Source organism: Melanerpes formicivorus, unplaced genomic scaffold (assembly GCF_026170545.1).
Source record: "Melanerpes formicivorus ecotype bairdi unplaced genomic scaffold, bMelFor1.0.p_v2 SCAF_18, whole genome shotgun sequence".
NCBI classification, from domain to species: domain Eukaryota; kingdom Metazoa; phylum Chordata; class Aves; order Piciformes; family Picidae; genus Melanerpes; species Melanerpes formicivorus.
Window position 1 is genome coordinate 5268832 of NW_027142370.1, and position 262204 is coordinate 5531035.

Genomic DNA, 262204 nt, shown 5'->3' on the forward strand with positions numbered 1-262204 from the left:
CACATGTGGCTGCTCCTCTGCTCGCACCGCTGGCCCCCACGGGAGCCTGGGCTCCGGCCGAAGCCTGCGACTCCTACGCAGTTCACGCCTGCCCCCCTGGCCAGGGAGAGACAGTAGGGAAGGTAACTGCAGACCAGACACTGCCTTGTGTTTGCCTTCTTAAAGAGCAACCCAACCTGCCTGGTGAGCACCACCTCCTTCTCTGTCAAGCCAGGGCTACACAAGTTGTCCAAGCTCACCTTTTACCCTGCCTCCTCTTTTCCCCACAGCTACTCCCAGCCCTCATCCCTCATATCTCCAGCTTAGGCTAACCTCTCAAAGCCTTATCCCCTTCTCCATCCAAGGAGAAGAGGAGGGAGGCAGCTGCCGTGCCTGGGGGTGTGGGTGAATGATGCTGGCTGTGTGGCAAGCCCCATGCCAGGTGTATGTCCCCACCTCAGATCTTCATGGGGGCAGGAGAAGAGAGCCCAAGGTGAATTTTACCTGCACATTTCCTGGCATAAATGGGCATAACCAGAACACACAGCTCTTTCCATGTGCAGGACCTGCTCTGGTGTGTGGATCTTCTGAGCCAGCCCCAAGAAGCCATCCACATCATATTCTAGGAAAGGAAGAATGCCATCTGAGTTCAGGCTTATTATGTCCCAAACAATCCCATTCCTTCTCCTGCCCAGCCCTATTTCTCTTCCTACCCACCCTGGAAGCCATGACAGCTCTTCTATCCATCATCAGCCAGGAGACTGACAAGTCCCCATCTGGGCAAAGCCTTGCCAAAGCCTGGGGGCAGCTGAGTTCCCAGCACATGTAAACAGCTGCTGTGCCATTCAGGCGAGGTACGGGGACAGGCACATTGTGTCACACACATGGCTGTGGCAGGGTGCAGGAGCACGAAGGGACTGCATTGTGCTGAGATCCCTGTGTCCCCAGATGACTGCTGCCAGCCCCAGCCCAGCCCTAGCTAATTTCCACCACCAGGGAAGCAGCCTCTGAGGTGAGGAAGCTGAGTGCACCAGGGCCGGGGGGCTTTGCTGGGGTCCCTGACACCTGAGAGCCAGCTGAGCTGCTGTCATTTCCAGGAGGGAGGGTCCCACAGTGGGAAGCAGATCTTACTCCAGGCACTTCCCTGAATCCAAGAGGATGACATTTCAGCTCGTGAGTGCAACAGGAACACTGAGAACTCTGCTCTGCAGGGTATGAAAAGCCAACATGCAGGAGGTGGCAGATGAAGAAAGGGCTTCTCCTGCCTCTGCAGAGCGGTGGGACCTGACTTACCGATGTTGTGGCAGAACCAGACCCATATCGCCCTCACTGTCTGCAGTTTGCTCTGGCATTTGGCAGTGATCAGGGGAACAATGGCCTGGACAGACAACCTGCTGTGCCTGGACTTCAGCTGCAATGGAGAGGACAGGTGAGTGAGAGGGAATCTGGGTGCCACCCCTGCACGGGCAGGTCGCTGATCTCTATTGTGGGCTTGCTGGAGAGAAAAGCTACACCATGAAGGTTCCAGAGTTTAATTCCCACACCCTCCTTCCCCCACCTTGAAGTGAGAATGCAGAACTGTTTGTGGTAGAGCAGTGCTTTCCCCATTTCCCTAGACTTTATACAAGTCTGAGGGCTGAAGCTGCACGCTGGAGGAAGTGACTGCTCATTGCTTTGGAGCAGCTGATTGAGACACAGTGTCCCTGCTCTGCTGCCCTCTCTGTTCAGTCCCGGCTCTCCTCTGGCTTGTCCTAGAGCTGGGTCTCTCCACTGGTGCTACTCTTGCAACACTGAAGTGAGGACTGCAGGTTTCCAGCCCTGCACTGCTGAACAGCTCAGTGTGTTTAGGCAGAAGAGGAGCAGACTTGTGGCTCAGGTGCTCTTCTCAAGGCTGTAAAACCTCCCTCAAACCAAAATGAGTGAGGAGAAGATTTTTGCCACAAGAATGTCACCAGCATTCCTGACCCCCTCCCCCCTAAAACGAAAAGCCCTTTCTGCTCCTTTCCTCCCATTCATGCATTCCCCTTTCTGGGCTCTTCCCTCCTTTGTGATAGCAGAAGCATTTTTAGCAGCAAGCTTTTCTTTGCCTGGGTTAAAATTAGCCCAGCTGGTTTCTCTGACGTCCTGCCCCGTGCTATTTCATTCCTCAATGACTTTCCTGCCCCAACCATCTGTAAGACAGTTTCACATAGCTGAAAATGCCTTTTCTTTTGCTTGTGGGAGATGCTGCTTCTGCAATGACCAAAGAGTTCCTTTGGAACGGGGGTTTGAAAATGCTGGTGCAGCCAGCAGAGCACCTGTTCCAAAAGGATGGTCCTCCTGCAGGCCCCTTGCAGCTCTGGCATGAGGTGGTTGTTAGTGTGCAGCTTCCAGGCTGTGACAGGACAAGGGGTGAGGGTTTGAAACTGAAAGAGGGAGACTGAGATTGGAGAGAAGGAAGAAATGATTTACCCTGAGGATGGTGAGACACTGTCCCAGGTCTCCCAGGGAGGTGGAAGTTGCTCCATCCCTGAAATCATTCCAGGTCAGGTTGTCTGGGGCTCTGTGCAACCTGCTCTAGCTGCAGATGTCCCTGCTGCCTGCAGAGGGGTTGGACTGGCTGAGCTTTAAAGGTCTCTTCCAACCCAAAGCAGTCTGTGACTCTGAAATCAGCTTTTCTGCTGCATGAGGAGCAGCAAACACTACATGTTGCAGCTACATAGAATCATTGAATGGTTTGGGTTGGAAAGGACCTCCAAAGGTCATCCAGACCAACCCCCTGCAGGCAGCAGGGACATCCTCCACTAGATCAGGTTGCTCAAAGCTTTGCTGAGCCTGACCTTGAATACCCCCAGGGATGGGGCCTCAATCAACTCCCTGAGCAACATGATGAAGTGTTCCAACACCTTCATGGTGCAGAACTTGTTCCTCACATGCTATCTAAATCTGCTCTGCTCTAGCCTGAAGCCATTGCCCCTAGTCCTGTCACTGCAGGCTTTTGCAAGCAGCCTCTTTCTACACACTGGTGATGAGCTGGAAACTGGCAGCAGTGGGTCCTGGGTGGGCAGCAGTTCTTCAGAGGTAGCACAGTGATCTTTACCTGTGACTGGGACAAATCCACAGCCTGAGGCCTCTGGTTGTGGTCTAAGGCACCACCTTGTCACTGCTGTCAGCAGAGCAGATGGTGAAAAGCTGCAGGTAAGAATGTGTATCTGCTGGTGGCAGAAAAGTAGGAACTAGGCTGAAGTCCCACCTCCAAACTGTACCAGGCACCACCAATGCTCCTGCTGAAGGACATCAGGACCTACCTCCTGGCTCATGTGCAGGACAGGGGTGTCTACAGGGCTGAAAACCACTGGCTCAGAGAAGAGATCTCTCCTGGTCTTTCTCTGGGGATTTTCAGCCTGCTTCTCCTTTTCCAAGCTGCTAAGCCCTTGCTTGGGATGGGGAGCTGGAGAGCAGCGTCCTGCAGTCACAGACAACTTCTGTAGTGGCTCTTGGAAGGTAGTTATTTTGCTGCCCACTTTAACTTTGTTGGCCCAAAACGTGAAAGCTGCCTTGGAGGACTCCTTGGGCTCATCTCTTACACTGTGTGTGGCTGAGGCTTTCTTTAGCACCCTGGCCTTGGTCCTGCCTTTGTTGCTGACTTGGTGAGGGAGTCTCTCTGAGGTCTTGCAGCTGAGCTCTTCAGCAGCCTGTTCCTGGGGATAGTTACCATTACAGACATCTGACATCTCAGCTTCCCTCCAGCCAGGCAAGATATTTTCTGCCTGGGATGGCATCATGTTTCCCCCATGGCTCCTGCTGTGGGCTTGTCTAGATGTGCTTTGGGTAGTTGCTTTTCTGTGATGCTTGCCACTCCTGGAGTGCCAGGAGGGAATCATCTCACTTGCCCTGAGGGTCTGGGGTGTGGATGTCTTCATCCAGCTGGTCTTCATCCAGGCAGTGGGTCAGGGGGTGAAGAAACCATGGAGGTCTGTGGGTGGAAGGAGAGATGATGTTTTTTCCCAAGGGAGTAGTGTGCTCTACAGCAATGGCTTCAGAGCCTTTATTACTCTTTGGGTAATTGCAGCAAATCATCCAGGCCCTGGAGAGGCACAACAGGGCTGGTGGCAGAGCAAGGAAAACCTCTGAAGAAGGGAGAGATTTCTACTCACCTGCTGGTGACACAGCTGTGGCTCCTCGCTCTCTGCACAAGGCAGGCAGCTCCCAGCAGCCCCTGTCCCTTTTATAGCCAGCCCAGAGCAGGAGCCTCTGAAGGGTTTTCTACACCTTGCTAGTGCCAGGAGGGCTAAAAATACTCTAAAGTGCCGGTGAAGCTGCCACCATTGCTGCTGCTGCCAACCAAAGCCTCTGCATGTCTGCAGAGCAAGGGGCTGGGGAGTGTTTACAGGAGGGATGGGGAGAGATAAGAGGTTTCCCTTATCAGCAGGCAGGCTTTGGCAAGGCAGCAGTGGCTGGCTCTGCCTGGCTGGCTCGTGTCCATCCCCCTGCCCAGGGAGGGCAGCTCCCTGCAGGAGGTCCTGCAGCCTGGGCAGTGCTTCAGAGTTCCTCCTGCCTTGGTTTTTTTCTAGGCACCTTTCAGCATCCTGGCTTTGCCCTGAGAGTCTTCTGCCCAAGAGTAGTTATCCAAGGAGCTGGTGGGTTGTCCTCCCTCCTTCTCTGCTCATTAGCACTGCTTGATCTGACTGTCTTCTGAGATGCTCATCACAGAATCACTGAATGGTAGGGGTTGGAATGGACCTCTGAAGATCATCCAGTCCAATCCCCCTGCCAGAGCAGGATCACCTAAAGCAGATCACGCAGGAACACATCCAGGTGGGCCTGAAATGTCTCCAGAGGTGGAGACTCCACCACTTCTCTGGACAGCCTGCTCCAGTGCTCTGCCACCCTCAAAGAAGCTCCTTCTCCTCTTTAGATGGAGCCTCCTATGCTCAGGTTTGTGCCCATTGCCTCTCATCATCTCAGTGGGGAGCAACTCACACCTCTGCAATCATCTGCATCTTCCCTGCACTTGCTAGAGCCCTGAAGCTCCTGCAGAGCTCCCTGTGACACTGGGCTGCTGCTGCACCATTGGAAGGGGAACTTTTTCTTCTGGCTTTGCAGCTCACAAGCTGCATTGCAGCCCTGTTGGACTTGATCTCGGAGCTCTTTTCCAACCTAAACAATTCTATGATTGCCTTTGGCTTGCTACCCTGGGAAGTCCCCACTGCACACCAGGAATAAGAACACAGTGTGATAGAGGTGACCAGAAATTTGGAGCAGGGGAGTTGGAATGTTGTTCTCTTCCCTTATCTAACTCTGTTCCACTAAGTGGCATCACATCCCTTGTTTCTGTTCACTCTTCTTAACTCTCTCTCCAAATATTGCAAATTTGCTTCATCAAACAGGAAATAATAAGGAAGGAAAAAGATTTACTGGCTGAATGGAAATATGTCTCTGGAAGAGCTTTCCTCCCCCTTTTTCCCCCCTTGTTTTTCCTTTTTTCCCTTCCCTTTTTTTCTCTTGTTTTTCCTTCTCCCCACTCCTTTTTCTTTCCCTCCTTTCCCCCCTCCCTTTTCCTTTTCCTTTTCCCCCCTCCCTTTTCCTTTTCCTTTTTCCCCCTCCCTTTTCCTTTTCCTTTTTCCCCCTCCCTTTTCCTTTTCCTTTTTCCCCCTCCCTTTTCCTTTTCCTTTTCCTTTTCCCCCTCCCTTTTCCTTTTCCTTTTTCCCCCCTCCCTTTTCCTTTTCCTTTTCCTTTCCCCCCCTCCCTTTTCCTTTTCCTTTTCCCCCTCCCTTTTCCTTTTCCTTTCCCCCCCTCCCTTTTCCTTTTCCTTTTCCCCCTCCCTTTTCCTTTTCCTTTTCCCCCTCCCTTTTCCTTTTCCTTTTCCCCCCTCCCTTTTCCTTTTCCTTTTCCCCCCTCCCTTTTCCTTTTCCTTTTCCCCCCTCCCTTTTCCTTTTCCTTTTCCCCCCTCCCTTTTCCTTTTCCTTTTCCCCCCTCCCTTTTCCTTTTCCTTTCCCAAAATTGGGGAAGGAAAAAGAAAGAGAAAAAGATTACTTTGGAAAAGAAGCAAAACATCCTCTCCTCTGTCCTAGGGTGGCCGCATCTGGAGTACTGTGTCCAGTTCTGGGCTTTCCAGTTCAAGAGAGACAAGAAACAACTGGAGAGTGTCCAACAGAGGCTATGAAGCTGATGAAGGGCCTGGAGCATCTCTGTGAGGAGCAAAGGCTGAGAGCCCTGGGGCTGTTGAGCTTGGAGAAGAGCAGCCCCAGAGGGGATCTGAGCAATGCTCAGCAAGAGATAAAGGGTGGGAGGCAAGAGGCTGGGGCCAGACTCTTTTCAGCGGTTCTCAGTGACAGGACAAGGGGCAACAGGCAAGAACTGGAACCTAGGAGGTTCCATCTGAACATGGGGAGTAAATTCTTTGCTGTGAGGGTGCTGGAGCCCTAGAGCAGGCTATCCAGAAAGGTTGTGGAGTCTCCTCTGGAGAGATTCCAACCCCACCTGGACATTGTGATCCTGGGCAAGCTGCTGTGGGTGCCCTGCTTTAGAAGGAGGGTTGGAGTGGATGACTCCAGAGATCCCTTCCAACCTCTAGCATGCTGGGATTCTGCCTCTGATTCCATCTAAACTCCTCTCAGACCTTAGCCCCCCAGGCTCACTCCCTTTACCAGGGGTTTGGAAACCACTGCCTCCTGATGCTGCAGGTTCTCCCCAGCTTCCCTCTTGGAGCAGGGCTGTCTCTGGTTTGGATGCAGTGACCTCCACATGTGGGAACTGCAGGACTGGAGTCAAATGTGCTGCCTCTGAGAGGGACCAGCCATGGGCTCGTGACCAAGGCGCAGGGATCGTGGCCAGAGTTCTGTAACCTCGTGAGGAGTGTGGCTGAGAAAGCAATTTTCATTGTCATGCTTTCTTTTCCTTGTAAAACCTTCCAGACTCAGGGAGTCTCTTGGCTCCAAAGCCACAACCTGGGTTTTGGATTATATAGTTTTTTGCATTTTTTTGGGTCTAAAGCACTCAGCAGGACTCCAGAATTGAAAAGACAAGGGGGAATTGCTCACTCTTCAAGTGCTGGCAGCCAGCTGCTTTTCCAGTTTATTTCCCTGGAAAGAGGGGAGGAATCCATGGAAATCAAGCAAAAGCAAGGCTTTGAAGTCTCCAGACAAGCACCTTCTCCTGAGGTGTAGGTCTGGGTTGGCTTTTTGAGCCAGCAGCCTGCCTAGCTTTGGGGAACCAGTCACTAGTGGTGTCCCCCAGGGATCAGTGCTGGGCCCCATCCTGTTTAATATCTTCACTGATGATCTGGAGGAGGGGATTGAGTCAGTCATCAGCAGATTTGCAGATGACACCAAGCTGGGGGCAGATGTTGATCTGTTAGAAGGCAGAAGGTCTCTCCAGAGGGATCTTGACTGGCTGGACAGATGGGCAGAGTCCAACAGGATGGCATTCAACAAATCCAAGTGCCAGGTGTTGCACTTTGGCCACAACAACCCCAGGCAGTGCTACAGGCTGGGGTCAGAGTGGCTGGAGAGCAGCCAGGCAGAAAGGGACCTGGGAGTGCTGAACATGAGCCAGCAGTGTGCCCAGATGGCCAGGAAGGCCAATGGCATCCTGGCCTGCATCAAGAATAGTGTGGCCAGCAGGGGCAGAGAAGCCATTGTGCCCCTGTACTCAGCACTGCTTAGGCTACACCTTGAGTCCTGTGTCCAGTTCTGGGTCCCTCAGTTTAAGAAGGACATTGAGACTCTTGAAGGTGTCCAGAGAAGGGCAACGAGGCTGGGGAGAGGCCTCGAGCACAGCCCTGTGCAGCCTCCAATGTCCGTGTGTCTCAGCTTCTCTTGGCGCTCACTTGCAGGGCCTTGAGCTCACAACCTCCTGCTCCCTCTGTGCTCTTGGCAGCTCAGCACATGGGGCCCAGTCTCTGGTGGGACCTTTCCCTTCTGCTGCAGCAGAGGGAACAGATTTACAGTGCTGTGCACGGACATCTCAAGGGGAGTGAGCTCCTGCTGGGTAGAGCTCACCCATCTGCCTCGGGGAGCTGGAGCTGCTGTGCTGCAAAGGTACATTTAGGGAGCACAATGGGAAACAATGCCTCAGACACAGCTGTCACCAAGCTGCCTCATCTTCTGCATCAGTGTCTTTGACGACCTTTTCCAAGAGCTTCCTCTTAATGAACAGTTATTTTCCTGCAGGCTGAGGCAGAACAGAGGGGCTTTTGACAGTTCCCTTCTCTCACAGCTTCCTTTCCTTTGTTTTGCTCTTTCTTTCAGGTGAGTCCTTGAACCAGAAATGAGTCAATTCCTTTGGGTGGTTGTTGGGTTTTTTTGATCAGAAGCACAGAGTATCCTCCAGAGACTGGGCACATTCTGCTCTCTGAAGTCACAGCACTGGCATCTCACCACCACGATGTGTTTGGTGAGCTCCTAACAGCACTGCAAAGAGCCATCCCCTCTGGAAGCCCGACTCCTGGCACCAATCTGACACTGAAGTCTTTGAAGCTTGGGCAAGTACTTAACTGACATCACTGAGCTGGCCCCATATCTTGTGCTGAAGCTGTCAGGCTGCTGCAGACAAAGTGATGGAACAATGTAAGTGACCTTTTGGTTTGGAGGAGGCTGGAGTGGTGGGAAAGCACAGCGAAGGGTTAGAGCATTCACACTCCCTGCTGCTCTCCTCAAGCATGGCTCACCAAACAAGAGGACACAAGGGCCCGTAGGATTTCCTGGCTGCTGGTAATAGACACAGCAGTCAGGTTGTTTTGAGCTGTGTTTGGTTGCCTGGTGATGTAAAAGGTCCTCACAGCTCAGCTGATGCACAGGGACATGCTAAGGTTGTGTGCAGGTGGAATCTCTTCCACCTTCAGTTGCAATCTCTTCCACCTTCAGCTGCAATCTCTTCCACCTTCAGTTGCAATCTCTTCCACCTTCAGTTGCAATCTCTTCCACCTTCAGTTGCAATCTCTTCCACCTTCAGTTGCAATTTCTCCCACCTTCAGTTGCAATCTCTTCCACCTTCAGTTGCAATCTCTTCCACCTTCAGTTGCAATCTCTTCCACCTTCAGTTGCAATCTCTTCCACCTTCAGTTGCAATCTCTTCCACCTTCAGTTGCAATTTCTCCCACCTTCAGTTGCAATCTCTTCCACCTTCAGCTGCAATCTCTTCCACCTTCAGTTACAATCTCTTCCACCTTCAGTTGCAATCTCTTCCACCTTCAGTTGCAATTTCTCCCACCTTCAGCTGCAATCTCTTCCACCTTCAGCTGCAATCTCTTCCACCTTCAGCTGCAATCTCTTCCACCTTCAGTTGCAATTTCTCCCACCTTCAGTTGCAATCTCTTCCACCTTCAGCTGCAATCTCTTCCACCTTCAGTTGCAATCTCTTCCACCTTCAGTTGCAATCTCTTCCACCTTCAGTTGCAATTTCTCCCACCTTCAGCTGCAATTTCTCCCACCTTCAGCTGCAATCTCTTCCACCTTCAGCTGCAATCTCTTCCACCTTCAGCTGCAATCTTTTCCACCTTCAGCTGCAATCTCTTCCACCTTCAGCTGCAATCTCTTCCACCTTCAGTTGCAATCTCTTCCACCTTCAGCTGCAATCTCTTCCACCTTCAGTTGCAATCTCTTCCACCTTCAGCTGCAGTTCCCAGTCAGGAACTGGTGCACCAGGGAAGACTTCCTGGTTATGTAGTATCCCAAGAGAGATGAGATGTTCTGGGTAGCTGGTGAGACTCCCAGCACTGGGAAAGCTTCCAAATGTGTGTCTTGGGGCAAAGGTAGGGACAATTACCAGCCACACCTCTGTGGCTTTGAGTTGTGTTTGCCAGAGAAGGCAGAGAACCCATGGGGTCCATGTGGATCCCACAGCAGGCTTCTAGATCTGGTGTTGAGCTGTGGACAGTCTGCAAGACCACACTGCTCCTACCACCAGCAGCAAATCTGGCAGCAGAAGAGGCCAGAGGATGCCACCAGGTGTGCAATGATAAATACACCTCCCAGCTGGCCCCAGCACTGCTCACCCTGTCCTGCCCTCTGCTTTTGCACTGGTTTTTGTCTCTCCCCCCATCCTCCATGGTTCCTGCCTGAGTCAGAGCAGACAGGGCAGGCTGTTACAGGAGATGCACTCCCAGAAATGTGCTGCTCTTATTTGCTTTCACACCTTCCTGCTTTGCAAGGATGAAGTGTGTGGGAAGAACAAATGATCTGTCCTTGCAAATAGGAAGGGAAGAAGAAAATCAAGGATATTGTATTGTGAGATTGTGCTTTCAAACCACTAAGCCTGGGGTTTAGGCCTTGCTTTGGATTGAAGGTGACTGTAGGAGAAAAATGGGCACCTTACATTCCCTGGCAGGAGGAAGCTCTAAGGCAAGTAGCCAGCTCTTCTACAGGGATTAAGAGGAGGGAATCTCCTTCCTCAGGAGCTTGGCCATCAACGTGGCAGGCATTGTCTGTGCTTGGATTGCAATGCTGACTTAGTTTCCTTCATGGGTTTGGTGGTGCCCAAAAATACAGAGAAGGGACCTTGGATGCCATCTATTGGAGAGGTGTAAGAAGGGAGAAGGGAAGAAGTTTAGGAAGGGAGGAAATGGCCTCAAGTTGCCCCAAGGGGAGCTTTAGGTTGGACATTAGGAGAAACTTGTTAACTGCAACGTCCTCCCAACCTTTCCTCTTCACAGAGCTGCTCCAGTCTCCTCAGCATCCTCTCTAGCCTCCTCTGGACTCTTTCCAGTAGTTCCCTGTCTCTCTTGAACTGGGGAGCCCAGAAGGAGAGGAGCATAGAAGGACTGTGTGTGTGCCTGTGTACAGTCTGATTCCAGCTGGACTCAAGCAGAGACCCAACACACAGCATTACCTTCACTGGACTAATTAGTGTTGGTGGTGCAACAAGCATCTCTGCTTGTCCTTTGGGGTTCTCCATGGGCCCAGTGAAGCTCACTGTGAGTCTGTAGGGTGCACACAGACGAGCAGCAGTGCCTAGGAAATAGGATTATCAGCAGGCAAAAAATCACAGATTCCTTGTGGCTGACAAGGCCAATTCTCTGGCAAACAGTGATTCAGGCTCAGCAGCCCCTAGGAAAACAGGAATGCTGAAAGAAAAGCTCCAAACCTCCACTTTCTCAGCTGCTTTGAAGCGTGTTGAGCCTGCTGAAGAGAGAGCAGCCTCCCTCTTTCTTTTAATTTGCTGTGAGTGTTACATTAAACAAACCCCCCACAAACCACCTGCTGCCTCAATTAGGATGGAGTGCAGCAGCTTCTTCATCCACCCAGCTCTCAATGTCAGACAATTCCCTTCCAGCAGCAAGACACACCTCAGGCAGGCAGGTAAGATGCTTCATTAGAGCAGGAGCTGCTTTCAGTGTTGTGGAAAACTGATCACAGGCTAAAACACCAGCAGAAAAAGATGGAGCTGGGCTGCTAGGCAGGCAGGAGAGATCCTGGGGGAAGCTGACCCCCAGCTGTTGTCCCAGACGGACCATTATCAGCAAATTCCCCCTTCCTCCCCCCCTTTTTGAGTAGAGTAGAATAGAATTAACCAGGTTGGAAAAGACCTTTGAGATCATCAAGTCCAACCTATCACCCAACACCATCTCATCAACTAAACCATGGCACCAAGCACCCCATCCAGGCTCTTCCTAAACACCTCCAGGGATGATGACTCCACCACCTCCCTGGGCAGCACATTCCAATGGGCAATCACTCTCTCTGTGTAGAACTTCTTCCTAACATCCAGTCTATACCTCCCCTGGCACAGATTGAGACTGTGTCCTCTTGTTCTGGTGCTGGCTGCCTGGGAGAAGAGACCAACTCCCTCCTGGCTACAACCTCCCTTCAGGTAGTTGTAGACAGCAAGAAGGTCTCCCCTGAGCCTCCTCTTCTGCAGGCTAAGCAACCCCAGCTCCCTCAGCCTCTCCTCACAGGGCTGTGCTCAAACCCCTCCCCAGCCTCATTGCCCTTCTCTGGACACCTTCAAGTGTTTTGATGTCCTTCTTAAACTGAGGGGCCCAGAACTGGACACAGGACTCAAGGTGTAGCCTAACCAGTGCTGAGTCCAGGGGCACAATGACTTCCCACCTCCTGCTGGCCACACTATTCTTGATGCAGGCCAGGATGCCCTTGGCCTTCTTGGCCACCTGGGCACACTGTTGGCTCATGTTCAGCCAGCTGTCAATCAGCACCCCCAGGTCCCTCTCTGCCTGGCTGCTCTCAGCCACTCTGACCCCAGCCTGTAGCTCTGCCTGGGGTTGTTGTGGCCAAAGTGCAGCCCCTGGCACTCGGACTTGCTGAATGCCATCCTGTTGGACTCTGCCTATCTGTCAGAGATGGACCTGAGCTGCTCTGCACTCGAACCTTGGTGTCCAGGAAGTGCCCCAGCCCTCAGGTGTGGCCATGGGTTGAGTTTAGCAGCGTGGGGATGGGGTTTTGGGCACGCATCAGAAGTATTTTCACAGCCTGACAACCCTTCCCCTCAGCACCACACTTCCCACTGTTGGGGTTTTTTTTTACTTTGTTTTTTAAGTGAATTTTCTTTGCCACAAGTGGAGTTTTTCTGACAAAAATGATTGGAGGGCTTCCTGCTCCACACCAACCTGCGAGAGCTTCCACCTGCTGGTGCAAGGGATGTGGGCAGCAGGGGTCAGGGGGGGTTGGCACCACAGATTGGGTGTAAAAAGAGGTAGGAGGAAGCAGCACAGACATGTTTTGCTTGGCTGGGAGCTATGGGAGAAGCTGGGAAGCCAGCTGGAGAGCTCTCCACTGTAGGAGGTGAGGAGTTTTCCTCCTTTCCCTGAGCAGGGGCTTTTCACAGCTCCTGCGGGTCTGACAGACACAGACAGGTTTGCTGTAGGATGCTTAGCCCACAGGTGCTGGTGTCTGGGGAGTAGCTGCTGTCACTGGAGGGCTCTGTGTCCCTCTCTGCTGAATCAGCAAAGGGCACAAGTCATCGTGCAGCCCCCACAGGCATCTTCATCTTGGCTCAGTGTCGTCCCCATGGGACAGGCCGGGGACCCGAGGCAGAGGGGTGCACCCCACACCAAACCAGAGGGCAGCTGTGCATTGCTGCTGGGAGTGAAAGCAAGGCTCTGGCTATTGTTTGAGCAACAAACAGAGGAAGTCTCTGTAATCTCTCTTCCCTGCCCCTCCTAAGGAGCTATCTCATTGCCTTTCCTGTGGAGTCCTCTGCTGTGGGTCTGCCTGTGGGAATTCTTACTGGAGGATTTGACCAGTTCTACTCAGGGGTTTTAACAGGGTTCTCCTTTCATGGCAGGAGGAGTGAAACTGGGTGAGCTCCAGTTGCCACCAGTTTTGTGAGTTGAGATGAACTGGCAGCTGGTCTGCTGCTAAAGCTCAGCTTAAGTGCACTGTTTCCACTGTCTTCTTGATGACCCTTCCCCACTTGTTATGTGCTGATAGATGTCCTTCTTCCAGAATGCAGCTCCTCTCTAGTGGATCACACCTGTGCTGGGAAAAGCCCTGCCTGCACCCTGCACCTCAGAGTTTGGTTTGGCTTAACAGTTGTTGCCAATGCTGTGTTGTCAAGGATCAGGGCTGGACTGGTCACTGAACAAGTGCCAGAGGCTCCCTGTGAACCCTTCTGCTTCCCAAAGGGAAGAGAAAGGGAATAAGGGAGAGAGACTGATGGGGTGGGAAAGAAACTGAACCAGTTGGGATGGCAATGAGAACAATCAAATGAAACAGAGACAAATAAAACCAATATTGAACCCTTTGAGTATTGAAATGCCACCAGATGGTCTCCCTGGAGCATTCTGTGCTCCAGGATGAACAACCTCAACGCTCTCACCCTGCCCTTCCAGCCCTCTCAGCATGGCTGTGGCCTCCCCTGGCCCCACTCCCAACAGGTCCCTGTCTGTGCTGTGCTGAGGGCTCCAGAGCTGGCCCCAGCACTGCAGGGGAAGTCTGAGCAGAGCAGAGGAGCAGAATGCCCTCCCTGCCCCTGCTGCCCATGCTCCTGGGGATCAGCCCAGGACAGGCTGGGGCTGGGCTGTGAGTACTCAATGCCAGCTCCTGTCCTGCTTTTCACCCACCAGCACCCCCAAGTCCTTCTCTCTGGGCTGCTCTCAATGCCTACAAAACCTGAGCTGTGCTTACAGCTTGTCCTGCACCCCCACAGCATTTCAGTGCTCTGCAGCCACACATTGCCTTTCTTGTCTAACTCTGGACTCGCACTAAGACCCCAGATAAGTGTTGACTGGGGACTGAACCAATCCATAGGGTCAGAACCCCCTTGCTAAAGGTAGGATGAGAGTTGGGAAGGAATTGTTTTCGTGCTAAATTTCTCAGAGCACTCAATTTTTCCTTAAGTGGCATTTTCTTCATGCTGACATGTTCCTGAGGGCCCCCAGGACGGAGGAACTTGGCTCCATCTCTGCTCTCTTGTATTACAGAATCTTCCAGACACAAGCTGAGGTGTATTTTGTCTCCACAGGTGGAAAGGATGCAGACACCACTGAGAATTTATATCTCCTATTTCCTGGGATGCTTTCCTTCTGGGACTGGCTTTGTGATGCTGCATTCTGGATGCCCACTCCCAGGCAGAATGGCCTCACCAGGCTCGTTTGTGTCCTGTGAGATAAGGCAATGGCTTTGGCTGGTTTTCAGTTAATTAACAGACCACTGATGAATTGGTGCCACTATCAGCAGGGGGCTAGTGCTCTTCTGGGCACCTGCTGTCAACAGGAGGTGGAGAATGGAGAGTTTCCACAGCATCCATGGTACAGAACAAGTGGTCCCTATGGCCCTTATCCCACCACCAAGGGCAAGAAGAGTTGCTGCTTCCAGATAGAACCAGAAAATCTGCTGTGGTGTGGAAAGGATCAGGCTGCTCCCCTGTGATACAGCACAGATCCTCCACTGGCAGGTACTGACTGCTCCCTCTCCCCTCAGTTCCAACCTGGTTTATCCCATCCCATCCCATCCCATCCCATCCCATCCCATCCCATCCCATCCCATCCCATCCCACCCAGGTGGGAAATCTGAGGTCTCTTGGCCACAGTTAGATCCAGCTCCCCCAAAAAGCTGCTCTTTGACCTGCCCAGTGCACCAGTCCTCCTTTCTGGGAAGTGATTTGGGCTCAGAGGAGAGAGGGGCACCTGGGAGCAAACACTGCTTTTTCTTTCCCAGGCTGGCCCCAGGTTCAGGTCAGTGACAGAGCAGGGAGGGAGGGTTGAGCTGTCAGGCTTTGTGCTGGGGGGCACGAGCCACAGGGAGCTCCAGCCCCCCTCTGGTTTCGTGTGACATACCCCCAGTGCCAGTTGTGCCATCTCATAACCCCCATTCAGCAGAATCCTTCGGCTCTCCTGACCAGGTCATGTTTATGTAGCCTCCCCAGCCCCGTGACGCAATCCTTCCCATTCTCTCTAGCCAACAAACATCCAATTCAAATGTGCAGTTACCATGGTTTCTTCCTCACCAGCCTAGGTAGCTTAGATGTGAAATTTGGGGTTGCAGGGGGGGGGTGTGTTAAAAAACCCCACCAAGCACAACACCACAGAGTATTTTCTTGTCAGGAAATGTACTCATCAGGCTTGAGGGGCTTCAAATGTGCTGTGCCAGCCCACTTTGTGCTTGGGGACTTGGGGGCTGTGATCTTGGAGGGGTTGTTTTTTTTTGTGTGTGTGAGTACTCAAAATCCATGGAAAGGGAAGAGCTAGGGAATGGTTTGCCATCACAAATGCATTGTTTTCAGAGTCAATTTAAGTGAGCAGAGAGGCTGGCTGGAGCTGGGGAGCGTTTGCTGGAGTGTAGGAACGTGCTGTTGGAAACAGTTTGCTGTTGGTTAAAGCTGGGTTTAATTGTCAGCTCTTAAAACCCCCAAATGTCCCATAAAGGAAAGGGGGGGGAAAAAAAAAGCCTTGCAACAAAACACATCTCTCAGGGCACAGCTGAAGATGAATGTAGAGCCTAGAAACAAGCTGGGGTTTGTTTGGCCCGGGTTACAAAACCCCTGCCTTTTGTGCTGCAGCATGTCTCACTCTCCTGCTTTTCAGGATCCTTGCACAGCAGCAGAACAATGGACTCAAATCCCTGGCTCCATGCAGCACCTTAGGGATCAGGCAATGTAATCCAACTGCTTTCTGCACTCAAGCCCACAGAGGAAACAAGAGGCCACAGCAGGCAGGTCGCAGCAGCTGCAAAGGTGGCAAGCAGAACGGCAGTGACAGGTGAACTCAGAGAAGGGTCTGGGTTGGAATGGACCTTTAAAGGGCTTCTAGCCCAAGACCCCTGCAGCCACCAGGGACATCTGCAACTAGAGCCAACAACCTGACAGGGAATGTTTCCAGGAATGAGGAATCTACCACTGCTCTGGACATCCTGGGCCAGGCTCTTGACACCCTCAGTGTGAAACATTTCTTCCTTCTCTCCAGACTGAACCTCCCTCTCTCAGTTTAAACCATCACCCCTTGTCCTGTCACAAACAGCCCTGTTCAAAAGGCTGTCCCTGTCTTCTTACTGTTCCCTTTTAAGCACTGAATGGCCACCAGAAGTTCTCCCTGGAGCCTTCCTCTCTCCAGGCTGATGTACCCCAACACTCTCACAGCAAAGAGCTGCCAGCCCTTGGGTCATTTTTGTGGTCTCTTGTAGATTAGCTCAAATAGGTCCATGCCTTTCAAGTTAGGCTCAGCTGATTCCCATGGCATGTTGAGAAGATGGAAAACTTAGCCTGGGCTGTGATAAAACCAACATAATTCACAGCTCTTCAAGCCATCAGTTCATAGCTTCTCCCTTTGCAGACCACATCAGAAATAGTGTGGCCAGCAGGAATAGGAATGTGATGGTCCCCCTGTCCTCAGCACCAGTGAGGCTGCACCTTGAATATTGGGTTCAGTTTTCACTTGATGCTGCAGTGTGTCCTGGCAAGTGCAGTGAAGCTGGTGAAGGGTCTGGAGAACAGCACTGGTGAGGAGCAGCTGAGGCAACTGGGGTTGTACAGCCTGGAGAAAAGGAGGCTGAGGGGAGACCTTCTGTCTCTCTACAACTCCCTGACAGGAGGTTGGAGTCAGGCGAGGGTTGGACTCTTCTCCCCAGGAACAAATGACAGGGCAAGAGCAAACAGCCTCAAGTTGTGCCAGGGGAAGTTTAGTTTGGACATGAGGAACAATTTCTTCCCCCTGAGGGTTGTCAAGTCCTGGCCCAGGCTGCCCAAGGCAGTGGGGGAGTCCCCATCCCTGGAGGGGTTTCAAAGCTGAGCAGATGTGGTGCTGAGGGCCACGGCTCAGTGGTGACCTGGCAGTGCTGAGTTCACGGTCGATTTGATGACCTTAAGGATCTTTTGCCACCAGAATATTCTATGGTTCTAGCAGCTCTCCCATTTCAACAGGCTCTCTGGTAAGCATGGCCTGTGCAGTGTCAGCCCATGAGATCATCTGCTTCCCTAAGGTTAGGATGGAACAGCATTTCACCACTGGTGGAAACCTCAAAGCAGAGCAAAGCCACTGCAGCCATAATTGTGTCTTTATTGTGCAGGGCCAAGCCGTGGCGGCCTGGCACCCTGCCCTCCATTCTGCAGAGACATCTACATCAATGCTGCACCACACATGTGGCAAGGGCTGGTAGTGCCCTTGGAATTCAGCACGGGGCATCTCCATTCACATCCTTTCCTTGGCAGTGCTCTGGGTGTATGTAGATCCCATAAAGAAGGACTTTGTTGCCTTTCTCCCAAGCAAGTCCCTCCTGGCCACTACATGGAGTGATGTAAGAAGGGCTTTGTGTGGCTTGTCAGCAGGAATGCTCCAGCTGAGACTGAAAAAGGCATGAAGGAGGTGGATGCAGAGTAGAGATGAGGCAGCAGAGAAGGAGCAATGCAAAGGTGGTTGCTATGTATGCTTGTGAAGAAGCGGGGGGCTGGGCTGTGACTTGTGAAAAAGAAATTCTGGAAGCCCAGCAGTTTAGTGAGGAAGCCTGAAGAGCTGGAGAGTGAAGACAGCTTTGCTGAGAAGAAAGCCATCCTGGTGGCAGGGTTAGGGCCCATGGGTGGAATGATGGCAACAGAGTCAAAGAATGCACCAGGTTGTAAGGGAGCCTCAAAGGTGAGCTGTTCCAACCCCCTGCAGCAAGCAGGGACATCTGCAGCTAGATCAGGTTGCTCAGGACCCCATCAGCAGAGGGATGGACATGGCATGTGAGCCAGGGCTGGCTGAGCAGATGACTGGCTCTTAAGGACCTCAAAAGAGCTAAGAGCTCAGGTATGTGGTGGGGGGGAGACCATATCATTAATGTGCCCAGGTATGACCAAGAGAGACTCTGATGGAGAAGTCTGGAGAGGAAATGGGTGAAGCTCTGGTTTGAAAGTGTGAAAGGCAGAGCAGGAGAAGGGTTGCTTGTTAAATGAGGAGGAATGAGTGAGAAGAGCTGAGTCAAGATCCAGGGAGGATGAGATGAGGGGCAAAAAGAGAAGGTCTTGAGAGACAAAAGATGCTACAGTGAAGAGAAGAGAGGTAGGTGAAGAGACTTGAGGCACAGGCCCTCAGAGGAGAGAGTCTGGATGAGAGATGAATGTGGAGACTGGAGGAGAAGTGATGAGGAGTGGGCAGGACTGTTATGGGAGGCTGAAGTAAGAGTGGGAAAAGGAGGGAACTGGGAAACCATCTGTGTTTGACTTGGCCAACATGGGATGGGCTACAGCAGAGCAATACCCTCCCCACCCCCAGCTCTGCCTGCCTGGGTGTGACAGCGGGGCTCTGGCTAGGTAAAATGCTTTACACAACACAAGTGCATTTTGTCACATTAAGGGCAGAGCATTTGCAAGTGTCTTGGCTCTTCCACACTGAGGGAGAAGATAAATTAGCATCCTGAGTTGCCATGGTAAATAATACAGCAGCACCCCTGCTTAATGCCACTCTGCAAATACTTAAATATTGAATGACTGCAATTCTGCTTGGGAGTCTGGAAAACAGATTCTGAGACCAACTGAACAGTAGCTGATGACAGTCATTTTGCAGTGGTCTCTTAAGCATCCCCTAGCCCAGGCAGGCAGGCAGAAGCCAGACAAATAAGGAACCTTATAGTTTTGGGGTGTTCTTTTACTTCAAGTATCTTAAACCAGAAACTGGATGGTAGCTGTGCTATCAGTGCCCTCAGTGGGATGTGGCTTTGCTTGTGATTAATGGCAGCAATGCCTTTGGTATCCATCTTCGTTATTTATTGGGTATTGACAGGGGGTTTACAGCAGCACATGGCAGAGAAGTCCCAGTTCTCAGCCCAGGGATTTAAAGAGCTCTTAGGAGCAATGCTGCTTCAGAGGAAATGTGGAATGTGGTGAAGAGCTTTGGGAAAAAGGACTCCTCCAGAACACTCTTCCCTTTCCTGATGATTTCTTCCTGGTTTCTCCTGCATTCCCTTCTCTCAGCAGCCTAAGCAGAAGTGATGTGGCTTCTGGGGTGCAGGAGCTGTCCTCTCTGTTGCAGGGCACTTCACACCTCCATTATCTAGCCCTTGCCTGGTGTGCAATCAGTCCCTCTGTGCCCAGGCTTCTGGCCAGGAGAGCTGCTTCCTGCCTTCACTGTGGTGGAGCAGGACAGGTGCAGCAGACCTTGCTGAACAAGAAGTCAGGGAACCTGGGCTCTGTCCTCTGCTCTGTCATTGATGTCCTGTTTCTGTTTGGTCAGGTGCTACCTTGTGCTGCCTTTTTGGGGGTTCAGTATCCCACATCCAAAGATGATGCTCCTCTCTGGGCTTGCTACTTCCCAGCATGGTCCATGGGGTAATAGCAGAGTGAGGTGGCATTGCTGCTGCCCCATAGTGGTTCTGCCAAGCTTCTCAAGGCAGCAGCTTTTATCAGAGGTAAATACACCTTGAAGATGAAAGGCTTTAGAGTGTCCTACTAAAAGTTCATCTGAACTAGTGACACAGCTGGGGATCCCCAGTGATAGCAAAAGGCAGGCAAGTCCTGGCACTCCTATACACCTGCCCAATCAGAGCCATCACTCTGCTGTGCTCGGCTGAGACCCCCCTGCAGCACTGCAGCCAGCTTTGGAGTCCTCACCACAGAGACCTGTTGGAGCAGGGTGAGAGGGGGTCACAGCAATGCTGGGAGGGATGGAAGCCCTCTGCTGTGAGGCCAGGCTGAGAGAGTTGGGGTTGTTCAGCCTGGAGAAGAGAAGGCTGCAGGGAGACCTCCTGGTGGCCTTTCACTGCTTAAAGGGGGTCTATAGGAAAGCTAGGGACAGAGTTTTTAGCAGGGCCTGTTGTGACAGGGGTGATGTTTTTAAATTAAAAGAGGGGGATTTGGACTAGAGAGAAGGAAAAAATTTAGCAAAAGAAAGAAAAGGAAAAAAGGAAATAAAAAAAAGAAGGAAAAGAAAAAAGGAAATAAAAAAGGAAAATAGAAAAGGAAAATTAAAAGGAAAAGGAAAAAAAGGAAAAAGGAAAGTAAAAAAAGGAAGATAAAAAGAAAAAGGAAAAGAAAAAGAGGAAAAGAGAAAAAACAAGGAAAATTAAAAAAGGAAGAAAAAAGGAAAACAAAGGAAAAGGAAAAGAAAAAAGAAAAAGGAAAAGGAAAAGGAAAATATAAAAGGGAAAAGGAAATGGAAAAGAAAGAATGAAAAGGAAAAGGAAAAGGAAAATAAAAAAGGAAAATGAAAAGAAAAAGGAAAATGAAAAGGAAAAGGAAAAAAGGAAAAGGAAAAGGAAAAAAGGAAAAGGAAAAAAGGAAAAGGAAAAGGAAAAAAGGAAAAGGAAAAAAAGGAAAAGGAAAAAAGGAAAAGGAAAAAAGGAAAAGGAAAAAGGAAAAGGGAAAAGGAAAAAAGGAAAAGGAAAAAAGGAAAAGGAAAAAGGAAAAGGGAAAAGGAAAAGGAAAAGGAAAAAAGGAAAAGGAAAAAGGAAAAGGAAAAAAGGAAAAGGAAAAAGGAAAAGGGAAAAGGAAAAAAGGAAAAGGAAAAAAGGAAAAGGAAAAAGGAAAAGGGAAAAGGAAAAGGAAAAGGAAAAAAGGAAAAGGAAAAAGGAAAAGGAAAAAAGGAAAAGGAAAAAGGAAAAGGGAAAAGGAAAAGGAAAAGGAAAAAAGGAAAAGGAAAAAAAGGAAAAGGAAAAAGGAAAAGGGAAAAGGAAAAGGAAAAGGAAAAAAGGAAAAGGAAAAAGGAAAAGGAAAAAAGGAAAAGGAAAAAGAAAAAAAAAAAAGGAAAATAAAAGAGAAATGGAAGTGGAAAAGGAAAAGAAAAAAGGAAAATAGGAAAAGGAAATGAAAAAGGACCCCTCCTGAAACAAGCTCTATCCTCTCCTGCATCTTGGTGTTGATGAAGCTGACAGATTCTTTGCCGTGACAAAACACCAGCGGTAGGTCTCCGAGCAGCACGCTGAGACACCACTTTGTCCAGGAGCTTTCTCGTTCATTCACAGACCTGGCAGCGGCGGCGTGCTGCAGCCGGGCAGGCTTGTCCTGTCATGTCTTCATTGCTCCCTGTGGGTTTGGTGGCTGAGGAAGCCGGAATTCAGGATTGCTGGATATTCTTCTACCCAGCTCCAAGCTGCCCTGCTCTTCCCCTGCAGCAGTCTCTTCCTTTAAAAAAGCACCACCACTAATCACAGTCTCAAGCTGTGCCAGGGGAGGTTCAGGCTGGATGTTAGGAGGAAGTTCTTCCCAGAAAGAGAGATTGGCCATTGAGATGTGCTGCTCAGGGAGGTGGTGGAGTCACCATCCCTGGAGGTGTTCAAGAAGAGACCGGGTGCCATGGTTCAGTTGATTAGATAGTGTTGGGTGACAGGTTGGACTCAATGATCTCAAAGGTCTTTTCCAGCGCTTTTCCAGAGCACTTGGGACAGGAAGGGTAAAGCAGGGAAAAAGAACCATCATAGAATACGCTCGGTTGGAAAGGACCTTTAAGAGCATCAAGTCACCAACCCAACACCTGCATGGCTGTTACTTCAGAGTTTCACATCTGCATCTTGCTGAGATGAAGGCTGCTGTAAGCTCAACACAGGTCCCAGGTTTGCTGATCTCCACGACTTTGCTCCCCAAACTGGGCAGCTGTGACTCCTCACCCTTTGCAGACCACACCACTTTGGAGGCCTGTGGCTTTGCTTCTTTTGTTGTTGTCTCTCCTCTCTCAGCACTGGCAATGTATTTCATCACTTGGCTTCATGATGCACCTCTTGCCCTACAAAGAGGGGATTCTCTTCCTTAAAGGTTGCTTAAAAGAAAGCTGGGGATAGTCTTTTGTGGTCCCTTCCAGCCCTGACTGGTACTATGATACTATTGCATCCCTTTTGAGCAGAGTCTCTTTTAACAGGATATGGGGTGATGGCTTGAAACTAGATGAGGAAGATTCAGACTGGAGAGAAGGAAGAAATGTTTTCTACTGAGGGTGATGAGACACTGTCCCAGGTTGCCTAGAGAGATGGGAGATGCCCCATCCCTGGAACCATTCCAGGTCAGGTTGGATGGGACTCTGAGCAGCTTGATCTATTTGCAGAGTGCAGAGGAGTTGGACTCACTGAGCTTTAAAGGTCCCTTCCAACCCAGACCATTCTATGATTCCTCTTCTCTCAGAGCAGCAGAGACTGCGCTGCCTTGTGGCCTCCACACAAAATATCTCTGAGGAGATTTCTCAAGTTGGCAAGGCATTCTTTCCTTCTCCTGAAGCCCTTGGTCCACTTATCCCCCTTGCTTCAAAGCCACCCCTGCAAGAGCAGATACAGGAAGGAGAGGAGGTGGTGAGGGCTGCTGATGGCAGCCCCCAGTTGCAGGGGGTATTTGCTGTGGGGCTGGGTTCCAAGGCAGGTTTTCATTATGTGGAAAGTGTGGATCCAAGCTGTCCTGCAGGGTGGCGTGGTGCCTGTATTTACAGTGCTGGCAGCTTTCAATAGCAATCTATTTGTAATGAAATCAAGCTGGAATGTGGTGCCTAAAGCCTTGATTTGAGGCAGATTTCTAAAGGGAAGATTTACGCAAATTTGCTTGATTGGAAATTAATTACTGCAACAGTCGAGTTCAGCTCAAATAATCTTGCAGAGACAGCCACAGGAGTCAGATAATTCATGCTGGAGAGGAGACACCAATTTGACATTCCTTACATTTCCATTTGGAAGGTTTCCTCATTCTGGAGCAAGCAGGAGGCATGATGAGGAAAGCAAAGGGTGAGGGAGACTGGAGCAGACTGAGTCGTTCCCCCAAAACCCTTCTGAGAGGAGCTTTGTGCCTGAGTCATGGCAAACCTGGTTTCACAAGAGAGAAAAACCCCAGACTCACTTGGGGTGTCAGCTTTGTTGGATGCTCCTGTGAAGTTCAAAGGATGCCTGGGGGCCCAGGTGGCAGAGGGGAAACATGAATTGGTCTTGGTGTGTTAGGGACTCTGATTTGCAAATGTGGGGTCCTGTGGGCATCAGGAGACTCTCTTGGGCTCTGGTCCTGCTTGTATTTATGGAATCACAGAATAGTTAGGTTGAAAAAGACCTTTAAGATCATCCAGTCCAGCCATTAACCCAGAACTGCCAGGTCACCACTAAACCATGTCCCACAGCACCACATCTACACGGCTTTCAATCCCCTCCAGGAATGGGGACTGCACCACTGCTCTGGGCAGCCTGGGCCAGGCCTTGACAACACTTTTTACAAAGAAGTTTATCCCAATATCCAATCTAAATCTTGCCCCTGGCACAATTTCCTCCTGTCTCATTGCTTATTCTTTGAGAGAAGAGACTGACCCTGACCTGACTCCAGCCTCCTTTCAGGGAGTTACAGAGAGCCAGAAGGTCTCCCGTCAGCCTCCTTTTCTCCAGACTCAACAACCCCAGTTTCCTCAGCTGCTCCTCACCAGACCTGTTCTCTAGACCCTTCACCAGCTTTGGTGCCCTTCTCTGGACATGCTTCAGCACTTCAATGTCCTTCTTGGAGGGAGGAACCCATAACTGAGCCCAGTATTCAAAGTGTGACCTCACTGGTGCCAAATACAGGGGGGCAATCTCTGTCCTGGTCATGCTGGCCAGGATACTGTTGGCCTTCTTGGCCACCTGGGCACACACTGGCTCACGTTCAGCCAGCTGTTGGTCAACACCCCTGGGTCCTTTTCTGCTGGGCAGCTTTCCAACCACTCTTCCCCAAGCCTGGAGTGCTGAATTTCATAATTCCTCTTCCATTTCCTGAGCTGTTAGCCAAATTTTGGGGAATGGGGGATGAAGTGAGACAGTTCATGAGCTCGGGCAGCGCTGGGGACACGCAGTGTTTGCAGTCACTCTGCGTTGCAGCATCGCCCTTAGCTGGTTATTTCCTGTTCAACTGCACTCCAGTCCTTCAAGTAAACTAAGAAACCAGCAGCCTGGTATGCACACAGTGATGTGAGCCCCTCACCCTCTCAGAAGGGCTCACCAAGCTGGCGTTTCCTTGCAAGGTCTGGATTTGGGCTTTGTCCTGTGTGAACTCCAGGCAAAAAGGAGCCGGCAGGGGAGCAAAGGGTGGGCAGAAAAGGATCAGGTTGGGAAACCCAGTGATGCTTTGGCGAGGTGCCTGCCCTTAGCCCGCCTCTCACAGTTGGGAGTGATTAAGCAGACAAAGTTCTCCTTCCCCCGCCGTGTCCCACTGGGACGTCCGGCTTGGCAGAGGCGGTGCTCCGGGTTCCTCTTGTTCTCCCAGCTGGGTGCAGCTCCGGCGACAAAGAGGCAGGCTCTGCCTGGGTTACTGCTGCTGCCTTCAGCTATTTCTCTACCTCTTCAGCCTCTCTGCTGCCTGGCATGCTCCCAGTCCGTTTTCCCTGCCTTTGTCACCGTGATGTGCTTCAGGAAAGGGAGCAGAGATAGGAAGGATGCTGTGGCTCCCTGGAGTGCCGAGGGCTGTGCTTCTCTTTGAGGCCGATTTGGTTTTCCAGCCCTTTCCAGTTTGCTGTGTGACATCTCTCCTCCCCCGCCACATGAACTTCAGGAATCTCTCTGATCCTCTCTGTGGACAAAGGAGATCTTTTCCTCAGTCATTCCTTCTGCTTCCAGAAGTCATAAATGAAAAGACTTCCAAGGGAGCTGTTGAATCCTTGAACCCTTGGATGGGTGTTGAAGTTCCCCCTGTTTGCCCACGGCTGTCAAGAGCTCCATGAATGCTGTGGCTGCAGACCACAGGCTGGGAGCTGCTGAAACACCTCCTTGAGGGATTTCTCTGAGGAAGAGCTGGGCTTGATCCCAGACACCCATCTTGCTAATAGGGTTGGCATCCCAATGAAGTCCAGTCTAGCCTGGTGCAATGTTATTAATGCATGAAAGTGTTTGCAGGTAAGGACATCAAAATCATAGAATCATAGAACTGTTAGGGTTGGAAGGGACCTCAAGGATCATCTAGTTCCAACCCCGCTGCCATGGGCAGGGACCCCTCACACTAGATCAGGTTGGTCACTTGTCCTGGACTAAAAGATTACCTTGCTAGTGGACAGCACTGAAAATATAGGAAGGTGGTATCCTAGCCTCTAACAATGTGTTTAGGGTCTTCCTGGACCTTAGGGCTACTTATGTTTGATATCCTACAAACATTTTTCTTCCCTGAACTTCTCCCATCATGTTTTGAACACTTGTAAGGCACAGGCAGCGCTCAGCTCTGCCACAGGTTTCCTCTGGGATGCTGGGAAATCAGCTTTTGCATCTGGGGTGGGTGGTTGAAATTACCCCTCAGGATGAAATTGCCAGACCAGCTTAGTTGAAAGCAAATGAAGCTGTAGTTAAAAGCAGGACTATGGAATGCAATGAATATATGCAAAATATACTCTCTCTCTCTCTCTCTCTATATATATATATATATACACAATTAATGAACAAGAAAAGACCCCTCCTGGACAAAACCTGGAGGTTACCAACAGCTTCCCCCTCCTTGCTCCCTTCCCTCCCCTGCTGTACAAGGGACAAGAGAAGAAAGGAGAGAAGCAGAAAGTGAACACAGCTCAGGATGCTGAGCTCCAATCCACCTTGGTGCTGAGCAGCCAAGAGCATCCAGACTTTTCTGGCAGCCCATGAGGGACTGAATCAGGGCTAGATCTCCTCCAGTTTTTTAGAGCTGGCAAGTGGAGGGCAAACAGCTGGAGCACACCATGGAGCCCAGGCTGCATTTCCTGAGGAGATGTGGCTAAGAACAAATAATGGTGACATTAGGCATGATGGGCAGAGAAGTATTTTGTTTTCCTGCCATAGGATGCGGTGTGCACAAGGAGTAGCAGAGAACCTGCTTGAGAAAGTGCCTGACTGCTTCCTTTTAAGCTAATTAAAGTAATTCTGGGTAGCTTTTGCTTGCTGGAAATTAGGCAGAGTAATTTGCCTGATATTTAGGTCACCCTCAGTGCACACTGTATTTAGCAATGCAGGCTTTTTGGCTCACGTGGCTCTCTTTGCCTCTGTTCATGAATATCTGCAGATATCCCCCCCCCCCCCTTTGTAGATAAATTTGTCCCTGAACAAAAGATGGAAGATGAAATCTTGAGGGTTGCTGCTGGTTGCTGCAGTGAATGGACATGCAGCCTCCTTTGAGCATGAGGAAGGAAAGGGCAACCTACATTTCGTATGGGAGAGCAGGGATAGTTTTACACAGGGACAAAGAAAGTGTTTTCTCTTTTGTTGCTCACCATGCTCTAATTGCAGCAGCATTAATGGGAATGAAGTGTCCTATTTAGCTGGAGCAGGTGCCCCTGCTGATGTTATCAATGCAGTCAGCTGCATTGGAGAGTTCTGAGAATGGGGTCTTAGGCAAGGGAAGACATCTTGCAGTGATTCTTCCCTTGTTGAGGAGTGCAAAATTTCATATGGTGGACTTTCCCAGCTCTAGGTCCCACAGCACAGGAGAGACATGGACCTGGTGGAGCAGGGCCAGAGGAGGCCACAAAAATTCCTCTCTCCTCTCTCCTCTCTCCTCTCTCCTCTCTCCTCTCTCCTCTTCCTCTCTCCTCTCTCCTCTCTCCTCTCTCCTCTCTCCTCTCTCCTCTCTCCCCTCTCCTCTCTCCTCTCCTCTCTCCTCTCCCTCTCTCCTCTCTCCTCTCTCCTTCTCTCCTCTCTCCTCTCTCCTCTCTCCTCTCTCCTCTCTCCTCACTCCTCTCCCTCTCCTCTCCTCTCTCTCCTCTCTCCTCTCTCCTCTCTCCTCTCTCCTCTCTCCTCTCTCCTCTCTCCTCTCCTCTCCTCTCTCCTCTCTCCTCTCTCCCTCTCCTCTCTCTCTCCTCTTCTCCTCTCTTCCTCTCTCCTCTCTCCTCTCTCCTCTCTCCTCTTCTCCTCTCCTTCCTGCAGAAGAGAAGGCTCCAAAGAGACCTTCTGGTGGCCTTCCAGTGCTTAAAGGGCTGATCAGGAAGATGGGAAACAGAGTCTGTTGTGGCAGGGCAAAGGGTGATGGTTTGAAACTGAAAAAAGGAGATTTAGACTGGAGAGAAAGAAGAATGTTTTGATTCTGAGGGTTGTGAGACGCTGCCCCATGCTGCCCAGACAGGTGGGAGATGCTCCATTTGTGGAGTCATTCCAGGTCAGGTTGTCTGGGGTTTTGAGCAGCCTGCTTTAGTTGCAGATGTCCCTGCTGGCTGCAGGGGTTGTGGACTGGATGTGCTTTAAGGTTCCCTTCCAACCCAACCTTTCTGTGATTCTATGACTTCCATGCAGGTGCCACGAGCATTTGTGTGGTTTTGCCTTCTCATTCATGAAGCAGTGCTAGCAAACTGTAAGGCAACAGAAGAGGACAGGAGCTTCAGCAGGCTTATGGCACTTGGCTTTAGGTCACAGTTTTGAGGAGAAGTGGAAGGAATGACTTGATGTCTGCAGGAGGTTGCAACAAGGATGAAAGGCAAACAAACTCTGACCTGATGCTAAGAAAGTACTCACCAGAGCTGAGAAATTCTTGGCTAGCACCAAACAAAGGCTCAGGGACAAAAAGCATGTCAAGACCTGGCCATTGCAAGATCCATCTTCACAGTACCCTGTCCCCAAGAGGCAAAGAGGGGATGCTTAGGTAAACAGTGAAAGACAGATGGAAAGTGCAGAGGCATATCCTCGGCTGCACTCTCCATGCTTGCAGTGACCTGCAGGTTAAAGCTAGTGGGCCAGAGGCGACTTCAGGAATCCACACATAGCTTTAGCTTTACCTTTTTGCTCTGAAAAGCTTTGTAAAGCTGCCTCCTCGTCTGTTTTCCAGGGATAGACCTTTGGAGAAGAGAATTCTCTGCACCCAGCCTGGAAGCCCTTAAGTTACAGGACCACAATTTAACTCTGTCCTGTCCTGCTGAAGTTCTCTGAGCTTTTACCACTCAGTGACACAGAGCGAGCCTGAGTGTGCCAGGAGCAGTGGCCAGCCTTATTCCAGACCTTGCTTTTAACATTAATCTTTCCCAGCTGTTTCAGGGAAAGATGTAAGAGACACCACACTTGATAAATGATGCAATTTTCCCACAGGGGAAGTTTCCTCCTAATGGGCTGTTGGTAGCTTGTTTGTGCTCTGCAGTACAAGAATTTATATCCAGAGCAATCTGACATGGCTGAAGATGCTCCCATAGCCAGATAAATGCCATTTGAATGGCATTTTCTTTCTTTCCCTCATTTTTGGGGGTCATCTTTCCCACCCCTGAGCTTGCACAACAGCTCCCAGCGATAAGTTCCACGGTGTCTCTTGATGCTGTAGTCGCACATTTGAAACTGCTGAGCTGCTCCATTTGCTATTTGACTGACTTGGGTGGGTTTTCTTGGGGGGGTTTGGGGGGGTGGGGTTTGTTTGCTTGGTTGGGCTTTTTCCTAGATATGATGAAAAGAGTGAAGGAAGGAATTCCCAGCCTGCTCTTGCAGCACCATCCATCATTTTAGGTCCTCCTTTCTCATCTCCCTCTCCACTTGAGGAGCTGTGAATCCCCCAAGGCAGGGGAAAGCCTTCCTCTGTGTGGTGGGTTGAAATTTCCCCCCCAACACTAACTTTCCCAGACTAACTCAGTTGGAAGCAAAGCAGTCTTATAGCAGACATTTCTCCAATGGACCCATTCAGAATGATCTTTAGTTTTCCTTTTTACACCCAACAGTGATTTATTTCTCTCTCTCCACTTTTCTGCTCCAATTCTGTAACAAAAGTTTGGAGGCACAGCCTAAACCTACCGCACTCTGGTTTGTGATCTGAAATCATTTTGAAGTGTGGGCAGAAGAAAAAATGCCACCTTGCTCTTTAGCCATGTGAGGGCTGGGAAGAGGCAGAGAAAATATCTGGTGGTGCTTCAGGAGAAGGGCTCAAGGGTCCAGGAGATGTTTTGCAGGAGGGGAGTGGTTTCGCTGGGGTGCACTGGATTCAGCCACATTTGCCACAAGGAAGACAAAACCTGTTCTTTCAGCTTTTTCCTCTAAAAGAGGAAGGAGAGAGAAGGAAGCTGCTGAGGACTTCACCATCCCATTTTATTTTTGACTTCTGGTCCATAAAGGGTCAAAACAGGATGAAGCAAGATTACAGTGTCCAGCTTTGGAGTACTCAGCACAAGGACATGAACCTGTCGGAGCAGGTCCTGAGGAAGGAACAAAGATGGTCAGAGGGCTGGAAGCCCTCTGTTGTGAGGCCAGGATGAAATAGTTGGGGTTGTTCAGTCTGGAGAAGACTCTAGGGAAACCTTCTGGTGCTTAAAGGGGCTGATAAGAAAGCTGGGGACAGACTTTTCAGCAGGGCCTGCTGTGACAGGGCAAGGGGTGATGGTTTGAAATGAAAAGAGGGAGATTTAGGCTGGAGAGAAGGAAGAAATGTTTCCCACTGAGGGTAGTGAGACCCTGGCCCAGGCTGCCCAGAGAGGTGGTAGATTCCTCATCCCTGGAGCCATTCCAGCTGAGGTTGTTTGGGGCTCTGATCAAGTTGCAGACGTCCCTGCTGCCTGCAGGGGGGTTGGACTTGAATGACCATTCTGTGATTCTAAGATGTTGTTAAGTCAGAAGCAATATTTGTTTTCCCCAAAACTCAAAGTAGTTGCTGAGATTTAAAATGCAAACCCAAACAAATAACCACACAAAACAACAACCAACCACAGAGGACTCCATGAGAGATTTCCAGTGTACAGCTTGGGACTTATCTATTTATTTGTTTAAGAGAGATTTTGAGTTTTAAGGGAAACAAAAATCCCTCTTGTCTAGGGAGCCCAGAGGAAACCCCTGCAATGTCCCTGTTGGGAGAGAGGATGAGTCATACTGTGATTTAAAAAGCCAGCTTGTTTGGGATCAGGGGACATGGATTTGTATCTTGTCAGGGTTACACATCCCCCCCCTGCAGCTCTGAGCAAGCCACTCGGAAGCAAACCTTACCATGGATTCAAACATCACAGTCCTGAGCACTTCATTACCCCCTTTTGAGCTGTTTACTGCTTGCAGTGGGGCCTGAAGTCCCCAAAGAGAAGGGAGCAGAGGCCAGGGAACACATCCATATGGGAACAACAGATTTTGAGCAGAACAGCTTTGCTCATTCAGCCTTCCTCATCTCTTCCGAGCTGGTAAACTTCCCTGAAAAACCCTTCACCATCACAGCTGGAAGCTGTTGTGCTTCAGGAAAGCTCTGCTGTAGTGGCCATCAGAGGTACCTGGTGGGATGTCTCATGTGGCTGGAGTGCCACAATGGTTGGCTGCAAACTCTTCAGGATGGACAGGTGAGGAAGGAGAGGCAGCAGGGTGCCTCTGCATGTTAGGGAGGGTAAGGAATGTCTAGAACTGAAAGATAACTGAAAGATGAGAATGAGGAGGAAGGCATGTAATCATGGGATCATAGGATTGTTTTGGTTGGAAAAGACCTCTATGGTCATCCAGTCCAACTGCCTACCCAACACCACCATGACCATTAAGCCAAGTCCCCAAGTTCCATGGCTGCACATTTCTTGCACACCTCCAGGGCTGGTGACTCCACCACCTCCCTGGGCAGCCTGTTCCAATCCCTGACCACTGCTGCAGGAAAGAAAAATTTCCTACTCTCCAGCCCAACCCTTCCCTGGCACAATATCAGGCTATTCCCTCTCCTTCTGTCTCCTGATACAGGCAGAAGAGACCAATAGATAAGGCAGATACTGTGGTGGGAGTCTGTTACAGACCACCCAACCAGGATGAGGAGAGAGAGAGAAAAGCTGAAACACTTGATGCTTTGACTCAACTTTAGTAGTTTGCCTAGTTGTTCACTGGAAGGTTTGAGGGATGGGGCATCTCCCACCTCTGTGGGCAACCTGGGCCAGGGTCTCACCACCCTCACTGTAAAACATTTCTTCCTTAAGCTGAATCTCCCTCTTTCAGTTTCAAACCATCACCTCTTTTCCTGTCACAACAGGCCCTGCTAAAATGTTTGTTCCCTTCTTTCTTGTTGATCTCTTCCTGTACTGAAAAGCCACCAGAAGGTCTCCCTGGAACCTTCTCTTCTCCAGGCTGAACAACCCCAACTCTCTCTTTCCTTCTTAGGAAAGTTGTTCCAGCCTTCAAATACAGAGATAGAAAAAAACCCACAAGCTGTTCTTTCCTCTACAACTGTAGGAGTTTCCCTGCACTAATGTCTGAGGAATATGGGTCATACCTGTCCTCAGATGTTTTGCAGACCAAAGGGGATCTTGCACTTAGTGGCTACAAAAGATCAGCCCTGCAGCTCACGCTACAGAAATAGCAGATGGGCTCCAAACACTACCACCATTAGTTTATTTTTAATGATGGATTTTTGATCCTGGAAAAAATATTCTTGGGCAGAAAGATGACCTGCAGAGTTGGATAGCAAGGGAAAATCTTTGTGCTCTCCCACTGTGCTAGGGCCAGCTCTGGCTCTCCGAGGAGGGATGCCACCGCCGAGCCCGGGCGCCGAGTCTGGGAGAGCAGCTTGGTCCCGCTCCCGCCTGCCAACAGCAAGCCAACACATAAGTTTGTCTTTGAGGCAGCAGATCTCGGTTGCCAGGGCTGGAGATGTGAGACCTGACTTTGTGGTTGAGGCAGGACCTTGGAATCAGGGCATATTTCTTCTGAAGTGCTTAATGCAAAGCAGAGCCACGGGACAGGTCTGTGCTGCGCCGTGCCCTGGGCCGAGCGCTGCAGACGAGGGCTGCTGGGAGCTGGGCCCTCACGCTGCAGAGTCCTTTAATTGGAAACTTGCTGCTCTGTCAGGGCCTACAGCCACCAATCCCCTGGGCATGGTGAGACCCATCTGTTTACTGAGCTCTGCGAGTCCAGGGTATGACAGGGAACTTGGCTGGCTTTGGAGGAGGAGGCTGTTTTGAATCTTGCCCCTTTCTTGTGGGATGGTGGCGGGGCAGAAGTGAACCCAGAGCTGGGCTTTGATGCTGCCACTTTCTGGCAGCGTCCTGCAAATGTGGACGGGTGGTTCCTGCACTGGGAATCTACTGAGGGCATGGGCAGTGGGCACACTGACACTCAAATAAATGAAATATTTCTCAGGAATGGGGTGGAGACATCAACAAAACCTCTGCCTTATGCAATTGCCGCCAGCATTACAGCAGATTTAAAGCAGCTGCTGCTGGCTTTCCCTCTTTGCTTTCATAAACTGTTTGTCTGTTTGCTGGATCCAAGGGGACGAGATGGTGGGGGAGTGAAGAGGGGATGAGTGGGTGAGGAGAACAAAGATGCTTGAGTAGGGGATTGTGCCCCCAACTGCCATCTTTGGCAGAAGAGAGCTGGGGAGCTTGAAGCTTGGCCACCCTGACAGGGACAGCAGTGCTCTTGTCATCCCAGGCAAGAAGTGTGAGCTTAGGAGGTCCATGGAGGGCCATAAACAGCGAATTGTAGGGTTGAGCCAAAAGGATGTTCCTGGAAACACCAACTGGAGAGGAGCAAGATGTTGCCATCAAGGCCAGAGAAGAGGCAGCTCCTAGCAACTGAGATACAAGATGAGAAGGGTTGAAGCAAAGCCTTTGCTTCCTCAGGCAAATAGAGTCACAGAATCTCATCATGGTGGGGGTTAGAAGGGGCCTCTGGAGATCATCTAGTCCAAACTGCCTGCTCAAGCAGGATCACCCAGGGCAGCTTGCCCAGGACCACAATGTTCAGGTGGGTTTGGAATCTCTCAAGGGATGGAGACTCCACAACCTCTCTGGGTAGCCTGCTGCAGGGCTCCAGCACCCTCACAGCAAAGAATTTTCTCCTCATGGTCAAAAAGATAAGTCTGATTTCTTTCTCTTTTTTTTTCTTTCATTTTTTTTAAGTAGGAAGAAGCAGAGGTACTAAGATTGGACAGAGCTTGAATAGATGGTTGAAAGGAGAGGACTGGGTCTAGGGTGACATTGGGGTGGTGACCCCAGGTTGCAGAGAGGTGCCTGACCCTGCTGAGGCTGGGTTTGGCTGTGCCAGGGGACTGGGTCTAGGGTGACATTGGGGTGGTGACCTCAGGTTGCAGAGAGGTGCCTGACCCTGCTGAGGCTGGGTTTGGCTGTGCCAGGCCTGGCCTGGTGGTTGCTGTGCTCAGCAAGAAGCAAGGTGGAGGACAGGATGGTGGGAGATCCACTTGAGCGTGGAGAGAGGATGTGATGAACTTGTGTGCAAAGACAAGAGGAGCAAGAGGTGAAGGAAGATAAACAGAGGGAAGGAGCTGTCCTGGGAAAGTCTCCATTGAGCACTTGAGTCTCCTCTCTTCCCTGCAATTTCAGCCTCAACAAGGCTTGAGTTTCACTGCCTCCAGCAGCCTGCTTGGAACTCTCTGCAGGGTGGGAGAAAGGCCAGTGCCCAAATCACAGCCAGTCCCTTCCCATGCAGAGCGCCTCCTCCTGGCCATGGCTGGTTTCTAGGTGGCCCACAGCGGGTGCCCAAGGCCAGGCTGCAGGAGGCCTTGAGCAGCCAAGCCTAGCTGAACGGTGTCCCTGCCCATGGCAGGAGGGTTGGAGTAGATGATCTCTGATGTCCCTTCCAGCCTGAGCCAACCTAGGATTTTCCATCTCACCCCAGAACCAACACCTCAAACGCACAGCAGTGTAGCAACACCTTGTGCTATACCTGTGCTATACCTTCTGAATTCAAGCCCTGAAGGAATGATTGGATACCTCTGAGCCCTTTCCCAACCCCCACACACTCATCCTCAGCCATGTATTTCTGCCCTATGTATTCACCAGCTTCTTTCTCTTCAAGTAACACCAAGCACAGGCTCCGACAAGGGTCAGTATGTCTTAATATATAAGGAGGATTTCAGCAAAACCCCAGGAGCAAGCAAATCATCACTCAAAGGGAAACAGTCCATCAAGATATCCACAAAGAAGCCTTTTCCATCATTCCAGGAATCAGTCCCTCAGCTGTCTCCAGCAATCCTATTGTGAATAGATGTCTTTTGCCACTTTCCCAGAACATCCACAAACGTGGGGAGTTCCAAATCCAGAGGGGACAGCACAGGAAAAACCAAGATTTAGAGTCTCAAGGGAGGCAAAGACATTGCCCTGTCATCCAGTCTCTTCAGCTGAGGTGGAATGAACTCCAGCCCTACCAATGATCTTCTCAGCATGAGACAAAGTAGGTCGTCTGAGTTTCTTTGGGGCTTGACCAGACCTTAAATGCATGATTGGTGCAGTTTAAGTGTGGCTTGGCTTGACAAGGGGTCTGGGAGTGTGCAATGAAGTCTGGAGACAGGGTGGCAGTCAAAGACTGCAAAGGCACTCCAACATGCATGTCCCTTCCATGGCCAGCAAGCCCAGCTGTCCCTTTGTGGTGAGTAAGTGATCTTTCACGGAGCAACTGCCAGGGAGAACCCCTCCCAGCACATCAGCTCTCCTTTTTCTGAGGCTGGCTTTTATCTGTGTGTTTTGTTTGCTCCTCGGGCTGGTAGCCACAGGCGTGCAAGGTCTCTCTGTTTTGCTTTAAGCAGCCAGCTCATTGTTGAGCTTTGTGTTTCCAACCTCACTGTCTCTTTCATCTTTGCATGCTAAAAAAGGGAGCAAACACCTGCACAGTTGTGGTTTTGCCTTACTCTTTGAGCTTCTGTGGTGGGAAGGTCAAAAGGAGGAAATGCTTCTTTACCAGCCTGGATTTCTAACCAGCCTGGTCTTTGCTTCCACACCAGAAAAGCTTTGTAGATAGCTTGCTGCCCACCAAATGGTGAATCCTCATCCATCTTCTTGCTCCTGGAGGGAATTTGCATTCCATTGCCAGGGATGTGGCGGGTGCCACAGCAAAGATGAGCTCGGGGCAGCACAGTTTGTACCTCAGGTGGGGTCAGATTTAAACCAAAAAAGCGACAAAAAAGGACCAAGGCAGAGGAATGCAACCCACAGAGCTTCCCCCCAGACTGGGGAAATGAAGGCCAAGTTAGAGCAGGAGAGAGTGCAGCAAATTGCAAGAGAGCCTTCTAAAGAGCATGTGCCAGCAGCCTCAGTCCTTGTCTTGAAAAAGAGAGACAGGACAAGAGGAAACAGGCGCAAGTTGTGCCAGGGAAGGTTTAGTTTGGACATCTCTTCCCCAAACGGTTGTCAAGCCCTGGACCAGGCTGCCTAGGGGAGTGGTGGAGCCTCCATCCCTGGAGGAACTTAAAACCTGTGTGGAAGTGGTGCTGAGGGAGCATGGTTTAGTAGTGACCTGACAGTGCTGAGTTTCTGGTTGGCCTTGGTGATCTCTTCCAACCCAAAACAGTTCTGTGAGACATCCTTATTCCCTCAGTCCCATGAGTGCTTCTTTTAGGAGAGGCAGGAAAAAAATAAGCATAGGAGGATACTGCTCAGCTTCACTGTGATCTTCCTGCACCTGCAAGGTATCATAGTCTTGATCTGGTTGGAAAAAAACTATAGAGTAGAATAGAGTAGAATAGAATAGGATAGAACAGAATAGACCAAGTTGGAAAATTGCTTTGAGATCATCGAGTCCAACCTATCACCCAACACCATCTCATCAACTGAACCATGGCACCAAGTGCCTCATCCAGGCTCTTCCTAAACACCTCCAGGGATGGTGACTCCACCACCTCCCTGGGCAGCACATTCCAGTGGCCAATCTCTTGCTGGGAAGAACTTCTTCCTAACATCCAGCCTAAACCTCCCCTGGTGCAGCTTGAGACTGTGTCCTCTTGTTCTGGTGCTGGTTGCCTGGGAGAAGAGATCAACCCCCACCTGGCTACAACCTCCCTTCAGGTAGTTGTAGAGAGCAATAAGGTCTCCTCTGAGCCTCCTCTTCTCCAGGCTAAGCAACCCCAGCTCCCTCAGCCCCTCCTCATAGAGCTTGTGAGGTCTCTAAGATCATGAGGGCTCTAAGGTGATCGAGTCCAAGCCTCGGTTGGACTCAATGGACTATCCCCACCCCCAGGTGAGGGAGTTAAATCAGACACAGACTCCCCCACAACTCTCAGCAGTTGTGCTGCTCACATGCACTTTCTGAATCCCTGAACCCCTTCCCCTTGCCCATGCTGGTCTCTCCTACCCTGAAACAGGAGGCTCCATATGTGGGTCTAGTTGTGGGTCTAGCAGGTGAACCCCACAGAGTGAGGTCAGGAGTCACCAGCTCAGTCCACCAGGCAGTCTCTCCATGTGTCAGACTGTCTCTTATGCAGCCTGGCTCCACACACAAAGCAAGATCTGCCCTTTGTGGAGATGTCATCCCCACCTCCTCTCCTCCCTGCTGCCTTGTTGGCCTGGACACATTCAGCTGCCTGCCCACCAAATGCCCCTCCAGGATATGCACGATAACCAAGCCAGCCCTCCTCCCAGGGAGAAACTCTCCAGTCTGTTTCTCAGGCAGTTTCTTCTCATGGGCCAGAGGTCCTAGCAGGATGCCCCATCTCCCATAACTTGCCCTGTAGCTTTGTGTGTGTGTGTGGAGAACAACTGGGCAAATTAATAGAAGAACAAAATTCCACTGAAGCCTTGAGCACAAAGACATCACTCTTGGCTCAGGATGTCTGTGCTGCAAACTGCAGACTGACAAGTATTGTGGGGAAGGATTGCTACATACTGACCCTCTGCTAGTGCTCCTCCTTAGGCTGTTACCCCACTGCCAGAGGAGAGGACACAGGGTGACTTGGACCTGCCCTGGCTGCTCTTGCTCTCAGGGCTAGGTCTGTACTTCTGTGAGTGTGTTAGAAGTAGCTTGTACAGACCTGGAGTGAGGTGAGCTGTTGGCACAAGCAGAGTAAACCAAAGAAGGTCCACATGTACAGAGAGAAAGGGTGCAAGGAGACAGCTGTACAGAGAGAAAGGATGCAAGGAGACAGCTGTGACCAGGAGGGCTGAGGACAATGAGGAGTCTTGAAATGACACTGAAAGCAAAAGAAATGTTCACAATGGTATTGAGCCATCACTGGATTGAAATGGGGGCAAAAAAATGTTGATAATGATGAAGGCAGAGAAGTTCCCTAAATATTTCTGCTCTGGAGTTGGGAACAGCCAGCTTAATGGAATCACAGGAGGGATTGGGGAAATGCTTTCCATTCCAACAGTAACCCCCAAGGGGGGCTTGGGCAGCAGCTATTAATTCTTGCCGTGGCTGGGTCTAGATAACTGCACCCAAGAGTTTTTAAAGAGCCATCTGAGGAGGTCTCTGGAACATTAATGATAGGGCTTTTTATCACTTGGTTTGGGTGGTTCTGAAAGATGAGAGTCCAGCTAATGCTGTAACTTCTGTTTTCCAGAGGGTAGATGGGATATCCTAGGAAAGTGTAAGTTAGCCTGGCATCAGGCCCAGGCAGAACAGTACAGAATCTAACACAGGACGTAATAAATTAAGGGAAAATAATTAATAGAGGAAGGAAATGAAAGGAGGGTAACCAAACTGAGGCCAAGCAATAATCCTGTCAAGTGAATTTGGGAGCTTTTTTAGGCTAAGATTAACAGGTTTTGCAGAACTGTAACAGGGATTGATCTTAGGGCTTTGTCAGCAAGCTGCAGAAAATGCTGCTCCAAGTTTGGGTTTGGTGTGAATTAGAGTTAGAATGGTACACAACCTGTGGGGGACATTAAATAGCCTGCAGTCTAGCTAATTAATAAGCATTCAAAGGGTGATTGTAACTGTGTTCATAAATTTAGTGTTTCCACTAGGGCTGGGCAGAGAGCAGTTTAAGCATTTGAATTAATGACCTGAAGAAAACATACATTTGCTGCTGATAAAACCTTCCAGATGACCCAAAGAGCAGGGAAGTCATAAAAGACAAAGGAAGGAATTCTGCAATACAGTAAAAAAATTGGGGGTTTCTGTTGTCACTTCCACTGTGAAATATTGAGGCTTCATTTCCCCTTCCACTTTGTCTGGCTTGAATAGCTGCTGAGAGAATAGCACAGTGACCCATGTGGCCTCTGAAAATCCCCCTGCCTCTCCTCAAATCCCTACACAGGTCATGCTGCTGTGCCCTGCCATGCTGGCTCTTGCCATCCTCACTGGAGAAGAGATGAAAATCACAGAACCACAGAGTGGTTTGAGTTGGAAAGGATCTTAAAGATCACCTAGTCTGACACCCCTGCCACAGGCAGGGACACCTTCCACTAGAGCAGGCTGCTCAAAATCCTGTCCAACCTGGCCTTGAACGTTTCCAGGGAGTGAGCATCCACAGCAATCTCTCTGGGCAGCCTGGGCCAGTGTCTTGCCATCCTCATCATGAAAAATGTCCTTATGTCTAATCTCAGCCTATCCTCTTTCAGTTTAAAACCATTGACCTTTGTCTTGTCACAGCAGGCCATACTAAAAAGTCTGTCTCCAGCTTTCCAATCAGCCTCTTCCATCAGTGAAAGGCCACCAGAAGGTCTCCCTGCAGCCTTCTTTTCTCCAGGCTGAACAACCTCAACTCTCTCAGCCCGGCCTCACAGCAGAGGGCTTCCAGCCCTACCCATGTTGCTGTGGCCACCCCTGGACCCTCTCCAACAGGTCCCTGTCTGTGCTGTGGGCTCCAGAGCTGGCCCCAGCACTGCTGGTGAGATCTCAGCAGAGCAGAGCAGAGGGGCAGAATCCCCTCCCTGCCCCTGCTGCCCACTGCTGGGGATCCGCCCAGGACATGGCTGGCTCTGGGCTGTGAGCGTGTAATGCCAGCTCACGTCCTGCTTTATGCTTTATGTCCTCCAGCACCCCCAAGTCCTTCTCCACAGGGCTATTCTCAATCCACTCATTGTCCAGCCTGCGTCCAGGTCTGGGACTGGCCTGAGTGAGAAAGCTCTTGCAGAGGCCATCAGAACACAGCAGCATCCCTAGCACAAAGCGCCTTAACATCGGAAACTTCTCTGCAAGGAAGCCTGGCCTCAACTACTTCAACTGGAGAAGCGTTTCTTCTTGAGCCCTGAGTTCAGCAGAGCTGGGAGTATCAGGGAACAGAACTTCAGAAAAGAAAAATAAAAAGGCAAAAACAAAAAAAGAGGCATTCAATCCAGCCTAATGATTGGGCTAATTAACAAGCAGTGGAGCCTGCCTCCGCTGGGAGGTTTCCTCAGCCCTGTGGTTACTCATTATGGCATTTGTGATTTTCCGTCTGAGATGGCCTCAGAATTAGGGGGTGGAGATACTATTTCCTAGACACAGCATGGTTCTGCTGCACTGGAGAGGCAGTGGGCTGGGAGCTGCATCAGCCACTGTGACCTCCAGCTACAATGTGAGTCATGGCAGAAACTGCTCTCTCCTGTCTCGAGAGGAGAGCTGCGCCCCGCGCGAGAGAAGGCCAAGTTCACGAGGGCCAGGGAGCAGGCTGGGAAAGGGTGGGGAGGTCCAAGAGGATGTTTTTTTTGTGGGTTGGTGGTGAACAACAACCTGTCTTTGGCTCTTCTTGGGTGCCAGGAAGGGGAGATGTAACTGCCCTACAAACCGACAAGCCCTGGTTTTAAGACACAGTGTATGCTGCAAAGTACTTTCCCTTCAACTTAAGTTATCTTTGGTCTTCTTAGGCTCTGTTACTGAGAGGTCAGGCAATCTTCTTTCTCCTCCTGGGTGTTTCCTACCAGAACTAGTAGGGATCAAGCAAAAGAGGGCAAAAAGCTGATTATGTCAAGAAAGCATGCTTTCACATCAGCACAAAAGGGAGCATCACAAGAACGCTGCTCAACCAACCACCTCTGCTGCGAGGCCAGGCTGAGACATTTGGGGTTGTTCAGCCTGGAGAAGAGAAGGCTCCAAGGAGACCTTCTGGTAGCCTTTCCATCTTAAAGGGGATGATAAGAAAGAAGGAAACAGGCTCTGTAGCAGGGCCTGCTGTGACAGGACAAAGGGTGATAGTTTTAAACTAAAAGAGAGAGATTCAAGCTGTAAGAAAATTTTTACCCTGAGGGTGGTGAGACCCTGGCCCAAGGTGCCCAGAGAGATGGTAGATGCCTCATCAGTAGAAGCACTTCTGGTTGTTTGGCCCTTTAAAGGTCCTTTCAAACCCAAACGATTCTGTGGTCCTATGACTGGCCAAGAAAAAGTCTGGTACTGAAAGCCATGACTCCGGCTGAAGTGCAATCCCTTGCCTTCAAAGGGCTGCTGAGCACCAAACTCCAGAAAGTGAGTTAACTCCAGTAAAATCAGTGAGAAAGCTCTGCCCAAGATCAGAGTAGGGTCACCTTAGTGCAGATGGGGGGTGTAAAACACAGCATGTGCTGCTGTGCTGTTTGATTATGTAAAGCACAGTCAAATGTGGCTTTTTGCTCCAAGAAGCTGTTGTCACTCCTCTGACCTGCTGTAGCTGAGTGATCCTTGCATCACTGAACAGTTTTGGGCTGTGCTCAGGAGCATAAAGCCTCACCCAAAGCTCACTAAAGCCTTGTGGAGGGCAGTAGTTACCAGATCTGGCTGTGCTAACCTGCTAGCAGATGGCCAGGGGGCATACTGGAATTCCTGCCAGGACAACACTTCAGTTGGTTATCAGATTGATAGGTAAGATTTCCTAAATAAATAGGAAAGCTGTAAGAGGATCAGAGTAAGAGTCTTAATACGGACAGAGCAGCAGTGGAGAGCAATGGAATGTGATTGCTGTTTGCAAGGAGGTTCATACAACATCAAACAAATGCTGTCAGAATTCCAAGTCTTGTGTAACCTTTTTTTGTGGTCAGTGCTTTTTGGGGCATCACCAAAGAGCTTTTGTCATCACCACCTGAAGGGTTTCTAGCTGCCTCTTCAAGCTTTCCTCAAGGACAGACTACAGTAGCAGATCCCTGACAAATTCTGCCTCTTTCATTATGTTAGGGATAAGTGGTTACTTCTAACAACTCTTCAGCAGCCCAGTGCTTGCTAACAGTCACTCTGAATGGGAGATGATTCAGGCATGCAGAGCTCACACGTTTCAGGTTGGAAGTTCAGCTGCAGCCATGTCCCACGTTCACTCCAGCATGGTGACATTCAGGCAACTTTCCCCTCTTTACCTGCAACATCTCCCCTCTGAACCCTCTGTGAGCTGAAAGCCTTCACCTTTTCACTGCCTTCTGCAGTAGTGACATTTCAAACAGCCCCAGTGAACCCAAGGGCAGAGCTAGCACAGGGCTGTTCTCACCAGCACTTATTTGCTGCCTCCTGGCAAATGATAGTGCCCTCTCCAAAACTCAACTGCATGGTATGTGGTGACAGTGGGGACTCCATCCTCACTGGGGAAAGAGGAAGCTCTTCAAATGTAGCAATGGTCAAAAATAAACACAGCTGAACTTGCTGAGTGTGGACTGTGCTGGGGAGAGACTTAGCAGCCCAAGACTGGAGCTACTTCTCTTTTTCTCAGAGATAAATCTCTTGGATATTGAGAATACACAGAGATTTTGGGCTTAATGCAGGAGGGAAAAACCTACAAAAGGCCTGCTTTGTTTTGTAACCTTGATTGGAAATCAGCTAATGAGGTTGGGGCACCCTTAATTTGCAAGTTTCTGTAGACAGGAACTCATCCTTTGCTTCATGAGCTTCTGAAGGTGACACTGAGAGAGGGTTGTGCCCTTCTGTGTAACAGACATCTGCAAGCCCTGCCAAGAACATTTTCATTTCAACTTCCTCCTTTTGATTTCCATCCCTCTACCCCCACCCCTCATTATAGCCAGCTTTGGAATGATATGCTTAAATCTAATCATGAGCTTAGGAAACCAGTTAGACCAATTAAAAGCTGATGACAAATCTACATACAGACCTCCTTTCATTTGAAAACGTGTCCACACTGACACGCTCAGTCAGCTGCCTTGCTCCATGGGAGAATGTCTTCTTGGATTCAAGCAACAAAGCCAGGCTGGTTTTGCTCTTGGGAGAAGGTGTGAGTTTACATGAAGAGCTGAAAGCCAAGTGTCTTCACTCACAGCCTTGACCAGGCTGCTAGCTGGGCCAGATGCTCTCAAAATCTAGCCTTAGTAAAAGGTGCTGAAAGGAAGAGTTTGGGAGCCACAAATGTTTTTCCATCACTCACTGTTTCTCCAAACCACATGGGTAGTTTGTTTCTTTCCTCCCAAGTCAGGGCGTGTGGCTCCTGCGCTCCTTGCCAGTTAGCCCTGTAGCTTCTGCTTCCCTCCTGCTGTGTCTGTCCAAGGGTGGATGTTCAGCTGCCACACATTTACAGCTACTGTGACAAATTCACCTGCCCAATCTTAGTCTTTCAGCACAAGCATTGTCTTGGCCTTTGGACAGCACTGGTGAAGTTAAGCCTCAACCTTGACTTGGATGTCTGTTGAAGCACAGGGATTGGTAGCATGCTGGGGGATATATGGTAAGCTGTTCTTCCAGACTGCCTGCTCTGCCTCTCAATGGCTTTTCCTCAACTCTTACCCCAGTGGGATCATACTGGTGGAGGAACCAACATGCTGCATGTCTGCTGGTCTGGTCCAGCTCAAGCTGGCTTTGAATTCAGGTGGCTCTCACTTGGAGCAGCACAAGGAGAAAGCTATTTGGGCTCCTTTGGTATGATTCAATGTCCATTTGCTGTTTGTTGTTGCAGGCTACCCCTATTTCAGTCTTGCATTTCCATTGCAAACTGCCCTGTAAAATAGTTCCCAGCAGTGGGAAGACGTTGACAAATGCCAGCACTGTGACAGAGCAGCGTCACTGCAGTTGGAGATCTTCTGTGTGTTTTAATGTGGTTCATGGAGAATGTGAAAAGGCTTTCTAGGAAAATGGCCCTGTTGACAATTCGCAAGAAACAAATGTTTCCTGTGGAGCAGTGCACTCAGCATGCCCCACTTCCCATGGTGCAAATCAAGCCCTGTTTATATGTATCGTGCTCCTCTCTCACTTCCAGCCTTGACCCCATCTTGCCACCACACCAGCCAAGCTGAAATGCCATGTAGGGTACCCTGAGAGCCACACACCCACACTACATCATGGGAAGTCCAAGTGGGGCTGGTCAGTGGCTGGATGGGTCTGGGATACCGTGCAGCCATACAGCAGGACATCAACATCAAACAGTGCTGTGGTAGTACCACTTCCTCTACAGCAATGACAGAGAGGTGGATGGAAGTGATCTCTGGGCTTTGACCCAGCCTGAAATCCCTCCATAGAGCCTGGCTCCCCAGTCAAAAGCCAAGCTTGCCTAAAATGTCATGCACAGGACCACTGGTCCCATTCAAGTCTTGCTCCTTCTTCCCGGATAAGGGCAATTCAAGAGCTGTAGGACTACAGCGTAGTGTACCTCTAGTAGCCCTCAGAGCAGCAGTAGCTCACAGTTCTGTCTTTAAAAACCTATTTTCCAGCTCAACATCCTTGATTTCCAGGAACCCATGGACAGAAAAAGCTACATTGTTCTTGGGAACTAAATAATATCATTAAAACCATTATGAATCCTGCAAAACTTATTCCTGTCTGCCGGACTGAATCAGGTAACAATGACTATTATTAACTTGTCTCCTGCTGCTGCCATTTGAGATGATGTCCCTGGATGCAGGGGTAGCTGTTATATGATTCAGTTACTGCAGATGTGCATTGCCCTGAAGTGCTCCAGTGCCTTCTCCTTCAGAGAGCTCCCCAAATGCATCCACCCCAGGGCAGTATGGCGACACTGAGGAGGAAGATGAGGAATTCATGGAGCAGCAGAGAGATTAACTCCTGTCCTCCTCAGATGGATTGGTGTCTCATGGCTGAGTTCTCATGGCTAGCTACACAAGAGATCCAGTGGAAGCTCTTCCTGTGACTGACAATGACATCGCTGTGTGTGGCTTCTCAAGTGTCTATAACAGGCTTCAACTCCTTCCACATCATGGCCACCCCAATTTGGCTGTAAGGAATGACACAGTTTGGAAACCTATGAATTTCAGCCAGCTTTGGCTCCACACCCTCAGGCTCTGTCTCACAAGTCCTCAGCTGCAGAGAAGAGAAAGCAAGTCCTTGTTTGGTCTCATCTCAGATTTTGACCATGTGCTCCCAGACTTCACCTCAAAAATGCTGCCTGTTGAGAAGATAGCACTCCCTGAAGTCTGCCTTGCTTTTGGGTTCAATATCAGCCTCAGCAGGATGCGTTTCATGAAGGCAAAGTCCCTGCAGAGAGCAGGGCAGACCCAGAGCTGGGCTTCACCTCTGTCTAAAAGGGATTCTGTAATTCTGTGTGATCCTGTGAAGGTGCTAAACATGCTTCTCTCATTTCTCTGCTGCAGCGAGGTTTCTCTGCACTACAGGAGCAAATATCAGTTATTTCCAGACATCTCCAGCAGGAAATGAGGCTGTTTCTGGTGTGAAGCATGAAAAAGAGGAAATACTATTAGCCTACTTCTCTAATGCATTGCAGGTACACAGGAGCACCACACGAGAATGTCCATGGGATTCCCACCCCACTTCTACCTCTTTCACCAATTCCAGCTAAACCTGACAGAGCCACACACCCACTGATTTTCTGCAAGGTTCATGCAAACAGACAGCTGAGCAGAGGTGAGAGACCACAGAAATCTCCTGTGCACCCTGGCTCCTGTGACATGTCCAGATGGGCAGCAGCAGCCCCCTTCCCAAACCTGTAGGAGAGCAGACATCTGTGTTCTCCTCTGGCCACGACTATTCATTTTTCAGTCTGGTTCTGTGGGAGGAGTGAAGATTCCAGATTCTGCTCTGGATGTGCAGGTGCTCACACAAGAGCACTTCAGGCACTCTCTTACTGGGATGGTATCATCCTGCCTTCTTGTGACACTGTGAGTCTTCATTAGAGTCTCATGAATGAAAAACATTCTTCAGAGATAGGCTTGTGAAGCACTGGAACAGACTGCCCAGGCAAGTCATGGAGTTCCCTTCCCCTGAGGGATATAAAAGCTCTGTAGATGTGGTGCTGAGGGACATGGTTTAGTGGTGAGCTGGCAGTTAACAGTTGGACTTGATGACCTTAAGGGTCTCTTCCAACCAAAATGATTCCGTGACTCTGAGTCTATGAAAGATGCTCCATCTTTCACACTCATAACTTCCACTCATAACTGTGTGACTATCAGAAATTGCAAGGCAGATCTCAATTAGAGATTGCAAACGAGGCCAGCCAGAGGACATCCCTCTTGATGGGTGACCTAATCCCTGATTTGAGTCCAATCACACTGCTGCTGGCACCAGTGGTGATGTATAGCATAACCTAGCTGTCAGGGACAACATATTTGAGAGTTGAGGTAATTTCCACGCTGGGTGGAAACTATTTTCAGAGTGGAATTCTTGCATCTCATTAATTAGGAGTTCTTTTGCAGAGCAAAGGGGTTGGAGGGTATCCCCTGCTGGCTCCCGGGCAGCGTGCTAGAGGTGCATGCTCAGGGCACTGCTCCTCTTGAGGCAGGGAGCAGTTCCTGCAGCAGCCTGCCACAAAATGGAGCCACTTGCAGAAAACAGGGACTCAAAGTGAGCATCTCTGTCTGATCTCCCAGGCTCACTGCAGCAGCTGTAGGCAGAGGTCAGTAATATTATTCCCCCCATTTCAGAGCTTTTTGCAGGCCAAGATGAAACCTTGTGGCTCTCGACAGCTCCCTGACAGGAGCCAAGTAGGGGGTGGGCTCTTCTCCCAAATAAGAAGTGAGAGGACAAGAGGAAACAGCCTCAAGTGGCACCAGGGGAGGTTTAGGTTGGATATTAAGAACAATTTCTTCCCTGAAAAGGTTGCTCAAGCCCTGGGGCAGGCTTAGGGGATGTAGTCCCCATCCATAGGTGTTAAAATGCTCTGTAGATGTGGTGCTGAGGGCCATGGTTTAGTGGTAGACTTGGCAGTGCTGGCTTAATGGTTGGACTTGATGATCTTAAAGGTCTCTTCCAGCCAAAACTATTCTATGATTCAATGCAATACCAAAGGATGAGACAGAGTGCCATTTACTGTCACTTGAGTAGGTGCTTGGATGTCTCTTCTTTTCCTCTCCTCAGAAACAGGGATTAAAGTCTCTACCTGAGACATGGAGCCTGTAATGGCACTGACCAGTTGAGTTTGTTATTATTTTTCAGAAGGTTCCTTGACATTTTGCTGCTTAGCCATCAGGAGCCCAGCATTGTGAGACAAAGCACAAAGAAAAGTGCTTTGAGATGAGGACAAGCAAGTGCCTGGAAAGGTATCAGGAGTGTTGGATTGTACCGGAACCCCCAGGCACAATCCACAGACACAGATTGGGAATAACACTGAAAATCAGAGAAATTGCTAAGAGCCCAAAGCAAACTCAGCTGCATGGTCTAAGCTCTCTCTGTCAGGTAGTCCTCCAAACATCTCACAGACACAAACGCTGTTCTTTTGGAGATCTCTCACCTTACTTGTCACTCATTTCTCTAAACCTCTCCAGTCCCTAAGGGATGCTACAGGGAGGAACTTTTGGGGAAGAGCTCTTTCTTGTCCCTGTCTCCAAGTGTACCTGGTTTTCCCATCAGGCTGCCCAACATCACCTGTGCAACCTCCATCCCACCCCAGTGCTTTGTCCCACACAAGCTGGTGTTTTCAAACACAAGGAAGGTGTTGGGAAGCAGCAGTGAAATGATTCCTGACTGCTGCACCAACAGACTACCAAGCTGAACATCTCCAGCTGCTCCTGTTTGACCCATCTGCCTGCCTGGAGAGCCAAGGAACCCTCAAGTCTTGTCTATTAACCTACCCAGGGAAGTCAAGCCTGGGCTGCTGGACCACTGGGCTTTAACTCCTCTGTGAACCGAGGAGCTTCCCCCACCACAAAGTGTAAATGAGTTTATAGGAAATAGCTGAGGGTAAAGGCCAGGGTGGGTGGGGATGCTATCTTCCTCCCCACCCTCATTAGAAGACCTGGCCTCCTTGCTTTGTGCCCTGTTCTCTTCTCCAGTGGTGGGGGTGAGGAGCTGATTTTCCAGGGCTTGTAGTGGAGTGATGAATGGGGTGTCCCTCCAGGGTGCTAGCACGAAGAAAGAAGGGGGAGGGGGCTGTGCCCTCCATCTCCTGAAGTTCAGGAAGATGAAAACTGAGTCCAAGGAGGCTCTGAACAGTGAAAACGAGCCCTCTGTTCAAGAAGGTAAGTTGCCACTTTTGTGTTTTGCTGCTTTCTTGTCTCTTTGTGGCTGCCTGAAGCGAAGGGAAGGGAGACAAGGCGAGAGATGCAGCGTACGGTGGAGTTGATGTGGAGTTGGTGAAGCAAATAAAGCTTTTGCAGGGCTTGGGTAAAAGACATCTGGTTTCTGATATTTTTTGATGGATTTGGGGATTTTCATGTTTTTAATCTGTTCTTAAGGAGTCTTGCTTGTCTGTTGCTGCTTTCCTGGGAAAAGCAGCGCTCAGGGGTGATGGTTGTAGAGGCCCTGCTGTAAAAGCAGGAGGAGCAGAGCTGAGGGACAATGCAAAACAATGAAGGGGACAAAGGTGAAACGTTTTCCCCTCTTTGAATACAATGGCTGATGTGGGAGTGAGTATTGCTTGAAATGTCTTCTGATACTGGGTTGCTGTTTGCCAAAGCCACCCTGTTACACGGCCCACAGCTAACTTGTACTTTTAGCTAATAAAAAGCCTTTGGCAGAGAGGCTATGCCACAGCCTGGCTTGTGGGGAAGCCAAGGTGATGAAAGGCTGTGTCTCTTCTCCCTTAAGCAGTGGCATCTCTAACTGTGCTCTTCAAGAGAAAAGACAGCTGCTGCCAATAGCTCCTGGGAAGAAATCTCTTTGCTGTTGTGTGGAGGAAGAGCCAAGAAAGCTCTGTGCCTCCTGCAGCAGCGTACGTTTGTGGGCAGGGTGATGTATGAGCTATGTGAGCTAATGCAGAGAGATGTTTGTCCTCAGGAGAAGAGAAGTGTATGGGTAGGAGACCAGGCAAAGCTGGTGCCTAGGGATTTCACTTAATTCTTCATGAGAACTTGGGCTGGAAGAGGATGAAATAAACTGAGTGTGAAAGCAGCTGCAAGCCCCTTGCCGCCAGGGATGAGGCCACAGTCTGTGTAATGCTGCATTGAGAGACCTGGCACAGCTGCCTTGGGAGATGGTGTGGGAGATAAAGAAGCTGTGGGGATGGACCCCATGCAATGATTATTCCTCCACTCACTCATCACAGCAGCCTTTGGGCTGTGCCTGTTAACTGGCTCCAGAGCCACAGTTGAACAGATGCTGGCGGTGTGGCAATGAAGAGACCTGATGTTCTCTGTCTTTACTGTTTCTCCTGGATAGGTCTTGGTGAACCAGGTTGCTCCTGAAGGGAAGGAATGAGGGATGTTGGTAACCACCAGGTGGGAACTTGTGTGTTGGAGACACAAAGGAGTTTGAGTGTTTGATTCTTTAGCCACTCAGTGCATTGGGTCAGGCATGCAGGCAGCCCAGAGGAGCTTGATGGAAAATGTTATCAGGTGTGCAGCTACTAGATGCTGAGGAAAATATCCCAGAAGCCTGAAGTGTTCTCTCTAAAAGGGGTGTTGTAGCTGGTGGACCTTCAGTTTGGGACAGGCTTAGGTCTGTCGCTCTTGCTTTGGATGTTCTTCAAACCAGCCTCATTTCTGCTGCTTAGGAGGTGAATTTAGGGCAACTGCTGTGGAAAAAAAGCCTCTTCTGACTGCCTTGATCTGTCCCTGTGCCCTCTGCTCTTGCTGAAAAGGGGCTATAGAAGAGCAAACTGTCCTTCTCCCAGGAGCTGGAAAACTGCTTTCTGTGTGGCCCTGGGAGCAAATATGAAAGTGAGCTTCCCCCCCAGTTTAATCTTCAAAGCAACAAGCTAATTTGATCAACAGCTGTGAGATAGGAATTGACCCAAATATTAAATTGCCTCCATGCCCTGCAGTGCAGAGGAGCTGCAGTTCAAAAGCCAAAGGCCCTGTTATCTCCCGTGGTGGCTCCTCCTTCCCGACGAACGTCTCCTGTGATGACACGTGCTGCCCCAGCAGATCAAGTTGAGTGGGTGGCAGTCACAGGGATCCCCAAGGGGGCCTTTGGGGAGCAGAGCAGACATTTTCCTTTCATCACTCAATTGGTTGTGACAGGGGAGCTCCCTTTGGGGATGTAGTGGTTGGGAACCTTCTAGTGAAGTGAGCCTAGCTGGGCTCCCCTTCCTGGAAAAGCCTTAGTTCAAAGAGTGGCTTTCAAATCTGAACATCAGTTGTCTGGTATTTGAGAGTGGTTTTAGCTAGGACTCTGGGCTCCTGTATTTTAATTATTAAAAATAGAGGCCAGAATTAAACCTCAGCTCCTAAAGTCATCCCTGGCAGGCTAAGGTCTGTGTATCATCTGCTTTGTCTGCAGGTTCCACTCCTGTTCTCCTTGTCGTCCTGTCACCTGCCCTTGAAAAGCTAAGCCCCAAATCCTCCTTATTTAACCCATTGACCCATCCTAGCTACACTTGATGGCAGTAGGCTGTTTGAAGGCATTTGGGTTCCATGCCATCCAGTGACAACTTATTCCAATCACTCCTGCTATTGCCCCTGCTAAAGTGGGAATCTTTAAAACCCAAGACCCATCAGCAAAGAGGGGAAAGTGGAGCTGGCCTCTGGACTGCAACACCAGGGAAGGATTTTTCCCTAGCTGAATCAAGGCTGGGTGCTGCAGACCACCTCATGTGTATTGCCATGCAAGTAGGCTTTGAATCCTTCACCCCAGCGACCAACCTGCTTTACGGCAGGGCCTTGGGGGATTCAACACCTACAGTCACCTGCCAGAAGCTTCTACATCACACAGGTGCAAGCACATACAGCTTGGCTAAAGCCTTGCCTGGAGAGAGCTGCCCTTTGCCAGGCCCTTCTTTAGCCCCCAAAGTTACTAGTGCTGATGTAGAACTGACTGTTCAAATGTTGCTCAGGGTCAAGAGCAGGTGAAGCAGAGTAAAACATCATTGCCCCAGCTGCATGCTCATGGCAGGAATGGAGCTAAGGGTCAGGCTGACACCCTCAGCCATACAATATATACACTGACTGAGAGGTGGGATGAACTCCATCTCAGCTAAAGGCTTCTCCTGCTCTGGGCTGAGGACAGAATTGCATAATGCAGATGGCAGGAGGGGCTCCCATCAAGTGGAAACCGTGCCTGGGTCTACTCTTCTGTATTTCCTCATGTCTGCTTGCTGCCTCCGGTGTTATCCCCTGGACTGGTGTCTGCTATCTTGACATCAGCTTGGGGGAAGCTTGGACAGGATACTTTGCCTTATGAGATAAGAGAGAGAAGCACTTAGTAGCCTGTGGTGTGGGATATTAGTGGCATGTCTGGGTGTGGAGGACAGTGCTCTCATGAGACCTCAGATAGGTGGTTCTTGGGAAAACCAAGCCCCATCCTAGTGCTTATCTCTGAGGAGTCAGTTCACAGATCTCTTTTCTTTTTTCTTTTATTAACTTTTTTCTTCCTTTTTAATTAGTTTTGAAGCTGGGTGTTCTCCAGGAGGGAGCTGTTCTTTCACTGAAGGGAGGTTGCTGTGGTGTAGGTCGTTGCAAGTGGCACCTGCTGGTCTCACCGATTCACCAAGCAGGGTTGGGAGTGCTCAGCAGGGTGGCTCAACAGCAGCTGGGCTGTGTGGGTTGCTCCTCAGGGAGAGAGCCTCCAGCCACACACCTGGTGTGAAGACAAGTTGATGTGGTGCTGCTGGGAATCAGATCTGCTGTGTAAATACTGCAGCAGAGCAGCTTGAAAGCTCTGCTGAGCCTTGGAGGCAGCCCTTCACACATCTTTCCCCCGCTGAGCCCTGGCAAGGGGCTGAGTCATTCTCATGTTTGGGGTTTTCTGATCTCTGTGTGGCTCTTTCTAAGAGTTCTGTGCAGTTGGAACTAATGGATGTATGTTCCCAGAACAACAAAACATGACATCAGCCGTTCCCATCCGTGGAGTGAAGGCCAAAGCCTCCAGATGTCACGCACTGGGGGGTTTTATCTCTGTTTGACTATAGGAACTCTTCCTTCACAATTCTCAGCTAATGAATAGAACAAAAACCAGAAATCTGCACTGGGTTAGCAAGAAATGAATGTGTTTTTAAAGACCTAATGCATGTTGACATGGGTGTGCCAGGGCTTGTGGCTGTGTCCATCTAGGCAAGGGGGACATTAGTAACACATGGTGGCTACCAGTGGTTCCTGTGAGACCAGTCTGAAACAGCCTACAGGTATTCAGCCTTAAACATCCTCTCTCAGCATGTGCAGAACATCTCTGCTGGTGGGAACTCCTCCTGGGGGTGGTACTTGTGCTGTTGTCATCTTGCTCCTATGATGGCAATGTGATGTGTGTCTAAGCCTGGGAGCTGAGGGACTGGTCAGGACCCACTGCTCCTGCTGTGAGAACATCTTGATTGCTGCTTTCTGCATGCTAATCAAATCAAGCTTGATGCTTTAACTGAAAGAAAGAAAGATCTGATATGTGGCATCTGTCAGCAACCTCAGAAGGAGGTAGGGATGTGATTTGTGTGGTAGGCAAGACCATCTGAAGTACTTCCTCGAATGTCATATTTCATGGGAAATGCCTTTAATCAGGTTTGAACACTTCCACCCTTCATCACCAGACTGGGAGTGGATCACTCAGCTTGATTCCAGTAAGGAATAGCTCCTCTGTCAAGTTCATAAAATAAAATTACCTGGCCAGGCCTTCCACATTCCTAGCTGGCTCCATGGTATCTTCTTCAAAACCCCATACTACATCTATAACCGGTAATGAAAACCTCCCCAAAGCTTGTAGTGCAGAGACCTTTTGAGGAGGAGAGGATGAGGAGCTGTATTCCTACCCAGTGTTGCCTCCCTGGGTTTGTTGTGGGCTGGAAGAAGATCTGAGGCTTCAGGTTCCCTCAAAAGACACAGAAAAGCTTCAAGGAAATAGGTAGCTGAGGTAACCTCTTGTGCTGAAGTGGGTGGGTGGATGCATGAGTGACTCTAGAGCTGGGCCACTTGCATCTCCCATGGCTGGCCAGTGTGCTGCTGGTGGATCTGTCCCACCAGCCTGAGCCTGTGCCAGCTGTGATGTGCATCAGCCTTCCAGAGCCACTCACATGGGCTGCAGCTGAACTTGTATGAGCCTGCTCTGAACTGAGAAGTGTGTGCAGGCACACAAGTGAATGCTTAACTGGATGTGGATTCTTCATAAAACTGTTCTGAGTGCTGCTTCCCTAATGCTTCTGTGCTTGAAGGCTCCTGATGTGGGGCTGGGAGGTACTGGTCCCCTGCTGAGGATGGTAGAGCAAATACCTGTAGCAAATACCCAGCTTGACTGTCCAGCACAAAGCTGCAAGTTGCAGGGCTCTGCTGGCAGCAGGACTCCTAAATGATGCAGAGGTGTGAGGCTGCTGTGATTAGAGCTTGAGGGGCTGCAAGGGACTGCAAATGGGCAGATCTGCAAGGAGCTGCCTTGCTGCTTCTTGCTTCACCTGCACTAGCAACACTTCCTCTTCATTTGTGCAGTCTTTTTGAGCCAGCCTTCATGACCTTGCTGCCAAAAATGCTCAATAACATCTTGGGGGGACACTGAGAAGTGGGGCTAGCAGGTTGTGGGATGTTCTCTTCCCCTTCTGCTTGGCTCAAGTGAGGCCACACCTGGGGTATTGTGTCCCCATTCAGGAGACATAAAGAACTACTGGAGAGAGTCCAGCAGAAGCTGCAAAGATGCTGAGGGCTCTGGAGCATCTCTGTGAGGATGAAAGGCTGAGAGCCCTGGGGCTGTTGAGCCTGGAGGAGTACAGTCTGAGAGGGGATCTGATCAGTGCTCAGCAAGAGCTAAAGGAGGAGGAGCAAGAGGATGGGGCCAGACTCTTACCAAGGATGCCCAGTGACAGAACATCTGAACAGGAGGAAAAAAATTGTTGTAAGGGTGCTGGAACCTTGGAGCAGGCTGCCCAGGGAGGTTGTGGAGTCTCTTTCTCTGGAGAGATTCCAACCCCACCTGGGCAAGCTGCTGCAGGTGCCCTGCTTTAGCAGTGGGGTTGGGCTGGGTGCTCTCGAGAGGTCCCTTCCAATCCCCACTGCCCTGTGGCTCTGAGTGTTGTAATGTTTGCTTATCACTTCAGTGCTGTGAAAATGGCACATGCTGGTGGAAGTCATTGATAGGATAGTGAGAGATGACCACGTTAGTGGATGAGTATTTAGAAGCCCTGACTGGGATGACTCAGTTTCTTCTCCTTTTTAGGAGGATTTTGCAGCTCTAAAGCTTGGGCTGCCAAGTGTTTGAGGCCACTTGTGTGCTGCAACAATGCCTGAACTCAGCACTGGTTAGTCCTGTGTCCAGTTCTGGGCCCCTCAGGTCAGGAAAGATGTTCAGTTGCTGGAAGGTGTCCAGAGAAGGGCAACAAAGCTGGGGAGGGGTTTGGAGCACAGCCCTGTGAGGAGAGGCTGAGGGAGCTGGGGTTGCTTAGCCTGGAGAAGAGGAGGCTCAGGGGAGACCTTCTTGCTCTCTGCAACTACCTCAAGGGAGGTTGTAGCCAGGTGGGGGCTGGTCTCTTCTCCCAGGCAAGCAGCACCAGAACAAGAGGACACAGTCTCAAGCTGCACCAGGGGAAGTTTAGGCTGGATGTTAGGAAGATGTTCTTCCCAGAAAGAGAGATTGGCCATTGGGATGCGCTGCCCAGGGAGGTGGTGGAGTCACCATCCCTGGAGGTGTTTAGGAAGAGCCTGGATGGGGTGCTTGGTGCCATGGTTTAGTTGATTAGATGGTGTTGGGTGATAGGTTGGACTTGATCTCAACGGTCTGGTCTATTCTATTTTCTCTTTAAGTGAAGTCCAGCTGGGTTGTTGTGAGCTCCTGTCTCTCCTCTTAGCCATGTAACTGTTTTATGAAGTGAGTGCAAAGTCAATCAACACTTCCTGTGTGACATCTGCCTCGCTGCCTTCTGAAAGATGCTTCACAAGAAGTCAGCTGTCTCACCTGGCATGCAGCTTATCTCTGGCTCCCTGCTAAGCATGATATCAAAACTCATCTAGTGTGTGTGGGGGGGGGGGGGGGAGCAAGAAAATATCCCAACTTCAAGAGCTAATAACCTTGCGTCTTCCTCTTAATGATGCCGCACTGATTATGCGGTAACGCAGGGCTCTGAAATTGCTCTGAAATTGGATTCTGGAGCCAGCTGAGCTTCAAACCTTGATGGGAAGGCTGCTGGGAAAGCTGGTCTGTGCTTGGTGTGGAGAGTGAGCATCCAGCTTGTTTCTTCCTTGCTGCTCTCCAGCGTGACAAATGGAATTTGAATAATTGCTGTGTAAACTGAGAGCAGTTGTTGAAACCGGCAGGGCTGGAGATGTGCTGCTCAGCTTTGTTTGCTCTGCTGCTGATGTTGCTTCATGCTGCTCGTGGCTGGAATCTCAAAGGCTTGCTGTATTCCCTCCTATTCTGTGCTAAAACAGAAGGTAGGCAGATTCCTGCTCTGCATGACTCTGCAAAGTTAGTCAGGGCAAAACCTGCTTCTCCCATCCTCTCTCATTTACTGTGTCTGCTGCCCCTGTAGACAACTGTTGGACTTGCTTTCCCTCTTGCAGGAGAGCCCCTGCTCTTCAGTCACAATGAAGACAGCCAGTTGAGTGTCAGTCAGAAGTGTGCTCAGGTGGCCAAGAAAGCTGACAGCATCTTGGCCTGTATCAGGAGCAGCGTGACCAGCAGGATGAGGGAAGTGATTGTTCCCCTGTACTCAATGCTTGTGAGGCTACACCTTGAGCACTGTGCTCAGTTCTGGGGCCTTCACTTTAAGAAGTCCATTGAGGTGCTGGAGCAGGTCCAGAGAAGGGTCAAAAAGCTGCTGAAGGGTCTGGAAAACAGGCTCTTAGAGGAGTGGGTGAGGGAGCTGAAGTTGTTTGGGGAAAAGGATGCTGAGGAGAATCCTTCTGTCTTTCTACAACTCCCTGAAAGGAGGTTGGAGCATGGTGGGCATCAGCCTCTTCTCCCAGGGAACAAGCAATAGGACATGAGGAAATGGCTTCGAGTCACACCAAGGGAGGTTTAGGTTGGACATTAGAAGAAATTTATTGACTGAAAAGGTTCTCAAACACTGGAACAGGCTCCCCAGGGAGGTGGTTGAATGCCTATCCCTGGAGGTGTTGAAAAAGGGCAGAGACGTGGTGCTTGGTAGAGTTAGAGCATGGTTGGACTTGATCTCAAAAGGCTTTTCCAACTTCAACAATTCCATGACTGCCCTGATGGGACCTGACAGGTAATGACCTCTGTTTTCCCCATGTAGCAGAGACTGAGTCGAGATGACTTAGACAAGCAGCCCCTAGCACAGATGCTGCTGTATCTCTCTGGGGCTCTTATGCTGTTGTAGTTAAAGCTGAAGGACAGAATTAAGATAACGCCTTGCAGTCTGCATGTGGCATCTCAGAGAGGTGTAGAAGCTGTGAGTAGACAGGGCAGCAAAGCTGCTATTGCTGTGTCCATAGGAGTGCTTGCTAGCTCACTCAGACCTGAACTGGGATGAGCTCTCTGCTCACGTGGTGCCTGCTCAACAGCCTCTCACACCGGCTGGAGATGGCTCCCTGGCTCTGAAGTGCACATGAGGAAGGCTGCAGATAGGAAGTGCTGACAGCATTACTTCCTTTGCCAAGGGTAGTTATGTGCAGCCATGGCAAGCCTGAAAAGATAGGATCTGATAGCTGTGTGGATGTGGTGAGGTCACGCTGCCAACAGAGACACCACGTTTCACAACTCCTCTCTGCAGCTTCCCTGAAGGACCTGGGATTTGTGATATCTGGAGCCCAGGGAACTCTTGCTTGCTTTTGAATGGCTCTCAGCAGATACAATCTGCTGCGGCTTTCTGAAATGGCTTGCATGACAGTGGAGAAATATCTTGGTCTCCTTCCCACCTGGAGGAGGGACTGAAGCCTGTGTGCTCAGTGCTTCATCTGGCTGGGGAGCCTGTCCCTCCTGACGCCTTGAGATGATAAGATCCGGTAGGTAGGTTCCAGAAACCCTACAGCAAGTCCTAGCTAGCTGCCCCTGCTGGCATCCAGTTTGCTAACTGCAGTGCTACAAAATAATGCCCAAGAGACCAGCTGAGTGTGAGCAAGCCACAGTCTAGCCTTGGTTAACACTTTTCTGTTTCATGTCTGTGTTCACAGCAGCCCTCAATTGGGCTGCTGTGGTGGTCTTTGATCTGCAGCTGTGATGCTCCCAGTGTGACCATGCATGCCTTCTGAGGCCAGCTCTCCTCTTGGCTAAGAGGGCTGCTCAACTGAAGTTTTCCTTTGGTATTGGGGAGGGAAAGGGGGGGGGGGGGGTTACTGCTACCTTGTCACTGTTGCTGAGCTTGGTGGCTGTGGGTTCTGTGCAATGCAGGTCACAAAAACACAGTTCAAAGGAAAATACTCACTTGGGTGCAGTTCTTCAAAGACCTGTCTGGTTCTCATTAGTATTTTGGAGCTCTATTTTAACTCTCTTGCTTGTTAGAGGCCCTGAGGTGAGACAGAGGACTCTTGATAGAAAAAATATGGTCGTGATGGCAGCAGGAATATAAATGGTTTTGCTAGTATGCCTTGAATAAGGCATAGGGATGCTGTTCAAATGCTTCTCTGTCCCCTTAGAGAAGCCACTGCTGTGGTGCCAGTCTGTTTGCATGGTTTCTTTGGCTTGAGCTACTCAGGTGGGCAAGCAGCACTGTTTCAGATCAATGATTCCATGGTCATAGATATGAACCTATGGTTTGGATTGGAAGGGATCTTAAACATCATGCAGTTCCAACCCCCCTACCGTGGGCAGGGACACCTCCCACTAGCCCAGGCTGCTCAAGACCTCATCCAACCTGGCCTTGAACACCTCCAGGGAGGGGCCATCCACAACTTCCCTGGGCAACCTGTTCTGGGGTCTCACCACCCTCACTGGAAAGAATTTCATTCTAATATCAAATCTAAATGTCTCTCTTCCAGCTCAAAGCCATTGCCCCTTGTCCTATCCCTACAAGCCCTTGTCAGAAGTCCCTCCCCAGCTTTCCTGTGTTCCCCTTCAGGTACTAGAAAACTGACATAATGTTTGTCCTGTTGAGTGGTGCTCACCTATCCCTGAAGTTTCCCAGCCTTAGCAGACCAACCAGTGTTGCTTGTTGGAGACTTGTCTTGTGCTGTGTCCTGTAAAGAGAGAATTTACATCCTGGAATGAAATAAATAATGAAAAAGAAGCCAAACAAAGCAAACATAAACCTCCAAAACTAATAAACCACCCTGCAGCTCTGCCATCCTCTCTGCAAATGGGCTCTTTTCTTCCTCTTGCTCTCCTGGAGGATTGTCTCTTGTCAGCCTCTGATTGCTACTCTCCTGACAGGCAAGTCAGAATTTTGCCTTTTGATTTGACTGCTTTAGAAATTGCTTTTCTACAAGGAAGGCTTCTGATCTGCAGCTGTCAGAAGTGCCTCTGTCTCTTCTGAGGCAGAGAAGCCAGTGTGGGAAGGTGTGTGTGCACTGCCCTGGCTGTCAGCCCTCCTAAGAAAGATTTGGAGGGATGTGAGTAGGACAAAACAAAGTGTTTGGGAAGGCTTTGATACAACCTATCCAGGTCCCCTTCCAGCCATGTACATAGTTGGCCCCACAGAGAAAGCAGTTATTGTTACCAGGCTGGAGGTGGGATGTTCATGCAAGTGGTAGGAGATGAGAGGTGAAGCTTGTGAGCTGCTTAGGGCAGCTCCTGCTGGTCCAGGCTGACAATCTCATGGTGGTGCTGTGCTATGAGTCCCTTCATTCCCCTTTCCATGCATGCTGACACCTCCAGCAACATGTTACTGAGCTGGGGAGCTGACCAACAGTGGGCCAGTGGTGGCCCTGGTGGGACCCAAACCCTTTGAATTGTGATGTTCCTTGCATCTCCATAGCTAAGGCTGTTCAGAGCATGTGCAAGCAACGTGATGTTCTGTGGGACAGAAGAGCTGTTAAGAAGGCTGCCAGGAAGTTCTGTACACAAGCAGCCCTCTGTTCCAGCAATGCTTCACCTCATGAACCTTTCTGGTGCTGAGACTTGGCTGTGGTGCTCGAATGGCCTTAGAGGAGCAAGCATATGTAGTGCTTTCTTATTTCAGTCTCACTTTGAGCTCCCCATCTCAGGTTGCTTTCCTGTAGGACCCACACCAAGGGAGCAAGCATGTGAGATCTTTGCTTTGGCCATCTTGCTACTGAAAACCAGATTCCCAACAACAGCATCCCTGTAGACCTCTTCTGCATAAAAATACCTGTCCTGAGGTCACTCCAGATAAACTTTCAGGGCCTGTTTTTAAGTTTTCCTCGGGGACAGGAGCTGTTGTTTGGTCTCACTCTGAGCAATGACTCACCAGTGCTTTCAGCAGCAGCAACAATGGCACAGATGGGCAGCGTCTCTTGCAACGTGATTTCTCTTCATTTGTGCAGGGTAGAGAGCTCTGAAGTGGAGTTGTACTTCTCCCGTGTGTGCTGAAGGGAAAGTGCTTTCAATATCTGGAGTGAAAAGCCTGGCAGCCTCACATCAGTGAAAAATTATATTGTAGAATAAATGAGGCTGGGAGGGAGGTCTGGGAGTCTCAAGTCCAACCCACTGCTCCCAGATCAGTGACCTTTAAAGCTAGATCAACTTTTAGAAGCAAGCTGGGAGTACTTTCAGGGGTGGGAGCCTCTCCCACCTCCCTGAGCTCCTGACCCAGTGCTTAGTCATTAAAGAAACAATACTTCCAATCCTGAGTTGGCATTTCCATTCTCACAGCTAGCATTTGTCACTGCACCTCTGAAGCCTGTCTTCTCCACTGCCTTATGCTAGGTAGCAATCAGATACCTCCTTAGCTGTTTCTCCAAGCTGAGCAGATCCATTTCACCCACTCTTCTCACTCCCCTGTATGCTCCAGTCCCTGGCTGTCCTGCTGTTTCTCTGCAGGTTTCACTTCAATTTGCCTGTGGTGCTGGAGAGCCCAGGATCAGATGCAGCACTCCTGATGCTGTCTCACCAGTGTTGAACAGGGGAGAGACTGTCACGGTTGAAGACGCAAGGGAGAAGTCCACCGCTTTCTGGGGTCAGAATTCTCATGTACTAGGAGCAGTGTGGCCAGCAGGACGAGGGCAGTGATGCTACTTTGCCCACACATAAACACCATGGCCTCTTGGCTGAGTGCCTCCACTGCAACCTGGTTCATGTGTCTGCTTTAAAAGGAGAGGTCCCACTGAGAGGCACCTCATCCAGGCTGAGCTAAAGCATAACTTCAGTTATTTCTCTGGATCTTGCTAGACCAAGCAAGTGGCTGATAGCATCCTCCAAGACATTTCAAGTCTAACAATAAGCACCCCCATCTCTGGTGTCAGCAGCTTTAAATAGTGGCATTTCCCCAAATAACTCTCTTCCTCCTCTGCCGCTCTAGGAGCGATGACGCGCGTGCTTGTGAAGGAGGGAAAATGATGCTCAGGCTCATTCTTGTCTTGCATTAAGGTGATAAACAAAAGGTTTAAGTCTACATCAAACATGCTGCAGCTTGGTATCAGCTCTGGGATTAGTCATAATTGAAAGGCGTAAAGCTCTATGCACCAGCTGCTGCTTTAGCACTGGAACAATTGGCTGCTCCAGGCAATTAGCGTGGTGACTTCTGAGCTGAAGGCTCTCACCTGCACAGACAGTGAGACCAGAGGACTCCTGAGGTGATTTCCTGAACTCTTTTTTTTATGTAGCCAAGCTTGTGTGGCAACTCTGCCTTGGCCCTGCCTTGTTTCCTAATCTGGTGGTAACTTTGGCGTGACAGGCTCTTCTTTCAAGTACAAGTGTCTGCATCTGACATCCCATTAGGGTTTCAACAGAGTTATGCAAATGTTTGTTATTGTCCTAATGGTGTCTGGACCCATGGCTATTAAAGCTTGCCTCTGCTTACTTCTTGTTAGGAAGTCAGGCTGGTATCATTCTTGCTGCAGGTCCAGCTCTGCTCTGGCAGCAGCCTCGGGCATTGATCTGCTCGCCGGTATTCAGCGGCGGTTCAGAGTGGCTCTGTCCGGAGTGACTGCTTTGTTGCATGCTGAGAAACATGCCCTGGATGACAACAGTTGGATGAGGCTGTGTGCCTGCTGCAGCTGTCCTCAGGACTGCTTTTTACAAGCTAGATAGCAAAGTCATTTGCCAAATCAGCAGCCAAAGGTAAAAGGAGTGAGTGCTGGGGCTCTCTCTGCTCATGGGGGTTCTCTTGGTGTTTGTCTCCAACACTGCTAGAGTCATGAAACTTCCTTCTCCTGTCCCCCAAGGGTGGACTCAGCTGCAGTTCTCTTCTGTGCTCTGTCCCATTCTCAAGAACAGCAGCTAGTCCCTGGGGCAGAAGTAGCTGGAGATACCAGTCTCCTATCAACACAGAATCATAGAATTGTTTGGGTTGGAAAAGCCTTCTAAGGTCTCTGAGTCCAACCATCAACCCAACAACACCACGACCACTAAACTGTGTCCCCGAGTGTCATGGCCACACATTTCCTGCACAACTCCAGGGACAGTGACTGCACCACCTCCCTGGGCAGCCTGTTCCAACCCCTGGCCAATCTTGCAGGAAAGGATTTTTTTTCCTGATCTCTTACCTAGCCCTCCCCTGGCACAACTTGAGGCCACTTCTTGTTCTATCACCTGGTACTAGAAAGAAGGAACTGACCCTCACCTCACTCCAGCCTCCTTTCAGGGAGTTGCAGAGAGCAGTGAGGTCTCCCCTCAGACATATCTGGGCCCACTGGTGTTGATGACATTCTCTATTTGCAGTGAAGTGTTGGATTGCATTCCAACACCTGAACAGGCAGAGCCTCCATGCATCTACCCCCCACATGCTTGCACACCAGTCCCTTTGTCTGTCTGCTTGTGCAAAATGATCCTTGGATTAATGCTAGAGGCTTTTGCTTGACTGGTCTTTGGGTTCTTGTGTTCTTGCAGTTAGAGTTTCCCTTCAGGTTTGACACTCTTCTCTTGGAAAGCAGGAAGGTCTCCTGTGAATAGGAGGTATGGCTGTTCAGTCCCCATCAGCCCGCTGGCACCCTCCCTACCTCCAAACAGAAGGGAGTTCAGGAGAGAGTTTGTACCAGCAAACCAGCACAGCGATGCCCTGTGCAACAGAGATGAAGTGGCTCCTTTGGGTGCAGGAGGCTTGCAGCTGACAGCTTGCTCAGCCTGGGGAAGCCTTTTACTTCAAACCAAAATGTCAAAGTCTCTGCAAGCTGTTGTTGTGACTGAATGAGGTACTGCATCCTCCAAAATGCTCCCCTGGACTCGGGTGCGCTGTTAGCTGTCACAGCCCTCAGAGCCAGACTCAGCTGAGCCCCCAGCACTGTGCATCCACATCTTGTCACTCCCAGATCTACTGTAGTCTCTGCACTGGGTGTTTGAAGCAGGCTCATAAGTATGTAGGAGGTGCTCCTAGCTGCCTTTCCCCCTAAAGGAAGGGAGGTTTTGTGTGGCGGTACGACATGTGGCCTTCCTCTAACAACCACCTGCAGCCAGAGGAGATTGGTGATGCCAAAACCAAATGCTTTGGGTTAGAGGGGACCTTTGAAACTCATCTACTCTGCAGTCAGCACAGACATCTGCAGCTGAATCAGGCTAGTTGGAGCCCCAGACAACTGACCTGGAATGGTTCCAGGGATGGGGCATCTACCATTTACCTGGGTAGTCTGGGCCAGTCTTTCACCACAGTGGTGGAAAAAAATGTCTTCCTTCTCTGCAGTCTGAATCCCCCTCTCTTAGTTTTGAACCATCACCCCTTGTCCTGTCACTCTGCTCTTAAAAAGTCTGTCCCCAGCTTTCTGCTCAGGGCCTCTTATGCACTGAAAGACCACCAGAAGGTCTCCCTGGAGCCTTCTCTTCTCCAGGCTCAACAACCCCAACCCTCTGAGCCTGGCCTCACATCACAGGGGTTCCAACCCTTGGATCGTTTTTATGGTCCACTTATGAACCTGTTGGAACAGGTCCAGGCCTTCCCTGCGCTGAGGACTCCAGAGCTGCACACAGTATTCCAGGGGAGGTCTTGCCAGAGCAGAGCAGTTGACTTTTGTTGTGCTTCTCAAGGAAACCCTTGTTTATCCAGCACTCGTCTGCAATACCAGAGTGCTGTCCAACATTGGTTATGTAACCCACTTTTAACTCCTCCCTACTTTCTTGATATAGAGGAGAGTTGGAGGTCACTCCTGAAATGTTCAGAGTGCTGCAGTCTCATTGGGTAGTGCTTGTTGGAAGGAGCATGGTTGTGTTAAGTTCCACTCTGACAAACTCCTGCATTCTGTGTGGTTGATTCCTGGCTGGCAGATTTCATGGTTTCAAGCACAGGTCTTGGGAGGAACAGCTGAAGGAACTGGGGGGTTCAGCCTGGAGAAAAGGAGGCTGAGGGGAGACCACCTGGCTCTCCACAACTCCCTGAAAGGAGGTAAGAGTTGGTCTCTCAGAAGTAACAAGTGGCAGGATAAGAGGCAATGTCCTCAAGTTGTGCCAGGGAGGTTTATGTTGGATGTTTGGGGAAAATGTCTTCCCCCTCAGGGTTGTCAAGACCAGGCTGCCCAGGGCAGTGGTGGAGTCCCCATCCCTGGAGGGATTGGAAAGCTGTGTAGATGTGGTGCTGAGGGGCATGGCTTAGTGGTGAGCTGGCTGTGCTAGTGGTTGGACTGGAGGATCTGAAAGGTTTCTCAACCAAAATGATGCTGTGTTGTCAAACAGAGGTTGTCTGAGATGACAAATAGGCAAATCTGAACTTGGCTCTGTGTTAACCTCACAGAATTGCCAGTGAGGGCTCTGCTGAGGCTGGGGATCCAAAAAACCTCTTGTATGAAAGCAATCCTATTGTAAACAAGTGTGTTAGTCTCAGTAAGGAGACACTAAGTGCTGTGAAATTGCAAATGGTGAAACTGAACTGCAAGGGGTAACATTTAGGGGTAGACTCCTGCTCTGGACAGGATTCATTACCTGTCTGCAAGGCATTTATTCAATAAAGCAGTGTAACAGATCCATTTCTGCCCCATTTTCAGATGCTATCATATGCTTTTATTGCACCCTGAATACGGCACAATCAACTTTGTGGATGGAAATCTGGCAAGGGCTAGAAAATCAAGATGGTATCATATCAAATTGACCTTCTGAAGAGTGTGGACTGACTGAAGGGGAAGAAAATGCTGGTGGGGTCAGAGCTGTGGTTAAGCTTGTGTACTGTGCCCCTCCAGTTGCCTATGCTTCTACCATAAGCCTCAAAACACTCGATAAAAGTATTTCTCTTCAGCTCAAAAGTGAGAGTGCATCAACTGAGGAAGGGCTGGTGTGTTACTCTGGTCACAGGCAGGTTGTCTGCTTTGAAGACCTGCATGTCATGGATTAGAAGCAGCTAGCCTTGGCTTTCACTGGCAGCAGGGACGTTCTCACACGCTGCAATTAAGCCTTTGCAGTGGCATTAGCAGAGTTTCATGGTCTGCATGAAATGTCATAGGTGCTACTAGACTTTGCCTGAAGCTTCTTTGAAGGCAGAAGAGATCAGAGACGGGGGGTGTGGTGGCCACAAAAGTGATAACAGATGGCTGGAAACTTGCACATGTCATTGATGTTGCTATAAACTCGGGATTAGAGAGCATCCTTCAGCTGAATGCTCCAGACATCAGATGGCCATGCACTTGTAGTGGTATTTTATAAGCTTTGCACCCTGCATGCCTACAGTACAGCTGATTGTCTAGTTTGGTGCTGTGGAGACCCTTCTCATCAGAGCTGGAAATCTCTGAAGCAGTCTGTATCTATGGTAGCAGAACTGTCTATTGGTGACTCCATGGAATCATAAAGTGTTCTGGGCTGGATGGGAACTTTAAAGGTCATCTAGTCAACCTTTCCCCTGCAGTCAGATCAGGTACATGTGCAGCCAGATCAGGTTGCTCAGAGCTTCCATCCAACCTGACCTGAAATGTTTCCAGAGATGGAGCATCTACTGTCTCTCTGGGCAACCTGGGCCAGGGTTTTGCCACCCTTGGTGTAAAAGTCTGCTTTTATCCATGTCCCCTCTTTTAGTTTAAAATCATTTGCAACAGGACAATGGCTACTGCTTTTGCTAAAAGGTGTGTTCCCATCTTTCTTATCAGCCCCTTTTAAGTACTGAAAGGCTACAAGAAGGCCTCCCAAGGCCACAATAAGCTCTTTCCATGTCTTGATGCAGGAAGACCCAACCATAGCTCCTTCTTTTCCCCCTCTGTTCAAAAACAGAGACAAACTGTATCATAATCAGATCAAAGGTTCTAAAACATTGACTAAGGCTTAGCAGAGGCTGCTGTTTGGGCTCTGTTCCCCTCAAGCATAGTGCCCAACACCCAGCCCCGTGCCAAGCCCTTAAAAAGGGGCAGGCCACAAAAGAGGCACTCGGGAGGCCGGACTAATGGACCGAATGCTGTATGGCTGAGCCCTTGGAGTGATTTACATTCTCTCACTCAAACCAAATAGGAAAAACCTGCAGCAGCTAATTCCTGCCTGCTACTGTGAAAGTGTTCCTCAGTGTGCCTCTGGTGTCAGTGCTGTCCATTAGCAGGTTTGTGTTCCCAGAGCTGCTGGGAACACTGCTCCTTAGGCCAACAGTCCCCAGCAGCAGAGGACTTTGCCACTTGAGTAGTGCTAGATGCACTAAATATACTTTGGCCAACTGAGCTGATAAGGAGAATGGGTTGAAACGAGGATCTCTGCCATGATACAGAATCATAGAATGGGAGGGGTTGGAAGGGACCTCTGGAGATCATCCAATCCAGGCCCCCTGCTGAAGAAGGGCCACTCACAGCAGGTCACCCAGGATCACAATGTACTAACAGGTTTGGAATCTCTCCACAGAAGAAGACTCCACTACTACTCTGGGCAGCCTGCTCCAGGCCTCCAGCACCTTCACAGGGAAGAAGTTTCTCCTCATGTCCTGATTGAATGTCCTGGGTTCCAGTTTGTGCCCACTGCCCCTTGTCCTGTCACTGGGCACCAGTGAAATGAGTCTGGCTACATCTTCTTGACCCTGCCCTTTAGCCCTTGCTGAGCGTTGATCAGATCCCCTCTCAGGCTTCTCTTCTCCACACTAAACAGCCCCAGAGCTCTCAGCCTGTCCTCATCAGAAAGATGCTCCAGGCCCCTCAGCAGCTTTGTAGCCTCTGCTGGATTCTCTCCAGTAGCTCCCTATGTCTCCTGAAGTGGGAAGCCTGGAACTGGACACAGTACTCCAGATCTGGTCCCATTGGGGCAGAGTAGAGAAGGAGAAGCAGCTACCTCGACCTGCTGGCCACACTCTCTTCTTCAAGCACCCCAGAATACCATTGTCCTTCTTGGTGGTGAGGGCACACTACTGGCTCATGGTGAACTTGCCCACCAGAAATGCATATTCTGTTGTGGAGCCAGAAGAGGATTTTTGCTGCATGTGTCTTGACACAGCCCCTTGAAACAACAATTTTGGCCTTCCCAAGCTGCTAGCCTGGCCCTTTGGCTCCAAGCCTGGGTTCTGCACGTCCTTCAGCCCCCTGTTTTCTTGGCTATCTCCTGCTGCTTCACATTATCCCTCCTTTTTCACTGGCTTCTATTCCTCATTACCTTCTCCTTGCCTCATACCTGCTTCCAATTTCACTCGGCGAAGCCAAAACCCTGGAGTCTGAAACGGTGAAGTCTCAGGCTTGTTGAGCATATGCAATTGAGTTGCTACTTCTCCTCCCCTCCACAGGCTTATAATTTGCCTGGAGTTTTGGCGATGACAAAAATCAAATTTGACACAAAAAGCTATCCCCTGCTCGTTAAAGCCCCAGCTCTAAATCATGGGTCCAAGGCTTTTCAAAGAGCAGTCACCAGAAATTGAACAAAACAATGTGTTTATTCCCATGCTGCTTTCTGAGAAGCAGTTGAATTCGCATGTTCCAAAACAACTCTGCCCCAGGCAGCCCCAGCTAGCATGCGAGCTCCTATCTCCAACGGCCAGGGCTTGGGTGAATTTATAAGCAACTGAAAACAGGGCTGGGAAGGGTTAGGCAGCCTGAATGCTGCCTGAAGATGTAGTCTTGGAAGGAAGATCGCCTCTGTAAAAAGTCTCCTCTAACAACAAGAGGAAAGGTCTAGTCCTGCTGGATGCCTATAAGAACATGAAGGGTTGAGCTCAGGGCTGGCCACAGGCTTGCACAGCCCTCTGTGGAACCCCACACCGCTGCGGCAGCTCTTCCTCCCCTCTTCCATCCACCACAATAGACAACAAATGGAAGTGATTGTGTGCTTGGGAGTCTCTCTTTCTTTAGTGGATGCATTTCAGGGGTCATGGGGCCACTTGGCCCTCCCTTAGATACACAATCAGACCCTGAGAGAACATTGTCTGCTGGAGAACTTCCTCTGCCCCACCAGCCTGCTGAAGCAGCATGACAACAGCCATGTTTCATTTGTCAAAGGGCTGCGTGCAGCCAGCTTTGTAATGAGGACAATGAGGAGTACGTATCTCTGGAGCAGGGTCTTGTAAGAGTTGATTTATTGTTAAGAATGGGTGTGATTCAACAACTTTTAAACAACTTCATCTCCTGCTGTCCATATCTGAAGGAATGAGCCTGGTGTTGAGCTGCTTGAGCCTTTAAATGGAGGGCTGCAGTTGGCTGGCTTGGCTGCTTTGAATGTATTTTTATCAGTGTTAAACCAGTGCCTGGGTTCTGGAGGCTTGCTTCTTGGTCTCTCTGTCACCAGCACTCTCCCAGTGTGTTCCTCTTGACCTGTTTGAGTGAGAGCCTTGCAATGGAGATGTCTCCAGTGAGAGGTTAGTGCAGTTTGTCTGGCCTGATGTCAGTGTGTGAGCTCTGCACAGATGTGTGGAGGGGTGCTAGTGCTGCTGCAAGGGGCTTGTGCTCCCCAAATCTGGGGACTGAGGAGGAGAGATGAAGAGGGCTCTGGGGCTTTTGCTACCTGGGTAGGAGGGGTTATGGTCTGTTGTTTGGTGCTTCACAGTGGGCCTTGAGAGAAAGCTTTTGAGGTATTCTCTTCCCTTGGTACTGGAACATCTGGGACCTGTGCCCAGATTCTCTTCAATGCTAGGGCTTTCTGTCCTCCCATTTCATTACCAGGAGACGCTGACATGGGAGTTCTTTCATGTGCAACACCTCCAAACTCCTGTTCTCAGGCCTGGATTGTGCTGGAATGAGACATTTGGCCCGGCTGATGCTAGAAATCAGTGTATGGTGCTGCCAACCAGACTGGGTTTTGGAAGAGAGGTGAGCTGAGGAGGCTGATTCACAATGGCCTTGTTTTCTGTCAATTCAGCTGCTTCCATCCCCATCACAGGAACTGTCCCTCAGTGCTGCCTCATGCTTGGGTTGCTTGTGTTCTGGAGTCAGGCTGCCGGTGTGTACAGCTGCTCTTTAAAAGTGGATTTCTATACCTCCTCTCAAGTGTGTCAGTGTACCTTTTGTCTTCCTCAGTACTTTCCAAAGTTCTTGTGTTTTTTGAGCCTTAACAGCAGCTGAGTGCTTAGTATGAAACCTGAGCTGAACATGAATGCCAAGCTTTGAGCTCCATCAAGCTGGCCACCAGCTTTCCCCCGCTCCTCCACCGCACTGAGCGGTCACTCCAAATCCAAGCTATGCCTGTCGATGGAAACTCAAAGTGCTCTTGGCATCTTGGGTGGGATGAGTATCTCCCTTTTATAAGTCCTTGAAGGGTCCTGCTCTTGCCATAATGTTCCCCAGCACTTGGCATGGGTGAGCAGCGCTGAACTCTCAGCAGAGCTCCATGGTAACGAGCAGTGGGATTAACAGGAAAAATAGCCAGTCCTGCTCACTGGCTCTTATAAAATAGCCCTGCAGCTGGAGGAGCACATGCCTGCAGCTGATGTGACCTGGGTTCAAAGTGAAGGAGCTTCTACCACTGCCCTGTGGACTTACAGCCCAAGTCTTATTCTCCTATTGTGTTCTGAGAGGAGTGAGTTCAAAAAGGGGCCAAGAAAGAGCAGGCTGTGAGCATGGTGATAGGCATCAACTTCACGTCCGCTCCAGCTAGTGCTGACACCTTCAGCACCACAAAATACTGTCTTTGCTGATCTGGATTTCAGCATGCCCATAAGGGTGAGAGACATGGGGCAGTCAAGTCTCGAGTAGAGGAGAGAGAAAGAGGATCTTCTCAATGCTGATCAAGGGCAAGAGAATGGGGCCAGACTCTTCAGTGGTGCCCAGTGACTGGGCAAGGGGCAACAGGCACAAACTGGAGCCCAGGAAGTTCCATCTGATCATGAGGAGAAGCTTCTTTGCTGTGGGGGTGTGGGAGCCCTGGAGCAGGCTGCCCAGAGAGCTTGTGGAGTGACCTTCTCTGGAGAGGTTCCAAACCCTCCTGAACATTTTGATCCTAGGCAAGCTGCTGTGGGTGACCCTGCTTTAGCAGGGGGTTGGACTAGGTGATCTCCAGAGGTCCCTTCCAGTCCCCACCACTCTGGCATGGTTCTGTGATCTTAAGGGGTTTACTACTCATCTGGAACAGGGAGCAAGCAGGACAAAGGAGAAGGAAGCTGCATTTTCTCCAAGACACTGTATTCCCATTTCTCATTAGAGGGTGGTGATAGCTGGCAAGTTAGTGGGTTGTTTGGTCTTTTAAATCTCCTCTGACTCTCACATGCTCTAAGAGTGCATCTTGTACTCTGGAAGCTGGCTGCTTTCTCAGGTCCAAGCCTGTGTGTGTTAGTGCCACTGGGCTGCCCACCAAGAAGTACTTCCATTTCTGTGCTGAAAGAGTTGAGAATCTCCCTTGTGCATAGACAGACCTCTAGCTGACGGTGAGCGTCTCCAAGCTGGAGGAGAGCAGTACTTGCCTCTTGAAAACAGATGAGGCCTAGGCTGTTCAGTGCCTAGAAAGTGGCCAGGACAACAGCTGGCCAGGTGGTCCTGAAAGAGGCATCTCCTGTAACTGCAGAGGTACTGAGCAATGCTCTACCTCAAATCTGACAGCGTGTCCCAGGCATAGCTGCTCGGATGCTGGCGACATGGGAAACTGCTGAGAGTCATTCACCCCCTTGGTGGGCCTGAGCAGTGCTGTCTGTCTGGCCATGTCTCCATGTTTTATGGTAGTAAGGGGAGAAGGAGGTCAAGTGTGTGAGCAGGGAAAGGACTCTTGATTCTATGATCCTTGGTGTCCTCTACACAGAGCTGGGAGAATCCTGTTGAATGATGCATTTTTACCAGCAACAACAGAATTCAATTGCTTGCTTATTTACTTCAGTTTTCACTTGCATTTGTTAATGGAAATTAGAGAAGCAGTTAACCTGGATGGTATGGACTGCTACTGAAGCATTAAATGCTCCTTTCTGCCAAGTTAAGAAGTTGGGTGTGTTTTGTTGGGGTTCCCTGCAATGAAGATCATCTAGGCTGGCTGGAGAGCTCTGAGAAGCCATAGTACTGGTGCCCCACTGCATTCTGTCATCTTGATGACGAATAGGGGATGCAAACTGTGGGCACCTCTGCTGGAAAGGCACTTGGAAGGCAGACCTTTTCTTCATGAGAAACTGAAATGATTTTTTTCCTGATGAATTCTCTTTGGCTTTCTATTTTTGGTGGTGGTTTGCTGGTTTGGGATTGTTTTTTTTCCTGAGTACTTCATGGTGGCACTTAAACAGCACTTTATATCTCAAAAGGACTGAGTGTACTAAATTCTACTGTAACTATTAGGAAATAAGGCTCCTGGCTATTGGCAGAAAATGAATGTGATGCTTCTGCATTTGAGCCATTTATTATCTAAAACAGTAAAAGATGAGGGCCTGGCAGACAGTTATGTAGCCCAAGTGTGACACATACCTAGTAAGGAGAGCAATGCAGGAAGGTTGAAATGATGAGCACTAATTCTCTGAGGCAGGTTTCTATTAACATGACTGTTTCTTGAGCAATTTTCAGCTGTAGCTCTTGTCTTGGGCTCAGTGTGGATATATTAAATGGTACATGGTGTACCAGAGACTGGCAAATGTACTGGAGGGAAGGGACACATCCATGCTAGTGATGTGGAGTCTTGCCTCTGCAGGCAAGGATTTGTAAACAAAACACAAAGGTGTTTTAAAAATAACCAAGGCACAAATGTCCAAAGGTTTATTGCAAGGGTTTATGGCCAAAACACAGAGATATTTGAAAGGTCCCAAGGTGTATCAAAAGGCTTTATAACCAAATCCATCCATGGGAGGCTGTAACCTGCTTTGCTGAAGTTGCTTTTAAATAAGCCAATTCCTTTTTCTTAAGCAAACCTCCTTGGGAGAGGGGAAGACTAGATTGATTTAACTTTTAATACCAAGGGTTTTAGCTGCACTGGCACCATCAGTTCATCAGCACTCTGTGTTTGTGGGTGACAGCTCCTTTCTCCTGAGGAAGGGAAGAATGGGCAGTGATTGCACACCTTGTCCTCGTTTTTTCCCTCATCACCATGACTTTAGCCTCTTGATCAGCTGATGCTCATGTCTTAGTAGCTTGGTTTATCCCTCTCCCTTTTTGAAAACAGTGTTTTTCAGCAGGCTGAAAACCACTCATCATTCATTCTTTCTGGATGTTTGTGTTGATACTTGCTCATCTCAAGAGTTTCTACTTCCCACTGTTGATGTCCATGGAGGCCCCAGAAGCCCCTCTGCTTTTCCTCTGGCTGCTGTAAGTTGAAAGTAGAAATTCAGCTCTTGTCCTGCTGGCAATCAGTTGTCACATCCCTGCAGAACTCCAGATGTGACTCTGTGTGAAGCTAACTATCAACATGAGTTCAGTGTACTGAACTCCCTCTATGGCAGTCTGTCACCGCGGTCCCAACCTTCCTGCTCAACTCTTCCCAGGGTTTGCTGTGTGAGATCTCATCTAAGAATGACAGAGTGCCTCAGGTTGTAAGATGCTCTCAAAGGTCATCTTCTCCAACCCTCCTGCAGTGAGCAGGGACATCTTTAACTAGATTAGGGTGCTCCAGGCCCCATCAAGCCTGACCTTGAATAATGATCTTGCTCATTATCTCTGAGAGACAGACTTCTTCACCCTACTTTCCAGCTCCTAGGATGTGGAGTCCTTATTGATCTAAATGTTTGGTTTTATTTGCAAGCATCTGTTTACAGCATTTTTCTCTTCCTGCACATCTGCATCATACAGCTGGAGGATGGTTAGTTATGGTGTTGCTGATCTGAGCTAGTTCCTCTAAGAGCTGGAATAGAGTTTGCCATAAATGGTATTTGACTCTGGAAACAAAGCAACTGGAAGCTGAGCCTCTTAGGAGAGTCTAGGTGCTTAGAGGTGTAGTTTGGCTTTCACACTGAAAAAACAACAGGTGACAGCTCTGGTGAAGACTCAACAGTTGCAGACTTCCAGCATAGTGGGGGTTGGAAGGGACTTTTGGAGATCAAGTCCAACCTGGACTTCTAAGGCAGGGTCACCCACAGCAGGCCACCTAGGATTTCAGTGCCCAGGCAGGTTTGGAATCCCTCCAATGAAGGAGACTCCACAACCTCTCTGGGCAGCTGGCTCCAGCACCCTCAGAGTGAGGAAGTTTTTAACTCCAGTTTGAGTGAGTCTGTGCACAGAGCATCAAGAAACTGAATGCCTCTATGTTGCAGTGCCTGGACTGGCTGCTCTTGACTCTGTGCACTTGGTTCCACTGGTGCCTTGTAGCTCAGCAGAAACTCTTTAGAGGTTTAGGGTCTGTGCACCTGCTCTTTTTCCCTGTGAGCCTGAGGAAGTGGTGTGCTTCAGCAAAATGTTTGCAACACTTCTACTGGAGATGCTAAGGCTTGGTTTGGAAGATGAGTGACTTCACCTCTGATCACATCCCTGCTGAGTCCTGCCTGCCGGTGAGCTGTGGGGGCTCTGCAGAGTCCGATGTCATCCTATGCAATAGGAACAGTTAGGTGTGTCCTGATGTGCTGATGCTGGGCCTGTCACCTTCTCTCAGAAGTGGTGGAAGGTGTGATGCAGGTACTGCCTGCAGCAGTGCAGACACCCCTAGAGCAGTGGTCTGCATGTGACTGTCCCTGCCTCAGAGTTGCTGCACAGATGAAAACTAGATGGAGAGGACTCAGTTGTCATGAGTGCATCAGGGTCACTTGGTCTCTCCAGCTTTGCAGATGCCAGAACGTGAGAATGATGTTTCTGGAGTTGTCTGGAAGGGCAGACTGCCTTGGTGTTTAAATATGCATCCAGGGAGGTAGGGAGCTGTGTGTCTTGGAGTAGAATGAAGTTTATTTGCTTGCTTGGATGAGTGCTTGACCACCACTAGTAGGGTGAAATATGATTTTGGAGAGTAACTGTTAGAATGGCTCCAGTGAGTGCAGGCAGATGTGGGGTGGGGTATGCTGTCTCTGATGCCTACTTAAGGAGCTCTGCTTTAAAGGTTGCATATAGAAACCCAGTTGCATTGAGAGGATCTGTGTGAAAGAACTGAGGGGAACCTTTTTGAGCTCTGGTGGTGGTGTTCCTTTCAATCCACATGAACTTGGAGATGAAATGTGGAACTACTCCTTGTCATTAAGGCTTCTTAAGCTGGAAGGACTGCAAAAGCCATGCTGGATTGCAAGGTCTGTGTCTGTGAACCCTCCTGAGTAATTCATGACTAGTAAAGATCTAAAATTAACCTCTGGGTTAAAACCACATCTTACCACTGGAGAATAAATGGATCTCTTTCTGAGGCACCAAGTGTTTAACCCTACAGACTCTGTGTCCTGAGAACTGCCAATCCCTTGGCAACTTATAGCAGATCTGAGAATCTCTTGAACTTGGGCTTCATCGACTCCCTTGGCTACATGTCCAGTTTCTCTTTGAACTTTGAGTGTGTGAAAACAAATACAGAACTTAGCCATCCACAATCCAAAAGGGCAGGAGTTCAGGCCCACTTCAGAGGGCTCCTTGTCAAGCAGTTGTGCTTATGGGTTTGGTGGCCAAATCGTACTGCAAGCCTGTAGGCTAAGGTGGTGGCGCAGAGGCGGCATGAGAAGTGGTTGTAATAATGATGTGTGAGGTTGGCAAGGTTGCAAGGGCTAAACTGTGTGTGTAATCTCACAGGAGACTGCTATGAAACAACAGATGTCCTAGCAAGGCCAAGTGGAGTGCTAGCCAGAACTGAGCAGAGCAGACCATACCTATCTGTTCTGGACTTCATCTGACTGGCTTCCAACAGCATGGTTGCTGCATGGCGGTCAGGCTTCCTCCTCAGGCTCTCCTTGGTTCCTCTGGCTCTGCAAACATGACATCTCCAGAGCAACCTCTGACACTCAAAGGCACTCATGCTGGGGGATGCCAGTCCTCCAAAACATTCCTTTAGGGGGAAAAAAAACCATAACACCAGAACTCTGCAGTTAAATTCAGTCCAGCTAAAGATGTGCAGAACAGGGATTCCAGGGTGCGGGACAAAGCAGGACGTGCTGTGCGTTCTGCTGGGGTTTCCTCTCTTATTAAGTGACCCAACAGAAGGAAACCATGACCTGCTCAGTGCTCCTTTTGTCTGGAAGAGGTAACTTTGCAGCACAAAACCAATCCAGCATGGCAGGAGGACTGCATTGAGTGCAATGTAGAAACCTGTTTGCTAAGTGGTGGCTTTCTTAGTGGTCTTGCAGAGTACCTCCCTAAAGAGAAACTACTGTGGGGGGTCTTTTGGATGTGGCAAAGTCCATTTTGACAAATTCAAGATGTTTATAGCATGTGGCTCTGCTACACACTGCACTGAAATGCAGCTCTCTGCTGCAATGGTCTTGGCCACCAGCTTGGCTTTGGCTGCCCCCAGGAGCAGGGATGGAGCGGGCAGAGGGGCGCAGGATGTGAAACACTAATGAAGTGAGGGAGCAAACCTAAGTGTACACTGGTTCCAGTCTCTGTAAACACTCTCACCTTGCTGAAGAGCATTCTGTCTTCTTTTGGAAACCTTACCCAAAGAAAATAACCAGACAGCTTGTCTGGCTCCAGAGGGAGAAGTGAAGCCCTGGAGGATGGGGATGAGGACACATCCACAGGCAAGGATATAATCAGAAGTCAGGATAAGTGCTGGTAGTCCTGGTGTCTCTTGAGATGAGAAGTCCAAATGACTTCTCCATGGCCAGCTAGTGCTGTGATGTTGGATTAAAAGCCACACATTTCCTGAGCACCTCCTGGGATGGTGACTCCACCACCTCCCTGGGCAGCCTGTTCCAATGCCTGACCACTCTTGCAGGAAAGCATTTTTTCCTAGTATCCAATCTAATCTTGTGTGCCTCTGCTTCTGGATAGCTGCAAACCTGGAAAGCAGGCTTTGAAAATCCCCTGCCTGCTCCACACCTGCTACTTCAATACTGAGGAGCTCAATGTTGTGAGCAGAGTGCTTGTGCTGGGAGCATTGTGACACCCAGGAGTGACACCTTTAATTGGGATGTGCCTTAGCTTGGGTGGCCAAGAAGGCCAACAGCATCCAGGCCTGCATCAGGAAAAGTGTGATGGAAATGTCACAAAAAATGACATGTGGAGTGATGAGTGCACCATGGGTCAGAGTGGTGGGATGAGAGTTGAGGATGAGGTCTCTATGCCCTGCAGAGCTGCAGGGTGCAGGGAGGAGGATGTGGAGGGCTTTGGGGATATCCTGGATAACAGCTTCAGTGCTGCCTAGTTCTACAGCTTCATTTGTGCTCCTAGTGCAGGTACACAGGCAGCAGCCCAAGTTGGCTGTGACTGGGCTTCCCAGCCCTTGCCAAATCTCAGGAGTTTGGGTTGGCCAGGAATTGTTCATGAAAAGTGCTTGGAACCGACTCAAAAATTGCTAGTCTTAAACTTATGGAGAGCTTCCAGCTTGGAGGAGCTGGCTCTGGAGAATGCAGGTAGAAAATGGTTGCTTTCCATTTCCTCTGTGCCAGTGAACCACGTTCCAAGATTCCAGTGGTGTGGAGAGGAGTTTTTGGCAGCCTTGCAGCACCTTGGATATTAAGGGCTATCTGGTCACCTGTGGACAGATGTGGTGTCCTCAGCTGCTTGTCAGGATTCCAGTGCCCATCTCATCAGCACAACAGTTTGGCAATAACACCACCCTAAGGGCACTGTCTGCTCAGACCACAGGAAAGTTCCAGCTGTGAAGTACACAGGCTGGGGACTCTTTGCATGTCCCTGCTTGCTTTGAGGGGTTGGACTAGATGACCTCTTGAGGTTCTTTCTAACCCACTGCATTCTGTGATATGTTTTTCCTTTCCTGACCCAGATCAGTCTGTTCCCAGGGATGGTGGATTGAAAGCATGTGTGTGTATCTCTCCCTCTCCTAGGGAAGCCTTTACCTGCAGAAAGCCTGCTTCATAGCATCTCAGCTACTTCCCCCAGAGCTCCTCATTCTGTTCTTCTGGGCCTGCCACGTACTGTGCCTTCCAAAAAACCTCTTCCAGCTGGCTGAAGTGGCTGTGCAAATCACCTCGCTGGGGAGCAGAAGTGCTGTTGCTTAACCAAGCACCAAACCTTTGGAAATCTTTTTGTTAGCAGCAAGTCTTCTGTTGGGATAATAACAGGACAATTATTCAACTCTCAGCTTTGGTTCTGTGGTGCTCTTTTGCACTGTTAATCAAATCTGTCTTCATTAAACTGTGCCTCGGTGTCGTTACTGGGGCATGATTTAGCAGGCAGTGGAAGACAAACCTGTGGTGTTGAGCCAAATTTTGCTTAACCTACCTAAAACAGCCTGTCAAAGTTTTATTCCTCCAGGCCATCACTAATTCTGTTTGTGCTGCTAAAGATCTGAATGACTCTGATCTGCTCTTCCCTTGATTTAGGGTCTCTTGGGTACTGGAACTGCAGTGAGAAGTTGTCTGGCTTACCCAGACAATAATGGAGGCAGAGCACTGTGACCTCTGGTAGGCAAGGAGAGATGTCCTCATGTGTCTCCCTGGAGCCTTCTCTTCTCCAAGCTAAACAACCCCAACTCTCTCAGCCTGGCCTCACAGTGCAGGGGTTCCAGCCACCAGATGATTTTTGTTTCACCTCTGCACCCACTCCAACAGGTCCATGTCTGTCTTGTCTGTGGTCTCCAGACTTGGAGGAGGTTTCTCTATGTGCTGGACTGATGCTGAAGCTCTCTTCTAGGTGTGTTTTAGTATCCAGGATACTGGTCTGGATGCAGGTTTTGTTGATCAGTGGAAGATGTTCTTAAGCTCCTGAGATGCTCTTGCTTTCTACCATGCCTGTTGCCAGCAACTCTCATTATGCTCTGAGGCACCATCATGATGGCAATGGTGCTCCAGGCCTTAGCTTTCTCTGCAGGAACACAACTTTAATGGGATGTTTGTGTGGGAAGGATGACCACAACCACCACCTGATGTCAGAAGTATTTCCACCCTGTTCTCCTCCCTAGTTCTTACTCAGCTGTTCCTTCTGTTCTTCACAGGACTTGCTCAGCTCTTTCCTCAGTTTCTATTGCTTGTTGATGATCATAACCTTTCTTACAGAGGCAATGTTCTAGGTGAACTTCTGTAGTCTTTCAGAAGGTCAGATAATAGCCTTGACGCTGGCTCAGATGATGCTCTCAGCACTCCAGTATGCTTTGTGGGATCAGGACACCGCTCCTGAGCGATTTCAGCTTTTGCAATGAGGGAGGTGGAAAGCAGCCTGTCTGGTGGCTCAGCCCACACCAGATCTAAGCAAGGATAAACTTGGAAACAGACTGAAATCAGCTGCAAATTGTGCTAAACCGTTCTGAGCTGCAGCATGTACCTTGGGCAATAAGGGGTAAGGCTTTAATAAGGCTTGGAACTCCTCAAGAGCTGTTAGATCTCATTTGCCTTGCTGAGGGGAGAGTTTGAATTGGTTTTGCTATTGAGACAGAAGTAGGATGTCTGGTGAGGACACGGATTCCTCCTCCAGTCTGCTGCTGAGGGATACAAACCAGGGACGTGATGTCTAGGCTAGCTGCCTGGGGAGGACTGCTTGTGGTGAAGATACACAAAGCTGGGTGGCAAGTTCAGGTCAAATCTTCAGTGAGGATTTCTTGCTAAGACTTCCAAGAGCACTTAATTTATCAGTGTGGACCGAGAGGGAATCTCTCCATCCCAATCTGTTGGGCATTGAAAGCCTATATCCCAAGGAGATGAGAAAAGGCCTGGGGAGATTGTGTTGCTCAACAAACATGACCACAACTGGCTCTCAGTCCTTAGCACTCCCTGTAGCATTGCTTCAGAGCACAGTGAAGTATTTTGACTGTGACCATTCAGGTAGCAATCATCAAAATAGCCTAAGCTAGGGGGGGAGTCCTGGAGCACTTTGACAGAAGATGGCTGCCAGCTAACTGCCTTGGTGTTCTCAGTGTATATAGCCAGTAAAATACTCATTAATGGCATGCAAGCCCTCTCTTCACACACAATGAGTATCTGCTTTGTGTCTCCAGGCTGAGAACAGAATTGTGTTAGAGCAGCAGCCTGCCTGAGTTGTGTCCTTGAAACATTGCCTTGATTCGCTCCCCTTTGCTTTCGCCAGCTGACCGCAGCACAGCCCAGCAGGAGCTTAGGTTGACAGTGAGAGAAAGCTTTGAAGGAATAAAGGTAGTGTCAGCCATGACTTGGGTGGGGGGAGATGGGGAACCATCTCAACAGTACTTCATGTCCTTGGCCATGCTGTTGTGATGAAGCTTCATCACAAATGGCTTTTGTGCTGCCTTGGGGAAGAGCGCTGCTGAGTCCTTTGTTACAAGCTGAGTGTTTGTGGATAAAGGCAGCAGATACCTTGTCAAGAATCCCACAGCTGTGTCTTTTGTGGATCAGCATACTGGGTACCTGGAAGAGAATGAAAGGTCAACCTCCTGCTGCTCTGCAGGAGGGGTGCTCTGGGAAAGGCACAACTGGAGCTCTCCTTAGAACAGCCTGGAGCTACGGAGGACTTGATCGCTTAACGCCATCCCCCACTCAGTGGCACTCTGCATTAGTTGGCTTAATAATGTCAACTCTGACCCTAATTCTAGCCACTTATTTGGTTCCCAGCATGCCTCAAGTTCAAGATTTCAGAGACAAAATGATCCAAAGCTGGCACTGTCTTGGGGAAACAAAATGCTGCAAATAGAGAAGCTGTTTCCAGCCCTGAGCTCAAACGTTCCTGGATTCAAACTGCTGTCTCCCTGACCAAGGTGTGAAAATGTTCTCTTGTGGGAATAAAGTTGCAGGCCAGTCTGATGAGCTGAATCTAGCTGTCTCTTTCCATATCAGCCTGTTGGATTTCCTCAGACACCAGAAGTTTTGACTTTTCTCAGATGACCCTTTTTCCTCAGCAGGGGAATGAGACTCTTGGTAGTCTAAGAGCATTTGGCATCAGTCAGAAGCTAAAGAGTTGATCTGTAGTGGGTGTTAAGTGCAAAGGAATACTCCCTCTCAAAGGGAAACCCTGGGTTTGGTGGCTCTGCTGCTGAGGTGTCAGAAGTTACATTTAGGCTGCTTCATGAACTCATCTTTGTGGATTCTTCAAACTAGTTGAACTCTCGTGGAGGCTAACCACCCCCAAAAGGAAGGGCAGTGTTGTGATGGTGTGCTCCTAATGTGCTTTGCTTAGCCTTGCTTTCATCTCTGCTGCTTCCCGTGTGGTTTTGCTGGGTATGAAGCTGCAGTGCTGCCTGGTGCCCTCCCCTGCTCGGTCATGAAGGCATCATGTAAATATTGACATCTGTGGATGTCCTGTGAGCTAACTAGATGTGTTGGGCAAGGGGCTTTTTCAAGTGTATCCAGCTAAGAATTAAGATTATTCCTTAATTACATCTTTAGATGCTGCTGAGTGTTCCTGTTTTCTGTCTGCTGCCTCCAGTTGTGTAATTCTTTATTGCTCTATTACATGACATCATCTGGATCTGCTGCTCCAGTCATGTTCTTTGAGCTTCATAACATGTTGGGCTGAGTCTTGAGTAAGAACCATCACTGATTTCTAAATCCATTTGAGCTCTGCCTATGGGTAAACACCATGCTCTGCTCCTGATGGCCAGCACGCTGCCCCCAGCCACACTGAGCATCTCCACATGGCCTGAGTCTCTGCAGGAGAGAGGCTGGGTGGTTGTCAGTGCAGGGACTGATTACTGGGGGGTTCTCTTGCACGAAGAAGGTTGGCAAATGAGTTCCTTGCTGGAATCAACTATTTCCTGATGCTTTCAGGATAAATAAGGCTGAAGTCAACTATGCAGCTACAGCTCTCAGCAAATCTGTTGTGTTTCTCTCTACATGAGCCCTGCTCTTTAGCCTAGCAGGACTCACTGCAAGGACCCAGTCTCAAGCTGTGCCAGGGGAAGTTTGGGCTCGAGGTGAGGAGAAAGTTCTTTATAGAGAGAGTTGTTAGCTGGTGGAATGTGCTGCCCAGGGAGGTGGTGGAGTCACCATCCCTGGAGGTGTTCAAGAGGGGATTGGACATGGCACTTGGTGCCATGGTTCAGTCATGAGGTCTGTGGTGACAGGTTGGACTTGATGATCTTTCAGGTCTCTTCCAACCTTGGTGATGCTGTGATTCTGTGATCCTCATTAAAGGAAGGACACTGAGGTGCTGGAACATGTCCAGAGAAGGGCCATGAAGCTGTCAAAGGGTCTAGAGCACAAAATCTTGTGAGGAGTGGCTGAGGGAACTGGTGGTGTTCTGCTTGGAGAAAAGGAGGCTGAGGGGAAAGCTTCTGGCTTTCTACAGCTCCCTGAAAGGAGGTTGGGGCCAGGTGAGGTGCTATCTCTTCTCCCAAGGAACAAGCAATAAGACAAGAGGAAATGGTCTCCAGTTGTTGCAGGGAAAGTTGGACATGAGGAACACTTTCTTTTCCCAAAGGGTTGTCAAGCCCTGGCTCAGCCTGCCCAGGGCAGTGGTGGAGTCCCCATCCCTGGAGGGATTTCAAGGCTGTGGAGATGTGCTGCAGGAGGGGCAAGGCTTGGTGGTTACATAACGGTGCTGGGTTAATGGTTTGACTCCATGATCCTAAAGGTCTTTTCCAGCCAAAGCAATTCTATGGCTCTTTGTGTAGCTATGGCACCATTTAAGGGTAGGCTTTCCCCATAATCTTATTCATGCAGAAAACAAAGAGATGAAAACCATCTTTGGCTGAACATCACCACTTAAATGACTAGTGGCACCACTGGGTCTCACCAGTGCTGTACAGGACACTGCTGTGTTCTGTAGTGATGTGCTGGTTCTCAGGCATGTGTTGGCAGGAAGGAAGGAGGGCCAGGGCTCTCTGGTCTTCCACTGACTGCTGCTACAAGGTCCAGGGAGCACTGATGCAGGTGGAGACAGTGTCCTGTTAATGAGCCATGAAATGGAGAGGTGCTTTGACAAGCTCCATGGAGATGTCTTCTGCTTAATTGCAACAGACAGGTAAACTGACACTCAGGTGTTTCAAGTGACAGGATAGGGCTTAAGCTACTTAGGGGGGGATGGATTTCAATACCACATTGCCTTAGAAGGGATTTTTTTCCTTTACACCACAGTAACCATGAGCAATGTTTCTTCACACTCTGGTTCAAATCCTGCCCTCCAGTGGAACATGCCCAGGAGCCCAAGGGTAGAGCATAGCTGTAAGAGCAATGAAGTCCATGTGCCCCTGCTCCTTTTGAGAGAATCATAGAACTGTTAGGGTTGGAAGGGAATTCAAGGCTCATACTGTTCCAACCCCCCCTGCCATGGGCAGGGACTCCTCACACTAGATCAGGTTGCTCAGAGCCACATCCAGCCTGGCCCTTAAAAAGTTCCAGGGGTGAGGCTTCTACCACTTCCCTGGGCAACCTGTGCCAGTGTCTCACCACCCTCATGGGGAAGAACTTCTTCCTAACATCCAATCTAAACCTACCCATTTCTAGGTTTGTTTTTTTCATTCCCCCTAGCACTGTCACTCCCTGACACTCTAGAAAGTCCCTCCCCAGCTTTCTTGTAGCCCCCTGCAGATACTGGAAAGCCACAGTTAGGTCTCCTTGGAGCCCTCTCTTCTCATCACCCTTAACTCTTTAGCTCTCCTACCTTCTTCAGGTGTGATGCACCTCTCCTTCCCTACAAGAGGTGGAAAGGCTTGAGATGGCATTTGATGAGTTGCAGGACTCCAAGGTCTGGATCAGGTTTAGGCTAGGCTTTGCATTGGCACTTCCCTTGGGATCTATTTCTCTCCTGATTCCCATGTGGATCCTGCAGAGCAACTTCAAGTGCATGTCCTGGAAAGGGATCCTTAGTGCTGTGGTTGAGACCCGTAGGATTCAGCTCCAGGAGCCAGGCCAAAGAGCACTACAGGTTTTCCCCACCCATTTGGTGGTGAGACAAACACTTAAAACCCTTCCAAATGACAAGGCCACAGGAAGGGGCTGTTGTCTGGTGGTTCCCTTCCATCCCGGGAGGGAGGTTCCCAGCAGGACTCTGTGCTCCCTCTGCTGTGCTGCAGCATCTATTGCATTGCCCTGCAAGCACGGCTGGCCTCTTGCAGCAGAGGGCACGAAGCAAGCTGTGCAACAGGAGCTGGACTTGTGAAGCAAGCTAATGTGCCACTTGAGTTGCAGTCGGAGCAGGAGGTAGATGGGATTTAAGGAGTTGGGGGCATGGTTAAAACAGAACAAAGCAGCCCTGGCTGCAGGTGTGGTAGTAGTCAGATCTTTTTTTGTGGATCCTGTGAGCAGCTTTCTTGCTTTTAAGTGCTTGGCTGTGTCACAGGTGTGGAAACCCCAGCAGTACTTCATGCATGAAACACTGGAGAAGGGTCTCACTGTGTTGCTTGGGTCACCCTAGAGATGCTCTCTGGGTTCCCCACTGTTGCAGTCTCCGGTGCCAGCCCACCAGAAGAAAAAGAGCCTTGGCAAAAGTATCCTGCTAGGAAGGAAATAAGCCTGGTAGCTGTCCCTGCCTTGGAGGAAACCCAAGTGTCTTCTGCTCAAACACATGGCTGATCCTGCTGGACCAAGCAATCAGGTCCTGTGTGAGCTGGTTGTGAAGGCAAGGAAAAATCCATTTCCTGATGGTTTCTAGCCACAAACCAGCCTACAAAGAGCTACTTCATGCCAATCAGTCAGTCAATAAGCAGTAACTTGCTGAGAGAGGATCATGACCATCTGCCTAGAAGGGAGGCTGGCTTTGTGCATGAAGTTAGTTACCTGCTGGAGGGGAATATTCAGATAAGGCTCTTCATAAGCTGAAGGGCTCTGGGTAGGGTGTAGCACCTGCTCCTTGCATCCAGGTCCCTCTGGGTGGCTGTTTAGCTGGGCCATTGGAGACAGCTTGCAAAGGGCAGCTCTGGAGACACTGGTAGCGCCAGACAGAAGGTGCCTAATACCTTCTCTGGTGCCTGGTATCATAGCAGATAAATTATACCTTCCAGAAAACTCCTTGGGTACTGGGGATAGTATTTCTGTCCAGGGACACCTACTGCTGTAATAGCTCTTCATCATCCTAGGAAAATACAGCTTGGTATATAAAAGAAAATCAGTATGAGGCTTAGTTCTTCACTGTTAGCTGTGTGCCCAGAGGGTGTAGGTCCTTGAAGGAATCCTACAAACCCATGAAGGAGACCTGTGTGAAACACAGCCCTATGAAGCTGTCCCTCCATGATCTTGCATCTATCTCCACAGTCCTGCCCTTCCTAGCAGAGACACCGGCTGGGAGGCTGGGCTCCCTGTCACCTGATGTAACCAGACACCATGTGCTCAGCTCTGCAAGGACTTCAATGTTGCATTAATCCCTAGGGTTTGATCCTTGAAACCCCCTGTTAACGTCGGCAACCTAAGCAGAGCCTCACCAAACCCCGAGATCAGTGCTTTAAAATACATCCATCTTCCCAACCAACAAAGTGGGGGTTTAGAACTGCTTTTTCACTGCTCTTCTGAGGTGGGCTTTTAGGTGGGAATGGGTTTTTCTGGTGAGCTGCAGAAGATGGCACTTAGCTTTTGGAAATGAGTTGATTCCTTGACATTAACCCAAGTGCTGAAGAAGCATGAATGCCCTTTTCTCCAGTATTTGCTGGCCCCACACAGCTGCTGAAGCCATCAGAACTTTGCAGGGGGGGGTCCCATCTCTAACTGACAGATGTCTTTCTAGGTAGTTTTTTTCTGGATGTGGTGTGCTGATCTAGAAGGTGGGGAAGGTTCACTATGGCTATGCTGCCCTGAGACCAAGATCTGTAGCAATCAAAAGCTGTGATGTCTTTAAAAGTTCTTTAGACCTCTTTTATGCCTAATTTCCAGCTTTCCCCAATTGCTTGTTGCAACTGGATTAGCTCAGAGCTGTCTGGAGGAAAGCAAGATTGGGAAATGGTGAAACAAACCAGTCCAAATCCAGCCTTTGTGGATGTTGAGCTGTTAATATCATGTGGTGCACACACTGGAGGTGATGCAAACATCCTCTTGCCAGTCTCTAATTTCTGCCTTGTTTTTATTTCAGCTCAGGAGTGTTCAGCTTCATTCCCCTCTTGCCTAAGTTCTCCGTGGTCAGTGCTCTTGGTGTTGAGACCTGCTGCCTTCTGGGGAGGGTGATTTGAGCAAGCATGCAAAAACCCACTAAGGTTGCTCTGTTTGGGAGCAAACAAGGGAAGCAGCACCTGGGGAAAACTCACCCAAAGAGTGCAAGAGCTTCAACGTGCCTGGTTTTTACTTGAAGCAGAGGCTGCACCTTGAGGACATCACTCTGCATCTGCTCTTTAAAACTCTGTGTGGTTGCTTCTTAGTTTTGTAAAGAAACTTGAGGCACATCTCCCTGCTGTGTGCCAGGGGTTTATCTGGCTTCCCAGTCAGTTGCTTTGGACTCAAAGGTCCCTGTGCCAGGCTACTTGAGAGGATGTTTCCCAAGACAGAGAGGACCAGTCTAGATGTTGGGACCCCATAGTGTGTACATCATAGAGTAGTTTGGGTTGGAAGTGACCTTTAAAGGTCATCTAATCCAGCCACCTGCAGTCAGCATGGACACCTGCAAACAGAGCAGGCTGCTCAGAGCCCCAAACAATTTTCAATGTTACCAGGGATGAGGCTTCTACCTAGACAGCCTGGGCCAATGTCTCACCATCCTCCCTGTAAAACACTTCTTCCCTCCCTTTAGTTTAAATCTCTCTTTTTAAATCTCACCCCTTGTCCTGTCTCAGCAGGCCTGGCTAAAGAGCCTGTCCCCAGCTTTCTGATCAGCCCCTTTAAGGCCTGAAAGACCACAAGGAGGTCTTCCTGGAACATTCTCTTCTCCATGCTGAGCAGCCCCAACTCTCTCAGCATTTCATGTGTTATGGAAAAGGCAAGGTTGTTTGGTTTGGTGGTGTTTTCCCTGTCTCTTAAGTTATCAGCAACATCTCACCTGCATCTCAGCTTCTTGGGCTCCTTGGAAAAGTGAAAATGGGTTATTATTATATTACTTAAATTATTCTCATGTTCTATTTTAGAAAGTGTAATATTTTCTTTCTTTTTTTTTTTTTTAATGTTAAGCACTTTTAAAAGTTATATATCTATGTATTTAACATTTTTTATCATTATTATTTATTTGAACCCAAGTGCACAGCCTGAGCCTGGCGCGGGGTGCTGCAGGAACTGACTCTTCACTCTCCCCGCAGCTCTCAGCAGGGGTAGCGCTGTGGGGCGGGCGCTAGGACCTGGCCCGGGTTGGTGGCACGGCACAGCACGGTCCGGTCCCTCCCCGCCGCTCCGCCGCCGCCACTCTCGGGGCTGGTTTGGGCTGAACAGCCTGGAGTTTGGTGGTTTTTTTTTGCAGTCTTGGCGGGGAAATTAATCAATAAAGCGGCCCCCTGCTCCTGTCCCGAGCTCCCAGAGCAGCCTGGAAGTGCGGAGATGCGGACGGGATGAGGAGAGCCCGCGGCAGCCATGGCAGCGAGACGCGTGTTCCACCTCCAGCCCTGCGGTGAGACCGGGCTGGCAGCCCCCCGGGGGGCACGAGTGGCAGCAGTTATGGCAGCAGCTTGTTCCTCCTACACACACCCACACCTCTTTGACCCCAGCATTGTCTTTTGCAGCGGCGGCAGAACGGGGCTTGGAGCTGGGATGGGATGGCGAGGGTGGGATGGGGTGTACTCTGCTGTTCCTGCTGGGAATGGTGCTGTGGCAGGGGGTAGGAATCTGGGCTGTCCTCACTTGGCATCACTGTCTGAGGTGTGTTTTGGGCTTTTTTTGCTGTCTGCGGGAAGGTGGTGCCACCAAATTCTGGGCTCCATGGGCATGTCCCAGAGAGTCCCAGAGTCTTTGGTTGTAAAAGACATTCAGGATCATCAGGTCCAACCCATTAGATGTAGAGCTCAAAGAGTGACCAAGGGATAAATGAGTGATAGAACGCAGGTGGCTCGTTCTGGGGGTGTTCTTTTCCCCCTTTCTTGGTACTTGTTTGTCCCTCTCTGAGGGAGGAGGCACGGTGTGGTGCTTGGTGTTCCGCTCCGGGGCTTTGCTCGCTGATGCGGTTGCCTGACTTCGTGTTGGTAATGGTGTTAAAACCACAATAAATAGGGAAAAGTGAAACTACAGCTCGTGTGAAGGGCTTGGGCAGTTGTGGTGCATTGGCAAAAACTCCAGCGATGTGTTTTTGGGGAAGGCAGGGAGAGGGTGGCTGCCAAGGCAGTTTGAAATGCACTTTGTGGTTTATGCTCAACTTAAAGTCATTTTCTAAAGTGCCTCCCCCCCGCCTTGCCCCAGAGGAAGCACTTCCTTCAGCAGCATGGCTGCATGAGCGCTGTGTGACACTAAATTAAGTGACAGGGACTTGGGTTCGCTGTAGGGGAAGTTTGTTCTGGAGTTGAAGCAACTGTAGGTGGCACAACAGCTTTGACTCCTGCGAAGCAGCAAGCCGGATGCTGCTGCTCGAACTCCGCTGGAGGATCGCTTCTCGGGGAGGATAGTGCCCTTGTGGGGTTTTTTCCTCTCTCATTTCAGTAGAAGTTAAAAAGGTTTCTTTAGGCCTGATATTCTTCCTCAAAGCTTTCTTTTGTGCTGCTGTTTTCCAAGAGCAAGACTGTAATTTTCCCTCTTCAAATCACAGAATGGTTTGGGTGTGAAGGGACCTCTAAAGCTCATCTAGCCCCCACCCCCTGGCAGTCAGCAGGGACATCTGCACCTAAAGCAGGTAGCTCAGAGCCCCAACAACCTGACCTGAGACGGTTACAGGGATGGGGCATCTACCACCTCTGAGAAACCTGGGACAGGCTCTCCCCACTCTGTATGAGACATCTTTCTCTTCCAGTCTCAGTCTCCCTGTTAGTTTTAAACATCACTCCTTGTCCTGTCACAACAGGCCTTGCTAAGAAGTCTCTCCCTAGCTTTCCTGTAGGCCCCCTTTCAGCACCAGAAGGTCTCCCTGGAGTCTTCTTCTCCAGGCTGAACAGCCCCCAACTCTTAGCCTGGCTTCACAGCAGGGGGCTCCCAGCTCTCCCAGCACTGCCCTGCTCCAACAGGTCCCTGTCTGTGCTGTTCTGAGGACTCCAGTGTTGGCCCCAGCACTACAGGTGGCATCTCAGCAAAGTGGAGTAGAGGGGCAGAATCCCCTCCCTGTTGGTTGTACCAATATTGTTCCTCAAAGCTTTCTTCTGTGTTGCTGTTTTTCATGTCCAGGGCTCTTGAGCCCTGATGGTGCAGACTGTCTGTCCATCAGCAGTGTGCATGTGAACAGCCCCCTGGGAACACAGAACTCTTTCCCCAAATCGTTGCAGTGTGCAGTGCTTGCAGGATTTCTCCCATGGGTTTTCTTGAAGTGTGACTGTAGGCTTCTCTCTCCTTTGTGCAGTTACTGCCTTTCAAATGCTGTAACTGGCATGTGGCATGAACTGCCTGACCCCAGGGCTGGGTAAATTCAGAGGTGTTTCAACTTTCTCACCTGGGTTGCTGCTGAAGCTGTGTTTTGTGGGTGTTTGTTTTTTCTGTGGAGGCTAGAAGGAAGCAATGATGCAACACTTCCAGCCCTGTCTATGCTGCGACCTCAGGCAGTGCTGCTGCCACCTTGGCGAGCTGCGAGTTGCCGTTTGCTCTGACCCTGCTCAGCCGCAGCCCTCCGGCTCTGACATCTCCGTGGCTTTTACACAGCTGCGGCTCTGTGAGAAGGATGCACCACAGAGGGGAACTCCTTGCAGCTCTCCTGTTGTTTGTTGGTAGTTGGAGTGCTTCAGCTTGTTAAAGGAAGGCAGCTAGAAACACGAGTTGGGCTTCTGGACGGAGCACTGGCGTGGCTCCCGCAGCGGTGTAAGAGAGCTGCGTGTGAACCTGAAGTGCTTTGACTTGAGCAATGCTGTAGTAAATCGTTTGAGGCTGTAAGCAGTTGTTAAAGCAAGCTTTAGTTTTGTGTTGAGTCAATGTGAAAACAAAGGTCTCTTGGTCTGAGAAGGAAAAGGATCTGAAATGAAAGCTTTCTGTGTTTGTGGAATCAGCAAATGGGTTGGAAGGGATTTTTGAAGTTAGTACAGTCCAAGCCCCTGCAGGCAGCAGAGACATCTGCAATGAGAGCAGGTTGCTCAGATCCCCAAACAATCTCACCTGGGATGGTTCCAGGAAGGGGGTATCTACCATCTCTCAGCCTGGCCTTACAGCAGAGGGCTTCCAGCCCTCTGAGCATTGCTGTGGCCACCTCTGGTCCTGCTCTAACAGGTCCCTGTCTGTGCTGTGGGGAATACTCCACAGCTGCCACAGGGGCAGGGCAGAGGGGCAGAATCCCCTGCTGCCCATGCTGCTGGGGATCAGCCCAGGACAGACTGGCTCTGGGCTGTGGGTGCAGAGTGCTGGCTGGGGATCAGCCCGGGACAGACTGGCTCTGGGCTGTGGGTGCAGAGTGCTGGCTGGGGATCAGCCCAGGACAGACTGGCTCTGGGCTGTGGGTGCAGAGTGCTGGCTGGGGATCAGCCCGGGACAGACTGGCTCTGGGCTGCGGGTGCAGAGTGCTGCCTCATGTCCAAGTGTCAATGAAAAGTTTGACATTTCTTGCAGAAAGGGTCTTGAGGTTGGCTGCAAAGTTGGATTTTAGTCTGGAGTTCTGTGACCTCGCTTGGTGCTGTTTTGTTTGCCTGTATAAGTGTAAAACCACAGCCCTTGTCCTTGCAGAGCTCTGGTGATGCTCCACACACACACTTCAATCCTGCAGACAGGTGCTAAACCACCTGGGGGAAAAGCTGTTGGCTTTGAGTGCTTTTCAGTGGGTAATTCCTTCTGATAGTGTGCTGCGATAACAATTGCTGTCCTAAAGCTTTAGCCCTCTTTTGGGTGTCGCTTGAGTTACCTCTTCCTACTGTGAAAGGGCTTCTAGAAGTGTCCTTTTTCTTTGTGTAGAATTTCTCTGGGAGTAAACAACTCTTTGGGACGCTTTAATGACTCATCAGCCTCATGAAGCTCTCATCTACCCTCTGAATATGCAAATCAGCACCCAAAACACCAGCAGTTATCCAGCATGTGTCAAATTCCAAGCTACCTTTGCTGCTAACAGCTGCTATTAGAATGAGAATAGAATTAAGCAGGTTGGAAAAGGCCTTCGAGATCGAGTCCAACCTATCACCCAATTGCTGCTGAAGAAGATGAGTCCGCTGTGAGGGATGCCATGCAGTAAGGTTAAAAACTGAGACTGCTGAAGTAGTATTTTGTTCACCCCGGTGTGGGTCTGAGTAAGGATTGTGAAGTTTTGCAAAGCAGCTCCATCAGTTTGGGCTGGGACCTGGTGAAAACTGAGGGAAAAACTCTTCTGTGTTGTCTGTGGCGTTGTTGTTTGGCTCTGCTTTGTTTTGGCATTTACTTGTTTGTTTTTAAGTGTAAATATAACTCTCCAAATTGGATCTAGGATAAGCTCTTGATAAAGCCTTTCTGCAGAGCATGGTGACATGCTGGCCCGGAGCAGAGCACTGCAGGCTTCTGCATCTGTCAGTGCTGGCTTGGATATCAAAGCACTTGAGCTGTCACAACTCCACGTGGTTTTCTATTCCCCCTTTCTAAATTCATCCCTGGCTCCGACTTGCAATTAAAAAAAGAAGCTGTATGAAGGGCTTCAGCCTAACTCTGTTATTGAAGAAGGGTCTGCCAGCTCTGGAGCAGTGGGAGTTGTGATTTGGGTAGGACATAGAGGGAACGGAGTCCAATTTCACCCCTCATAAATACCCTGCTGAGAAACTGCAAGAAGATAGGGAGGAAAGCCTGAAAACCTCATCTGAGCCACTCAGTGGGTAACACTGACTCTATACTTGTGTTGGGCAGGAGCTTTCCTTTCCTCTCAGGTGCTTTTTAGTTCTCTAGACTTGGAGGACCTGATGCACATGGCAGTAGAAGGGCTGTGGCTACCCCAGGGACATCCCTGCAGCTATACCGTGGTGGGATGGATGGATGGAGACTGATGATGATGTGGCCTCTGACAGCAGGGAAGAAACCTCAGATTTTAAACTGGTGGAGAGAGCATCTCAGTGGATTGGTGCTTGGAGCTGGGCAACCTTTGTCTTGGGATGTTGTGGATGGGTTTTGAAGAGTGAAGGTGATGAGTTGCTGCTCAGGAGCATGGTTTAGTTGTAGTGGCTTAGCAGTAGCGATTGGGAGCTCTAGGCAGGTGGCGGGACTTGACCTCAAAGGTCTCGTCCAACCTCAGCAGTTCTATGGTTCTATTGCTGGGTGCTACCCACTTATGAGGGCAGGTGAGTGGAAAATGAGTAGGATAGGGCAGTCTGGGGGCTGAGGATGAGGTGGTCTTCCCCTTTTGGCACTGGGGCAGGTGTTGGCTCCCTGCAATGGTGGGAGCTGCCGCTGGGGCTCCCCCCCGGCGGGAGAAAGCAGCCCGTGCAGCACGGCGTTGGGTAGCAGGTTTATTTTCCTTTTCCTCTTGCCTGCTGCCACCTCCTTCTCCAGGAGTTAAACGTCTCTTCCTCTCGCTCCGAGCCTAATTGCATCCCCAGGGTTTACCAGGCGTGTGTTTGTTTTATTCCCCGTGCTGGCTGTTCCCACCGGAACAGGCTGATTTCTGCAGCAATTGGGCTGCTGTGTGCGGGGCGTTGTGTGGTGCTGGGTGGTTTTTCTTTTGCTTATTGTGCACAACAGGCTACTGCACAAGAGATTCGCTGAGGGGAGGAGGTTGGCGGGGGGGAAGGAATTGTAGTAATGCCAATACTTCTTGAATATTATAAACCTGGCTTATCAGCCCGACGCAGAGCTGGAATTTGTCTCTTCCTGTGCTGCATCTCTGCTTTCTGAGAGGGGCGTTTAAATACAGGCTGGAGACGCAGCCCTGCCAGTGTGTGCTCTGCTGGGCTGTGACAGCAGCAGCCAGGCTGCTCCAGCAGCGGGTTTTTGTTGCGGCTTGGGGTCGTTTGTTGTTTTTTTTGGTGGTGTGGGGTTTGTTTGGGTTTTGTTTTTTTTAATACTAACTCCTTTCCAACAAGGAACTTCACGGGGAAGGAGGCTCTAAGACTGCATGTCCCAGCAGTTCCCGCTGAAGGAGGTGAAGGGAGACGCGGTTTGCTTCGTACCTGGCTCTCCTCTCTTCTCTGTCCTCATGGAGCCAGCTTCTTTTTGTTACCCCCGGCTCACCTTCCTCCGCTCGCCCTATGGCCAGTTTGGGGCGAGTGCTGGCTCTTCCCAGGATTTGGCCCCGTGGCCACAACGCTTGGTGACGCAGAGGTGGACCAGGCCAGTGGATGGTGCGTGACCAGGCAGGGATGGAAGGGTCAGGGACCAGAGAGGGGTGGGATGGCATAGCAAAGAAGCCCAGTGAGGTTTGCAGGAGTGTTGGAGATGGCGGAGGAGGAGGGAGGCAGCAGAGGTAGGACTTGTTAGATGCATGTAGTGTGGCTGTGGTGATGCATTCTTCTCTCAGACCTCTTGTGGTGCTTGCTTGGCTGCTGTCATCTTCACCAAGGAGCGCCTCTGGTCCTTGCTACATCCTTGCACCCAGGGAGAGCTGATAAACAACCTCAGCATGGGAGGGAAAAAAACATGATAGAAACTGATCTTAGCCAGCCTTTTGCTTCATAAGCTTCTTCCTTTGCTGAAATGAATCCAGCAGCGTTTGGAACCTGAAATACCTGCTGGAGGCTAGGCAGGCTCACTTCACCTTCAGCTTAGGATGCTGGCAGCTCTGTCTTTTAAGCTGTTAGTAAAGGTATCAAGTATGGGTGTAGGGGAGGATATTGAGATCCTCTATTGCAGATTTCTCTGTCTCAAAATACCTTAAAAGTCTCAGCTTGGATAAAATTTTACACTGCTTTACAGCCACAAAATCTCTGAGGGTAGATCCTGTGGGTGCAGGAGCTGAGCTCTGTGCTGATCTGGAGGGCAGGAGTCTTGACTGGCTGTTAAAACTTTTTCGGGGTGAAGATACCAGGCTTGATGAGATCCTGAGCAGCTTGATTAAGGTGGTCCTGCCTGGATCAAGGAGTGAGGCTGGAAACCTCTCCAAGGGTCTCCTCCACCCTTAGCTAACTCTGTAAAGCGTGGTGGACTTGCTTTGCGCCTCACCAAGAGCCTGGCTGCGGCGCGCCGTACCTGGGGGAGCTCGTCAGGTGGCATGCAAAAAATATAACCTAATGGAGGAGCCTGGGTGAGCAGTCTGGGCAGAGAAAAGGCGTAGGAGGTGTTTCAAAACATGCAGTGCCTGCGGTTCCGTGCAGCGGAAACCAGCCTGTGGCAGGGGCTGAGGACGGGGGTCTGCGGCTCTGAGCCCTCTGCCCGAGCTGTGCCCTGCCTCGCCTCGCTTTGTGCTTGGGAAACGCTTGCTGCCTCCTGGGGGTTTTGTGCCGAAGTCATTGGCAGTTACTGCAGGGAGTGAGCCAGCCTTTGGAATACTCACTCTCTTGGTTTGGTTTTTAGGGTTCTACCTTTTCGAAGGCTGGGTGGGTGTTGGTTTGGGGAGTTAGTGTTTGTTGTTTGGTTGGGGTTCTTTTCCTTTTTTTGTTTTGGCCGGTATAGACCATTCCCCTGGGCTTTAAATACCCAGCGTGGAAATCTTATTGTGATGAAAATCTTGAGTTGTAAGGAAAGTGAGGCAGTAAAACAGGCTGGAAGGAGGAGGGGGGAGGATGTGGCATCTTCCCTCCAAAGCTTTTTAGGCACTTCACGGTCAAGCGCTGGGAGGCAGGCTGGGATGTAAGGCTCTTCGGACGAGGTGAGGTCTCTTTTTGGGGTCTATTCTCTGCAGCTTGCTGTCAGAGCACAAACTTCTTGCCCTGTTTCTCATTCCCTTCTGCAGGCTCCTCACTGAATGCATTAACCCTTGCGCTGCTGCTGCCGCCCGTGCTGGGTAGCGTGGTACAAACGTTCGAGCCCAGCCCTGCAGCCGTGCTCGCGGAGTTACGGCAGCTATATCTTTAAGCAATGTCATTTATCTTCCTCTCGGCAGCAGGTTTGTCTTTTGTTTCCCCTCCCTCTCTTCTTCCTGCATCTTCACATCCTCTTGTTTCCCCTGTCCTCCTGTCTGTAAGGTACAGTACAGTATCTCCTCACTTCAGTTGAGCCTGGCTGCCACAAAGCTGCCTCTTTTTTTCTTTTAAGGAGGCACGGGGGCTTTCTCTGTTCGGAGCCGGCGGGGTTTGCTGGATGCTCAAGTTCAGGGTCGCTTTAATGATTCTATTTTTCTTCCTTGCTGTCAAGTAGCTCCGGGAGGCTTTGGGATCTGGTGGCTGGAGGAGCCAAGCCAAAGGCCAGCGGTGGCCGGGGCTGCGGTGGCATGCGGAGCGGTGCTTCTCAGGCGTGAAGTTAGAGGGGCAGGCTGGCAGCGCCGGCTGGGAGAGCTGGGGTGGAGGTGCCCATCTGGGAGCTAATGGGTCAGGCTCTCACTCCACCCATCCGCCGCTCGCCAATTGGAAGTGAGGGAGAAAGATGCTGTGGATGGATTAATATTGAAGCCATCGAAACAGCACGAGCCATTGCCAGCTCGGCCACCTGAGCGAGTGCTGTTTGGGAACAAGTGTGGTGGCTCGGGGGAAGCAGCCAGGAAGGCAGTGGAGGCTGTTGGAACAGCATCTCTGTTAAAGAAGTAGTGCAGGTAAGTTGTGCTCTTGGGGGGGAAAACCCCCCAAACCAACACCCAACCCTCAAACTGAAGCACTACTGTTGCTGGGTGATGCATTTGGACAGGAAATCTAGAACACCAGCTCTGCCAGCTCTTTAATTATTTAATTCACTGAAGTAAGGCAGCACTTGATGTATTTTCAATGGGCTTTGCTGCTTAGTGATGATATCTGTTGCCTGTGCCGGATGTCTCTGTGCTGTTCTGTTTAAGGATGGAGAATACCTTTTGAATTCAATTTACATTAACCAGAGTGCTCTCTTTCAGGGCTTGAATGTAGTTTTCAGGATATGCATGGGGAGATGAGCAGAAGAGATCTTACCTGTTCTGCTTTTCCTTTTAATTAATGCTAAAACATCCTAACAGGCTGGCTGTGAGGCTTTACATACTGATGTTTCACATGGGGGAAAGTGCAGTGCTGAATAAAACCAGAATGCATGGCTGTAAGCTGTCTGAGATGCTGGTGCTGTAGCCATGGAAGCCACGTAGATGAACCCTAAACAGTGTCCTAACAAATAACACTCTTGCAGGGACTGTCAGCCTGCAGTTATTTCACCCCCAGAGCAGGGCATTTTGATCTTGGCTTGATGATGGGCTGCAAAATCAGGTCTGGTGCTGCTGGGTCTTCTCTTGCCTGTGGTGGTGTCACTGCTGCTGTTTTGTGGCTCCTAGACATAGAAATTGTGTGGGGTGCTTTCTGTTATCCTGCAAGCCTGTTGTGATTTCAAATCTTTGTGTTTAGGGAGTGCTGGGGCTGCAGAGGGCAGCTGGGCTGCCATTTAGGTGCCCTTGGGATTGTTTTCACTTTTGATGGCAGAAGGTTTTCTGTCTTCCTTGGAACCACAACTGGAAATGTCTTTGGTGATCAGGTGGCTGGGTTCACTGCTCTGCTTCAGTATCTTCCTGTGCTTCCAGTATAGGTCTGCCCAGGGAAGTGGTGGAATCACTCCTTGGGGAGGGTTTTAAAAGCCCTGTGGATATAGGGTGCTGATGGACATGGTTTAGTGGTGACCTGGCAGTATTGGGGTTAACAGTTGGACTTGGTGATCTTAAAAGGTCTATTCCAACCAAAATAATTCTGTGGTCTTGCTTTTGACCTGACTGACTTTTTGTGAAGAATAAAAGTCAGCCATTGGGATAATCTCTCTGGGGAAGTGGTGGAGTCCTCTCTACTGGACACTTTGAAGGTGCAGCTGGACAAGGACCATCTTTATCTAGACAGGTTTTTCTTAAGAAAGGTTGGAGCAGATGATGCTTGAGCTCACTTCAACCTGCTGTTCTATGGTTCTGGGTTTGTGTGAGGTAAAGCTGATCTTGTCTTCCATCCAGAAGCCTTTTGGGGGAGGGCTGTGGGGGTGGGAAGGCATGCAGGAGTAGCTTTGCATAAGCTTGGTCCAGCCACTGTTTCCTCTTTAGCAGCTGTTCTGGATGCTGGTGGCAGTCAGATGGGGATAAAAACTTCTGAAGAAATGCACTTGGCTCCAAAGCATCCTCCTGGTACCCTGCAGGGGATGCTAGAATGTGAAACTGGTGGTGCTGGAGCATCCCTTCCACCTTAATCCCAAAGAGGTCTTGTGGCTGCTAGTTTGTATTTTGCTGCTGCTTAATATTTTTCACAGTACTTAACCCAGCTGAACCACTGCAGGGAGCAGCTCCCTTCCTGGGAATAGCCTCAAGTGAAATGTTGATAGACTGTCTCCTAACCATTCTGGCATGTTTTACACAGCACCACTACAGAGAAGTGGCAGGTGGTGGCCTCTGGAAGACCTTCTGTGCAGGGAAAGCATTTCTGCTTTCAGGAAAACCTCAGGCACATCTTTAAATCCACATTCAACCCTGACCAAGATTTGGGGCCCTTGCACTATCCTCTTTTCCTTAAGAGTGATGAGGTTTTTTGATAGGTCCCTGCAAGTGGAAGAGCTCTCTGAAAAGCTGTCACTAAGAGTTAATGCTTTCTGAATTATTTAAGTGTTTCAGGAGAAGTCTACTGTAAAGCCTCAACTGGTCTGTCCTTGGCTCTTTGCCAGCTTATGGGATCTCTGGAGGGATTTGCTTTTGCTCCTCTCCATGCAGCACTTATGCAAGAAATCCTTGCAAGTCTTAAATCACATTTGTAGAGGGCCCAACAAAATGAAACCTCCCTCTTCAACCTGGGGAGAGGGGCGAAAGAAAGAAAAGGGGGAGAGGGGGGGAAGGGCAAATAGCTCAAATCCTCCAGCCAGATGCCAAAGTGTCATTGTTTCCCTGCTTCAGCTTGTCCTGCTCACCTACAGAATGCAGGGCAAGACACCTGGAAGAGGAGGAGAAGACACCCTGTTAGCAAAGCAGCTGCACAGAGCTGGGTTTCCAGGGTCACTTCCTCTTGCAGCTCACCTCTGGGAGGCAGTCATGGATGTTAATTGCTTGGGTGGGCTCAATTGTGATGAGTCAACCTGGGCAGCCTGGTGCTGCTGGTAGAGCCAACTGTCACCACTCTTTGGGGTGTCCATGGGGTGTTCTTGTGGGGGGCATCTGTGGGAGCTGGCACTGCTGCAGCCAGTGATCTTCTATTAGATGGTTTTGTGGCGATGAGTATTGTGGAGGAAGCTGGGGAGGGGCTCCTGAGGGGAGTTGTGCAGTGCAGGGTGGTAAAGACTTTGGAGGCAGACATGTCTGATCCCTGAGCTCGTGTGTGGGTGTGTGTTTGCCTGGGAGTGAGCAGGCAGGAGGATGCTTCCTGCTTTTTAGCCTTTCAGTATGATGCTTTCTATTTTCACAGCCAGCGAGTCTGAACGTTTACTTCTGGGGTTTCATTTACCAGAGTGAGGATGGCAGTGATTTAAGATCTCCTCCACAATTTCCCTTCATTAGAAGAACATCCAGCTCCTTGCATACCATTCCTGATTCGATTCTTTTAGTGCTTGCTGTACCAAGGTGGTGTGGGGTTGGTTTTTTTTGCTACCTGGATCAGGACTGGCATGCCAGGGTGGTCACACTGATGGAGGACACTGTTTAGAGAGCTCCATGTCCCAGTGACTAGAGCAGATAGGAAGTGCCAGAGGGCTGCTGTCATGTCCTCCAAAAAAAATCAGCCAAGTGGCACATTTCCTACCAGTGTTAGAGATGTCTGGTGACCCAGACCTCTGTCCTAAAAAGAGGAATTTTGGTGAAGTGAATTCCTTGTGGGAAGCAAAAAGGTGGTGAAGATCCTTCAGGGACACTACTACTGGTAATGGTGCTTGCCTCCCCTGTTCCTCTGTGGTTCTGTGGCAAGAAGAGTGTCTGAAACATCACTACTTCTGGAATGTGCTGCCCAGGGAGGTGGTGGAGTCACCGTCCCTGGAGGTGTTCAAGAGGGGATTGGATGTGGCATTTGGTGCCATGGTTTAGTAGTCAGGAGGTCTTGGGTGACAGGTTGGACTTGATGATCTTTGAGGTCTATTCCAACCTTATTGATTCTATGATTCTTAAAGGGCTCTTGGCTAACAGGAGAATCCTCTCCTGTAAGGACTGCTGGAGGGTTTGGCCGTCTCTACACTTGAGGACAAAGCTTTGTCCCTGCAGGTCTGAGTCTGGTGGCTGAAGCAGCAGTGTGCCCTTGGCTTGGGCTGTGTAAAAGCATCTTCCTTCTCAGTGTCTGCTCTGGCCAGCACTCTCTCATTTTCCAGAAGCTTACCAAGGTGAAGGAAGTTGGAGTTCATTTGAATCTTGCTGGGTCATGGTTGTGTTCTAGGCTGTTTTCAAGGCCTCCGGAGCAGTTCTTGTGCAATGGTTTAATAAACTCCTTTGAGTAAAGGCCTCCAGCAGGACTCCTGCTGGTAGATGGTACTGCTGCCTGCTTTAAACCTCTGGGCATGCCATGTGGGAATTAGTCCCTCCTCACCCATCCTGCAGTGTCTTCATGAGGAGAAAGAGAAGCTGCGAAGGGAGCGGGCTGCAGTGCAGAATGGGAACGTAGATCTGCCCTTGGCTAGAGATGGGCTGGAGCATGCCTTTAAGCTCTCTCTGTGATGACAAGGACATTGCTAGCTCTGTACTCTTCAAACAGTGCTGCAGAAAGCAGTGCTGGGAAGAGCTTCAGATGCGTGATGGGCTTGTGGATGTAACTGGGGGGGAGCAGGAATGGAGCTGGCCCTTCGGGGAGCTGCTTGTGGGGCTGTGCTTCGTCCTTCCCAGCAGCTATATCACTGAGATGAGCAAAGGATAAGCTGAGGAGTGATGGGGCTCTGGTGTGCCTTGGGGAAGAAGGATTTATCCCCCTTAGCCTCTGCTGGGGGTGAAAGGTGGATGGATGTGTGTCTGCACTGAGAAGGCATTTGTGGTGCTTGCAGGGGGACTGAGGCTGTACAGCGGCACTGAAGGAGAGTCCTTTAGTTGGTCTTGCTTCTTACTCCTTCAAAATAAACCCTGGAGTCATACAACAGTTTGGGTTGGAGGGGACCTTAAAGTTCATCTTGTTTTAACCCTCCTGCTGTGGAGAGGGACACCTTCCACCAGATCAATAGCTTCTTGGAACGTAGCAATGCTGGATACTTCCCATTTCATGACTTACAAAAGGTCTTTTTACCCCCTCAAGGTTTTTTGTTTTCCTTTCTTTGACACAAAGTAGTAATTTCTGGGGACAGGGCTGTCTGGGCTTGCCATGGGCAGCACAGTGCTCATACACTGTATTTACTGGGCATTTTCCTGCCCAAGCATTAAAAAGTGTGCCTACTCATCGTACACCTCCTTGAATTAGTGATCTGTTTTGAAATCCTAACTAGTGTGGTTTGGGGTTTTTTTTGTTCCTCCTTCTTTTTGTGTGTGTCACACCTCTGCAGGCACAGAAGAAAAGCAGTAAAATCTCAGACTCTTATCCTGGATGTCTGTTGTTATTGCCCAGAAGAGTGGTATAGGGGCAGGCTTCTCGTGTCAGACTGTGCCAGTGTGAGCTGTGCTTTTGCCAGCATCTTCCAGCTGAAGTGTGCAGGGCTGGGGGTAGGGATCAGCTGCTGCAGGTGTAGGCAGAAAGGAGCAGTGGTCACTGAAGGCTGACTGCATGCTGCTGTCCATCTGCTCTTGCCGACTTGGATGGCTTTGAAAGAGTTTGCAGCAGATGTCCCCACCAGGAGACCTTGCTGCTTGGTTCTTCCCTGAGAACTGACACAACCTCATGCTTTAAGAGCCTGAGTGAGAGGGAATCCTGCAGCACTGATGCATTTGGACCTGATCAGTTCGTCAGTGTGATCAGATTTGCTGCCTGTCAAGCTCTGTTCTGCAGTGGTGCAGTTGTGTTACGAAAGGAGCTTGAAGCTTCCTCGTTCTCCTGATGTTGAACTCTTGTTGCATTTAGAGATTTTCCAGCTCTCAATTACAGGCTTCTTTCAGTCAATGTTCCACATAATTAAAAGGAAAACACAGACACCAAAAACCTTTTATCCTGCAGGTTTCCCTTGGGACAGTATTTCTTGTGTGTTACTCTTATTCTTCTCAGTCTCTGGGTTTCTGCTGACTTGGAGTGGAGGAGGGGAGCAGCAGCGTTGGGTTATTGGGTATGTGAAGCACAAACTGTGGCTTTCCCTCTGCACAAACCTGGGTGCAGCTCCTTGGTCACTTGGGCAGCTGTGGACTCCTTTGTCCTGTGATGCTAATTCATTGTGGGGTGGAGAGAATAAAGCATAAGAGGTGAGCTGAGAGTTTAATACTGACCAGAAGCCTTGGATAGTCATAGCTTTGTCAACTTAACTCAGATCTAAGCCTTGGATGAGACAATACATTTGTTCAAACTGGACTTGGCCCTGGATCTGTTTGGGATCATGCAACTAAGTGCAACATCATGCAGAGAAAGCGGTGTCCCACTCTTTAATGGTAGTGATGGACACTCTTAGCATTGACTGACAAAGTCCTGGAAGCCAGCTAGAAGCGGCCAAAACCTTGCTTCAAAGCTCCAACCCTGCATGTCTTCTGGCCAGTAGGTATTTTATGTGATGTTTCTTTTCACCCAGATAGCTGCAGCTCGGTCTGTCACACTGAGAGTTGGTCATTCCTCCTGGGAGGAAATGGGGAAAGTCTAAATGCTTTTCCAGCTGAACTTCTTGCTGTGGAGGCTCGAATGTTTTGCCCTCTCGACTTTATGACGAGGCATGGCATGTGCTGGTGAGCCTCAGAAAGGCTCTCAGAGCTTCAGCAAAACAAGGTGGAAGAAGGTGGAGGAAATTGGGGTGTGGGAGCTCACTGAGTAAAAGATGATGCAGTACTGAGGAGTACTTGTGCAGTAACTAAATGCTCGGTCAGAGCAGGCTGCCTGTGTGGAGGGACAACCCGAGAGCAGCCAGTGTTGAAGGGCTTGTAAATGAAAGTACCTGTCCAGTAACTCTTTCAAAATTACTGCCTCAGAGTAAACTGAATTAAATATCAAGACACTAGACCTCAGAAGGATTTATGGGAGGGAAGTTGTAAAATCCAAAGCCTGTAGTACCATGTGTGGGAAGCTCGTTAAGAGCTGTTTTGCTTCAGTGTAAGGCTTGTGCTGCCGAGGGCTGCTTGTTTGGAAGATGCCAGCAGCAGAACATTGTGTTTGAGTTACCAAAGTATCCAGAGAATGTGTTTTTACTTGTAATCCACTAATATTGCAAGGCTCAAGTGAACTTTTTTGCTAACCTTAGAAGAAGAGAGCTGCAGTGGGGTTATGAGATCCCAGGGACGGTTCCCACAGGAATTTAATAATGGGGGATGGCACGGCAGGGCTCGGCCTGGTGGTGTTGGGAAATGGAAATGGAGAAATGGAAAGAATGTAAGAAATCAGGAAGTAGATGGCCTCTTGTCTGCTGCTTCCCACTGCTCATCACTTGATTCATCCTAGTGCTCATTGCAAGCACCTCAATGATGAGTGACAAGGACAAACATATGGCTGAGGGTCTCTGACGCCACGTTGCCACTGAGGACAAGGCCCAGGGGGAAGTCCAATTCCTGATTTATCAATCAATAATTGTTAGCCACCTAATTATTGGTTAATTAGCCTTAATTAATGTTAACACCACCGCCCCCCCCCCGGCCATTGGAATGTGCTGCCCAGGGAGGTGGTGGAGTCACCATCACTGGAGGTGTCTAGGAAGAGCCTGGATGGGGTGCTTGGTGCCATGGTTTAGTTGATCAGATGGTGTTGGGTGATAGGTTGGACTTGATGATCTCAAAGGTCTTTTCCAACCTGGTTAATTCTAATACTACAGCAAGCTCAACTGTCCTAGCAGTTAAGGAGGAAACTTCCTGTACCTCCTCCTTGGTGGCTCTTGGAGTCACTGCAGTTGCTTCAAGTCAAAAGGCAATGACTTGCTCCTGAAATCTTAAGCTGCATCCCTGAGCCTAGAGAAATAGGCTTTTGCAGCACTTCAGTGCTGCAGCTCTCTTTTACCTTTTAATTCAGTGCTCATAAAGGGACAAGGAACTAGTCAGCAGCTTTCCAACGAAAAAGCAACTTAGTGGTGGCACTTCCAATGCCAGTCCAATTTAGTCTCATCTAATAGACATCCCTGTAGGGAATAAAGGTGGGGTGGCAGCAGAAACTTATTTGCTGGAGAAAATTAACTCTGAAGAATGAAGAGCACTGCTTAAATTGTCAAAAGAGCTACACCATGTGCTTCGTGGCAGGCAAGGGAAGGTGGCATCTTGTGCTGCCTTTGCACAGGGGGAGAGTGAGGGGAGGGTCTGGTTGTCCCTGTAGGTGTTGGATGAGAAAGCTGAGTCTGGAGAGTGTTGGCATGGACCTCTTGGGGAGAGATGCTGGAGACACAAGAGTGTGAACTGCCATGTTGGCTATCTTAGCTCTCTGGGCAGAGGCTTTCCAGCTTTGTTCCTAGAAGCCTGACCTTATGTCATGCTGAAATTGCTTTGCTTGGACTTCTTTTCTGAATTGCTGGAGTCTCTGAAGGAAAGCCTGGGGGAAAGGAGCTGGAGACGTGGGTTTGGTGGATCCAAGGGAAGTGGTGTGCTGGTATGGAGAGGTGCAACTCCCACCTTACGTTGATGAAATCCTCCCTAGACCTCTTCCAGCCTGCAAAGGCTGGTGCAGGGGCTGATTTATTCTTCGTGGAAACACTTGGGCAACTTCAGGCAAAGCCTGGAGCTTTGTCAGGCTGACTTCCAATGTATTGAGACTTGTATTCCTGCCCAGGCTTCCCTAAGCTAAATACTTGCATTGATTACTTGGTTGAGCTCTTCTAATTTCAAAAGTGGAGGTGAGATGAGGAGAGGCAGTGCAGGCTGGTGTGTGTGTCTCAGGCTATGCTACCTAGGGAGAAGAGGACTCTTCTCCATTGTCAGTTCTGCACAGCTCAGACCTATTGTTCCCATCTCCAGCAAAATTTGGTGAAGGAGTTGAGAGCTTGGATGTTAAAGCCCCTGTGAAGGGAGAGGCATATGGAGTCTGCTGATACATTTGCTCTGCTGACTTCAGCACAGTCTGGCTGGCCTTGTCCCTACCTGGCATCCCATCAAGCTAAGCTGTGCTCACTGCTGAAACTGATGGGGGAAACACAAGGAGAAGGCAGCTGCTGTGTAAGGAGGGAGGAAGATACTAACTGCACTCTTCCCTGAACCTGTCTCCTTTGTTCTGCTTAGTGAAGAAGTGGAGTGGGTGCTGCTTTCTCCAGATGCTCAGAGATGTAGATGATGTAACCTTCAGTTTACCCTTACTACCTCCACTTCTGCTCACTCTTTGACCTTTAAGCCAGTCCCATAGCTCTGTGTGGCCTGGGCTGGTGTAAATACCCCATCACCTCTCACCTCCTGGGCACGTAGCACACCGTCCTGCTGCTCATCTGCGTAGCACCTTCCGTGAGGTGCTGACAACTTTCCCAAAGGCTCCAGCAAGGCTGTTTTGAAGTCTGAGTACCCTTGGTGCCATGGGACTGCATTACGTGGGGAGAAGACAAATGACCAGGGCTGGACTTTAGCCAGGACATAGTAGGGTGAACGCCTGGTGCTTTTCCCACCCCCCTACCCCCCCCAAACGTGCCACTGCATCTTTAATTACAAGGTTAAGACCTCTGGTTTATGACTCATCTGAAAAGACAGCAGCTCCAACAGAACTGCCTGAGCATGTTGCCTAGGGGACTGTCGCTCATTAGTGACTCAGAGGAATGAGTGCCACCTAATGAAATGGCACTGCCTGCTGCAATACCCCAGCCTTGCCCTCTTTGTGCCTTGTCCAAGCAGCAATCAAACCAGGGTCTCCTGTCAGCCCAGGCAATACAGCAGCTAGAAGGTATTTGTAATGAAGAAAGCACCCACTTCTGAACCCCTGCTCCTTGAGTGCTGTCAGCCCATGGAATCACAGAACAGTTTGGGCTGGAAGGGACCTTCAAGGTCATCAAATAGGGTTCAGGGAAAGAAAAAGCAAACCCAGTGAAGGATGAACATGTTACTTCAGGCTTCCTCACAAGACAACAGAAAGGATAAATTGATAGAATCATAGAATTGTTTTGACTGGAAAAGACCTGTCAGGCTGAGTCCAACTCAGCTCTAACTCTACCAAGGCTGGTGCTAAACCGTGTCCCTCAGCACCATGTCTCTGCCTCTTTGAAACTCCTCCAGGGGTGGGGATTCAGCTGCCTGCTTCCAGTGTTTGGTAGTGTATCGATGTGTTTGGTATCCCATCCTGGTGGCAGTGTCAGCTCCGTGGGTAATCCATCACACTCTGTTTCCCTGGAACAACCTAAGTGCAATCACGGCACAATAACTCTCTTGCAAAGACTCCTTTGATCGCTAGCATTCTAATCAGTCTGGATGGATCTTCTCCTTCCCTTCCAAGTGGAGGCAAACAACTGACTCCTGTAATGGGTGCCCCTTGACCACGGTGTCTTTGTTCTTGCAGCCCATTGTTCTGGGATGAACTTGGAACATTATGTTTCTCCCTTGGACCAGACACTTGAACTGCCTTCAGGGCTTATGTGGCTATTTTTTTTAATGGTCAGCAAGGGTGTCCCTCCAGGAACCTGTACAACTAATTGCCTGCACTGGCAGGTCCGAGCCACAGCGGGCTGTGACAAGCACTGGGGCTGGAAGGCTCTGCCGTCAGCGGCGTGACTTGTATCCGTCTGCAGCACAAAGGCTCCCAGTGGGCCAGGATGAATTATGGTGCTTGAAAACGTGGCACACTGTAAAAAAGGGGGAGGGAAAGTAATAAAAGCACTTTACCCCATAACTTTTGGCTTACAGGTTGAGAAAGGGTCTTTGGGAAACTGTCTCATACCTCAAAGGAGAAGCAGGAAGCCTAATCTGTAGAACAATAAAGCAGGCACAACTTCTTTCCTTGTTGGACCAAGTTCATCCCAGGCTTGCGTAGGTAACCTGTGATTAGCCTGATGAAGTGGGGAGAGGCAGCAAGTCTATTCCTCTTCCTGATTGCATTTTGGCTGGGAAGAAGTATTATAAAGAGGCAGCACCTAGCAGCAGCTCTGAGGGGCTGTTTGAAGAGCTCTGTTAGCATCCTGTGGAGTGGGACACACCTGTATGGAAAAGCTGATGTGGATGGCCCGGTCTCAACTGCCAAATACTGCTGGCATTAGAAACAGCCAGGCTGGGCCTGGGTGCCAGGCTTGGAGCACACCTGACAGCAGGTGCTCCTCTGCTGTTTGAACATCTCTTTGCATGGTAAATAAGCAGCCTGCCAGCCCTTAAGCACAGCACTGACTGACTAACACACAAAGGATGTCCCACAGGGAATGGTGGGGGCTGGCTCTGGGGGCTGCCCTGTTTGTGGGCTTGCTCTTGGTGCAGATAGTGCTTGCTCCAGGACCTCAGTTCAGGAAGTGAGCCAAGGAAGGCTACAGTGTTCTGGTGCTTATCTGCTTTAGCTGATCCTGCTCTGGCAGGAGGATTGGACTTGGTCTTTGGAGATCCCTTCCAACCCCTACCATTCTGTGGTTCAAGTGCTGAGCACTGCTTTGGGATATCCTAATGATTAGGAGCAGCAGAGCAGGGTGTGAAATCCTGTTCTCATCTGGATTCAGATGTTTTCTTCTAAACTAAACCAATAACTTTAATCTGAGCTGTATTAGGTACAACCTGAACTGCCTTGTGGTTTGTATTTTGTTATTGCTGTGGTTTTTGGGTACACTTGTTGAGATTTGATAGGTCACTGAGATGATCAAGCTGGTCCTGACCATTGGTCTTGCTCTTTTGTGGTCCCAGCCCAGCATGTCTGAGATGTGCTTAACCTTTCTGAGGCTGTGACTGTTTCAGGCTTTCAGGTAAATGCTAGAGCAAATAAACAAAAGGGGAAAGTTGCCCCATTCAGGAAGAATCTGATGCCTGCAGTGTTTTGGGGCTGCCTTTGTGCTGTAATCCAGGCTTACAATGAGTCGAGCAGCAAGGTGGAGATATTCAGCCTCTTCATTCTTAAGTTTCCTTTTCTTCTTCTCTTTTCAGAGTCTCCACCAGCAGCGATGTCAAGAAATGGATACTTCTTTGAAGAGAGTGGCAAGTATCATTTGACTCCTTTGTGCCTACTGTCTGCTCCTTGGAGAGCTGCACAACGGGGCTAGCTGGGAACTCGGAGCAGGGGACAGAAAAGGCATTTAGCCTAAGCAGCATGAGGAGACTGTGGTGCCTGGGAGCGTTGTAAGAAGCAGACTCTGCCTTTTTTTTAAATCCTGTAGATTTTCTGGCTATTCAAAGCAGTAAATAATCATCCTCCCATTGTCACCAGTGACTCTTCTGGGTGGCTCCTTGTTTTTCAGGTTCTTTCATGACGTTTTCCTGTAATACAGGCTGGCAGGTGTGTTTGCTTGTCATCTTCTGGAGTGGAGATCGTGTGTAGGTGTCAGACATCCTGCTGAGAGCATCAGGCAAATGTTGGCTGGCTCTGGGAAAGGCATCTGGTAGTGCAAAGTGCCTGGGGCTTCCCTCCCTTGACCAGGTGCTTGGGGTATCCAGGACTTCAAATGGTGAGAGCAGTAGGCTCTGGTTACTTAGGCTTGTAGATGCTTGCAGCTGTCACAAGGCTCATCTCTTTTGTTTCAGGGGACCAAGTCTTAGGTGAACATCTGGGAAGGGGAAGCTAAGTATCTGCCAGATGCAGCAGATCCCGCACTGCTCTTGGCAGCCCTTCCTTTGGCACTGGCTTGCTTCCCTTCTGTGAAAGTGTTAGAGCAAATTCCTAGGTGTAGAAGGATGGAAGTGGAAGGCAGTGCTCACATCTCTAGTAAGATGCCTTTTCTAAGGTCTGGGTTGAGTTGCAGGAGGGCAGAAATTAATGCCTGGCCTCAGGGAATTCTGAAGGCATATGGGGCATCAGGTCTTAGGTACCCTTGCTTCCATCTTCTCTGGCTTGCTTGTGGCCTCTTGGGATGTGCTTGGTGCTTTCTTGAAAACTGGGTATATCAGAAAGTGATGCAGGTTGGGGCTTGGAGAGATTTCTAGGTCTCCAAGCTCTGGCTCAGGGGACCTGGGGGAGAAATGCTGCTGTATGACAAATGTCTTCTGGAGCTATCTACTTCCTCCCAAGCCCGCCTGCCACAGCACAGCTGTGTGCCCTAGGTCTTAAATGGAAAAGCTCTTCATGCCCTCTTCCAGGGCTTGGTGTCTTAGCTTCCTTCAGCTGTCCAAACAGCAACAACAACAGAACAAACCTCCCCCAAACCAAAACAAAAAAAAACCCAACCCAAACAGATCAAACAAAAACTCCAACAACCCAGAAACTAAACCCCAAACCAAACACACACAAAACCCCCACAAAAAAAAACCCAACCCAAACTAACCAACCAAAAATAAACCACTACCCTAGTCTGGATGTTTTCAGAGCATGTGGTTGTGACATTCTGTGCCAAGCTCTCCTGGGAGACATGCAGCTTGGTGTCATAGTATCAGTCAGGGTTGGAAGGGAGCACAAGGATCATCTAGTTCCAACCCCCCTGCCATGGGCAGGGACACCCCACGCTAGATCAGGCTGGCCAGAGCCTCATCCAGCCTGGTCTATGGCAGTGAGCATTTACTTCTGCCCTACTTGTGTTATTACTCAGCTTCCTCCTTTGTCCTAAGGAGATGGCACCTGTGAGGACATCACAAAACTCTGTGTGCTTCTTTCCAAACTTCTAGAATAAACCTTTATTTAGAATAAACCAAACCAGGTTGGAAGAGACCTTCAAGATCGTGTCCAACCCATCAACCAATCCAACCCACCCAAACAGCTAACCCATGGCACCAAGCACCCCATCAAGTCTCCTCCTGAACACCTCCAATGATGGTGACTCCACCACCTCCCCGGGCAGCCCATTCCCATGGGCAATCACTCTCTCTGTATAGAACTTCTTCCTAACATCCAACCTGAACCTCCCCTGGCACAGCCTGAGACTGTGTCCTCTTGTTCTGGTACTGGCTGCCTGGGAGAAGAGACCATCATCCTCCTGTCTACAATGACTTCTGCCTGGTTTGGGGGAAGAAGGGAAGGTGGCTTGCAAGTTCTTCAGCCTTGAGTGGTGACTGCAAACACAGTGGATTTCTTGGTTGTTTCATGCTCAAACCTGCTGTCATTCTGGTTCCTCATTACAAACTGACCTTTTTTTCCCCCCAAGTTCTGTTGCTGTTGAGTGAGTCACCTTCTGCTGCCTGATTTAACTGAAGGCTTCTGTGTTTCTGCATGTGATACACGGCCAGAGAACCTTGGGAGGTTGCCAGTGTGAATGCTGACATGCCTCTGTGAGGCAGTGCTTTGGTTCTCTCTGCACAGAGGTTTTGTGCACTCAGGTTCTTGAAGACTTGCCTGAAACCTTAATCTGGGCTAGAGGAAACCACAGAGAAAGAAGTTGCCTTTTCAGGTGGTTTCAAAACTGCTTGTTTTGAAGTTTTGTTTAGATGTAGGAGGTCATTAGGAAGACCAAGAGATCCTCTTACCCCACCTTTAAAAGAAAAAGATGTGTTGAAGAGGGAAAATATAAAAAATAACCTACTTCAGTTCCTTTAGCACTTTCTTCCTTTCCCAGTACTTTTCCCTGTTTCAGTGGGGCAGCATCTTGTGATGCTTGCTCCTTCCACACTCAAGCTTTCTTCCTTACCTCCTCCTGAGATCTTGCATCTGTTTAGTAGCTTCAGTAGAGGCATTAAGAAAGGAAATAAGTTTGTGCCTGCACAGGTAGAAGGTTCTGAAGGAGAGTGTGGTGGCAGGAGGTGCGATGGCAGCTGTTGGCTGTGTTGTTTTAATAGTTGTCCTCTGACACCTGGCAGATGAAGTCCATGTTTTCAGTCCTTTTGAGTCTGTGGAGCAAGCCTCTTGCATGTGCAAATGAACCAGATCTGGCAGGGCCCAGTAACATTTGGTGTCCCTCTACTCACTCTGTGTGTTTCAGTCCCTTGAATCTTCAGTGAGGTTGTTTTGCCAAGTGAGTTTTCTTCCCTGTAACTATAAGTGACTAATGAGATGATTGTGTAGACCCAATCCAAAGCTGGAGATAATTGGAGTCCTGATGAAATGGAGCTCAGCAATCAATGTTTAGAGTAACAACTCATCAAGCCCTATATTGTCTCTTGGCTCTCAGCCTCCTGCACCCTCCTTGGTGGCAGAGGGGAGTATCCAGTGTCTCCTACAAGTGAATTAGCTCCGAAGGCATTGATATTAGCTGCAAGTGATTTAATTCTGCCAATATATGATGAGCTTTTTAATTGGCCCAAGAGCTTGCCCTGATAAGACATAAGGCTGAAGACTCTCTTGTTCCTCTTGCAAAATCCCAAGGAAGGAGCCCCAGTGCAGTGCTGAGGGTATCTGGATTGCTGCCTTGGTTTAAAGCTGGCTCAACAGATACTGCAGCAGAAACTTCTTTCTTTGTCTTCCAGAGTAAATCCTGCACTGCTTGGAGTGCTCTTACTCTTGCTGATTAATTGGTTGGGCTGGCACAATAAATTGCAGTTGTATTGAAGAGCCCCAAGGTCTGGCTTGGGATGTTTGGATATATTTTATCTGCTTGTTGTTGTTTTCCAGTTTGCAGTTCAGTTTGTGTGCTGGAGGGAGGGGGTGTTGGGTTTTCAGAGCTTTTGTTTGTTTTGTTAGGGGTTTTTGGGGTGGTTTTCCTCTTCTAAGTTTGTCTTTATCTGTCTTGGAATTGTTTTCCTAACTAAGAGATTAATCTAAATGTCTCTAACAAATCCTTGCACAATGGGATTCCCCCTGATCAGATGCTGAGTTTACCAGCAGGAGATGCACCATTGGTACTTATGGAGAGCCCAGGGGGTTGGCTTGCAAGTCTCTTGCAGAGCTTCATTTCTCAAACCTGTCTAGCAGGAGGCCCTGTAATAAACTGAACAGCCCTGATTTCTGTGGGTCCTGCTGCAGCACTGCAGTTCCACGTGCTGCTGCTGCTGCTCTGTGTGTTGTACAAACAAAACAAAGTAAAACCAAAGCTCCACTGAATTACTTGGATTATTCACAGCATTTCCTAGAAATCTGGCTGCAAAACACAATACTGGAATTAATTCAGCAGTGTCTGGGTGTGGGGGGTGGTTTGGTTTGGGTTGGTGTTGTGTGTGTGTTTTTGTAGCAGATGATTTATTTATTTATTTAAGTTCTGTTACAAATTATCATTGAAGTGGCAGAGGAACTCTTGTTGCTGTCTGGCTCTTCTTGCCAAACAGAAAGGGACCTGGGGGTGCTGATTGACAGCTGGCTGAACATGAGCCAGCAGTGTGCCCAGGTGGCCAAGAAGGCCAAGGGCATCCTGGCATGCATCAAGAATAGTGTGGCCAGCAGGAGCAGGGAAGTCATTGTGCCCCTGGACTCTGTATTGCTTAGGGCACACCTTGAGTCCTGTGTCCAGTTCTGGGCCCCTCAGTTTAAGAAGGACATCGAGACACTTGAAGGTGTCCAGAGAAGGGCAACAAGGCTGGGGAGAGGCCTTGAGCACAGCCCTGTGAGGAGAGGCTGAGGGAGCTGGGGTTGCTTAGCTTGGAGAAGAGGAGGCTCAGGGGAGACCTTCTTGCTCTCTACAACTACCTGAAGGGAGGTTGGAGCCAGGAGGAGATTGGTCTCATCTCTCAGGCAACCAGGACTAGAACAAGAGAACACAGTCTCAAGCTGCACCAGGGGAAGTTTAGGCTGGTTGTTAGGAAGAAGCTCTTCACAGAGTGATTTGCCATTGGAATGTGCTGCCCAGGGAGGTGGTGGAGTCACCATCCCTGGAGGTGTTCAAAAGGGGATTGGACGTGGCACTTGGTGCCATGGTCTAGTCATGAGGTCTGTGGTGACAGTTTGGACTTGATGATCCTTGAGGTCTCTTCCAACCTTGGTGATTCTGTGGTTCTTGACAAAAGATTGACTCAAAGCAGGGGCAGAAACACAGGGCTGAGATTATGGTCAGTAATGGAGGGATCTGCTACTGAAAGGATGAAGATCTGGTCTTGGTGGCTCACCTGCTAGACACTTTCTACCTGTGTTTTGCCACATTGTGGTTTAGTCTGTGCTCTTGAAGCATTCTTGAAATCTTGGGTAATTCACTGACATCTCCATAGCAGGTGGCCATTACTCTGGCAGGCTGCAAACCCATACCTGATGGGCTCCCAGCGACTGTTCAGGAGTCACAAAGCATCATTTATGGGCTGCCTGGGGAGGTGGTGGAGTCACCATCACTGGAGGTGTTCAGGAGGAGACTTGATGGGGTGCTTGGTGCCATGGGTTAGTTGATTAGATGGTGTTGGGTGATAGGTTGGACTTGATGATCTTGAAGGTCTCTTCCAACCTGGTCTAGTCTATTCTCTTCTGTCACTTGACACTTTCTTAGCTCTTCTGCCCCTTAAGGTACCAGTGCAGGGGCTGGGACTGGAAGACACTTCTCTAAGTCCACTTTAGGTGACCTAGAGAAGTCATCAGCCTTCCTGTGCCCATGCATAATACTGGACTCAAAGAAGGAGGTTATCTAACAAAGGCTTGGGAGGTAAGCTCCAGACTCTTTTTGTCAATCAGCTGTCAGCAGCCAGCTCTGAGCAGTCCAGCAATGCAGTTTGTGGGCTGGTGTCAACCCTGTCCAGGTGGCGGCTCCCTGCTGCAGGATGGGAAAGTCTTCATAGGACAGAAATAGTCTGGCCAGGGTATCTCTTGACTTGTGAACCAAAGGAAGAGGTTAAAATTCTAGCAAGCACCCAGCTGTATGCAGAACTGCTTCAGAACTGCTTTGAATAATCAGCATGGCCTGGGTGTTTAATTTTGTGGGGGACAGCATCACAAGGTGTGAGTTGATAGCAGCTTTTGGAGGGTATTGCTCTGGGGCTGAAGTTGTTCTTGCCTGTGAAATGGAGTCTTTGGTTAGGAAGCAAGACACTTGGCTCAACTGCTTTGCAGACTCTTGTGACTCAAAGCAATAAGTAACCCCCTCACTCTGAAGTCTAACCTCAGTAGGAACACTTCAATTTAGGCAAATATTTACTTGCAAGCTGCTGTTCTATCAGCATTTGTTTGAAAAAGGAGAGTACCTTGCTTATGTTGGAGGAGTCCTTCTGCCCTAGTGACATCACATCTGGGCCAGTTCTGGGCTTCCCCAGTTCAGGAGAGACAGGGAACTACTGGAGAGAGTCCAGTGGAGGCTACAGAGATGCTGAGGGGTCCTGGAGCAGCTCTGTGAAGAGCAAAGGCTGAGAGCCCTGGGGCTGTTGAGCCTGGAGAAGAGCAGCCCTGCAGGGGATCTGAGCAATGCTCAGCAAGAGCTGAAGGGCAAAGACAAGAGGATAGGGCTGGACTCTTCAGTGGTGCCCAGTGACAGGACAAGGGGCAGTGGACACAAACTGGAACACAGGAGGTTCCATCTGAACAGGAGAAATTTCTTTGGTGTGAGGGTGCTGGAGCAGGCTGCCCAGAGAGGTTGTGGAGTCTCCTCCTCTGGAGAAATTCCAAACCCACCTGGACATTGTGATCCTGGGCAAGCTGCTGTGGGTGCTCTGCTTCAGCAGGGGAGTTGAACTGGATGATCCCCAGAGGTCCCTTCCAACCCCTATCATACTGGGATTCTGTGAAATCAGTGTTGGAGATGACCAGGAGCTTGCCTGCCTTGGCATGTGAAAGTGGGCTGCTGTTGAAGCCATTTTTATGACCTTGGTTTTCAGTTTCCCTGGTGTAGGGCCATGGGTTAGTGTTTTAGCAGTAGCTGTGGGATTGTGAGCTCTAGGTGAGCAGCTGGATGTGATGGTCTCAAAGGTCTCTTCCAGCCTCAACAGTTTTATGCATCAGAATGGTGTAGGGGTTGGAAGAGACCTCTGATGATTGAATCCAATCCTCCTGCCAGGGCAGGATCACCTGAAGCAGGTTACACAGGACTGCATTCAAGGGGGCCTTGAGACTTTTCAGAGAGGAGACTCCACCACCTCCCTGTGCAGTCTTAGTTCTGTATCACCTTCAATGTGAAGAAGTTCCTTCTTATGTTGAAGTGGAGCTTCCTGTGTTCGAGTTAGTGCCTGTTACCTCTTGTCCTGTCACTGGGGACTGTGGTTCTCTTGTGCCCTGCTAATCTAGCTCCACAAATGCACACCTTCACCTCATCCCTGCAACTCCTAAAGCAGCAGCAGTACCTCTGCCTAAAAATGTGTAGTCTAGAACTAGGCTAACACCTGGCTAATGCCAGCAGGAACAATGTCCTATCTCCCCCAAAACTCCTCCTTGGCTGCTTTGTCTGGCTTGCTGTGCTAAAGTGTGTCTGCATGAGATGAGTGGGTGGATGCCTTTTGACTCCTAAGCTGCTGCTTAACCTGCATGCATGCAGATGTTGGTTTTTAAACCCTACCATTGCTTTGGCCTCCTCAGAGGCACACTGAGAGGTTATGCTGGGATGTGTCTCCTAACCCGGGCCGTGAGATGCTGCTGTTAGTCACGCAGCTGCTTTTCTCCCAGGAAATTTGACTTTGATCATTACAGTTTAGGCTTTCTTGTGGAAAAAGTGTGCAACCCCTGGGCTGGGAGTGCTGCCCCACAGAGCAATCAGGCTTTTCTAGGACTGAAGCTGTGCCTCCTGCAAACTACTACTCTGCTGCCTTTATAACTCCAGGTGCAGCTGCCAGGTGCCACCAAAGCAGCGGTGGGAGAGGTAATGCCACCTCGCACTGCTGTGCAGCTCACTTCATTGTTTTTCTCAACTCAACCCTGGGCTCAAAAGCAAAATAGCTGCAGGGCAGGTGCCTTGGCAGAGTTAAGAGGGTAGGTAGCAGCAGGACCAGGCAGATGAAATGGAGCTGAGATTATGAGAGTAAGAAGAGAAGGCTGGGGGTGGATAGTGAGATCCCGGAGCAAAGCAGGCTGAGACCAGGAATGAGTTGCAGGGGAAGTGCTGATGCTTCACAGGGGAGTGGATAGAGAAACTCCTTTGTTGGTTGGAGTTTGGGTTGTGTGTGGGGGGGATTGTCTTTGTTTTCCTAGCACCTGCATAAAATGGGGGGTGGGGGTGCTGGCTTATTTTCAAGTTGCATGGGATGGGCTGAAGTACAGAAACGCTTGGGGTCAAGGAAAACTTTATGCCCTGAAAGGGTCATCAAGCTCTGGAACAGGCTGCCCTGGAAAATGGTGGAGTCACCATCCCTGGGGGGATTTAAAAGCCATGTGGGTGCAGTGCTGAGGGATGTGGTTGAGTGGTGGCCTTGGCAGTGCTGGATTAACAGTTGGACTCCAAGTGGAAGGTCTTTTCCGACCAAAATGATTCTGTAGCATCTGCTGCTTGCAGCTGCAGGGGACAAGGAGCGGGTTTTGTTCCAGCACACTGGAGGATGGTGCCTGCTGTCCTTGGCCTTGAGCACTTGTCATGCTGTTCCATCTGTCTGCTAGGAGATGAGTCCTGCAGGTTGGACTGGGGGTGTCATCCTTACCATGAAGTGTTCTTCAAGGTGCAGGAGGGCTGCCCTCATCTTCTCAGGCAGCCTTAACTCAGCTCCTGACTCTAGCCTCCTACTCAGCACAATTTATGTTCCCTGACACTTTTAGACTGTATTTCAGGCTGAAGTGACACTTCCTGTGCTTGGAGGTCTGACTCACCCTGTCATTTGCCCATGGCACTTCAGCAAATGCTGCCTGAGGATGAAGGTGGCAGTTTGCAGTGGTAAGGTAGAGGGGACAGGGCAGCTTTGGACTGGGGGAAACTCTTCCCCATCCCATCTCAGAGAGTATACACAGGTGCCTAACTCTGCCCTCCCCCTGCTGAAGCAACTGCTCCTGGCAAAGGCTGTAGGTGTTAGTGAGACTCTGTCCATGTGGAAACCTGATCAGTGTTTATGCAACTTGTGCAGCAGCCACGGCAGATCCTGCTCTCAACTTCTGCAAACCACCAATCAAACTTCCAGTGGAGCTGAACAGCCTCTCCTGTCGCTTGTGGCATCTGCTGCCCTTCAAGCAGCAGGGATGGCACTTGGTGATTGTCAGCCAGTGGGGGAGAAACAGCTGCCAGGCCTGGAGGCAGCTCCTGAGCTGTGCTCAGAGGAAAGGGAAGGTGCATCTGGCATGCACGCAGCAATTCTTCTTGCCTCACGATAACCCTGTGTTGGACAGGTGTTAGTTGCTTGTGTTTGAAAATGCCTGGCAGACTAATAAGCTGAAGGATTCAAACCAGGAGTGGTCTGAAGCTTTGAGGTGGTTCAGTGACAAAGCAGACACCTGCCTGGGAGTGCAGTTCCTGTATGGCCCAGATTTGGGATTATTTGCAAGCTGAACGTTTTGTCCGTCCCTTGCCCAGGGGACGTGAGGCGAGGCTGCCTTTTGTTCTGCTCTTTCCTCCCCTGAAGAGGGAGGAACAGAGGATACTTCCCTTGCCAGAGTCCTCACTGACCTCTGCCCAGCCCTCTGATCCTACTCCACCCTTGCCCTTCTTCCAGCTCCTGTGCTGCTTCTCTCTTGTCTCCAGCCATTGCCCTTCTCAAGCTGGTTTCAGTAGGCTTTGGAAGTGAACAAGTAGTCTGCCTTGCTTGGCTCCTACCCATCTGTGTCCTAATGGCATTAGAACACTGGGGGAAACCTCAGTCATGTTCTCAGAGCTGTGTGCTTAAATCATCTTCCCCCTGTGTGCTTCCCATCTGACTTGCCAAGTGGGAAGGATGCAGAAGCATAGACCTGGGGCTGCAGTCCTGGATATGACCGAGGTGGAAAGGTCAGGATTGTGGTTTTGAGCCTACCCCAGACTGATTGTTGTTGTGCAAGCCTGCCCCAAGCTCTGCTGGCACCAGGAGGGCTCCCAGCACTGGTGGGTGCTCTGCTTTGCTGAGGAGAGGTTTTGGTGTCAGCTGTGCATTCTGAAAGAAGCACAGGCCGAGTCTGGCACTTTGTTTGGGACTGAGATGCTTGCGTAGGGCTTTGCAGCGCTTCGGATGCCAGCAGGCACCCCATCCAGCTGCTGTCTGTTCCTCCAGGACACAGGCTGCTCCTCAAGCCTGGCACATCTCCCAGCCTTTGTGCAGGTGTTTCATACCTGGTGGTGTCCACAGTGCCATGATACTTCAGGTGTTGTGTTCAAGTGTGTCCTGTACTTTCCTTACCTCATTTCTTTCTGTCTGTCTCTGGACAAGCTTTTGTCGTGCAGGGATAGAAAAAGCTGCTAAGCTCCACCAGTAGCAGAGGACATCACTCTGCAGTTTTGCTTCCTTTCTGGCAGTTGGATGGGGACAGCAGCACATTGGATCCTTTTTGAAGGCTTCAGAACAGTTCTGATAGTACCATCTCACATTTATTCCTGTCAAGTAGGTAGAGAGAGGCAGAGATCCTGAGGCTGCATTATGTGAGTTGTTTTGCCAGGTCTCCTATGCCTTAGAAGAGCGGTTCAGAAGTCACATGGAGCCTTAAAGCCCCTTCACCCCTCCTGGGGAGACGCTGAGCACTTGGGACAAGCACCCATCGCTGTGTCACTTGTGGCAGGAAGCGCTGCAGCTCCTGTCCTGTGTCACCGAGTTCCTGTTTGTGGCCTCCCTGCCTGGGGCTTGTTTTCTGCCATGGTGAGCAGTCCGCTGGAGAGCCCTGCGAGCCCTGGTGTGCTGCTTCCAGCTGCTACTGCCTCTACATTTGCTTCTACCAGGCTGCAAAAGAAGTCATCAATATTTCAGTTTCCATTCAAGCCTTCTCCTTGCAGCTCACCCTTTTCATTTGGCTCTAGTGCCTAAAGGAAGTTAATGAAATGCATCCCTCCTGCTTCAAATCAGCCCTAAAAGACTGGTCAGGAGGTGGGTAGAAGCTGCTGAATAATCCTGGCAATGTAAAAACTGACATTCTCTAATGTCCCTAATTCTCCTAATTAAACATGATCCACGAGTGCACCACCAGAGTCCTCCAGCGGCTCTGCAATGAGACGTTGCAGTGAACCAGCTTGCTGCTCAACCAAGCTGCCTTCACCTCCATTAGAGCTGCAGAAGGCTGAGGAGTCTTCTGCTGTAATTAAGAAACTTGTCTCTCTTTCTCAGTGCAGCCACCTCCTGTGACCTGCTCCTCTGCCCTGTGGGGAGCTGTGGGTCAGTCTGTCCCTATCAAGTGTCTCCTTGGAAACCTTTTTCTTTTTCTCCTTTTTCCTCCCCCCTCCCTCAGTTTCAAGTTGCTGGATGGCAAAGCGATGCGGCTGAGCTGCCGGTGACTCGAGCTGCTGGGTGTTGGGTTTAGGGTGGGCTGGGGCTGTGCGGTGGCTCTTGCTTCTGGAGGATTGTTGGCTGTTTTTATGGCTTCCAGTCAGAGTTTTCATCCTGTTTTTACCATCTGAGAGGAGCAAGGTGCAGACTTGGTTTTGCCGCTCACACCGCTGAGCAGGCTGCTGCGTGAAGCCCATGGTCCAGGCCCCAGAGCAGCCATTTGGACGCACCTGAGGCCAACCCCGAGTGGCCTGGGGCTGATTGTTTCTGACTTTGGCCCCCTGCCAGAGGAGGGTTTTAAGAGAAGGCTCTGCCAGGCCCCAGGTGCTGCCGATGCAGCCCTCGGCAGCTGCGGTCGGTGGGTATGCCCCAGCCCGGCGGCCGCCGCCTCCTTCCCCGGCCCCGCTGACCCTTTCCCGTCTCGCTGCAGGGTACCTCAAGTGCGACACGGACGATGGCTGCGAGGCCAAGGAGGAGACGGGTGGCGAGGAGCTCTTTGACGCCGTGAACTCCTCCATCGTCTCGGGGGACAGCATCCGCTTCTTCGTCAATGTCAACCTGGAGGTGCCGCCCAATGCCACCGGTGAGTGTCCCCCTGCCCAGCCTCCGAGGGGTGCCTGTTCCTTGCTGAGCAATTGTGGAGCCACTTTAGGACAAGTATGGGTCACCTGCCCTGGATGACTCTGCTTTGGACTGGATGATCTCTCGAGGCTGCTTCCAACCCCACTGTTCTGTGACTCCAAGTCTGACTGCCGAGGAGGTTTCCAGCATCCTGACTCCCTTTTTCCATTGAAAAGGTCTCCAGTTTGGGACCTGGCTGTTGCTCTGGCTGCTGCTGCCTCTGGTCACTGAAAGAGAGCCATTTCTAGGGAGAAATGAGGATTTTTGGTGTGTGTCATCTCCATAGATGATTCAGACGTGGCTCTGGGGCTTCCCAAGGGCTTTTTGACATTGTTTCTTTGTAAAGGTTTTAATTGAAGCCCATGAGGTGGGTCAGAGATGTGGATCCCCCAGGTCAGTCACTGCTGTCTGCAGCAGCCAGTAAAGGAAGAACGAGTATAAAGGGACATTTGGCACTAGGGAATGGCTTCTCTTGGGGTTTAGCATCCTAGCTAGAGGCAGGCAATCTTTCTACCTGCTGAGTAGAGGCAGGTAGCAAAACTGAAGAGAAAAGCAGCTTGTTAGACATCTCTGATGAAGTTCAGGCCCCCCTCAGCTCTCTGCAGTACAGGAACGTGCTGCTGTGTGCCATGCTCTGCTTATCAATACAAACTACTTGCTTAAAGTGAGAGCCCAAGGGTCAGGCTCCCCCCAAATATACTTTAGCATATTTGCCTGCTTCCAGGTAGCTTCATGCAGGGGATGACTGTGTGCTGTACTCAAGGGACTGTGTGGTGCTGGGGGTAAACCCACCAGCAAAATGCCTATATCAGCACTGAGTGGTGGTTTGGCTTGCATCTGGTGGCCACAAAGGAGGTGGTTGTGCAGTCATGTTGCAGATGGATGTGTCTGCCCCAAGCTGTGCTGTTTGTTTACTACCTGCCAAGCCGGCATCCTTTAGACACTTTGCCCAGTCTGGGGAGCAAGGTGGAGGGGACTTCCAAACAGCCTAATTGCCACAAATTGTGAAGCTATCCCAAGTGCTTGCTGCTGAGGAATAAACCCCCCAGGTTGCTCTAGAGATTGTTTTTGCCTCCAGCACACCATTTAAACACCTTCTGTAAGGCATGTGCTAAAGGGTGAAGGAGGAGGGCTAGCAAAACCTGGGGTTTGTGCTGTGTGCTTAAGAAAATGCAGCTCTGGGACACAGCAGCAGCAGCCTGGGTTTCATCCTAGCAGCTGGAGGCTTCCTGAAGCCTACCTGTGTGGGCACTGTTTAGGAGATTAAATGCCAAGGGCTCTGGGTTATTCCTGGCTTCCCACTATGGGAGAGCATTCTAAATTTACTCCAAGTTATCATTAGATTACAAGCAAATCCCAATTGATCTGTAGTGAGTAATTATTGGAGTATTGCAGAGCAGGCACGGCCCAGACCTCTGCTTAACTATCTAGAAGTTGCCTTTTTGAGTTGGAGCAAGTGGCTTTAACTCAGGAAAAACATCCAGCAGTCTTCAAGCATTTGCAATTTTACAAATGCCATCCTAATTGAAAGATTTAAGGGGGGCTGTACTCTGCCAGGACAAGTCTGGGCTTTGTGCCGTGGGGTGCATTGTTTGGGGATGAGGAATGTGAGTGCTGCAGATTCCTCTGCATCTGAAGAAGCTGATTTTCCTTGTGTGTCCTCCTGGGCTGTTTATAAGTGTTCCCCTTTCATTCAAAACAGGACAAAAAAAGGCCTCCTTATTTCCCTGGAGCACTGATGTTTGTGATAGTGGTGTTAGTTGTGTCCCTTTTCTCCAGCTGGGATGTTTAGGATTTTTAAGGGTAAAAAGGATTTCTGATATGCGGAGTCCCCTTTCAAATGCTAAGATGGAGGCTTTAAAAATGGGCTTCAGGCAGGACCCTGAAAGGGTTGTGAAGCCTTGGGCCATGCTGCCCAGGGAAGTGGAGTTTCCATCCTTGGAGGGATTTAAAAGCTGCATAGATGTGGTGCTGATGGACAGAGTTCAGTGGTAGCCTTGGCAGTGCTTGGACTCAATGATCTTAAAGGGCTTTTCCAACTGAAATGATGCTGCAATTCTCACCCATCTGTCCTACTGCTACCTGGAGGTGAACTTGACTTTGTGTTTTATGTGTGGGTTGTTCCATGAATCCTGCTGAAGCCTGGCCTGCAGGTGTCCATATCCACATCCCTCCAGTCTGTTGCAGAAATCTTGAACTAGAGGATTCAACCACTTGTGCTTTATCTGCAGCATGCTTGGGGGTCTCTCTCTGCAAGGGAATGCAGCATCTTGGTTTGGATGGAGCCTTAAAGTTGGTGGACAGGCAATGCAAGCCTCACTTGCAAAGCCTTACCCTCACTGACTGTTCTCATCAGCTTGGTAAATCCCTTAGATCAGCCAGGCAAAGGTTTTCATTGGTTAGACCTCATCCTTGCAGCTTTGGGTTTTAAAACAAGCCTTGGAGACTTGTTCTTGCAGCTTGGGGTGCTGAGACCATTGCCATCTGCCTTCCCCAGATTGCAGTGGGGAGGGGTTTGCACAAGGCACAGTCTCAAGCTGCACCAGGGGGAGGTTTAGGCTGGATGTTAGGAAGAGGTTCTTCATAGAAAGAGAGATTGGCCATTGGGATGTGCTGCCCAGGGAGGTGGTGGAGTCACCATAACTGGAGGTGTTTAGGAGGAGACTGGATGGGGTGCTTGGTGCCATGGTTTAGTTGATTAGATAGTGGTGGATGATAGGTTGGACTCGATCTCAAAGGTCTTTTCCAACCTGGTTTATTCTCTTCTAAACAAGATTTTTCTCCTGAACCTGGGCACAATTTATTAGGGATCTGTGGAGCTGTAGCTGCAGTCTGCATCCCTGCTTTACATCTGATGCTGAGAGTGGTGGCTGTAGCTGCGGAGAGAGGTCCCTGGAGCAGTTTTTGGGGGGCAGGAGTCAAGCCCCTGACGGCAGCAGCTCAAAGCCAATCAGAAGGCAGGATGTGGCTTTGTTGGGAGGTGGGGGGGGGAAATAACAGAACACAATTTATGCTCCACGAGAAATTCAAACCTGTTCCACCCTCAGGACAATTGATCATTCCTAGATACGGGGAATCAACAGCTTCCTGTCCTCCTCTCCAGGGCCACGCACGTGCGGGGCCGCCGCTGCTGGCGGCCGGGCAGGGAGCTCCGAGCCGCAGCCCAGCCCCTGCCCCCGGTGACTTTATTTTCTTCCCCCCTTGAAGAGGACGAGGAGAAATGCTGGATGCTGGCGCCAAGGATATTCCAGAGAGAGCAGCTTCCAGAGACAAGTGGTCTGGGCCTGAATGGGTATCATTCTGCACACAATAGTCACATTTCCTCACATTAATCCCGAGGTCCTTTTTATGTCCCGAGGCACAATGCTGACCCACGCGCTCCATCTGATAACTCCTGTTTTAGCAGTTTGATGTCAGCGTGGGATGTTGGGCTCCCAAAGCTTCCTATCCTCTAATGGAAAGTGGATACACCAATTGTGTGTGTGTGTGTGTGTGGGGAGATGGCCTCCCTCCGAATTTCCTGATGAGGGTGTTTTCAAAGTGGTGCTCTCAGCCAAGGGAGGTGAGGGGGGGTGGGGGGTGCGGGTGGTTCTGCACGAAGGCAGCGATCGGGCTCGTAGGTGCTTCACCTTGGGTTTGCTTTGGGGCAGCTTCTCCCGGCATTTTCAGCTCCCTGTCCCATTGGCATGGAAAAAACCCCACCACCACGAAAGCTTTTTCCCTCACTCCAAACTTAGTGATGAAACCTCCTGCACCTTTTTAAAAACAAAAGAAGATGTTGCTTCTGTAGTGCTGCACGTCTGAGAAGCTGGGGGTGAGACAAGGCTCAGCACTCTCATCTACTTGCTGCCTCTGTGCAAGAGTTCTGGTCAGTCTCTGTGCTGGCTGCCTCTTTCTGATTCCTCTGCAATGGTCTAAGTACTGTGTCTAGTTCTGGGCCCCCCAGTTCAAGAAAAGGAGCTACTGGAGTGAGTCCAGTGGAGGCTGCAAAGATGCTGAGGGTCCTGGAGCATCTCTGTGAGGAAGAAAAGCTGAGAGCCCTTGGGCTGTTTGGCCTGCAGAGGAGCAGCCTGAGAGGGGATCTTCTCCATACTGATCACTATCTAAATGGCAGAGTGCCAGAGGATGGAGACAGACTCTGTTCAGTGCTGCCCAGTGACAGGACAAGGGGCAGTGGGCACAAACTGGAACACAGAAAGTTCCACCTAAACGTGAGGAAGAACTTTGCTGTGAGGCTGCTGGAGCCCTGGAGCAGGCTGCCCGGAGCGGTTGTGGAGTCTCCTCTTGATAGGTTCCAAACCTGTGTGGATGTGATCTCATGTGACCTGCTGTGTGTGACTCTTCTTTGGGGGGTGGGGGGGAAGGGGTTGGGCTAGAGGGTCTCCAGGAGTCCCAAGAGGCATGCCCTAGTGTCCTGGCAGGGCTCTGAACGTGCCAAGGTAGGGCCAGCCGCGTCAGTGCTGGCGGCGCGGTGGGGCATGCCGTGCCCGTGTGCGTGCCTGCTAGAACGTCAGGCTCTGTGCCGCCTTGATGTGCCTGCCAGGGGATGCTGGAGATGTGCTGCTGACTCTTCTGGGTTTCCCCTGGGCAGAACCTGGAGCCCAGCCTAACAGATAAGGCCAGCCACCCCTGGCAGCTCTCCGTTAACTCTGTGTGAGGACACGGACAATAAGGCCGGTAACTAGCTGGCTTACCTAAAATAGTGCTGCAGCCTTCTTTCTCCAGCAGGGAGGACCACAGAAATAGACATGAACATTTGACATGGCCCTGACCTCCTCTTGCTCTTTAAGTACACTTAATCCTGGCATTCATGTGTGAAATCTAGTTATTACTCCTGCTAGTGAGACATAACTGGTGATTGATGGATAGCTCTCTCCTTGTCAGTAGAGGGTGGATCCATGGTTTTCTGTCTCTACTTTGTCCCCATGGAGGTGCAAGGGTCAAGGGTGCTCCATCCTTTCATCTCCTCTGTAACCAGAGGGAAGCAGTGATCGTGTCATGAAGAAGGAAGATGTGTGGCAAGCTGGTGGTGGCTGGTCATGGGCTTTAGCCAGGCTGTCACAGAATGGTAGGGGTTAGAAGGGACCTCTGGAGATTGAGTCCAATCCCCCTTCCAAGGTAGGGTTCCCTAGAGAGGGTCACACAGAAGCACAAACAGGTTTTGAACATCTCCAGAGATGGAGACTTCGCCATCTCTCTCTGGACAGCTTCTTCCAGGGCTCCACCACCTTTAAATTGAAGAGGTTTTCTCCTCATGTTTAGCTGGAACATGTTATGTCCCAGTTAGTGCCCACTGTTCCATATCTTGCTACTGGGCACCACTGAAAACAGAGTTGTCTTGGCACTCACCTTGTGTGTGTTTGTAAGCACTTATGAGATCTCTTCTCAGCCTTCTCTTCTACGTTAAAAGGACCCAATTCTCTTCATCTCCCCTCATAAGAGAGGTGCTCCAGTCCCCTCATCACTTTTGTACCCCCAACAGAGATCATCTGATGGTTGTTGCAGGCAGTCTCATGCAGGGTTTTGCCCGAGAGTGCCTGGTGGATTCTCCTGCAGTAAGCAAATGGGTGCTTCACAGACCAGGCAGAAGAGCACTTGGCAAGTCTGTGTTTCTTTCCCCTCTCATTTTCCATGTTCTAGTGAATTTGCACCTACCCCTGAGTAATGCTGAAGCACTTCAGAGGGCCTTTAACAGCCCAGGACTGGGGTAGCCGTATGCAGCTCTCTTCTTTCCCTGAATCAAGGCTGAGTGTTGTGTAGCTTGGATGAAATGGATGAGGCATCACCTCTGTACCCAGAACAGCTCTTCTGAGCAGTTTGTAAGCTCTTGGTCCGACAGATGTCGTTAGATGTTTTTATTTATGTTGATAAAGCGGCACTTGGTGCTCATCAGAGATGAGTGTCTGAGAGAGCTGTTAGAGAAGATTGATGCATGCTTGAAGCTGGTGAGGGGAAGCAAGAGCTGCTGCATGAGGAAAGCCCAATGTGGGCTTCTGCGGTGTTCAGGCACCCATAAGGACATGCAGCAGATACTCAGATAGCTTTTGTAGCACATGCCTGCTATTGTTCAGGGTTGTGGGCATGGTTTTGTCCCTCTAGAACTATTTCTTGCAAGAGCAGAAAAACCAAAACATATTTTTCTTCTCCATGAATATTTATGGCTCCCAAATCTTCCAGCATACTTTTGCATGTGTAATTAGGCTGTAAATGGAGTAAGTGAGCGCTGGAGGACTACAAATGCGAGAGCCTGGGGAAAAGGCTTGATGTTGCTGGTTTATTTGGGTGCTTGCTTTTTAATAATAAATAGCATTTGTTAGATGAAGCAGCCTGTGTGTTTTCCAGAAGATGTCAGAAGCAGCAATAATTGGGACTGTCACACCAGCAGCCTTGTCTAGTTAAGTGATGCTTTTAATCACATCTGCAGCGCTCAAGTGAACTTTGGGAGCAGTTGGGTGATGCAACCAAAGCCTTTTAACCATCTTGTTTAGTGAGAGATGAAGGCAATCCTTGCCCTCTACTGCAATCAGCTCTGCTCCCAGATGGAATTGCAGCCTTTTAACCCCAGCATGGTTTTAACTTGAGCTTGAGGAATGGTTTTGGTTGAGACAGCTTCCCAGGTGCAAAACCCAGTTGTGTTCTTTTGTTTCCTGAGTTGTGGTGGTTTCATCCTCACTCAGCTTGGCTTTTGGGAGAGTTGAAAGGTTGGGCTTGAAGGTGCCTCTGTGAGTGGTCAGCCTGTGAAATGTATTCAGTATCACTAAGGTTGGAAGAGACCTCAAAGATCGAGTCCAGCCTGTTACCACAGACCTCATGACTAGAGCAGGGAGGACACTACTGCCCACTGCAGGCTTGAACTCACGACCTTCCCATTAAGGGTCTTATTTGCAGCAGACCTTATAGGGTAGGATTTGGAAGTCCAGATCTGGAAAGGATGCAGAAGCCTCATCTGAGTAGCTGTAATTCCGTGTTAGATCTCTGTACTTTTCCACAACTTGGCCTCTGGAAAAGTTTTTGCTCTTCAGTAGGGTTTTTTCCATGCTGTCATTAGGCTCATTTGAATGAAAACCACTCATGTGCTTCACAGAGGTTTGGTAGCTGCTCAGTCTTGTGGGCTTCTTGGGGAGTTTGAAGATGAGGACTACAGGAGGAGGAGGAACAACTGGGCTTGATGATTTTATAGGTCTCTTCCAACTACACAATTCTACGAGGCACAGGCAGTGCCTGTGGTACTGCTAGTGGGGCTCCAGAGAAGCTGCCTTGGATGCCAGCAGTGTGGAGGGGAAGTGGCAAAGAGAGCTGAGTTTTATTTGGTGGATTTGTGTGTTTCTTTTTTCTTTTTAGTTTATATCTTAAAAAAAAATAACTTCATAGAAGCCCAAAGAAAATGTCAATGTGGGTCCTTGAAATTTTGAGTCCTAGTGGATAACAATTTATCTGTGGGTCAGCAATGTGCCCAAGTAGGCCAATGGGATCCTGGGGTGCATTAGGAGGAGTGTGTCCAGCAGATTGAGGGAGGTTCTCCTCCCCTTCTACTCTGCCTTGGTGAGGCCACACTTGGGATATTGTATCCAGTTTTGGGCTCCCCAGTTCAGGAATGACAGAGATCTACTTGAGAGAGTCCAACTGAGGGTGACAGGTTGGACTTGATGATCTTTGAGGTCTCTTCCAACCTTGGTGGTTCTGTGATACTAGGATGCTGAAGGGACTGGAGCACCGCTCTGAGGAGAGGCTGAGAGCCCTGGGGCATTTTAGTCTGGAAAAGAGAAGACTGAGAGGGGATTTAATAAATGTTTATAAATATCTGAGGGCTGGGGGTCAAGAAGGAGGGGACAGGCTCTGCTCAGTTGCACCCTGGGATAGGACTAGGAGTGATGGGTATAAACTGTAGCACAGGAGGTTCCACCTCAACATGAGGAGGAACTTCTTCCCTGTGAGGGTCACAGAGCACTGGAACAGGCTGCTCAGAGAGGTTGTGGAGTCTCCTTCTCTGGAGATTTTCAAGATACATCTGGATGTGTTCCTGTGTGACCTGTGCTAGACTCTATGGCCCTGCTCTGGCAGTGGGGTTGGACTGGAAGATCTCCAGAGGCGCCTTCCAACCCCTAACATCCTGTCATCTGGGGGGCTTCCTGGGTCCCCCCTCCCCGTGTCTCAGCTGTGTATTAAATGACATTTAATAGTCTCGAAGCAGCAGTTTTCTTTCTCAAAGAAGCCTCAGCTTTACCCTGAGATTTATGGAGGCAGCGTGGTGAGCTGACAGGACGTTAATGTGCTCGTCTGGGAGCCTCTGCGTGTGATCCCTCCAGCCCGCTCCCGCGGAAGTGCCGGGCTGTTATTGTTGACTGTGAAAGCATGGCAGGAATGGCTTCCAAACGAGCGTGACTCATGCAATCTTAGCCTCAATCTATCAAACAACCATGCAGTGAATTAAATTATTACCTAAAGGATTAGAGTTAGAATTTAATTTATTTATTTTTGGGGTGGTGGGGGTGGGGGGGAGGAGAAATGAAGAGTAAAAATGCATAGGGAATCTGCAAACAAAACAAGCCCCAGCTGGTCAGGTCATGCCAAAGGCTGCTTCTGCGCTTGGTTTACATTTCCTAAATGGGAGATGTTGTGAAAAATGAGTCTCTGCTTCTCCCCTAGAGAACTTCCCCTTGCCAAGGGATTGATAGGTCACCTTGTACTGAGCCCTCTGCTTGGTTCCTGCTGCCTCTCAGGTACCTTCCGCAGTAAAACTGATTTGTTTATCTTTTTAATCCCCTTTGCAGCTGAAAATGAAAGCGCTGGCTGCGTGTTACTGCACACATCAAGGAAGGTAAGTTGGGATGGTCTGATCAATTCATTATGTGTTTTTCATCACCTAGAAGGATCCTGGAGCTCTCTGTGTGGGTGTGGGGAGGTCTTTGGGGTTTTTTCCTGGCCCAAACAGAAGATACATTAAGCCTCCTCGTTTGAATCAATCTGTCTCGAAACCTAAAATGCTACATGCTGCTTGTTCTCCAAACAATTTCTGTGAAATTCTGATTGTTCCACTTCTTTTTGTCCCAGGCAGCCTGTTGACACATTAATCCATCACTTTCTCTTCTGCAGCTGCCTACAAAGGGGGCCAAGCGTGCGCCATAGAGACTGAGGCTGCTCAGCTCCTCTGGAGCCAAAAGCAGAAACACCCAATAGACGTTGCTGTGATTTGGTTTCCTGTTTATTCCAGCTAATCAGATCTGCCTTCATGAGGTTCAGCAGGAGGGAATTCCCTGGAAACACATGGTCTGGGAGGATGATCAGGAAAGAACTCTTAGTTTACACTTGCTCTTGAGACAGTAACTCCGCAGCGATAAGACAAAAACACAAACCCCTCTCCCTCCTGTGCCTTAGTTGTGCAAACCTCCAGCTGTGAAAGTACACAGAGAAAAGGCAGAGAGGAAATGGGCTGATAGTTCACAGCATGTGAAGTCTTGGTCTGTGAGGCTGAGACTCATGGTGCTTTAAGTTGTCTTGATTCTTGCCTCATCTGCTGATTGGAGGGACTAGCTGGCTGCCTGAAGACTCGTAGCATCGCTGATCTTGGTCAGTCACGTACTGTAGGTTGTAATCTGGGTTCTTAAACCTGTGTACCAAAGCCCTGGGGGCTTCCTAGGCATTCCCAGAGAGTTCTTTGGCATTGTTGGCTCTAAGACAGCTCAAATCCCGAAAAGCTCTTTCAGCAAGCTGAATTAATAGTGAAGGAAAACGTGTAATAGCTTTAGAAGGAGAAATATTCCCACCCCAGGTCAAGAAAAATAAACACAAACCCCCAAGAAACGAGCCATAAAAAGGCAACCCCCCCAAAAAAAAAAAAACCCAAACCAAACCCATCACCACCAAAAAATCAAATGTAGGCTGGTACAAAGTCATGGAAGTTGCAATAAGCTATTTCTGTGCTCAGGAATGGAAATTTCTGTGTCAATCTGTCTTGTCCAGTACAAGTGCCAAGCTTCTCCAAGTCATCCACACTTGACTGAAAGTAACCTAAGAATTTAATCAGTTCAAGTGCAGATTCGAAGCCCAAAAGTAGGATCTGCCTCTGATAAGAAGGAGTTGGAAGCTGCAAACACAGAAGTGTCTCTTCTGTTTTATTCTCCCTTTTCAGAGCTGTGGAGCTGCTGCTTTGTTGGCCCATACTTTTGGTGTGCTGTTGTGCAACACAGAGCAGAGAGCTAGCATGCTTTGAGCAGGGCTTGAGAAAAGTATTGCTGCCAGTTCTTGCCTCCAGGGAAGACAAGTGGAAATTTTGCACTTCAGAGGCAAAGGAAATTGGGACTTGAGTCAGTGAGTTGATGGCTCCAACTGTCTGGGAAGGGCATCCCTAGCAGAAAAGTGCTCAGGTCAGAAGTTTTTTGTCTGGAGATGTTTCAGTGCTGGGTTGTCTCCATTTGTGGTGGCAGCCTGTGGTTTCTCGTGTCCCTTCAGGAGTGCTTGAAGGGCCATCTGTGTCTCAGGCAAGTTGGCCTCTGGCATGGCACTGCTAGGCATAAATAAGGAGAAGTTCCTTGACACATTTTGAGTTATTTAATCATGATGTGCTTCTGAGGGCATTGTCCCAAATGACCATAGCATAGGACAGCATGCCTTTTGGACAGACCTTCCCATGAGCTTCTTGCAGTGTCTGTAAACGGAGGTGGTCTCCAGAGCAGCGACACAGCAGAGAGTCATGAGGTCTGTGGTGACAGGTTGGACTTGATGGTCTTTGAGGTCTCTTCCAACCTTAGTGATACTCAATACTGAACTTGCATTTTGGGCCTTCTTGATTAGTGTTGAGAGAAGATTTTTTTGCACTACTGGAATGTGCAACTTTGGCCAAGAGACCTGACTGAAGTCAGGGGAGGCTGGTTGCAAATATTCCTCCTCCCTTGGCTCAGCAGCCTCTGTTCTTGCCATGGTGCAGTGTGCAGCTTTGCAGTCAAGGACACTCAGGGTTAGTAGAATGGCTTTTGGGTAGCTGTCTCAGTTTTCCTACAGTTTCCAGCATCAGGTATCCTGGTGTGAAGCAATGGGAAGAAGCAGTGAATCTACCCTGAAGCCACTGGGTGTCCTGACTGGAGCAGCTCTTTGAGCTTTCTCAGAGGTGTCCCTCTACCAGTGCTTGCAATTGCTTGATCCTAGTTTGTCTCTGGGGGTCGTATATTTATATCCTTTTATGGTGGCAGGCTGCCTCGTGATGTTTAATGTGCATATAAGGGAGTGATGATAAGGATGAGCATCACCCCTGTTTCCTATAATAGGACCAGGAGCTGTGGAATAAAGCAGGACTGAGGCATGGAAAATTGTTTACCCGAGGCATTGCCTGCAGCCTGTGGCAGAGCTGGGGCTGAGTTCTTGCAGTAAGCTGCTGACAGTGCTGTCCTGACATGAGAAAATGTTGCTGTCATGCACAGCTCACTGGAGGCTCAGTGTTGATTGAGATGATGTGGGCAGATAATAGCCTTCTTCTGAATGCCTTTGATTCATCTCTCCTGTCCCTCAGCTATCCTTCAACTTTCTTCTTCCACTGTTCTGCCTCTGGTGGCTTTTCATGTGTGGGTGAAGTTGGCAACACGAAGCCACTGATGCATTTTTTCTGAAGGCTCCCCAGCACTTCTGATGCTATTTACCTTCCTCATACCTTCATGGGTACCTCCTGTGCCATCCTCCGTGTTAAATCCTGTCTGGGTCATTTGGCTTCTTTGCTGACTGAACCTACATCCTAGGCTGGACTCTGCTCACCAGACAGCCTGACCTAAGTCATCTTTGGGAGGTGGCTGCTGGTCCCTGGTGTTGCAGATGGTGGTAGGTGTTTGAACCTGCCTCTGTGCAGTGATTATTTGACACTGACTTGTCAGCTTGCAGTTATCATCTCTTTTAGGTGGGGTTGTAACATAGCTGTGTCACTGTCTCCTAAGAGCAGATGGTAACAAAGCCTTGAGGGTGGGGAGCTGAAATCCTTCAGAGAATCCTCCCTCTCCTGGATGCTGTATAAGGAGTGATTGATGCAAAGTAAAACAGTGCTAATTGCAATGGATGTGTACTGACAACTTGATAGTTGCTGTGATAATTACAGTAATTAGTGAGATGTTAGCATTTTCCCCCGTGTCTAGGCTATAAATGGAAAAGGTAGAGAGGGCATGTTAGAGGAGAGGAAAAGATCTGTGAGTCAGGTGCTGGGGTAGTCTTGTCTCTCGAGGGAGAATGTGCCAAGGTCTTGGTTGTAGAGGCAGCTGGGTGTCAGATTTGTAAAGACAATTCAGAGCTTGCCTCTTGCTGAATTCAGGGGGAACTGAGGATCTCAGTCTGTCTTGACCAGCTGCAGCCTGGCTGGTTTCCTGTCAGAAGGAAGGTCCATAGGACAAAGTGCACTTCCCATTTCCTCCCTCAGCCTTAAACTGTTGGAGAGGGCAGGACTGTCCTCCTTGGCCAGGACAGTCTGTGTGTGGATTTCTATGGAGAGTGAAATGGAAACAACTCATTTGTAGTTTGATTGTCCAATGAAAGAACCTCTCAGCTGATAAATACAAAGAGTTGAGGCTCTGTAATAGAGCAAACAAGTCTGGGATGGCAGAGGGAACCAGCAGACAGCTGAAACAGTATCAGCCTCTGCGACAGCATCTGCCCGCTGTCATACTTTGCTTCTAAATGTTATGGACAAAGGAAGAAAACTTCCTTGAGAGTGGGAAGAACAGGAATATTTAAGAGGAGCTGAAAAAGAGGTGATGAGTGGGCTGGCATTCCTTACCTCTCACTACAGACTCCAGAACTGGGACCCCTGGGCAGAGATAGCTCCAAGTTTGAGAGCTGGGTTAGGTGACCCTGAGGTGCATACTGGTAATTGTCCATGCTGCTCAGCTCAGTCTTTCTTCCAGATAACTTTTCCCACATTTTTGCAGAGCTCTGCAATTATTTAAACCTAGAGAGGCTGTTAAATGCTACCTTAAGCATTTTTGCTTTTAGGCAAATTTATGTGCTTTATCCTAGGCAAAATCCCTAATTTTGGTTTAGTTCTGTTTTCTGTCAGGGTATAAACGGTGCCTAGACATGCAGCTATGGGCAAATGCAAACCATCAGAACATTAAACTCCTTTTCTGCCATGGGATCCCAGTGGTCAAAATGATTCTAGGATCATTGCTTGAGGGGCAGTAACCTCAGCAAACCTGCTTGTCAGACAGATCCTAAGCCTCTGCTGTTGGGTAGTGCATCCAGTTGTCTTACACTGACCTTTTCTTAATGCAGTATCTGAAGTTAAAGAATTTTGAGGAGGAAGTCAGAGCCCACCGAGACCTGGATGGGTTCCTGGCCAGAGCCAGCATCATCCTTGATGAAACTGCCACCTCCTTGGACGATGTTCTTCGGGAGATGCTGAAACACTTCGCTGAAGATCCTGAGAACATGGAGCCAAGCTGCAACTTTGAGAAAATCATGAGCACTTTATTCACGGATTCAGGGACCCCACGGGAAGGGAATGGTAACCACCTCTTCATTTCCTTTTGCCTGAGGGTGACTGTCCTCATCCTTTCCCTTGGTGGTGCGTCGAGCGCTGCCGCGTGGTGTCCAGCCCTGCGTGTGCCACGTGGTGCTGGGGGTTTGTTTTCCCGTGTCACTCAGGCTGAACTTCTCCAGGGTTTTTGTTTTGGCAGAGTCTTGCCCCTGTTTCATTAAAATGACACACAGTGGTGCTCTCTGGGGTGAGAAGTCTGCAGCACTGGAGTCTCTTGTCTCTTTGGAGTGTGCTTGTCCACAGACAAGTCTCTGATGCTCTTCAGCGAAGAGACACTTGCCAATGTCTCCTCAGAAGTGGCTCTTTTGCCTTGTGGTTCTCCATCTGAATTCACACAGGCTGGGGAAGTTTTGCCTGCTTTGAATGAGCAATTAACTGGGGAGGGCTGAGCCTTTGTGTTGCTCCCAGCCCACTGGAAGGGATGAGAGGCACTTTGTTTTCCTTCAGAAACTCCACTAGGCAGCCCTAGCCAATGCTGTCTTCTCATTTGTCACCTTAAGTTATCAGCAAATGTTGTAGCATAGTTTAAAGCACTGCTTTTCAGCCCAGGATATAAAGAAGCTTAACTAAGCATTGTTTCTCTGTAGGCACCCATGATGTTTCAGAGCCAACAGGAATGAATATACAAACATGCACCTCGCACCTCAAATGTAACTGTCACAGCCTGAGTGAATTTGTTTAACAGATATGTCATATCCTGAGCGTGTAGTAAGCATGGTCATGCTTTGGTTACTTCTTGCTACCTGTCTTAGAGCTTTGCATTTATAATCTCTTTAATTTAGGCTTTCTGCCAATAAAGACAAACGCAGCAGTGCCATAAAATACTGTCAGAACGTTAATGAGGAAGAGGGGGAGAGAGGGCAAGGGATTGGGAAGATGCTGCCTCTTCCAGTCCTGTGTGTGTGTTGAATAGTGCTGATCTAATCACCTAATACTGCAGTAGGCTGATGTTGGGAGGAGGAAGCAGCTGTGAATAGTTAAAGGACAGAATTCCAAAGCAGCAGAAGAAATGTTTCCATCTTTCTCTGTTGTCATCTCCCCGCCCTTGCATCACTTAAATAAGTATGTGTGCAGTTAGTACTCAGCTTCCAGTTGAAAGGAAATGTCATTTGCAGCTGTAAACCAAACATGGACAGCCTCTAATGTTACCCTCTCTTCTTTTCCTAGTTCACCTCTTATCAGATACGATTCAAGGGGTCACAGCAACAGTCACAGGGGTGCAGTATCAGCAATCCTGGCTCTGTATCATGTAAGTACCTGGGATTAGATTAGCAAACTGCCAAGCTGCTCAAAACTTGTACCTTCTCCTGCAGCTGTTCAGAGTGTATGCCTGTAAGTCAAGATGGTGATGCTGTCTCCAGCCATCCTGGTCTCAGCAGTCAGACGCTTCTCTTTGCAAAATGACAAGCAGTGGCCTGGGCCCAGATGACAGAACGTGAAGCTCTTGGATGCTGTTGAAATCTGGTGTTAACAAGCTAAGAATGTTGAGGAAAAAAAAATCAATAAGTCTTAAGTCAGAAAATAATACTAATTACTGAGAAATGTTAATGAGAGGAGCTTCTGAAAGGGACAGACTTGTTCATGGACTGTTTTGCCTGCCAAAGTCTGAGAACTTGGAGCAAAGGATTTCTAAGGGCCTTTGATGGAAAACATCTAAACTTTGTAACTGAAAACTGAAGTCAGAAATACCAACACTATTCAGACACTAATTAGTTTCTGACAACTAATTCAGAGGCTGATTAATTGTCAACGCTGTTAAGCATTGAAGCAGACCCTTAAGACGGTAAGGGCTCTACCATCTGAGATTTATGAGACATGGTGACTTTCACCCCAGCTTCCAGCTGACCAAAACTGGGTTTGGAAATTACTGTCTCCAAGTCAAGCATGTTGGGTGAGCCAAACTGTCCCTTCACAGAAAGGCAGATCCTGAATCACTGAGCCAGCCAAAGCAATGTCATTTGACTTCTGTCTCTTGCTTTATGCATATACAGTCTCCAAGTCACATTGTCAAGAAATAGCTTAATTCCAAAAGGCATTACTAGGATGTGCTGGATAGATGCCTACAGGCTCAGGGGTGCACCCACATTTTAGCCTTCACAGCCAGTTTGCTAGGACAACTGTCACAATAGCTTGCTTTCTACTAGCAGTTCTGCTCCTGCCCTCTGATTATGGCTGGAAAATAACCTAGAGTATTCTGCCTTGGAAATAGATGAGCTTTTAAAGACAAGATCCAAAGAGACACCCACAAATCACAAGAAAAACCCACCCTTGTTTCTGATCTCTTGTGAAAGAGAGAGATGTGGGCTCTGTATGTCAGAGCTCTGCTCTGTGAAGTGAGCTGGAGGATGCCTGTGCTACCTGTGCTACTGCCAGCTCTCCTCTTGGGCCTGGCATGTTCAGAGCAGCTCCCACCCATGCAGACCATGAGTTCATGCAGGACAGTGATCTTTCTGCACTGATCAAGAGGGCTTTGGAGCAGTTTTCTCCCCTTTGCATGCTATGGGTAACATAGCAGCCATAAAGACATGTACAGCCTGCTCAAGGGAAGGGTTGGGGGTGGAAGCTTCTACTGTGGCATGTGACATGGCTCCATGGAGGGCTTTGAGGAGTGTTGATGTAATAACAAAGCACTTGTGGAAGTCATGATACCAGCGCTGTGATTATGTGCATGAAACTGCAAAGGGCAGGTTGAGCCTCCCTGTAGAAAGTGTGCCAAAGCTTTAAATGCCTCCCTGTGAGTAATGCTAGCTTCCATGACAAGACATGAGTGGAAAAATAAGCTTACAGCCTGAAGGTGTCTTGTGCAAAACTTTTCCTTGTTTCTTCCTATTGTTACTCTGAAGAGGGAGAAGAAAGTGGTGGGAAAGCAGTGATGAGTTATTAACTGTAATTATCTAATTATTGCCCTGTATTTCTGCTGCAGCTATTGTGCAACAGATTGGGAACCATATTTTTAGACCTCAGATACTCTTTTTTTTTTTCTTCTTGAAGCCAAATTGCAAAACAGCTTCCAAAACTCCTGAAGTAAAAGGAATTTGTTGATGAAAAATGTTCCACATGAGTGGGAAGAACCTTTAAGGTGTCTGCTGCTCTTTATCCTTCCATTTAGTCTATAGCCTTCGCTAAATTTGAAGTTAGCACTGCTGGCTTTGTGCACTTTCAGTTTCTTCCATTCCTGGTGGATGAGAGAAGCTTGAGTGTGGTGGCAGCATTACATTCATGAGGAAGAGCAGCTCAGAGGTATGGTTATGGTAGTGTTGCTTCTGCATTGATTTTTTTTTTCTGAGGGGAAGTAGTAAAGCTGAAATTATCTTAGAGCCAGAAAGAAAAATCTTGTATAAGATGTCCCTCAGTTGTGCAAAGCCTGGCTGCAGAAGAGCATTCCTCATGGACACAACAGTCTGGTTTCCTTTCTCCTCTTTCTCTCAGAGAAGGGCAACAAGGCTGGGGAGAGGCCTTGAGCACAGCCCTGTGAGGAGAGGCTGAGGGAGCTGGGGTTGCTTAGCCTGGAGAAGAGGAGGCTCAGAGGAGACCTTATTGCTCTCTACAACTCCCTGAAGGGAAGTTGTAGCCAGGTGGGGGTTGGTCTCTTCTCCCAGGCACCCAGCACCAGAACAAGGGGACACAGTCTCAAGCTGCACCAGGGGAAGTTTAGGCTTGAGGAGAAAGTTCTTCACTGAGAGAGTTGTTTGCCATTGGAATGTGCTGCCCTGGAGGTGGTGGAGTCACCATCCCTGGAGGTGTTCAAGAGGGGATTGGGTGTGGCACTTGGTGCCATGGTCTAGTCATGAGGTCTGTGGTGACAGGTTGGACTTGATGATCTTTGAGGTCTTTTCCAGCCTTGTTGATTCTATGGCTTATCTTCAGGGGAAGAGCAGTGGGGAGAACCTAGAGTGAAATGGCTATTCTGCTTCTCCTGGAATCGGTACTGACAGCTCCAGGTCTACCCAACTGCCAGCAAGGTCAGATGGTACTGTATGGATCCTGGCTACAGCCAGGTCACAGCACAAACCATTGAGGTTTGAATGTTCCACTGAAGTCCAGGAAAACTGGCTTCTGATTCACACTAGGCTTTGGGGCTTTTACTGTCAAGAATGACTAAAACCTGATCTTGTTGAATCCCTACCAGGGTGCATAAGCTGCTGGAAACCTTGGAACTCCTTCGTTAGGATTCTGTGCAGCTGAAAGCAGCACAGTACTGCATGCCCTACTAATAGTCAGCCTTCAGCTCTGGAAGGATGAGGGTTGCTAGGTGTTTGCATAGGTGATGGATTTCTAACCAGAAGGCAAATCTTCAGAGTGACAGATCAGTTTCATCAGTGGAGAGCACCATCTCATATGTTAGAAGCCCTGGACATAGCTCTTTCTTTCACCTATTCATAGCATTTTCCAGAGCAGCAAGGCACGAACTGCCTTAGAGGTCTCCTGTTACTTCACTCTGAAGCTGATGGTTGATTGTTTCATTGGAAAACATGGGATGAGGGGCAGCCAGACCCAGCCCAGAAAGGGAAGTGCTGAACTGTTCTCAGATTTGTTCCGTTATTTAGCATAAGGAAGCTCTACTGTTAGTAGGAGCTTTGGGAGGTGCTTTGGTACCCCTCCAGAATGGAGTGACCGCATCAGGTAGATATACTGCCAGGAGAATGCTCAATTCCACATGAACCACCTGGACCTACCATGATCCAGAGCCTGGAGGGATGAAATTTGATGCCTTGCATGTCTGGATCAGGAAAGATGGGGAAGAAACCCTCATGAGAGCTGTTTTATTTGGTGTTGCACAGTTGTAGCTCAAAAAGCCCAAGGAAGCCCCTTGTGAGTGTCTTCATGATCCAAGTCCTATCACACCTATCACTGTTGCCTTGCAGTGAAGGACTCCTAACACTAAGGATGTTGAACTAACTGTTCACTGACTACTAGTGGATCTCACTCCTTGATGTCCTCCCAGGAGAAACTCTATGGATTGTTGAACAAATGCTCCCAGAGTTGAGTGGAGTTCCCAAGGCATCACAATTTCCAGCCTATATTCATTCCAGAGAGAGGCAGATATTGCTTTCTTCCCCAGCTGAACCCTTAAACCACAGAGGCTGCCTCTTTGTCTAGACTGAGGGGTTGCAGAGCCATTTCTTTGGCTGCCTTGGTGAGGCACACAGGTTGGTGAAGGACTTGCTTTCAGTGCATTCAGGTGATTTGCTAGAGCTGTTCCAGTGGCACAGCAGGAGAAAAAGCCTCTCTGCAAGTAGAGGGTGGCTTAGTGGTCTGTGTGCTCGGTGGTGCTGTGGAATTGCTTAATGCTGCTACAGTGCTATTGCAGTCATTGAACTCTGAAAAGCCCAGGCAGCCTTTCAAAAGCAGGTGTGAGGAGGTTATTGTAGATATCAAGCAAGCCTGCTTTTCAGAGAGTCAGGGTCAAGAGTATTGGCTTCTGAGATGTGTAACTGGTGGGTGGGTGGTACATTGCTACTGGCTCTCTCAACAAAAACATTGCAAAGCCTTTTCTGCTTGTTTAAGGATTTACCCAGACTCAGAGGTCTGGGGGTCTGTAGAAAATTCACATTGTTTCTGATTTAGCTGTTGACTAGATTTCAGCTAGGGATGCTCCAGTTCCTGTGTGTTCCTCAGAAGAGAGCCCCTTTCTTCAAAGAGCCAAATGGGATGCTATGGGAAATGAAGGAGTTCACTGTTTACAACAAGCACTCCTCTAAAGAATAATGTTTACAAGGTTTGGAGCCTCATAAACAAGAGCCACTACCATCACCTCTGAAGTACTCTTTGTGTTCAAGGAACTGAAGTGCCTGTAGCCAGCCCTGCTGGTCTGTTCCAGGTTATGCTGGAGAGCTGAAGCTCTGGCAGGTGCTGTTAAGGAGAGCAGTTCTCCAAGGCATACCTTTCACTGGGCATTTGGGTTCCAAAGGGGAGCTGTGGATGACTCATTGCAGTGCCTGCAGCACATGTGCAAGAAGAGGATGTCTCCTTATGTGTTGACTTGTAGGAAATGCTTACCCCTAGAGAGATTAACTGCCAGGGAGGATGAGTCTTCCTGGAGCCCAGCAAAGTGCATTTACCAGTCAAAATGATTTCCAGCTTGGAGTGCTTTTGTTGGGGGAGCAGCCTTGTGCCAAGCTGCTGGTGAGCTGGCGTTGCTGGTCACAGCTTCATTCCTCGCCTGCACGTTCTGGTTTCTGAAAGCTTGTGCCTGGAGCTGCTCTGCAGAGGAAGATTTATTGGCCAGTGGATGAGAACAAGAAGTGTCATTGTTGTTCTGCATTGGGACAGGAAAAGGCTGGCTAGCTTATTACCTCTGTTGGGCACTTTTTCTTACTGTAGGGGATAATTTGTTTCTGAATTAACTTCCTGTCTTGCCCTGTTTAAAGAGGGTTTCTGTTTCTCTTGGGTCTCCATAGTTTGACCCTTTTTATGATTTGGTTGAGAAATGTGTTGTTGCTGGGATAAGATCTTGGGTGTGGGGCAGACCTGCAGCATGTGTGACTCGGTGTGTTGGTGGAGCACTGCCAGTTCTCACCGTCCCAGGGCCGCGTTCCCCACCGCGAGATACGCAGCCTGCAGAGGGGAGGACAGCGGAGCAGCAATGTGTGCTAGGATTTATTTGCCCCTTTTTATGAGCTCAATTATTGGAGGATCAAGATAAAATTGCTGAGAACACAACCTGGCATCTCATTAAATCATAGCCCAGCATTTCCTTCTCTGACTAATACTGGGTGAAAACAGATTTTTCAGCTCTCTGGCCAAACCCAAGGAGAATGAAATTTAGCTCAAACCCAAACCAAAAGGGAACTTGGAAGCTCTGGCCAAACCAGGGTTGATTTAGAGTCAGCTGAAAATGTCTTGCTGGTTCTGCCCAGGGAGGTGGTGGAGTCACCATCTCTGGAGGTGTTTAAGAAGAGCCTGGATGAGGTGCTTGAGGCCATGGTTTAGTTGATTAGATGGCATTGGGGGATAGGTTGGATGTGATGATCTCAAAAGTCTTTTCCAACCTGGTTAATTCTATTCTATTCTCAGGTTTTTTGGACCTTTGGCTATTTACCCTTCAATTATTTTTTTTCTCTTTTAGTAGGAACTCACTTGAGTGCTACTTGAAAAAAGTTGTTTCATTTCCAAAGCGACTCTCTCCTTGGCCTGAGCCATGCTGAGCTTTACCTGCAGATTTGCATAACTTGGGAATCATTTTTTTGTGCTTCCTTCACAAATATTTGCACAAGTCTAGGGACTTGTGGGTTTGGTTTGGATTAGATTTGTTTCTAGGTCCTAGAATTGAAACAAAAGTGGAAGCTGTGAGTGTTACACCAGGGAATAGGAGTCGAGTCAGCTGAGTAATGGCTGAAATGGAAAGAAAACCTTGAGGAGCTGGAAAGAGTTGTGTGGATTTGTGCCAAAAATACTGAAACACCATTCAGGTTGTGGGTTGGTGGTCGTTTTTTCTCTATAAGAATGACACTGAGCTGCTAAAGTACATCAAAGAAGGGCAACAAAGCTGGTGAAGGATCTAGAGCACAACTCCTATGAGAGGCAGTTGAGGGAACTGGTGGTGGTCAGCTTGGTGAAAAGGAGGCTCAGGGGAGACCTCACTCTGCAGTTACCTGAAAGGAGGTTGGAGTGAAGCAAAGATTGGTTTCTTCTCCCAAGTAAGAAGCGATAGGACAAGAGGAAATGGCTTCAAGTTGCCCCAGGAGAGGTTTAGGTTGGGCATTAGGAACAATTTCTTCCTCTGGTAGACATGACAAGAAAGAGATGATGTCTGGGGGGAGAGTACCTGATAGCTGCTTCTGTCCATCTCTGGAGTCAAAGCACTGTTCAGAATGCCCAGACAGCTTTCTTTTCAGAGCACTCTGACTACTGAGGGAAGTATCTGAGGTATGAAAAGGATGAAAGAAGGATCAGTTTTGCACTAAGCATTCGCTGTTGCTTACCAGTTCAGGTGGATGAAGGTTTGAGAAGTGAAGGTGGTGGATTGCTTGAAGGCTATTCTGTTAGTCTGAAGCCCAGAGTTCGTGTCTTCCCCTCTGGCTTGTTGAACTGTAACACAAGGAGACTTGGATGTTGCCCACCCATAACAAGGTTGCCATTGAGGGCTTTGCTTTGCCTGTGGAAAAGCAGTGGTGTCTGACCCCTTGGGAGGGAAGGCTAAGGTTTGCTGCAGATCCAAAACTACGGCTTTAGCTGAGAAGATTGCTTGCATTCTACTTGCAATTACTTTAGAAGAGATTTATCCCTAACCTTAGAACCTGCCTTGATCTTTCTCTCTTCCCAAGCTGATTAGAGTAGAAAAATGCCAAGGGGCTGGGGTGGAGTGGAGTGGGAAATAAATGCAATACTGTCATCTTCCTCATGACCTATATCGTTTTAATTAAGCTGTTTGATTGCTCTCAGACAAGTGCCTTTTGTCAGATTAATTTGTCTAAGTAGGCTGCTTCCAATCTGTGATCAAGGAAGTCAAACTCAGTGAGAGAATACTTGGTGGTGTGATATTTTATGGGGTTTTTTTTTGGTATGCAAGCTATTAAGAACTTAATAGAAGAATCTCATGAGCTCTTGCCTAGTACATCTCCAGCCAGAGTTCCTCTGGAGCCGTTGCTGCAACAATCTTCAGGGTGTGACAGTGCATGTGGAAAGGAAAGAAATGGGTTAGAATGTGGGAAGAGAAGTTAAAGGAGATGAAGCCTATCAGTAGATGAACTAGTTGCCAGATGACTAAAAGGGAACGAGCAGTCAAAGTGACTTTGAACCAGATATAAAAAGAGGGGCGGGGGGGAGAAAGAAAATCACTCTGAAGTAGGAAAAGACATTTCCAGACCTCTTTCATTCTGTCATTGGCAAACTTGGTGTAGATTTTTCACCAGTGCTTTTCTGAAGAGCTGGGAAGTAGAAGGTGGCTTTAATGGGAAGAAGAGAGCCTGTTAACCTCCTCCTGCCACTGCACCAAGCCAATTTGCTGCTTTCTTAGTTTCTCAGCAGGAAAAATGATGGTTACTCAGATCACAGCTCTGTTTAAGCATCCTGAGGTGGACCCAGACCTGGTCTTTGATAGCTTCCAAAGATGATCCTTGTGTTTATTTCAAACAATTTGTTGCTAGTCTGTTGGGGGAGTCAAAACAGCCATCACATGCCCAGCAGGGCTGGCTGGATTGCAGCCAAGGGTTTCCCTCAGAGCAGCAATCCTGCCTGCTACTGCCTCTGTAGATCTGGAGTGAGGAGGTCAGCTTGGTTTCTGTGCTAGAAAGGGGGGAAAATAACAGCAGAGAGCAGATAGGGAAACCCATTCAAACAGAGAAATCTGCCTGAGGCCAAAGAAGTGGAAATGTGTTACTTTGGCATCTGGCCCTCGTGTTTCCAAACGCGCTTTGGGAGGTCAGGTGAAATGAACTGGAGCGTGAACTCCTCTCCAGTGATGGAGGTGGTGTGTTTGTAATGAGAGGCTGGGTTGTAGGTATTTCTGTACTAGGCATGCTGCATTCTGTCTTTTAACTTCTTGGCTGTTGAAAAGCAGATGAGGGAACAGGCAGACTATACCTTGCAGTCCTGACCATTATCTCCCATAAAGCCAGGAAAGGTCCACATTCTACAGGAGAGAGAGCAGAAGCGGGCTAACAGTAACCTAAACTCACCCTTTCAGACTACAGAAGTGAGCCTGATGCAAGCAGCCAGCAGAGTTTTGTGTTTCTCAGTTGAATGTGTGTTTGTAAACCTTGTGCACCAGAGAGAGGGTGCCCTGTGTAACGATGCCATCTTCCCTGACAGTTGCACTATAAAGTCCCTTCAGCGACGTCACGTTTGCATCAGCCGCCTGGAGAGGCCTCAGAACTGGGGTGAAAACTCCTGTGAAGTGAGATTTGTGATACTAGTCCTGGCTCCTCCTAAAATGGTGAGTGTTGCACCCTCGCTTGCTCTGGTGGTGCTTCAGAGGGTTCTCCCAAGATTGCTTTGTCCTGGGTCTCCTTCAAGGGTGAATGATGACGTTATGGTTGTTTTTAACACGAGGAGAAGCGAAAAGGCCCCAGATCATCTCAGCAGTTGTGAGGTGGTTTATGCTAATGGTCTGTGAGGGGTAGATTAGTCAGCTGTGTCCTCATCACAGCCTCCAGCCTGACTGGGAGGCAAGCACAGCAGATTGAGTGTCTCCATAGTCCTTGTGGACTTGTTGCTAGAGCTGCAGCACTGCCCCCCAGCTTCACCAGTTTAGCTGCTAGCCTTTGAGGTGAGGAATGCTGCTCCTGCTTAAAGCCATGCTTGTGGAGGTTGCTTGCAAGTTTGTGGCTGATACCCCACTGCCATGGTCTGGGTTGCTTCCCAGCCAACTCCCTTGGTGAGCCTGACAGTTATGCCATAGATTAGTTATTACAGTGGTAACAATGAATATTCACAGGATCACAGGATGTTAGAGGTTGGAAGGGACCTCTGAAGGTCATCGAGTCCAACCCCCTTGCCACATCAGGACCATAGAATCTAGCACAGGTTGCACAGGAATGCATTCAGATGGGTCTTGAAAGTCAGATGTGGTTGCAGCAGTTGTAGGTGAACTGACGTAACCAAGAGGAAGATGTTGTTTGGAGCCTTATTGCAGTATGGGGTGAGACTCTGTGGGAGCTGGGGTGCACTTAAGGTCAGACTGTCCTGAGGCCCTCTGAGACGTTCCTGTAGCCTCTGGCACTCAGAGCTGCTAGGGTCAAGCTCACTCAAGTGTACTTCCAGATTCTTTGGTTAGACAAGGCCAACAAATTGCATGGCAGCACACATTAACTGCACTATCATGGGGGGGCATCAAGGTCAATTGGGGATCCCCATCCTGCCTTCCTAGAAAGCACTGGCTGGGTCAGCATGGCATGTTCTTCTAGCTAATGGCTGGACAGTTCAAAGCTCAAGACCTTTTCACACTTAAATTGACTATTTACACCTTGTGGCTACTGGGTCTGTGCTTCAGGGAGGTGCTGGAGAGGTTGGGGACCTTCTTTGGAACAGACCATATCCTGATTCAATTTCCTCCTCTTCAATGCTATCTGGGTGACCTTGGGACCTTCTAGTCTGCTCTGTCTCCTCCACCACCACCCTTGTTTAAATGGAAATCCTGGTGTTTCCTTATTTCCCAGGATTCCTGGCAGATCTTTCCCAACTGAGCAGTTCAGTGCTTCTGGCATAGGACTCAAACCCAGCAGGCTGAAAACATGTTGGTGTGCCTTATGAAAAGCAGCAGGCAAGCAGGGGAGGCCGTGCAGGGCTGCACTGATCTCCCCCTCCTTGTGTGGCCATTGGCTGCCCTCTGGCCAGCGGCTGCAGAGCGCTGGGCGAATGGCTCTGCATCCGCTGCTCTCTTCAGCCTCTGCACTTCCAGTGGACAGCAGCAAATTGAGGAAAGGGAGTGGAGGCCAAGCAGAGCTGCAGTTGCCAGCATGCTTTTTATTTTAAATGGCTTTGTCTAGCCAGCTCCAAGTGCGCATTTCTGGTACAGCAGTTAAAATAATTAACCTGCTGACAGTAACAGATGAAATGAGCTTTGCCTGGGGAGGGGGTGGGGAAAAAAGCCCAGAAAATGGGCATCTGTTGTGCTGAGGAATCCACAGCTTTGGCCTTCTCCAATATGGAGGATGGGAAAAGCTTGGATTTCTCCTGAAAATCCTTTCCTTTAAAATGGTCACCTCTCTCTGGGAAAGCCAAGAAACGGAGCAGCACTGAGCAGCTTCAGGTAACCCCAAGCAGTGCCCAGCCGAAGGACCTGTGCTGCTTCGAGGCAGAAAGAGAAGCCTCCCCTCTGACAGTAAATCCAGGCTGGCTCAGTCTGGAAGGACCAAGCTTACAAACTGTAAAGGCAACTCCCACAGCAAGTGATCTTCACTTGCACAGAATCACAGAATGCATGGGGTTGGAAGGGACCACTGAAGATCACCTTGTCCAACCCCCCCTGCAGTGAGCAGGGACATCTCTACCTTGAACAGGTGGCCCATCCAGACTTCTCCCTAGAAGCTGAAATTGAACCTGTCCCGGCAAGTGTCTGAAAGGACATTCCCTGTGATGGAGGGGAGGTGGAGGCAGGGCAGTGTGGGTTGATGTTGCAAGCATAGAGTTAGTGATGACTCTGGGACTAGCGCACTGCCACCCACGTGTCCGTGCCTCTGTGTCAAGCAACACGGAATTGTTTGGTTGTGTTGTTGAAGAAATTGTTCATCTGCTTTGTTATGAATCATGAAAATTAATTCAGATCAATCACATATGCTCACTACTACTTTTCACAGTAACGCAAGGAGCTTGGAGGCTCTCCAAAGGAGGGTGGTTGTTTGGGTGTCTCTAACAGTTGTCACATGATCGTTGAGTGTAGCTAAAGCAACTGGGTTAAAACTTTGCATCAAAAGGAGCTCTTGGTTCTGCATAACTTTGCTTTGGCAAGTATCTTGCCTGCCCTGGCCCAAGGAGTACCAGCAGTTGAGCAGATCAGAGTTTGTGGTGGGTTTGTGCAGGGCTGGGCAGCTCAGTGTCCTTTACTGTTCCCTTTGTAGCTAATTTCCAAGATGCAAAAGGAGCAATAGGAAAGCAGGCTTGGGTACTGTTGAAGCTGGACCCTCAGAGGTCAGGCTTGTGGCTCACAGAAATGTTAGGACCTGCAAATCAGCACTTGTTCCTTTTTGATGTTTGCATGTCCCTTCCAAGCACGTAGTGAGGTTAGAGTGCTGCTTGTGTGCATGTGCTCAGCACCTTCTTCCTAAGCTTTCCTCTGTGCCAGTAGTTACTTCAGCTGAGAGCCCCAAATCTCCATTGGTGCTGCCAGAATTGCCCTAGAGGGGCCAACCACGTTGAGTTTTAATGCCCAGAAAAGAGGAAGCCCCTGAAGCAAACGTGCACAGTAATCTCAGTCTTCCAGAAAAGACATCAGGACACTTCTACCTGCAGGAACCTTGACTACAGTCTCTTTCCACACCACTTGCAGTAGTGCTGAGGTGCTGTAGGATAGCAATGAGTCTGTTTAACCTTGAAGGGAGACCAAGGATAGAAGGTGTGCTCAAGGTGATTCAGCTTTGGATCTAGTCCTGGGAAGCTGATCAGGTTGCACTGATCAGTTTGTGGTCAGGACACATGTAGTGATGGCTTCACAGCATCCTGCTCTGGTTGCTGTTACTTATCTGCAACAGCTTCCCCCTGTGCCCTTCTCCGCTGGGTGTCTCTGGGGTCCTGGAAGCAGGCAGCCTGTTCTTCAGATGCTGCCTAATGATGCAGGTCAATGACTTTTGCCTTTCAGAAGTGAAAGACAGCAGTTATACAATGCTGGTTGTTTGTTTGCTTGTTTTCCACGCAGAAAAGTACCAAAACTGCCACAGAGGTGGGCAGGACCTTTGCCACGATGTTTTCAGACATAACCTTTCGGCAGAAACTTCTAGAAACCAAAACTGAAGAGGAGTTCAAGGAAGCCTTGGTCCACCAACGCCACTTGTTGACGGTGGTGAATCAGAGACCCTCGGGGATGAGCGATGGGCACAAGCCGCACGGCCCGAAGCCACTCAAGGTAAGGCTGGGCAGCGCCGGCCAGGCCTCCGCTTTGGTGGTGTCCAGATGCAGAAATGCAGAAATCTGGGGGTAAGGGTGACACAAAATGGTAGGAATTGGAGTGGATCGTAGAATGGTTAGGGTTGGAAGGGACCTCAAGGATCATGTAGTTCCAGCCCCCCTGTCACAGGCAGGGACACCTCATACTACATCAGGCAGCTCTGAGCCACATCCAGACTGGCTTTGAAAAGCTCCAGGGATGAGGCTTCTATCACTTCCCTGGGCAACCTGTTCCAGTGTCTCACCACCCTCATGGTGAAGAACTTCTTCCTAACATCCAATCTGAATCTACCCATTTCTAGTTTGTTTTTTTTCCCATTCCCCCCCACCCCCTATCACTCTCTGACACCCTACAAAGTCCCTCCCCAGCTTTCTTGTAGCCCCCTGCAGATTCTTGTAGGCCCCCTTTCTGGAATAGAATAGAATAAACCAGGTTGGAAGAGACCTTCAAGGTCATCACATCCAACCCATCATCCAACACCACCTAGTCAGCTAAACCAAGCACCCTATCAAGTCTTGTGTAGTCCAACTTCCCGTGTGAGGTGAAGCACTTATGCTGCTGCTCTCCAGCAGGCTCTCAGCACTGAGGCTTCTACAGACAGCTGCTCTGTGGATGTCTACCTTCCCCAGCTCCTGCTGTACCTCTAAAGAAAAGAGACACTTAAAAGGAGCAGGTGCTGAAGGGATGCAGAGCAGTAAGGGGTTGCAATGGACTTTGATTTCAGATGCTTAGTCAAGGGTGGGATGAATGGATTGCTGTGCATTGTCAGTCTGAGGCACTTAATCCTTAATATCAGAAGCCTCCAAAAGAAGCTGCTGCCTGTCTGTCCTGCAGCCAAAAGGCTTCTTGGCCATCCCTGCATGGCCAAAAGCTGCCTGTCAGGGTTTGGCCTGACTTCTTGCTGTTTGATCTGCAGCTCTGCAAAACCTGACTCGCTTTGTACTTCTGTGAGTGCTAGGGAAATGCTGTAACTCAGCTTTCTGTTCTGGAATTTCCTGTGTATTGGTCATCCCTTTGCTCTTCCGTTCAGAAATTCATTCTTCACCCAGACAGCACACCTGAAAAACAGCCTCTGTCATCTCCAGCTTGCTGCTCCTGTCCCTGCATTACAGATAGCCTGAAAGCTCTGGGCTGCCTACAGTGCAGGAGCTGCTTAACTTAGCACTTTTTATTCCTGGACTAGACTTCAGGGGGTTTGATCTGCACATCTGGAAATGAGCACAGCTCATGTTTTTCCTGCAGAATCCCCTTGCTTGTAGCTAGTGCTTTGAACTTGCCTAGCCCCCATACCTGCTCTGAAGTTCTCAGAACAAGTTCTGAAGCCCTCTTCAAACCTAGGCTGTTTAGAGTGGTGTGTTAGGAGCAGCTGCAGTCATGTAATTTGGGTAAAGTAGATTATAGCCTGCATTGCTCACTTCCATGAAAGCCATCTCCAGCAGCATCTCCTCCCCCCTCTGCCTGCCCTGTATGACAGCCTTGTAGAAGGGAAGTGTTTAATATGAGACCAGGGATGTAATTTCAACCTGTGGACCACCCCCAGTGAAATAAATACCCAAATCCAGAGCCACTATGTTATTGTAAGGGAGCCCTCACAAGGGGCCAGGAGGGTCATGTCTTTTGCTGTCATCAAAATCTGCTTCCTTCTTCCCGTGGTGGTGGCATGATGGGAGAGAAATGAGCCTCAAATTGTGGGTTTTTTGCAAGTGCTCTTTGTTACCTGTGCTGAAATGCTGCAGGGGACATGACACATGACAGTTGCAGACCGTGCTGTGCCTGCAGCAGTTTGCTTCAGTTTGTCTGGGAGGATTACTTAGGCAAGGCTACAGAGAGATTAAGTCAGCCTGAAGTCCTCTTGTTTACTGAGGCATCTAATTGTCATTTTGTTTGTGGAGGAGTCCCAACCAGTTGAGATGTTTTCTGGCTGTGATTTTATGTCCCTTTGCCTAGGGGGATTTGTGGAGAGGGTTGGGCTTTGTCAGCTCAGCCTCAGCAGAGAGGAGGAGAGAGTGTCCTAGGTCTGTAACCTAGTCCTGTGGCCCCCAGTACTTCAGGGGAGGACTGAGCAAGGGTTGTGTTGCTGGAGCAGGTATTTTGTTCCCCTGTGTAAGTCAGTGTAGCCTCTGACTTGGTAGCTTATGGCAAAGTACTTGGAGAGAACTGAGGCTTGAGGAAGGCAGATTTGGAGTGGAGATTAGGCAGAGATTCTTTCCAGTGAGAGTGGCGAGATGCTGGGACACGTTGCCCAGGGAGGTGGCATCCACCATCTCCCTGGAGGTGTTCAAAGCCAGGCTGGATGAGGCCTGGAAGCTGTCCCTGCCCATAGCAGGGGGGTTGGAACTAGATGATCGTCAAGGTCCTTTCCAAGCCAAACTGTTCAATGAATCCCCATGGCCTGTTCCAGGCTGGACATGCACCAGCACAAGAAACAGATGAGTGAATCGAGGGGCTGAAACAACCCACTGGCTGCTGCTTCTCTCCAGTCTGCCTCAGTGTGCCTTGTGGGACAAGAGAGTTAATCAGAGCTTTTCTCTTCTGCTCACTCACCACTGCCTATGAGCAGGTATTGCACATGAGTGCCTCTTCCCTCCCTGCCCCAGGCCAGCAGCAAGCCTGTGGCTCCTTTCCCCGGAAGATGAGATACCCTGAGCATCACTTTCCCTGCATTCAGCGCAGCCAGAGGAGTAAACACATTAGTCATTTAGCTATTGTGATTCTCTGGCTGACTCCTGCCTTCAGGAATGTCTTTAGGGGTGGGAAAACTAGATTGCTTTTCAAGTGCATATGGCTTTGATGTCCAGAAATGCCTCCAAACATGGTTCAACTCATTGCTTTGTCGGAAATGCTTCAAAAGCAGATGTTAGGCTGGAGTCTGCTGTCTTCCCATCCATGATTGTTCAGATTGGAGAGACGAAACTGTTCTAAAGCAGTACAGGTGTGCTGGCAAAATTCAACAGAGTTGCCTCAAGTAGCTGAAAGGGGCTTCAGATGGCACCAGGGGAGGTTCAGAGGGGACATGAGGAAAGATTTCTCCACCAAATGGGTTGTCAAGGTCTGGCTCTGGCTGCTCAGGGCAGTTGTGGAGTCCCCATCCCTGGAGGGGTTTCAAAGCTGTGTAGATGTGGTGCTGAGGGCCTTGGTTTAGTGGTGGCCTGGCAGTGCTGGGTTAGTGGCTGGACTTGATGATCTTGGAAATCTCTTGCAAGCTAAAGGATTCTGTGATTCTATGAGTATGAGATGTCAGCCACCAATAAAGGAGTCAGTCCTCTGAGACACCCTTTTGCACCCCAAGCCCTAGTGTTTGCCATGGCCACTGCACTTCCTTCTGGAAAAGAGGATTTTCTGTCTTGCTTCACTTAGGGCTCTCATCTTCCACCTGCTGCAGAGCAGGTGAGTCCCATGAGAAGAGGCAGTTATTAGGTGCTGTCAGTTAAACCAGCACTGTAGTGTCAAGTCCTTTCTAAAGTGGTTGTTTTCATCTGTTTCCACATAAAGCAGCCAGAGGAAGATGTCCATGCTGATTCAAGATGATTTCTTGGTATAAATTCTGGATCTGTGGTTTTGTTTCTCCTGCAGATGTTATAAGTTGTCTGTGTCTAGCTCTGCAGCAAGCCTCCAAACTCTCAGCTGTGATGGCTGGGGTAATTAGCACTCTGTAAAGGTGAATTTGATTTTTCAGAGGAGTAGGTGTGCTCTGAATTGAGGACAACAGGAGAAAAAGTCTGACAGGTGCTTCATTTGCAAGTGTTGCCTATTCTGAGGCTTTCCATGTGCTTTCTGAAGGATGTAGTTGTGAGAATTGGGAGGCTGTAAGTCAACAGCAGCTGTCACACTTTCTCTGAGAAGCTCCTTGTTGCCTGTGGTGAGCATCAGACCATAGAAACATTCATACTGCATTTTGCCCTAAGTCAGGTAGAAAAGGGAAACCTTGGGGGTTTTTGGAACCATTTCACAACACTCTTGCTGTCTTTTAATGGGCAGGAGTTAGGGCTTGGTCATCTGAAGTGATTCAGCTTGTTGCCTCTAGGTGCAGTTTGAGGTGTAGAGAGCCTTAGTTCCCTTAGCACAGCACAGATTGCATCAGGTTGGAAGGGGACCCTCAAAGGTCATCTTGTCCAACCCCACCTGCAGTCAGCAGGGGCACCTCCAGCTAGATCAGGCTGCTCAGGGCTGTGTCAAGTCTGATCCTGAATGTCTCCAGGGATGGGGCTTCAACCACATTCCTGGGCAGCCTGTTCCAGTATTTCACTACTCTCACAGTAAAGAGCTTCCTCCTGCTGTCCAGCCTAAATCTCCCCTGTTCCGGTTCCAAACCATTTCATCTCATCCTGTGGCCACAGTCCCTCCCCAGCCTTTCTGCAGATCCCCCTCAGATATTGAAATGTAGCTCTAAGGTCTTTCCCAATGTAATGCTGAGGTAGGGAGCATGTGGTGGGGATCCTCTTTTGGAAGCTTTATGTGGATTTGGGGGAAGAGTTTCTCTGTGCTGGTACCTAAGGGAAGGTGGCTGCAGGGATGGGAAATCTCTGAGCTGCTGTTTAACCTCAGCATACCCAAGCTGCTGGCCAGGGTGCTTTCAGCAGGGCTCTCACCTGCAAAGCAGGGATGCCCATCTGAATGGGGGGGAGGAAAGGGAAGGAGGAAAACAGGGCTGTCTGGGAGGTTTCTTTTACAGCACATGGGAGGTAGAAATGGAAGTGCCAAGAGTTTGTTTTTATGATCATTATAAACCGCGATTTGAATGCCCTATTCAAAGTTCTGCCCCTCTCAGGGCTGAATAAGGAGGTTAATCTCTTTAACAATACATGAGCCTTTAAACTGACACAGCACTTCCTTCCTTTCTTCAGCTGCATGAGTTCCTCAATGTTGGCAAGGGGATTTCTGATGACATTGCACGAAGGTTTCCAGTCTACGTGTTGGACTTCACTGACGGTACGTTGGCCAATGTTTGCGAAAGCCTTGGCCTGCCTTGGGGTTTCTGTGATGCCATCTCCTGTTTACAGCCTGTGGTGAATGTGTTCTCTGATACCTGGAATGGCTCTTGGAGCTTCTTTGCAAGAATGCTGTGGCAACAGTCCGTGACCAGGCGGTGTGGCACACTGCGGACCTGGAGCCTGCCGGTTTCCCCTTAATTAAAGAACTGTTTGGGTTGAGGAGTTGCTTTCTTCCTTTTCACTTTAAGAATCTCAGGAAGCAGACATCTGAAAGGCTGGGGAAAGGCTTCAGGGCAAACCATGATCTCAGAGCCTCAGCCCAACGTCAAAATGGGTTAAGGTTCTTCTGGTTTGCTGAGGAGTTGGTGAATGTATTCTGGTATCAAGCCCAGAGGGTTTGCATAAGATCAAGATGTAGAGTGGGGATATGGAGAATTTCAGAGCCTCATCAGGGATTTTCCTGCTGTTAAATCTTCCTTATCTCAAGCCACAGTGTGCCAGCCTTCCCCTCTGCCCTTCTGCTGAGGGCCTTGGAGTTGCTGTACCACAATGAGATGTTGGAGACAAGTGTTCCAGCACAAAACTACCTTCCACAGCAGCTTCAGCTTGGGAGCAAGTGGGCAAGGCATGGATGTGTGTTCTTCCCTGCATTTCAACAAGGATGGTCACCCCCAGCAGAGGAGCACAGCAATTGAGTGTTGGCTGCTTGGCTGAAGGAGATGCCATGTGTCTGGAGGGGTTGCCAAGTAGCTGCTTCCCACACAGATGCAGCTGTGCTGACCAGGAATGCTTCCTCAAGCACCATGCATTCTGCTCTTAGTGACAGCCACTCTGCTGGAAAGAGTGAGATGGGATGGGAAGGGATGCTGTCTCGACACAGTCCTGGAGTGCTGGAGCTTTGTAACTGCTGGGATGAAACTGTTTGCAGGGGCTCAGTGTGAAGTGGAAGTAATGCTATATTGTCTGGGGATCTGAGAGTATTTTGGGGTGGAAGGAGGACAAGAAATTGTTTTGAGTAGCAACAAGGAGTCTGATAAGACAGAAAATACTTACTGGCATGTGCATCATTGGCACTGGGTTTGGAGGAGTGCATTCAGGATGCTTCATATCTGTGGCTGTTGCTTTGTAGGGCTGTCAAAGTCTGACTTTTCATTTTCAAGGGCTGCTGAAGCACAGCAGAATGGACATGCTGCAGAAGCACCCTTCTGCATCTTGAGACAGAGTGGTGTTTGCTGTGGCTGTAAGTGTCCTGGACACCAAAGAATCATACAATGCTCTTGCAGCCAAATGTGGGTGTCAGCAGATTTGGAAATTCATTTCAGGGTCTGTTTTGGCTTTGCATGCATCAAAATTAACCTTTGCATGCTGCCTCTCAGGCCTGGGGCTGCCAGCTGTAGTCAGCTCCACAAGATGAACTGATGTACATCAGGCTTGGCCTAAACGAGGTGCAGGGCTTGACTACCTTGAATATATCTGCTCCAGATGATGAAATATTGTTGTGGTGAGAATCCAGCATCACACATGCACCAGAAAAAGGGTTTGGTATTAAATGAAATACTTGTTGAGAAGTGTCAGTGCTTTGTTCTACGACTTCTGGAGGGTGGAGGGTGCGGAGCTGAGCCGAGTGGAACTCAAGAGCTGCTACAGCTCAGATGTGAAGTCCTTGCCTTAGGAGCTGAGGTGCCCTTTCAAGTAGGATATGGGCATATATATACTTTCTCCATGTATTTCCAGAAATTAAGATGACTGCTGTAAGGGTCTGTGTGGAATGAAAACCAGATGGAGCATAAAGCATCCGTCATAAGCCACCGAGACTGAAGGTGATCAGGAACGGGAAATTCCTGAGCCATCTCAAAGCAGCAGTCGGCCAGAACAGTGGGGATTTGAGCTGCTCAAGTGTCTGTGCTTCAGACAAGCACATGTGCATCATCAAAGAGGTCTGGGTTACCAAGAAGCCTTTTTTTAATATGATTTTTTTAATGGTTTGAGTTTCTAAGTCCTCAATCTGAGCAGCATCCAGGGGGGGTTGGTTTAGACAGATAAACCCACTGAGGGCAGGGTGATAAATAACAAGGCTTTCATAGGGCCAGCAAATGTTTTGCCGGCTGGACTTGTGTGTGATTGGTGGTCTTGTGCTGCACAAGGCTGCCTGTGAAATCATCCTTAACCACCTTGAGTTGGGAGAGGAAAGCAAAGGGGTCATTTTTTTCCCCTATTTTCCTTCAGATAGGAAACTGCCAGCTCTAGATCTGCTTGGGATTCTCAAGGTCACTCAATCCACTAGGACTGAGGAAGAGTTTTCTGAAGGGCTTTAGTGGTACTGATGGTTTGTAATAGGTGCTTTGTGTCTTCCAGCAGGAGCATCTGAGGATGAGCAAGCTGGGTTATGCTAGGAAGAGCTGTAACTTCCCATGTAAATTAGGATTAACAGGATTTGGCTCGTAGTCTCCTCTCCTGCAGCTGTTGTGTGTGGGATTCTGCCTTCTCAGAGCTTGTACAGAACTTTATCCTGATCTTGACATACAGGCTCAAAAATGTATCTCTCAAATGACAACAGTTGAAGCATTGCAGCTTCCTTTTTTTTATGTTGAAGGTGGTTTGAAGGTGGGAATAGGGAATTCTGCCTGGACTCAGCAGCAAGTTCCTTGGAACCCCTTAAAGTTACTATCCTTATTCTTCAGTGTGTGTTTTCTGGTGTGATGATGAGGAGTGAATGAGACCAGAGTGCCCAGCAGGGAATTGGAGGTGCCTGAGGGTATTATGGTGAGCTTTCATCCTGAGGTCGGCTGAATCCCTTGGGGAAGGAGGCTGAGGGACAGAAGGGAGAGCTGAGATTTACAGTTTCCCTTTGTTCTCTGAACCTGTGCGCTCGGCACAAGGCTGTGGTGGGTGGTGTGCATTCCTCCCTGTCCTTGGTCCTGCAGAAGCTCCTCAGCAGCTTCTGAGAGTAATGTGAGCAACATCTGCTGGCAGCATCCTCGGGATTTGTTGGTGGTTTGCAGGAGGGAGATATCCAAAGCTCCCTCTGATGCAGGCATGCTTGGAAGGCAGGCTTGAAGGCAGTGGAAAAATGGGATTTGAAAGGGAAGTTTTGTGCTGGCTGTCTAGGCACAGAGCTTAACCCTGCTGCAATGCTGCCTGTGGCTTGGCTGCAGCATATGCCAAGGCCTCGTGGGCTCCCCCACCTCACTGCACTGGCCACGTTGTTTGACAGGATTGCATTCTTGAGGCAGGAGGGAGAACAAAGGGATTGTAGATAGGCTTTTCCCCTTCAGACCTTCTGCTGCCCTGGCTCAGATGATGGAGCAACTCCTGCCCTTTTGTTCCTAAGTACCACCTGAGTGCAAAAGCTCAAGAGCTGCTTGAAGACTGCCTTGCTGGATGGGTGAGGACATCATGAACTGAGCTGCTTCTCAAGCCTCCCTTTGTGTCGGGGGTGGATGGGAATGCATTCAAGATGGCTAAAAGCATCTTGCTTTGTCTCTGAGCGTTTCCTTCCAGGAGATCAGCGCTTCATGGGGAGTGGGCTGAAAGAAAGAAGAGAATAAGCAGAAGTTCTGACCCCTTGTTTTATTTCTTCATGCTTCCCCAATGTGAGCACATGTTTGACTTCTCTGCTCCAAAATCGGGGAGAGTGGATTTCCTTTTCCTGTTAGCTTCTTAGTCTCCCTTGTGCTGTGATTTACTCCTCAGAGGCCTTTAAAGATCCATCTTCTGTTCATCTTCAGAGAATTGGGCAGAGCCCAGCAGCTACTAACATAAGTGAAAGCCCAACTTGAGGGCATTAGCAGAAGTTTGTAATGCTCTGAGTTTTGGTGGCTCAAAGCCTGAGAACAGATTTCCTTACTGTGTGTTTTCTACCACTGAAAGGCAATCTTGCTTTCTTTTTCTTTTTAATCAGGGCTTTAATACCACATCCTTGCTGCTGTGCTGCAGGTCAGTGCCATTAAACTTGTTTGGCTTTGAATATTCCAGAGACTTGGGAAAGAAAATTAATAGTCAGGCATTTCATCAGCTGTCCATCTGTCTTGATTTTTGATTCAGTAGATGCACAGTTAGTGGACTTAAGGAGGTCTAGTTGCAGTCTGTGGGTCTCCTGGTCACAGCATAGCAAGCAAGGTGCTGCACTTCTCCAAAACTTGTTTCTAAAGCTAAGGGCAGGTCAGAAATTCAAGCAAGCAAGCAGATCTGTCACCTTGCTGAAGGCAGTTGCTTCCCATTGCAGTACCTTAATGCCAAGGGATGGCTTCTCTAATAGTCAGCTACTCACATTTCACAGCTGGACCCAGGGCTGATTTGCTGCCACAAATGTCCCTTGTGCAGTTGCAGTGACACATCTTTCAATGGCTTGATGAGCCTGCTGCAGATGAAATGCCAGCAGAATGCAGGCCCCCTTCCTGTAAATGAGGTGATGTCAGTCCCTGGCTTGCAAATAGACCCTGAAATTGTTTGGCCAGGTGTTGACTTCAAAGAGGTAAATGGTGGTTAATGCTGGGTTTTAGTGCTTGTTCCAGGTGAATCTGTACAGAGAGGTGGTGGTAGCTGAGGATTTGAGCTGCAATTAGTGATCAGTGCTGGCTGGGAAAGGAAATGTTTCATCTGATGTAGCTGTTTTCTCTGTCATGAAGTGATGTTTTGCTGCCCACCACAAGAGGTTCTTTTGCTCCTTGGGTCTCTGGCTGATTATGGGCTAAACCTATTACTTCTTTCTGGAAGCCATGATGTGAAATAAGGACCTCCATGATCAGAAAGGACTCCTGGGGCTTGCCTTGCAAGGACTGAACTGGAAACTGAAGGGTTTTGTGGTCATCTTCAAGGCTTCTTCCTTCCTTCTACCCGGTCATAGATGCTGTGGTTTACCCACCTGAAAGGCTTCTTGCAAGGCAACTTATCTCTTATGTGCTTCCTTCTTTCTGCTCAGCTACTGAGCCTTTTGTTAGTTTGGTTTTAATATACTTCTCTTGTCCTGGTTGTCTGTCACCTTATGAAAGCTTTCAGGCACTGTTCCCTCCGATCTTTTGTCTTGGAAAGACTTCTTCATCCAAAATGTGGTATCCTGAAGAGGTGTAGAGTCCTCTGAACAAGGATGTGACCCTCTTTGCTTACAAACCTTCTGCTCAGCCCAGTGTGTGTTTGCCCTGCCAAGTCTTTCCTTTCTCTCTAAATATCTCAATCACTTGGGAGTGTGATGCAGGAGCCTGCAGCTGTTGGACTGGAGATCATATGAGAGAGTTTCATCTCCAAGAAGTAAATTTCTGGCCCTTTGATTGCCAGGAATGTGGTCTGTGGTTTCTGAATCTTCACAATAAATGGAAAGGAATCTGCCCTGAAACAGCTGGTCTTATGACTCCTGCAAGGTCAGGCTCCTATTTGCATGCTCAAGATGTCTCTTGTCAAGTTTTAGCCCCCATCCTTTTTATGTGAGCATTAAGGTCGTGTTGTGTCTGAGCAGGAACCATCAGAAGGTGTCCTTCACTCACATGGCTTTGATTTTATTTGGGGTTTTGGTCATTACACATGGTCTTTGATTTCTGAGTTTTGCCTCCTCTGCTTGTCCTTATCTCTGCACTGCAAATGCTGCAGAAAAGAGGTGGGAGATAAGAGCCCGCAGTCACTAAGTAATTTCTGTTGGTCTTTTTCATCCCAGCCTGTTGTGGCAATGTCCAGACTTTGTGTTGCACCAGCATCCTCTACTGCAGACCCTCCCTTCTCTGATTCAGCTCGTTGGATCTTAGCTCCTTCAGCAAGGTGCTGATGCTAGCAAAGCCTCAGACAGCTGTTTGGGAGCTTAGGGGCAGATGCCTGTCTGGGAGCTCAATGCTCAGGAGGCTTCCAGAAAGCTAAACTGAGCAACTCCACGCTTGTGCAAGTGACTTACTGCAGGAGCACTGTCAAGAATGGTGACATTTGCAGGTTGAAAGCTGTTTCAAGGTTCCCTTTGACAAGATCCTCTGGTGCAGCCTCTCTGAAGAGGCTGTTCTGTGGAACAGGTTATAGTCTCCTCAAACAATATCAGCTGTTGTCATCTCTCGTCCTTTCTCCTCTGATGTGATCCCACTGGGGATGGACATGAGCCTGAAAACAGGAAAGGGAAGGGAAGCAACTTCAGAGGCCCTTAAATTCACATTATGACAATTTAATTCTCTTTCTGGCTGCTGTTGTTTTGGCTTGGTGTGTTTTTTCCGATGGAGATGAGAGGGGGTGAGTGGATGGAAAAGAAAGGAGCCATTCTCTACAAAGGGCTCTTTTGTTTGGGTGGATTTTAAAGCAAACCTCTTAATGCAGGCATTCCTGACCTCTTGTGCTGGTTGTTTTTGTAAGTCTGTGTCAAGGGTCAAGGCTGGGGTGGCCACTAACAGAGTGCCAGAGGCTCTCTATGGAACACCTCTCCCTTCCCAAAGGGAATAAGGGAGACAGATTGATGGGGTGGGAAGCTGCAACTCCTTTAATAAAACCACAAAATCTATGCTAGTATGTATAAAACTAACATTGAACCCAAACTCCTGATGGCAATTAGTCACCATCATCACTGATGACACAAGGGAAGTCCCACACTGGACATGGTGGTAGATAGGAACTCGATTCAGGAGCTGGATTCTGGTACTGGGTTCAGGAACATGTGGATTGGGATCAAAGGCAGAAGGAACAGAGTCCTCCAGCGACATCAGCCTTTGAAGAAGAGAGGTGATCCCTCAGCTTTCTCCTGAAGATGCCATCCATGGGCTGCAATCCCTTGGTCAGCTGAGGGTCACCTGTCCTGTTGTCCACTCCTCCCTGCAGGTGCCACCTCTGGCTTCCTGCACCCCAAGGTAGCACACAAGATGTGGCAGTGCCCTTGGTGTGCCCAGGAGCAAGTCTCAGCCAGAGCCTTTCTGCCGCCCAGCCCTTGGCAGGAGCTCTCCCCATCAGCTTCTCCCTGCTAGGAGCAGCTGCTGGCTGTGCAGCCCTGCCCTGAGCTACAGAAAGTGCCTCAGTGAGCAGAGCCTGAGCTGAGAAGTCAAATCCCTGAGCAGAATTGGTTCTATTCCAGCTCAGGCCAGGACAATCTGCTAGCACTAAGGGGCTCAGCACAGTGTGTTACTGCATCAAGTCTACAACCTCAGACTTCTGCTCAGGGAAAAATGAAGTGCCTCACTTTTTCCTGCTCAAAGCACCATGAGTTACAAAGATGAATGATCATTGTAGAGCTCATTAGGAGTACAGTCCAGAATCCCTATTAAATGGATATTAAAAAGGCAGGGGGTGAGGTGGGGTTGATAAACCCTCAACAAATGGCTTCTGCTTTGATCTTCTCCCAAGCTTCTGACAAAACTTAACAAAAGCTTTCCAGTATTTCTTGTTTTGATGAGGCCAGAAACGTCTGTTGAAGCAATCTGGTGGCATGTTGGTGCTTCTAGTTCTGGTCCCAGAAAGTGGTGCAGCAGAAAGTGTTTCAAGGCTGGACTGAGTTTCTCCTTCTGCCTTTCAGCATTAAAGCTATTAATGGTAGACATGGCTGGCAGCTGGAGGGTTGCAGTGCTCTACCAGAGGGCAGTGCTAACATGCCTTTTCTTTTGGCTTGCTCCAGGTGTTATTGGGAACAACAAAGCTATAGGGAAATACATCACAACTATGATCTTTCTGTATTTTGCCTGCCTGCTTCCATCCATTGCCTTTGGGTCGCTCAACGACGAGAACACACGAGGAGCTATTGGTAAGTGATGGGTTTGGTGTGTCTGTGGCAGGCTCCCATGTGTTCAGACTGGGCAGCTCTGCTCACAGCAAAACTGAATGGTTCTTTATTTGAGGAGTAGAACACTGCTGAGGGCTCTGCTAGTTGTGTTCATGATTTCTCTCTGAAGGCTTTGAATATTGTGGTCTGTCTTGGGCTGATACAGAGAGACTCTGCTGTATTTTTAGATGCTGCTCACTTGGTATCTGTGCAGTTATCTGCACATTTTTTCTGTTCCAAACTTCTGTGCTTTCAGTCCCAATTGCATTGCCACTAATCCCCAAACCACTGGATGATGCTTTTCTCTATCCCAGCTGTGGCCCTGAAACAGTTCGCACTGGTAGTAGCTGATGGGAGTCAGAGCTTGTAGTCTTGTTCTGTTTTCTGGTTATGTTTTATGCTAAAACAAACCCTAAAATATAACAACAGGAAACCCCCCAAACCAAGCAATGAAGCCCCCCACCCCCACACCCAACTACCACAGTTCAATATCTGGAAACTTGCTGGTACAAGTTAGCTGGTGGAGGACCACTTCTTGCTGTCATAAAATCAGAGGTAAAGGTTAGAAGGGACCTCTGGAGATGAAATCCAACACCCTAGGACAGGTCACACAGGAACACATCCAGATGGGTCTTGAAAGTCTTCAGAGGAGACTCTACAACTTGTCTGTGCAGCTGCCTCCAGCACCCTTACAGGAAAGAAGTTTCTCTTCATGTTCAGATGGAACCTCCTGGGCTCCAGTTTTTGTTGTCCCTTGTCCTATCTCAGGGCACCACTGAAAAGAGACTGGCACCTTCTTGACACCCACTCTTCAGATATTTGTAAACATTAATAAGATCCCCTCTCCAGACTGAAGAGCCCCAGGTCTCTCAGCCTGTCCTTGTCAGGCAGATGTTCCAGTCCCTTACTCACTCTCATAGTCTCTGTTGGACTCTCTGGTATAGCCCTGTCCCTCCTGAACTGGGGAGCCCAGAACTGGACACAGTACTCCAGCTGTGGTCTCACTAGGGCAGAGTAGAGGGGAAGGAGAGCTTCCCTTGACCTGCTGGTCACATTCTTCTGAGTGCACCCCAGATGCACCCTGCTTTCATCAAGTTGCACCTCCAGATCTCCTAAGTATTGTTCTTACTTGGTAGTGCTTGGCTTCTGTGGCCTCTAGATACTCCTTAGTCAGGGAGGTGTTGGTTAAAAACCCCTTTCTTGATTCCTTGCAGATGTGCAGAAGACAATTGTTGGCCAGTGCATTGGAGGGCTGCTTTATGCACTCTTCTCAGGACAGCCTCTGGTTGTTCTCCTGACTACAGCCCCTTTGGCGCTGTACATTAATGGTAAGTGGTGGCACTGATGGGACTGGGATGGGTACAAGAACCTTTAGCTTAGTGTTAGTTGTATTGGTTTAATAAATACTGAAGGACTGCTTCTGCTGCCTGAGGGAGAGGGATTTGATTCAGGCTTAGTTGGTTCCTAAAAGAATCATCTTACCAGATCTTGTGAGAAGCAGCATTTTGTCTGCTGCAAGGAGGAAACCACCTTCAGCTGATGGTGTGGCTGCATGGAACCAATCTGAGGCCAAGAGCCTGAGACAAAAAGGGGGTTGGGATTTTGTGGTGTTGGAGGGTGTTTTGGTTGGTTTTTTTGGTCTGTTAAGGTCTGGTCAGTAACTTTCCAGTTACAGCTGATGTTACTGAGCTGGGGTGTGAAGGAGCAAACTCTGTGTCTACAGATGAGCTGTCACTGGTTTGGAAGGTTTAAGTTTAGTCCACACTGGACTAACTCAGTAAATATAGTGCAAAGCATGAGTGAGATGCTATGCTCAACAGCAACCCAAAATGTCAGCCAGAACAAATGCCAGGGGCTGACTTTTGTGGCCTTGATACCTGGAAAGATGCTATGAGCAATGTGGGAGAACATTCTTCCACATGCTTCTCCCCATTTCTACTGGAGAAGGAGGATGGGGACAGTGGGAACAGTTCAGGCTGAACCAGGAGCATAAGAACAGGGGTTTAGTGATGCCTGCCGTAAGTGCATTGTGCTGAAGTCTTGAAATTGGTTGTTTTTGTCATCAGGCAGATGGGAGTCACAGGGTGGTAATGACAGGAGCTTAATCTGCCATGTGAATGCTTTTGGTTTTGCAGTCATCCGAGGAATCTGTGATGACTACAACTTGGATTTCAGCGCTTTCTATGCCTGGATTGGACTGTGGAACAGTTTCTTCCTTGTGATGTACTCCCTCTTTAATTTCAGCCTTCTGATGAAGCTCTTTAAAAGGTAGCTATTTTTCAAGAAGTCCTATTTTGATCCAATTATCCAGCAAATGGAAAAATTATACATTCCACAAGCTCCTTAATTACCAACTTGCCACGGAATGGATTTTTGTGAGATGAGGCTGGTATCAGATCAGCTTATTGTTCCAACCCGAAAGAAGCCTTTAAAAATGCACTGGGTTTTGTTTCCTGGCTTGGAGTCTCACTAAAAGGTGTTCAAGAGGGGACTGGACATGGCACTTGGTGCCATGGTCTGGTCATGAGGTCTGTGGTGACAGGTTGGACTCAATGATCCTTGAGGTCTCTTCCAACCTTGGTGATACTGTGATAAAACTGGGATATGTTCATGTTGAATGCATGGATCTGCTGATTTTTTTTCCCCTTTGGGGTTGAATGCAGACTCTGGTAATGGCTGTATTAATTCCTGGGATTTCTCCACAGGTCAACAGAAGAAATAATTGCACTTTTTATATCCATCACGTTTGTGCTTGATGCCTTCAAAGGCATTATTAAAGGTAAGCCTTGCAACAGTGGTTTCCTTGGTTCAGGTCTCTAGTTTGATTAGTTGTCAGAGGGGGATACATAGCTGCAAATATGCATCATGTTTGCTTGCTCCAGCTTCATTCAGGGTTTTCAGGGCAGGGAAAAAAAGTGTGACTGAAGCATCCCTGTGTCAGCAGTTTACCTGGGTGTGCAGAGGCTCAGTTAACTGAGATACAGACCATGTCTTCACAAATGGAGGAACCATATTCATGTTGCTGTGAAAGTCCCTTCTGATCTGTCCTGGCCAGAAGAAAAAAGTGTCCAGTTTAAAGGCAGTGCATCTGGACCTGTTTCTTTTCCACACTGCTAAAGGTGCCTGGTGGGGAGTTGAAAGATGGGCTGAGTTTGCCCGTGCTTCTGTGAGCTCTGAGGCCTCTTTTATTTGATGGCAACACAGGGACTGCAGCGCGTGCCAGCATGCTCCTAAAGCTGCTGTTCTCTGTCCAGCCACTTAGAACTTCCCCCAGAAACAGGAACCAAGTGACTATCCAGCTTTGGGCTTCCCTAGTGCCAGGGGACACACTGCTCTTGCTCAGTTGTGTTTCCTCATCTGTTCATAGCCTTGACTTTTTGCAAGCTACTCGTGCAGGAAAGTAGGAGGGAGGGATGTGATGCTGCACAGAGGAGTCAAGCCATGTGCACTCAGGCTGTCCTGGTGACACTTTGTTTTTGCCATGTAGCCCAGCCACCAAAGCTGTGTTTGTTTGATCTTGACATCTGCACTCTGCAGGAAATGGCAGTGAACCTGCTGGAGCAAACAAAGCAAGTTTGTGTTGTTGGAGGGAATTTGAGCATGCATTTGGCTTGAAGGGCTCTGTTTCAGTGAGGCCACCACCTGCTTTGCTCTCTCTGAGTATGGGCAAAGAGATTCACTTAGCTCTGCTAGATAAACAAACTAGAAATCTGCAGGATCAAGTATTTTAGAGCAAGTCTGTGGTGCAGGCTGAAGGCCTCCACCTGCCACCTTGGCATGTTCTTCCTGCTTTAACTAACATGCAAGAGTGAAGTTGAAGTTTCTTCCCTTATAGACGTTAGGAAGAAGCTCTTTACTGTGAGGGCGGTGTGGCACTGGAATGGCTTGCCCAGAGAAGTTGTGAAGAGCAGCGATTCCAGTGCTGGAAACAAAACACAGAAATAAGCCTTGGGAATCCTTACAGTTCAGATGTGTTGCTTTAAAAGAGCTTGATTTTTAAATTGAGGAAGTGAATCCTGGGTTTGTGAAGCACTGGGTCGAAGAGAAGCAGCTCTCCCCCTTTCTCCCTGGGCTGAGGGGCAGAGCTATAAACAAGGTGAAGCACAACATTACTACTGCATGGTCAAGAGAGAAAGGAGCCCTTGATTTGCTTTGCTTTGGTTGTCTCAGCCCTGTCCTAATGCTTTGCCTGTGGGCTGTTTGCACAGTTTTTAAGAAATACTACTACCAGGGGCGAGCAGGAGATGGCTACCTGGAGAAGGCGCGAGCCGACGCCATCCCAAGCCTCGGCATCAACACCACCTTCTTGATGAACTCCTCTGTCGGCAGATCCATGTCCCTGGAGAATCAAACAGGCACACATGATGTGCATTATGGGCGTGAAACTGCCGTCCTTAGCCTCATGCTGATGCTGGGTACCCTCTGGCTGGGCCACACGCTCTATCAGTTCAAGAAAAGGTGAGTGGCTTGCAGCTCAGACTGCTGCTTGTTAGCTGTCAGGAACTGCTCATGGGTTTAGACCTTGGGTTTGTTTTTTTTTGCAACCCAGTAAAACCAGGTGGAACTCTTCCACTGGTGGTGGTGGCTGAGATGGATTTGGCTGCCTCCCCATGGAAAATGTTAGCAGCAGAACAAAATATCCAGTCACTGGGTGATGCCTTTCTGGATTTGGGTTGATGTCACAAGTGACTGTTCAGAAAGCTTTGGTGAACCACATAGATCATGGGTGGTGGAGTCACCCTCCCTGGAGGTGTTCAAGAGGGGATTGGACGTGGCACTTGGTGCCATGGTTTAGTAGTCAGGAGGTGTTGGGTGTCAGGTTGGACTTGATGATCTTTGAGGTCTTTTCCAACCTTATTGATTCTATGATGTGGTGGGCAAGAATCCCTGGAGGTGCTGGAAGGTCTGTTGGGGACATTCCTTCAGTGTGCTCCTGGGAGTCAAACACCCATCTCTGATTTGAGTTTCACTCATTGCCCTTCAAGTTGAAATGCTCAAGTAAGCAAAGTAAAGTGGAGATGAGACACAAGTTGGTGCTTGGAGGACTTTCTTTTAGCTCACATCTTAGTTTCTTGTTTCTTCGTGGGTTTTGCTTATACATTCATCAACCCTCGAAGACTACAGATCCCAGTGGATTTAAGGCTGAGTTGAAGACTCATTCTTCACTCCAAGTGCCTCTTTAGAATTGCAGGATTGGGCTGAATTTTCACTTGTTAAAGCATTGCTAGTAGCTGAACTGAGTGGTGGTCCCTCCACAGCGTGGTGTTGATGGAAATGTCCTTGTCTTTGCCTTGCAGCCCCTACTTGCACGCCAGAGTGCGTGAAATCCTGTCCGACTGTGCCTTACCCATCTCCGTGCTGACTTTCTCTCTTGTGGGTTCCTATATCTTCAAGGAAATTGAAAGTAAGTTCTGGTTTTGTTCTCTGGAACACTGAGGAGTTAGGAAAAAGACAAATCCTGGGCAAACCCTGTGTGCCCAAGAGCTCAGATTTCCTCAGCATTAGGTTGAATTCACTCAGCCCCCCGATCAAACGAGGCTGCCTGGAGTCCGCTCTCTAGACAAACTGTTCTATCTCAGTGCAACTTAATGTATCTCTTACAATAAAGACCATCAACAATTTCTGGCAAAGAACAAAGGGCAGAGTAATTAGCAGGCAGGAAGGGTTGTTGCCAGTCGTACAGACGTGGAGTTGATGATCCCAGCCTGTCCTCTTTGTCTCCAGTTGACGTTTTCCTCATTTAGGTGAAATGGTGCAGAGCATCTGGGCAGTTCTAAGTTACACAAGGAAATCTAAAAATGAGACCCCATTCATTGGCCAGATAGATCAGCTTTTCCATATCAGGAAGTGATAATGGGGACAGGAATTGCATTGTCCTGTGGTGACGTGAGCGGGTGATGTGAGGAAATGTATGGGAGCAAATAAGAAATGGCTTGTTGTGTTTTTATTGTGATGGCCATTCCATCCAGTTGGATCCCGAAATGATGTGTGGCCATGGGTGGTTTATCCCCAGCCATGGATTTCTTCCAATGGCAGGGAAGCAGGGAGCATTTTATGCTCAAATGCCTTGCGCAGCTTGTTGGATATGAGGAAGTTTTAGGCTGCCTCTGTCAGCTGCTGAGCTGAGCAGGAGGGGTGAGTGCTGGGTAGGAACTGAGATTCCCAATCTAACAGCACCTCGCCTCTCTCAAAACCAAGTTTTCCCTCTTTTGTCTTGCTCAAATAATATGTAATGCCTCACTAGGACTAGCAGTAATCTGTCAAGGCAGGATGGCAGCCAAGTTCTAAGGGGATGAAGGGAAACAACTAAACCACCCCAGGCAGATGAGCCTGCCTTCTGTGGCTTTCTGCTGCTTGCATGCCAGACATAGTGCCTGGTTTGCCACGTTGGCTCCCCATAGTTTGTGGTGTGAGTAAAACATTACGTGAGTCCATGCTGATGGCTGGACAAGAAGGTGCCTTCTAACATCATTGCTCTCCTCTTTCCAGTGTCCAAATTTAACTACAACCCATCTGAGAGCTTGTTTGTTCTGGCCCCAGTCCAGTCCCTCTCCATTGGGTCAGTGATGAGCGCCATGGGGCTGGGGTTCCTCCTGTCGATGCTCTTCTTCATAGAGCAGAACATCGTCGCGTCGCTCACGAACGCCCCAGAGAACAGGTAATGCTTGTGGTGCTGCTCTTCCTCCTTAGAGGGGCATCCTCAAGCCTCTCTTCAGCATGACTTTGTCTGAACATCAGGAGGGGTGTTCAGGACATGGTCTTCAGAACTTCTGTTGTCACAGGTAAAGGGAAGCTCTACTGCTTAACTCTTCACCATCCCCTAAACTAAATTCTGTGGTGGTGAGTCAAAAATGCAAAGCATCCATGAGATCATCACCTCAGCCTGGTGTTTTATTTGCTCTGCTCATCTGTGAATGGTATTAGAAGGGGTGTGATTGGTAGGTTGAGAGAGGTTCTCTTTCCCCTCTATATTGCCCCAGTAAGGTCACATCTGGAATATTGTGCCCAGTTCTGGGCCCCTCAGTTCAAGAAGGAGCTTAGTGAACTGCTTGAAAGAGACCAGTGCAGAGCCACAAAGATGATTAAGGGAGTGGAACATCTCCCTGTGAGGACAGGCTGAGGAAGTTTGGGCTCTTGAGCTTGGAGAGGAGCCTAAGAGGTGCCCTCATTCCTGTTGATACAGATGTGCAGGGCAGTGTCAGGAGGACAGAGCCAGGCCCTACTCAGGGGTGTCCAGTGACAGGACAAGCAGCACTGGGGGGCAAACTGGAGCAGAGGAGGTTTCACAGGAACAGAAGGGAAAACTTTGTCACAGTGAAGGTGCTGGAACAGGCTGCCCAGAGAGGTTGTGAACCTCCTTCTCTGGAGACATGCAAAACCTGCCTGGGTACATTCCTGGGTGACCTGCCCTGGGTGACCCTGCTCTGGCAGGGGGGTTGGACTGGATGAGCTTTCGAGGTCCCTTCCAACCCCTAACATTCTGTGATACTGTGAATGTTATGTAGGCATCTTATATGGCTTGAGGTCTGTGGCTGTATCTCCAGGTATTTAGGGGGTGTCTGAGAGGTGTGGCCACTTGCCCAGCCCTTGCAGTACTGGGATTTGCTGAAGAGCAGTCAGTGACCCGTGTAAATGTCACAGCACGATGTGCTGCAGCTGAGCATCAGCACCGAGCTGTCTGGAGCCATTAGTCTCCAACTGGAAAGGTGGAAGTCAAGTCCAACAGCATGTCTGATAGGTCTGATTTATGTGTAAACTCAAGGCAAGATGTTGCACTGTTAAAATATCCCCTCTTTTTGTGCCAGCTGCAGGCAGATGAGCCATACACATCCATTCTTGCTGCCTTTTTTTTCTCCCAGGGAAACTACCACGTCTCGGAGGATTTGTTGCTAATGTCAGGCGTGGGAGGGTTCTCTCCTTGCATAACACACATTAGCATTCTGCACCTTCTAGCTGGAGTGACATTGAATTAGGGGAAAGAAGACAAGCTGAAATTCAGTTATTCTAATTTGGCTTTCTTTGACCACAGGATTCCCCTCCCCCCTCTCCACTTTTATCTTTATTATACCCCTTAAAGTAGAGCATTGCATAAATCTGCAATGCAAGTGGGGCTCTCCTTCCTAAGAGCAGCTTCTGGTAAACTTTGAGTGTGTTGTCACTAGAGTGTCTCTGAGGAATGTAAAGTAGCCTTTGGAGTTGTTCATAGTGTTTATCATGATGCCCCAGTATGGGGCTGAGGTTGTGCTGCTCAGGTGTCAGTGTTTGGAGATGGAAAAACTAGGACTTGACACCAGCAGAGTGGTACCACCAGAGAATAAAAATACCATTGGCTATCCCAAGCAACTGAGGAATCTGCTGTTTGGTGTCTTACCAAATGTCTTACCCTTCTCTATGTGCTTTCAAGAATAAACCAAAGCAAGCTTAGAATCACAGACTGGTTTGGGTTGGAAGGGACCTTTAAAGCTTGTCCAGTCCAACTCCGCTGCAGTCAGCAGGGACATCTGCAACTGGAGCAGCTTGCTCAGAGACCTATCAAACCTTCAACATCTCCATCACCTCCCTGGGCAGCCTGTTGCCTCTTTACTATGAGGGTGGTGGAATTAGGAAGTCTTTCTGATGTCCAAGCTTAAGTGATGGTCCAAGGAACCTGGGCTGGTGGGCTAGTGTGACAAAACCTAGATGCCTTATCCTAAGCTCTTTCTGTTGATCTAGCAGAGCCAATCCATTGATCCAAGCAGGTGTATGTTGGCCTTTGTACACAAAAAAACGCCTTTGTGAAGGGCAGGCTGGACAATCAAACCATAACCCTGGGGATGCTGGAGATGCCTTTGCTCTGAGAAGGCAGCACATGGGCAGGGGCTGTGCTTCCCCAGTGTGAGCCAACACAGGAAATGCATTTGAAATCCCACCCTTCCTGCCAGCACCTTCCAGCTTCAGAGCCATTGCATTGTGGGCATCTACCTGACTTAGTCACCCTCTGGCCTCAGTGAGTGGAGGTGAGGTTTATGAAATGAGGATTTGTTACAAAAATCAACTCCACCCAAGACTTCTGCTGCTCTTGGAGATAGATGCTACCTATATAGATCTTCACATGCTGGGGCATGCCTGCTAGCTCCACATACCTCACATCCTACAGCATCTTGGATGGATCCCAGTCTCTGCTTAGGTATTGAACAGGGCTTCCTTGGGTGGTATTGAGACACCTAAATAGTGCTCCCTTTGCAGCTCATAGTGCCTGGGGAGTAATTCAGTTGCTCCCTTACACTGTGTGAAGTTGCCAACTGCTGTCTGCACCAATGACTGGGCAGAGATGCAGCTGTAGACCTTTAAGCTGGATATCTTAAGTCCAAGAGCTGAACCCTTCTCCAGCCTTTTTTCTCAGCCTCTCTCAGAGTATCTGAGCAGTTGGTAGCAGATAGGTACATTCAGAAAATGGCAAGGTTAAGCTAGATGCAAGGTCAGTGTGAGCAGCTGCTCCCTGTGCTGTCCTTGCAAAGTCAAGGTGGCCACTTTGCTTGGTGAAGGCTGCCAGCTTCTCCCTCCCCTGACAAACCAAATGGAGAGGCTGCCCAGCAGTCACCAAAGTGAAGAGCTTATCTCCTGAGCTGACTACCAGGGAAGTTTAATGAATTCATGGCCTATTTTCTTATCATGCAGTAGCAAATTACATAATTAGGGGATTACTGCAGCACACTGAGCACATGTTCTGCCCGTGGGGAAGGAGGGAGATCAGGTTAGAAGCAAGATGAGTGGGAAAGTTCAGTGGCAGCAGTTTGGCAGCCCGTGCCCAGGTTTCTAAGCACTTCTCACATGGCCTCTGCTAGCAGATAGATGTGATTGAAGAGAGCCTTGCAGTGAATAGAGTGGCTAAACACTGCTGAAAGGTTCCTGGGCTGTTATTTCAGTAGGCTGCTTTTCTGCTCAGCACTGTGTTTTCCAGGAGATGGCTGCTCTGGGAGCAAACTATCAAATGTCCTTACCTTTTGTGCTCGGGTAACACGGGCTGCAAAGCAGGAGGAGAGTGAAATGGCTCTGTGCATGGAGGTGCACTTGGTGCATAGCATTTGAGCTCAGGTTCAGAGGGGCAACCCACAGCAGGTGTAACTGATGTGGAAAATCTCTTTTCAGGCTGGTGAAGGGCACAGCTTATCACTGGGACCTCCTGCTTGTTGCCCTGATTAACACAGGGCTGTCTGTCTTCGGCCTCCCCTGGATCCATGCTGCCTTCCCTCACTCCCCGATGCACGTCCGTGCCCTGGCGTATGTGGAAGAGAGGGTGGAAAATGGACACATCTATGAGACGTGAGTAGCAACCTCACAGCTGTCTTGCAGGTCTTTGGGGTTATTTGTGGTTTCCTAAGCCTTTGGGTACTGTGGGTTACATATTTGGGGAGTTAGCTATTGTCCTGAATCATAGAATTGTTTAGGCTGGAAAAGACCTTTAAGATTTAACCACCTCCAGGTGGTTGAGGCCCCATCCCTGGAGGTGTTTAAGGCCAGGCTGGATGAGGCTCTGGCCAGCCTGATCTAGTGTGGGGTGTCCCTGCCCATGGCAGGGAGGTTGGAACTAGATGATCCTTGTGGTCCCTTCCAACCTTGACTGATCCTATGATACTATGAAGAGTGAGTCCATCCATTAACTCTACTCCCCCGAGTCCAGCACTAAGCCATGTGACCAAGCACCACATCCACACAGCTTTTAAATCCTTCCAGGGAAGGGGACTTAACCACCTCCCTGCCTGTTCCAGTGTCTGACAACCCTTTCAGTGAAAAAGGGTTTTCCTAATGTGCAGCCTAAACCTCCCCTGGTGCAGTTTGAGGCCATTCCCTCTCTTCTGTCACTGGTTGTTTGGGAGAAGAGACCAACACTCGAGTCACAACAACCTCCCTTCAGGTAATTGTAGACAGCAATAAGGTGTTCCCTCAAGAGACCCATAAGATATGAAGGTGGAGGGCAGATGCTCCAGATGAAGCCACCTCAACCAGCTTGCTCTGTGACCCCACTTCTTGCTCCTTCACCAGAGCGAGCAAGCCACAAAGTGATGCTCTGGCAGGCGGCGGAGCCTGCAGCATTCCAGAGCAAAGATGCTTTGGCCAGATCTTTCCAGACATCTTCACCACAGAAACTCCATTCTCACTCATTGCCTGAAAGGAATGGTGGTTATTACAAAGGGCAGGAAAAATGCAGCATTTCTTTCTTGCAGAGCTCCCATAGCATCACCCAGCGTGTGTCAGGAAGGCAGGCTGCATGCTGAATTCTCCTGGCTTCAGCAGAACTGGCTGTGAAGCTCTGCCCAGCTCCCACCATTCTGTCTGAAAGGAGGTTTTTGCTGCTCTGTGTTGTCCAGCACTCTCTTTTCAGAGACTTATTTAAAATAATAATTTAAAAGCTAATTTCTCATGAAGCCTGCTGCAGAGCAGAGATTATCTGGTCTGTTTGATCTCAGTGTGTTACAGCTGAGTGCTTTTACCTCAAGTGGTAATTTCCACTCACATGCCATTAGTTTTAATTATCCTGTCTTGGTTTCCATTTTCAGAGTTGCCACTTACCAAAAGTGAGGCTAAGTGGTCATTTACTTTGAGGGATGGAGTAAGTCTGTGTTTTCATTTCAGTCTCACTTTTGTGCTGTTCTTGGTGCCAGCTGGCCCAGCCCAACCTGACACAGCAGCTTTTTGAGTCAGTGATGGACAGATCTCAGCTTCCACACCTGGAAATTGCTAATTCCTGCTGCTCCCTGCAATCCTTTTACCTTTCCTAGGAGCCCTAGGAGTCCCTTGGGCTCATATTCCCGTTAGTATGTGTGGGGGTGAGTTGCTCCCACAACTAGATACAGATATTTATCTTGGTTAAATGCTGAACCTACTGCAAACCAACTTTCTAGTTTGAGATCTGTAGGGTTTTCATCCATGAGCATGGTGCCCAGTAGGCTGACCTGCTTGAAAGCACCTCCATGGAGACCTCAGAGGGCTGGTGGACAAGTTAACTGTGAGCCAACCAATGGTCTCCTGGGGTGCATTAAGAAAAGTGTGGCCAGCAGATTGAGAGAGGTTCTTCTCCCCCTCTGCTTTACCCTATGGAGGCCACATCTGGAGTACTGGGTCCAGTTCTGGGCTTCCCAGTTTGAGAGACAGGGAACTACAGGAGAGAGTCCAGTGGAGGCTACAAAGCTGCTGAGGGGCCTGGAGCATCTCTGGGAGGAGGAAAGGCTGAGAGCCCTGGGGCTGTTGAGCCTGCAGAAGAGCAACCCCAGAGGGGATCTGATCAATGCTGGTCAATAGCAATCAATTGGTCAAGAGGATGGAGCCAGACTCTTGTCAGTGGTGCCCAATGGCAGAACAAAGGGCAGTGGGCACAAACTGGTACCCAGGAGGCTCCATCTGACCATGAGGATAAAATACTTTGGTGTAAGGGTGCTGGAGCCCTGGAGCAGGCTGCCCAGAGAAGTTGTAGAGTCTCCTTCTCTGGAGAGACTTAAACTTTCCTGGATGCAATCCTGGGCAAGCTGCTGTGGGTGCCCTGCTTTAGCAGGGGTGTTGGACTGGGTGATCTCCAGAAGTCCCTTCCAACTCTGCAGCTCTGTGATCTGCTCTGGGGTACCTGTGCTCAGTTTCTCTGAGATGCAGACTTTACATGTTGAAAAGCCATGTACCAAGCCTCTACCTTATGTTTCCTGTCATCAGTTTAATACTTGGTGGCCCTTTTTTCTGTCTTCCCACCAACTATCTTGATTCTGCAGAGGGCTAAGGGACAAGCTGGCCTCACCAAGCATGTGCCCTCCCAGCACAGCTCTTCCTTTGCTGCAGACTGGTGTCTGTAACTGAGTGCTTTGAGGTGGAGGCTGGGAGTGAGAAAGGGAGCGAGGATTGCCTCCTTATTTCAGCTCCCTTTTGGGACTGGAGCTTTTTGTTCTCTGCAAAGCACTGAGCTATAAACAGGAGGCTCTGGGCAATGTTGTCATCTCTTTTTCTTTTCTTCCTCTCATAGCCAGCTCTGCTGAAAAAGAAACCTCCTGAAGCACAATTAGAAAATCAGGAGCTCTTTCAGCGCTGGCTCCCTTGGCAGGTTCCTTTTTGTGCTCAAATCAGAGGTCTCAGTGAGGATGATGATATAAACAAGTATAAAGATCTGTCAAACAAAAGCACAGTTTTCTTCTCCCCTGTAGAGTAACCATTTGAGTTTCATATGCAGTCTGCAAGCAGGGCTCTCACTGCTCATACAGAGGAGGTCAGGAATGGCTAATCCCAGATGTGAAGAGTTGTGGGGAAATGAGTCTGGATTATGCTCTTTGATCTCTATGACTTCATTTCCATTGCAGCACAGACTTTCTGGAGCCATTTCCTCAAGGGCCAAACCAGATACTGGACACGTGCAAATGGCAGAGTTGGTTCTGTTGACTTAATGTGAGTGTGATGGAAATGAGGTGCTAGAATCAGCAGAAGAGTGATTTGAGGCTGGAAGCTTCAGCTGTAGAGATTTCCTGCTTGGTCTATCATGAGCAATTCTCTCTGTGTTCTGATAAGAAATTCCAAGCTACTTGAACAACCTGAAAGAGGGTAGCTGCAGACTCAATGGCAGAAAGGTGGCCTTTACTGTCAGAGTGCTGAGGTTGCCCACCTGGATGCTCCATCCCTCAAAGTGTTCAAGGCCAGGTTGGATGGAGCTTAGAGCAACCTGAACTGGTGGAAGGTGTCCCTGCCTGTAGCAGGAGCGTGGGAACTAGATGATCTTTGAAGTCCCTTCCAACCCAAACCATTCTAAGTGGCAGTGGTAGCTGCAGTACCTCTTGTAGGTGATCAAACACTTCAGTGCTCTGATTGCTGCATCAAGAAATCACAGCAGAAAAGCTCTTGAACTTCAAAAATCTCTCACCCAAGGGCTGTTACTCTGAGCTGTTCTCTGCTTGCAGGCTTACACCTGATAGAAATGTAGTGGCTTCATGTTGAACTTTGATCCAAAGCACTTCGGTTTGCTTAACTTCACTTGAAAGGAACCTGCAGACTTGTGTGTGCCCAGGCTAATGCTTTCAGACCATGAACATCCCCAGCAGTGGGTTAGATGCCTGAAACAGCAGAAGTGCTTCCTCTGTAGCTTCCACGGTGACGAATCCAGGGGAGCTTAGTGAAGGAGTTGGGGCTGTTCAGTCTGGAGAAGAGAAGGCTCCCAGGTGACCTAATTGTGGCCCTCCAGTATCTGAAGGGGGCCTACAGGAAGGCTGGGGAAGGACTTCTCAGGCTCTCAGGTAGTGATAGGTCTAGGGGGAATGGAATGAAGCTGGAGGTGGGGAGATTCAGGCTGGAGGTGAGGAGGAAGTTCTTCACCATGAGAGTGGTGAAGCCCTGGAATGGGTTGTCCAGGGAGGTGGTTGGGGCCCCATCCCTGAAGGTGTTTAAGCCCAGGCTGGATGAGGCTCTGGGCAGGCTGATCTAGTGTGGGGTGCCCCTGCCCATGGCAGGGGGGTTGGAACTAGATGATCCTTGTGCTCCCTTCCAACCCTGACTGATTCTATGATACTATGACACTTGTGAGGAAGACTCTCAAAAGGTTAATATTGAGGGAATTCACTGGGAAACAATCTTCTGCAGGGCAGAAAGGATTATCAAGTCCCAGCAGTGCAAATAGACCAGAGGGAAATGTGTTTTGATAGACCTTGGGTTGGGACTAGAGGATCTTTACGGTCCCTCCAAACCATTCTGTGATCTTGTAGCTGGCTCTTGGGTTAGTCTTGAGTGTTTTGTGTACAGGATTAACTCAGAACATGAGGTCTCACACCCAGGGAATGAGGCCACTAGAGGACACCTGAAGAGTGTGGGAACAAGAATTGCTCTTGATGGTGGGAATTCCTCACTACCTTATCCATCACTAGCTGGATTTATCTTCTCAATAGCATTAGGAATGTTCTCTTTCTGTATGTATAAGTGCTCTGGAAAATGAGAGGTTTCTTTCCTCTTGTTGTTTCTGGCAAGTTGTTTTTTCATCCTAGGAGATTCTCACAGGTTTAGTTGAAGAGAAAAGAAAACAAAGCAACTTCCTTCCAGCCCCCATGTAGGCTCTGAATTGTGCTGCATGCTTTCATGTCAATCTTTTTTCCCCTCCCATCAAAAACCAAACAGTCTGTAGTCTGTCAGCTCTGGAAAATTTGCATTAATTACATGTTTTGCATGGTAATAAGCAGTTTTCAGCACAACTGCTGTTCTCCACAGCAGAATCCTGTTTCTAGCTCTCTGTGTAGTGCTCTCAGCATTCCCTTGCACACAAACAAGATGTGCTCCATGTACAGCAGCAATGGTGGCTCTCAGGCAGGAGCATGCAGGCTGCTATTCCCCATGAGTTCATTAGATCCTGTAGGAGTCAGGGAGTCTTCTCCTGGATGGAAGCCAATTGCATATGCACTGGGTAAAGCAAGAAAGGTACTGCCCAGGAAGAGGAGTCTTGCCTGGGCTTTGGAGGTGTTTTTTTTTCCTCTGTAATGTGCTAAACAGAATTAGTGTAAGGGGCAGCTGAGTTCAGGATAGGATCTGTGGAGCTTTTGCAGCAGGGGAATTTGGCATTTTTCCAGTGGCTGTGTTTGAGCTGTGGATTAAGTGCTTGGCCTGGAGCCAGCAGAGCTCTGCCTTCTCAGTGTCAGCGCGGGGCCAGAAGTGCTGATCTCAGTGCTGTGGAGAAGAGTTTCCCTTTCCGAGTGGCACGTGTCCCGTGCCCATACAGAGCGGTGAGCCCCAGCAGTAAGCTCACATGGATCCTGGGACTTTATCCTACTCCCCTAATCCCTGTTTTCTTGCTTGCAGGATTGTGAGTGTGAAGGAGACCCGGCTGACAAGTCTAGTGGCAAACTTCTTGGTTGGTCTCTCGCTCCTGCTCCTTCCTTTCCCTCTTCAGTGGATCCCAAAGCCAGTCCTCTATGGCCTCTTCCTCTACATCGCATTGACCTCCATTGATGGGAACCAGCTCTTTGAAAGGGTGGCTCTCCTGCTCAAAGAACAGGTACACAGCCTGCTGGCACACAGAAGGAAATCGTATTCACAGCCTCAGCAGCAAACTCCTTGAAGAGAAATTTGTTGCTGCAAGGCTGGTGAGACTGACACAGCTTGTCCAGAGAAGTTGTGGGTGCCCCATCCCTGAAAGTGTGTTCAAGGCCAGGGTGGATGAGACCTTGAGCAACCTGGGCTAGTGAAAGGTGTCCCTGCCCATGGCAGAGAGGTTGGAACTGGATGATCTTTAAGCTGCCTTCCAACCTAAACCATTTTATGACTCTGTGAAATGGTGCCAGGGGCTACAGTGGAGTGTCAGTTGCGTTCTACCTTCCCTTGCCACAAAGGCATCTGAACTTTCTTGGTCTGAGCAAGGTCTCAGGTATGATCCTTCAATATTCAGTCTAAGAATTGCTCACTGAACATAGGGTGCTCATGAGCTTTAGACCCTGCTGCTGTGATGCCACACATTTAGGGGCTGCTGCTCAAACACTCACCAGCACACACTTAGTGTCACCGCTAATCTTTCCCTTCCCCAGCAGAGCCTCACGGCAGGTAAAAGTCTTGCTGCATTTTGCCACTTTGATTCTGAGCTGTGTGGAAAAACCATGTGGTAGGGTTTTTAAAGACAGCATGCAATAGCTTGGATTATTGAAACCCTTCTGATGTGGGATGGAAACAAATCTGGAGGATGTTTTCAAACCCTCTCTATTACAAGTGCTGGGAAGGGGTGTCAGTTTGCAGCGTGGGCAGCACCCAGGAGCCAGAGCGAGCCTCCAGCTCACCTTCTCTTATGCAGAGAGGGTCAAGGGCTTAATGAGCTCAACATTGGCTCTGCATCTCTGCTAATCTACTTTGATCTCTGGTATTCCATCCTTGAGATTGCATTTGTCATGTCAGTTTTTCAGTGAGGGTTGAGTCGCTCCTGTTGGATGTGGAATATTACTTCTGGGTTTAGTACAAATCCTGTGTGGAATTTTCCAAGCCTTGGTATGGAAAAAAGTATCCCCAAACATGGAGGTCTCCCTTTTGCTGGAAACCCTTTAATGAGTCATGACACAATCTGAAATCCATTGAAGCTGTGCTGGTGCCAGGAGACAGGCGCTCACACTCTTCATTGATGTATAGACAGTGAGTCAAAGACTGCTCAGAGGCGAGCAGGCACCTGTCAAAGGCAGCCATGAGTGGCATTTAGCTTATTCATGGCACTTCTGCTCCCCCACACATGCTTGCTCAAAAGGGAATAGCTTGAATGAGTTGAAGATCACTGCAGTCTCAGTACAGCCTCTTCCCACACCTCCCTGATCTAATCTCCTGGTCTTACCCTCCTGGGGTCGAGCCAAGAGCTGGAACCCCATGGGGTGAGCGTGGAATCTGATCGGCAAAGGCCAGAGGGCTGTAAAACAATGAGGAGAAACCATCCAGCGGTAGCAGCACCTGAGCACACCTGCTTGCCAGCACCCCTCTGCACATCCCCACAGGCACTTCAGGTAGTGCTGCACAGCCCTGCTAATCCTGCTTAGGGATCTCGTTGCAGTACTTACCAAGATGTTCTATTGCACTCCAGATGCTCCCAAAGGTCATCTTAGCCGTGTGGTGTATCGTGTCATCTCCAGGTTTCTAGTGCTGTCATCCCCTGTGTGCCGCTGCCACTGCTGGAGTGTAAGGCACTTTAACCCTACAGATCCCACATCCAGCTGTTGAACCTGTCCAGGGCTCTGTGTGTGTGAACTGATTTCCTTAAGCCCCTCATTCAGAAGCCTCTGCCACGCTCCGCAGCCACAAGTCCAAGGTGCTGCCCCTCTAACGTGGGATTGCTTCTCTTCCCAGACTGCCTATCCTCCGACACACTACATCCGCAGGGTGCCCCAGAGGAAGATCCACTACTTCACAGGCTTGCAGGTGCTGCAGCTCCTCATCCTCTGTGGGTTTGGCATGTCACCCTTGCCCTACATGAAGATGATCTTCCCGCTCATCATGATAGGGATGATCCCAATCAGGTATGAAGCTTGGCTCTCTTTTTTCCCTGTCTCCCATGCCTTTTCTTTTCAGGCTTGGAATGCAGGAACTCTGAGTGCTCTAAAAGGGCAACTAGTGCTTGCTGAAGTAGCCAGATGCTGATCCCTTCATTAGCTGCTCAGGCTTGAGGAGGAATAGTGCAGAGTCTGATTTCACTGAGGCTGGGTCTTCAGTAAAGGGCTCTGAGCTGGCAGGTGTTCTTCTAGCTACAGAGAGGCAGATGGGTGTCCTTGTGCAGTTTGTGAGATGCCTGATCTTCCTGAGAAGCTGTAGCCTAAGCCTTTTCTCTAGGTTGCATTTCATAATATTCTCTGTTGGTTTGTGTGAAGGGTTGGGGATGGGATGGCCACCAGAGGAGTACCAGATGTTTTCCATGAACTCCTGTGCCTTCCCACAGGAAAGAGAAAGGGAGTAAGGGAAGGAGACCAATGGGGTGGGAAGGAAACGAAACAGTTGCAATGGAAATGAGAACAGTCCAATGAAATAGAGACAAAGAGATAGAAACCAATATCCAACCCAACCCTTGATGGCAATGGTGGCACCATTGTCACCACTGATGCTGGGGGCAGGCACTGGGGAAGTCCCATGCTGGACTCAGCAGCAGGTGGGAACCAGATTCAGGAGCTGGATGCTGGAACTGGATTCAGGAACACACAGGTTGGGACCAAAGGCAGAAGGGACAGAGTCCGCCCAGGACAAAAACCATTGAAGAGGAGGCTTGACCCTGGTGATGCCTCAGCTTTCTGCTGAAGATGATGTCCATGGGCTGCAATCCCTTGTTGGGTGGTGTAGGGCAACTTGTTCTGCCCACTCCTCCTTGCAGGTGCCGCCTTTGGCTTCCTGCACCCCAAGGTGACATACAAGATGTGGCAGTGCCCTTGGTGTGCCCAGGAGCAAGTCTCAGCCAGAGCCTTTCTGCAGCCCAGCCCTTGGCAGGAGCTCTCCCTATCAGTTTCTTACTGCTAGGAGCAGCCCCTGGCTGTGCAACCCTGCCCTGAGCTGCAGAAAGTGCCTCAGTGAGCAGAGCCTGAGCTGGGAAGTCAAATCCCTGAGCAGAATTGGTTTTGCTGCAGCTCAGACCACGATACTTTGCAATTTGATTTTCTAAGGCCTCTGCTCAGAGCAGAGCTGGAAACTTCTAAGAAGGTTTCTAAGGCAGTGCTGTGATGACATTATAGACTTCCTGCACCGCTGAGTGCCATTGTCAATAAGCAGTTGGGTCAGGCTGGCCACATTTAAAAGGTATCTTTAAACCTGGGAGGACCCCACAGTATCTTGCAGTCCTCAGAGAGAATCACTGAGAAATTTAACTAATTTCTTCCTTGGGGTTCATTAACAGTGACTGCCCATCACTCTCCACTTAAATCATTCATGCTCTCCATCCTTTGGATGTAATGAGAAGCCCTAATAGGATCTTGGAAAGAACAAATCTGTTTCCAGTCCATTTGAATATTTTTAGGCCAGAATGATATGCAGTGGTATCTGCTTTGTCCCTGAGCTGGCAGTCTTGGAGATTGCCTGTCTGATCTCCAAGTTCAGGGCTACCAATGTCAAGGAACCTCTTGTGGCACTTTCCTTGCCTGATAAAGATGGGGCTGGCTCTTTCTAAACCAAAAGCAAATGTCAAAGCTGCCGTGGCTCTTCACAGGACTGGGTTAGAGCTCTTTGGGCTGGGCTTTCAAAAGTCAACACCGCCAGCTGATAGTCTTGGGGCAGCCAAAGTGTTACCTGACTATAAACAAGCACTGATGCTGCCTCTCTGGTTCCACCTTAGGTATAACCTGCTCCCCAGGATCATCGAAGCCAAGTACTTGGATGCTATGGATGCAGAGCACTGAGTGCTCCGTGGGCAGAGCAGCAAGGACAGCTCCCTGCGAGCCGGAAGGCAGCGCCCAGGCGTGGAACAATCTCTGCAGTGCTTTCTCTCACCACTTTCTTTCTGCTCTGTTATGGCATTGGTAATGCACATAGAGACCAAATGAGCCTTGATGGGTCAGACCAAAACAGCCTTGGACTTGGGAGGTCGATGCTCTTTGGAGCTGAGGCGAGCAGGCTTTATGGGAAATGCCACTTTCCACACCCCGAAGCTGGAAGCCCTAAAGATCAGCAGGTCCATGTGGTTGGAGCATGCCCTCTCAGAGCTGTGTTCCTTTGGTTGAGGGTGGGGGGGAATCTTTTCTTTGGTTCTTTTGCCAATGCACCACGTTCCCTTTCTTCCTAAAACACTCTAAGGACAGCAACTGACCCTTCTTCTACAGAGTGCCAGTCCTGTGCTGGCCCTTTGAATTCAATTTCCTGGGCATCCAGTATTTCCAGATCGGTGTTCTGGGTGGGATGGCCTCACGCTGAACCACTGATGTCAGAAGAGGTGTCTGGACATCTCTTCAGCTTAGCAGGGTTGGAAACAGTTCTGATTTGTCCTAATACAATCCACAGCTTGGGATGAATGTTTAATTCCTGTGAATGAGCTGGAAATGGTCAGAGGTTGGGCTCACGTGGTGATGCTGCTGAAATGGCATCGGGGTCTGAGCTATTTGGGAATGAGTTTGGATCTCTCTACCATGACTTCTCCTGTAGTTTTGCACAGCTGCAGCCTTCTGGCTTGCACCCAGAGTCTGAAACATGTCAAAGGGCAGTTGTGTTGATGGTTGCATATACAGATGTACAGTAGTGCCTATGTGTACATATATACATATGGATTTGTGTATATATTTTGCATAGATATACAAATAGGCCTGATTCTCTCAAAATATCAGAGGTGTTTTGTGTACTCAGTGTTACCTGTGCTGCCTTGACCATATTCTTCTCTGCTTCAGTGCTGCTTTTTCTCATTTGAGATATGATTGTGTGTTTTGGGTTTATTTCCCCCCCCCCCCCTTTGGTAAGCTGCTCAGTTACTGTTTTTGTTCTCTGTGTTGCTTTATTCAAGGTGTTCCTTTGCTGTCTTCTTCCCATGCCTTGAGACCTTCATCACTCTGTCTTGATGCTCCAGTGTGTGTGGATTTTGCATTTGATTTTCATGTACAGCATGCAGTGAAAGATTTCCTCTTTCACCTAATCAATATATTTGTTGGTCACTTCATTGTTTCTGTTCTGTAGCTGCTCTCTGGATTTTTTCCCCCCTCCCAGGTGTTATATTTCTGGATGAATCTACCTTCTGCTGCTTTTTAGGTTTCAGTGTATTTAATTTTTGCTTGTACTATGGTCAGTTTTCTTATCTGGAGTACTGTGAAACAAGCTGCCCTTTAGCTCAGTGCTTGCCCTTTGCTGCACACTACAGATCACAGCTGAAGTGTTAAGATAAAAGTGGACCTCTGAAGATAATGAACTTTGAAAACAGTAGAAACGAGGGAAGGAGAAGGAATATAGCACGGAGTGCAAATGTGGTATTAGCACAGAGAAGTGTTTCTTACCCATTGCTTGCCCAGTAAATGGTGTGGTCTTTATCAGCACACACCCTGCTGGTTGGGTGTTCCTGTGCATGAGGAGGAAGACCAACTCTGTAGTGAGGGAGGAAGGCACTGGATAAAAAGCTCCTGCTGCTGCAACTAAGCCACACTCAAGCCACTGAAGATTTGGTGTATTTGCACTAAACGTCAGAGAGTATTTCATCTTAGTGTTTCATCTTCATGCATCTGCCTGTTGGCTGTAAGACATGGATGGAAGCCTAGGTTATTTTTCCCCCACCCTGTTCATATGAAACTCTTCATCTTTGTGTTGGTACTAGATAGAGGAGAGCAGTAAGAGTGTTCCCTGAGAACGTAGCCTTGGTTTAGACCTCCCCAAGCAACTGCAGGGGAAAGCTCTCGGCTTAGCAAGCAAAGCAGCACCATTGTGAGCTTGAAAGCATGACCTTCATCTTGCACCAACCGACTCTTGTGGGACTGCTGAGAAGCCTCAGGGTCAGGAGGACCACCCCAGTCCATCTAAGCAGGTAATGCCACGTGTTTGGCTTTCAGTAGGTCTTGGAGGCAGCTGGAATAACTCATGCCATGTGTGGCGTGACAGAAGGCATGAATCTATGTGGCTCTGACTACCTCGGTCGGTGTTTTCTGGCCTTTGAGTCAGCTCTGTGGTGAGGTCACTACTAGCTGTTACTAAGGTCTGCATGTAGAAACAGGGAGCAGACAGCAAGCAGAATTTGGGGGCAGTCTGAAGGGAGAGGTGGTAAAAGTATGTCTGATCTTCAGTCAAGAGGAAAAGAGCAGGTGACAGCAAACGGTTCAGTACCTGTTGTAAGGCAGGGAGTGCAGAGGCCTGATGATGCTTGAATAACCTTTTCCCACGGATGTCAAAAGATTTAGCCAAAACTAGAATCAAAAGTGTCATCCCCTGGTTGAGTAAGCTCTTAAGCACACGTGTCCTGGGGTTGTTCTGGTGTCTCAGCCCTTGGCAGGAAGAATTCACCCTGTGAGACCATTTAACTCACACTGGGGATGCTGTGGCTGGAGGAAGGAGAGGATGTGCCCAAGGGGATGTAGCTCTTATCCTCTTTGAGGAAGAGCAGAGTCCCTGGGTGAAATTTCCCCCAGCACAGGGCACAGTGGGGTGAACTGGCATGCAGAGAACTAGTTATGAGATATGTGCCACTCCATCCCCCCACTTAGAAGCAGCAAAACTGTCCCCATATAAACCTCTATGAGAATACCGATTTCAGATGGCATCAGATGTTTCTAGCAGACATTTAAAATCCAGGCAGCTTGGCGGGGGGGGGATTCAGTGTCCATCACAACTCATGTTTCCATCTTCTATGGCTGTTGCTCAGTCAGTTAGGACTTCAGTGCTTGCATTTCCTGTTTTGGGTGGTTTTGCTTCTACAGGAGTCAGGGGCCAAAGATTCAGCTGATGGGGAATGAACAGAACTCGGGGAGGGGATGGAAGATGAAATGGTTGGCCATTTGGACCCACGTCTCAGTGTATGGGTAGGAGGGAGGTGTGAGACTCGAGGCCTCAGGTGGTGTAATGATCCTGCAGAGGATGGTTTAGGTTTGGTTGCTTGGTTTTCATACAAGTACCTTTTCTCTTCTCGTTTGCTTCTGGTCTGGCTGACTTTAAGCGCAGGCGTTTCCAGGAAGTAGGCTACCTAGGGCAGGAGAGTTTGTTCCGAGTTGATTGAGCACTTTAATACTTCTGTGAAGGTTCAGACAATTAGAATGTAAAAGAAGTTTTATTATAAGCTCTTTGTATACGCACAATGCTATGTACAACCATTGCCAAAGAACCGGGCTGGAGAGGTGGTGATGGCTCTTCGGAGAGTCCCCAGCGTGAACCTGGACCTGCAAGGTGTAGTGACAAGCTTCTGAAACGAGGGGATTTTGGGGGAAGTTACCTTTTGACAGCTGCCAAAAATGATCAGAAACTGGGGACAGAATAAACTTCTACTCCCAAACTTGTGGGTTTTGATCCTTGCCTTGAATGTAGGAGCTAGAAGTTAGCCTGACGATTAAAATTGGATTTGTACCCGAACGGTTTTGTTGGTCTGAGACTCATTTGTGTTGCCTTCAAACAATGCTGGGCATGGAAGTGGAAGGTTTCTCCTTTGTGGATTCAGGAAAATGGGTGAAAATGTGGACTGCTGAGCAGCAGCAGGCAGCAGAGCACTTCCTAGAGTGCTTAGGAGGTGAATCTGACAACTTCACTAGCAGCAGTCCCCAGGTTCTCTGGTGTCAACACTTGGAGCCGTTAATAAATGTCAAGCTCTGCTTGGATGTGCGCATCGCTGCGGAAGGACAGGGGTGGCTGAAGGAGCTCAGCTGCTTTGCTTCAGAGCTGCCAGCTGCTGAAAGGCTGCAAGATGAGCCCAATGACCGAGGGACACAATATCTGCTTCCTGATGAGCCCTGCAAGAGCTGGGGTGCTCTGGAAAGAAGTAAGGTAGATGGTCCCTCTTCCATACCCTGTAGGTCAAACAGTTCTCCCCCATGCCCAGCTGTACCTAAAGACTGGAACTGTTTGTTTGTAAAACTCTTGCGTATCATATTTGTCTGCTTTAGAAACTGCTGCTGATCTTTGTTCTGTGGACACTCTGAAGAGCCATGAGGTTGGCCACAGTTGGATAGAGCTGGAGCGAGCTTGGAAGTGGTTTTTGTGTGGAGTACTCAGCAACAACAAAGGGGCCTGGGCTGCGCCATGTTGTTGAAAGCACCTTCCCCTTCCCAGGCTGTGTCCCACTAAAGGTGTCTCTACACTCTCTGTTGTCACATGGTCACGTTACTCCATGATCAAGCTTCTTTTGTTGTTCCTTTGTGTTCTCTATCTGCCCTTTGTAGTGTTTCTACCTGCCTGGAAGGTTTAAGTGGCCCAACCAGGGTTGGCTCAGGCTCATCTCTTGTCTCTGCCCCTTCCTCCCCCTCAAAAAAACCAACACTGAATGTAAACCTTTTTCTGTCATCTCCTGACCCAGCTCTCAACTTCTCCAGCCCTTCTGTGAAAGTCAGCTCTGGCATCCCCACTGTGGAAACGCTGCCAAAGGGCTGAGTGGGATCTTTGCTCCGGAGGACTCGGTGCTGGCAGTGGCTGCTCCCTTGGGGCTCACTGCACCATAACAGGCACCTATAAAGGATTCATAATTGTCCTGCAGTTGCACTGATTTCTTCATCTCTTCAGATGATTACTTCATGGTGCAGTGTTCCAGATGGGCTGCCCTCCTTCCATCCATCCAGCTTCCAAAACAACTTAAAGAACATAATGGGATGGGTTTACCCCATTTCTGTCTGTGCTGAGGCTGACCAGCTTTAGAATGCACTGGTCTTCTCTCATTGCTTTCAGATCTAATTAAGGCATTTAAGTACCAAACCCCCTGACCATTACACCACTGACTGCAGACTTGGCTGCAAAGAGCAAACCATCAGTGCTGTGTGGAGAGCAGAGAGACCAGGCTGTTGTTGGAACACATGCTTTACAAATCCCAGTTGGCACTTTCCTCTTCAGCTTTCATGTGCTCTCCTTTCAAAGGCAGGCTCTCCTTGGCTGTGTCTCTTTCCCTTGTAGGAATCTGCATGAGCTCAGGTCACTTGGCTCTGCTCTGATGGTGCATTAAATATTAAGAGCCTGTCCTAAGGGAGATGCTGCCTGCTGGTTCCCATCAGCACCTCTGCTGCAAAGAGCTCCTTCCATGGAGAGCTGAAGGCTGCTCTTGGAGCAGAGGAGGGGGATGCATGTGGCACCTCACTTGGTCATCTGCATGACACATTCTTGCTGCTGCAAAAACTCAATATCCCTCACACAGCTGCAGGTGGAGTCCCAAAGGTCACCAAAATTGTTGGGAAAAAAAAACTAGTTTGCAATTAAAGTTCTTTCCCTCCTGAGCTGTGCTGGCCTTTTGCTCTTGGCATGAATAAAACTTGGAAAGAGAGCTCCCTCGTGTTTTTAAGTGTTTGCTACATGCTCAGGGCTTTGCAGAAAAGGAGCACATCAGCTTCAGCAGCTGCAGTACCAGTTTTGGTGCTTGAGAGGGTAGCTCAAGGGCTGAGGTCAGCTCCGGCTCTGCCTGCCAGCAACAGCTGGTGGCTCAGCAGGCTTCTCCCAGGCACCAAACTGAGACACAGTTCTCATGGGTGGATGATTTAGATGGCCTCTGCAAGTGCCCTGGCTGGTGTTGGGGCAGCATGGCTGTGCTGGTTTGTACCAGAGATGGCTGGAGCAGAAGGTGTAGCCCTCGGTGCCATGAGCAGTGGCATCTGAAGTTCTGCAGGTGATCTCTCTTCAGGAGGTGGCTGATGTCTGAGTGGCATGACCCAGCTCATGCAGTGTACCCTCCTCTCTGTAGCCAGCTCACCTGGGGAGCTGTGTTGGCCACCTTGCTGCTCTTTAAAGCATCATCTATTTTTGAAACCTGGGACCAGCACCACTGATCTCAGTCTGCATGCTCAGCAGAGTCCCAGCCTACGTAGACAGGCTTCGAAGTGATTCACCTCTTCATCATGGAGCTTCCTTTGTCTGCCCAGGTGTGAGCACTACCTCCCATCTCCAAGACTTCTGAAGCCACAGAGTAATTAGGAGCCTGGGTTTAAGTGCCCATGTCTGGAAGCTGTGACTGCTGGGATGTGCACTGGCTGTGTCCATCCCCAGCAGGCACTGGGCTGTGATCCAAAGTGCCCAGCAGCTCTGAGTAGATCTCTTCCCATGGGAGAAAGCATGATTGAGCAGCAAAGCACAGAGAGAGAGAAGCTTATTGTACTCTTGGCCCTTGGAGGATTTAGCCTCCCATGTGAGGTGGAGCTGCTGTGATGCTATAAGGAAGGTGGCTTAGTGCTCTGTTATTTTCAGAGGTGTTTAGCCCCTCTGTCCTCCCTGTCCTCTGCACCCTGTTCCCATGCAGATGCTGCTTCCACAGGAGTTGTCTTACTACAGACAAAAAAACCTTCTCCAAAGTACATGCTCCTGAAGGTCAGTGCAAACCAACCCCCTTCCCCTGGGTCCCACCTGAGAGAGGGGCTGTCTTGTCAGTACCCCTTCATTGCTCCTCTGCTTGCCTTGGAGGGAGTGTAGATGTAGCATGAGTTCCAAGGAGGTGATTTAAGAGGAGAAACCATCCAGAGGCAAATCCAGCCCATCTCAAAGCTTGCATTCTTTTGCCATGCAGGAGAGTTCTAGTGGAGCTACCTGGCAGCTCCACCTGGTAGCACACCGGAGGACTTCCTGGTGGGTTCCTCTCCTGACATGGCATGGAACTGGTTAAACCTGTTTGTCTTTGGCCAGCAGGTTTCTGTCAGAGATTGTCAGGGAACTGTTAGAAGTGAGGGAAGGTGTTGCTGTTGAGGGAGCTATGGCCTGTGGATGCTGCCCTTGCTGAAGCCGCTCCTCAAGCGCATGCCTGCAGCCAGCGTTGGCTTTCCAGTGACTGATTGCTTTGATAAGAGTTGCTCGGGGCAAGGGGGAGGGAATTCCATTCTTGTATAAGGAATCTCTGTATTTAAAACAATAAAAAGAAATATACTGTTTATATATTTCTACTTTGTTGCCTCATCAGTGTCCTTTCTTTCACCTCAAGCTCCCAGCGTGGCTTGGGCTTCCCTCCTCGTGCTGATGGATGCATTTCTCTGGTGCCTGGTGGGGAGCTCGGTGGCTGAGACACTGCTGCAGTCTCCAACAGTTGTAGCATTTGAGCATCTCAACTGTGAGTGTAAGGAGACATGCTGACTTCTTCATGGGAGTCCAAAAAGGGATTCCTTCCCTCTTTGAGGAAAAAACTATTTACAGTGAGGGTGGTGAGACCCTGGCCCAGGTTGCCCAAAGAGGTGGGAGATGTCCCATCCCTGGAACTGTTCTGGGTCAGGCAGTTTGGGGCTGTGAGCAACCTGCTCTAGTTGCAGATGTCCCTGCTGACTGCAGAGGGTGAGCTTTAAAGGTCCCTTCCAACTCAAACTGTTCTGTGAGTCTAACATTTGATTTAATGGAGGAGTGTAAAAGAAGAGTGCAGCCTTTATCTGCTGGGGTGCACTGGGAGCATCTGGACCTGGTTCACGTTACCCCTGTGGCCCTGACTTCCTCGGCATCATCCAAACCAGAGCCAGTGCATTCTGTGTTGTGTGGGGGCTCCTGAGCTGCTCTGGCACACCGTTGGTTGTAGCATATGTGTTCAGGGTTGGGTTTTTCTGTTTGCCTCCTGGCCAGCAGTTTGCATCCCTGAGCTCTGACAGGCAGCGGACCCTGCTGGCTGTCGCCGGGGATCTATCTGCTGGGGAGCAGCTGCCACCTAGGGGACTGACCGAGAGGCTTCATCCCCGAACCTGCCACACCTGCACCACCACCTTAAACCATCTCTGGTCTCCAAAGACCCTCAGCTCACCTCTGCTTCCAGTCTCTTCAGCACCCAGCCCAGGGTGCTGGTGGGTGCGTGGCTTCATCCAAGCTTAGGTGGTCCCCAGTCCCCAGCAGAAAGCATCTGTCTCCATACAGCACTTGCACCCAAAGCTGGGGACCAGAGAAAGCTGCACCAAGGTTCTTTTTTAGTGGTTTCCTCTAAGCCTCACAGCAATGCTGGAAGCCCTCTGCTGTGTGAGGTCAGGCTGAGAGAGCTGGGGTTGTTCAGCCTGGAGAAGAGAAGGCTCCAGGGAGACCTTCAGAATTTGAAGGGAACAATCAGAAAGCTGGGGACAGACTTCTTAGCAGGGCCTCTTGTGACAGGACAAGGGGTGGTGGTTTGAAACTGAGAGAGGGAGATTGAGACTGGAGCAGAGGAGGAAATGTTTGATACCTAGGAGGGTGAGACCCTGGCCCAGGCCTCCCAGAGAGGTGGTAGATGCCCTATCCCTGCAACCATTCCAGGTCAGGTGGTTTGGGGCTCTGACCAACCTGCTCTAGTTGTAGCTGTCCCTTCTGGCTGCAAGGGGGTCAGGTTGGATGAGCTTTGCAGGTGCTTTCCAGCCCACACCATTCTCTGGTTCCATAGGCGTATGGAGAAACCACAAGCAAGCCAGGATGCTGCGAGCTCACCCTCCTGCAGGCACAGCTCGCATTTCTAGCTCTGGGCTTACCATGATACCCTGAAACAACCTTGCCTCTTCCTGCTGTCCTCCACAGGGCCTCATCCTGATGGAATTTTAAAAAGATGTGGCCAGGAACTCTTGTTCTGCATCATCTACTTCTGCCCCTTTGGAGTCTGGGTGGTCTGGAGGTGTAACAGCAGGGCCCTGCAGCAAGTGGTTTGGTGATGTGTGAGCCAAAATAACTCCATCAGGCCCCACCTCATTGCAAGTACTTAAAATCAGGGTCTCTCCTAAGCCTTGGAGATGATGGATAGGAAAGCAGTAGGTGGAAATGCTGCAGGTCCATCATTCTGAATAAATAATGAGCACTAATGCTACCAATTGGCTAATGAAAAGTCTGGCAAAGGGGTGACAACAGCTGTGAGCCAGAGCTGAAGGTTGGAGTTGGAGGCTTCAGCTAAATCACTCACTTTCCACCTTCTCCTCTCATTTCAGGCTTTTGTAGTTTTCTCTGCTAGCTTCATCAGCCCTCCTGGAAATCTCTCTAGCAACCACCACAGGCAGCTCCAGAGTAGGCAGCAGAGGTCTATAGGCCAGAAGTTTGCTCTTGGGCGTTTCTCTTTCTCCACCTCACCCCCATCCTGCTGCTAATCACAGAATGGTTTGGGTTGGAAGGGACCTTTGAAGGTCATCCAGTCCAACCCTCCTGCAGTCAGCAGGGACATCTGCAAGTGGAGCAGGCTGCTCAGAGCCCCATACAACCTGACCTGGAATGGTTCCAGGGATGAGGCATTTCCTTCTTTTTGCTTCAAACCACCACTCCTTGCCCTGCCACAACAGCCCCTGCTAAAAAGTCTGTTCCCAGCTTTCTTACTGACCCCTGTAAGGCCACCAGAAGTTCTGCCTGGAGCTTTCTCTTCTCCATGCTGAACAACCCCAGATCTCTCAGCTTTTCTTCCCAGGATGTGTGTTTCAAAGGTCTCTTCAGCTCATTCCCATCCTCCCCGGGGGCGGTCACACCCTTGATGCATATCAGGAAAAAGCATTGGTGCTGCCAGCACCTGGCCTGCCCTGGCTTTAGCTGTGAGGGAGCAGGGAGATAACTTTTGGACAGCCCTCCAAGCTACCCAAAAGTGGCAAACGGTGGGAGGTTCTCACTTGAAGCTGCCTGCGGTCTGTGCAGACTCCAGCAGAGGGAGCGTGGCGGTGGCTGAGAGTTTCCCCAGGCTGGTCCTCAGCGAACGCCTTTAGGAGGTGTGTGTCGCAGCCACTGAGTGGTTTGGGTTAGAAGGGACCTGTAAAGCTCATCCAGTCCAAACCCCCTGCAACCAGCAGGGACATCTGCAACTACAGCAGGCTGCTCACAGCCCCAAACAACCTCATCTGCAATGGTTCCAGGGATGGGGCATCTACCATCTCTCTGGGCACCCTGGGCCAGGGTGTCAACACCCTCAGTGTACAAAGTTTCCTCCTTTGAGCTGGTTTGAACCTCACTTGATCACAGTTCCTGGAGAAGCAGCACAGGCTCTCCTTTGGAGGGCATTTTCCCCCCAAGGCTCCCAATTGCTCCCCATCTACTCAAGCAGGAAAATACATGTGGGACATTTTCAGAGCCACAGAGTAGTTTGGGTTGGAAGAGACCTTAAAGATCATCCAGTTCCAAGCCCCTGCCATAGGCAGAGAAACTTCCCACTAGACCAGGTTGCCTAAGGCCCCATCCAGTGTGGTCTGGAACACCTTCAGGCATGAGGCATCCACAATCCCTGCTGGGGCTCCAGTGCCCTACCAAACCCATGGAGAGGAACATGAAAGGTTTTGGTGGGGAAACAGGAAAAAACCAAACCCAAGGCCCAACTCTGAGAGCTTTAAGCTGCAGACAGGTCACTAACAAGTCAGGTCATTAACTACTCTACCCTGTGTTGCCTTTTTCCTTCAGGGGAAGTGTTCTGAAGTGCATGTTGTGCTCACACTGTCGAAGAGCAGGAGCACTGGAAGCTTTGCTCTGGAAGATGCTAAAGCTTTTGTGTGAGGATCTTCAACCACCTTGTAGCAGTGCTTTGCTCTCCTTTGCTCTCTTCCTGGACTCCAGAGTGCTGGCAGAGCTCCCTTTCACCTGGTACTGAACAAGTGGTTGGAAATTCCTTTTAGTTCATCCCCAATTAAATGTGTGTTTAACTTTTGTTGTTGTTCCAGTTCTCCTTTCCAGTTCCACTGGCTTGAGTATGGACTGGAAGCCTTCTAGAAACGGTCTCAGGGCTGCTGCACTCCATTTCTGGCTGTCATCTCTAAGAGCTCTTCAGAAGTAAGTAAAAAGGAAAGGCTGAGCTTTTTCTGGCTCATCCCCTTGGGTGGATCCCCTTGCTGAGCTTTCTTGGCTACTGCTGTCACCACTATGGGTCGGTCCCCTGCTTGGATCCCCCTGCTGAAATCTCTTGGCCACTGGTGGTGTTGTTATGGTTCCTGTCTCCTGGTTCCCATAGACTGCTTCAAGCAGTGTCACAGCATCATAGAATAGTGTTCCCTCACCATTCTCCTCACCCTGCAGGAGGCAAATCTCTGTATTGCTGCCATGACACAGAGGGACACCAAAGAGACGAGAGGAGGCAGGGATGCTCAGCAGGGCTGGAGGTTCCACACCATGGAAAAGGGATGGAAGAGATGGAATAAGGATAGAATAGGAATAGGGATAGACTAGGAATAGAATTAACCAGGTTGGAAAAGACCTTTGAGATCATCAAGTCCAACCTATTACCCAGCATCACCTAATCAACTAAACCATGGCACCAAGCATCCCATCCAGGCTGTTCCTAAACACCTCCAGTGATGGTGACTCCACCACCTCCCTGGGCAGCCCACATCTTGTCCTAGTCCATCCAAAACCATTCCACTTCAGCATTGTCACTTCTTGTTTAGGGACTTTCCTGCAAACATTTGTGCTGGTTTAAACTGTGTGGGTTGATTTTTGAAGGACACACATGGTTTGAAAGTTTAGGTGTAGAGCTTCACTGTGTTCCTGGCCTTCCCAAGTGTCTCAGTTCCCCCCACAGCTCTGATCCATTTGCTGCAGACCTCTGCTAGCTCTGCTCCTCAGCCCATGTGCCAAGGGCTGAGACTGGGCACCTTGGTCTGAGCCCCAAGTCAGTGTTTCTGTGTCTGGAAGATGCAACCATCTCTTGGGCACCATCTTCCACCACACTGAGGTGGTGTGTGCTGGTTGAACATCTCTGGGGAGCTGGGTGTCAGAGCTCATCAGGAGGTGATGGGGCTGTCTTTGGTGGGGGGAGAGCCTCAGAGGGAAAGCAGGACACATGCCCATGAACAGGAGGTGGTGCTTTGGGCAATTTGGGTCATTGAAGGACCTCAGTCATCGCTATTTCTGATCAAAACCATTGCAGAAGCAGCATGAAATCTGCACACGGTTGGGCTATTGGCCACCCTGCTGTGAAAGTGGGTTAATCCCCTCTGTTTTCAAATCAAAGAGGCTTTAGATACTCCAGAGCAGCTCATTGTGAACTTCTCTGGAGGCAAGAGCAGCCCTCAGTGATGCTCCTTACAAGCTGATAGTGCTGAGTGATTGATTTCAGCCATCTGGGCATGCTGGAGAAATGTCAACACCTGCCACAGAGGGAGGATTCCTTTGGGATGTTCATCCTGAAAAGACCAAGAGGCTGAGGACCTGGCAGGTAATGAGAGTGCTCACAATTTGCATAGTAATAGCTCTGCCTATCACCTGGCCACGTGAGTTAATAGGGTGTAATACTAGCAATTAATGGTTAATAAGAGCCACTTTAATGGTCACTTGTACAGGAAGATGGAAGAATGTATCTGGGGGCAGCCCTCATGGAGCAGTGGGGGATTTTGTTCAGCTCTTTTCCCTGCAGGTGGAGGGGGAAAGCTTTGGCTGTTTTGTGTCTTCAGCTTCTCAGCTTTATTTTCTTTGGGGTTCATCCATCTCACTCCAGCAACATCCCTGCTCCTCCAGGTCCGTGCTCTCAGCCAAAGGCAGAAAGCTGTGCTTAGCAGCTAAGCTAAGGCACGCTGGCCATTTCCTCTCCTAATGACCATTAAATGCAATTAGCACTTCCCACCCTGCCCCAGAAGCAAGGGTCTTGGCAAGGTCATCGCGGCCTGCAGCTGGAGAAATGCTGCACTGAGGGGTTTAGGAAGAAGAATTATTGCTTTTAATCCTTCCTTCACACAAAAAACCTGTTCTTTCCCTTCCTGCCCTCCCAAAAATCAGTCCCTGCTCAGAAGGTGCTCTCCAGCCACTCAGTGCCTGTCCCATGAGCTGGATGAGGGATTTCTGCTGTTGGTTTTCCAGGGATTTTTTGGCTTGTTCTGCTGGAAATGGGGGTTGGGGTTGGAGGGTGGGGTGTTGGCCAACCCCTCCTCTGGAGTCCCCAGACCTGCAGGAGTTTTGGAAGGGCAAGGATGTAGGTTATATCCTACAAAACCGGGGCTGGGATGGGAGGGGGTGGGAAGCAATTCTGCTCACTGAAGCTATTGCAGGGTTTGGAGGCTCTGCCATAAATAGAGTAAATGTTTAGCCAAACCTAAGGGCCCATGAAGTTCATCACCTTTCAATGCACCTTCCCTCCTTCCTCTCTCTGCCAGGACATGAACTTCACCACTGTGCAGGAGCTGTCTGCTTCCCAGGAGTGCAGCAAGAGGCAAAACTCCCCCCTCGTCCCTCCTCGCTAGCGCACAGGAGCTGCTTGCTGTGTTCCTCACCAAAGGCATCATCCAGAGAAGCTGGAAAATTCCCTTCTGCCCATCACAACCTCCTGTTCTTCTGGCCAAACTCTGATCCCAGGGGTGGAAAGCAGGGCAGGATTTCCCTGAAACTCTCCAAACATCTGCTGATGGCTACTTTTGCACGTAAGAGCTGGCCCTTCGGGATTGGGCTTCTTCTTGGGTGGATTTGTCTGGGGTTTGAGACTGCAGCATCCTTTGGTCCTGCAGCAGGGAGATCTGCAGATCTTTCTTTCTCTTTGGAAATCGTGGGTGGAATTTTCTGCAAGTATTAGTGAGTTTAGCCTGGCCACTGAAGCTGCCCCTGCTCCCCAGGTCCCTCACAGAATCACAGAACTGTTTTGGTTGGAAAAGACCTTTAAGCTCATCCTCTCCAGCCATCCTTTACTAGGGCTGGTGCTAAACTATGGCCCTCAGCACCACATCTTTGCCTCTTTGGAACATTTTCAGGGCTGGAGAGATTCAACCACCTCCCTGGGCAGCCTGTTTCAGTGCTTGAGAACCCCTTTCAGTCAAGAAGTTTCTCCTAATGTCCAACCTAAACCTCTCCTGGTGCAACTTGAGGACATTTCCTCTCATCCTATTGCCTGTTCCTTGGAAGAACAGACCAACACACACCTGGCTTCAGCCTCCTTTCAGACACTTGTAGAGAGCCAGAAGGTCTCCCTCAGCCTACTTTGCTCCAGGCTGAGCAGCCCCAGTTCCCTCAGCTGCTCCTCATGGAGTCCCCTCACAGGAACTGGGCTTTGCAGGTTTCATTGGTGTGTCAGCCCCATCCCATCTTGGCACGTTGAGGGGCTGAGGAAAGCCCCACCCCTAGCACACAGAGAGAATCAAGCCAGCCCAGAGCTTCAGCACACACTGCCCTGGCAGGGAAGCTATTTTAGCCAGCCTCCCACGCACGCTGCGACGCTCGAGCAGCAAAGGAGGAACCTTGGCTTGAGCACAGCCCCACCAGCCCTGCTGCAGCTCAGCAGTGCATCCCTGCAGATGTGCCTTTGCAGGGAACAGCTGCCCCTAAAGCCTCTTGGGGTTGGTGCCGGCTCTGACCCGAGGTAACGCAGTCCTCTGCATCTCAGAGATTTAAAGGTGTTCTGCCTGCAGCCACAGAATGTGCTGGGTTGGAGGGGACCCTCAAAGGTCATCTTGTCCAACATCCCTCCAGGGACATCTGCCACTAGAGCAGCTTGATCTGGGCCCCATTGAGTTTGACCTTGAATGCCTCCAGAGATGGGGCCTCTCTGGAAGGCTGGAGGGTGACAGGGTGTTTGCACAGCACCAGGATGGGTGACTGAGCTGGCTCTCTATGACTCCCTGAAAGGAGGTTGGAGCTAGGTGGGGGTTTGGCTCTTCTGCAAAGAACAAGTGACAGGACAAGAGGAAATAGCCTCAAGTTGCATCAAGGAAGGTTTAGGTTGGACATCAGGAACAATTTCTTTCTAGAAAGGGTTGCCAAGCCCTGTCCCAGGCTGCCCAGGGCAGTGTGCAATCCCCATCCCTGGAGGGGTTTCAAAGCCCTGTGATGTGGTGCTGAGGGACATGGTGTAGTGGTGACCTGGCAGCGCTGGGTTAAGGGTTGGACTCTGATCTTAAAGATCTTTTCCAACCAAGATGATTCTATGATTCTAAGGCAAAGGCTGACCTTTAGGGGTCTGCATGTCCCTGGCTGTTTGCTGCTCTTCAGTGCAGAGCTGCATGCATCCAGGACCTCCCAATAAGCAGAGATGGAAAAATGCAGGGGGCAGGGACAGAGACAAAAAGGAACAAACAAACAAAAATCACAGAGAAGGGTGCTGTGGAGAAGGCTTTCATCCTCTCTAGCCTGCTTCTGGATTGCAGGCTGCTGCTCCTGTGCCGTACGAATGCCTTCAAAGGCATCTTCTCAACTTCCAGCCTTTCTCTCGAGGTCACTGGAAGCTTCACAAATTGCTGCAGGACCTGGACCTTGACCCCCCCATCCCCGGTCTTTGCTCCTCCCTGGGGCTCAGAGGGAGCCAGCAAGGACCATCTGGGTCCCTGCCCGGGGAGAGGCGAGGGGAGGGCGGTAGGAGGGACCGGGAGGCGGGGAGGGGAGAAGGATGCTCCAGGGCTGGCTCTTCGCTTTCTCTCCTGCCCGGAGCTCGCAGGGGCTTGCCTGGAGGATGTCTCACCCCCTCGGCACAGGTAAGTCCAAGACCCCCATCACTTCAACCCTAGGTGGGGGCTGCCACGGAGAGGAGGGGATTGCAATCCTGTTTCGATTTAAACAAAACTCCCTTCAAGGGAAAGGGAAAAGGAAAAGGGGTTGTGAAACAAAAAAGAAAGGGCTGCAGGTTGTGCCTGCCGCTCGGAGCCCTGCAGAGGGGTGAGCCCTGCCCCAAAGTTTCCCTGCTGATGGCTGGGAAATACTTAGAGGGGTGAGCAGCCGCGGGTGGGAGCGTGGGAGCTGCTCTCGGTGCGTCTCTGCTCGGTGCGTGGTGGTGATGCTTACAGCTCCGGGATGCCCTGGCTGTGAGTGGTACCCTGGGGGTGCCGCATGTGCTGGAGGTGTTCCCGCTGCCATTCCCGGCTCCGCATCCTGCTCCCGGAGGACTGTTGCCATTACGTGCCACGGGCATGGGTTTTCAGTCCCAGCTTGGAAGCCGATGTGCCAAAGCAGGCAGATGCGTGTGCAGGCGTTGGTGCCTGCCGTGTGCTGTCACATACTCTGCTGTAGTCACATGTGGGGAATAGGGATGTAGTTGCATGGAATTGCAATGTATGGATGCAGGGGAGAGGTGCCAGAACAGCAGCACAGCTCAGCAGCAAGGCATGAAAACAGGGGCAGCTAGGAGGGACTGCTGCTGTCTGTCCTTCTGGAGAAGCGCACAGCCCAGCCGGCAGCTCCTTGCAGGTGGACTGGGCAGCCCTGCTCCCAAGGAGCGGAGAGAAGCTCTCCCCAGGCACCCTCCAGCAACCTGCCTGCCTGTAAGCAGACTTGGGTAGGAGCTCCTTGCCGAGCACACGAAGGCAAGAGCTGGGGGTGGGGGGGTATTGTGTTTTCTTATCCTGCTCGTGACAAGATGTTCTGGTTTGTCACCGGAGGTGTCATTGCTGGGGGAGAGCTGGTGTGGCTGCCCGCTGCGGTGAGCTCGGAGCATGCTGCTCGGGGTCGGCCCCAGGCGGTTTCTGGAGCACCATCTTCTCTTTGTGGAGAAGGCAGAGCAGCAGCACCCGGCTCAAAAACCCCTCCTGCCTCCATTCATGACTGAGGAACCCTCCGTGCCAGCCGAGCCAGACCTGCCCTCCTCCAACCTCACCAACGCGACGGACTGCGGCGAGGAGATCTTGCTCTATGGGGACACGGAGAAGATCGTCATCGGCGTGGTGCTCTCCATCATCATCCTCATGACCATCGCTGGCAACCTGCTGGTCATCATCTCCGTGTGCATCGTCAAGAAGCTCCGGCAGCCCTCCAACTACCTGGTGGTGTCCCTGGCGGCCGCCGACCTGTCGGTGGCCTTTGCCGTCATGCCCTTCGTGACCATCACAGACCTGGTCGGGGGAGAGTGGCTCTTTGGGAAGGTTTTCTGCAACGTCTTTATTGCCATGGATGTTATGTGCTGCACGGCCTCCATCATGACCTTGTGCATCATCAGCGTGGACAGGTAAGGGAGGGTGAGGCACCTGCCCTGTATTCAGGTGGGCTGGAACAGAAGGGTGTCTCTGGAGCTTGAGGGCCACTAGAATCATGTTCCTGGTTGGATGAAAGCCTCTGCAGGTGTTTTCCAGGCACACAGGGTAGCTGAGGGCTTTCTGTAGGGGTTAGATGCCTCAGCCTTTGGAAGAGCTGGGCTTAAGCTGCTTCCTCAAGTAATTTGTCTAAGTTTCTTGCTTAGTCTTCCAGTTCTAGACAGATTCTCCACATTGCTTCTTCTTGGCTTGAGGAACACAATGTAGAGGAGAGACCAGTGATCTGACCTTCCCCATGGCAGGAGGCTGGAGCTCTTGGTTATTAGTCACACAAAAAAATGGTTATGGGGCTTCTGCAGCCCAATCCTATGGGATAATTTGTTGTTCCCTGGACTTGTGCATTGGTTAAATGTGTCAGCAACTCCCCCAACCCCATCCCTCATCCCCAGGACCTCTAGTTTAGCCCAGAAAAAGCCTTTCTGAGGTGCTGCCTCCAAGCCCCACTGCTGGGGCTGGGAGAGAAAGGCTGAGCCCATCTGGCAAGCGGGCAGTGCTGGGGCAAGTCAGCACCTCCATGGCTCTAATTATAGCAGCCTGCGTCACCGGGGACATGGCACTGAGGAGCTGGTGGGCCAGGGCCAGGTCTGACGCACGTGCTGGCTTTCTCCAGGGGCTGGTTTGGGGTTACATTGGCACTGCTGAGCCAGGCTGCTTTGTGACAAGCAGCTGAGAAAAGGCAGAGAACCAACAAGCTGTGTGCCTTCAGCTCCACCACCTCCCCATCACCTTCCCCAGGTGTGAACTAGGGTGACAAAGCAGAAAGCACTGAGAACATCCTGCTGGTGGGGATTAACTTTATCTCCTGGCAAACAAACAGCAGGTCCTGCTCTGAAGCCCTCCCCACCACAACTGCTCCCCTATGAGCCACCCTTTGCCCCACAGCCCTGGTGGGAAAGCCAAGTCCCTGCAGAGCAAGGGCCAGCTCTCTGGACAGCTCACCTTGTCCTTCTGGAAAGCCTGCTAGCAAGAGAAGTGAATACACAGGGAGGTGGCAGGAGCGTGGCTGGCAGAGGGGAAGGAGGGAATGCAGTGGTGAAAGGCATGAGAAGCAGGGAGGCAGCTCCACACTAATCACATCAGCTTTGCTTGGAGAGATTTCCTGTCCTTTTTTTCCCTGCTCTTTCATTTTTCCCTCCCCCTCTCCCCCTTTTCCCTGGATACTCTTCCCAACACCCCAGAAACAGGAGAGATCTTTCACCAACCCCGTGGCAATCCGTTCCACTTGTCCATCACATCTCTGCCACACAGTGTCACCACTCCCATGAGCAGACCAAGCCCCGGGGATGCCACACAGGCACGTGCCCAGGGTTGACGCTGGTTTGCCTTTCCCCACCGGGAGGGGGTCGGGCAGGATGTTTCTGGGGAGGTGTGAACACCAGCATGGGAAGGTCCACACGTGCCAGGGCTGAATTCTCAGCTTAAACAGGAGCAGCCCTAAGGCTGCACCCACTGGTCGTACAGCCAAGGAGGATCTCTTAACTGGGTGATGCTGGAGGATCTTGTGAGTACACTTTTTCTATCTTCAGCAACCCCTCCACCTCTCTGTGGACCTTCTCTGCCCATCTCTCCCAGACAAGCTTTGCAGGGCTGAGAGCTGCCCAGCAGCAGGCCAGCTTCAGGCCCTTGCTGCCAAACTCATGATGCCAGCACTGAGCTTCAGGGAGGGAAAGTCATCCCACCCCACAGGGACATGGTCCCATGACTCCTCTCATGTAGCTCTCAAGCACTTACTCAGGTCTGCTGCAACATCTCAAAGTGCCAGCCAACAACCTCCACCATTCTTTTTTCACCATTAGACAGGAAAAAGGCACTGCAGCAAAGGAAATGATGGAGAGAGCAGGTTGCTTCAGACCTCTCAGCAGGCTGATGGAGGAAAAATCTGTGATACAAGAGGCTGCACAGAGTCTGAGGCTGCTAGCATTGGCTTGCTCTTCAGGGGCTTTTGCACAGGAGCCAGGTCATGCTGAGAGCTTGGCTGGGCTGCAGTGTTACTGTTTGCTTTCAAACCTCCATCCCCATAACAAAAAGCATGATGTGGAAGTTGGGTGGTAAGAGGGAAATTGCCCAGGATGCATTTCCAGGTGGGAAAAGAGACAAAGAGCAAAGGCTGACCAGAAAGAGGCCAGGTGGGATGGGGCTTTGAGCAACCTAGTATGGTGGAAGGTGTCCCTGCAGGCAGTTATGGAGCTGGACAGAGGGAGAGCACAGACCCAGGACCATGCTTGCATTTGCTACCCCAGCTGACCCAGATGGGCCAGGCTTTTTGGTTTAGTTCTTGGTGGAAACATCTCCACAAGCACACTTTTCTGTTTCTCTGCTGCTACAAAGCAAAGCCAACCACAGAGCAAAAGCAAATAAGCAGCTGAGTGTGCAGAGAGCCTCAAATGCCTGCTCCACCAAAGCTGAAGTGGTTGCTCACCCCAGTGGGGCTGACATCTCCCCATAGGACGATGCCTAGCTGTTTCTCCTGCCCTGCAAGGAAGAAGAGGGACAGCTCTGGGGCTTCTCAGGAGTGCAAGTATCTCCTCTAGTTCTGCCCTGAATGCCAGCATGGTCAGCACTGGTGCCTGTTTCAGCCAAAGAGGAAGTTGTGTTTCTATTGATGGCTGAGGAGTCCTCACATTTTGGTTAGCTTAGGTAGAAGAGATGCTTGGTTTGACCAGGATGACGAGCGCTGTGAGGATGTAGGCTGCTACTATTGATTATTAATGCAGAGTGCTTTCTAAAAGCCTCTTGATTGAAGCTGGTAGAACTAATCTTGTCTGAAGGGAGTTTTGATTGATTTTCTTTCAAATCCCAGAAGAAAAAATGCTGGAAACATCCATCTTTCTCTTACATTTTTCTAAGAGAGAAGCCTGCCAATGTCATAGATTCTTTAATGTCACAACCCTAAACCAAAATATTAGCAGCACAAACCCCCTCCTGGCTGTTCAGTTTCTGATGGATCTGTCCACAGCAATGCCAAGCAGCTGACAAAGGAACTTCTCCAAACCCCACATATCACTTGAGGTTTTCCTAGTGGAGGGAAAAGTCTCCATCCATTTCCCAGGCAGCCCCACTGGGGCTCTTCCATCTCCCTGGGAAGTGTTTTCTACTCAAAATCAGATTATATGCTCCAGATTGATAGGGACAAGCTTTTGAGTAGGGCTTGTTGCAGCATGACAAGGAGTGATGGTTTTAAACTACAAAAGGGAGATTTAGATGAGAGAGAAGGAAGAAATGTTTTGCACTGAGGGTGGTAAAACATTGGCCCAGGTTGCTCAGAGAGGTGGGAGATGTCCCATCCCTGGTACCATGGCAGGTCAGGCTGTTTGGGGCTCTGAGCACCCTGCTCTAGTTGCAGATGCCCCTGCTGACTGCAGGGAGGTTGGACTAGAAGAGCTTTACAGGTCCCTTCTAATCCAAACCACTCTCTGAGTCTATGATTCTAGGAAGGTACAGGGTAGATGCAGTCTCCAGCTGCCCTTTGCATCCTCCACCTGGAGGCTCCTTCTCCTTCAGCAGGCTGAGGCAGCCATAGCATCAGCTTGGAAGTAGGATACGGAGCTTAAATTTGTTCTAGAGGAGGCAGGGGATTGTGATAGAATATTGGGATCTAGGAAAGCCCTATTCTGGGCTCGTTTGGGCTAAGCCAACTAGTGGGAGCAGAGGTTCATCCTTTCCAGTGCACCAGCTGCAGGATGGAGATGGGGAACCTTGGAGAGATTTTGGTTTTCTTTGTTATTTAATCCCTGACATCAGGACTCATCAATTATCACTAAGTACAGACTAGATGTGATGAACAGCCTCATCCATGAGGCTGGTGGTGGAGACCAGCCTGGGGCAGGGCTTGGGCTTCCCAGGAATCTGGGGGAGCAAGGACATGGAAGCAGTTTAGTGCGCAAGAAGGAGAGGCTACACAGTCAGCTCTGCACAGTGGGGATGCTGCACAGGCTGCTGGCAAATGACTGCCGTGGAAACTGGCTTTGGTTACCAGATTAGTCAATTAACCACGAGACACCCCCAGAAAAAAACCCAAACAGATTCAAAGGAAGAGAACTGGCTGTGAGTTTGATGGCAGCTCTGTGCAGCCTGCCCCCACCCCAAGCCTGGCCTGTTTGGAGGCCTTCCCTGCTCTCATCAGAATTCTGAGCAAAGTCCTCAGTGCAGCTCCCTTTCCTTCAGCAGCACTGGTGGAGGTGACACCTGTCAGCTCTGGCTGCTCTCTAAACCTTGGCACCCTGTGTCCTGCTGTGCTGCCCTGGCAGCTCCTGAAGGTGCAGCAAATCCCCAGCGGATTGGCTTCCAGAGCAAACCCAGTGACAGCATCCCCCAGGGCAGCTCAGTGCACAGCTCTGGGCTCGGGCATGCAGAGTGAACCTGGGGTGCTGCAGAGCACAGAATCATAGAGTGCAGCTGTTTGGAAGGGACTCTCAAGGGTCATCTTGTCCAACCCCCTGCAGTCAGCAGGGACATCTGCAGCTAGAGCAGGTTGCTTAGGGTCCTGTTGCGTTTGACCTCAAATGTCTACAGGGATGGGACCTCCACCATCTCTCTGGGCAACCTGCTCCCACTCATCTCTCCGAGTCCTGACCTTCCAGCCGGGCTCATCACTTCTTACTGTGGCCAGCCCTGCTAGGAAGGAGGAGGTGGACTGTTTTGGAATTAACCACCAGCCCCAGTGTCCACCTCATCTCACTGGATCTCCTCTTTCATAGGCAGTGCTGGGCTCTCCAGCAACACGGGTAGTCATGGAGAGTTTGTCCTGGTTTTGTGACTGGAGGGAAACAGGAAGAGAATAACTCAGTGAAAGAATTCAAATTCATTTTATCAGGAAGTCAGGGGAGAATGCTTTAGGTTTGAATTTGTTTAGTGGTCAGGAGAGGAGGAGGAATTAGATTTATTTTTATCTTTATTTCCATCTTTTTCCAACCTTGGGAGAGGATCTGGAGAATAGAAGTAATCAGGGAAGGGGAAAAAAAAATCTCTCCTAACACCTACAACAAGACAGCTTGTCAGGAAAGAAATAATGATACAAGAGAGGCAAAACTCTGCAGAAACCTCCCTCTCTGGCAGAAGAGCTCCTTCTTCCCTCCACCAGCATTCAGCTGCTGTGCTCACTGCCCCTCTGGGCTGGCACAGTTCATCCAGGATCAAGGAGAAGTTGACACAATCCCCACCTCCAAATGCTACAAATTGCTGAGAGCAGGCAGGTTGGGCTCAAACCCCTGGAACACAGAAGAAACCCATAGCAGAGAATCCCAGCGTGGTGGGGTTAGAAGGGACCTGTGAAGGTCATCTAGTCCAACCCCTCTGCTAAGGCAGTGTCACCTAAAGCAAATCACCCACATATGAGGAGGAGGTCTTGAACAACCTGGGCTAGGAGGAGGTATCCCTGCCCATGGCAGGGGGGTTGGAACTGGATGATCTTTAAGTTCCCTTCTGACCCAAACTATTCTATATGACCAGATAAAGGTTGAGCTGGACAGCAGGCAGATGTTTTTCAGGGACAGCATTGGCTGATGGTGGCCAACTCTCTACTGATCTCTTTGTTTACAGCTGTAATTCACCAGCTAACCTCTAACAATCTCTCAGTGACACAAACCCTCTCCATCAAGGCTGGAGTCAGTGACACTCCATTGTCTAACCAGGAGCTGATGCAGCCTCCAGCTCCTTTCAGTCAAGCTGACAAGATAAAAGGTGACTCTGTAGGCCACCACATGCTTTTGGGGTCTCCTGCTCAGAGCTCCTCTCATTTTGCTTTTGAGGGAGTGCTGGACACCATCACTTTGGGAGCTCTGGGCCGTGCAAGGGAGCAGACTGCTCCAGCTGTTTGTCTCACTGCTGAGATCTCACTCATTGTCAGAGGTCACCTCTATCAGATCTTGCCAGGAACCTGTAGGTTTGTTCTAACATTGCAGGCTGGATGGGAAGGGGAGGGATGTGGTGTGCTGCTGACAGTGGTGCTGCACATGAGTACTAGTGCTGTAAGATGCAAGCACACAGTCCATGGGCTGAAAGGAGGTGTGAAACAAGAGTTGCACTGCAGTCCATCACTATCTTTGCTTTCTGTGGCCATCCAGACATACCCTTAAGTTTTCCCATTAAGGCAAGATTGCTCCTTGCTCCCACACTCACCTCAGGGACATCTCAGGTTGTACTTCTTCCCCAGGTTCCTAAGTCACCTTGGGCAAACAGGAGAAGACCGTTGTCCTTCCCACCTCCCACCAAACCCTGCTATAAGTCTGTTCATTTCGTCTGGACCTGGTGCAAGTATCACTCTGTGGATCACCTATCCCCACTCCTGAATGGGCAACAGTCTGGAGTGAGTTACATGCCATGGCTGGAGGCTGTGCACAGTAGTTCTGGTGGCAGGTGAAGGCTTTTAAGCCCTTTAGTTCCCCAGGAGGCCACGTGGGGCTCAGCCTGCCCTCAGCAGTTAAATGCCATCTCCCATCTGCATGGGGTGGTAGAAAGAGCAGGTGATTAGGAATGACAACCCCCCTGGCAGCCCTCACACCTTGTAACCCCCCTGACCTTTGCCACTCTTCCCTCCCCAGGTATCTGGGGATCACTCGGCCGCTGACGTACCCCGTGAGGCAAAACGGGAAGCTGATGGCCAAGATGGTCTTCATCGTTTGGCTGCTCTCCGCCTCCATCACACTCCCTCCTCTGTTTGGCTGGGCCAAGAACGTCACGGTGGAAAGAGTCTGCCTCATCAGCCAGGACTTCGGCTACACGGTCTACTCCACGGGGGTCGCCTTCTACATCCCCATGGCCGTCATGCTGGTCATGTACAGCCGGATCTACCGGGCCGCCAAGGACAGCGCCGAGAAGCACCGCTTCATGAACCTCCCCAAGCACTACGAGGAGGAAGGAGTCTACTGCCTGGAGGCCTCCAGCCGCGGCCACCGCAGCTCCAGGCGGACCAAAGCGGCGGAGGAATGCGCCACGCTCTCCAAGCTGCTCCGGCAGGACCGCAAGAACATTTCCATCTTCAAGCGGGAGCAGAAGGCAGCTCGGACCCTCGGCATCATCGTGGGGGCCTTCACCTTCTGCTGGCTTCCCTTCTTCCTGATGTCGACGGCTCGGCCGTTCATCTGCGGCATCCGCTGCAGCTGCATGCCCCTGAGGCTGGAGAGGACTCTGCTCTGGCTGGGCTACACCAACTCCCTCATCAACCCTTTGATCTATGCTTTCTTCAACCGAGACTTGAGGACTACTTTCTGGAACCTCCTGAGGTGCAGGTACAGGAACATCAACAGGAGGCTCTCCGCTGCCAGCATGCACGAAGCCCTGAAAGCCACAGAGAGGCACGAATGCATCCTGTAGAGCTGTGGCCTCTCGCTCAGTGCCTGACCAACCACCTCCTGCCTCTCCATTTCAGGTTCCTTGCTTCTCCTGCCTCTCAAGGCTGGCAAAAACCATGCGTGCCATTGTCCCCCCTGCCAGGCATCACCACTGAGAGAGACACCCCTTCCCCTCTCCCCAGCAGAAGCTGCTGTTCTTCTCCCCCCTTCTAACCATATTCCAGGTGGGAGCTGGAAAACAAACAAGACCAGGGGGGATTCATGGTCTGCCACCAACTGTGGGCAAGTCACACCACCTTACTGTGCCTCAGTTTCCCCTTCTGTTAAAAAACAAACAAAACAAAAAGAGGAAGGACAAGAAACCCTCCCAACCAAACAAAAAGAATCCTACAAACTTGGTAAGAGTGTGGCTCTCCACCTTCACAAAGGGCTCAAAGGTCTGTGGAGGGCACACAATATCCTCTGTAAAGATGACGCTGGCTGCACTTCTCTAATGGAATATGGTAGCAGCTGCAGGTTCTGTTGTAGATCCAAGCCCTCAAGGCATCCCAGCTTGCACGAACTCTTCCCACCTGTGCAAGTGCATTGTACACACTGAGCTCCTGTCCAGGTCTGCACGTCAGAGCAGTGACCCCACCAGCCCTGTCCCCTCTCACGCCGTAGCACTGGGAAGAGGCACGCTCCCAGGAGGTGACTCAAATCAACACGAAGATTCCTTCCTGGTTGGATAGGAAAGTCCAAGAGCCTCCTCATCAGGGCCACTGGTGACCAGTGGGCAAAGACAGCTCTGTTTATTGGGTTGTGCTGTAATTCCTTCTCAGACAAGTGATGTGTGCTCATAATTCGCGGCTAATCAACTCCATATAAGCACGCTTTGGTTGGCAACAGGAAAAGGTACAGAATTTCTCTGACAGTGTCCAGCAAGCTTGAAAACATGCACTCATTGATGTATCCTTTTTTAAACAACAACAAAGAAAGAAGTCTGCTTTCCTTACTTTGGTTGTAGGCTCTGTGGTCACTTTGGCTTTAAAGCATTTCTCTACTGCATTGTAGTGCTGAAACTTGGCCTACTTTAGTGAGGCCACATCTGGGGTTCTGGGTCCAGTTCTGGGCTCCCTGTTCAAGAGAGACAGGGAGCAGAGGTAATGGAGATGCTGAGGGCCTGGAGCATCTCTGTGAGAGCCCTGAGGCTGTTTAGCCTGGAGAAGAGCAGCCTGAGAGGGGATCTGATCAATGCTCAGCAAGTGCTAAAGGCTGGGGAGCAAGAGCTAAAGGCTGGGGAGCAAGAGTATGGGGCCAGATTCTTTTCACTGGTGCCCACTAACAGGACTAGGGGCAGTGGGTACAAACTGGAACCCAGAAGGTTTCATCTGAACATGAAAGGAAACTTTTTTGCTGTGAGGGTGCTGGAGCCCTGGAGCAGGCTGCCCAGATTGGTTGTGGAGTCTCCTTCTCTGGAGAGATTCCAAATTCAGCTGGGCATTGTGATCCTGGGCAAGCTTCTGTGGGTGCCCTGCTTTAGCAGTGGGGTTGGACTGGATGACCTCTAGAGGTCCCTTCCAGCCCCCCACCATACTGGGATTTTGTGATTTGTCTTCCTGTAGTCCCCTGCTCCTGACCAACCTTTTTCATCAGCCTGGCTTTGCAGGCTCCCCAGCTTTACCTATTTGTATATGGTATCTGCTTTGTGGGGTCAGTCATTTGAACATCTCCTAGATGGGTTTTGTCAAAGCCAGAGTCTTCAGAGGCTCAGGAAAGGGACTTCTAGCTCTCCCTCTACTAGAGATTTTCTTTTGCAAGCAAGGTATGAGTGGTGACAGTCCCATCTCTTGCAGCATCATGCAGCATGATCTCTCCAGGCACAGCTAAACTGGCTGTTGGGTATCTTGACTGACTGCTGGCATGGTTTGGATTAGTAACTAAGATTTCTCCTGTGAAATCTTTTGTGCTCTCACTTCTCCTCTTTCTAATAGACTTTTATATCCTGTTTATTTTTACACTTGCTTTTTCTGGAGATGCTGAAGAAGTTCTCCAGCTCAGGCTGGTGATTCACAGCAGAGAAACTGCCTCAAGCCCTCTGGCTCTCAAGCCCAAGGGGCTGAGAGTTTAGGGTCAGGAACAGCTGTTTGTCCTGATGTTCTCCAAGTTTGTGTCCTCACATCTGGAGCCAGTGTGGCACATGAGAGCAGGGCAGGTTGTTGTAGCTGTTGTGTGGGGCTCCAGTGGGAAATGATTAGAGATCAAACAGCTAAGGGTTTTGAAGGAGGACCTAGTCAGGAGGGATCCTAATATTTTTTTGCTGGAGCTCTGCTTCACCTGATGGAGCTATCCCATGCAGGAGCTCTTTGAAGAGTAGTGAGTGATTCTGCTAAGATGGTTAACAGTTTCCCAGCTATCTCCCACGGTTTGCTGCCTACAGCAGCATGTTTGTGTTGGGTTTGTGTAAGGCTCCCTGGACCAGGCTCTCTCTGGATGGCAGAGCATTCCACACTTTGCAGCTTGGCCTTGCAGCCACTTTCAGTCCCTATTCCCTCCTGCTCAGAGGCTCCTGTTCCAACACAAAATGCAGCCCTGGCATGCCAGCTGTAAGGACCTGGCCTCTGCCTCCTGCCAAAGATGGATGCTATTGTCCAGGGAAACAGTTCCTGGGATGCCCTGTGGGCTTGCATCCTGCAAACCAGAGACCCCACCAATACAATGAGGCAGGAGGTGACAGGAGCCTACCTCACACTCCTGCCATATGAACTGCTGCTAAGCCTTGCCACAACCTCTCTACTTCCCCTTGATGCTGTATGTTCTCCTTGGTGTACTTGCTACTCATCACCCTTTCCCATCCTGGCCACCACTCTTCATGATTTTCCTGCTTCTAAGCTCATGCAGTAAGTCCCCACACACCACACCTCTAGGACATGCTCTGACTGCCCATTTCAGGTCCTGCTTAGCACAAACAACTCTTCTCCTCCCAGAAAACACTCTGGGCCACCATCTCCTCTGTCACAACATTTTAGCAGCAGCTCTGGTATGCCATGGGGACATGAAGTTCCTGCAGGGACTGATTTCCTCCCTGGGCTCCTCCAGCTCCTTTCCTGCCATGGAGCTACAGGGTGTCCTTTTGCCAGAGCTGCCTGGATTAGAACTAACCAGCTGCTAATTCAACCAGTCTCATCAGGATCCTGAAGCCCCAGGACAGTCCATTTCATATTCAGCACATAATGAGAGCATCTGGTTTGTTCCGCTGCAGGATATTGATATGCCTGAGGTGATAGTGCAGTGGGTTTACTTATTTTCTGCCTTAGAGGTTCTTAAACTGCCTTCAAAATGCATCATCTTGCTTAATTCCACCTAACATCTCTATTTTGATGGCATTTCCAGCACTGCATTCTGTAGAAGAGCTACCAGACAGCCTTTGAGTCTTTGAAATGAAGGTGTATGACTCCTGGGTTTGGTGGTTCTTCCAGGATAAAAATAGTAGGGAAAAGATATGATCCTTGATGACCCAACCCCTAAACTTCTTCCAAGCAAGGAACCCAGAAAAATAGCTCATTGAGCTTAAAACCCAGTGACTCTTTTTGACCTACATCTGTATGGGAATTTTTCACTCAAGGCTTATCTGATCATTAGGTTTTTTTCCTTATATTTCCATATAAGATGATTCTGCCCTTCTGCTCTGCTCTGGTGGGACCCCACCTGGAGTGCTGTGTTCAGCTCTGGAGCCCCCAACACAAGAAGGACATGGATCTGGTGGAGACAGTCCAGAAGAGGAGGGCCATGAGGATTAGCAGAGGGCTGGAGCACCTCTTCTGTGAGGGCAGCCTGGAAGAGTTGGGTCTGTTCAGCCTGGAGAAGAGAAGGCTCCAAGGAGACTTTAGAGCAGCCTTCCAGTACCCGAAGAGGGCTACAAGAATGCTGGAGAGGGACTTTTCATAAGGGGCTGTGGTGACAGAACAAGGGGCAACGGCTTTAAACTAGAGCAGGGTACATTTAGGTTGGAAGAAGCTCTTTACTGTGAGGATGGTGAGATGCTGGAACAGGTTGCCCGGAGAAGTTGTGGATGCCTCAGCCCTGGAAGTGTTTAAGACCAGGCTGGATGAGGCTTGGAGCAACCTGATCTAGGAGGAGGTGTCCCTGCCCATGGCAGGGGGGTTGGAACTGGATGATCTTTAAGGTCCCTTCCAATTCAAACCATTCTATGACTTTTAGCTGCAGTTGTCTTTCAAAGAAAAGCTTTGTTCCTGGAAACAATTCCCAAACTTTTGTATCCCAAACTATTGAAACACAAGAGCTTCACTGAAACCAGGAGTTTTGCTCAGAGAAATAATGAGATAGCTGCATGATTTTTTCCAGTAGTTATTGTCTCAAGCTGTGAGCCATCAGCTTAAACTCTTGCTTTTTAACTCCCCAAGATTAAATTGTGTTCAAGTTACACAAAATGTGCATCCAAAGCCACCAAGGACCTTTTCTTTCCCCACACAAGAGTGAGCACCAACTATTTCGTTCAGCCGGTCAAGGTCCTTGTAGCTGAGGCACTAAATCACAGGGGAAAAAAATCCTCTGTGGAGGTTGGGTTTGTGGTTTATTTCTCTGGCTGGTCTGGGGTTTGGTTTCTTTTCTATCAGCCAGGAATCAATGCATTTGGCATCTGCCAAAAATAAAAAGTAAAGGTTTAAAATAGCTCTGAGCCAATGTGAAAGTGATTGTAGTGAGCACACGTGTGCCTACCCAGGCTGGGTGAGATGTAAGAGAAATAAGCTCTGCAGAGTCCATTTTGTGAGCTCATGGAGGGAAGTGTCAATTTAAGAGGACAAGAGGAACTGTTGTGGGCAATGAGAGAGTCCCAGCAGGCTAGGAGCAACGTGGTGGAAAAGAGTGAGGAGCCTCAGGCAGTGAAAATTGAAGTAATTCAGCCATAAAATGAGTAGGTCTCAGGTTGGCTTTTAATTCCACTTCGAGTGCAGGGGAATTACAAAGGCAGAAGAAGTCTGGGGATGGAAGACGGTTCTGACAAATGCCTACAGCTGTCCCAGCTGGAGTTGGGAAGGTTTTGATAACCACATTCAGCAAAGCCAGGCAAGAACAGCCAGAGATGTAACAGACAGCCCAAGGCAGCAGCAGCCTTCATGTCTCTTCCCAAAGAGCAGCAAACCCTCCCAGGCTCTGGTGTCAGCACTTTGTGGAAGGGTTTGGCTGTCAGAGCTGAGTGCTGGAGATCTGCATGGACAGCTCAGCAAATCCACCGTGCTCTTCACCTCCACTCAGGTCCTGCCATCTCCTGATGACAGTGTAATCATAGCACCACAGGATTGTTTTTCCACAATCACCCAGTCCAGCCATTAACCCAGCACTGCCAGGTCCCCACCACCATGTCCCTCAGCAACACATCTACAGGGCTTTAAAATCCATTCAGGGGATGGGGACTCCAGCACTGCCCTGGGCTTGAAAACCCTGCTGGGGAAGAAATTGTTCCTCTTGCTCACCCTAAACCTCCCCTGGCACAACTTGAGTTCTTGTCAATGGTCATGCCCCTGCACTCTGCACCTCAAATGCTGTGCTCAGAAGAACAATAAAGGTGGTGAAGGGTCTAGAGCAGAAGTCTTGTGAGGAGCAGCTGAGGGAACTGGGGTTGTTCAGCCTGGAGAAAAGGAGGCTGAGGAGAGACCTTCTGGCTCTCTGCAAATCCCTGAAAGGAGGTTGGAACCAGGTGGAGGTTGGTCTCTTCTCCCCAGGAACAAGTGACAGGACAAGAGGAAATGGCCTCAAGTTGCAGCAGGGGAGGTTTAGGCTGGGCATCACAAAAGCTTTCTCCGCTGAAAGGGTTGTCAAGCCCTGGACCAGGCTGCTCAGGGAAATGGTGGAGTCCACATCCCTGGAGGGTCTTAGAAGCTGTGTAGATGTGGTGCTGAGGGACATGCTTCAGTGCTGGGCTGATGGCTGGATCTGATGATCAGAAAGGTCTTTTCCAACCAAAACAACTACGATTCTCCAACCACAGACATAAGGAGATGCCTTGGCAAGAACACCAGAGAAAGGACAGCCTGGAGCTTCTTCCTTCCCACCCTCTGCTGCTTTCAACGCATCCAACCATTTTTAGCTCAGGAAGTTCCCTGCTTAGGCATGGTTTCTGTGCAAGCTTCAGTGTAACCCCCTGCTTTCCTGCAGGCAAATGCCAGCTCTTCCATCTGGGACTGTATATCCCCACTTAACAGCCCGGGCTGGGGCACCTGCCTGAGCAAGATGCCCTGGGCACTGCTGAGTCGAGCAAGGAGAAGACAAATAGGAGGACTAATGGTGGCCAACAAATATTTTGAGGAGTATTACAGTGAAGACAGAAGCAGACTCACCCAGGGGAAGAAGAAGGAGAAGAATCTTCTTTGAGATGTTCAAGCCTCGGCTGGACCAGACCTTGAGCAACCTGACCTAGCTCTGAAGCTGCCTTTGCTTTCCTGGTACAAATGGGATCCCATTGCCATGTCCCAGCACAGTCTGAGTCTCATCCCAGTACAAAGTGCATCTTCTGAAACCCTGATTCCATCCCAGCACAGACCAGGACCCATCCCTGCAAACTGAGACCCTGATGCCATCCCAGTTCAGACTGGGGGCCCCTCCAGCTACAAACTGAACCTCTCTGAGCTCTTCCAGTACAGAATGAGCCTTGTTCCAAAACAAGCTGAATCCCCTGGTCCCCTCCCAGGGCATACATGGTCTCATCCCAGCACAAACTGCATCATCTTGCTCCATCCCAGTACACTCTGTGTCCCATTCCCGTACAAGGTGGTTAGAAGTGTCCTTCTAATGCATGTCCTTGGTTCACAGATCTCCAGGTTTCCCTTCCACATTCAGTATTGTGTGCTTTGGGTGGTTTGCTTGGCTTCCCCACTCAGGCTCCTGTAAATATTTATCATCTCCATTTTTGTTTTGGCAAGATGATCTGCAGATCTCCTACCTGCCACGTGAAGAAGCTCCTTCTATTTTGAACCTCCTAGTAGCATGGAAGCTGCGTGACTCATCAAAGCAAAAGGCAGCCACTCAACACTTGCCACCCAGCTTCTTATGTAAGAAATGGGTTCCCTTTGTTTGTTTTATTGCCATTTCAATCTGGACACCTTCCACAGATGCTGTGCAACATCTCCAGTCGCCCTGACTCTGCTCCTTTGCACCATCTCTGCATCCCTCTGAGCCAGAGCTTGAGCAAAACCCCAATAACACCACCTGGATGGGCAAGCCACTGCCCTAAAGCCATCTCGTGGCACATAATGAAGAGAAGAGGTGGCTATTTCCAGCCCTTCCCAGCACTGGCACATGGGGAAGGAAGAAGAATCTGCTCAGATGGTTCCACTTTCTTTTAATAACCACAAGATCTTTCATGTAGAACATACCATTTCAGAAGAAATCCAGAAGAAAGTGGGAGTCAAAAGATGAGATTTTTGCAAATGCTTTATGCTGTGAAGGGCTGAGTGTGTCTTGCAAATGGACACACTCCTTAGCTCTCTTTGCTTGCATCAGTGCTTGTCCACAGCCTCTTGGTCATCCAGGTGGGCAAGTCCAGGTCACCCAAGGCAGCACACAGAAATTGCCATCTGGGTTGCCTCCCCGTGTTTCCTCTTTGAGAGATCTGCTTCTCAGTGACAAGAATATCACAGCTCTCTTAAAGAGGGGCAAAGGCAGCATCTCCTGCAGAAAAACAGCCCCAGCAAAGGGTTTGCAGTTCTGTGATGGAGCATGTGAACCCAAGAGGTCTCACGACAGCATCTGACCCCAGGGTGCAAGGAGCAGCACATGCGTGGTGGCAATTGGAGCGCAGTATGACATGAGTAGTGTCCTAGGGCAGGGTATATGGAGAAGGTGGAGGGGCAGCATGGCATGGTGTCCTCATCTAAGTGGAAGAGGAGCTTTCTCTGCAGCCCACACTAAAACACACAGCATGGTAGAGGCTGGAAGGGGCCTCTGAAGATCACTGAACCAAACTCCCCTGCCAGATCACTTAAAGCAGATCACAAAGGAACACATCCAGGTGGGCCTTGAAAGTCTCCAGAGATAGTCCCCACTGCCTCTCTGGGCAGTCTGTTCCAGTGCTCTGCCACCCTCAAAGTAAAGAAGTTCCTTCTCATGTTTAGATGCAACTTCCTGTGTTCAAGCTTATGCCCATTACCTCTTGTCCTGTCACGGGGGACCACGGAGAGGATTCTGTCCCCATCTTCCTGACAGCTACCCCTCAGGTTATTTGTAAGCAGTGTCTGACATCCAACATGATGGAGCACAACATTGTGGTGGAGTCACCATCATTGGAGGTGTTTAGGAGGAGACTTGAGGGGGTGCTTGGTTGCATGGTTTAGTTGATCAGGTGGTGTTGGATGATGGGTCAGACGCGATGATCTTGAAGGTTTCTTCCAACCTGGTCTGGTCTATTCTATTCTATTCTATTCTATTCTATTCTATTCTATTCTATTCTATTCACCAACTTGGGTGAGCCCCATGTTCTTTGACTGGTGGGGGACATCAGCCCTTGTAGGGGCAGGTAGGAAGAAGAGCCACCCTGGAGGCATGGTCAGGAGATATTCACACCACCACACTTAGGTCAGCCCCCAGCATTTATGTGCTAACCCTGCTGTGTTTCAGCACCAAAGTGCTGAGCCTCAGCCCTGAAGCCCCCAAAGGGCTCAAGCCCTCCAAGGACACATCCCAGGCTATCTCAGATGCACTCAGGCTCAGCTCTGAGCAGCCAACACACACTGGACATTTTCTGCTCCCCTTGCCAAGCACATGGACCTTGGACAGCAGCAGCAGCAGCAGCACTCCTCTGCTGCTGCACAACTTGGCAAAGAGCTGCCCTAGCAATTTAAAACCGAACAAAAGTATTCCAAGCATTCTCTCTCTGGGGTGTGTGTGTGAGGTGCTGGTAGATAGCTGGAGACTTGCAGGGCTTGCTCCAGCCCATGCAAAGGGGAAAAAACCAAAGTAAAACCCCACCAAAACCAGTTGGAAATTAACACTTCCTCAGGGATGAGGAAAGCTACATAAAAACTGTGTTGTTTGGATCCACTTTTTCAGCCTCCCTGAGCATCCTCCCCTCACATCTCTGACTCTTCCATCATGGTCAGTGGTCTTTTAGTGCAGAGATCAGGAAAAGAGGGAGGAAGAGGGTGGCCAAATGCCAGGCACCGGTGACAGTACACAACAGCTCAGCTATGTGCTAGGACATTGCCAGCAGGGCTGATGAGGCCCCTGCTCACAGCCTGTGCTTTTCCTGTTGGAGTGGCCTCTCAGTGCCAAATGCACATTTCCAGCCTGTGAGGTGCCTCGGTCACTTGACTTGCAGACTGAAGCCCTGGGCAGCAGCTTATTGTCATCTGCCTGCTGTGAGCACACCCAGGTCAACTGCAGCCACCTTGCTCCCTTGAAACAGGCAGCACAGAATCCCAGCATGGTAGGCACTGGAAGAAATCTCTGGAGGTCATCTGCTCCAACTCCCCTGCTAAAGCAAAGTCACCCTGAGCAGGTTGGATAGGCTCACATCCAGATGGGCTGTGAGTATCTTCAGAGAAGGAGACTTGCAGCAATAACAGGTCATGAGTATGGCTCTGTGGTGAGCTAGCAAAGCTGCATGTGGGTTCCCTGCCATTTCCATCAGTACTTAGCTCCACATTGCCACACTCCTTCCCATTTCAGGACTGTGTGCAGACCTGCTAGGTGAGCGCCTGAGCCCTTGGGTATGGGTTTCATGGGAGTGCCTGGGGCAGTCACCCCTTAATTACTGTGGAAATTAATATATTAGGAGCTTTTTTCCTCTCTTCTTAAAGGCTGTAGAAGAGATATTCCTGATAGCAAGCCAGATTCTCTCCAAACACCACACTTCAAGAGCGTTGTCAAAAAACATCTGAGCTGCATATGGAAATTGATGCAGCTTAAAGAAGAGGGTTCTCCTTGGCTATCTAGCTCCTTGGAGACATTAATCAGAGTTTAGTGCTGTCACTTTTCAGTAGCCACTTCTCTGTTACAACTTCAAAAGGCATCTAAATGCCAACAGCCTTTAGCAAGAACAAATCCAGCATGGGAAGAGCCTGGCGTCTTCAAAGGTGCCTGCAGGCACGCTGCTCCTGCGCTGCAGCCAGAAAGCCCTGGACCCTGGGGACTACCACTGGCTCAGCCAACCCTTCTCTCCAACCCCTGCATGGCCTTGGTGCCTCTGCCAGCATAACAGTCCATGGGGAAACAGCTGAAGCAGCACATTTGGGGCTGTCTTAGCTCTTGGAGCCAGACCAGGACATAATGTCCTCCTGGTATGATGGAAGATTGTTGGAAGAAGAAGGGTGTAGCAGAGAAAAGCAGAGAGAAAGAAGATGTGTCTGAACTCAGTGGGAATGTTGTGAGAACTGCAGGGCTTGCTGGAAACTCTCAAAGAGTCAGACCAGGGGTCAGTCTTAGAGCCATAGAATGTTAAGGGCTAGAAGGGACCTCTAGGTATCACCCAGTCCAACCCCGCTGCCAGTGCAGGATCACTTAGGACAGCCCACACAGGAACACATCCAGGTGGGTCTTGAAGGACTCCAGAGAAGGAGACTCCACAACCTCTCTGGGCAGCCTGCTCCAGGGCTCTGTTTCTCATGTTGAGGTAGAATTTCCTGTGAAGCTGATGCACAAGATCACAGTGTCCATCCTGCAACAGCTGGGTCTCTGTGGGTGCTCCTCCACCTCCTTCTGCACTGTGAGATACCTGGGGAGCATCTTGGCCCAGCGCAGTGGCTTTCCTCTCCTCTGCCCAGCTCCAGCTCTCAAGCTGAAATGGCCATTTGGAGCAGCCTCATGATTTAATTGGAATGTGATGGATGCACAAATGCTTAGCTGGCCATGTAAAAGTACCCAGAGGGACTGGGGGACATCAGCTTTCCCATCAGCAACGCACTGACCCAAAAGACGTGGCTCCTTGGTTTTTGAAGTCTCATTGCTGTCAAATTTAGCCTCCTCAGCCTCACAAACCAGACAAATCAGAGTCGAGGCTGACCCAGGAGGGTCTGATCAGATTCAAACAAGGTCACCCTAAATCAAGGCTGAACTTTCTTTGAAGTCAGTGATAAAAGATAACACACACGTAACATTTTGCTGGGCACAAGGGCTAACTCGGTGACACTTCAGAAATATCACAGCTTTTAGAAAGCTGAGAGGACATCAGCTGCAATTTAGCCAAACAATCTGAAAACTGAGTAATCTCAGATGGACACAATGCCATCAGCTGCTGGGAAGCTCAGTTCCCTCCCCATCCCCCAATGGCCTATAAAAAATAAGTGACAAAAAGACCCAAGAGATCATAGCGAGGAAATCGCTCTGCTGTCAGAACATCCATCAGCAAAATGAAAAGCACTGTGGACAGCTCACCCTTGGTGCTTCTGTTCTTCCTGCCAAAAGGAAGGCAGAAAGGTTCCAGTTCAAGATTTGGGCAACAAATCAAACAGCCAGCCTCGCAATGTGCCTTCTTAGCACCAGGAAACCTTACCTCAGTACCTACGGAGCTGAGCCCCCACTTGCATTTGTCCCAGGTTTTTACCAAGGCTGTCTGTGCACTTGTGCTATTTTTTTCCCCCCTTACAATATCTCACAGCAGGTGGGAACAGGAATAAATAGTCTGGAGCCTGATAATTAAAGAGGCTTGTTTTTAACATGGGCAAATTACAGCTCAGAGCAAGTGTCTCAGGTATATATAACGCTCCAATCACTGCCGTGCCTCAGAGCTCTTCCCTCTACTCTCTTCTCAGCCTCTCACCCCCCTGCAAGGCCTCGAGTGCTGTTATCTCCACTGCAGAGGCAGGGGTGGAGGGCTGGGAACACCTCCTGGGTATCTTGGCAGACACCTCATTATGCAGCCCCTGGGCATACCAAGGCTAAAGCAAAGAATGAGCTCCCTTGGGCTTCCCTCATGCTTTTGCCTTTCAGCCCCTCACCGCAGGCAGTTGGGCAGCTGCACCTACAGCAGACTGAGGCTGCTTCCTTGCTCCCAGGAAGCAGAAGTCAAGCTAGTAAATGTTCTGTGTAGGTAGTAACTGATCACACACAGGTGTTGCCCTGACACACCCACCCTGCAGTGAGCAACCTCACTCCCACCACATGATAAGGGTGCACCCAGGGCTTTCCCCACGGGAAGCTGAGCTGGTGCAGGAGTAACTGCAGACCTTGTGTGCTCCACTGCAGCGAGAGACAGGTAAGGAGCTGCCTTGCAGCCTGGCTTTCATTCTGAAGACATCCAAAGCTTTCCCTTGGCTCACCTCAGGATTGTCACTGGGTGGGCCTTTCTGCAGGGAGGAGGATAGGAGTGCAAAGGCAGGTCATAGAGTTGTAGAGTTGTTTTGCTAAGGAAAGACCTCTGAGATCATCAAGTCCAACCATTAACCCAGCACTGTCAGGTCACCACTAAACCATGGCCCTCAGCACCACAGCTACACAGCTTTTCAGTTCCTCTAGGGATGGGGACTCTACCGCTGCCCTGAGCAGCCTGTTCCAGGGCTTGACAACCCTCTTGGGGAAGAAATTGTTCTTCATGTCCCAACCTAAACCTCCTCTGGTGCAGCTTAAGGCCATTTCCTGGTGGTCAGTCACCACTTCCTCTTCTGACCACCCTTGCCAACACTGACACCACTGCTTTGCATGCCCAAAGTTTCCCCTAGCTCCAAAACACCTCCAGTGCAACTGAAATTTGTTCCTGGTCATCAGTGTGAACAAAGTGTGCTAAGGTGGAGTCTCCCTCTCTGAAGAGCTTCAAAGCCTCCATGGACATTTTGAGTCTCCTTCTCTGAAGAGCTTCAAAGCCTGCATGGACATTTTGATCCTGGGCAAGCTGCTGTGGGTGCCCCTGCTTTAGCAGGGGGTTGGACAGGATGAGCTCCAGAGGTCCCTCCCAACCCCTACCATCTGGGCTTCTGTGCTGAGTTGGAAGGACACTTGGGCTCTCTATAAAGCTTCACCTATACCTCATAGTGCAAACTGGGACAAATTGCTTGACTCCCCTGAGCTGCTGTTTCCCCTCCAACCCTGAGCCTGTCTCTCTTCTGTCTCATAAGCTTTGGTAGACAAGAAATAAAGGACCATATTCAGTGCCTAGGCTTATGTTCATCTCCAGAGATGCAGCTGTTTAAGCTTTTCCCAGAGCCCCAAAGCCCAATGGAAGAGATTTTGGCTGCCTCCCCTCTCCCCTTTTCCTGGTAGGGAAAGAAAATGAGGCAGGAGGGGAAGAGATGGGGAAAACAACTCAAGAACAGTGTTGCACCAATTTGGAAGTAAAAATATGGTAAATTTAACAAAAAAATAAGAGGTATTTAAGTAAAAGGGAGGTTACAGAGGTGTAAGGAAAAGGGATAAACAGAAGTATGCACAAAGCAGACACAGCTGGCCAAGGGATAAACAGAAGTATACACAAAGCAGACACAGCTGGCCAAGGGATCTCCGGATGGAAGGTGGATTCTCTTTGGATGCAGTCCCCGAGGCAATGCAACAATCCAGAAGCAGGTGGAGCAGGCCTGACCATGTGGTTAACAGCAGCAGGGTGTTTGCTGTGCAAGCCCCTGGAGTTCCTCCATCTCCACCTCAAATTGCATCCGTGTCTACTTGAGCATAACACAAGTCACCTTGGAGGGAAGGAGCACAGCAGAACAAGAACAAATACAAACAAACATTGGCAAGCCTTTGAGCAGTAACTGAGGAACAGCTACTTCACTAAAACCAACTTTAAGTCTCACACTGGGCCAACAAAAAAGAAGAAGTTCTTTTCTTGGGATTAAAGCAGCTCTCCTAAATGAGGCTGCCCATGATTGATGCTTTAATTGACTGGCACAATTTCATGCTTTAATAACTCTGGGCTCCTCAGTTGAGCCATGAATAAATTTAACTGTTAAGTCCTTGGGCAGGAATGCTCTTGCCTGGAAGTTCCTCTTCTCCCTTTAAAATGCAAACTTGGATTAGCAAGGCTCAGCCACGTGTCAGGAGCTGGATGCAGTTTATCTGCAGCATCCCCTGGTCACTACGCTCACCCAGTTCTCCTATCTCCTTCCCTTCTGGACTAGCATAACTGGCTGGCAAAGGGCACCAGGTGGGATGTCTCTAGCCCCCAGCTGCAGAAGTCTCATGCATTTTGGCAGTTCAGCGTCACACTGATATCTGGTCAGCAATTAGTGGGATAATCAATGTGCTGAAGTGATAGAATGAGAGGACATGGCCTGAAATTGTGACAGGGAAGTTTAGGTTGGAGATTAGAGAAGATATTTACTGCAAGAGTAGTCAGGGATTGGAGACTGATCCCAAGCTGTCTCCAGCCTCCTGCCAGGGATCTGTAGATCTGCAGGAGGTCTCCCCTCAGTCTTATTTTCTTCTGGCTAAACAGCCCCAGTTCCCTCAAACGCTCCTCATGAGACTTGTACTTTAAGTATCTTTGATTGAGGACCCTCCCCCCCCATTTCCAAGATCTCCCCTCCAGATTCCCACCTAGCACCAAATGCCCTGTTTGTGCTGACCCTTCCTCCCCAGACAAGCACAGGCCAGAAGCTGGGATGCCTGCAAATACCATGAACTTGTGTCCATGGCAAGCAGGATGCCCTTGCAGTGCCCATAGGGGGTTCTGAATGCCAGAGAGCCCCACCAGAGCAGCTGTTGGTTCATCTCAGATGTCCTGAAGGAAAACTGAGGCAAAGAGGAAGTAACCAGATGAAAACCATTAATGGGCCAGTTTTTGCAGCACTGAACTGGTTCTTTGAAGTCCTCTCTAGGAGAACATGGTCTCAGATGCCCCTAATAGCTACAGCATGACCCAAAGCCCTCCTAGAAGCAACTTCCCCCTCCCTACCCCGATCAACACAGCCTGCCCAGCTAATCATAGAATCAATAAGGTTGGAAAAGACCTCAAAGATCATCAAGTCCAACCTGTCACCCAAGACCTCATGACTATTAGGGCACCATAATGGCACCAGGTGACACATCCAATCCCCTCTTGAACACCTCCAGGGATGGGGACTCCACCACCTCCCTGGGCAGCACATGGATCTTGATGGATCGTATTTCCTCACTCCTTCAAGGTCAGGTTGGATGGGGTTCTGAGCAACCCAGCCTAGTTGAAGATATTGCTGCTCACTGCAGGGGGGGTGGGCTAGATGACCTTTAAAGGTCCTTTCCAACCCAGCCCATTCCATGATTCTAGGATTGTATAGTCTCAGAGCCTTGCAGCCAAGATCTGAGCACAACACTGGGTTCGGGGGTGTTGATTTACCAACACAGAGCTTCTGCAGGCTTTCTCCCTGGTGTGCACTAAAGCACTGGTGGAGGCTGGTGAAACAGATGGTTGGTTCCTGCAGAGAAAAGTAAATATCATGAGTGGTGCCAATGTATGGGATGTGGTTTATGTTCTTCAGGACTCTCTTTGTGTTGTAGGCACGGGCTCCCTGAGGAACACTTGACACCCAGGCTGAGTTGAAGGGAGGTGCTTGTGGTTTTTCTCATGCAGTCTGTCTGCTGCCCATGAAATCACAGACAAGAAGCCAGGCCTCCATCTGTTGGCCATTTATCCATGTGGCAGGAGATGAGGCCTTGCAAGGATGTAAGAGGTGGCCAGGGAGCAGTGTGCAGCATGGCTGCTTTGTTACCATCACCCAAACTGCATTGTTTTGCTCTGTCTGGGGAGGCTGTGGGGTTGTGAGGAAAACCCCACCTCAAACATAAGCTTTGACCACACCACTCCTAAATTTAGATCCTCTTCCTTTTGTTAATGAAATATGAAGAATGAAGGGTCCAGGGTACAAGACTTGTGAGGAGCAGCTGAGGGAACTGGGGTTGTTTAGCCTGGAGAAAAGGAGGCTGAGGGGAGACTTTCTGGCTCTTTACAACTCCCTCAAAGGAGGCTGGAGTCAGGTGGAGGTAGAATAGAATAGAATAGAATAGAATAGAATAGAATAGAATTAACCAGGTTGGAAAAGACCTTTGAGATCATCGAGTCCAACCTACCATCCAACACCACTTAATCAACTAACCCATGGCACCAAGCACCCCATCAAGTCTCTTCCTAAACACCTCCAGTGATGGTGACTCCACCACCTCCCTGGGCAGCACATTCCAATGGGCAATCACTCTCTCTGTGTAGAATTTCCTCCTAACCCCCAGCCTAAACCTCCCCTGGTGCTGCTTGAGACGCTGTTCTCTTGTTCTGGTGCTGAGTGCCTGGGAGAAGAGACCACTCCCCACCTGGCTACAACCTCCCTTCAGGTTATTGTAGGGAGCAATAAGGTCTCTCCTGAGCCTCCTCTTCTCCAGACTAAGCAACCCCAGCTCCCTCAGCCTCTCTTCATAGGGCTTGTGCTTCAAACCCCTCATCGACTTTGTTGCCCTTCTCTGGACTTGTTCCAGCAAGTCAACATCCTTCCTAAACTGAGGGCCCCGGAACTGGACACAGTGGTTGGTCTCTTCTCTCCAGGGACAAGTGATAGGAGAAGAGGAAACGGCCTCAAGTTGCAGCAGGGGAGGTTTAGGTGGGACATCACAAAAACTTTCTCCCCTGAAAGGGTTGTCAAGCCCTGGACCAGGCTGCTCAGGGAAGTAATGGAGTCTACATCCCTGGAGGGCTTTAGAAGCTGTGTAGATGTGGTGCTGAGGGACATGGTTCAGTGCTGGGCTGACAGCTGAAGGGAAGCTGGCAACAGAGACAGACTCTTTTCGTTGGGAATGGTGGGAGGAAGCTAAAAAATAACAGTGGTGGAGAAGTGCACCAGCTCTTTTCTATGCTTCATCTGATGCTTTATTAGTACTCCTAAATCTGTTCAGCTAAATATAATCATCCCCAAATTTACATAAACTTCATTAAAAGGTTGTGTCTCAACTCTGCTGCTGTAGCAAGCCAAGGAACTGGAGAACTTCAAACTCTGCAGTAATCCAAGCAGAGGTAAGAGAAACAAACAAACACTTTACCAGCTTTCTTGGTTTGTTTATGTCTGTATCTGCCTCTGCCCCCAAGGCTTGTGGGTGACTTTTCTTCCCTTTGGAGGCCCCTTCTGTCCAAAACTGGAGGAGTGGAAGCCTCACAGAGTACCAAATGTGATGGGCAGCACCTTCCTAAGTGTTTTTCTTTCCCTGCTGCTCATAGAATCACAGAGTGGTTTGGGTGGGAAAGGGCCTTTAAAGGTCATCTAGACCAATCCCTTGTAGTGAGCAGGGACATCTGCACCTAGAGCAGGTTGCTCAGAGTCCCAGACAACCTGACCTGGAATGGTTCCAGGGATGGCACCCTACCACCTCTCTGGGCACCCTTAGCCAGGGTCTCATCACACTCAGGGCACAAATGGCCCTGCTGAGGCTGATCAGAGATATCCAGAGGACATGCTAGCAGTGCTGATACAGGATGTCTCCTCTGAGAGGTGCTGTGGGATGTGGGCATATGTCAGTGAGGAAGAAGAGGAGCACACTTCTGGTTAGTTATGTGGCCCTGGGCAGCCTGATCTAGTTGGAGGTGTCCCTGCTCACTGCAGGAGTCACAGAGTCACAGAATCAAACAGGTTGGAAGAGGCCTCCAAGAGGGTTGGACAAGATGACCTTTGAGGGTCCCTTCCAACCCAAGGCAGTCTGTAGATCTGTGTGCTGAAACCTAAAAGATGTCTGGATGATAGTGCTGGCTGGACTTACCAAGCACCCTCCTCCATGCCTTCCTTCAGATCTGTCCAAGATGTGTCCTCTCCATCCTTCAGCACAGACAGTGCTTTGCAGGAAGGCAAGCAGGAGGCTGGGAGTTCAGACCAGCCTTTCATTTCTAACCAGGACCATCAGAGAGGCCCAGGACAGCTGCTTTGCCTCCCATTACACTGGTGCTGGAGCATCTAGGGAGACAGCCTGGGGAAACATTTAGACAGGGTCCAGTTCAGCACCACAATGTCAAGGAGAGCATCTGGCTAGACAAATTAAAAGCTATCAGCCATTTGCCTTGCTCTGCACTGTTTTGAAGTACCTGTAGTGTGAAGAAACCTGAGAGCACCTTCATTTTGTGCCAGATCTGCTAAATAACTTGGTGAATGAGATTACTTGCTGTTGTTCAGGCAAGGAAAGAGTTGAGGGCAGAGGGTTTGGTTAGGTGCTATCCTATCAGCAAAGTATTTCCACCTCACTCTTGTCCTTCCCAGATGTCTCAGACACTACCAGGAGTGAAGCTGCTGCCTTCAAGGGCAGCCCTACAGCTAACCTCCAAGGTTAGCTCATCAGTAATAGAGGTTCTCCCCAGACCTTCCCCAGATATTCCAGCTTGTGGCCATTCTTTTCCCACCCATTTTAACCACTCCTGACAGCTTGAAGGAGAGGGTGGGTTGCTGTTGCTGCAGCTCCACCGTATGTCCTCAGTCACGCTCCCTCCCCAGCTGCCTCTCTGTATGTAGGCACTCATCCAAGGCAACCTCTTGGTAAGAAAACGCTGAGCCTTGCAACCATGAGCCTCTTGTGTAAACCTCATACCTGGTTTCTAGCCAGAAATCTGCTCCTGGACGATAGGGGAGAGACTTTCACACATGCAAATGCTCCCAGAATAACTCTGTGACCTGCCCTGGGTGATCCTGCTCTGGAAGGGGGATTGGACTTGATGATCTCCAGAGGCCCTTTGCAACTGCCACCATCCTATGACTCTATGCTTCTGTAGTGGGGGGAAACAAAGCCTGCTGCAGGAACTTGTGCCTGCAGCAAAGAGCCCTTTGGATGCAAGGGTTTCCTTTCTCTGGAGTAAATTCTGTTTTGTGACCATAATTAAGTGGGAGCCAGTGTGCTGTGCTGGGTTCCAGCTGACTCAGTGCTGCTGTAAAGCACAATGTGATCAAACAATATTCAAATCAGCCTTACTAAGCTGGTGAGACACAGTCTGGAGATGGATGCCAGAGGAAGTGGAGGTTTGCAAAGCCCTGGGCATGGGGAGGGATTTCAAGGTCTTTTCTCTCAAGTGCTGGTTTCCAGTCCTCAGACTGGAGATGGGTCTGAGTTCCTGAAATATGGGAAGGACCTTGGAAGGAGAGGAGGAGGCTGAGGTGAGACCTCATCACTCTCTACAACTCCCTGAAGGGAAGTTGGAGTGAGGAGGGGGCAGCCTCTTCCCCTTGGTGGCAAGCAACAGGGCCAGAAGAAATGGCTCCTAGCTGTACCAGGGGAGGTTCAGTCTGGATGTCAGGAAATATTTCTGCACTGGAAGGGTTCTCAAACATTGGAATGTTCTACCCAGGGCAATGCTGGAGTCACCGTCCCTGGAGGCTGGAGGGAGATGGTTCTAACTTCTTCCACTACCATGCATAATCACAGAACCACAGAATGGGAGGAGTTGGAAGGGACTTCTGGAGACCACCCAGTCCAACCCCCTGCTCAAGCAGAGTCACCCACAGCAGCTTGCCCAGGATCACAATGTCCAGGTGGGTTTGGATTCTCTCCAGAGAAGGAGTAGTTCCCTGCTTGTCTTGAATGGGGAGCCCAGAACTGGACCCAGTACTCCAGATGTGGCCTCCCTAGGGCAGAGCAGAATAGGAGGAGAATCTCCTTCAGTTTGCTGGTCACACTCATCTGACTGCACCTCAGGATCCCCTTGGCTTGCTTAGACACAAGCGTGCATTACTGGCTCATGGTGAACTTGTCCACCAGCATTCCCAGGCCCTTCTCTACAGAGCAGCTTCCCAACAGGTCACCCCTCACCTGTCCTGGCACAGGAGTTGTTCCCTCCCCAGGTGCAGGACCCTGCACTTGCTCTTGATGAACTTCAGGAGGTTCCTCTCCACCCAGCTGCAGCCTGTCCAGGTCTTGCTGCCTGGCAGCACAGCCTCAGGCGATGTCAGCCTCCTCTCACAGCCCTGTATCACCACAACCTGGCTGAGAGCACACCCCATCCCTTCTTCCAGGCCATTGGTGAATATGCTGAGCAAAACTGGAGCCAGTCCTGACCCCTGGGGACCACCACTATTGAATCTACAGCATCCTGGGGTCCCCCTGCAGCGCGGCAGTGCTGCCTTCCCCGCACTTTCCACGTGGGTGGTGACACATCGCGTTCCACTCGGCCTCTGGGGTGCCACCAAGCATTTGTTTCTTGACTCCGGAGCTGTCCAGGTGGATAGAGATAATCTACCAGCAATAATGGATCGTTTTGTGTCGCCAGTCAGGATTTATTGCCTCTACTTCTTCCCTTAACTGTGAGTTCTTGAAAGTGTTGTCATGACTACTGAGGAGTGAACTTGCCTCCCTTCAGCAGCCTTTGTTCCTTCCAAGTGAGGCAATCTAAAATTTGCCAAAGCTCTCTTGTCACCTGCTGCAAAGATCCTGTATCTGGTTCTTGAGAGCAGCTTCCTCTGCAGGTCTCTCTCAGCTCTACCTGAAGGGCACAGCACCAGCCCAGGCCTGAGGAAGGCAGAGACTGGAATGCCCCTGGGTGCTCTCAGCAAGTAACTCCTGAACCATTCCCTTATTTCCAGCAATCTTCCTGCCATGCATCACAAGGTCACTCCTCTTGGAGGTGCTCCATGATCTCTCTGCTCAGATGATCTGCTCAGGGCTTTTTATTTTAATGGAGCCTCCACTGGAGAGCAAATTCCAAAGGGGTTTTCAGGAGTGCAGAAAAGACAGCTCGTGGCTGTGGCTCAAATTAATGCACAGCATAATTCCACTAAAATCAATGAAACTCTACTCTGGGAGGCCTCTTGACTGCTGATGTTGAAGCTGTATAGCTATGCTTTATGGCCACTTATTGCTTATCCTTCATCTCCATTAAAGCCATCCCAGCCCTTGGTCTAGCATGAGGGATTCCCAAGGGCTTCCTGGGGTTTGGAGCAAATGCACCAGGGGAGGTTCAGGCTGGATGTTAGGAACAGAAAGAGAGATTGACCACTGGAATGTGCTGCCCAGGGAGGTGGTGGAGTCGCCATCCCTGGAGGTGTTTAGGAAGAGCCTGGATGGGGTGCTTGGTGCCATGGTTTAGTTGATTAGATGGTGTTGGGTATAGGTTGGACTTGATGATCTCAAAGGTCTTTTCCAACCTGGTTAATTCTGTTCTATTCTAAGGTTATCAAATCACATTGAACCCAGTGGACAGAAGTGAAGAGAGGAGAGTTACCTCATGCCCAGCTCCTGATCTCGGTGTGATGTGAGTAAGGGAGACCTTAGTGAGGCCTGGGAGACCTTCTTGTGGCCTTCCAGAACTTAAAGGGGCTGATGATAAAGCTGGGACAGATTATGGTTTTTAGCAGGGCCTGTTGTGACAGGACAAGGGAGGATGGTTTGAAACTGAAAGAGGGGGATTCAGACTGGAGATAAAGAAAAAGCTTTTGACACTGTGGGTGGTGAGACACAGGCTGACATTGCTTGCACAGGTGGTAGATGCCCCATCCCTGGAACCATTCCAGGGCAGTGATATGGGCCTCTGAGCAACCTGCTCTAGTTGAAGATCACAGAATCAACCAGGCTGGAAAGGACCTCTGGGATCAAGTCCAGCCCGCTCCACCAAGTCTGCTACTACACCACTTCCCCAAGCACCAGCTCTAGATGGCTTTTAAACACATCCCTACTCACTGCAAGGGGCTGGTCTAGATGACCTTTAAAGATCCCTTATTCTCTGGCACGTGGGAAACAATCAGATGCCCTCCTGAAGAGCACAGAGTCAAGCCAGACGAGGTAGAGCTATGGCTGATATGGATTTCTATAGCTAATATTAATCAATGATCATGAAAATAATTGGCTTTGCTGCTGGGAGAGCTACTTAGACTACAAATTACTCATGAAGCAGTAGACAGTCCTTCCACAAATCTTAAAATAATAGCTGTTAAATTCAAATGTGCAGGGGGGGAGAGTGGGGGGGACGGGGGGGGGGGGGGGGGGAAGGAGAAGATGTGCAAACAAAGAGTGGGGGAGGAACAAGGGGAGACAGGGGGCAGAGCAGTTTACCAGGCTGAATTGTGCTCTGTCACCACGATGCTCAGATCCCTCTTCTCCAAGAACATGCTTGGTTCCTGCTTGCAGAAACACTCTGGGAGATGTTGGAGATCAAAATGGTAGCTCTGAGCTCTGCAGAGCAGATGAGACCCCCTTGGCAAACTCTCTTAAATTTAATGGGGACAATCGAAGTCAAACCTTGTGCTCCACAAAGATAAGCAGCAAGCAGAACATGCCTTTACTGCTGGGGTTTGCTGTACTGCTTTAGTTGCCTGGACATAGATATCACAGTGACCTCCTTCAGTTTTTTGGTACCCAAAAGTCTTGTTTTCCTTTGGGCTTCACAGCTTCCCAGCGTGTGCTAATATTGGTGCTTCTCGTCCTGCTATGGACTGAAACATATCTGCAGATGAAAAGAAATCTCTTTATTGCTTACTTTCCACAGATCCAGGTCTGAGCTAGACTAGAACTCGTTCTGCTTAGAGACTTCTCAGCTCAGGCTCTGCTTACTGAGGCACTTTCTGCAGCTCAGGGCAGGGCTGCACAGCCAGGGGCTGCTCCTAGCACGGAGAAGCTGATGGGGAGAGCTCCTGCCAAGGGCTGGGCTGCAGAAAGGCTCTGGCTGAGACTTGCTCCTGGGCACACCAAGGGCACTGCCACATCTTGTGTGCCTCCTTGGGGTGCAGGGAACCAAAGGTGGCACTTGTGGGAAGCAGACAGGACAAGTGACCCTCAACTGACCAGCAAGGGATTGCAGCCCAGGAATGTCATCTTCAGAAGAAAGCTGAGCCATCACCAGGGCCAAGCCTCTTCTTCAGTGGCTGGTGTCCCAGGGGGACTCTGTCTCGTCTGCTTTCAATCCCAACCTGTGAGTTCCTGAGTCCAGTTCCTGAATCCAGCTTCTGAATCTGGTTCCCACCTGCTGCTGAGTCCAGTCCGGGACTTTCCCAGTGCCTGCCCCCAGCATCACTGGTGACAATGGTTCCATCACTGCCATCAGGGGGTGGATATTGGTTTGTATCTCTCTGTCTCTATTTCCTTGGATTGTTCTCATTTCCATCTGTAATGAAGGATGCTTATGGGCAGGATTGTGCCCCAAACATTTGGGTAGGATATATTTCTCTCTGTGTTAACCCTCCTTTCTTCCCCCTCCTTTCTGAAGGCAGCAGGGGGGATCCTGGCACCACTGAGTCCAGGTAAACAGCCTACCTGGGTGTGGTCTCACCCCTGTAGTACAAGAGGCAGGCTGTATGTTTGTTTCCCTGGGTATAGCATATACTCAGGCCATATTTGGTAGGTGTCAGGTCATTGGTTAATGTTTGCATTAGCAACAGATGCTTATTGGGCCAGTATTCACTGGGGCAAATGGTAAATAGGGGTCGTTTGACAAATGAGCCCCCCCACCTCACTGTTGGAGCCTGTGTGTGCATGTGCCAGTGCTTCGGGAGGCCTCGTGGTCCTTTTGCCACCGTCACCCAGCTGTGTGTGGCGCCGTGGACAGCACTCCGTGGGATCAACCGCTGTGTGATCCATCGCTGCAGGAGAAAACCTGGTAGCCCGTGTGAACCAGCGTTGCTGACCTGCCACTGCCCCCTCCGAGCGAGGAACCTTTGTATCCTGGGAGAGAACAGCAGAGCCACGCGGTGCGGCCACGCGGCCGGCGCCACTTCCTGTCTCCTTATTACGGCACATCCATGCCACGTGCTCTGGACTATAAACATTATCAAGGAAAGACTCCACGAAGTTCTCAGCTTGTGAGTAAGCCAAGCCCTTCTTTGCAGAGCTTCAGTTAGGGTAGCGTTTGTATTACTCTGGGTGGAGGGTTGCCGGTCACTGACCAACCTCTCCCCTGTCACTCTCTGACTTAGTTTCAATTCTAAGTTCTGTGAATCATTTTCACAGTATAACTTATGTTGGAAAGGACCTCGAGGATCATCCAGTCCAACCTATCAACACAGACCCCATGACTAGACCATGGCACCAAGTGCCACGTCCAATCTCCTCTTGAATGCCTCCAGGGACGGTGACTCCACCACCTCCCTGGGCAGCCCGTTCCAATGACGAATGACTCGCTCGATGAAGAACTTCCTCCTCACCTCAAGTCTAAACCTCCCCTGGCGCAGCTTGAGTCTGTGTCCCCTTGTTCTGGTGCTGGTTGCCTGGGAGAAGAGACCAACCTCCTCCCGGCCACAACCACCCCTCAGGTAGTTGTAGAGGGCAATGAGGTCACCCCTGAGCCTCCTCTTCTTCAGGCTAAACAATCCCAGCTCCCTCAGCCTCTCCTCATAGGGCTTGTGTTTGAGGCCTCTCCCCAGCCTTGTTGCCCTTCTCTGGACACGCTCAAGTGTTTCAATGTCCTTCTTAAACTGAGGGGCCCAGAACTGGACACAGTACTCAAGGTGTGCCCTAACCAATGCAGAGTCCAGGGGCAAAAAAAACCAAAAGCTTGCGTCGAGGGATGATTCTCAATAGAACGCAGTGAGGGAGCTGCTCTGCTACGTATGAAACCCTGACCCAGAATCAGGTCGTCTACGGATGATTTAGCAGCGGGTGCCCCAGGACCATGCTTTCCGGAAGGGGGGAGAGGCGGCGCCCCATCCGTCCGCCCCATCCGTGTGCCCCTCTGGCTCCCAGTTACGAGCGGCATTCCCCACCGGGCCCCGCCCCATTTTGATTTAAATGCCCATGGATAACATTCTGTAAAGACAGTTCCACTCACCGAGTGTTGATACCTGTGAAGGGTGACTGTAAGTACCCCCTTACAGAGTTTGTATATAAATATAAATGAACTTATCTTTTCATTGGTGGAACTGCCGCGCATTTCTGAGGGCATATCCACTACACCATCCCAGCTGCTTTAGTTTCTTTCCCACCCCATCAGCCTCTCTCCCTTATTCCCTTTCTTCTCCCTTTGGGAAGCAGAGGGGTTCATAGCCTCTGGCACTTGTCCAGTGGCCAGCCCAGCCCTGACCCTTGACTTCAGAGTTGCTTATTCATTTTGTTGTTGTTCTTCTTCTTCGCTAAACATCTCTTCACTGAAGGACTCCTGATTCTTCCCTAAGTGGCCAGAAGTGGGCTCACACAGTGGATGTGCTAGAAGGACACTGTGCCTCACTGAAGGTCTCCAATCTTTTCACAGTGCATTAATCCTGTCAGGATCTAAGTTCCATGATATATATCAGAAAGCCAAGATTCACTCGCTGTTAACTGCTGAGCATTGGAAATGGCAGCTTTGTATCAGCTCTCTTGGAGGCTGCTGCAGCACCTAGCAAGAAACTGAAAACTTCACTCGGACATCCAGCTGAAAGAGAGCTTAGAAACCTTCCCCAGCATCAACCATTGCCTCAGATACAGCAGAGAGGATGAAGTCCTCGGGACAGCACAGACAGGGACCTGTTGGAGCAGGGCAAGAGGAGGCCACAGCAATGCTGGGAGGGTTGGAAGCCCTCTGCTGTGAGGCCAGGCTGAGAGAGTTGGGGTTGTTCAGCTTGGAGAAGAGAAGGCTCCAGGGAGACCTTCTGGTGGCCTTTCAGTGCATTTTGTGGTTGCTCAGAAAGCTGGGAGGGACCTTTTATCAGACAGTGTAGTGCCAGGGCTAGGGGTGATGTTTTGAAACCAAAAGAAGGGAGATCTAGATTAGGTCTTAGGAAGACATTTTTCAGCTGGGGGTGGTGAGACACTGGAACAGGTTGATCAAAGAAGTTGTGCATGCCCCACCCCTGGACATGTTCAAAGCCAGGATGGATGAAGATTTGAGCATCCTGCTGTAATGGAAGGTGTCACTGCCCTCGGGTGTGGGGGCTGGAAGTGGATGATCTTTAAGGTCCCCTCCAGCTCAAACCATTCTGTGATTCTTTGACTCTCTGCCTTTTCTCCTACAATGCCCTGAGAAGGGGACCATCAGGGAGGACTGCAATAGCTGAGAAAAGATTTCTCTTCTCAGCACTGACCTCTTGAATGAAGCTAGGGAGAAGCGTTTCCACTTGCTGCCTTTCTCTGCTCTCCATTTGTTCAAGCAGAGACAATTTAGAGTGGCAATATCTGCAGCTGATTTAGCCTGGTGCTCTGCTGAGCCACTGAAATCATCATTGCTTGTCCCTCAGCTTAGAACTTCATGCCAGTGGGCTTTGGATGTGGAGTAGGCTGGTCACTTGAACTGCCTGTTGTAGGTCTGAGCCTTTCCCCCTGCAGCAAAAAAATGTCATCATCCAGCTGTCCCCATTTCTGGATCTATTCTCAGGCACTGTTGAGCTTGACCACTCACTGTTAATCAATGGAGTTGGAGTGTAGCCATCAGCCTCTTACTGTTCCAAGCTTCTTCAAAGGGGAAAAAAAGAATTAAAAAAAGAAAAAGCACTAACTGTAAGGCAGAGATGAAATACATCCACTTCCCTGCTCATATTTCAGAGCAAGGGCACAGTGGTAGCTTTCCTATTTTAAGCCTGGCCCCTACATATGAAATATATTTGAGGGATCTGGAGAATGAAGAAAAATTCAGATAATTAAGGAGCTGGCAGGAGTGATTTAGAGCCCAAGGAAAGAGGCAAAGATTTCAGTGTGGTGGAGCACATTTAGGGTATGCAAGTGCTGTCTGGAAGGGATGTGAGCGTGGCAGTGTGAGTCCCCATCTAAGCAAGCCCTGGCTTTGCTCCAGGGAGCTGTTGGGCCAAGCACGCTTGTACCTGCAGCCATCTCAGAGCTGCTCCCAACTGGTGGGAAACCAGGCTTGGCTGGAGTAGCCTCCTGAAGGTGCCAAGACTGTCATAAAGAGTGCTGTGGTCCAGCAGTTAGAGCTTTCCAAACCCCCCTCAGTTTAGGAAGGAGGTTGACTTGCTGGAACGAGTCCAGAGAAGGGCAACAAAGTTGGTGAGGGGCTTGGAACACAGCCCTATGAGGAGAGGCTGAGGGAGCTGGGGCTGCTTAGCCTGGAGAGGAGGAAACTCAGGGGTGGCCTTATTGCTGTCTACAACTACCTGAAGGGGGGTTGTAAACAGGCAGAGGTTGGTCTTTTCTCCCAGGCACCCAGCAGCAGAACAAGAGGACACAGTCTCAGGCTGTGCCAGGGGAGGTTCAGGCTGGAGGTCAGGAGGAAGTTTTACACAGAGAGAGGATTGGCCATTGGAATGGGCTGCCTGGGGAGGTGGTGGAATTGCCATCACTGGAGGTGTTCAGGAGGAGACTTGACAGGGTGCTTGGTTGCATGGGTTAGTTGATTAGGTGGTGTTGGATGATAGGTTGGACACGATGATCTTGAAGGTCTCTTCCAACCTGGTCTGGTCTATTCTATTCTATTCTATTCTCAAACCAGGGCTTGGGTTCTGGGGACAGGTGACATCAAACCTTCACCAGCAAGAGACAGAAGTTGAGAGAGCTTGGTCAAGGGATGTGCAAAGCCTCTCCATCAGTAGCCCTGCTAGCAGGATGGTTATTTTAAGCAGCATGGCAGTTGCTGTCAGCATGTCTGTGCTGGAGTCAGCAGATGGAGGATGCATAATTTAAACCAAGAGTGACCAGAATAAGGTTTTCCCATCTGCCTTTCCAGTGCAGCAGTATGGTAAATCTTCTCCCATCAGATAAGCCTCACCTGGTGGTTTTGCTTCTAATGGGCAAGCTGTGCAAGCCCAGATCCTGCTCTCTGAAAAAGGACAACCTTCTCTTTCCCTTTCCATGGCCCTCTTCATTCATCTCAGTAGTATGACTCCTAACTCACCACTAGGAGCTCTGGCCTTGTTTGGGTCAGCAGCCCAGCACAAAGTCATTTGATATTTCCCAAGCAATAACTTTACTCTGCACCTCCACTCCAGTAATCAAGAGTCCTTCAGAGAAGACAGTTTCAGTGTAGCTACCCAGTCCTCTCTCTCCTGCAAAAGCTGATTCAGTTGCATGCATTTCACTGCAGGCAAGCATGCAGTTTGTTGCAGATGGACCATCCAGATGAGCACTGACACAGAAGGAGGCTGGGCTTTTTTCACTGGGTGTTTCCCATGGCAGATGCTGGATTACATCAAAGGGAGTTGGCATCCAAAAGCTTTGCAAGGAAACAACTTGAAAAGATTTTTTTTTAATGAGGGAAATTTTCTGTGGAAGACATTTAAACACATGACTTAGCAGGTCCCAAAGCTCTGTTTATACCTGCTTCATTTCTATAATGCCTTTTGGATTATTTCATGACACACAGAGGACTGCATCAAAACCTGAGTGCACAGGGGATGTCCACGCTGTCACAGCACTGCATCAAAATCTCCAGGTGCACAGAGGATGTCCACATTCTGGTATGCTCTATGCTAGCAGCAGACCCAGAACAAGCCAGCTGAGAGCAGAGCTCCTCTGCAGCAATGCTGCAAAGACAGAAAAGCTCCAGGATCAAAGGACTTCAAGATTCAAGGCCAGGTTGGATGAGGCTTTGAGCTACCTGCTCTAGTAGAAAGTGTCCCTGCCCATGGCAGGGGGCTTGGACCAGATAATATTTAAGGACCCTTCCAACCCAACCCATTCTTTGATTTTATGATATAGCTTCTCACCTAGTAGGAGGAACAGCAAAACAGAGCTAGAGGTGTGGAGAGGTCTTGGGGGAAAAAAAGGATGATAGGCACAAGCTGGAACCCAGGAGGTTCCATCTGACCACAATGAGAAACTTCTTTGCTGTGAGGGTGCTGGGGCCCTGGAGCAGGCTGCCCAGAGAGGCTGTGGAGTCTCCTCCTCTGGAGAGATTCCAAACCCACCTGGACATCATGATCCTGGGCAACCTTCTCTGGGTGCCCCTGCTTTAGCAGGGGGGGTTGGAGTGAATGATGTCTAGAGGTCCTTTCCAACCCCCACCACACTGAGATTGTGTGGCATCTCCATCTTTGGAGGTTTCTAAGAGTGGGAGATCAAAGCCCTTATCAACCTGATCCACCACTAAGGGTAATTCTGCTTTGAGCTGGATGTTGGATTCAAGACTTCCAGAAGTCCCAGTTATCTGTTATGCCTTTGAATGTCTCCAGACCCTCTTTTTACTCAATCTAATAAGCATTTGGCCACCAAGGACACCATTTCTGCAGTGATAAGTTTCCCCTGCTTGACTTTGGGTGGGATTTTTGCTCACCCCCCTCAGCAAGATCAGCCCACATCCTCCTTTATTTGCCTCCATCCTCAGGAAGTGCTTTTCTTCTAATGTGATTAGGAGCAGCACCCTGCAAGCTGGCAGCCAGGTACCCATTGGCAAGCTGCCTAGAAAGCAAAGAACTGGGGTGGAAAAGTGGATTTTCCAGTGGTGAGAGTTAACTGCACACTGGTCTCACTCTAACATCTTTGCACAGCTGAAATATCTCTGGCAGAAGAGATTCAGAGAAAGATTCCTCCTCCTTCTCTTCACCCTGCTTCATGGTCATTGTTCACTCCAGATCAGTTTGGCCACTTGAAAGCTGGGTTTCCTGGAGTGATTTCCCTCTGGCAATGGTTTGGGGTTTTCACTGTTTCAGGGGAAATATTGTGGAGGTCTGTTGTGGGGAGGGAAATCCCAAAGGGTGGCTGTCCTCTGGAAATGTTTGGTCCTGCTTGTACATTGCAGATGTGTGTGCTCAGACCAGTCCAAGCCAGTGCAAACATCTACCTGGTTTTGTTTCTTCCTCCAAAAAGAAACAAAGACTTGAAGTTTAGCTCCAACCTTGGTCCACCTCTCTGCCCTGAAATTGCTGAACCTGGTGGGCCACCAAGTTGTCAACAAAATATAGCAGACAATGAACCTTAGAGATAGAAGAGAATAGAGTAGACCAGACCAGACCAGGTTGGAAGAGAACTTCAAGATCATCATGTCCAACCCATCAATTAATCCAACACCTTCTAATCAACTAACCCATGGCACCAAGCACCCCATCAAGTCTCCTCCTGAACACCTCCAGTGATGGTGACTGGGCAGCACATTCCAATGGCCAATCACTCTCTCTGTATAGAACTTCTTCCTAACCTCCAGCCTAAACCTCCCCTGGTGCAGCTTGAGACTGTGTCCTCTTGTTCTGGTGCTGGCTGCCTGGGAGAAGAGAGCAATCCCCACCTGGCTACAACCTCCCTTCAGGTAGTTGTAGACAGCAAGATTTCCCCTGAGCCTCCTCTTCTCCAGGCTAAGCAACCCCAGCTCCCTCAGCCTCTCCTCACAGGGCTGTGCTCCAAACCCCTCCCCAGCTTTGTTGCCCTTCTCTGGACACCTTCCAGCAACTCAACATCTTTCCTAAACTGAGGGGCCCAGAACTGGACACAGGACTCAAGGTGTGATGATGGTGTCACGGGACTTGGCAGGCAGAGTGGCTGGTGGAGGGCAGAAAGCCAGGTTTATCCCTCAGCTCATGTCTGCTCCAACAGGACTAACCACTGTGGCAGTGGTCAGCGCTACTGGGTCAGTAGCAAGCAGTTGCTGCGGGGAGGCAAGCGACCCCAAGTGGCCTCTCACGGATTCTGGATGTCCCTCTGCCCTCGAAGTGGCAGAGGGGGAATTGATCTGTGTGGTGGGGGGAGAGTTTTTTTACTTTCAGAGGGGAAAGGGTATGTGGCTCTCCCACGGCAGCAGAGGTTTGGGGGAGGGAGAAAGGTTCAGATTCCTGAGCAAAATTCAACCTCTATAGAAAAAATAAAATGAAATTTAAAAAGTCCAGCTTTTGCCTGAATCCAGGCAGGGCCAGTGGAGATAATTCAGACTGCTGTGAATTCTCCTCAGAAGCCCTTTCTGCAAAGCTGCTTTCATTCCCAAGCTACTTTGGAGATATGAAAGTACCAGGGGGATATTTTCAGCCTAACATGAAAGCCCCATTTTATTATTATTTTCTTTTTCCAGCAGGGAGAAATTATTTGATTGGGGTTTTTTTCTTTCCCCCTTTTCTCTGCACTACCCAAGGAACAGGTCATTATTCTCTCCCCATGCCCAAATGTTCTTATTTACATGTCTACCCTGAAGGACATTAACTAAGCTTCCATGACTCAACAGTATCTTGGCTCCTGCACAAAGCCACTAGAAGGCTGAGGACAGAAGAATGGGATGGAATGGAATGGGATGGAATGGAATGGGATGGAATGGGATGGGATGGAATGGAATGGAATGGAAGAGAATTAACCAGGTTGGAAAAGACCTTTGAGATCATCAAGTCCAACCTATCACCCAACACCATCCAATCAACTAAACCATGGCACCAAGCACCCATCCAGTCTCTTCCTCACCTCCAGTGACTCCACCACCTCCCTGGGCAGCACATTCCAATGGCCAACCTCTCTTTCTATGAAGAACTTCTTCCTAGCATCCAGCCTAAAACTCCAGCTTGAGACTGTGTCCTCTTGTTCTGGTGCTGGTTGCCTGGGAGAAGAGACCAACCCCTCCTGGCTACAACCTCCCTTCAGTTGTAGACAGCAATGAGGTCTCCCCTGAGCCTCCTCTTCTGCAGGCTAAGCAACCCCAGCTCCCTCAGCCTCTTCTCTGAGGGCTGTGCCCCAACCCCCTCCCCAGCTTTGTTGCCCTTCTCTGGACACCTTCCAGCAACTCAACCTCCTTCCTAAACTGAGGAGCCCAGAACTGGACACAGAACTCAAGGTGTGGCCTAACCGGTGCTGAGTCCAGGGGCAGAATGACCTCCCTGCTCCTGCTGGCCACACTGTTCCTGATGCAGGCCAGAATGCCCTTGGCCTTCTTGGCCACCTGGGCACACTGCTGGCTCATGTTCAGCCTACAGTCAATGAGTATGTGGGGGCAGAGAAGCTGCTGTCAACAGAAGACAACTTTGGATTCCACCCTAATCATGTTAAATATGTTAATGAGTAATATTTTCTCTTTATTCATCTATGTGTTTATTTGTATTAATTCCAGATTCTTTTCAGTGGTGCCCAGTTACAGGACAAAGGGCACAGATTAAAATGCAGGAGGTTCCACCTAAATGTGAGGAGAAACTTTGCTGTGAAGGTGCCAGAGCTCTGGAGCAGGCTGCCCAGAGAGGTTGTGAAGTCTCCTCTGCAGAGATTTCAAACTCACCTGGACACTGTGATCCTGGGCAGCCTGCTTTAGCAGGGAGGTTGAACTGGGTGATCTCCAGAGGTCTCTTCTAGCCCACATCATGCTGGGATTTTGTGTGACCTTGCTGGTTTGAGTGAGTCCCAGGAAAGATTCTTCCTAGATCTGGGGAATAATGATCCTGTCCAGCACTGCTGCAAACAAATGACCTACACTTCAAAATGCATTCATTTTTGTCACTTGACCCTTTTCCTGCCTGGAAAGCACCCCACCAGGTCTTGAACTCTGCTACTCCCTGGCAGAAAGACTTCAACATGAGTTGTAATAAACACATTTTTTGGGGGCTCCATTGTAGTCCTAAGAGAGTTACAAACAACATCATCTCACGTATAAAACCCCAGGATATCCCAGAGAGTGAAACCAGGAAAGAGCCTCATGTGGCAAACACATAGGATCACAGGGTGTTAGGGGTTGGAAGGGACCTCTGGAGATCTTCCAGTCCAACCCTACTGCCAGAGCAGGACCTTAGAATCCAGCACAGATTACAAAGGAACACATCCAGATGCATTATGAAAGTCTTCAGAGAAAGAGACTCCACCACCTCTCTGGGCAGCCTGTTCCAGTGCTCTGTGACCCTCACAGGGAAGAAGTTCCTCCTCATGTTGAGGTGGAACCTCCTGTGCTGTAGTTTATATCCATTGCCCCTTGTCCTATCACAGGATGCAACTGAGCAGAGCCTGTCCCCTCCCTCTTGACCCCCAGCCCTCAGATATTTATAAAGCTATATTAAATCCCCTCTCAGCCTTCTCTTCTCCAGACTAAAAAGCCCCAGGGCTCTCAGCCTCTCCTCACAGGGCACATGCTCCCGTCCCTTCAGCATCCTGGCATTTCCTGCTGGTATCCAGGGAGAAAATTCACTCTTGGAGAGCTTTTTTTGGTTTTGTTGTTAAAATCTTGTTATTCCGATCTGAAAAGCACAGATCTTCCTGCCAAGCAAAGTGATACTTATGGACAGGTTTCATTGCAATAGCCACCACTGGGCTTTGTTGGATGAAGTCTTGATGGGTTTGTTCCTTTGCATGGAGGCAAAGCAAAGCATCAACTGCAGTTGTGCATTATGGAAGATCTATGGAAAGGAAAGCTAATTTTACATCCCCTTCTTTCACCACCACCTCCCCTTTCCCACCCCACCTGCCCCATTTTCCCCTCAAAACCCAGAGCACCTGGGCTCTATTGGGGTCTCCTCCCACCCCAGGTGTGGGCACTTGGCCCTCCCCACCCACTCCCCTATTTAATCGCAGCCAGGAAGGGCAGCAGCCCTAAGCTGAGCCCATCTGGGCTGGAGGATCCTCCTCTCATCTCTGGTGAGTGCCCCTGGTGCACACTGGGTGATGGTGGTGGTGACAACAAAGGCCGGGGGGCCTGGTGGCCCCCCGGTTGTTAGGGCTAACATTGCTGACTACTCCAATCTCATCCACGGGTGCTGGTTGAGGCTGCAAAATAATTCCTGGCTATCAAGGAATCAGAGCAGAAACCAAGCTCTAGCCATAATCTCCAGGTTGTAAAGAAAAGGATTCGTGGAACTGGGGAGGGAAGTTTATCACCACATTGCACATTTTCCATCTTTGCTGTTAGATGAAGCAAATGGCTGTCCACAGCCATCCCTGGTCCCAGGGTGTCCTGGGCTGAGATAACTTCCATGCAATTTCCCTGCTGTTCTGCATATTCTCTTTTTAATCTGGCTGACACAATGAGAGACCTTTAATTAACAAGGAGCAGATAGGATGAATTAAATCTTAAGGTCTGAGTTGTTAACAATTGAAAGCCTTTAGACAAGTCCCTACAGTGTGGTGATGTTGTTAATTGCAATGGTTAGCCAGCAGATATTCCTCCAAGATGGGGGATGAAGGGATGGGGAGCAGTCCTCTGGAGGAAAAAATAGGGGGTGCTGGAGGCTGAAAAGCAGGACATGAGCCAGGACCAGGAGCTCACAGCCCAGAGCCAGGCTGTCCTGGGCTGATCCCCAGCAGCACAGGCCATTAACCACCCCTCTGGGCAACCTGAGCCAGGATCTCATCATCCTCAGTGTCAAACATAGCTTCCTTCTTTCTAGTTTAAATCTCCCTCTTTTAGTCTAAACCTGTCACTTCTTGTCCTGTTACAAGGTTTAGGTTGGCTATTAGGAAGAATTTCTTCCCTGTGAAGGGGTTCTCAGGCACTGTAACAGGCTGCCCAGGGAGGTGCTGGGGTCCCAGTCCCTGGAGTTATTTGAGTCATGTAGATGAGATGCTTAGGGAACATGGTTTAGTCGAGGACTCGTCAGCGTTAGGCTAATGACTGGGACTGGATGATCTTAAAGTTCTTTCCCAACCTAGACAACTCTGATTCTGTAAACGAAGCAAGTAAAATCAACAGTTTAAAGTGGAGCAGCCGAATTTAGGCTAAACGCTGTGAAAAGAATCAAGAGTTTGTATTTGCATGTTAAACCTCGGGCTGCAGCAAACCTCTGAGCCATCCCTTCCCACGCAGCGCTGGGGTTAAGCGCTGACCCGTCATCATCCATCAGCTTCGGCCAGGCAGCACCGCACAAGGCTCCTGCTCCAAGTGACACTCTACCTCGGCTTCCCAGCGCTGCCTCAGCCCTCCCACCCACTCGCACTCCATTTATTTAAAACCCCGGAGAACAAACCAGGAGAGAAAAACAAAATCTCCGAGGCAGCTAAATCAATTCTGGTCAGAAAGTTTGCCGAGCCCAGAAGGGGCTGTGCTTGGGAGCGCATCGGAGGACGCCTCCTGCCTCTCCGCCGCTTATCTCATCGAGGCAGAGCTATCACGCCTCTCCCACACACCAGCCCTCCCCCAGCCCAGCAGGGTCTGCAGCACAAAATGGCCTCAAACTTAAAAGGGAATTATTTATTTATCCTGCTGCAAGATGTTTTTTAATTGAGGCTGCAGCCAGAACTCAGCCTGCTCTTCATAACCGGCGCTAAGATGCTTAATTATCCATTCAAAAGCCTATGAAATGTGGCTGGGCTGGGCTGCAAAGCGCTGCTGGTGCTGTAATTACATTGGCTAGGATAAAATCTCTGGAGTGACATCCTCATTCAAAAGCATTCGGTGACCCATTGACGCTACTTCACCTTCTTCCCCACAAGGGTCGTCAAGCCCTGGAACAGGCTGCTAAGGGCAGTGGTGGAGTCCCCATGCCTGGAGGGGTGTCAAAGCCGTGTAGGTGTGGTGATGAGGGACAGGGTTTAGTGGTGACCTGGCAGTGCTGGACAAGATCTTGAAGGTCTTTTCCAACCCAGGTGATTCTATATCTCATGACTCTTCAGCTGAACCTTGCATTGCCTACAGACACCAGGAAGGTCTCGAAAGTCTTAAACCTCTGCCTCCTGGAGTCACAGGAACCTTCACTGCCACGGAAATAACAACCACGGAGTGCCCTTCTTTACAGGGAAGGGTGCAACACCATCTCCTGGCCCAACCTGCACGAAGTCAAAAAGCCCAATTCCTCCTGTGCCTGGGGGAGGTTGCACAGCCTCACCTGTTTGGGTGCTTTCTGTGGTTCTGAGATTTGACTCACGGCTTGAACCTCCACGACTGGTGCAATCAAACACAAAGAGGAGCATGCAGTAATGTATTCAGTCCAAACATGTCATGAGATCTATTCCTGGCTTGAATACAGAGGGAGGGATATAATCCCAGCCCACTCTGAAGCACTTCCCATCAGGCAAGCTTTTTGTTTCTCTTGCAAGTCTCCTTTCCCATTTTGCTGTGATTTTGAAAAAGAGAAAAGGCAAACCAAAACAAACCATAATCTCAACTGCTAACAGCATTTTTCATCTGTTTGAGAACTACAATGAGCAAATATTTTGGGAACAACTGCTGTGAGGACTGTAAGGGGGGGGTGGGGGGGAGGAACCCAAACAAACCAAAAGCAGTTTAAAAAAAAAAGGCAAAGATCTTCTTTTTCGAGGGGGAAGGGGGAGTGGGGAGAAACTCCACCTCTTCACTCAAAGCTTATGGTGTTTCAGCCTTTACCTTAAGGAAGGAGGGGTGGTGGGGAAAGGCCAGGTGGAGAGAAAGCTGAGCATTTGGAAGAGTGTGAAACGAGCTGCTGGGAGCACTTGACTTGTGCTGAACTCTTTTGAGAGTCTCAACTCACCTAATGGCTCTGCTCCTTTTCAGCTCGGGGGGTAGAGGAAACAATTTGTACCGATGATTGCTTGGAGAAAGGCCACAGCAATTTGTGTATGCTAATCGGGCTGGGGCTGCCAATCAGCTCCTCTTTGCCATAGTATCTCCGCTCTGCGAATGCGGGCTGCATTCACAGGCAGGAGCCAAAATAGATGTGTTTGGTCAGAGGCATCGCACAAGCATCCTCCTTCCCGTTCTGCAACCCTTTGCTATTAGTAGTGATTCACGGACGCCAGACGGAATAAATACCTAAATAGATAAAGCTGATCTCCAGGACGTTCCTGAGTCATCTGGAAGCCAACCTTCCAGATGACTCGGGAGGGGTAGGGTGGGAGGGAGGAAGAAGACACAGTATGACCCAGCTTTTCCTTCTGCCTGCTGTACTACCGAGAAAATCAGATGTGTGCCTGTCTCTGCAAGCCGTAACACAGCGTTTGTAACACGGCAAGGATAAGCGTGGCCAGAATTAATAGCAAGGCTGAGCAGCTTGGATCTCCCAGCTCAGCCAAATCCTGGCTAATTTTGTATTTCAGCTGAGTCATGGTAAATGGGCCCAATTTTTGACAGGGCTAAGTGCCAGCAGCTCCCACTGATGCTAACAGGCTCGGCAGATGCTCGGCGCCTTGGAAATCTGGCCCCTGGAGGCGTGATGCTGGGCAGAAAGGGAAAAGGATTGCATCCTTCTGAGCTGTTGATGGTACCAGAGCAGACACTGGGTAATTCAGCAGGGCATTGCTTTGCTAAAGGGTCCTACAGCTTGGCTGGGATGGGATGGACTTTGTCATCATGGTGGGACAAGGTTGCTGTGGCCTGGTGGGAACTGCCACAGTGAATACCCATCAGGAAAGAGAAGTTCTTTTGGCACATGCAACAGCATTGAGTTAGGATCCAGGTCTGGGGTGAGCTGAGCAGCATAGGCCCTGTGGGGACAGATAAGGGAAGGTCCTTTCTGCTCTGAGCATGGTGCAGAGCCCTGGGAACCCACATCTAGCTGGTTTGGTGACCCCAGAGCTGTTGAATTTCTGCATTTGCTTCTTTCCTTCACTTCTTAAAAGAGAAGAGTCCTGTCAAGGGCAAAGAGAGGAGGCTTAGAGAGAGATCAGAAGGATCTGAGATAACAACACCTGAGACTTCATGAGCTTTTCAGAGCCATAGGTAAGGCTCTGGGAAGGATTTTACTCATGGGCTCCAGGCTGAGACTAGCTGGCTCTCCAATGGGGAAGCCATTAGTACCATGAGTGGCACTGACCAGTCACTTCTTGGGACTATTTAGATGCCTTGGAATGTGTTGTATTGAAGGAGGCAATGGGGAGGGAGGGAGGAAGAGGTTTTTTTGCCTCCCTGAGTCACATGAGCCTGTATGACCCAGCTTGGCTCTCCAGGCCTGTCTTTGGCTGTCAGCTGGATTTTGCTTCCAACAGTGCAAAGTTGGCCTCCAAGGGTTTGGATCTGCTAAAAAAATAGACAACAAAGACAACACCACAGCAACCCATGTCTCAGACAGCTAATGCTGCCGGGAGGAAGACAAAAATAGGGGAGGGAACCTTCCTTTGCTTGTCTAGAAGACTGACTTATAGCTCTGCCATGGCTGTGCAAGGAGAGGGCTATGTCTCCAGTCTAGCTAAGGAAGCTGAAACCAGCTGGCAATGAGTTTTGTCAAGCCTTGGGACTAACAACATCACCTTTGCCAAATTGTAGAGTCTGTATCCAAACCTCATGAAGTTCACCAAGGGCAAGTGTAGGGTCCTATGCCTAGGTAAGAATAACTCCCTGCACCAGGGCAGGTGAGGAGTGGCTTCTGGAAAGCAGCTCTGGGAATGCTGGTGGACAAGCTCACCATGAGCCAGCAATGTGATCTTGTGGCCAAGAGGGCCAAAGGGATCCTGGGGTGCAGTAAGAAGAGTGTGGCCAGCAGGTTGTGGGAAGTTCTTCTGCCTTTCTATGTTGCCCTGGGGAGGCAGCATCTGGAATATTGAGTCCAGTTCTGGGCTCCCCAGTCTAAGGGGAGAGAGACCAACAGAGGCTATAGAGATGCTGAGAGCCCTGGAGCATCTCTGAAGAGGAAAGGCTGAGAGCCATGGGGCTCTTTAGCTTGGAGAAGAGCAGCCTGAGAGAGGATCTGCTCAATGCTCAGCAAGAGGGTTGGGGAAAAGAAGATGGGGCCAGACTCTTGTCAGTGGTGCCCAATGACAGCACAAGGGGCAACGGGCACAAACTGGAACCCAGGAGGTTCCATCTGAACAGGAGGAAAAGCTTCTTTGCTGTGGGGCTGCAGGAGCCCTGGAGCAGGCTGCCCAGAGAGGCTGTGGAGTCTCCTCCTCTGGAGATATTGTGAATCCTGGGCAAGCTGCTGTGGGTGACCCTGATTTAGCAGGGGGGTTGAATGAGATGATCTCTAGAGGTCCCTTCCAAATCCCATCATGCCAGGATTCTGTAACACTGAGAGCAGGGAGAAGGGACATCTTCATGACAGCTTCCCACTTACAGAAGAAGTCTTTTGAGAGTCCCTTGTTGGTGCATTTTGGCAGGGCTACCTGTTGGGTTCTGCACTGCCGTGTTCTGGGGATGGGATGAGGATGGGGTGGGGTAGGGGGCATTAATACCTACACAAATGCATTTTTCCTTCCTCTGTCCTTCTCTTTTATTTGCTTTATTCAGCCTTAGGACACTCTTAATTCAATTTACCAGAGACTGGAGCATTCTTGAGGAAGGACTTCACTATTTTTACTGCAAGCTCTTGCTCTTTCTCAGTCATCTGCTGTTGGTCACTGCCAGATCGTGGCAGTTTGTCAGCATGACCCAGTTTGGCATCAGCTCGATTTTACCTGACACTTTTGTACCTCTTCAGAGCATCTGTCACATGAACTCACGAGGCTTCACCATCCTGCAGGCTCTGCAGTGCTCCTCAGAGGGACTGGGCACAGACCTGCCTGCTGCTCCCCAGGTGTTTGTTCTGGAGGCTGAGATCCCTGACAAAGAGCGATAAGGACTGCTGATGGCAAGGTGCCATGGTCAAAGAGGAGTGTGACTCATTTCAGTGCTGATATGTCATGGTCAAGGCCTTGAGCTGGTACAGGGAACCAGCTGGTGCCCCTGGACAGGCTGCAAGCATGGGTCCTGAAGGGAGCAGTCCATCAGGTGGTGTGGATACCCCCTGGAAGTGCCTACACCATTTGAAGATAAACCCTGAGTGGAAAGTAGAAGAGTCACCATCCAGAGGGGCTTGTCTCCTCTGACCTGGGTGCCCTTCACCTCAAACACCTACATTTAAATTCCCTTCAACAGATGCAGCCATACCCAGCAAGGGCCAGTGTGGGTCTGTATGCCACAGGACCTTGTTTCTGTCTCCCAGCCAAGAATTCACGCTTCCACCACGATGCATGGTCCCTGTGTGCTGTTTTCCCACAGCACACACTAGAGATTTTCTCAAGCCCTCAAGGGGCCCAGCCAGAAGTGCTGTGATCCAGGTTGGTTGGGATGGAGCTAGGAAAAAGAAACCCTCTGGAGCAATTATGTCGAGGCACAGCTTTACGGATGCTCGTCTCCCACGCCTTGCCAATCACATCCTGCCAGCTCGAGTTCCTACAAAGCCTTACACTCCCTAATCATAAAAATAGGCATGGAAGGTAACTCCAGTAACAAGCAGTCACTGAGAGAGGGTTCAGCTGTAAGCACAGAGCCATGGGAAATGTGCTGGGTTATCCTAGTGGACCTCCAGCAACATCTCCACAAAGGGTGAGAGATTCCTCTGTAGCTGCCCATAGGTGAGGCTCAGGTGCCCCAGGTCACCTCAGACCTATATTCAGAGAATCAAATACCCCCATGGATGTGCTTTCACCTCTCTGCTGGGTTTTTGGGTTTATAGAGGTGGTACCAAAGTGAACATGTTGGGGTTGTTTCTGGGTTGGACATGAAGCCAGCCCAGTCCTTTGGACAGTGTTTCCTCAGGACCAGTTAATCATCACAGGGACAACTGCCTTCCTGCATGAAAGATGGTGAGTGCTTTTGCTGTCCTCTGGGTCCAGCTGGTGAGGGAGAGCCCTGCAGCCGGTGGTGTGGATGTAGGAGCTCCTGGTGAGAAGCTCTGTAGCGCCTTTTACATTTCAAAGGCAGCCATTGTGCAGAAATACATCTCAAAGGCCCTGGAGCGCTGCATTTTGTTTTCTTTTTCCTTCCCAGCCCCTCGGTGGATTTCATCTAACAAGCTGTCAGTTTCAGCTGGGGTTTTGGGCATAACAAGTTTGGCTGCTTGCTGCTTTTTCTTGCAGCCCAGACCTTTGCTTTCAGGTCAGCCTGTGGTGCAGCTGAGAGTCATCTCCTGGGCTTGAGGAGTGTTGGTGGCACAAGCATTTCACAGAATCCCCAAGGTTGGAAGAGACCTCAAAGATCATCAAGTCCAACTTCATCCCTTGCAGTTGGAGATCTGAAGTGCAGATGATCTGAGGGTTTTTTGGCTACCAGAGCCTTGTCTTTCTGCCTCCAGGACTCAATGGTACACATGCTTTGTGATGGCTCAGGACTGTACCTCACACCTCCACTGCTTTAACCCCTGACCATGTGATGAAATTCACCAGTGTCTTATGAGTATTTCTGTCTTGGCACTTGCATCCCATCAGCTTCTGCATTTCAGCTTCATAGAATGGGTTGGGTTGGAAGGGACCTTAAAGATCATCCAGTTGCAACCCACTGCCATGGGCAGGGACATCTCCCACTAGCCCAGATTGTTCAAGGACTCATCCAACGTGGCCTTTAACACATCCAAGGAGGGGACATCCACAGCTTCCCTGGGCAGCCTTTTCCAGTGTCTCACCACCCTCACTTTAAGGAATTTTAACTCCACCCTGGTCAAATGCAGCCTCTTCCCAACAGTCCAGCCAGATCTCTATCTCTGGCAAGGTCCATGGATGCTCTTCCTTATCCTGCACCAGCACCTTAGTGCTCCTGTCTTGTTGAAGCACCTTCTCTTGAACCTCAGCCTTCAGTCCAGTTCTCAGGCTTTTTTCCCATCCTAAACTGGTCTTGGGAGCTATTAGAAAATAACACAAGCTGGAAGCTGAAGCTGCAGAAATTACTTGGGGTTCTGCAGCCACAGGAGGCAGAACTCAGCAAAGGTCCCATGAGGAAAGTCATTGTCACAGGAAAGAGAGTCACAGTCCATCTGTGCAGCCATCAACCTCCTTGCTGCTTACCTTCCCCCCTGCACACTGAGCTGTCAGCAGTCCCAGGGGACCAGCAGGCTCCCAGAGAACCAAGACAAAGGGTCACAGGAAGATCTCAGTGGCTTTTAAAGCCCCAAGCTCTGTGCAGCGTGATGAATATTTCATATCCAGCGTGCAGCAGTCTCTGGGCTGCCCAGGTCTGTGTTCAAGGCATGGGTCTTGCAGAGCAAGAGGCAAGTGGTTTTTTTCCAGAGAGATTTTCTTCACATGCCTCCAAGCCAGGGTGGGGAGCAAGCTCCTCTGGAGTCCAGCTCTTCTCTCTGTTTGAAACCAAGATTTGATGAGTGCACCTAAGAGCTCACAGGGGCTTTGATGAAATTTGTGGATGGAAAGAAATAAAGGAACCTGTGAACTTATTGTACAGTGTCTGTTTTGTTGTAATCACAGAAGGGGAAGGGTTGGAAGGGACCTCTGGAGATCATCTAGCCCAAGCCCCCTGCTAAAGCAGGGTCAACCAGAAGAGGGTTGCTCAGGATTACAATGTCCAAGTGGGTTTGGAATCTCTCTGGAGAAGAAGACTCCAGAGCCTCTCTGGGCAGCCTGCTCCAGGGCTCTGTCATCTAGTGGTGCATGTGTGCACCCCACAAACACCAGGCATGAATTGGGGTAGCTGCATTCGTGACTGACCCCTCCTAAGGTCCAACTTTGCCCTTGGTAATAGCAACCTCAGCATGTGTTGGTCTCCCAGCTCAGGGTTTCATCATTTTGTCTTTATTCTTTGTGGAAAAGAGGAAAGATTGCTTGAGCTTCCCTTGGTGGGCAGCTGGAAGAGTAGGAAATCAAGGGACTTTTGGGTAAACACAGTTTAGCTGTTTTGCAGAGCTGTAAATTCCACTGCTACAATTTGGCTTTTAACTCAGCACTGCCTCCTTCTTCCAGCCTGCTTAGCAGGGGTGGTGGCACATATGAACCAGCTGCCTGAGAGAGAACACATGGGGAGGAAGAGTTATTTATAATCATGTCATGGACCACCTTCTGATGTCTTACAGACAGCAGCAACCCACCAGCACTAGGTGAGTAATGCTCTGCTGCAGGACCTGATGTTATCTTCTGGCGTAAATGATTTCATCAACGCCATGCCTTGAACCACACTCCAACAAAGATGCCACTGCTGGCACAGCCAAGCGCAGGGAAGATGTCATGGTGGTCTCTAGGAGAGCACAAGAGAGCAGAGATGGAGCACAGTGTCAAGAGGAGCTCAGAGAAGATGTCATGGTGGTCTCTAGGAGAGCACAAGAGAGCAGAGATGGAGCACAGTGTCAAGAGGAGCTCAGAGAAGATGTCATGGTGGTCTCTAGGAGAGCACAAGAGAGCAGAGATGGAGCACAGTGTCAAGAGGAGCTCAGAGAAGATGTCATGCTGGTCTCTAGGAGAGCACAAGAGAGCAGAAATGGAGCACAGGAAGGGGAGCACAGTGTCCTCTACCCAACACAGGGCACCTTCACCAGGAATAATGGCCCTGCCCATGGAAATGAGACTGGAAAGGGCTTGCTGCTGGGTCAGAGAGGCTACAGGGAAGGAGTCTGGAGACAGAGCTTTATGTAGAACCAGGAGAGTGAAAACATCTGGTTGATTTGGTCCAGATGCTGAGGTAGGACTGAGGACAGGAGTGGGCTCATGGAAGGTCCATCTCACAGTAACATCCCTTGTGCTTTCATCCTTGGCTTTGTTAGGAGGAAGAGATGTCCTGTTGACTTGAGAGGTGTGTTAACTACACGCAAGGCAAAGGGCTTTGCTGGTCCACATCCACACACAGTTTGGAAAAATGGTGTCTTCTGCTAAGTTATCTCATCCCACTGCAGGTCCTGACAGGGCTTTGAACTCGTTCCATGTCCTGTCCACCAGCACGGAGGCACACAGACCTCTCCAGCAGCCAGGCAGTACGGGCTCTGCAAGCACAGGCAGCATGCACACAGGAGATGGTCATCACTCAGTCATCTGTTTGGTCTCCCTGCAGGACAATGAGCAAAGATGTGGATGGAAGTCAGGAAGAGAAAAACAACTTCACTGTGAGGGTGGTGAGACACTGGAACAGGCTGCCCAGGGAGGTTGTGGATGGCCACACACCCCTGGAGGTGTTCCAGGTCAGGTTGGACAGGGCAAACTGGTGAAGCAGGAGGTGTCCCTGCCCATGACACAGGGGCTGGAACTAGATGATCTTTAAGGTCCCTTCCAAGCCAAAGCATTCTGTGAAAAGAGAAGTCCCTTGCATCTGAGCCAGGGACAGTCAGTGATAATCCATCCAGGCAGGTTCTGATCCAGTTGTTTTATTAATGATAACTAATTAACTGTGGTTCCTTTTCCTGCCTCTTCTGTGGACAGATCTAACAGTGCTTTAGCAAATACTCTAATTAATCTCTCCCCTGTTTAAAGAGAGCAGAACAAGCACAGCTTGGCTCAGCACAACCAGCCTCAGGGGAAACACGGTCAGAGCACCACCCAAGAGGGCAGGAGGGAAATCCTCCCATGGAAATCTCTCTTTTCACAAGGTGCAAAGATAATGGATAGAGGTGTGCTTGCATCTAAATATTCACAGCAGGATTCATGTTCAAACAGAAGCTTTATACATATTTCACAGGGCAGGGATGTACCTGGCAGAGAGGACAAGGTTGTGCCGGGTGCTGGAGGCAGTCTTTGGAGCCGGGAAGCCGAGCGATGCCAGTTGTCAGAAGCAAAGCAGCAATCCCAGCTCCAGAGCCCCTCTCCCTCCTCCCAGCCCTGCTCTCCCTTCTGATGGGCTGTGAATTACCATCTGCAGCCCGGGACAGCCTGGCCTCAGATGAACGCCAGGGAAAGACTCTTACATAAACCTCTTCATCCATAATGGATGAACATCATCAAAATTCAACGGCAGCCTCTGGAGCCTTTCCGGTGCCTCGCCCACAAATTTCTCCAGGAGGCTAGGAAGCCCCAGTTTAGCACTGAGGAGTGGCTGGAGAGAAACCCAGGAGCTCGGGCTCCCCTGTGCCCAGGGAGCCTCTGTTCTCAAAGGGTCTTTTAATGCAATCAAGTCCTTTCAAACATGAAAATTACCTTCTGGCCTGGGCATGCCAAAGTCCAGCTCTGGGCTTGTTCAGCCCTGGAGAGGCTGGGGTGAGCTCACAGCTGGGAAGGATGGTGCAGATAAAACTCACTGGTGACAGGAGCTACTGGAACCTTCTTCTATATGCCCAGCTGCTTTCTGGTCACACAGAGGCAGTTTCAGCCCTAAATAGAGTAGTTTTGTTTGGAAGAGGCTTTTAAGTGTGATTTGGGGGTTGGACTAGCTGACCTTTAAAGGTCCTTTCCAACCCAAAACTTTTCTAGCGCATTGGTAGCAGGAGGCAGCTGGGAGGAGAGGTGGGTAGCTGTTTTTTTTCCCCTTCCTGAAGTGAACAAGTCTCCTCTTCCACAGCAATTATTTGCCTCAGATGCCTAAAAATATAAATGCTCTGAGCTTTGGAAAACTTTCATTTTCTAAAACAAAGTGAATGCTCTGAACTGCTGTGGCTCTCTTGGCACGCAGCAAGGCAGAGCTTGCGTGGATTTTTGTCGCTGTTCAATCCCAAAGCCTCATTTCAGTTTGATTTTTAGTCTGCTGTGGATTGGTTTAGGCTTTTCCATCACTTTGGAGGTGTTAAATCTGGACTTTCATTAACTTCAGCTTTGCCACAGCCGCGTTCTGGGGGAGGTGATGGAAGGAAGGGAAGGCAGCAGAGTCCCCTCGCTAATTAATCTCATCGTGCTCAGACCATCTCGGCTTGTCACACCACCAAAAATATCCCAGTGGAAGCAGATGTGGGGCTTGGTTTAACTTCCAGATAAAGTGTCTCCAGACCAGGAGGGTCTACAACTTCTCCATGATGAGGGTGGAGGCTGCCTCTTGCAGGCAGAGTGATTGGGAGGCAGGCTGGCTGCTCTCCTGCCAGGTGCTGAGACCAGAGGTGGGAGCACCCTGTGGCCACAGATCCCTTTTTTCTCATCACGTTTTTTCCCAGGTTCACTCTGTGCCTACTGCTCTCCTTCTGCTCACCCATCTCCTCTGCTTTTATCTTTTTTGCAAGCTGTTGCCCAGTTTCAAGGGAGAGGAGTGAAAATATCCTCCTTGGAAGCCAAGGGAGCCTCTTTTGGAGATGAGACTCCTTCTGGGCACCACAGGAGATAGGCATCATGCCCTAGGGGCAGAGGTACGTTTTCCTCCTTGAAAGCTGCCCCCTGCCAGTCATAGAGTCACAGAACAGTGTGGTTTGGAAGGAACCTTTAGAGGTCATCCAGTCCAGCCCTCAGCAGGGACATCTGCAAGTAGAGCAGGTTGCTCTGAGCCCCAAACAACCTGACCTGGAATGGTTCCAAGGATGGGGCATCTCCCACCTCTCTGGGCAACCTGGGTCAGGGTCTCACCACCCTCAGTATGAAAAAAAATTATCTTCCTCCTCTCCAGTCTGAATCTCCCTCTTTCCATTTCAAACCATCATCCCTTGTCTTGCCACAACAGGCCCTACTAAAAAGTCTGTCCCCAGCTTTATGTTCAGCCTCTTTAAGCCCTGAAAGGCCACCAGAAGGTCTTCCTGGAGCCACCCTTCTTCTGCATCCACAGGTACCACACATCCCTGAGCCATGTGTCACCAAGGAGACAGCAGTGGTTACAGTTTGGGTTTTTCACTGCTGTTTGAAAAGGGTTTGGAGATCCCAAGGCTTGGGCTGTGTGAGTCATTCCCAGCACCTAACCCACCCATGTCATGTTCTAAGCCATTCCTTGGGAATCTTCCCGGCTGTTTGGCTTTTCGCTACCAATCCAGCACTGCCAGGCATGTGCTTTGCAACCCGTGGGAGGAAATGCTTTCTCAGATCCCTCAGGGTTTGCCCTCAGCTCCTTCAAGAAACCAGGGAAAAGATAACACAGGGCCAGAGGATTTGACCTGGCACTAAACCCATCACCCACGGAACAGACAGAACCAAGGGTGGGGGAAGATGCTCAAGTCCTTTCCTATTCCCTCTGCCCGGGCTCCCAGGGATGGAACCTAGTGCCAATGAATTATACAAATGCTTATGCAATTAGAAGGAGCTACAGGCACTCCTTCAGCAGCCAAAAATAGCTCTGTGCACCAGCAAAGGGCCTGCCTGCCTTCAGATCCTGGGGGGGAGGAAACACTCAGGGCTGGGAGCAGGAGAAGCTTCAACATTGCTGGCTGCTGGCACTGGAGGGCAATGCCATCCATGGGAGAAACACAGCTGGCCCCACTCCTTTCCTCCACTGACAATCCTCAGCCCTCCTGGGGACATGGGAGGGACAGCTCTGGGTGTGCAGGTACCCAGCAGGGATCTGCATCCTTAGGAGAGTCTTGCAATGGTGCCAGTCAGGGTGTGCATGGTCCCAGGAGCTCTAGGATGGGGATCTCTCCATATCAGTGTAAGGGATTGTCAATGGTTGGGGCTGGGCCGGCCACTGGACAAGTGCCAGAGGCTGTCTGTGAACCTCTCTCCTTCCCAAAGGGAAGAGAAAGGGAATAAGGGAGAGAGGCTGATGGGGTGGGAAAGAAACTGAAGCAGCTGGATGGAAATGAGAACAATCCAAGGAAATAGAGACAGAGAGAGACAAACCAATATCCAACCCAACCCATGATGGCAATGGTGGCACCACTGTCACCACTGATGCTGGGGGCAGGCACTGGGGAAGCCCCAGGCTGGACTCAGCAGCAGATGAGAACCAGATTCAGGAGCTGGATTCTGGAGCTGGATTCAGGAACACACAGGTTAGGACTGAAGGCAGAAGAGACAGAGTCCTCCTGGGACATCAGCTATCGAAGAAGAGGCTTGGCCCTGGTGATCCCTCAGCTTTCTGCTGAAGATGTCATCTGTGAGATGCAATCCCTCGTTAGGAAGTTGAGCATTACTTGTCCTGTCTGCTCCCCCCTGCAGGTGCCACCTTTGGCTTCCTGCACCCCAAGGTGGCACACAAGGTGTGGCAGTGCCCTTGGTGTGCCCAGGAGCAGGTCTCAGCCAGAGCCAGGAAGCAGACAGGAGCTCAGAAGAGCTGCATTTGTGCATTCTCTTCACCCAGCCATCCGCACCTGACCCTTGAAGACCATGCAATGAAGGTTTCAAAGCCATGGCACGACCAGCACCCTGCAGGGTACCTAAGCCTTGAGGAGTGAAACCCTCTGTGCAGGCCAGGGCATGATACGAGCTTGAAGGAGAAGTGAAGCAGAAGCACCATCTGGACCTGGCAGAGATGTTCCTGAGATCCATGTTCTTGGCAAATCCCACCAGCACCAAGGCCTTCCAGAATAAAGTGGCAATGGACCAAACACACTGACTTAGCTGCACTTGGCCCAGGGGGTGGAGATGGGTGGAAGTGGGCCAGAAATGCTCAGGAGTCCATGGAAGTCATCTTAAATCCTTCCTGGCAGCAAAGCTGCTGCCAGAGGGAGGTGGATGGCTGCGAGTCCCGGAAATGCCACAGTGGAAGGAAGATGTCCAGGTTGGCACACAGCTCTTGAGTCAGCTTGCAAAGCAAGGTTGGCTGGTGGCAAGAGAGGTGGTCAGCAAGCAGGTCTCCTTCTGGTGCTTCATCACCAATCAGGAAATATCCTACAGACACATCTGCATCCCCAGTGCACAGGTTGAAAGATACTGATGAAAAAGAGGGCCACAGCAAGGCTCAGAGACAGCAACTGGCCCTGGATCATAGAATTATAAAATCATTTCGGCTGGTAGAGACTTTTAACATCCAGACCAACCCTAACCCAGCAATGCCAAGGTACCACTAAACCATGTCCCTCAGCACCACATCTACACAGCTTTGAAACCCCTCCAGGGATGGGGACTCCACCACTGCCCTGGGCAGCCTGGGCCAGAGCTTGACAACCCTTTGGGGAAGAAATTGTTTCTAATGTCCAACCTAAACCTCCCCTGGGGCAACTTGAGGCAGTTTCTTCTTATCCTATCACTTGTTCCCTGGGAGAAGAGACAAACCCCAACCTGGCTCCAACCTCCTTTCAGGAAGCTGTAGAGAACCAGAAGCTCTGCCTTCAGCCTCCTTTTCTCCAGGCTGAATATCCCCAGTGCCCTCCTCACCAGACTTGTGCTCCAGACCCTTCAACATTTCACAGTGCAGTCCAAGGGTGGTCACTTGGTGGAACATTTGACATCACAGCTTCTCTGGGAATAAACCAGGAGCTGCAAACTGCACCTGGGGGTGTGTTTACTCTTTGGAAGTGGTAGGGTGTTGCACACAGCAGCATCAAGCCAGCCTGCCAGGGAATTTATGTCAAAGTTTTGCTCCTGGAAAAAAAAGCATATTGTGGTAGATGGTGTTCTCACTGACAAGTCAGATGTCAAAACATGGCAGGATAATGTCACTGAAAGCCCCAGCTGCTATAAAAGGGAAGCAAAGTGATGATTTTTCCTTCGTTAGACATCAAAATTTGATGGCACATCACCGTGCCTGAAAGGTTCAGGAATGCTCAAAATAAAACAGGGCTAAAAGCTCCCCAGGATATCAGCTGAGGAGTTTCATGGGAGAGCCTGACCACTTTTTGGTCTCTTCTGTGCATGTCCACAGCCAGGAGATGTGCAGGGCTGTTGTGAGCTCTGTCCACCTCTGGCAAGTGCTGATCTACCTCAGACAAGTCAACACGAGGTTGCTCAGGATCAGGGTTTCTTTCCCCTCTGATTGTTCCATGCAATTTCATAGAATCATAGAATCAATAAGGTTGGAAAAGACCTCAAAGATCATCAAGTCCAACCGGTCACCCAGCACCTTGTGACTACTAAACCATGGCACCAAGTGCCACATCCAATCCCCTCTTCAACACCTCCAAGGATGGTGACTCCACCACCTCCCTGAGCAGCACATTCCAATGGCTAACAACTCTCTCTGTGAAGAACTTTCTCCTCACCACCAGCCTAAACTTCCCCTGGTGCAGCTTGAGACTGTGTCCTCTTGTTCTGGTGCTGGTTGCCTGGGAGAAGAGACCAACCCCCTCCTGCCTACAACCTCCCTTCAGGTAGTTGTAGACAGCAATAAGGCCTCACCTGAGCCTCCTCTTCTCCAGGCTAAACACCCCCAGCTCCCCAGCTCTTCTTGGTGTGGCCTTCAGCACACCTCACTTCTCACCCACACAGCCCAGAAGATAAGAGCAAAGCAGCCAGATCCCACCGAGAAAGCAATCCCCCGCCTTCCGCACCGAGAAGTGAAAAGCTCCTTGCCCTCTGACTGAAAGGAAGTTTTCCCACACAATAGCTCAGCTCCCATTAAAGCAATGAGAAGCAACCACTTTGTGCTTCACTTAAAATTTAGCCAGGAGGGAAAATATGACTTGGGATGGCAAGAAGAGATTGCTTTAATTGAAACTCTTTCTGCGCTGAGCTGCTGTTGACGCTCGGTTTTCAATTAACAGTTCCACGGGTTTGAGTTCAGCTCTGCAAGTCAAGGCAGGGGAAAGAAAATATCTAATCAAATCAAACCACAACCTCTGGCTCAGCTTGGAGAAATTCAGAGACTTAAATGCAGGTCTGGGTGTTTGTTTCTCTTCATAGCCTTGGCTCATAGTCTCGGCTCATAGTCTCCTTGCCATTTCCAAGTTCCACATGGTTACCTTCACAATCTCTTGAAGAACTGAGGTTGGGGGCACCTCTAAGGTCTCTAGTTCAAACCCTTGCTCAGAGCAATCAGAAAGTCAGAGCTGATTGCTCTGGGCCTTGTCCAGCCACTCACCCTATGACCCTGAGAAGGTCACACAGGCTTAGATAGGGGTGGGCAAACCTGACATTGAGCTGTGCCTGACTTTGTCAGCAGTTTGAGGTGAATAATCTGGGAAGAGGATCGATCCACTTGAAAAGCCACTGTTGTGCTCCTCTGCATAGCAGCACTGCTATGAGTCATTAAAATTGACTGGATGAATTAATTCTTCTAATGATTTAATGGAGAGCAGGAAGCCTGTTAGCCAAGTGCTTGGTGGGCTCTGCATGGATGAGATGTCTGGCAGTGTTCAGCCACAACTGCAGGCTGAGGAGATCTCCCTTTCTCAGAAGGTTTTGAGATGAGAAAGGAGCTGAAGAACATGGGGAGACCAGCTCCTCTGATAGGAATGATCTAGAGGAGCTTCAGAGAAATGGGCCTTCATCTGCTGCATGGATCAGAATTGGGAAGGGGGCTTTGGAGGTCTCCACTTTATAATCAATGATGGGACATCTTCTAACTTAGAAGATTACCCTTACCCATATCCAGCAGTGTCTAATATCTCCAAGGATCACAGAATCACAGCCTCTCTTGTTGCCCTTCTCCCAAGCTTGACCACTCCCACAGTAAAAAGGGGTTTCTTTGCATCCCACTTCTCACTGGATTTGTTTGATACCTCCTGCCCTTCCACCTCCTGCCCTTCCCTGTGGACCTCTTCAAAGAATCATAGAATGGTTTGGGTTGGAAGAGACCTTATAGGTCATCTAGTCCAACTCCCTTGCAATGGACAGAGATATCTGCAACTAGGGCAGGTTGCTCACAGCCCCAGACAACCTGACCTGGAATGGTCTAGATCTCCCTCTTCTAGTTTCAAACCATCACCCTTGTTCTGTCACAACAGGCCTGTTCAAAAGCCTGTCCCCATCTGGTGAAAGGCCAGGCTGAACAATATCAACTCTCTCAGTCCAGCTTCTCCCAGCCTCAGGCAAGAGTCCAGCCCTATCTTTTCTATAAACCTCCTTCAGGGGTTGTAGACACAACTTAGATTTACCTTAGACCCTTTTTACTACCAATTTGTCATCTCTCAAGAGTGTGCTTGCAGGCAGCAAGGGCATGTTGACTGCGCTTTGAGACACAGTTGTATTTCACATGTGCACTCCATCACTTAGATGACCTCAAAGATCTCAGAGGATGAAGTGCCAGGCTGATCTGCATGAGCTACAGGAACCTGGGGCATCTCCTTCTGGCTCTTCTGGGATGAAGATTTTTTTTGGCAACTGTCAAAATTGGCTCTGCAGCATACAATGAGGTTATGAAAAACTGCTGTTTCTCCTGTCTAGAAACTGGTGGCCTTCCAAGCTGATTTATTCTCTGGATCAGGCTGTGAGCAAGGGGGGGAGGGAAGAAAAAGAAAAGGGAAAAGGAAAAGGAAAGAAGGGAAAGGGGAAAGAGGGGAAAGAAGGGAAAGAAGGGAAAGAAGGGAAAGGGGAAAGAAGGGAAAGAAGGGAAAGGGAAAGAAGGGAAAGGAGAAAGAAGGGAAAGAAGGGAAAGGGAAAGAAGGGAAAGGGAAAGAAGGGAAAGGGAAAGAAGGGAAAGGGAAAGAAGGGAAAGGGAAAGAAGGGAAAGGGAAAGAAGGGAAAGGGAAAGAAGGGAAAGAAGGGAAAGGGGAAAGAAGGGAAAGAAGGGAAAGGGAAAGAAGGGAAAGGAGAAAGAAGGGAAAGAAGGGAAAGAAGGGAAAGAAGGGAAAGAAGGGAAAGAAGGGAAAGAAGGGAAAGGGAAAGAAGGGAAAGGGAAAGAAGGGAAAGGGAAAGAAGGGAAAGGGGAAAGAACGGAAAGGGGAAAGGGGAAAGGGAAAGCAAAGGGAAAGAAGGGAAAGGGAAAGAAGGGAAAGGGGAAAGAAGGGAAAGGGAAAGAAAGGAAAGGGAAAGAAGGGAAAGGGGAAAGGGAAGGAAGGGAAAGGGGAAAGGGAAAGAAGGGAAAGAAAAGAAGGGAAAGGGAAGGAAGGGAAAGGAAAAGGGAAAGAGAAAGAAAAAGAAAGAAAAAGAAAAAGAGGAAAAGGAAAAGGAAAAGGAAAAGGAAAAGGAAAAGGAAAAGGAAAAGGAAAAGGAAAAGGAAAAGGAAGGAAAAGGCAAATAAAAGTATGGGAGATGTGAACGCCAGCATGTAAAGCTATGATGTGTGGTGGCAGAACGTGTCTGCTCAGCTCTTAGTTGGACTTCTTCCTGTGGAATCTGAATGGGGAAGGATGCCATTCACTGTGAGATCCCAGTTCTGGTGTCCAGCATGGGTGAGAGAGATGTGTGAGATGTGTAAAGGCTCCAGAGCTAACAGCCAATTTTGGAAAGAATTTCAAAGTTGTAAGTAGAAATGGCAGTGGACTTGGGACAGGTGAGCAGCCATGGTGAGGCATGGCCAGGTGGCATGGCCAGAAGATCCTCCTCTGGGTCTTCCAAAGCTGTCCTTCCACATATTTTGAGAGGCAACTGGAACACAGGAAGTTCCACCTCAACATCAGAAGAAACTTCTTTGCTGTGAGGGTGCTGAAGCCCTGAAGCAGGCTGCCCAGAGAGGTTGTGGAGTCTCCTTCTCTGGAAAGATTCCAAACCCACCTCGACCTTTTGATCCTAGGCAAGCTGTTCTAACCCTGCTTTAACAGGTGGATTAGTGTGGATGATCTCCAGAGGCCTCTTCTAACCCCTACACCTTGAGTCCTGTGTCCAGTTCTGGGCCACTCAGTCCAGGAAGGATGTTGACTTGCTGGAACAAGTCCAGAGAAGGGCAACAAAGCTGGAGAGGGGTTTGGAACACAAGCCCTATGAGGAGAGGCTGAGGAAACTGGGGTTGCTTAGCCTGGAAAAAAGGGGGCTCAGGGCAGACCTTATTGCTGTTTACAACTACCTGAAGTGGGGTTGTAGACAGGCAGAGGTTGGTCTCTTCTCCCAGGCAACCAGCACCAGAACAAGAGGACACGGTCTCAAGCTGTGCCAGGGGAGGTTTAGGCTGGATGTGAGGAAGAAGTTCTTCATAGAAAGAGAGATTGGCCATTGGGATATGCTGCCCAGGGAGGTGGTGGAGTCACCATCACTGGAGGTGTTTATGAAGAGCCTGGATGGGGTGCTTGGTGCCATGGTTTAGTTGATTAGATGGTGTTGGGTGACAGGTTGGACTCGATGAACTCAAAGGTCTCTTCCAACCTGGTCCATCCCATTCCATTCCATTCCATTCCATTCCATTCCATTCCATTCCATTCCATTCTGTAACTGTGATATCCTCAGCAAGACCAGACCATGGCTGTTCTGCTGTGCTCCAAGAGCATGCCTGCACTTTCTCCTTCCCTAACTTTGCTTCTATTTAAAACCCCCCAAATTCTGTTTTGCTGATTATTTTTTTTAGTTGAATTTTTAACAGGGCCTAACAAAACTCCAGATAGTGACAAACAAGTGAGCAAGACTTCTGGCACAGGCAAGGAGGTTTAAGCTGTCAGCCCGTGGGTAGATGGAGCAGGATAGTGCTGGCTCTATTCTCTTAAGGTGGCTCCTTCCGTCCCTGGAGCTGCTTAAAATAAAGCAGATGGGAATCCAGAATTATCCTGAAGGCTGAGACACGGTGCTGCCTCCAGAAGGTGCTGCTTTTTGTGGAGTCTCTGATCTGACACACTCTATCCACACCAGTCACTCAAACGCTGACTGGAAAGCAGCTGCCCAGAACAAGCACCAGCACTGGATCCAGTGAAGCACAGAATCACAGGATGCCTCAGGTTGGAAGGGACCTCAGGGATTATCTCCTCCAACCTCCCCACCATGGGCAGGGACACCTCTCAACTAGGCTCAGCTGCTCAAGGCCTCATCCAGCCTAGCCTTGAATACCCCCATGCAGGAGTCATCCACAGCTCTCACAGCCTCCTTCCATGCTTTAGCAACCCCATTCTGTTCATGGGGAACTGAGGCATGGAGAGTTGAGACTGACCAATCACAGTGAGATGAATCCGGAATGGAATGGAATGGAGTGGAATGGAATGGAATGGAGTGGAATGGAATGGAATGGAATGGAATGGAATGGAATAGAATAGAATAGAATAGAATAGAATAGAATAGAATAGAATAGAATAGAATAGAATAGAATAGAATAGAATAGAATAGAATAGAGTAGACCAGGTTGGAAGAGATCTTTGAGATCATCGAGTCCAACCTATCACCCAACACCATCTAATCAACTAAACCATGGCACCAAGCACCCCATCCAGTCTCTTTTTAAACACCTCCAGTGATGGTGACTCCACCACCTCCCTGGGCGGCACATTCCAATGGCCAATCTCTCTTTCTATGAAGAACTGCTTCCTAACATCCAGCCTAAACCTCCCCTGGCACAGCTTGAGACTGTGTGCTCTTGTTCTGGTGCTGGTTGCCTGGGAGAATAGACCAACCCCCACCTGGCTACGACCTCCTTTCAGGTAGCTGTAGACAGCAATAAGGTCTCCCCTGAGCCTCCTCTTCTCCAGGCTAAGCAACCCCAGCTCCCTCAGCCTCTTCTCTTAGGGCTGTGCCCCAACCCCCTCCCCAGCTTTGTATGCCTCCCAGCCTTCCTGCTTGCGTCCTTTAAAAATCTCGGGGTAGGTTTAGAAAGGTTTTTAGGCACCTACAGACAAAAATAGGGTCCCATGGCCACTCTCATGCCTAATGGTCATTAAGAACCTATTTAGCATCTCCCCTTTTATGTTCTGCCTCTGTGTTTCAGAAGGAGCAAGGAGGAGCAGCCACCTTCCTTTTCCCTTTCTCTCACCTTTTACTGCTCACTGCTTGGTCACTGGTGATCTGGCCAGCTCCTAGGACCAGGAAGAGGCACTGCAGGATGGAGATCACCAAACTGCTGCCTCCAGACCAGTTCAGTGGCTCTGAAGGGCAATGACCACAGGATGGCAGCAAAATCCGTCCCTGAGGAAGCCTCCAAACCAGTTCTCCCAGTCCTTCTTTGCTGGGTACAGCTGGTGGCACCAGCAGACACGGGTGCAGGGGCTGGCAGCGCAAGGTGCGAGTAGATCCCAGCCCAAGGCTGTAAAGAGGCAGGGCTGAGGAGGAGTAAAGTGGCCTTCTGATATCCGCCTGGCTGGGAATATGGGTCTGCTCTCTGCTCCACTTCTCAGGGGGGTTTTGAAGGGGTTTTGGTGTGGAAATGCCAGTCCTACCAAAAACCCCCAAGGTAACTTCCAAACCACACCAGGGTATTTCCATTTCTTTTTGGCCAGATCCTCCAGGGTTGGATGTTCCCTGGGGCTGGGGAAGAAGATGAATGGGAGGGATGAAAAATACAGATGTTTGCAAAGTCCAGCCATTATTATTACTACAACTACAATCATATTGTTCTATTTTATTGTTGTTATTGTTATTACTATTACAAACCCGTGGAAATCGGGTGAAGCTGTAAGGCTTTGGCTGCATGGGGGCTGCAGCTCTCTGAGGGTCTGTGCCTCCAAGCATGGAGCTCTGTGGGTGGCAGGAGAGGACCACACCAGGCACGGGGCAGGGAGAACAAGCTGTTCTGCTGAGAGATGAGGAGATCTCTGGCTAATGAGTTGGCCCTGTTTCCAGGAGGGCTGCCAGGATGAAATGGGGTCTCTCCTCCATTTATTCATTTGAATTGGATACTTACAGCCTCTCCATCTGTGTCATTGCTGCGAGGAGTAGCAAAGTGAAGCGGGAAGAAGACGAACGTGCTTCCATTTATCTCTCCACGGGAATTCTGGCTGAGCCCCATGAAAGCCAAGGTAAATCAGGGCTCTTTATCAAAGCTTTCCAAACCAACACCTACCCAGTGTCCCCTGCCTTGCTTCTCTCATTTCTAGAGCACATAAAAATTGCAGGAGGGAGGAAAAGAAATCCACAGGTATGGGGTTTGGGGCTATTTTAAGTGGGACATTTGGGGAATTATCACAGAATCACAGAATGGGTTGGGTTGGAAGGGGCATTAAAGATCATTCAGTTCCAATCCCCTGCCATGGGCAGGGACACCTCCCACTAGCCCAGGTTGCTCAAGGCCTCATCCAACCTGGCCTTGAACACCTTCAGGGAGGAGGCAGCCACAACCTCCCTGGGCAGCCTGTGGGTTTGGGGTGGTTTTTTTCAGTAGTCTGGGTTTGGGTTTTGTATCTTTAATAAAGCTGACACTGGAGCAGGCAGCCCAGAGAGCTTCTGGAGTCTCCTTCTCTGGACACATTCAGAACCCACCTGGATGCATTCCTGTGTGACTTACTTAAGCTGATCCTACTCTGGCAGGGATCTTGAACTGGATAATCTTTCAAGGTCCCTTCCAACCCCTAACATTCTGTGATTCTGTGATTTCCTGGTTGACTTTCCTCCCCCTTCCTGTTTTAAGCCCATGTAATACTTCCTGACTCCACACAGCTGGAATTGTGGAGTGTTTCATGTGATTCAGAATCTCCCAGAGATAAGGCAAGGCAGAGAATCTGTTCATCCAAAGATCTTTCCTCCATCCTTTGATGAAGGAAAGCTCCATTCATTTCCTTTGAAAATTAAAAATTTCCTCCCATCCTTTGCCTCCAGCTCAAGAAGAGCAGCAAAGCTCCCTCCTCATCCTCCTTCCACCCACAGCAATTATATGGAATGGAATGGAATGGAATGGAATGGAATGGAATGGAATGGAATGGAATGGAATGGAATGGAATGGACCAGGTTGGATGAGACCTTCAAGATCATCGAGTCCAATCTATCACCCAACACCATCCAATCAACTAAACCATGGCACCAAGCACCCCATCAAGTCTCCTCCTAAACACCTCCAATGATGGTGACACCACCACTTCCCTGGACTGCACATCCCAATGGCAAATCACTCTCTCTGTGTAGAATTTCTTCCTAACATCCAGTCTGAACCTCCCCTGGCACAGCCTGAGACTGTGTCCTCTTGTTCTGGTGCTGGCTACCTGGGAGAAGAGACCAACCCCCCACCTGGCTACAACCTCCCTTCAGGTAGTTGTAGACAGCAAGAAGGTCACCCCTGAGCCTCCTCTTCTCCAGGCTAAGCAACCCCAGCTCCCTCAGCCTCTCCTCACAGGGCTGTGTTCCAAACCCCTCCCCAGCTTTGTTGCCCTTCTCTGGACACCTTCCAGCAACTCAACATCTTTCCTGAACTGAGGGACCCAGAACTGGACACAGGACTTGAGGTGTGGCCTAACCAGTGCAGTGTACAGGGGCAGAATGACCTCCCTGCTCCTGCTGGCCACACTGTTCCTGATGCAGGCCAGGATGCCATTGGCCTTCTTGGTGGCCTGGGCACACTGCAGGCTCATGTTCAGCCTACCATCGACCAGAACCCCCAGGTCCCGTTCAGATCCATGCATGGATGTGTCATGTGTGTGTGTCCCATGCAGGGGATGCTTTCTCTGCACCCATCACAACTTGCAGAAAGGAATAGTTCCACTGTGATCCTGTTTACCAGAAGGCTCAGCATGAAAGCCACCCCAGCAGGAGAAGATGGCTTGGCTGTGTCACTTGGAGGGGTCAGCACGCATACGAATCAAACCCCTACACCTCCAACCCAAAGAGATGATCTAGGACTGTGAGCTTAGGAGTGGAGGCTAATAAGCTTGCAATCACTTGGACTGATTGAAATTAGGGTGGCTTTTTTCCCCTCTCACTCTGATTAAAATGAGCCCATTTCCCTTTCCACCTGTGTTTCTTATGCAGACAGAATTTCCATTACCTTCACATGATGCTGTTTTTAACTCCTGGAAGCCAACACTTCATGGCACCCCTCCACCTGGCTGCCAGGAGTTTCCTTAGCACCTTGCCACTCTGGTGATATTAATGTCAGTACCTCCCTGCCTTATCCACTGGTCACTTCTGTTATTAACTGCACCTCCTGGTGCCTCTCTTCTGTCTTCTAAAGAACACTGAGCATTATCATGAATATTCCTCCAGATATTGGAGTCAGATATTGCCCCACAGGTTGGACTTGATGATCTTTGAGGTCTCTTCCAACCTTGGTGATACTGTGACACTGTGACAGGGACAGTAATGAGCTGGAAGAGTTTGGAGGTGGGACAAGGCATGTGTCCCATCACTGGAGGCTTCCAAGCACACAGTCAAAGATAAAGGGTGTAGCAGGTAGGGCTGGGGCTGATTTGGGTCAGATATTTACCCAGCCTAGGTGATTCCCCTTTGACAGGGGGGTTGGAGACTCAATGACCTTCCCCACACTGCCCAGTTCCTAGCCACTTGCTGGAGAGAGAAGGCAATCCAGCCCAGACACCCAGCACAGGTGCTGGATGCAGCAAGGGCTGGTGGTAGCTCCCTATCCCGCTGGCCCCCTACTCATAGTATCATAGAATCATAGAATCAGTCAGGGTTGGAAGGGACCACAAGGATCATCTAGTTCCAACCCCCCTGCCATGGGCAGGGACACCCCACACTAGATCAGCCTGCCCAGAGCCTCAGCCAGCCTGGCCTTAAACACCTCCAGGGACAGGGCCTCAACCACCTCCCTGGACAACCCATTCCAGGGCTTCACCACTCTCATGGTGAAGAACTTCCTCCTCACCTCCAGCCTGAATCTCCCCACCTCCAGCTTCATTCCATTCCCCCTAGTCCTATCACTACCTGAGATCCTGAGAAGTCCTTCCCCAGCCTTCCTCTAGTCCCCTTCAGATACTGGAAGGCCACAATGAGGTCACCTGGGAGCCTCCAGACTGAGCAGTGCTCAGTGCTTTCATTTCACAGATTTTGGGGGGGTTTAATCTATTTTTAAATAAAGGAACTCTGTCTTCTCCTGCTGTCCCCCAACTTACTCCAGCAACATTATCTATTTGGATTAGCTCCAGGGAGATGCAAGTAGCCTCACTGCTCTCAGTTATCAGTGGAGTCCATGCAGTTCCAGTAGAAAAGCAAATACGCCACGTTGCTGGTGCAGCTCGCTGAGCTCTGGGCCAGCCAGCAGCACAGAGCTGCTGAAATGGAGAAGTGGTTTTTTCCCAGCCAGATAAGGAGACTGCACATGCTGCATTCAAATCAAGCTCATCTTGTCCATGCATTTCCTTCTGGTTTATTTCATGGTTGTTTGCAAAATGGCAGCAAAAATTCAGGCTGGAAGGCAACCTGTCCAGCTGAGTGTGGAGTATCTCCAAAGCAAGCAATGCCTCCAACTCCGTACTGAGGACTGGTGAGGCTGCACCTTGGATGCTGGGCTCAGATTTAGGCCCCACACTCCAAGAAGGGCATTGAGGGACTGGAGCATATCCAAAGAAGAGCAACAAAGCTGGTGAAGGGTCTGGAACACAGGGCTGGTGAGGAGCAGCTGAGACACCTGGGGGTTTTCAGCCTGGAGAAAAGGAGGCTGAGGGGAGACCTGCTGGCTCTCCTCAACTGCCTGAAAGGAGGTTTGAGTCAGTCTCCTCTCTTAAGGAACAAGTGATGGAACAAATTGCTCTAGGTGAGGTTTATGTTGGACATTAGAGCAATTCCTTTCCCAAAAGGGTTGTCAAGCCCTCAACAGGCTGCTCAGGATGAAGTCCCCATCCCTGGAGGGATCGGAAAGCTGTGCAGATGTGTTGCTAAGGGACACTGTTCAGTGGAGGATGTGGCAGTGTCAGGTTAATGGTGGATTTGATGACCTTAAATGTCTTTTCCAACCTAAATGATTCCATGAAAAGCCACGTTTTCCCCCAAACCTGCCTGCATCAGTACCAGCTACTGCTCCCACACTGCCTGAGGAAATCCTGTAAACCTGCAAGATCCCATCATATTTCAGAGATTGAGTGGGAGGTTTCATGCACCATCAGTGGTCACTAAACTCCACTAACCCACTGCTCATCACAGTGGCTTGATGTCCAGATAGAGACAGGTGACAAGTGGTGTCTCTCAGTGGTCCAGGTCAGGACCCTCGCTATTCAAATCTTCAGCACTGATACAGGCACTAGGATTGAGTGCAGCCTGAGTGAGTTTGCAGAGGACACCAAGCTGAGTGGTGCAGATAACACTCCTGAGGGACAGGATGTCATCCAGAGGGACCTGGACAGGATTGAGAGGTGGGTTCATGTGAACCTCATGAGGTTCAACAAGGCCAAGTGCAAAGTCCTGCACCTGGGCTGGTGCAATTCAAAGCATCACTATGGGTGGACAAAGGGCTGGAGAGCAGCCCTGTGGAGAAGGACTTGGGAGTGCTATACATTTTGCTAGCATCTTGTTACAAAGCCACCCTCAAAAATCCCCTGAAATCCCCATGGTTATTAAGGGAACAGGAGGTTTCAAATCTAAACTAGGGAAAACATAAAAGAGCATCTGAGAAATACGACTCAAGGAATGTAAAATGTTCCTGAAGACCCCAGCGTCACAACCGAACCAAAGCGAGCGGCCCACGTGCTGCTGCTCATCTCTCCAGCTAAAGCTTTGCTTCTACACAGCACTGCTGACACCTACAGGGAAAACCTCTCGCAGCCCAGAAAGGAGCCTGTGTCATCCCGGCATTGCTGTCCCCTTCGTAACAGCTCTAGGGGCCGTGCAGGCAAATAAAACACACAGCTCACACAAGGGCAGGGGCAGGTCGTTAGCTGGATGAGGAGGAAGGAAACAGGATCTGGGAGCCATCAACGACACTGTCCCACACCACATCCTGGTCTCCAAACTGGTGACACACGGGTTTGATGGGTGGACCACTAGATGGATAAGGAACTGGCTTGATGGCCAAAGAGTGGCTGTCAATGGCTCCATGTCCCAGTGGAGGCCAGGGACAAGCAGAGTCCCTCAGGGGTCAGTCCTGGGACCAGGCTTGTTCAACAGCTTTCTGGGTGCCATGGACAGTGGCATTGAGTGCACCCTCAGCAAGTTTGCTGATGACACCAAGCTGTGTGGTGCAGCAGACAGGCTGGAGGGAAGGGAGGCCATCCAGAGGGACCTGGAGAGGTGGGCACAAGCCAACCTCATGAGGTTCAACAAGACCAAGGGCAGGGTCCTGCAGCTGGGTGGAGGCAATCCCAGGCACAAATGCAGGCTGGGCAGGGACTGGTTGGAAAGCAGCCCTGAGGAGAGAGACTTGGGGGTGCTGGGGGAGAAGCTCAACAGGAGCTCTCAATGTGCACTTGCAGCCTGCAAAGCCAATCAGAAGTGTGGCCGACAGGTCGAGGGAGGTAATCCTCCCACTCTACACTGCTCTGGTGAGACCCCACCTGGAGTCCTGCCTGCAGTTGTGGAGCCCCTATTACAAGAGGGATCTGGAGGTGCTGGAAGGTGTCCAGAGAAGGGCCAGGAGGATGAGCAGAGGGCTGGAGCACCTCTCCTATGAGGACAGACTGAAGGAGTTGGGGCTGTTCAGTCTGGAGAAGAGAAGGCTCTGAGGTGACCTAACTGTGGCCTTCCAGTATCTGAAGGGGGCTACAAGAAGGCTGGGGAAGGACTGCTCAGGATCTCAGGTAGTGATAGGACTAGGGGGAATGGAATGAAGCTGGAGGTGGGGAGATTCAGGCTGGATGTGAGGAGGAGGTTCTTCCCCATGAGAGTGGTGAAGCCCTGGAATGGGTTGTCCAGGGAGGTGGTTGGGGCCCTGTCCCTGGAGGTGTTTAAGCCCAGGCTGGGTGAGGCTCTGGGCAGGCTGATCTAGTGTGGGGTGTCCCTGCCCATGGCAGGGGGGTTGGCACTAGATGATCCTTGTGGTCCCTTCCAACCCTGAATGATACTATGACACTATGACTTCCTTCACATCTGCTGTGGCCACTGCTACCAAAGCACAAGTGACTGCAGAGTTAAGCACAGCAAGAAGAGGGGGAAGAAGTAAAGCAAGAAGAGGGGAAAGAATTAAAGCAAGAAAGCAAGCAAGCAAGAAAGAAAATTAAAGAACATTTCTGTAATGTTCCTTTCTGGGTGCATCTTTTCAGCTTTGCTTGGTGGATGCCTTGCTGCCCATGGAAGGGGTTCACATGATCCCACAGACTGCTTGGGCAGGACCTGCTACATGCAATGAGGTGCTGGCTTACAGTGAAGGTATGGTCACACATGGGCCAGGAGGCAGATGGTCAGCCCACCACAATGCCAAGAGTCACAGCTCACCAACCACCCTTGGCAGCTCTGCCCCGGAGACAGGCCCAGCAGTGTCAGGTTGATGGGTGGGTTTGCCTCAGTTTGTAATTATGATCACAGCATTTTTAGGCTGGAAAAACCTTTAAGATCATCAAATCCAACCTTTAACCCATCCCTGCCAGGTCACCACTAAACCATGTCCCTCAGCACTACATCTACATGGCTTTGAGACCCTTCCAGAGATGGGGACTCCACCACTGCCCTGGGCAGCCTGGGCCAGAGCTTGACAGCTCTTTTGGAGAATGTTCCTCAGGTCTAACCTAAACCTAAACTGGGGCAGCATGAGGCTGCTTCCTCTTGTCCTATCACTTATTCTTTGGGAGAAGAGACCAAGCCTCACCTGGCTCCAACCTCCTTTCAGGGAGATGCAGAGCCTCCTTTTCTCCAGGCTGAACAACCCTAGTTCCCTCAGCTGCTCCTCACAAGACTTGTGCTCCACACTCTCCATCAGCTTTGTTGCCCTTCTTT

The 262204-nt window shown here is 49.8% G+C and overlaps 2 protein-coding genes across 6 annotated transcripts; both read left to right on the top strand.

The window, feature by feature from the left end:
• Positions 1-46900: 46900 nt before the first annotated feature.
• On the top strand, positions 46901-179001 carry SLC4A11 (solute carrier family 4 member 11). 5 transcript variants are annotated; one of them, XM_068149438.1, is made up of 20 exons: positions 46901-47092; positions 104108-104158; positions 115665-115817; positions 124627-124673; positions 129098-129329; positions 130530-130611; positions 139116-139239; positions 142657-142863; positions 147750-147834; positions 155404-155529; positions 156762-156875; positions 157683-157815; positions 158253-158326; positions 159756-160005; positions 160845-160951; positions 162037-162205; positions 165676-165849; positions 171334-171529; positions 173347-173516; positions 175310-179001. In XM_068149438.1, the coding sequence occupies exons 1-20, from the start codon at positions 46951-46953 to the stop codon at positions 175371-175373; spliced, it is 2700 nt and encodes an 899-aa protein (XP_068005539.1). In that variant the 5' UTR covers positions 46901-46950; the 3' UTR covers positions 175374-179001. The 5 variants fall into 5 exon arrangements, with proteins under 5 accessions (XP_068005539.1, XP_068005542.1, XP_068005540.1 ...); XM_068149441.1 differs by lacking the exon at positions 46901-47092 and adding an exon at positions 62100-62301; XM_068149439.1 differs by lacking the exon at positions 46901-47092 and adding an exon at positions 84429-84622.
• An 11859-nt stretch (positions 179002-190860) lies between these two features.
• On the top strand, positions 190861-204591 carry LOC137446748 (5-hydroxytryptamine receptor 7-like). Its single transcript, XM_068149705.1, has 4 exons — positions 190861-190880; positions 191781-192343; positions 198968-200665; positions 203366-204591. Exons 2-3 carry the CDS (start codon positions 191835-191837, stop codon positions 199737-199739), a joined length of 1281 nt encoding a protein of 426 aa, XP_068005806.1. The 5' UTR covers positions 190861-190880; positions 191781-191834; the 3' UTR covers positions 199740-200665; positions 203366-204591.
• The last annotated feature ends 57613 nt before the right edge of the window (positions 204592-262204 follow it).

Bases quoted from the DNA above. Each gene is read 5' to 3' on its own strand.
- SLC4A11 (XM_068149437.1), top strand. From the start codon at position 90,131: ATGTCCCAGCAGTTCCCGCTGAAGGAGGTGAAGGGAGACGCGGTTTGC. The intron at 139,240-142,656 runs GTGAGTGTTGCA...TTTTCCACGCAG, and splicing joins TCCTGGCTCCTCCTAAAATG to AAAAGTACCAAAACTGCCAC. The intron at 156,876-157,682 runs GTAAGTGGTGGC...TTGGTTTTGCAG, and splicing joins TTTGGCGCTGTACATTAATG to TCATCCGAGGAATCTGTGAT.
- LOC137446748 (XM_068149705.1), top strand. From the start codon at position 191,835: ATGCTGCTCGGGGTCGGCCCCAGGCGGTTTCTGGAGCACCATCTTCTC. The intron at 192,344-198,967 runs GTAAGGGAGGGT...TTCCCTCCCCAG, and splicing joins TGCATCATCAGCGTGGACAG to GTATCTGGGGATCACTCGGC.